This window comes from Capra hircus, unplaced genomic scaffold, assembly GCF_001704415.2.
Source record: "Capra hircus breed San Clemente unplaced genomic scaffold, ASM170441v1, whole genome shotgun sequence".
In the NCBI taxonomy this organism is placed as follows: Eukaryota; Metazoa; Chordata; class Mammalia; order Artiodactyla; family Bovidae; genus Capra; species Capra hircus.
Genome location: NW_017189652.1, coordinates 196,679 through 428,278, shown reverse-complemented (window position 1 = coordinate 428,278; position 231,600 = coordinate 196,679). Strand labels below are relative to the sequence as shown.

Sequence of the window (231,600 nt, the reverse complement as noted above, 5' to 3'; positions counted from 1 at the left end):
ATACCAAGGGAACATTTCATGCAAAGATGGGCTCGATAAAGGACAGAAATGGTATGGACCTAACAGAAGCAGAAGATATTAAGAAGAGGTGGCAAGAATACACAGAAGAACTGTAGAAAAAAGATATTCATGACCCAGATAATCACGATGGTGTGATCAATCACCTAGAGCCAGACATCCTGGAATATGAAGTCAAGTGGACCTTAGAAAGCATCACTATGAACAAAGCTAGTGGAGGTGATGGAATTCCAGTTGAGCTATTTCAAATCCTGAAAGATGATGCTGTGGAAGTGCTGCACTCAATATGCCAGCAAATTCGGAAAACTCAGCAGTGGCCACAGGACTGGAAAAGGTCAGTTTTCATTCCAAGCCCAAAGAAACGCAATGCCAGAGAATGCTCAAACTACTACACAATTGCACTCATCTCACATGCTAGTAAAGTAATGCTCAAAATTCTCCAAGCCAGGCTTCAGCAATACGTGAACCGGTGAACTCCCTGATGTTCAAGCTGGTTTTTAGAAAAGGCAGAGGAACCAGAGACCAAATTGCCAACATCTGCTGGATCATGGACAAAGCAAGAGAGTTCCAGAAAAACATCTACTTCTGCTTTATTGACTATGCCAAAGCCTTTGACTGTGTGGATCACAATTAAACTGTGGAAAATTCTGAAAGAGATGGGAATACCAGACCACCTGACCTGCCTCTTGAGAAATCTGTATGCAGGTCAGGAAGCAACAGTTAGAACTGGACATGGAACAACAGACTGGTTCCAAATAGGAGAAGGAGTACGTCAAGGCTGGATATTGACACCCTGCTTATTTAACTTCTATGCAGAGTACATCATGATAAATGCTGGGCTGGAAGAAGCACAAGCTGGAATCAAGATTGCTGGGAGAAATACCTATAACCTCAGATATGTAGATGACACCACCCTTATGGCAGAAAGTGAAGAGGAACTAAAAAGCCTCTTGATGAAAGTGAAAAAGGAGAGTGAAAAGGTGGTTTAAAGCTCAACATTCAGAAAACGAAGATCACGGTATCTGGTCCCATCACTTCATGGGAAATAGATGGGGAAACAGTGGAAACAGTGTCAGACTTTATTTTTTGGGGCTCCAAAATCACTGCAGATGGTGATTACAGCCATGAAATTAAGAGATGCTTACTCCTTGAAAGGAAAGTTATGACCAACCTAGATAGCATATTGAAAAGCAGAAACATTACTTTGCCAACAAAGGTCTGTGTAGTCAAGGATATGGTTTTTCCTGTAGTCATGTATGTATGCGACAGTTGGACTGTGAAGAAAGCTGAGCACCAAAGAATTGATGCTTTTGAACTGTGGTGTTGGAGAAGACTCCTGAGAGTCCCTTGGACTGCAATGAGATCCAACCAGTCCATTCTAAAGGAGTTCAGTCCTGGGTGTTCATTGGAAGGACTGATGCTGAATCTGAAACTCCAATACTTTGGCCACCTGATGTGAAGAGCTGACTCATTGGAAAAGACCCTAATGCTCGGAGGGATTGGTGGCAGGAGGAGAAGGGGACGACAGAGGATGAGATGGCTGGATTGCATCACCGACTCCATGGCCATGAGTTTGAGTAAACTCCGGGAGTTGGTGATGGACAGGGAAGCCTGGGGTGCAGGGAATCATTGGGTCGAAAGATTCGGACACGACTGAGTGACTGAATTGAACTGAATATTCCATTGTGTATATGTACCACAGCTTTCTTATCCATTCGTCTGTCGATGGACATCTAGGTTGCTTCTATGTCCTGGCTATTATCCCTTGAAACGCCCAATGTGCATTTCTCAGAGAACTCTGGCAACGTGGTAGAGAATGGATCAGAAAAACGGAGGAGACATGCCAGGCGTCTGTACTAAGGCCATGTGATGGAGGGAAAAAAACATGACTGTGTTCGAGCCTAAAGGACTTGTATCAGAAATGGGACAGGATTCTGCCCCGAATGATGAAGCAGACAGCGGTGGCGTGTATTCATTTCTGCATTTGGCCTTCGCTGCAACATGTGAGTCATGGCATGTGAACTCAGTTGCTCCACGTGGGATTTACTTGCCTGACCAGGGATCACAGAGTCTCAGCCACTGGCCCACCAAGGGAGGCCCTTTTCATCTTTAAAATTAGTTCTAGAGAATAAAGTATAGGACACATGTGGAATTTGGTAAAGTGGTCTATCAATGTACCCCAGAGCCAGAATCAATTATATGAGGAATAAAAAAGATATCCAGCATCCAGTAAGGTAAAATGCACAATACTGCTATCCAATTAAGATTATCAGGCATGCAGAGCCGAAAAAAAGGCCCATAATGAGGAAAAAAATAAATCAGCTGAAAGCAACCTAGAAGTGGCACCAAAGATACAACATGGACAAAAACAGCAGTTACCCTGACTATATTTCACGTGTTCAAGAAGCTAGAGGAAAGGCTGTATATAATAGGTAGGGACAAGGAACATATTTTGCCAAGATGAAAATCAAACTTCTAGAGGTGAAAACTATAGTGTCTGAGATGAACACTATGCTTGATCAAATTGCTGTTTAGATCAAAGTAGAAAAAAATCAGTAAATGTGACATAGAAATAAACACTATCAAAATGAAACAGAAAAATACATGAACATGCCTGTAATACTGAATTACAGTTATACATTGGGGAAAGCTGGAGGATGGGCTCTCTCCAGGTTATTTTTACAAGCACCTGTGAAGCTATAGTTATCTCAAAATAAAAACTTTTTAAAAACTTAAGTGTCAGTGAACCTCAGGAAAATTTCAAGCAGTGTAGTACCTGTCTTATTGGGAATTGTTGAAGGATAGAAAAATATTTGAATAAATAATGAGGAAAATGTTCTAGTCTGTATCCAGTAAAGATATCTTGCAAAAAACAAAGATGAAGACCTTTCTCAGATACACAAAATCTGAAAAAGAAATCATCACTAGCAGACCAAAAGAACAAAGAATACTAAAAAGAAATCTTTCAGGCAGAGGAAAATGATACCAGCTAGAAATGCAGATACACACAAAAGCATGATGAGCAAAAGAAACTGTGAGAGTAAATTGAAAGGTTTCATTTTCATTATTTAAAAATATGTGGTGGTTTAGTCACAAGTCGTGTCCGACTCCTGCAACCCCAGAGACCCTGCCAGGCTCCTGTTTAAAAATATAAGAATTAAATATTCAATGAAAAATAATAAGAATGTATTATGGATTAATAACATATACATGTTAAATGTATGACAATGAAAATCAAGGGTAAAGGAGTTAAATGGAAGTATTCTGTTATAAGAGCACCACAGTCTATGTGAACTGTATTTCTCTTGATGACAGACTTTGATAAAAAGAAGATACATCCTATAAATCCTAAAGCAACCACAAAAATCACACAATGAAAAGACATAGCTAATAAACCAAGAAAGGACATAAACAGAATTACAGGCTTCCCTGGTGGCTCATCTGATAATGAATCCGCCTGCGATGTGGGACACCTGGGTTCAATCCCTGGGTTGGGAAGATCCCCTAGAGAAGAGAAAGGTTACCCACTCCAGTATTCTGGCCTGGAGAATTCCAAGGACTATAAGTCCCTGGGGTCGCAAAGAGTCGGACACAACTGAGCCACTTTCAGTTTAACTTTTCATGTGACTCAGCAGCAGCAGAACTAAGCACAAAGAAAACTGGACTTCATCAAAACTAAAAATTCTGTCCATTAAAGGACATTATCGCACTTCCTTGGAGGTCCCGTTGCGAATGTCCAATGCAGGCGACACGGGTTCAATCCCTGATCCAGGAAGATTCCAGATGCCATGAGGCAACCAAGCCTCTACGCCCAGAGCCTGGGAACTGCAACTAGAGAAAGCCCACAGACAGCAACAGAGATCCAGTACAGCCAATTCAATAAATCAAATTTTCTAGAAAGGACTTTATCCAGAAACTAGAAAGACAACTTAATAGAACAAAATGTTTTCATTCAGGTCTGCTGCTGCTGCTAAGTTGCTTCAGTTGTGTCTGACTCTGTGCCACCCCATAGATGGCAGACCACCAGGCTCCCCCGTCCCTGGGATTCTCCAGGCAAGAACACTGGAGTGGGTTGCCATTTCCTTCTCCAATGCATGAAAGTGAAGTCGCTCAGTCGTGTCCAACCCTTAGCAACCCCATGGACTGCAGCCCTGGCAAGTCTCAAATATCCCAAGCAAAGAATTCTTACAACTGAAGAATAGAAAGACAAAACAACTCCATTTCTCCAGATCAGAGGCAGAGATGGCCAACACACGCATGGAAAGATGCTCAACATCAGTAGTCACCATGTCAGGCCCAGATCACGCCCACTAAAATGGCTATAATAATTTTTTTTACTTGAGAAAATAGTGTTGGTGAGATGTAGCTATAACAAGGAAAGCAGTCCCAATGCACACCACGATGTGAATGAACATCAAAAACATGCTCTCAGGGAAAGCCAGACACAGAAGGTCACAGAGTGTATGATTTGATTTATTTTGAACCTAGAGAGAGGCCATGGTTACACAAAGCTGTGAATGGACTAAATGCCACTGAACTGTACACTCTAAAAGGTCAGTTTTCTTTTGGGTGAATTTCACCTTAATTAAAAAAATATATATGTATGTGTATACACAGTATACCTATGTTTATTACACACACACACCTGATCCAAAAGAAAAGAATACCATGATAATAAATTTAAACCTGATAATAAGGAAAATAAACATAAATGTAAACAGCCTGTGTGTTAGTCACTCCCCATGGACTGTAGCCCATGGGATTCCTCTGTCCATGGGATTCTTCAGGCAAGAATACTGGAGTGGGTTGCCATTTCCTTCTCCAGAAACTGTCTAAGCACTCTAATTAAAATGAACAGATTGTCAAAGTGGAATGAAAACAGGAAAACCCACCTACATGCTGTTTACAAGAAACCTGCTTTAAACATACAGACTCCACTTTCCTGAACCTTGCCCCATGTGGCTCTTCCCTTGGTTGATTTTAATCTGTATCCTTTTGTGGTAAAAAGTCATAACCACAGCTCTCAGTAAGTTCTGTAGATCCTCCAAGGCAATTGTCACACATGAGAGTAGTCTTGGGGACCCCCAGCTCTTCAAACTAGCGACTCTGTCAAAGCTGCAGTGTGCACGATCAATATGCAATTGCATTTCTATAATGTAAGCGATGAACAATGATTCACAGCAACATATACAAAAGTTAATCAAAACAGATCACGGAACTAAATGAAAAATCTAAACCTATATATCATATAGAAGAAAACACAGAAGAAACTTTTGGCGACCCTGGATTAGGTAAATATTCTCAGACATGACACCAAAAGCCACAGCTATAAAAGAAAGAGTTGATAAGTGGTATTTCAAGATTAAGATCTGTTTTTTGAAAGACACTGTCAAAATAATAAAAAGCTATAAAGTAGAAGAATATATTTGCAAATCATGTATTTGCAAATACATGTATCCAGAATATAAAGAAATCTCACCACTCAGTAGTGAGAAAAAACCAACTCCCCAATAAAAATATGTAGAAAATATCTAAACATACCTCACCAAAAATAGATGGATAGTAAGAACAAGCCCATGAAAAAAATATTCAATATATTATTCATCAGAAAAATGTAAATTAAAACTACAATGAGATATCACTTCACAGCTACTAGGATGGTTGTAGTCAAAAACACATTATGCCAGAAATAGACTGAAAGACATAGAGAACAAACCAGTGTTTACCAGTGGCAGAAGGAAGTGGGAAGGGGCAAGATAGGGCTAGGGGATCAGAACTACCATATATCAACTAGATAAGCAACCAGGATATATTGTATAGCACAGGGAAAATAGAGCTGTTATCTTGTCAGAATTCTTACATTATCTTGTAAGAATGGAGTTTAACCAGCAGAAATACTGAATCACTACACTTGTGTATCTGAAAGTAACACAATACTGTAAATCAACTACACTTAACAAAAAAGATATTATACCAAGTGTTAGGATGTAGAGAAACTGGAACTCTAATACACTGCTGGGGGAGACGTAAGATGGTACTCTAGAAAACTGCTTGAAAAGTCTTAAAAAGTTAAGACATTCACCTATGACTCAACCATACTTTTTCGAGGTATTTACCCACAAGAAATGGACAGCATATAGTCATACAAAGATGGGTACACAAATGTGAACAGCAGTTTTAGCTCCAAAGTGCAAACAAACCAGTATCATCAAGGGGAATGGACGAACTATTTTATCCATACAGTAGACTAATACTCAGCAATAAAAGGAAATGAACTAGTGATACACACAACAGCACAGCTGAACCTCGAAATTAGTATGCTCAGTGAAGGAAGCCAGATTAAAAAACAAATACACACTGCATAATTCCATTCACATATGATTCTAGAAGATGCCAAGTGATCTATAGTGATTCAAAGCACTAACTATGTTGTCCTGGACAAGTACACCTTTTCAGGTCTTGTGAAATGAAAGTCACTCAGTTGTGTCTGACTCTGTGTGACCCCATGGACTTATACAGTCCATGGAATTCTCCAGGCCAGAAAACTGGAGTGGGTAGCCTTTCCCTTCTCCAGGGGATCTTCCCAACCCAGGGATCAAACCCAGGTCTCCCACATTGCAGGCAGATTCTTTCCCAGCTGAGCCACCAGGGAAGCCCAAGCACACTGGAGTGGGTAGCTTATCCCTTCTCCAGGGGATCTTCCCGACCCAGGAATCGAACTGGGGTCTCCTGCGGGCAGCTTCTTTACCAACTGAGCTCTCACGGAAGCCCACTTTCTAAGCCTTAGTTTCTATGAAATGACAATAGATCATAGCAATACCCATTTCAGAGTTGTTGTGAGCAGGAAATGCAGGATCTATATCCTTAAAATTGCACCTGGCAAGTAGTGAATACCATGTGTAACCATTAAATAGCACTTGACCATTATGTGTAGATGTATACGACACGTGAGGTGATCAGTTGCACAAAAGTCAATGTGTTTTCATTGGTTACAGGAGATGGTTTCTATGACCAAAACACTGATCAATTTCACAAAAGTCAATGTGTTTGCATTGGTTACAGGAGATGGTTTCTATGAGCAAAACACTGACCAACTGCACAAAAGTTACTGTGTTTTCAATGGTTAAAGGAGATGGTTTCTATGACCAAAACACTGATCAACTGCACAAAAGTCAATGTGTTTTCAGTGGTTAAAGGAGATGGTTTCTATGACCAAAACACTGGTCAATTTTACAAAAGTTAACATGTTTTCATTGGTTACAGGAAATGGTTTCTATGACCAAAACACTGATCAACTGGACAAAAAGTCAGTGTTTTCACTGGTTAAAGGAGATGGTTTCTATGAGCAAAACACTGATCAATTTCACAAAATTTAACGTGTTTTCATTGGTTTCAGGAGATGGTTTCTATGACCAAAACACTGCATTGTGCCAAAAACAGACACTGGACATCGTTTCCATCACTTACCATCCAGTGACACCTCCGATTAACAGCTGGGTTGCCACACTATACTTTTCAGCTGAAGGCCCAGATTCCTGCCCAAACAGCGTGCGCCACCATGGCTGCTTTTTAGCAAGTTCTGCAAGGTCCAGTGACTCAAACTTTCCCTCAAAGTTTCCTACAAGAATTAAGATACTGCATAAGAAAACAGTTACTGTCACAATAAATCACTAACATTCCTAGCCTAGATTAAGAGACATTTAAGGAAACAGAGACAGCTATAATAAGAACCTCTAAATACTTATCTGTTTTAAATAGCAAATTCACTTGGAAATTCGGACCAGCAACTTTTGAAAATCAGACAAAAATCAACAAATATCTTGGAGGGGAAAAAAAAATCTCCACAATTTAGAATGAGTACTCCAGTTTCTCCTCTCAAGCTGAAAAACCCCCAAAAGGACCCAAGAAAAACTGGTAGGAGAACTTAATCATGCCTCCTAAATGAAATGGATTTTCTTCACTTGTCTCTCTTTTTCAGGAGTAACTCGATACTATTTAGTAGCTCAACAAATTCACAAACTCTAGGTACTAAGTGGCTGGCCACTGAAGAGAACTGTTACTATTGACCAGGTAATGTGCTCAGGAATAAACAGGTATAACTAAACCCACAGAACAAAGCAGGTACAGAACAAGGTACAATTTGTTAACCCCATTTTATAGTTAAGAAGTGAAGGCTCAGAAGTTAAGTGATCTATTTACCCTCAAAGGGGGAAAAAGTTAAAAGTTTAATCCCTCTCTCTGTAGGAAAATAAATTTCATGAAGGAGGTACAAGAACTCTATACTGTAAATGACAAAACACTGCAGAGTGGCAATCTCAGGCAGGGGTCTGGGATCATCTATTCCATCCACACATACAGGCTGCATTGCTCAGGGTTAGTTTGGGCTTCCTTAGCACCTGGTGGGTCAGGGGTGCCTGTCTCAAGAAAGTGAATAAGACAGTGAGGAAACTCAAGGGCTAGGCAGAAGCTTCATTATCATTTCAAACCCAGCCTCCAAAGCCATGCAGTGTTATTTCCACTGTATTCTGTTGGAGCAGTCACAAACTTCCACTCAAGATTCAAGGGGCATATTTTAGATAGACCCCAATACTGCTGAGTATCAAAGTCACACTGGGAAAAAGAAAAGTATGGGGGAATGTGGAAATATTGCTGAAATCACTTAGGAAAACACAATGTGCCACCAACGACCAAAACAACTGTGGGAGAAAAAAAAATAAAGTTCAAAGCATTTCAAGACTTCTTACAAAATTACAGTAACACAGAGGTAACTAATTTCAAGAGTTATACAACTACTCTATTTGCCAGTGCAGAACTGACATAAGTATAGAGAAATCTACCAATGGAATAGAACCCAGAGTCTAGAAGTAGATCTACACATATAGTCATCTGATTGTCAGTAACACTGCACAAAAGTTATTTACTAGGGAAAGAAAGTTTTCAACACATGGTGTGAGAACTACTAGGTATCTATACTAATGAAGACAAAAGGTCAATCCTTACTTGACACAATGCCCAAAATATAATTGAAGAATTAATTCAAGGCGGACCACAGATCCCAATTTAGCAAAACCAAACTACAGGTGTTTAAGGAACTGGATTTTCTAGGGCCTACTGTTGTTCAGTTGCTCAGTCCTGTCTGACTCTTTGTGACCCCCATGGACTGTAGCACGCCAAGCTCTTCTGTCCCATGGGATTTCCCAGGCCAGAATACTGGAATGGGTTGCCATTTCCTTCCACCCAGGGATCGAACCTGCATCTCCTGCATTGGCAAGCAGATTCTTTACCACTGAGCCCCTGGGAAGCCCTGTATGGCCTAAGCAGTAGTTAAATGACAATTTTTCTTCCAATGTAACCACAACACATTAATGCTGTGTTGAAGAAGTAAATCTCTCCCTGGGTTAAAGAACATCACTGAAAACAAGCAAGAGTTTTGAGTTTTGTTTTAATGTCAAGACCCTTAGCTTAAGAGAGGGCTCCAGCCCAAACGGGTCAAATCAGAGACACTGAGTTCACCCAAAGTGACTCAGTCATTCAACAAATGCTGCCAAGCGCTATGTGGAGAAGTTAGTAGCCTTGATTGCCAGTGGGGGCAGAAAGGATTACAGGATTAGTGATCATCAGTATGATAAAGACAAATCCCTACTGTCAACATCAAGGTTTCTCACCACAATTTCCTAAGTGCAAATATCTTATTCGCTACACATTTTTAGTAAATTGAGGGCAGTCTGCTCTGCAGAAACTCCCTTATGGATACCAACACCTTGCAAGTGTTCATCACTCAGTCGTGTCCGAGTCTTTGTGACCCCATGGTCTGTAGCCCACCAGGCTTCTCTGTCTACGGGATTTTCCAGCCAAGAACACTGGAGTGGGTTGCCATTTCCTTCCCCAGGGGATCTTCCTGACCCAGATATTGAATCCAAGTCTCCCACATTGCAGGCTGACTCTTTACCAACACCTTAGAGTCACTGCAATTCCGTGGTGTGCTGGGAAACGTGGAAGGATCGCGATGGGGTGGGGACAGGCTGGTGTGTCGTGCACACCCACAGCCAGGGCATGACATCACTGAATTGTGACGGTGCTGAACGCGGAGCTGGGGTGGAGGCAGACTGGTGTGTGTGTGTGCACGTGTGCAGATTGGGGTATGTGTGTGTGGGCAGACTGGTGTGTGTGTGTGGTGGTGGCAGGGGGCAGACTGGTGTGGGGGGGGCACACTGGTGTGTGTGGGTGTGTGTGTTGCACATGCATAGCCAGGGCCTGACATTGCTGAATTGTGATGGCACTGAACACGGAGCTGGGGTAGGGGCAGACTGGTGTGTGTGTGCACATGTGCAGATTGGTGTCTATGGGGGAGGGAGTAGACTGGTGCGTGTGGGGGGCAAACTGGTGTGTGTGTGTTGCACACGCACAGCCAGGGCATGACATCACTGAATTGTGATGGCGCTGAATGAGAAGCTGGGGCGAGGGCAGCCGTGTGTGTGTGTGTGTGTTGTGTGTGTGTGCAGACTGGTGGGGGAGGTAGACTGGTGTGTGCGGGGCAGACTGGTGTGTGTATCAGTGTGTGTGTGTACAGACTAGTGTGTGTGAGTGTGTTGCACAGGAACAGTAAGGGCGTGACATCACTGAATTGCGACGGCACTGAACACAGAGCTGGGACAGGGGCAGACTAGTGTGTGTGTGTCAGTGTGTCTGTGAACAGACTGGTGTGAGTATGTGTCTGTGTGTGTGTGTGCAGACTGGTGTAGAGTGGTAGACTGCTGTGTGTGGGGGGGGCAGACTGTGTGTTGCACACCCACAGCCAGGGCCTGACATCATGGAATTGTGACGGCACTGAATGCAGAGCTGGAAGAGGCGTGGGGCTATCTCCACCACATGGACATGACAGCTTGTCCAAAACCGAAGAGTACAGGTAACAGTGAAACATGGCAAATAAGAAAGAATGAATTCTGAGTCCTTCCACTCTTGTGTTTTAAACAGAATTTCTGTAACCTTGTTTATGTAAGTTTATAAAACTCATACAAGCATATATGAGTTTTCGGTGATGGCTCTGTAAGACAGTGAAAGTGAAGTCGCTCAGTCGTGTCCGACTCCTTAACCCGGGTCTCCAGCATTGCAGGCAGACGCTTTACCATCTAAGCCACCAGGGAAGCCCTATGAGACAGTACTGAACTGAATATAGTCTGCAGCATTCACAGTGGGACAAGAAGCAGGAAGACTTGGTCCACTGTGTATTTGATTACAGGGACTCTGTTTTTTGTCTTTTTCTGGGACTCCTGACTATGCAGACTAGAGACGATTTCAAAGAACCGTATCCTGTCTCCGCTTTCAAACCCATCAAAGCGCCAGGAGGGGCAGCTCGCACACAGAATGACCCGCCTGAAGTCTCTGGGTTCCCGACCGCTTCCGAGAACACAAACCATAAGTTGCCAAGCCCAGGTTGCCAGGGCGGGGCCGGAAGGCAGAGGAGCCTGCCCCGCGCCGACCCCCCGGAAAAGGTCGGCTCCAGCGCGGCCGCTGACCTTGGCTGGGCCCGGCCCGAGCTCCAGCGCCCTCCCCCACCCCTTCGCCGCGCGCGCTTCTCGGGGCGGAGGTCGCGGCCTGGCCTGGGAGGAGCGGAGCCTGTCCCTTTCCGGAGCCCGGGAAGGCGGCTCCTCTCGGCGCCACGGGGGCCCGCGCCCGCCCTTACCTTGACTGGCGGCGGCCATTTCGGCAAGCTCGTCTCGCGATGACACCCGCGGAGCTTCGCCGCGGGAGGACGCGGAGTGGCGCGCTGCCGTCTGCGCGAGCTGGCTTCCGGTACGTGGGGTAGATGTTTCCATTCCCACGGCAGCGGCGGAAGAGGCCGGGCGGGGTGCGGGCTGTCCCCTCCCCTTCTCGGCGCACCGGCGCGTCACAAAGCTCCGGGGGGCGCGGCTACAAGTGCAGTGGCCCCGCCCCCCGGCGGGCCCGGCCGCGCGTAAGCAGAAGGTCTTTGGCGGCCGCACTGACTCCCTACTTCCGGCCCCGCTCGCCGGTTGCTGGAAATAGGGTTCCTTTCGGTTCCCCGCGAAACGTTACGTGGCCTTTCCCTCGCGAACGCTGTTTCGCTCTTTCCTTTAAGAAAAAGTTCAAAGGCGGGCTCGTGGTGGTTGTTCATGTCAACACTGAGCACGTACTTATCACTGCCCCAGCCCCAAGCGACAGCTGTCGCTGTGACTCCGTCCTAGTTCAAGGCAACACCGCCCTGCCAAAAACCTTGCTGTTATTCCAATGCTTCCATCTCAGCCCAAATGGCCCTCAGCGAACAGGAACCTGCTTTCGTACCGTTAAACCCGATCCTCACGGCTGTGGCCAGAGATCACGATCCTCCCTTGCTCAGAACCCTACCATGGCTCCCTAGAGCCTTCAGTGTACAAGTCACAGGCCTCTTACTGAAATGTAAGCATCTTGCATTTGCGCGTAAGGTACGCATCCCATGACCATCGGCATTTAAAATTGCGACCTGGTTCATCCCTCCTTCCCCTTCTCATACTTTACTTTCTTTGGGGGCGCAGTTCTTAGTTCACCTGACATACATAAGGGACCCCTGTTGATGGTTTTCCCTGCTGTGCACCCGGTGCCTGGGACAGTGTTTGCGTAGGACCATGTCTGATTAGGACAAATGAACCATTGTGTGCTCTTTGGCGAACCACTTAACCACTCTGTCCCTTAGATGGTGCACCTGTACTTACTTTGCAGCCTCACTGTGAGGATTAATTCACATAATGTGTAAAGCATCTGACATAGTTCAGTTCAGTCGCTCAGTCGTATCTGACTCTTTGTGACCCCATGGACTGTAGGCCACCAGACTCCTCCATCCATGTAATTTTCTAAGCAAGAGTACCAGAGTGGGTGGCCATTGCCTTCTCCAGGGGATCTTCCCTACCTAGGGATCGAACCTAGGTCTCCGACATTGTGGGCAGATGCTTTACCGTCTGAGCCACCAGGAAATCCCTTAGGGAAGACTCTAGCACATGGTCCAAATGTAAGCTATTGCTCTGAATGAGGTCAGAAGCCAGTGGAGGGTTCTGGGCAAAGAAGTGACTGGATCTGCTTTATGGTTTTAAAGGTCATTCAGTGGTGTCTGCATGAGGGGCAAGGGGAGAAGCAGGGGCAACTCTTAGCATGAGGGTTGCTCTTGCTCATGCACGGATTCCAGAATCTTTGACATCCTGAGTGTCTCTTCTTCCTGCTGCTAAGAAAGAGGGTTGGAGGCCACCGGGAATATGAAGACAGTTTGGTGCTCCTCTTCACCTGAACCCAATTCTTCCTTTTCTCCAAGGTTCTGAGCAAAGCAACAGTCTTGGGCCCCTGCTGCTTTCAGAGGTGAACGGGTTAAGCTTGAGCTCAGCCTTCCTCTTCCTACTCACTTCTTCCTGTGGCAGCTTCCCATCGCCCAAAAGGAAGCAATCCTATCTGCCACTGCTGAGCTCTCATGCCGTTCTTAAGTCCCCTAAAGTCCTTCCCGAAAACTTTGGGACATTTCACAAAATCGTAGAAAATTTACCTTTTTTTTTTGCCTCCTGGAAGCCTAGGATGTTTTTAGAGAACTGATTTTTCGCTTCTCCAGTCAAATATTTTCCAGCCATCAGAGCCATGCACATCAAGCTCTCTACCTGCCTCTTTCTGTGCCTCTGGCCATGCAGCTTCAGTGCCATCAGAAGATACTACCTGGGTGCAGTGGAACTGTCCTGGGACTATACGCGAAGTGAACTGCTCAGTGAGCTGCATGTGAACACGAGGTAAACCTAGGTTCTAGAGGCGCTGGGCAGAATGGTGGGTGTGGGACTCTGGCTGGCGGAAGATACAGACATAGGTTACAGTGGCTGTGATACTACTGAAGCCCTAAAGAGCATTTCCAAGTCACTGCTAATCCTTTTCATAGATCTAACCTATTTGTTGACTTTTTTCCGTATCTTGTCCATTGCTTCTCTTTGTCACATGCTGCCACTCTGGAAGCTAGAGAGTGGGGTAGAGTGAGGGCAGAGAGGCAAGGAGCATAAGAGATGGAACAAAACTTCTATCAGGGAGAAGAGCAACAAGACCCATCAGTATTACCCTGTTTTGGTGTAAAGATAGTATTAACCATGAATTCAGAAGCTTTTCATCTTTTCTGGGTTCTGGCACATTTTGGGAGAGTATGGTTAAATAATCTTTCCAATATTATCTGTGGTCATTGATTTAGTCAGATTTTCTACCTATTCTTCGGTCAAGGTTTATTTATATATATTTTCCTAGAAAGCAATCGTCATGCCTAGAGTTTATAGTGTATTGGAATCAAGTCACATAGTAGTCATGTGATATTGTTAACCTCTTTTGTGTCTGTAGTTATATCTCTGTTCTTGGCTTGTATATGTTCTCGTTACCTCTCTTACAAGTAATATTTTCAGGATGTTTCTGGATTTTATTGCTTTTGTCAGGAACCTGCATCTTTTGGGTCTATCAATTTCCATTTTTACTTTCATTGGTTCATTTCTTCTTCCTTACTTCCTTTGGTTCGTTTTGTTGATCTAATTGTTTGCTTATTGAGTTGAATGCTGAAAGCATTTATTTACAATTTTGTTGTATTTTCTTTAAATGTGTATTATAAAGTTTTAAGCCCAGTACATACCTGATGGTAATGTAAATATTAAATATGGTCATGTCATACAAGTGTTACAATCTTTTTTGTTCTGTTTGCTTTGCTCCCTACATTTCTTCTACCTGAACCTGCTTCTTGATTATCCCCAATCTGGTAGCCCTAGTATGGTAATATAGATTCATGAACACACATGTTTGCAGATATATGCAAATAAAGGTTTTCTTTGTCATTGTTTGTTTTACAAAAAATAGGATACTATACATTTTTCTCACTCATTAACACCTAATGGAATCCTGTGCAAATCAATTTAATGACTATGTAAAATTTCTTTCCCTTTCTTCTCCTGCCTTCAATCTTTTCCAGCATCAGGATCTTTTCCAATGAGTCAGTTTTTCGCATCAATGGCTAAAGTATTGGAGTTTCAGCTTCAGCATCAGTCCTTCCAATGAATATTCAGGACTAATTTCCTGAATTGGAAGGACTAAAGTCCTGAATTGGATCTCCTTGCAGTCCAAGGGACTCTCAAGAGTCTTCTCCAACACCACACTTCAAAAGCATCAATTCTTTGGTGCTTAGCCTTCTTTATAGTCCAACTCTCACATCCATACATAACTACTGGAAAAACCATAGCTTTGACTATTCAGACCTTTGTCGGCAAAGAAATGTATCTGCTTTTTCATATGCTGTCTAGTTTTGTCATAGCTTTTCTTCCAGGGAGCAAGTGTCTTTTAATTTTGTGGCTGCAGTCACCATCTGCAGTGATTTTGGAAGCCAAGAAAAAGAAGTTTGTCACTGTTTCCATTGTTTCCCCATCTGTTTGCCATGAACGTTGGGACAGGATGCCGTGATCTCCGTTTTTTGAATGTTGAGTTTTAAGACAGCTCTTTTTTACTCCTCTTTCAGTTTCATCAAGAGCCTCTTTTGTTCCTGTTTGCTTTCTGCCATAAGGGTGGTGTCATCTGCATATCTGAGGTTATTGATATTTCTCCTGGCAATCTTGATTCCAGCTTGTGCTTCATCCAGCCCAGCGTTTCTTATGATGTACTCTGCATATAAGTTAAAGCAGGGTGACAGTATACAGCCTTGATGTACTCCTTTCCCAATTTGGAACCAGTCCGTTGTTCCATGTCTGGTTCTAACTGTTGCTTCTTGACCTGCATACAGGTTTTTCAGGAGGTAGGTAAGGTGGTTTGGTATTCCCATCTCTTTAAGAATCTCCACTGTTTGTTGTGATCCACACAGTCAAAGGCTTTAGCATCATCAATGAAGCAGAAGTAGATGTTTTTCTTGAATTCTCTTGCTTTTTCTATGACCCAACAGATGTTGGCTATTTGACTTCTGGTTCCTCTGCCTTTTCTAAATCCAGCTTGAACATCTGAACATTCTTGGTTCACATACTGTTAAAGCCTGGCTTGAGCATTTTGAGAATTTTGAGCATTACTATGCTAGCGTGAGAAGGCAATGGCAACCCACTCCAGTACTCTTGCCTGGAAAATCCCATGGACGGAGGAGCCTGGTAAGCTGCAGTCCATGGGGTCGCTAAGAGTCGGACATGACTGAGCTACTTCCCTTTCACTTTTCACTTTCATGCATTGGAGAGAGAAATGGCAACCCACTCCAGTGTTCTTGCCTGGAGAATCCCAGAGACTGGGGAGACTGGTGGGCTGCCATCTATGGGGTCACACAGAGTCGGACATGACTGAAGTGACTTAGCTTAGCAGCATGCTAGCATGTGAAATGAGTGCAATTGTGTGGTAGTTTGAACATTCTTTGGCACTGCCCTTCTTTGAGATTGGAATGAAAACTGACCTTTCCCAGTCCTGTGACCACTGCTGAATTTTTATATTTGCTTGCATATTGAGTGCAGCACTTTCACAGCATCATCTTTTAGGATTTGAAACAGCTCAACTGGAATTCCATCACCTCCACTAGCTTTGTTCATAGCAGTTTGCAATAACATCTACTTATTATCTCACAGTTTCAGTGGGTCAGAAATCCAGGTCGGCTCAACTAGGAGCTTGACTTGGGATCATACAAGGGCAAAATCAAGGTGTTTACAGGGCTATATTCCTTACTGGAGGTTCTGGCTTGGGGGAGTGGGGGGAAACCCATTTCCAGGCTCAATTGGAATTTAGTTCCTTCTTTCAGTTTCCATGCAGTGCCCTCTATCTTCATGCTAACAAGTGTATATCAAGTCTCTTTCATGCTTCAGATCTAACTTCGATTTCCATGACATCTGTTAAAACTTCTGCTCTGTCTCTCTCTTCCACTTTTAAGAATTCTCATGGTTACATTAGACCCACCCAGACATTTCAAGATCCTCTCCCCATCTCAAGAGCAACTGATTAACAACCTTAATTCCATGTGTCACGTTTCTTCTACCACATAACAGAACATAGTCCTGAGCATAATGCCAAGGGGCAGAGGTCATGAGGGACATTTTCCCTACCACTGGTATAATTTACATATGGTGAAACACACAGATTTTTAAATGTGCAGTTTGAGAAGTTTTGACAAATCATACCAGTTACATAAATACCACCCCAGTCAATCATCCTGCAACCTTTTAGTAAGTATCTCTACCTTGACCTGGCACCAGGCAACAAGCTCCTTTCCGGAATTACAAATTTGCTTTTGACTTTAAAAGACTTTTATATCAGTAAATTCATACAGTATGCACTCTTCAGTGTCTCGATTTTTATCTTAAGCATCGTGATTTGGAAATTTGCTCAGGCTGTCACATGAAGTTGTTCTGTCCTTTTTATTGCTGATTACTGCTCTTTTGAGGGAATATATCACAATGTATACCTTTCACTTCCACATTAACCTTTGACTTGTTTCCAGGGGTTAATGTAAATAAACCTGCTGTCAACATTCCTGTACAAGTGTTTGTGTGGCCATCTGCTTTCACTTATCTTAGCTGCATATTCGATGAGTGAAATTGCTGGATCATGTGAAAATGCACATTTAACTTTATAAGATAGTATGAACAGATTTCTGGAATGATTATACCATTTTGTACTCTCATCAACAATGCATGAAAGTGCCAGTTGCAACACATACTGGGTATGTGGTGTTGCTAGACAGAGAATGAGATGGTTGGATGGCATCACTGACTCAATGGACATGAGTTTGGGTAAACACCAGGAGGTGGTGATGGACAAGGAGGCCTGGCATGCTGCAGTTCATGGGGTCACAAAGAGTTGAACATGACTGAGCGACTGAACTGAACTGAAGTATTTTAGTTATTTAATGACTATGTGCTGATATCGTACTGTATGTTTAATTTTACATTTCTCTGATACTAAAGATACTGAGCATCTTTACATTTGTGACTGACCATTCCTGTATGTTATTTAATAACCTGATGATGCAAATATTTAGCCCATTTTTACATTGGGCTGTCTTATTATTGTTGAGTTTTGAGAATTGTTTATGTATTCTGGATACAAGCATACTTGTTTTCAAAATTTTCTCACAGCACAAAGATTTTCATTTTGATGAATTCCAATTTATCTATTTTTTTCTGCTAGTTGCTTGTGTTTTTGGTATCATATCTAAAAAGCTATTACCAAATCCAAAGTCACAGAGATTTATACCAGTGCTTTCTTCTAAGAGTTTTATAGTTTTAGCTCTTATATTGAGTTATTTGAGTTAATTTTTATGTATAGTTTAAGGAAGGGATCCAAGCCTGTGGTTGTGCAGTGTGACTGATCCTGAAGTAGAGGCCCAGATGATCAGTAGCCTGGTATCTAAATGAACCATTGGCCATTTATCTGTTAATACTGGACTATTTGAAAACTAGTGTTGAGATAATTGTACTTAATACATTGTGCTTGTATTATAGCATGCAGGATGAAGTATAGTGAATCACAGTCTGTGTATAAAATTGAATGGAGAAAATGATTTATTTAGTATCTAGATTTCTTTTGCTTTATAGGCAGTCACATGTATTTACCAGGAAAAAGTTGATAGAATTTTATTTTGATGATACCATTTTATAGTCCAGATTATTTTGGTACTGATTAACAGGATAAGCTGACTCTGAACATATCCTGACAACCTCTGCCAAGACTTGAAACAAACATCTGGGAAATTCAGTTTTATATTATCTATTCCTGCAGCTGCTCAACTTCTTCTACGCAAAGGTCAGGGAATATAATAGGTTTTCCGATGGATTTTCGATAAAATGTGAAAGAACAGTTCAGGTCAAGGACATTGTTGTGAAATATATTTGGCAAGATTTATATATCAAAGCCCAAGGGAAATACACAAACAAAACCCCACATAAGTTAGGAAAGAGTAAAACCTGTGAACCTGGGAACATTTTGTCACTTACTGTGCAGATTATGCTAAATCAGAGTCATAAATCACGTCCCAGCTGACTAGGGCCTAGGCCTTCTGTTTTCTCTGTTGCATAACCTTGTTCTTTTATCTAGCTTTTGATTTTTTCCTTTTCCCTCAGAGAGAGAAAAAATTGTTTTTGTGTACTGGTGATCCTGTTCCTTCTCTGGTCTTCCAAGCTCTTGATCTAGTAAACACTTTTTATGTCCTAGATTTTCATTTTAGTCAGAAATATTAAAATGAAAGCACTGTGCTAGTGTGTAGCAAAATACCTATCTCTGGACATAGATCTGAGTCTTATTAGAAACCACTGGCAACTTTGGAGAAACTGGGTAAGGCAGACTCAGCAGAACCAAGGAGATGGACTAGGCAGAGGAAAGGGAACAAACTCTAGGGAGGAGTGGATGACTGTGCCTCAAGGTTGCCAGGAAATGGGACAAATCAACTCAAGTTTCAATGACTAAAAGCCCTGTAGGTCTATGCCAAAGCTAGTGCCATGGAAATTTCCAGAGATGGATGAAATTAGAGCACGTTGAAATATGAATTAGTGTCACAGATTGGGTTCCCTAGAAGCAGACTGTGAGACAGAGATTGTCCTGTAGGAATGTTATTTAGAGTTGTCTTGGGATCAATACCTGAGGAAGTGGGAGTGGGCAGAGGGAGAAACTGGGCCGCCATGCAGGCCAGCCCTCCACGGAACTCTGGAGCTCAGATGACCCTTCTGAGTTGTCCCGGTTGGGCCAAGGCCACCAGGCCCCTGTGTCTATGTAATGATCAGCCATTCAGTTCAGTCGCTCAGTCATGTCCAACTCTTTGCAACCCCATGAAACACAGCACACCAGGCCTCCCTGCCCGTCACCAAATCCCGGAGTTTACCCAAACTCATGTCCATTGAGTCGGTGATGCCATCCAACCATCTCATACACTGTCGTCCCCTTCTCCTCCTGCCTTCAATCTTTCCCAGCATCAGGGTATTTTCAAATGAGTCAGCTCTTCGCTTCAGGTGGCCAAAGTATTGGAGTTTCAGCTTCAACATCAGACCTTCCAATGAACACCCAGGACTGATCTCCTTTAGGATGGACTGGTTGGATCTCCTTGCTGTCCAAGGGACTCTCAAGAGAGATTGATGCTTTTGAACTGTGCTTTTGAACTGTGGTGTTGGAGAAGACTCTTGAGAGTCCCTTGGACTGCAAGCAGATCAGCCCTGGGATTTCTTTGGAAGGAATGATGCTGAAGCTGAAACTCCAGTACTTTGGCCACCTCATGCGAAGAGTTGACTCATTGGAAAAGACTCTGATGCTGGGAGGGATTGGGGGCAGGAGGAGAAGGGGACGACAGAGGATGAGATGGCTGGATGGCATTACTGACTTGATGGATGTGAGTATGAGTGAACTCTGGGAGTAGGTGATGGACAGGGAGGCCTGTGACATTGTGCAGAAGACGGGGATCAAGACCATCCCCATGGAAAAGAAATGCAAAAAAGCAAAATGGCTGTCTGAGGAGGCCTTACAAATAGCTGTGAAAAAAAGAGAAGCAAAAAGCAAAGGAGAAAAGGAAAGATATAAGCATCTGCATGCAGAGTTCCAAAGAATAGCAAGAAGAGATAAGAAAGCCTTCCTCAGCAATCAATGCAAAGAGATAGAGGAAAACAACACAAAGGGAAAGACTAGAGATCTCTTCAAGAAAATTAGAAATACCAAGGGAACATTTCATGCAAAGATGGGCTCGATAAAGGACGGATATTATGGACCTAACAGAAGCAGAAGATACAAAGAAGAGGTGGCAAGAATACACAGAAGAACTGTACAAAAAATATCTTCATGACCAAGATAATCACAATGGTGTGGTCACTCACATAGAGCCAGACATCCTGGAATGTGAAGTTAAGTGGGCCTTAGAAAGCATCACTATGAACAAAGCTAGTGGAGGGGATGGAATTCCAGATGAGCTATTTCAAATCCTGAAAGATGATGCTGTGAAAGTGCTGCACTCAATATGTCAACAAATTTGGAAAACTCAGCAGTGGCCACAGGACTGGAAAAGGTCAGTTTTCATTCCCATCACAAAGAAAGGCAATGCCAAAGAATGCTCTAACTACCACACAACTGCACTCATCTCACACACTAGTAAAGTAATGCTCAAAATTCTCCAAGCCAGGCTTCAGTAATACGTGAACCATGAACTTCCACATGTTCAAACTGGTTTTAGAAAAGGCAGAAGCACCAGAGATCAAATTGCCAATATCCGCTGGATCATGGAAAAAGCAAGAGAGTTCCAGAAAAACATCTATTTCTGCTTTATTGACTATGCCAAAGCCTTTGACTGTGTGGATCACAAAAAACTGTAGGAAATTCTGAAAGAGATGGGAATACCAGACCACCTGATCTGCCTCTTGAGAAACCTATATGCAGATCAGAAAGCCACAGTTAGAACTGGACATGGACCAACAGACTGGTTCCAAATAGGAAAATGAGTACATCAAGGCTGTATATTGTCACCCTGCTTATTTAACTTATATGCAGGCTACATCATGAGAAACACTGGACTGTAAGAAGCACAAGCTAGAATCAAGATTGCCGGGAGAAATATCAATAATCTCAGATATGTAGATGACACCACCCTTATGGCAGAAAGTGAAGAGGAACTAAAAAGCCTCTTGATGAAAGTGAAAGAGGAGAGTGAAAAAGTTAGCTTAAAGCTCAACATTCAGAAAACTAAGATCATGGCATCCCATCACTTCATGGGAAATAGATGGGGAAACAGTGGAAACAGTGTCAGACTTTATTTTTTGGGGCTCCAGAATCACTGCAGATGGTGACTGAAGCCTGAACTTAAAAGACACTTACTCCTTGGAAGGAAAGTTATGACCAACCTAGATAGCATATTCGAAAGCAGAGACATTACTTTGCCAACAAAGGTCCATCTAATCAAGGCTATGGTTTTTCCAGTAGTCGTGTATGGATGTGAGAGTTGGACTGTGAAGAAAGCTGAACGCCGAAGAATTGATGCTTTTGAAGTGTGGTGTTGGAAAAGACTGTTGAGAGTCCCTTGGACTTCAAGGAGATCCAACCAGTCCATTCTAAAGGAAGTCAGTCCTGGTGTTTTTGGAAGGAATGATGCTAAAGCTGAAACTCCAGTACTTTGGCCACCTCATGCGAAGAGTTGACTCATTGGAAAAGACTCTGATGCTGGGAGGGATTGAGGGCCGAAGGAGAAGGGGACAACAGAGGATGAGATGGCTGGATGGCATCACCGACTCGATGGACAGAGTTTGAGTAAACTCTGGGAGTTGGTGATGCACAGGGAGGCCTGGCATGCTGCAATTCATGGGGTGGCAGAGAGTCGGACACAACCGAGCGACTGAACTGAACATAATTATGAAATGTCTGATTCATTAGCTGATCCATGGGTAAGTGGATGTGGGGTGTGTGTGTGTGTGTGTGTGCGCGCGCGCGCGCGTGCACGCACGCATGCTCAGTAGTGTCCAACTCTGTGAACCTGTGTACTGTAGCTCACCAGGCTCCTCTGTCCATGGAATTTTCCAGACAAGAATACTGGAGAGGGTTGCCGTTTCCTTCTCCAAGAGATCTTTCCAACCCAGAAGTCAAACTCGTTTCTTTTGTGTCTCCTGCATTGGTAGGTGATTTCTTTACCACTGCACCACCTTGGATAATTGGCAGTATCTGGTAATTTTAGGTACATACTGACAAAATTGGAGTTCAAGGTACTTAGATGAAAGTTATAGTCTTTTTTAGAGATAAAATTGAAGGATGTTATAGTTATTGTTTCGGCAAAGGTTTTTTTGGCTGGTAGTGTATGAGTATTGATTTTATGCTTTTCCTTATTATATGGTACTTAATGCATCAGATGACTTTTGAAAACAGTGTTTTGATTTGATGGTGGTGGTGATTTAGTTGCTAAGTCATGTCTGACTCTTGTGACCCCATGCACTGTAGCCCACCAGGCTCCTCTGTCCGTGGGATTTTCCAGGCAAGATTACTCAAGTGGATTGCCATTTCCTTCTCCAGGGGATCTTCCCAACCCAGGAATTAAACCCGGGTCTCCTGCATTGCAGGCAGATTCTTTACCAACTAAGCTATGAGGAAAGATTTGCTTTTTGATTTGATAGATGTTATGAATTGTCTGGGCTTCCCTGGTAGCACAGCTGGTAAAGAGTCTGCCAGCAGTGCAGGAGACCCAGTTCAATTCCTGAGTCAGGAAGATCCACTGGAGAAGGGATAGGCTACCTTCTCTAGTATTCTTGGGCTTCCCTGGTGGCTCAGCTGGTAAAGAATCTGCCTGTAATGTGGGAGACCTCGGTTTGATCCCTGGGTTGGGAAGATCCCCTGGAGAAGGGAACAGCTACCCACTCCAGTATTCTGGCCTGGAGAATTCCAGGGACAGCATGTCCTGGTCTGTCCAGGCTTCTATAACAAAATACCATAGACTGGTAATAGACATTTATTTCTCGCAGTTCTGGAAGCCAGACATCCAAGATCAGAGTGCCAACTGATTTGGTGTCTGGTGATGACCCTCTTGCTGGTTCAGAGATGCCATTTTTTGTTGTAACTTACATGGTTACAAGAGGTGAGATATCTCTCTCAGGGGTCCTTTTTGTGAGGGTTCTGCACAGAAACATTCAGTCTGTAGCAGGGATCCAGATACCATTTCCAGTCTGCCTTGTTCACGGTAGAGGAGAGTGAGATGGAAGCATGACCTCCAGCTATTTTTCCAAGCACGTTCAGAGAAGGGTCAACCAAAATGAATGACTTTTTCTCTTCTTCACACAGGTTTCCTCCCAGAGTGCCCAAACCTTTTCCATTCAACACATCAGTCATGTACAGAAAGACTGTGTTTGTAGAGTTCACGGATCAACTTTTTAACATCGCCAAGCCCAGGCCACCATGGATGGGTAATGTAAACAAGATTGACTCTTTCTTGTGAAACTGGGTGTCTTGTTTCCTTGAAAGGATTACCCAGCCTTGGACTGCAGTTTTTTAAGAGGGCAGCTGCCAAAGAAAATATTTTCTTGGTCAGCCTTCCCTTATTACCACCTCTTGGGGAAATACGCTGACCAAATGGTCTCAGTCTTCTTGCCTGGATCTCCTCCTGTGTTTATTCTCTAGATGTTCAAGTGCCCTTTATCTTGGACCTGGGTTCATTTTCTTTTTTCTCCCTGCTTTCAATTCCTAGTTGGTCTTATCCATGCTCATGGCTTTAAAAGATCATATATGCCAGTAACCCCCGAGTTTATATCTTCAGTTCAGACTGCTTGTTTGATACTTCCACTTAAATGTCAAATAAGCATGTGAAAGTGAAAGTTGCTCAGTCGTGTTCGACTCTTGATGACCCCATGGACTATACAGTCCATGGGATTCTCCAGGCCAGAATACTGGAGTGGGTAGCCTTTCCCTTCTCCAGGGGAATCTTCCCAACCCAGGGATCAAACCCAGGTCTCCCACATTGCAGGCAGATTCTTTACCAGCTGAGCCATCAGGGAAGCCCAAATAAGCATGTAACAAGGTGTTAAGATTTCCTGTCTTAGAATTATTTCTGAGAATTATAGCTGACAAGTAGTCCCAAATTCTAAAGAAAGATAACGGCCCACCTATTCAAGACTTGTTCAGATAGTGCTCCAAATTGATTCAGCAACCTTTAGCCCATCATGTACCTTCAAGTTTTATAAAAGAAGGCTAGGAACTTATGAAAAACTTTAGATTTGAGGATTTCCTGTGAAAACATTTTTGGTATTTTGTATATATCCCCATGGAGAGGAAGTATCTCCCCTCCCCACCATGTCAAGCTGCAGCGAGGGAGGCTTCAGGAGAACTGTTTAGAAAACTTGAGAGAATTTTTGGCGCTTGGAAGATACTGATTTGTGCCTGATTTTTATCTGGAAGAAAACTTTAAAGGCCAGAGTCTTACAGAGTTTCCCCTAATGGTGTCAGAAGGAGAGTGGGATATGGCAGAAGCTAACTGCACCGCCACTGTTAGGTGTGAGACCAGGAAGATTATTGGACAAAACTTGCCTCAAGAAAACCCTGCCTGAGAGGACTTTTTGCCAGGGCTAGGTGATCCCAGCAGAGAAGATCTGTGTGATTGCACTCTCAGAAGCACAAAATGAGAGGAGAGATAAAGTGAAAACTGGACAGGGCATATCACAGGCCAGGGGGAAATGGAATAGGGTGTCACCATACTGAGAGGGAGAGAGTTCTCAAAGAACTCATGTAAGTTCTCTAAGAAAGAAAGATGTAGAAATTTGGCCTGTGCCACATGCAGGGGGTACCAAAGCCACATTACCACTGAACGACCAAGAAAAATCTTATAATTATGCCTTTTTTCCACTCCTGTCCTAAGCTCCAACCTTAGAAGGTCCAGAGGCAGTAAGGTGATTGGGGAAGGAAGGTGAGAAAGCAGTGAACCTGCTAACCAAATATCTTTTTCTCCCTATTACTGATTTCTGAGTCTATTTCAGAGCTGAACTGGAGGAGGGGGGAATCCCTGAATTGCAGGGAACATCAAAAGTTTGCTATGAGGCCAGACTGGACTTCTTAGTACATATGATAATACTGTTAATATGTGAAGATTACTTGGGGAAAATTTGGGATTGCTCAAAATGCGAGAAAGGGAAATTCTACATACAATTCAAAACCATGAAAAAGAAACCTGTTTCATATTTTCATCCCACTAAATCCAGTGCATTCGGTAAAGCCATTTGTAAGCCTCGTGCTGCGGTTCATGGGGTCGCAAAGAGTCAGACACGACTGAGTGACTTCACTTTCACTTTCACTTATACCTAGTATGACTGTCTGTAAGTCACCAATTTCCTCCAAATTTTCTGTGCCATGGCCTGATGACCACTCGGTTGCACAAATCAAAATCACAGGAGTCATGGCTGGTTCCCATGTCTTTCATGCTTCTCTCCCACCCCATCTTCAACATGCAACTCATGAGCAAGTCTTGTTGACTTGCTGACCTAAAATAGACTACCAGATGTCTCTCCAGAAAAGATGAGTTTCTTGAGGATCAGCAGAGGATGGCAGTTTGGTGTCTGAAACCACAGCAAGTTGCAAACAAGTCCCCGAATAACAAGAAGAGAAGAGCACAGTTCGCAGAAGGGTAAAGGAATTTAGAAGGGCTCGGGAAAACAGAGTCCATGGCTGCTCATTGATTGAGTCCTTGCCAACAATGATGAGGATTTTTTTCCTCCTTGGGCTCTGCTATTGTTACAGGGCATGAGAGTTCCACTTCTGGTCTCAAACTGTATTTAACTGATGTTTCTGTTTATGAATATTTTTATTAATATTATAAATATTCATTCAAACTCTTATTATTTTGAATGTCTTCCTCCAAAACAAGTCTCCAATCCATTTCTTCTTCTAAATTCCTGTAACCTCCAAAGTCTTACATGTTATATTCCCTGCCTTCCTCTATAACCTTCTTTTCTGCTATCTTCTATCTCATTCACTTTGCTTCAGCCACAGGTTACTTTGCTATCTTCAAAGTATCCTCTGCTTCCTGCCTCATCATTTTCTAGTATGCCACCATCGTTTACAGCATTTATAACAACCTAAAGTTTTCTTGTTTATTTACATATTTAATAGCTTCCCTCATGGCTCAGTTGGTAAAGAATCCACCTGCAAAGCAGGAGACCCTGGTTCAATTCCTGGGTTGGGAAGATCCCATGGAGGAGGGAAAGGCTACCTACTCCAGTATTCTGGCCTGGAGAATTCCAAAGGCTACCCACTCCAGTGTTCTTGGGCTTCCTTGTTGGCTCAGCTGGGAAAGAATCCACTGGCAATGCAAGAGAACTGGGTTTGATCCCTGGATTGGGACTATCCCCTGGAGAAGGGAAAGGCTACCTACTCCAGTATTCTGGCCTGGAGAATTCCATGGATATAGTCCATGGGGTCACAAAGAGTCGGACATGACTGAGCTACTTTCACTTTTACTAATGTCTCTATAATTTGATCTCTATGGCCTATCTTCTTAATTACTTCATGTCTAGTGCCTAAGATGGTTTATAGAATATAGTAGGAACCCAATTATTAGTTGAATGAATCAATGCATTGAATGCATTGCCAGAAATCTGTCCTCAAAACAACCATAAGACTGGGCTGGTTATAGAAGTTAATGTATTCATTTGGCTACTACTTTTTATCAGTAATCTGAAGGACTTGCTTCTCTCCTGTAACTTTGACCATCATTTTTGTGATAAATTTTTTGGAGTGCTACCTTCCAAATGGGGCTTCCCTGATGGCTCAATGGTAAATAATCAGCCTGCCAATGTAGCAGATGTGGGTTCCATCCCTGGTTTGGGAAGATCCCCTGGAGAAGGAAATGGCAACCCACTCCAGTATTCTTGCCTGGGAAATCCTATGGACAGAGGAGCCTGGCGGGCTATAGTCCATGGGGTTTCAAAAGAGTCAGACGTGACTTACCAGCTAAACATCCTTCCAAATGACATTTGGGGGAACATGTCCTTCTTGCAGGTCTGCTGGGTCCAACTATCCAGGCTGAGGTTTATGACACCGTGGTCATTACATTTAAGAATATGGCTTCTCATCCTGTTAGTCTTCATGCTATTGGCGTATCCTACTGGAAATCTTCTGAAGGTGAGTCAAATGCCCTCCTATGGTTCGATCATACTACGGATAGAAGAGTAGTGAGTATAAGGTCATACAGCTAATGAATGGTGGAGTCAGGATTCAAACCTAGGCCCATTGCATGAAGTCAAGAACATTGTTATTTTGGTCTTATTCCAAAGCTTGTCTCTGTCCTCTGTTATCCCTTGGGGAACCAGGCCACAAATTCTAAAATCCCACTTTATCTGCCGCCTTATGCCAAGAAAACTTCCTAGGGAAGATCAAGGCCATTGGTGTAGCAATGAAACCGAATTCTCCTTCTCTTTCCTTAGATTCAGATTTTTCAGACTTTTCCTTTCCCTCCCTTTCTCCCAGTTGCTAAAATATGGATGTCACCATGTGGTTAGGGCCAACTAGCTGAAGAACAAGCTGACCTCATTACAACAAAGAATAAAAAATCTGTTTGGCCACAGTTCCCACGGTGCAAGAAGGAATGAAAGGGAATGTCACAGTGGACCCTGATATTGCCCAGATGGACTATTACATATACAGATCAAGAAGATTCAAGCAAATCATCAGTACATTATTGGAGCACATGTCCTGTACTGTATGGTCTGACTATGCTTTGATGTTGACTAAGTTCTCATGCAAAAATGGAAGAGTACTACCTTTTTTGGTTGCTCTCCTGAAGTCAGGGCAGACGTGGACTGAGGGAAGGTGAAAGATAGGAGCCGGCAGGGATATAGAGGAAAAGACATCCCAGGTTCTGCCTGGTGCCTAGCAGGCTATCCATGAGGCTTATCTACTTGAAAGCTTCCAGAATGAATCTAGGCGCATTTTTAGAGAGACCAGGGTTCCCCCAATTCTGCACCTAGGAGCTCAGCATAGAGATGACTGTTTTGTACCCTAAGCCTTGTGAATTCCAGGAAAATAGTCTATCTAATCTCTCATACATATAACAGTCCAGGAACAACACAGTGATTCAGGGGCCTAATGCCCATGTAATTTATAGTCCTATCACAAGCCTGTGTGTTTATATGTTATCATCCACAAATTCTTGGCCTCCTTAGATTAGCCTAGGGGCCCCAGCATGTAAGGTAAATCCATGATGATGATAAGTATAACTTCACATGCTTATTGACCTTTCTGATATCCTTTAATAAACTATCTGATCAACTGTTTAAGTACTTTTCCTGATACAAAGACAATGATTTGTTTATCTTTTTCTGATTGATTTGTAGAGTTAGTTTATATATTCTGAATACAAATCCTCTGACAGATAGAAATATTTACATATCTTCTTCCAGTCTGTAGCTTGAATTTTCACTCTTTTGATAATTTTTTTGGTAAAGTTCTTAAAGTTGGTGAAGCATAAAAATTCAAACATTAATGAAACACACAAAAAAGGTATCACATGTTTTCCTTGTATGTTAGACTTTGGGTCCTATTTAAGACATTTGCCTACCCCCAAGTCATGAAGGATTTCTTCCATGCTTTCCTTTAGAAGTTCTATTATTATGCCTTTCATGCTGAAGTCTATAACCCATCACAAATGAATTTTTGTGTATGGTTTCCCGATAGCATTTTAAAACAGTTTTATTGAGGTTTAAATTACATACCATGAAATTCAGTCATTTAAAGTAGTTTGATGACTGACTCAATTCAGACAGTCATGGGGCCACCAACACCATCCATGTCAAGAAGTTCTGGTCTTGCTGTTCAAACCCCATTCCTACCCCCAGCCCCAGGCAACCACTGAGCTGCTTTGTAAGCCTGTCATGTTAATCTCCCAAACCAAAACTCTGGGAAATTGTATTTCAGTTCAGCAAACAGCCATCCCCTCCTCCAGAGCAGGAGGAGTACATTTCCCTACCGTATTGGTATTGGATATGACCATGTGACTTCTTCTGGCTAATAGAATCTAAAAGCATAAGATGTATGTCAGGACAGCTAATTCCCATGGAATGTCTGTCAAAAGAGCCAGAAGGAGAGTTAAAAGCAGATCCAGGGAAATTTCAAGTTTGGTGAAAAGGGAAACCCGGTGCTAGAGAAATTCTTTTAAATTATTTTCTGGACAAGTGGGGTTCTAACACCATCCTAGGCTGTAAGTAAGGCCACACAATGAGGCTATGAAAGACAGCATGGGGGCAGACAAGTTAACAGCTGCTGACCCAAAGCTGCTGAGCAGAGATCAGGTGAAGGAAAAAGCAACCGAAGGCACCAGAGAGTGTAGTACAGTAGCCTCTGAAGCACAGCATTTGGCCTGTGGTTGAGTATTCATGCCCAGGGGTCACTGAGTTGGGGTGTCTGAGCAGGTCAGGCTCTGGGGCCCTTGACCATGCCTGGGGCAAAGCTGATACAGCTGCAGGGGGGTGAATAGAGGGCTTTCCAGAACATTCTCGAATGTTCCCAACAGTGTTGTTTGGAATATAACAGAAGATGGCAGTTGCACAAAATGCATTCTGCTCAGAGTATTTGCAGGTGGCTGGTATAGAAGCTCAAGTAAGACTCTGAAGACAGAGGTTTCCCAAAGAAAACATACCTGAGTAGACATGGCAACTTTCAAGGCTATGCACAATGCTTTTGCCCAGGCACCGCTTCACTTGGTCTGGAAAAATCACCTTTGTCTTCATCAAAGGACAGACCTTGTTGTGAGCAACCTGAATCAAATCCAAGATCTCAGGTTCCAGCTGTCAACATTCTCCTACTTTGCCAGCTGTCATTCTTTCCCTCCCCACTCCAAGAATTCTTCATTCTCCTTGGGATCCACAGGTTCCTGGCCTCCTTGTTTCTATTCTACTCTCTTGGCTAAACTGCTACCCTGGTGAAATCTGTTCTCCATCTCTTCTACTAGCAACCGAGCAAATGGTTATAGTTGAAATAAACCTTGCACCTCGCCTTAAGCAGTGCCTTACCACTGCCCGGCTATCCTCCCAATCCACTCACTGTCCTCATCAAGACAGATGCAGTTTTCACACATTCTTGACCTCTCATTAACCCCTCATCCCTCTCCCAACTTTACTATTACGTAAAAGGGGATTCTTTTCCTAATCAAATATTTCAAACAAACAAACAAAAAAAGGTACAAGAAATAATAGAGCCAACAAACATGTACCCATTAGCTCACTTTGAAAGTGACAGTCGCTCAGTCATGTCCAACTCTTTGCAACCCCTTGGACTGTAAAGTCCATGGGATTCTCCAGACCAGAATACTAGAGTGGGTAGCCTTTCCCTTCTCCAGGGGAATCTTCCCAACCCAGGGATCGAACCCAGGTCTCCCACATTGCAGGTGGATCCTTTACCAGCTGAGCTACCAGGAAAGCCTGAGAATATTGGAGTGGACAGCCTACCCCTTCTCCAGCGATCTTCCTGACTCAGGAATCAAACCGGAGTTTCCTGCTTTGCAGGCAGATTCTTTACCCACTGAGCTCTGAGGGAAGCCCTAGCTCACTTTGGCAAATCTTTTTTGAAAACTTTTTCTTTTGTTTGGCAGTATAACCGATTAACAAACAATGCTGCAATAGTTTCAGGTGGACAGAGAAGGAACTCAGCCATACAGATACATGTATCCATGCTCCTCCAAACTGCCCTCCCATCCAGACTGCACTTTGGCAAATCTTAACGTTTTGCTGTCTTTGCCTACTTTATTTTAAGAAATTAAACAGAAGACACAGTTGAAGCCCCTTTTTTAACCCCTCCGTGATCCCCTCTCTTCCTATCCAAATGTTTTCACTATTCAGAATTTGCTACCAACCCACGATCACACAGAGACATGATGACACTCTCCATCCCGAAGTGCAGCTCATGTTTTTCTAAATGTCCACCAGGGTGTGCTAAGCACCAATATTGGTCTGCTGTTGCTTTTGGATGAAGCCAATTGTCCCTAATGCCCAGTGGAGGGATACCCATTTATAAGAGAGGCTGCTTTTGTAGTGAGTCAATGCAGGGGTCTCCTGTGCTCTGTTAGAGAGGTCCCTCTATTAGATGTATAGCTATTGTGGGGTAAGATGGAGTATAAATGAAGAACACCCTGAATACCTTGAATGTTCTGGAGTCCTAGAGACCATTATGAATTATAGTTCAATAACAGTGTAAGTGTTATGGTCAGTGCCTTTGAATATTTTCTACTTCTGTCTGATGAAATGACCTAGAAGCAATAACACTTCTTTAAGAATGAATACATATAGTGCTTATTGTAGAATAAAGGTATCAGATAATTCAGAGGTCAATTTTAACATCACCAAGGATGGGAGAGCAAGAAAATATCTGTTAAAAAATCTCTGCATCTCACCCTTCCCTGACCCTCACCAGTGCTTACTAAAGTCTGAACCAAAGCACATACTCAATGCATGTCTACTGAATTGAACTGACTTGAATTAGGTAAAAAGATGGAATAATGGAAGCAATATTATTGTTACAATCTGAATTTCTTACAGAACCACTCAACCACTCATATTTGCCTTAGTGGTCAAGAACTCCTCTGAAATATATAAGGTGGCTTCTCTTCATTTATAGCTGCTGCTGTTTAGTATTCCATATTGTTTCAGAAAAGTTGCTTCTTGCATAGAGTCTACTGGTGACAATAAACTTGATGCCTCCTCGAGTGGGCAATGGGCATAAAAGGACAACTTTATCCCTCCTTGATTTAGGTGCTGCATATAAGGATGAAACCAGCCAAAGGGAGAAGGAAGATGACAAAGTCATTCCTGGTAAAAGTCATACCTACGTCTGGCATATCCTGAAAGAAAATGGTCCAACAGCCTCTGACCCACCATGTCTCACCTACTCATATCTTTCTCATGTGGACCTGGTGAAAGACGTGAACTCAGGTCTCATCGGAGCCCTGCTAATTTGTAGGGAAGGTAAGTATAAGAAAAAGTAGGAAGTACAAACATCTGTGTCGATTCATAAAAAATGGTGCTGCACTCTTTAATCTGAAAGAGGTTTCTTTTGCTTCGAATCATGGCCATGGAAAGGAGAATAGTCTCTGAGATAAATAGAACCACATGGTAGGATCTATGCATCCCATGTAGCCACAATGCACTCTAATGGCCAACAAAAGCCAAATTCTGGAATTAGGTATCTCTTCTCTTCCCTGGTGGCTCAGACAGTCAAGAGTCAGGCTGCAATGCTGGAGACCCGGATTCGATCCCTGAGTCGGGAAGATCCCCCAGAGAAGGAAATGGCAACCCACTCCAGTATTCTTGCCTGGAGAATTCCATGGACAGAGGAGCCTGGCAGGCTACAGTCCGTGGGATCGCAAAGAGTCAGACACAACTGAGTGACTTCAATTTCACTTTCTCTTCTTCTGCTTTATGCTTCACATATCCTATGGGCTGTCTCAGTAGTCCTTTATACAAATTTTGCATTAGGTTCCTTGAAACCTCCATGAAGGTAAAATAGTACATCTAAGTGTGTAACTAATGCTCAAAATTCTCCAGGCCAAGCTTCAGCAATACATGAACCATGAACTTCAAGATGTTCAAGCTGGTTTTAGAGAAGGCAGAGGAACTAGAGATCAAATTGCCAAAGTCTGCTGGATCATGGAAAAAGCAAGAGAGTTCCAGAAAAACATCTATTTCTGCTTTACTGACTATGCCAAAGCCTTTGACTGTGTGGATCACAATAAACTGTGGAAAATTCTGAAAGAGATGGGAACATCAGACCACCTGACCTGCCTCTTGAGAAACTTATATGCAGGTCAGGAAGCAACAGTTAGAACTGGACATGGAACAACAGACTGGTTCCAAATAGGAAAAGGAGTACATCAAGGCTGTATATTGTCACCCTGCTTATTTAACTTCTATGCAGAGTAAATCATGAGAAATGCTGGGCTGGAAGAAGCACAAGCTGGAATCAAGATTGCCAGGAGAAATATCAATAACCTCAGATATGCAAATGACACCACCCTTATGGCAGAAAGTGAAGAGGAACTAAAAAGCCTCTTCATGAAAGTGAATGAGGAGAGTGAAAAAGTTGGTTTAAAGCTCAACATTCAGGAAAAGAAGATCACGGTATCTGGTCCCATCACTTCATGGGAAATAGATGGGGAAACAGTGGAAACAGTGTCAGACTTTATTTTGGGGGGCTCCAAAATCACTGCAGTTGATGACTGCAGCCATGAAATTAAGACACTCCTTGGAAGGAAAGTTATGACCAACCTAGAGAGCATATTGAAAAGCAGAGACATTACTTTGCCAACAAAGTTCAATCTAGTCAAGGCTATGGTTTTTTTCAGTAGTCATGTATGGATGTGAGAGTTCGACTGTGAAAAAAGCTGAGCACCAAAGAATTGATGCTTTTGAAGTTTGGTGTTGGAGAAGACTCCTGAGAGTCCCTTGGTCTGCAAGGAGACCCAACCAGTCCATTCTAAAGGAGATCAGTCCTGGGTGTTCTTTGGAAGGACTGATGCTGAAGCTGAAACTCCAGTACATTGGCCACCTCATGCGAAGATTTGACTCATTGGAAAAGACTCTGATGCTGGAAGGGATTAGGGGCAGGAGGAGAAGGGGATGACAGAGGATGAGATGGCTGGATGGCATCACTGACTCGATGGACATGAGTTTGAGTGAACTCTGGGAGTTGGTGATGGACAGGGAGGCCTGGCATGCTGCAATTCATGGGGTCGCAAAGAGTTGGACATGACTGAGTGGCTGAAGTGAACTGAGTAGTGTATAGACCATTTGGGGAGTTTAGTTTGTCATCTATAACCCCAAAACATAGAAATCTGCAAAAAGCAAGAGTTTATACATGTTTATAAGTTCTTATGTTAAAATAATAGTCATTTAAATTAAACCTTTTGTTTTATTTATATTTTTACAGTCATTTGGAGTTTATTCTTTTCTTTTTCCTCCTAGGAGCATGGCCCCTGCTTTTATTTTTATTTTTTAAATATAGATTTATTTATTTTAATTGTAGGCTAATTACAATATTGTATTGGTTTTGCTATACATCAATATGAATCCACCACAGGTATACACATATTCCCCATCCTGAACCCCTCCTCCCACCTCCCTCCCCATAGCATCCCTCTGGGTCATCCCAGTGCACCAGCCCCAAGCATCCTGTATCAATTCTGGTCTCCTCGGTGTGTATGCCCAGCAGTAGGATTGCTGGGTCATAAGGCAGTTCTATTTCCAGTTTCTTAAGGAATCTCCACACTGTTCTCCATAGTGGCTGCACTAGTTTGCATTCCCACCAACAGTGTAAGAGAGTTCCCTTTTCTCCACACCCTCTCCAGCATTTATTGCTTGTAGACTTTTGGATAGCAGCCATTCTGACTGGCGTGAAATGGTACCTCATTGTGGTTTTTATTTGCATTTCTCTGATAATGAGTGATGTTGAGCATCTTTTCGTGTGTTTGTTAGCCATCTGTATGTCTTCTTTGGAGAAATGTCAGTTTAGTTCTTTGGCTCACTTTTTGATTGGGCCATTTATTTTTCTGGAATTAAGCTGCAGGAGTTGCTTGTATATTTTTGAGATTAGTTGTTTGTCAGTTGCTTCATTTGCTACTATTTTCTCCCATTCTGAAGGCTGTCTCTTCACCTTGCTTATGGTTTCCTTTGTTGTACAGAAGCTTTTAATTTTAATTAGGTCCCATTTGTTTATTTTTGCTTTTATTTCCAATATCCTGGGAGGTGGGTCGTAGAGGATCCTGCTGTGATTTATGTGGGAGAGTGTTTTGACTATGTTCTCATCTAGGAGTTTTCTATTTTCTGGTCTTAGGTTTAGATATTTAATCCATTTTGAGTTTGTTTTTGTATATGGTGTTAGAAAGTATTCTAGTTTTATTATTTTACAAGTGGTTGACCAGTTTTCCCAACACCACTTGTTAAAGAGATTGTCTTTTCTCCATTGTATATTCTTGCCTCCTCTGTCAAAGATAAGGTGCCATAGGTGCATGGATTTATTCCTGGGCTTTCTATTTTGTTCCATTAACCTATAGTTCTGTCTTTTTGCCAGTACCATACTGTCTTGATGACTGTGGCTTTGTAGTAGAAATGTAATACACCACATTAACAAATTGAAAAATAAAAGCCATATGATTATCTCAAAAGATGCAGAGAAAGCATTTGACAAAATTCAACATCCGTTTATGATAAAAACCCTCCAGAAAGCAGGAATAGAAGGAATATACCTTAACATAATAAAAACTATATATGACAAACCCACAGCAAACATTATCCTCAATGGTGAAAAATTGAAAGCATGTCCCCTAAAGTCAGGAACAAGAGAAGGGTGCCCACTTTCACCACTACTATTCAACATAGTTTTGGAAGTTTTGGCCACAACAATCAGAGCAGAAAAAGAAATAAAAAGAATCCAAATTGGAAAAGAAGTAAAACTCTCACTGTTTGCAGATTACATGATCCTCTACATAGAAAACACTAAATGCTCCACCAGAAAATTAATAGAGCTAATCAAAGATTATAGTAAAGTTGCCAGATATAAAATCAACACACAGAAATCCCTTGCATTCCTATACACTATCAATGAGAAAATAGAAAGAGAAATTAAGGAAACAATTCCATTCACCATTGCAATGAAAAGAATAAAATACTTAGGAATATATCTACCTAAAGAAACTAAAGACCTATATATAGAAAACTATAAAACACTGGTGAAAGAAATCAAAGAGGACACTAATAGATGGAGAAATATACCTGTTCATGGATCAGAAGAATCAATATAGTGAAAGTGAGTATACTACCCAAAGCAATCTATAGATTCAATGCAATCCCTATCAAGCTACCAACGGTATTTTTCACAGAGCTAGAACAAATAATTTCAGAATTTGTATGGAAATACAAAAAAACCTCTCATAGCCAAAGCAATCTTGAGAAAGAAGAATGGAACTGAAGGAATCAATTAAACCCTTTATAAAAAAATTTTTATTGGGAATTCTCTAGCCATCTAGTGGACTCTGTGCTCTTACTGCCAAGGGCCTGGGCTCAATCCCTGGATGGAGAAGTAAGATCCTACAAGCTGCACAGTGTGGACAAAAAAAAATAGTTAAAAAAACTTTATTGAAATGTTTGTGAAAAAACATTTTAAATTTTATTGAAATATAATTTTAAAAATTATTAAATTATAATTAAACAACAACACTATTATAGTTACAAGTGCACAGAGTGAGTGAAGTCACTCAGTCGTGTCTGACTCTTTGCGACCCCGTGGACTGTAGCCTACCAGGCTCCTCTGTCCATGGGATTTTACAGGCAAGAGTATTAGAGTGGGTTGCCATTTCCCTCTCCATTGTACAACCTAGTGCCAAATAAATGAACAAATGAAAAGATACTTAACATCTCTAATCATTAAGGAAATGCAAATCAAAACTTTGAGATATTACCTCACACCTATCAGAATGGCTATAATCAAAAAGGCCATAAATAACAAGTGTTGGTGAGGATGTGGAGAAATAGAGAAACTCCTGCTTGTTCTGTGTGTGCTAAGTCACTTCAGTCAGGTCCAACTCTTCGTGATCCCATGGACTGTAGCCCCCCAGGCTCCTCTGTCCATGGAATTCTCCAGGCAAGAATACTAGAGTGGGTTGCCATTTCCTTCTCCAGGGGATCATCCTGACCCAGGGATCGAACCCAGGTCTCCTGCATTGGCAGGCAGATTCTTTACTATCTGATCCACCAGGGAAGCCCTTGGGGAAGATTACTCAGCAATCAAAAAGAATGAAATCTTGCCATTTGTGACTACATGGATGGACCAAAGGGCATTAACTTAAGTAAGATAAATCAGACAGAGAAAGACAAATACTGTATCATTTCATTTATATATGGAACCTAAAAAACAAAACAAATATAATAACACAGAAACAAAGCTATAGAAAAAGAGAACAAACAGGTGGTTGCCAGAGGGGAGCGAGGTCGAGGGATGAGTTAAATAGTTGAGGGAGACTGAAAGGTACAGACCTCCAGTTACAAAATAAATGAGTCACAGGGATGAAATGTACAGCATGGGGAATAGAGTCAATAACAGTGTAATAATCTGTATTGTGATAGATGGCAATTAGACTTGCTGTGATCATTTTGGAATGTAAAGAAATACAGAATCACTATTTTGTGCACTTGGATTGTATATGTAATGACATGTGTCCATTATAGTCGTATCATATATCATATAGTATCATATAGCATGATATATATGTCATAGTATATCCTTCCCTCTTCTACCCTCTGGCAAGCACTGTCCTTTAAATTGTCTCCATAGTTTTGGCTTTTCCAGAATGTCAAATAGTATGTAGCCTTTTCATATTGACTTCTTTCACTTAGTACTGTGTATTTAAGCTTCCTCCATGTTTTTGATGGCTTGATAGCCTATTTTTTTTTTAGGACTGAACAATAGTTTGTTGTCTAGATGGACCGAAGTTTATTTATCCATTCACCTACTGAAAGACATCAATTTCACTGCTTGATAATTCTAAAAATATTGTAAAAAGATTTAAAGTCTTTTCAGAGGGTGGGATGATTTGGGAGAATGGCATTGAAACATGAATACTATCATGTAAGAAACGAATCGCCAGTCTATGTTTGATGCAGGATACAGGATGCTTGGGGCTGGTGCACGGGGATAATCCAGAGAGATGATATGGGGTGGGAGGTGGGAGGGGGGTTCATGTTTGGGAACTCATGTACACTTGTGGCGGATTCATGTCAATGTATGGCAAAACCAATACAGTATTGTAAAGTAAAATAAAGTAAAAATAAAATTTTTTTAAGTCTTTTCAGACAGCTTTATCTGTATTTTAAATTTGTATGGGTGAGTTACTTTCTTCATCCAGTTTAACTTTTACTTTCTAAGCATCAAGAGTAAAAGAGAGAGAAAAGAACATTATAAACAAAACTCTTCCTACTCAAAATAAACCTGCACTTCCCAATCAAATGAAAAAAGAAAGAAAGACAACTAAGACTAAGAAAGACAACTAACAAATTCAACAGTTAAACCATGAAGCAAAGTCATTTGTAACATTGATAACTTTAAATATTGATATACATGGTGTTCACTTTAAGTTTGAGGATAGGTGTTTGACATGGATAATTGTTACTTTGCTCATAACTTTTAATTTACAATTGCAGAAGTTAAAAAAAGAGTTAAAAGCATAGTAGAAATCTTCTATCAATTCAGTTCAGTCACTCAGCCATGTCGACTCTTTGCGACCCCATGGACTGCAGCATGCCAGGCCTCTCTGTCCATCACCAACTCCCGGAGCTTGCTCAAACTCATGTCCATTGAGTCGGTGATGCCATAAACCATCTCATCCTCTGTTGCCCCCTCCTCCTGCTTTCAGTCTTTCCTAGCATCAGGGTCTTTTTCAATGAGTCAGTTTTTTGCATCAGCTGGCCAAAGTATTGGAGTTTCAGCATCAGTCCTTCCAATGGATATTCAGGACTGATTTTGTTCAGGATTGTCTGGTTTCATATCCTTGCAGTCCAAGGGACTCTCAAGAGTTTTCTCCAACACCATAGTTCAAAAGCATCAATTCTTTGGCACTCAGTTTTCTTTCTAGTCCAACTCTCACATCCCTACACGAGTACTGGAAAAACCATAGCTTTGACTAGATGGACCTTTGTTGGCATTTTTTTGTATTTTAATAGAAAATATATTTTAATTTATTATTTACATATATGCATATTTCCATGAGCAATGTGTATGAATTTTGCAGTTTTTCTTTTTATTTTGTATGTTTGTTGTGAATATATACATGTACATGAAATATGATTATATGGACTTGTCATTTGATTATTTTTAATTTCTTTTTTTAGTAATTAATTTTTGTCATCTTTTATAAAAGTAATGGTGTGCAACAAATTTGAAACTTTTTATCAAGTCCTTTACTACAGATAATTTTAGGAGCACTGGTATAGATGTGACACCAAGGAAATTATGCTATGGTTAAGTTAATAAGGGAATGACAAAGGATGAGATGGCATCACTGACTCAATGAACATGAGTTTGAGTAAACTCCAGGAGTTGGTGATGGACAGGGAGGCCTGGCAGGCTGCAGTCCATGGGGTTGCAAAGAGTCCAACACAACTGAGTGACTGAACTGAACTGAACTGAAGTTAATAAGAGATCAAGAGACAAAGCAGTTGATGAAGTCATGTGTCCTCCTAGTGTCATTTTCCTGTAATAGGATTTTCTATAGAAGATAAATGCTTTCATTTCTTTTTCAGGGACTCTGATCAAAGAAAGGACACAGACCTTGCACAAATTCATACTACTGTTTGCTGTATTTGATGAAGGTTAGTGACCTGCAATCTGAATTTTGGTCTGCTGAAAGAAATGAAATAGACTAATGTAACATGGTACTTGAGCATGAGGGCTGTGAATGGAATGATGTAGATAGGGATGAAAATGAAAGCCAAGAACAAAATGCCCGTGGACTTCCATGGGCAGCTATGAAGTAAGAAGAGAGAGGAGCTGGGTAACAGATGGCCTTGTCTCTCATTAAATCTGTCAACAAAGACTTTTCACTTTCCTTTTTTGCTCGCTTAGAAGCAAAGGAAAGCTTAATGATTTGATCAAGGCGGGAGAGGTACAAGCTTGGGTTCTAGAGCACATGCTCTTCCCACAGTCCCAGGGCAAGGCTACTTTATGCGGAAGCCGGTGTGGAAGCAGGTGGGTGGAAATGGGTGGAGTTCTCCACACAGGAGCACTTGCTGATCCAGTGGGTGAGCCGCATCTCTGCTCTGGGCGCCCAGTGCCTTCTTGCTGTGAGTGACCTGCGCACCTTCTCCTCCCAGCTGAGCTGAGGTGCAGCAGTTTTGCACGAGGAACTCTGGTCTGAAGGACAGGAAAGGGGCAAGGCCTCTATCCCCCACAATATCTCTTGTATGTAATTTTTTTGTTTGTTTTCTTGTTAGCTTTAGTTAAACTTCATGTGTGCTAAGTCGCTTCAGTCATGTCTGACTCTTGGCAACCCCATGGATTGTAGCCCACCAGGCTCCTCTGTCCGTGGGATTCTCCAGGCAAGAATACTGGAGTAGGTTGCCTTTTCCTCCTCCAGGGGATCTTCCCAACCCAGGGATCAAATCCATCTCCTGCTTTGGCAGGCAGGTTCTTTCCTGCAGAGCCACCAGGGAAGCCCTTGGTGAAACTTGGGGTGCATTTATTTACTTTCCCACATATCACCAATCATAGACATGAGTGGCTGAGGCATCTGTCTCTACTCGGGAAAACAGCACAATTGAGTGGCTATCACATCTTATGGAGAATTTCAGTCTTTGGTCACAGTATTTAAGAGCTCCTGGTTTTGGTCCAACAAGCCCTTTTGGAAGTGACCTATTGCTTTATTTTCTCAATGCCTCCTCTTTAAAAGAAATTTTTTACTGCAAATCATATATATTTAAGGTGTATTAAATGATTTTAGATAAACATAGAGAAATTATTACTACAGTCAAATTAACCTGTCTGCCCGCATAGTTATCATTTTTGTGTGACATCTATTCCCTGAGCTTATTTCTGGTGTTCAATGTAGTTTGCTCATCGTGCTGTACATTAGATCCCCAGAACTTGTTTGTCTTAAAAGTGAAAGGTTGTCCCATTGGACCAACATCTCCCCATTTCCTGAGACCCTTGCAGTCACCCTTCTCTTCTGTGTTTCTGTGAGTATGCTTTTTCTTATCTTCATCTCTTACTATTTAAGTAACTTTAGCAAGTTACTTAACCCCTCTGTGTCTCAGTTTCCTCCATTTTAAAGTTGAAATAATATCTACTTTTTCATAGGATGGTTGTGAGGATTGACTGATTTCAATTCAGTAATGCAGAACCTTGCTTCCCTGATAGCTCATCAGTTGATAAAGAATCTGCCTGCAATGTGGGCAACCCAGGTTTGATTCCTGGGTTGGGAAGATCCCCTGGAGAAGGGAAAGGCTACCCACTCCAATATTCTGGCCTGGAGAATTCCATGGACGAGTCCATGGGGTCACAAAGAGTTGGAAACGACTGAGTGACACTTTTCTGAGGACACACTCTCACTTCACTTTCACTTTTCAGGACATAAGGTGGTGTTAGTACTTCTGCTTTCTTCTCCTCCTGATAGAATCGTTCTATCATCACCTTCTCTCTTCTCCGGATCTTCCTACACTGCCATCTTCCGAACTGAGACCCCTATCACCTCTCCCCCAACTAGTCTCCTTGACTTTTTGTGCCCCCAACACTTCGTAGCAGCCAAAGGGAGCTTACTGAAATGTTAATCTGATCATGTCACGCCAGTCTTTAAAATCCTTCAGTTTCACAAGGCAAAATGGAGACTTCTTTACACAATAATACGTGACCTCATCCCCGACAACCTGTCTAGCTTTGTTTTGCTCCTCTTGCTGTCTCACCATTCACATTGCAACCACACTGAACACATTTTGTGTTACACCCACACATGCTATGCTTTTTCTAGCATCCAGGCCTTTACTCAAGCCATTTCCTTGGCCTGGAAAACGTGTCTCCAGCTTCATGTCAAGTAAGTTTCCACTCCTTCTAGTCTCCGTTAGATGCTTCTTTATGTATTTCCACAGCACTTGAGCTTCCTCCTTATCACACTAAACCATACTGATCTTCTTTACCCTCCTGTTCCTTTCTCTTCAAGCAGAGTGAAGTGCCTTCTCCTCTCTGGTCCCATAATACTCTGTTCTTATCTCTTTTACTTCACTCTTCATTCTTTGTAATAATGGTCCACATCTCTATTTGAGCTACATTGTAAGCACCTTGAAGGCAGAGGCTGTGTCTACTTCTTTGTCATCAGTGCTAGTGCTCAGTGTACTGTGCTATGCTCAGTTGCTCAGTCATGTCTGACTCTGTGTGACCCCATGGACTGTTGCCCACTAGTCTCAGTCCATGGGATTCTCCAGGCAAGAGTACTGGAGTGGGTTGCATTTCCTCCTCCAGGGGATCTTCCCAACTCAGGGATTGAACCCACATCTCTTGCATCTCCTGCATTGTCAAGGGGATTCTTTACCACTGAGCCACCTGGGAAGCCCTAATGCTCAGTAGTGCTAAGTAAACATGTTTGACTGAATGAACACATGAGTGGATGACTGGATAAATGAACTTATGAGAGTTCACCAAAGGTTTGGTGCTTCAGAAAGTTTCAGTCTTTTGCACAGAAGGGCAACCTCAGTTCAGTTCAGTCACTCAATCTGTGCAACTCTGTGATCCCATGGACTGCAGCATGCCAGGGCTCCCTGTCTATCACCAACCTCCTGAATTTACTCAAATTCATGTCCATTGAGTCGGTGATGCCATCCAACCATCTCATCCTCTGTTGTCCCCTTCTCCTCCTGCCTTCAATCTTTCCCAGTATCAGGGTCTTTTCTAATGAATCCGTTCTTGAGGGCAACCTCAAGGGACTGCTAATAATAATATTTCTGCTTCTTTCACTTTTATCAATTTCAGTGACAAGGTTGGGAAGGTTTCCTGTCCATGGGCTTTCATTATTACAGACTGGATGAAGCAAGTAGGACAGGGACAGGTACTGGCAGCCTTTTCTTAGGAGGATTTTCATGTTCTCCCTCTAACATAAGTCAGCCAGTGAATAGAAGTCATCATGGTACAAACTAACCAATATTCTCTCTTCTCCTAGTGATCATTTGTCATTATTCCTTTCTACCTACTGTCATGGATAAATATAAAGAGACAGCATCAGTCTGAGCAATAAGGGTCTGCCTTTTGGTAACTGTCTTCTCCCTTTTGCCTACCGACTTTGAGGGCAAGTCATCTCTGCTGACAAAAAAAAGATGTGCGCCTTATTTGCCTGATGGGAGAGAGAGAAGGGGAAAGGGAGGGTCGGGGAAAGGGAGGGTCAGTCATGAGACAGACACTTAGCTGGCCCTCTGTTTGTGTCCTCTCTCAACAGGGAAAAGTTGGCACTCGGGAAAAAATGAGTCCTTGACACATGTTATGGATTCTGCCTCTGCACTGCACACCATCAATGGCTATGTAAACAGGTCTCTGCCAGGTATGTACAACCTGCTCAAGAATCCTCAGGATCTTCTGCATTCACCACCAGAGCTCTCTTCTCCAGTTGTCCTCAGATATCTGAATTCTGGCCTCTGGGGGATCTTATGGTACGGTGACCAGTCCTTCTTGCAGTCATCAAAAAATTAAGGACTGCCAGTGTATACAGTGTATACAAACATGAGTTTGGGTAAACTTGGGAGTTGGTGATGGACAGGGAGGCCTGGCGTGCTGTGGTTCATGGGGTCGCAAAGAGTTGGCCATGACTGAGTGACTGAACTGAACTGAAGTGTATACAGTGGCTCAGACGATAAAGTGCCTACCCCCAATTCAGGAGACCCAGGTTCGATCCCTGGGTTGGGAAGATCACCTGAAGAAAGCAATGGCCACCCACTCCAGTACTCTTGCCTAGAAAACCCCATGGATGGAGGAGCCTGGTGAGCTACAGTCCATGGGGTCACAAAGACTCAGACATGGCTGAGTGACTTCACTTTCTCTCTTTTCTTTTCTTAGTGTATACAGAGCTTACTGATTTCTCTTTTCCTTTCTAAGTGGGCATCCAATGATGAACAGATACTTGAAGGAAAGCCTGAAACACAAAGATAATATGCAAGATAAGCAAAGTAAATTAGATAACGCATGAACCCATGGAGATGCTGGGAGAGAGGTGCCTGGAGAGAGCGTGGAAGCTCTGAGCCCTTCCCCAAGCCTTGCCCTGTATGTCACTTCCCTCTGGATGTTCCTGAGTTACATCCTGGTATAATAAACAGATCCTCTAGTAAGTTTACAAAAGTAATAATAGGATTATATGAAAAAGAAACAATAAATAATAAGAAAGTGAAGTCACTCAGTCATGTCTGTCTCTTTGCGACCCCATGGACTATAGCCTACCAGGCTCCTCCGTCCATGGGACTTTCCAGGCAAGAATACTGGAGTGGGTTGCCATTTCCTTTTCCAACATGCTTACAAAATTAGGAATATAATTCTTAAAATACAAACTTAATTGAAAGAAGGTTTTTGTTGCTGTTCAGTCGCTAAGTCATGTCAGACTCCTTGTGACCCCATGAACTGCAGCATACCAGACTTCCCTGTCCTTCAGTGTCTCCTGGAGTTTACTCAAACTCATGTCCATCAAATCAGTGATGGTATCTAACCATCTCATCCTGTGACCCCCTTCTTCTCCTGCCCTCAGTCTTTCCCAGTATTAGGGTCTTTTCCAGTGAGTCAGCTCTTCCCATCAGTTGGCCAAAGTATTGGAACTTCAGCATCAATCCTTTCAAAGAATATTCAAGGTTGATTTCCTTTAGGATGGACTGGTTTGATCTTGCTGTCCAAGGGACTTTCAAGAGTCTTTTCCAGCACTGCAATTTGAAAGCGTGAATTCTTCAGGGCTCAGCCTTCTTTATGGTCCAACTCTCACATCCATATACGTCTTCTGGAAAAACCATAGCTTTGACTAAATAGACCTTTGTTGGCAAAGTGATGTCTCTGCATCCTAATATACTGTCCAGATTTTTCATAGCTTTTTTTCCAAGGAGCAAGCATCTGTTAATTTCATGGCTGCAGTCACCATCTGCAGTGATTTTGGAGCCCAAGAAAATAAAATCTTTCCCTGTTTCCATTTTCTTCCCATCTATTTGCCATGAAGTGATGGGACTGGATTCCATGATCTTAGCTTTTGTAAAATACTCTGGACGGTGCTTGATGTTATGCAGTGAACTCGCTCATTCGTGTCCAACTCTTTGTGACCCTGTGGACTTTAGCCCGCCAGGCTCCTCTGTCCATGGGATTCTCCAGGCAAGAATACTGGACTGGGTTGCCATTTCCTTCTCCAGATGTTATGCAAGTGCTCAGTAAATATTGCAGTTATTAATGATATTCAACAATTCTGTAATTAATATGCAAGACTTCAGGTTTAGAAAAGAAATTAACTTTCAAAACATATAAGTCCCTTCTCTCATATATCACAGTAATTGCCTCTCTGTGCATAAGTTTCCTCTCCTTTAAGGAAGGGATGACAATTATAGTTTCTTCATTCATAATATAGGGTTGAAAGTGAAGTCGCTCAATTGTGTCTGACTCTTTGCGACCCCGTGGGCTGTAGCCTACCACGCTCCTCCATCCATGGGATGTTCCAGGCAAAAGTACTAGAGTGGGTTGCCATTTCCTTCTCCAGAGGATCTTCCCGAACCAGGGATAGAACCCGGGTCTCCCACATTATAGGCAGATGCTTTACTGTCTGAGCTACCAGGGAAATATTGGGAGTTTAAACTTGTAAAATATCCTGAACAGTGCTTGATGTTATGCAAGTGCTCAGTAAATATTAGTTATTAATGATATTGCCATAATTGGTGTTAGATTGGATGTGAGAAGTGAGAGTAAGGACAAGAATAACTGTCACTTGCAGAATTGAATCCAGGCTTATATTAATACCATTTACTGAAATAAGGAACTCTGGAAGAAGATGAGGTGGTAAAGACAAAAAATCTGTTTTTGTACCTGTGTGTTTCCTGAAGTATCCAGGTGAAGATGTTGAGAAGGTGATTGTGCAAGTCTGGAGTTCTGGGAGAACAGGGGAGTTATCAGCATATGAATGTTCATTAATCCTGTGAGAATGAATGATATTATTCAGGGAGAAAATTTGTTTAACAAAAGAATAATTAGGCTAGGGATGAGCCCTGAGGTCATCTACCATTTAATGGATGGGTAAAGAGGAGCAGTCACAGAGTGAAACAGAAGAAGGAGCAGTCTAAGCCTTAGGGATGGTTTTGAACTGTGGTGTTGGAGAAGACTCTTGGGACTCCCTTGGACTGCAAGGAGATCCAATCAGTCCATCCTAAAGGAGATCAGTCCTGGGTGTTCATTGGAAGGACTGATGTTGAAGCTGAAACTCCAATACTTTGGCCACCTAATGCGAAGAGCTGACTCATTTGAAAAGACCCTGATGCTGGGAAAGATTGAAGGCGGGAGGAAAAGGGGACGACAGAAGAGGAGATGGTTGGATGGCATCACCAACTCAATGGACATGAGTTTGGGTAAACTCCAGGAGTTGGTGATGGACAGGGAGGTTTGGCTTGCTGTGGTTCATAGGGTTGCAGAGTAGGGCACAACTGAGCGACTGAACTGAACTGAAGCCTTAGGGAAACAAAAGTCTGTTGGCACAGAGGCCAAGGGAAAACAGAATTTCAAGAAGGAATGGATGGTTAACAGATACAGATGAAGACTGAAATCAATCCATTGGATTCAGAAGCACAACAGTCATTGATGACTTCAGCAAGAGCTGTTAGCTTGAGACTACCCCTGTGTCCTTGGAAAGTTGGGTTTCAAGTCAAGATAATAAAAATTTGTACACAGAGTTTGTTCACCCTTTCCTAGAAAGTGTTTTCCATTTCAGATTCTCTGCTTCTTGGCTCTAGTTATGTTTTTCCTACTTTCCAGGTCTGATTGGATGTCATAAGAAATCAGTCTATTGGCATGTGATTGGAATGGGCACCACCCCAGAAGTGCACTCAATTTTCCTCGAAGGCCACACATTCCTCGTGAGGAACCATCGCCAGGCTTCCTTGGAGATCTCACCAATAACTTTCCTTACTGCTCAGACAGTCCTGATGGACTGTGGCCAGTTTCTACTGTTTTGTCGTATCTCTTCCCACCAACATGGTAATGTCTGTGGATCTGAAAAACGAGTATTAGAAATATCCAGCTCTTCTTTTAAATATTTCACCTTGAATATAAGAGGGCTTGATTATTAGTAAATAGGACAAGGGAGTTTACCTGTGATCAAGGGAAGGGAAATGGTTTAGTGAAGAATGAGGTGGAGAATGTGAGGAGGAGAGTATATCATTGTTTTCCCAACATTAAGTAGGCTTTAGTACTATGGAGAGAGCGATTTGGGGTCATGGCATCTAGGATGTAATCCTAAGGGCTCCAGGATGTCAATAATGATGCCCCAATATATAGCAAATACAAAAGGATATTGTGGTGCTCCATATGAGATACCAGACAACTGGTATAGAAGGAGGCACACTGTAGATACTCGGTCAGAGATGAGAGACATCAGGAGAAATAACATGGGAGTAGAAGTTGGTAAACACATGTGAAGCACCATGTGAAGCTTTCAAGGATGACTTGACTTTGCAAAGGGTCAAAGATCCTATCTAAGGAAGTTGGGACGATGGTACCTACGGTTGCAAATTATTGTTAATGTGAGTGAGCTTATTTGTAGCTATAGCTTATGAAAACTCATGTTACATGATCAGCTCATCCCCATTTTTCTTCTTGTACATTTACTCTGCTAACTCTTAATCTTGAATCAGTCTAACAACTCTCTTTGTCTCCTCCTCTGTTGTGGTCATTGAGAGCTGTTGGAAAGAAATGTTGGGGAGGCCTGATCTTTCATGATGAATAGCATTTGTTATTCCTGTCCATCTAGTATTAACCCTCCCTTCAGGTTCCTTGGTTGCCCTGAAAAAGAGATTTGATCTTGTACTTTTTTCCACTTATTTTCTGTGAGTGACTTTGTTTCTAGTCCTCTGTAGTGATGAAACATAGGAACCTCTTTTCCTGATATGTTACATAATAATTATGGGATGTTTGACAAGACAAAATGTGTCATACCGGACAAGTAACAGGAAGTTGATCCCATAGGCACACAGGAAAAGGTCATTTACTTGTATACAGGCTGCTCATGACCTAGTTTGAAGCCTGATTCTATTTAAGAAGAGTTTGTTTTATGTTCTGTTTCTTTTTCTTATTCTTTTGACCCTTCTTTATGCTGATTTTAATCCTTGTTTTTCAGAAAAATGTTTTGTCTTTTTGGAACTCATACAAAATCCTTCATTTTTAGATCTAGACTGAATTGTGTTTAAGGCCACATGAACCCACACTAGGTGCTTGCTGCTCCTGAAATCTGCCTTGTTCCACATTACCTAGTAAATAGGTCTCCTTTCTTAGAATTTTTCTTCAAAGTTGCCCTGTGGCATTAGATAGGGGAGGGATTATTATTATTTATATTTTATAAAGCATGCAAATGAGATTAAGATTGCTGAATAGACTTGCTCTAAGGCTTTCAATTAGCCACAGTCAGACGTGCTCTTAAAATATATAATGTATTTCCTTAATTCTAAGCTGAACCTTTTCATGTTTTTATTAACTTTGGATATGTCTTAAAATTTATATCTATACTATGATTTTTCTTGACAAGCTACTAAATCTATAGTTTGCATCATAATTCAGTGGACTATGTATAAAAATTATTAGGTAACTGTAGGGGTGGGGAGTTAGTCTGACCTAAGTTTCCAAAAGCTGAAAATATGCAATTCCTCGGGCCTTCTCGTTTACAGTTTGAGAGTTGGGAAGTGATAGGCTCAGAGCCAGTTCCGGAAGGGAAAGAAAAATAAATGAGGAAATCTTGAAACATGAGTCAAAGATTGGAGGAGAGTCAGGCAGAAGGTAAATGGTGAGTACAAAGACCACAGGAAGAAACCTGAAAGTACCAGCTATAGGGAAGGTGATATATATAGGAAGTTAGAACCCTTAGGAGAAGGCATAAGAGAAAACAAAGTCAGAAGAGTTGAGGCCAGAAAACCTCATTGAACCTCACATTGGTTTTGTCTGACTTCAGATGGTATGGAAGCTTATGTCAAAGTAGATAGTTGCCCAGAGGAACCCCGACTATGGATGAAAAATAACCAAGAAGAAGATTATGATGATGGTTTGGATGACTCTGACATGGATGTGGTCAGGTTTGATGGTGACAGTGTGCCTCCCTTTATCCAAATGCGCTCAGTTGCAAAGAAGCATCCTAAAACTTGGGTCCACTACATTGCTGCTGAAGAGGATGACTGGGACTATGCCCCCTCGGTCCTCACCTCCAATGACAGGTAAGGACCTTTTGACTCTTGGTGTTATCTCTTCCCCATAATCCAAAAGTTCTTCTCAGTTTCTCAAAACCGCAAACCCTTAAGCCATGTGTAGGGTTAGGTACAGGCAAGTGTGAAGTCACTTAGTTGTGTCCGACTCTTTGAGAACCTATGGACTGTAGCCTACCAGGCTCCTCTGTTCATGGGATTTTTCAGGCAAGAGTACTGTAGTGGGTTGCCATTTCCTTCTCCAGGGGATCTTCCTGACCCAGGGATCGAACCCAGGTCTCCCGCATTGTAGGCAGATGTTTTACCTTCTGAGCCACAGGGAAAGTCCTCTCTCTGGCTCAGCGGACCAAGAGCATTAACATATTTCAGAAATTCCCACCAGGGATACCTAGATTTTTCTCACCCTTCCTTGATGAAATCATATCAGCTGTTTTAAAGTTGGATTTTAGCAACTTGTCCTTTACCTGGCATGCTTCATTCCAATGTCTTATCTTTTTGTGTCTCATACAGAAGTTATAAAAGTCTGTATCTGAACCACGGTCCTCAGCGGATTGGTAGGAAGTACAGAAAAGTACGATTTATAGCTTACACAGATGGAACATTTAAGACTCGTGAAGCTATTCAGCATGAATCAGGGATCCTGGGGCCTTTACTTTATGGAGAAGTTGGAGACACACTTTTGGTAAGTTGAAGAAAAGATATAAGCTTGGGTAAGAAGACAAAGGCTGGAAAGTTGTGAGTTTTTTGCAACTTCCTGTTTCAGCCTCATGTCCAAAGGGCATCATCTTTTAAAATATATAAATATTACACAAATAAATGTAAATTATAAATTTGTTTTAAAATATTCATACATAGGAAACAAAATTAACGCCACCCATTAAACCTGCCACTCTGTTGAAATACTCATTGCTTAAATTTTCATACATATCCTCCTACAACTTTTTCTACTAGTTATATAGTACAGAAATCAACAGATTAAGAGCTGTAAGCCAAATTTGTCTCATAGTCTACTTTTGGAGAACCTGTGAACGTAGAAGGATTTTACATTTTTGAGAGCTGTAAGGAAAAGAATGGGGCTTTCCAGGTGGTGCTAGTGGTAAAGAATCCGCCTGCCAATGCAGGAGACATAAGAGATGTGGGTTTGATCCCTGGTGGGAAGATCCCCTGGAGAAGGAAATGGAAACCCACTCTAGTATTCTTGCCTGGAGAATCCCCATGGACAGAGGAGCCTGGCGGGCTCCAGTCCATGGGGTTGCACAGAGTCAGACATGACTAAAGTAACTCAGCAAGGAAAAAAATACCAAGGATATGTAAGAGAGAGTAGATATAGCCCACAAAGCCTAGAGCACTTAATGTCTACCCATCCCTTTCCAGAAAACATTTCATGACCCTTGATGGAAGATATTAGTAACACTTATGCTGCAGAGAACAATGGTTTAAAAAAAGCAGGTATATTTTTTCACAATCGGTTTACAGATAGATGGTCATGTCAATGAGGGGGAAAAAACGCACAACCTAAAAAGTGGAGAGTTACATTTTATTAAGTCACCATTCTTAGAATTTGGGCTGGGGAGACAGCATCTCAAATAACTTTCAGAGAACTCTTCTGAGGAGGGGAGCCATGATATATAGGAATCTTTGCAACAAAGACTTCCCTGGTGGCTCAGATGGTAAAGCGTCTGTCTATGATGCAGGAGACCTGTAATTCCTGGGAGGGGAAGATCCCCTGGAAAAGGAAATGGCAACCCACCCCAGTACTCTCGCCTGGAAAATCCCATGGACGGAGGAGCCTGGTGGGCTACAGTCCATGGGGTTGTAAAGAGTCGGACATGACTGAGCAACTTCCCTTTCTTTCTTTCTTTCTCTCTTTCTTTCTTTCTTTCTTTCTTTCTTTCTTTCTTTCTTTGCAGCAAGAGGCAGGTAGTCAGACTGTCAAAAGATTTATTGCTAATTAAAGAAAACTAGATATGTCAAGTGGAGGAATTTAGGGCTTTTCTGTGCATGTGACGATCCCAGAGTGTGCTCAGTGAAATCATTCCTTTGATCTGCACCTCAGGTATCTGGGGCCAGGATCCTGTGTTTTCATATCCTGAGTTTCCTCAAGCTGCACCATTGGGGGTGGCTTCAGGTTGCTGACCACTAGATGGCAGGCATTCCTTGTTTCCGGCGTAAGTACCCCAAGGGCTCACTGTCGAGGGTGACTGCAACATCCGTTGATTATTGATATGGCGGGCAGCATTCCTTTTTTTTTTTTCTTTTTTTAAATTATGAAAGTATGATAACGCATTTACAGGAGACGTGGGAAATACACATACTTCTTCTATATATTGCAATTATTTTTTTAAGTAGGTGAATGAAGATTTTAGTTGGAGTTTCAATACCAAACTCTCAAAAATTAATAGAATGAATATACAGAGAAGGAGAAGCATATAGTAGACCTGAAAGGCACTGTGAACCAATTCAACATAATTGAAGTTTATACAATTTTTCACACAACAGTAGCCTAAAAATTCTATTCAAGTCCCTATAGACTATAAACTAGGAGATCCTGGCAGATATCTAGGGACATAAAGCAAGGTGTAAAAATTTCATGGTCTAAAGGTATTGAAATCGTACAGAGTCTGTTCTCTTATCACCGTGAAATTGTGTTAGAAATGGCCATCTTTTGCTTCAGTTCAGTTCAGTTCAGCCGCTCAGTCGTGTCTGACTCTTTGCGACCCCATGAATCACAGCACTCCAAGCCTCCCTGTCCATCACCAACTCCTGGAGTTCACTCAGACTCATGTCCATTGAGTCAGTGATGCCATCCAGCCATCGCATCCTCTGTTGTCCCCTTCTCCTCCTGCCCCCAACCCCTCCCAGCATCAGAGTATTTTCCAATGAGTCAACTCTTCACATAAGGTGGCCAAAGTACTAGAGTTTCAACTTTAGCATCATTCCTTCCAAAGAAATCCCAGGGCTGATCTCCTTTAGAATGGACTGGTTGGATCTCCTTGCAGTCCAAGGGACTCTCAAGAGTCTTCTCCAACACCACACTTCAAAAGCATCAATTCTTCGGCGCTCAGCTTTCTTCACAGTCCAACTCTCACATCCGTACATGACCACAGGAAAAACCATAGCCTTGACTAGACAGACCTTTGTTGGCAAAGTAATGTCTCTGCTTTTCAATATGCTATCTAGGTTGGTCATAACTTTTCTTCCAAGGAGTAAGTGTCTTTTAATTTCATGGCTGCAGTCATAATCTGCAGTGATTTTGGAGCCCCCAAAAATAAAGTCTGACACTGTTTCCACTGTTTCCACATCTATTTCCCATGAAGTGATGGGACCAGATGCCATGATCTTCATTTTCTGAATGTTGAGCTTTAAACTACCGTTTCACTCTCCTCTTTCACTTTCATCAAGAGGCTTTTTAGTTGCTCTTCACTTTCTGCCATAAGGGTGGTGTCATCTGCATATCTGAGGTTATTGATATTTCTCCCGGCAATCTTGATTCCAGCTTGTGCTTCTTCCAGCCCAGCATTTCTCATGATGTTAAATAAGCAGGGTGACAATATACAGCCTTGACATACTCCTTTTCCTATTTGGAACCAGTCTGTTGTTCCATGTCCAGTTCTAATTGTTGCTTCCTGACCTGCATACAAATTTCTCAAGAGACAGGTCAGGTGGTCTGGTATTCCCATCTCTTTCAGAATTTTCCAGTTTATTGTGATCCACACAGTCAAAGGCTTTGGCATAGTCAATAAAGCAGAAATAGATGTTTTTCTGGAACTCTCTTGCTTTCTCCATGATCCAGTGGATGTTGGCAATTTGATCTCTGGTTCCTCTGCCTTTTCTAAAGCCAGCTTGAATATCTGGAAGTTCACGATTCACGTATTGCTGAAGCCTGGCTTGGAGAATTTTGAGCATTACTTTACTAGCGTGTGAGATGAGTGCAGTTGTGTGGTAGTTTGAGCATTCTTTGGCATTGCCTTTCTTTGTGATTGGAATGAAAACTGACCTTTTCCAGTGCTGTGGCCACTGCTGAGTTTTCCGAATTTGCTTATATATTTGTAAAAGGCTTATGTATTACAGATATTAGCACATTATTATTTTTCTTTCATGTATTTTTCTCAGTCTGTCACTGATACTTTAACTCCTTTATGATGCCTTTTTCCCTATAAAGATTTTCAGTTTTAATATAGTCAAGATCTTTGTATCAGTCTTTACATTTATATGTTTCTGAATATTTTTCATTTATGTTTTCTTCCTAGGAGCATCTTTACCACCCCTAAGAGATGATAAAAATAGTCTACTATATTTTATTCTTTTTGTGTTTACAGTTTTATTTTTATAATAAGCATTCTAATTGCTCTGGAAGTTACTTTTGGGTATGGAGCATAGTGTCAAACAGGGATTTCCACAAGTGACAGCCATTTGGCCCAATCAACCTTTCTATAATGGAAAAATGCCTTTTTTTAATTATATGCATGCACGCTTAGTGGTGTCTGATTCTTTGCGAGCCCATGCACTGTAGCCCACCAGGCTCTTCAGTCCATAGGATTTCCCAGGCAAGAATACTGGAGTGGGTAGCCATTGCCTTCTCTAGGGGATCTTCCTCACCCAGGGATCAAACCCAGGTCTCCTGCATTGCAGGCAGATTCTTTACCACTGAGCCACCTGGTAAGATCTTTTTATTATTTACTAAAATGCTGAAATCTATTCTCTTTAACTGATCTGTTACTAAATGACTGTTTTAATGACTACAGTCTTGTAATATGTTTTGATATTTGTAGGGCACGTCTTTCTTCATTGCCCTTCTTTAAATTTTTAGTTAGCTATTATTGTACATTTTTGTTTTTGAGTTTTATTTACCTGTTTTTAATTAGTAGAAGTAACTCAAAAGGCAAAAAAGTGTATGCAAAACAAAAGGAAACTTTCTTTCCTCCCAGACTTCTAGTACCCTAGTCTGAGCTGCAATTATTGCGGTCAGTTTTTCATATTCCCTTTCAGGAATAATATAAGTTATACAAAGACATGCATAAACTATATATACTACATTCCATGGGGTTGCAAAGAATCTGAAACAACTGAGCAACTAACACTATACCAATACATGTGCATATATTTCACACAAAAACTAACATGATGTAGATTGTTCTGTGCGAGTGTGTTCAGTCCCTTATTTCTGTTTGACTCTTTTTGACTACATGGACTGTAGCCCACTAGGCTCCTCTGTCCGTGGAATTTTCCAGGCAAGAACGCTGGAGTGGATTGCCATTTCCTCCTCCAGGGGATGCTTCCAACCAAGGGATTGAACCCATGTCTCCTGTGGCTCCTGAATTGGCAGGTGGATTCTTTAATACTGAGCCACCTGGGAAGTCCCTGAAAATTGTTCTGTACCTTGATTTAAAATTTTTAACAATATATCTTGGGTATCATTTCATATCAAGATATATAGGTCTACCTCAGTTCAGTTCACTTGCTTAGTTGTGTTAGACTGCAACCCCATGGACTGCAGCATGTCAGGCTTCCCTGTCCATCACCAACTCCCAGAGCTTGCTTAAACTCATGTCCATTGAGTTGATGATGCCATCCAACCATCTCATTCTGTTGTCCCCTTCTCCTCCTGCCTTCAATCTTTCTCAACATCAGAGTCTTTTCCAATGAGTCAGTTATTTGCCTCAGGTGACCAGAGTATTGGAGCTTCAGCTTTAGCATCAGTCCTTCCAGTAGATATTCAGGATTGATTTCCTTTAGGATTGACTGGTTTGATCTCCTTAGAGGGACTCTCAAGAGTCTTCTCCAATACTATAGTTCAAAAGCATCAATTCTTTGGCACTCAGCTTTCTTTATGGTCCAACTCTCACATGCATACATGACTACTGGAAAAACCATAGCTTTGTCTAGACAGACCTTTGTTGGCAAAGTAACATCTCTGCTTTTTAATATGCTGTCTAGGTTTGTTGTAGCTTTTCTTCCAAGAAGCAAGCATCTTTTAATTTCATGGCTACAGTCACCATCTGCAGTGATTCTGGAACCCAAGAAAATAAAATCTGTCACTGTTTCCATTGTTTCCCTTCTATTTGTCATGAAGTGATGGGACCAGATGCATGATCTTAGTTTTTTGAATGTTGAGTTTTAAGCCAGCTTTTTTCACTCTCTTCTTTCACTCTCATCAAGAGTCTTTTTAGTTCCTCTTCACTTTCTGCTGTAAGGGTGGTTTCATCTGCATATCTGAGGTTATTGATATTTCTCCTGGCAATCTTGATTCCAGCTTGTGTTTCATCCAACCCAGCATTTCGTGTTGGTGAACCTTATTCTTTCATTTCTCTGTGTTGTGAACTTACATATGCTAAATCCTATGAGGCTTTTCTGTTAATGTGAAAATTGGAGGATTATTTTTTACATTGTATACAGAAATTATCAAATTTATTCAGAAGTAGCTAGAATAGTAAAATAAACTTCCTTGAATCCATCACTCAGCTTCACCATTTATCAACAAATGGCTAATCTCATTTTATCTAGAAACCAACTAGGTCTAACAGACATCTATGGATCAGGCCACCCAACTCCAATAGAATACATATTCTTCTCAAATGCACACAAAACATTTCCAGGATAGACTGTATATACATTAGACCATGAAACAAGTCCCAAAATTTTAAAGAAAACTAAAGTCCAAAATTCCTTGTGAATATAAGTGCAAAAATCCTCCACAACACATTATTAAACCAAATCTACCAATACTTTTAAAATATCATACACCATAATCAAGTGAGATTTATCTCAGTAATACAGGGATGATTAAAATATGAAAATTAGTACAGCTTAACATATTAATGAACAAAGGACAAAAATCATGTGATCATATAATAGGTGAAGAAAAAGGGCTTGGCAAAATCCATTACCCATTCATGATAGACAAAACTGTCAGTAAACTAGCAACACAATGCAAGATCCTTAACTTAATGAATAACATTTAAGAAAAATGTATAATGTGGTGAAAGACTAAATGTTTTCCCTTTGAAATTAGGAACAAGTTAAGATGTCCACTCTTGCTATATTTATTTAACACTGTTGTCATTGTTCAGTTGCTCAGTCATGTCCGACTCTTTGTGACCCCATGGACTATAGCCAGAGGCTCCTCTGTCCATGGAATTTCCCAGGCAAGAATACTGGAGTGGGTTGCCATTTCCTTTTCCAGGAGATCTTCCTGACCCAGGGATTAAACCCATGTCTCCTGTGTTTTCGCATTGGCATGCAGATTCTTTACTGCTGAGTCATGGGGGGAAGCCCATTTAACACTGTACTGGCAGCCAATGCAGTAAAGCAAAAAAAAAAAAAAAAAAGGAATTAGAGGCATTTAGATTGGAAAGAAAGAAGTAATAATGTCTTTATTTGCTAATGATACAATCTTTTATGTAGAAAATCCTAAGGAATCTACTAAAAAGGTTCAGTTTAGTTCAGTTACTCAGTTGTGTCTAACTCTTTGCAACCCCATGGACTGTAGCACGCTAGGCCTCCCTATCCATCGACAACTCCCGGAGTTTACTCAAACTCATGTCCATTGAGTCAGTGATGCCATCCAACTGTCTCATCGTCTGTCGTCCCCTTCTCCTGCCTTCAATCTTCCCAGCATCAGTGTCTTTTCCAATGAGTCAGCTCTTCAGTGTCTTTTCAAATGAGTCAGCTCTTCGCATCAGGTGGCCAAAGTATTGGAGTTTCAGCTTCAGCATCAGTCCTTACAATGAATATTCAGTACTGATCTCCTTTACGATGGACTGGTTGGGTCTCCTTGCAGTCTAAGGGACTCTCAAGAGTTTTCTCCAACACCATGGTTCAAAAGCATCAATTCTTCGATGCTCAGCTTTCATTATGGTCCAACTCTCACATCCGTACGTGAGTACTGAAAAAACCATAGCTTTGACTAGATGGACATTTGTTGGCAAAGTAATGTCTCCGCTTTTTAATATGCTGTCTAGGTTGGTCATAACTTTTCTGCCAAGGAGCAAGCGTCTTTTAATACTAAAAACTTATTGAAACTAATAAACAAACACAGCAAGGTTACGAGATACAAGATCAATATTAAAAAATAAGTTGTATTTCTTTATACTTCAATGAAAAATCTGCAAAGAAAATTAGGAAAGCTTTCATTCATGATAACATAAAAAGAATGAAATAACTTGGGGTAAATTTAACAAAAACGGCATAAGACTTGGACACTGAAAACTGAAAAATGTATTGTAAAAAAGCTGTAAAAATATGAAAAATATATTGTAAAAAATTATAAAGTGAAAAATGCAAAAATTGTTACTGAGATAATTTTTAAATATCTAAATAAATGGATAAACATATAATATTTATAGATTGAAAGAGTCACTTTTAAGGCTCTTCCAAATTTATCTATAGATCTAATTAAATCCCTATCAAAATCCCAACTGTCTGTTTTTGCAGAAATTGACAAGCTGATCCTAAAATACAGATGAAATTGTATAGCTCCCCTAATAGACAAATGAATCTTGGGGAAAAAGAAAAAACAAAGTTTGAGGACTCACACTTCAATTTCAAAACTTACCACAAAGCTATAGTAATCATGAAAGAGTGGTACCGGCATAAGGTTAGATATGTAGATCAATGGAAAACAATTGAGAGTCCAGAAATAAACCTACGTATCTATGGAGACTCTACGTTTTATTGAAGTATAGTTGATTTACAATGTTAAGATATGTTAATTTCAGTATAGCGATTCAGTGTTTTTGCATATTATACTCCATTATAGGTTATCACAAATATTGGGCATAATTTCCTGTTGTTGTGTTAAGTCACCAAGTTGTATCCAATGTTTCGTGACCCCAGGGACTGTAGCACACCAGGCTTCCCTGTCCTTCAAAATCTCCTGAGGTTTGCCTTAGCTTATGTCCATTGAGTCAGTGATGCCATCCAACCATCTCATCCTATGTCATCCTCTTCCTTTCCTGCCTTCAATCCTTCCCAGCATCAGGGTCTTTTCTAATCAATTGGCTCTTCTTATCAGGTGGCCAAACTATTGGAGCTTCAGCTTCAGCATCAGTCCTTCCAATGAATATTCAGGACTGATTTCCTTTAAGATTGACTGGTTTGATTTTCTTGCAGTCCAAGGGACTCTCAAGTGTCTTCTCTAACACCACAGTTCAAAAGCATCAATTCTCCGGCACTCAGCTTTCATTATGGTCCAACTCTCACATCCATACATAACTACTGGAAAAACCATAGCTTTGGCTATACAGGCCTTTGTCAGCAAAGTAATATCTCTGCTTTTTAATATGCTGTCTGGGTTGGTCATAACTTTTCTTCCAAGGGGCAAGCGTCTTTTAATTTTGGGGCTGCATTCACCATCTGCAGTGATTTTGGAGCCCAGGAAAATAAAGTCTGTCACTGTTTCCATTGTTTCCCCATCTATTTGCCATGAAGTGATGGTACTAGATGCCATGATCTTAGTTTTTGTAATATTTAGTTTTAAACTGGCTTTTTCACTCTCCTTCTTCACCCTCATCAAGAGTTTCTTTAGTTCCTCCTTATTTTCTGCCTTTAGAGTGATATACAGTAAATCTTTGTTGCTTATTTGGTGTTATGTATCATACTTTTTATCTGTTAATCCCGTTTAATCCCCCTCCCCTCTCCTTCCCTTTTGATAACTTTAAGCTAGTTTTCTATGAGTGAGTCTGTTTCTGTTTTGTAAATACATTCATTTGTGTCATATTTTATATTCCACATTTAAGTGATAAATGGTATTTGTCTTTGTCTGATTTACTTTATTTAGTACAATAATCTCTGGGTTCATCCCTGTTGCTGCAAATGGCATTATTTCATTCTTTTTTACAGCTGAGAAATATTACATGAGCCTGGTTCTGAGAAAAATTGAAGGCAAAAGGAGAAAGGGGCGACAGAGGATCAGATGGTTAGATGACATCACTGACTCAATGGACATGAGTTTGAACCAATTCTAGGAGGTAGTGGAGGACAAAGGAGCCTGGTGTGCTACAGTCCATGGGTCCCAAAGAGTCGGACATGATTTAGTGACTGAACAGCAACAATATTGCATGGTATATATGTACTACATCTTTTTTATCCATTCATCTGTCGATGGACATTTGGGTTGTTTCCATGCCTTGGGTTTTGTAAATAGTGCTGCAAAGAACATTACAGTGCATGTATCTTTTAAAATTAAAGTTTTCATCTTTTCTCGATATATGCCCAAGAATGGGGTTGCTATATCATATGGTAGCTCTACTTTTAGTTTTTTAAAGGAACTTCCAAACTGTTTTTTATAGTGGCTGCACCAATGTACATTCCCACCAACAGTGTAAGAAGTGACCGTTTGACTTTTTACAAATGTCCCAAGACCATTAATTTAATGGGGAAAGAATACTGGGACAACTGGATACCTACATGCAGAAGAAAGAGATTTGACCCCTTCTTCATACCATATGCAAATTTAAAGTAGATCAAAGATATAAATGTAAGAGCTAAAACGATGAAACCCTTAGAAGAAAATACAGGAGTAAATGTTTGTAACCTTGGATTACACAATGGTTTCTTAGGTATGACATCAAAAGCAACAAGCAAAAAAAAAAAGATAAAAGATTGGAGTTCATCACAATTTAAAACTTCTGTGCCTCAAAGACACCAACCCAAAAGTGAAAAGACAACTGATGGAATAGGAGAAAATAATTACAAATCATATATCTGATGAAAAGAATAGTATCCAGAACATATAAAGGACTTTTATAGCTCAATAATAAAAAGGCAAATAATCCAACTAAAAAATAATAATCCTGGGTCCTTTAGGATTTGTATAGACATTTCTCCAAAGATGATGTATAAAGAAGTGACCAAAAAGCACATGAAAAGATGCTGAACATTATTAGCTTTGGAAAGGAAAGGATTAGTTGCTCAGTCATGTCCAACTGTTTGAGGCCCCATGGACTGTAGCCCACCAGACTCCCCTGTCCATGGGATTCTCCAGGCAAGAATACTGGAGTGAGTTATCATTTCCTCCTCCAGGGGATCTTCCCCACCCAGGGATCAAACCTGGCTCTCCCACATTGCAGGCAGATTCCTTACCATCTGAGCCACCAGGGAAGCCCATTAGCTATTGGGGGAATGCAAATCAAAATCGCTGGTGACTTAGATGGTAAAGAATCTGCCTGCAATGCAGGAGACTTGGGTTCAATCCCTGGGTGGGGAAGATCCCTTGGAGAAGGGAATGGCTACCTACTCCAGTATTCTTGCCTGGGGAATTCCATGGACAGAGGAGCCTGGTGGGCTACAGTCCATGGAGTCACAAAGAGTCAGACACGACTGAGTGACTAACACTTGCACTTTTTCAGAATAGCTATAATCAGCAAGGCAGATAATAGCAAACATTGGTGAGGACATAGGGAAATTGGAAGTCTCATAAACTCTGATGGGAAAGAGTTACATCCAGTCTGAGATTTACAGCCACTTTGAAAAACAGTTTGGCCATTCCTCAGAACATTAAAAATGGAGTTACCCTGTGACTCAGCAATTCCTTCTAGGCGTATATTCAAGAAAGATGAAAATAAAAGTCCACACAAAGACTTGTATGTGAATGTTCACAGCAGCACTATTCCTAATAGCCCCAAATTGGAAGCCATTCAAATGTTCACCAATTGGTGAATGAATAAACAAAATGTAGTATACCCATATAATTGGAATGCTAGTCAGCAATTAAAAGAAGTACTCATACATGATACAACATGGATAAAACTCAAAGTATTATGATAAATTAAAGAAGCCAAGCAAAAAAAGACTTACATGATTTAATTTATGTGAAATATCTAGGAAAGGCCTATTTGTAGGGCAGAAAGCACATTAGCAACTCTGGACTCCAACTTTGGGTGTTCCGCTAAACAAGTCAGAAAGTGCCTCACCTTTGAAGACCCAGCATCAGAAGTCACACAGCATTTTATGGCATAATCAGAGTCAAAGCCAACCGGGAATCAAGGAGAGGGAAAATTTGGCCTATCTCTGATGGGAGGAATGTCAAAGAATTTCAGAACCATATTCTAAAACTGCAACATAAACTCATAGCCTATTTCTCAAAAGCAACAAAGGAAGCCAGAAGACACTGAAGTCACGTCTTGAATGTGTTGCAAGAAAATCTCTATTAACCTAGCAAGGATCACCATTTTATTGGTGATTTATCCCAATATTCAAGGGATATATAATTTATATTCAAATTTTTGTTTATTTATTTATGTCTTCACTGCGTTTTACTCTGGCTTTCTGGTGCTTTGCTCTGGCTTTCTCTAATTGCAGCAAGCAGGGACTACTCTTTGTTGTTGTACATGGGCTTTTCATTTTGGTGGCTTCTCTTCTTGCAGAGCGCAGGCTTTAGTAGTTGTGGTACACATGTTGTGGACATGTGTGGTACATGTGTTGCCCTGCAGCATGTGGAATCTTGCCAGACCAGGGAGAGAACCCATGTACCCTGCATTGTCAGGCAGATTCTTAACCATTGGACCACCAGGGAAGTCCTACGTTAAAATTTTAAATGTCGAGTATCAGAGAAAAGTAAAGACCCACCAGCACCTATAGGCTAGCACAACCTTAGTTGTCAACCTGACCAGGACAGTATAAGAAAGGAAAATTAAAGTTACAGACCAATTGTATTACAAACATGGATTCAAAAAATCCTAAACAAAAGTTAATAAACCCAGTGGTGCAATATATAAAAACAATTGCAAATATATTGTGATCTAATTGATTTATCTGAGGAGTACTAGATGAATTTAGTGCTTTTGAACTTGGTGTTGGAGAAGGCTCTTGAGAGCCCCTTGGACTGCAAGGAGATCCAACCAGTCCATCCTAAAAGAGATCAGTCCTGAATATTCACGGGAAGGACTGATGCTAAAGCTGAAACGCCAATACTTTGGCCACCTGATGCGAAGAGCTGACTCATTTGAAAAGACACTGAAGAGCTGACTCATTGGAAAAGACCCTTATGCTGGGAAAGATTGAGGGCAAGAGGAGAAGGGGACAACAGAGGATGAGGTGGTTGGATGGCATCATCAACTTGATGGACATGAGTTTGAGCAAGCTTTGGATATAGTGAAGGACAGGGAAGCCTGGTGTGCTGCAGTCCATGTGGTCGCAAAGAGTTGGACGCAACTGAGCGACTGAACAACAAGATGAATTTAACTTTAGAAAATCAAATATGGTAATCTACTACAGTAACACATAAAAAGGTAAAATATCATTTAATAATCTCATTAGTTTCATACAAATATTTGTGAAAATTCAAAATCTGTTCCTAATAAAAAGTCATAGGAAATTGTGATTGCAAGAGACGTCCTAATCCTGATAAAGCTCTACAGAAAATCTATAGTCACCATCATACTTGGTGATGAAACTCAGAAATCCTTGTTTAATATCAAGATAAGAAACAGTTAACAGGTATCACCACCTTTATTTAATATTCTACTAGAGATCCTGGCCAATATCCTTAGGAGAAAAAGATAAAGTTTTAAGGTTGGAAAGGAATAAACAAAACCATTATTATTTGTGTGTGTGCTAAGTCACTCAGTCATTTCTGACTCTTTTTGACCCCATAGACCATATCCCACCAGGCTCCTCTGTCCATGGGATTCTCCAGGCAAGGATACTGGAGTGGGTTGCCATTTCCTCCTCTAGGGGATCTTTGCGACCGAGGGATCAAACCCATGTCTCTTACGTCTGTCTCCTGCATTGGCAGGCGGATTCTTTACCACTAGAGCCATCTTGGAAGCCCCAGGTTATTATTTGAAGATTAAGTAAATGAATGACTTTACTAATGATAGTGGGAGCTGTATTTGTCACTGTTGGAGAGGGTATGACTATGACCATGTGAAGTCCCTCAGTCGTGTCCAACTCTGCAACACCATGGACTGTAACCGACCAGGCTCCTCTGTCCATGGGATTTTACAGGCAAGAGTACTGGAGTGGGTGGCCATTTCCTTCTCCAGGGGATCTTCCTGACTCAGGAATCAAACCCGAGTCTCCCGCATTGCAGGCAGACGCTTTACCACCTGCGCCACCAGGGAAGCCACCAGGGAGAGGGTAATTATAAATAAAAAGAAAAGGCTAGAATAAATCATGTGATACTGGATTAGAGTTGGAGACATTACTATAGGTTCATGTTTGCCTATAGAGACAGATGGATACATACAGAAATAATTACATATGTGCACATATATTTGAATTAGTATATTTCCTCCTAAGAGGTCCTGGGAACAGCGACACCCCAGTAGCAATGAGCACACCCAGATCTTGGTTTCTAATTACCATTCTCTAGTGAAAGGAACCAAAGCCCGTTGGAGAAGGGATGATTCTAGTGCCGGGCCAGGGAAGATACAAGATGAGCCTGGAGCATCTTGTGGTTTCAGAAAGGAAGAAAGTGCTCAAAAAAATGAAAGAATGCGAATAATGTCAAATGAATACAGGAGCTTCTAATGGCCAAACTGGAAGAATATAACCAATCAAATAAGTAAAGTAGTGGTGGAGTATACCTTAAATTATAAAATAAATATGCATGAGTCTATATTGATGATAATAAATGATTGAAAAATAAATAAATGGAAGAGTAGGGGCAAATCTCACATAAGAATTCCAGATCAATTATGTAGCTCTGTGATCTATTTTTCTGAATTTTTGTGCAAGGTTAGGTCTGCATCTAGATTCTTTTTCCTCCCCTCCTTTCTCCTCCTCTTCTTCTTCCTGCCTGTGGATGTCTACTTGTTCCAGCCCCATTTGTTGAAAAAACCTTCTTTGCCCCATTTGATTGTCTTTGGTTCTTTGTCAAAGATCAATGGACTGTACTTGTGTGGATCTAATTCTGGGTTCTCTTTTCTATTCCAAAAGGAAGGTTTTAAAATGGCACTTCAAAAATAAAATAAAATAAAATAAAATGGCACTTCATTATGTACTAGTACACAGGAGAAGATGTTGTCGTCATTAGATAAGACTTGATTTTAACAGGAGAAAATATGGTCATATATGCATCTAGGTTGGTAGACTTGAGGGTGAGAGGATGAGGAATTTCTTTTCTGAATGCGTCTCTCTTCTCAGTGAAAAAAGAAGTACCTGAGCATGAGGATCGGGAAGCAAAATGTAGCTTAGTAAGTGGGAAGATTAATTTCTAAGAAAACATAATAGAATAGCTAGGTAGTTTGAGCATCTGTTTGAGATTTTTGATCATTAATTTATCATTAATAATGATATTACATTAATTAATATATAATTATGTTTAGTGCTCTTGAACTATGGTGTTGGAGAAGACTCTTGAGAGTCCCTTGGACAGCAAGGAGATCCAACCAGCCCATCCTAAAGGAAATCAGTCCTGAATGTTCATTGGAAGGACTGACACTGAAGCTGAAACTCCAATACTTTGGCCACCTGATGGGAAGAGCTGACTCATTAGAAAAAAACCCTGATGCTGGGAAAGATTGAAGGCGGGAGGAGAAGGGAATGACAGAGGATGAGATGGTTGGATGGCATCACTGACACAATGGACATGAGTTTGAGTAAACTCTGGGAGTTGGTGATGGACAGGGAGGCCTGGCATGCTTCAGTCCATGGCGCCACAAAGAGTCAGACACAACTGAGTGACTGAACTGAACTGAATATATATAGTTGATTAATTTAATTATATAAGTTAATTAATTAATTAAATCACACAGAGCTGTGTGATTTTTCTCCTACATCATTCTGCTGCTTAGGGGCAGGCAAGGAACAGGTTGTCAGTGGGCTTTTCCCAAATGAGTGAGTGTAAGATAAGCCTGCAAATAGAAGTGTTTTTGTTTTTTTTTTTCCTAATCATCTCACGCAACCTCAGTATAGAGCCTGGTTGATAAGTTCAGGGTGCTTAATGATGCTCCCATGTTATCACTCTTCTATTCTTCGTCTCTTTTGGAAAGCTCAGGCAGTCATATGATGCCAGCTGCCATCTTTGCTTAATGCTCTAATCAACTGTGCCCCTGGTCCTGCCTGCTCATCCAGTGAAGATTTTAACACTTGAACCACTATTTTCCTCTCCACTATAGGAAACTCATTGCCCAAATTGTGCAAAAGACTGAAGGGAAGCAGTGCCCTCAGCAGACATCCAGATTTCAAGTACTAGTGTCAGAAGCTACAAGGAATTCTTCCTGAAGCAACTAAAATAATTTTAAATAAATGAATTTTAAATAATTTAAAATAAATGAGCCTTTAGTGAAAAACCTAAGTAGCTATCTGAGCAATTTTACCAAAAGAACACATATTTTGAGCTTTATCTAGGCTCAAATCCCTATACTGTAGATACAAGGCAGCTTTTATTTTCTGGAGACAGGCCACATTTTGCTTCTTGATCCTAATTGTCTTAGTGCTCAACCTTATATCTCATTTATACTTTCAGATTATATTTAAGAATCAAGCAAGCCGGCCATATAACATCTACCCTCATGGAATCACTGATGTCAGTCCTTTGCACTCAGGGAGATTTCCAAAAGGTAAGCTTTACCTCAACTTTCTAGGTCTTACTTACCTGTAGATACAGATGAGGACAGAGCCTCAACAACAACAACTACAATCATGCACATGTATCACCCCATCCTTAATTCTCTTAAGTTTTGTTTTATTTAAAAATATGCCTTCATTTTACTTTTACTCTTTTATTTGTAAAATAATTATTAATTTTTTATTACAAATTATGTATTTGTAAAATAATTATTTAATTATTTTATGAATTATTTATTTGCTTGGCTGTGCTGGGTCTTCATTGCTCCCTGCAGGCTTTCTCTAGTTGCAGAGAGCGAGCTACTCTAGTTGTGGTGTGTGGGCTTCTCACTGCAGTGGCTTCTCTTGTTGCAGAGCATGGGCTCTAGGGCACATGGGCTCAGTAGTTGGGATGCAGGGGCTTAGTTGCTCCATGGCATGTGGAATCTTCCAGGGACCAGGGATCGAATCTGTGTCCCCTGCATTGGCAGGTGGATTCTTAACCACTGGACCACCAGGGAAGTCCTTGCCTTCACTTTGGAAGGATACTTTTGCTGGACATAGAATTCTGGGTTGGAAAGCCTTCATTTTTAAGCATTTCTGCTTTAGATTTTTGGCAGTTACCTCTGTATCTCAAAAAAAATCATTTATTTGCTACTCCTTTGTTTAACAACTTTATATATTTATATAAAGTTATTTATATAAATATATATTTATAGTTACAACATTATATATTTAATTTTGTGTTAAATAAGGATTTAGCATTATACGTCTTCCTATTCCAGTTGTTTTAGACTTTTATCACTGTTTTAGTTCCTCAATTGGCAGAACGTTAATAATATGCTGAATACCTACTTTTTATATCTTTATGATATTACACTAAGAGTACTAACAACTGTTCCCTTTGTTATTTCCTCTCATCTATTCTTCCATTTCTCAACTGCTACCAGCCATACCTTTACTTTTATAAAACTAAAACTGATAACATTTACATTTTGTTCTTTAATTTTAAATAACTCCTTGCTTTTTCTATATATTTATTTTAAACTTTCAAAGTCAAAACCCAGCATTTATATTATTGTAGTATGTGTTTCTTATTATAATATGAGTTTACTGCAGAACTAGGTGGTGTGCTATGGTTATTCTTTTGTCTACAGTTCCAATGATTTTACTGTTACAGTCAAATGGATTATCCTTCTTTATTCTCTACCAGTAGTTCAAAATCATGGTGAATTTTAGCTTGCAGTATATTGAAGTGAAGTTGCTCAGTCGTGTCTGATGCTTTACAACCCTATGGACTGTAGCCTACCAGGCTCCTCCGTCTGTGGGATTTTCCAGGCAAGAGTATTGGGGTGGGTTGCCATTTCTTTCTCCAGAGGATCTTTCTGACCCAGGTATAACCGAGGTCTCCCACATTGTAGGCAAACGCTTTACTGACCGAGTCACCAGGGATGTCTCAATATATGCAGTATATTAAGACCATGTTAATCTTATATATTTTACGTTTGTATTCCTGAAGAAAGACTTTCCTTTATCAAGAGAAAAAATATATGACTTTTCACCATATCCCTTAGGTCTTCCAGCTTCTTAATCATGCTATTTATTAGTATCTGATCATTTTTTCTTCTAAAGATGTTCTTGTTGTTCACCAGCTTACTGTTCCAATATGGATGATATGCTTGCTAGGCCTGCTACAAAGCTGCCATCTCTGGATTTCTTTATTTGGACTTGTAGGCTAGTGCCTCTCTTAGCTTGTACATTTCTGGATTGTTATTGTTATTTCTTTTGTTTTTCTGGAAGTAGATCTTCAATATACTTCTGAGTGCATTTAGTATACAGGGGATAAACTCTATGAGTCCTTCAGTATGATATGATGGATAGCTAGTCTGGTTGTAAATAACTTTCAATCCTCTGTTTTCTAATCCTCATGGTTGCTGGTCAAAATTCAAATGCAAAATTGATTTGCATTCCTTTAAGGGAGAAGGGCACACAAACAGAATTCTGGGTAGATATTGAATGTGTACGCTGAAATTTGGGGGCATCCACAAATCTAGTGCCTAGTAACTTGCTTTTTATGTGGAGAACTCTGCAGAAGAGAGGATAAGAGTGAGGTAGCTTGCTCTTCCTGTTTGATCTCCCAAGGATGCATGTTTTTGTTTTGTTTTGTTTTGTTTTCTGTAAGAAGTAGATATGGCTGCAAGTAGCTGACTTTGTCTCTTTTTGAAGATACCCTGTCTGAGAAGGCAGTGTGGGTGAAGCCAGAAATAATAGGCTTTTGGATATATCACTGGGGTGTAACCAGAGCTGGTTGAGGAGAGGAGGGCTACCAAAGAATAGGTGAAATAAGCCTCTCTCATGGCATGGAAGTGCCCAGTGCTGGGGTTCCTGATGGTCACTCCAAGGAAAGGATATGCCTCCCATAAGAGAAGACCATCATTCAGGCACCTGGCACACAAAAAGCGTTGGTGACCAAACTGCAGAGAAAGTACTCACACAGCAGGATATATTAAGAAACAATCTTATTTTCCCTTTCCTCTAATACACACCTACCCTCACTCCCTATTATATATGTTTAGGTTATAGACTAGATACTCAGGTATTAAACATATTCAAAAGTGAGTTTTGATTATGAAAATCAGACAGTCCTTGTTCTGAGGACCCATTAGCCCAACAGTTCAGGTCAGTCACTCAGTCGTATCTGACTCTTTGCAACCCCATGAACCACAGCACACCAGGCCTCCCAGTTCATCACCAACTCCCAGAGTTTACCCAAACTCATGTCCATTGTGTCAGTGATGCCATCCAACCATCTCATCCTCTGTCGTCCCCTTCACCTCCTGCCCTCAATCTTTTCCAGCATCAGGGTCTTTTCCAATGAGTCAGCTCTTCGCATCAGGTGGCCAAAGTGTAGGAGTTTCAGCTTCAGTGTCAGTCCTTCCAATGAACATTCAGGACTGATGTCCTTTAGGATGGACTGGTTGGATCTCCTTGCAGTCCAAGGGACTCGCAAGAGTCTTCTCCAACACCACAGTTCAAAAGCATCAATTCTTTTGTGCTCAGCCTTCTTTATAGTCCAACTCTCACATACATACATGACCATTGGCAAAACCATAGCCTTGACTAGACAGACCTTTGTTGACAGTAGCCCAACAGCATATTTCAATTACTGCTTCCATTCCTCACAGACATCAGATGCCACAAGTCTTGATACCACATGTGAGTTAAAACTTCATTGCCCAGTCCTGTGGCATCAATTCAGGCCAATCTGGCTTTGATGTGTCTTTCTTTTTATGGCACTTGAGTTTTTTTTTCTTTCCTCCTTGATGCATTTTCAGTTATACATTTAAAATCTTTCAAAATATCATCTATTATTTCTTTGTATTTGTCAGAGTGTGGAGACCTGCCCATTTCAACTCAAACTAACATGCTAGCAGAAATTTCCTGTATCTATTTTTATTATAAAAAGTTGCATGAATCTTAAACTTATAAAAGGTGGCAAATTTAGTTTTCGCTTACTGGGAAACTTCATATGTACATATAAATTGGTAGAGCCATTGCAATAATGACATAATTACCAATATATGTCTTGTTATACTTCTAATCAAGCTATTTTGGGGTTGGGTGTGGGTAGGTGTGAAACATTTGAAAGACATGCCAATTCTGCCAGGAGAAGTGTTCAAGTATAAATGGACAGTGACTGTAGAAGATGGGCCAACTAAATCAGATCCTCGGTGTCTGACCCGATATTACTCGAGTTTCATTAACTTAGAGAAAGATCTAGCTTCAGGACTCATTGGCCCCCTCCTCATCTGTTACAAAGAATCTGTAGATCAAAGAGGAAACCAGGTGAGTTTATCTTTTTTCCAAGTGCTGAGTCTGAAGCTGAAATAGAATGAAGAGGCATATGCATTTCCAAGTAATATCTCCTATATTCTGCTGTCAGTGGATGTTAGCCTAAAGCCTGCAGAAAATATAGGAGTCTGCAATATTGAGCAGTAAAAGAAGTGAGCTGGATTTATGATAGCTTTTATTGACTTCGGTGTAATAAACTTGCCTGCTGGATGGACAGGACAGCCTGGGCCCTAGATTATTTCTATAACACTCATTCTTAGCCTAAAATTTCTCTCTCAAAGTGATCTTGCCCATTTTTATATGATCAGTTACCACCTACTTTTAGATTACTTTTAGATTACCTGCAAATCTGTATGACTGCCTAGACGTCTCCCCTGGATATCTCATTGTGATTGACTCAAAACACCTCTAAATGAACACATCTAGCATAGTGCATGGCATTTAGTAGTAAAACAAATATTTGTTGAGCAAAAATGAAGTGAAGTGGAAGTCACTCAGTCGTGTCCAACTCTTTGTGACAACATGGATTTCATGTAATTCTCCAGGCCAGAATACTGAAGTAAGTACCCTTTCCCTTCTCCAGGGGATCTTCCCAACCCAGGGATCGAACTCAGGTCTCCTGAATTGCAGGCAGATTCTTTACCAACTGGGCTATTAGGGAAGCCTGAGTAAAATTGAGGAAACATATAAAATACTTCAGAATATGCTTAGAATTTCGACCACTTCTGCTGTTTTAGAAAAATAAACTTAAATACTCTGAATTTAATAAGCTTCAGTTCAGTTCAGTCACTCAATCACGTCTGACTGTTTGTGACCTCATGGACTATGGCATGCCAGGCCTCCTGTCCATCACTAACTCCCGGAGCTTACTCAAACTCATGTCCATCGAGTTGGTGATGCCATCCAACCATCTCATCCTCTGTCGTCCCCTTCTCCTCCTGCCTTCAATCTTTCCCAGCATCAGGGTCTTTTCAAATGAGTCAGTTCTTCACATCAGGTGGCCAAAGTTTTGGAGTTTCAGCTTCAGCATCAGTCCCTCCAATGAATATTCAGAACTGATTTCCTTTAGGATGAACTGGTTGGCTCTCCTTGCAGTCCAAGGGACTCTCAAGAGTCTTCTCCAACACCACAGTTCAAAAGCATCAATTCTCTGGCACTCAGCTTTCTTTATAGTCCAACTCTCACATCCATACATGACCACTGGAAAAACCATAGCCTTGACTAGATGGACTTCTGTTGGCAAAGTAATGTCTCTGCTTTTTAACATGCTGTCTAGGTTGGTCATACCTTTTCTTCCAAGTAGCATGTATCTTTCAATAAGCTTAATTCTTCAAAATAATTCATTGCCATATTGCTGAGGCTTGACTGTGTGTCTGTTTGGTTATTTATGATATATAGGATTCCTTCTAGTCTGAAAAGGTCAGTCTTCATTCCAATCCAAAGAAAGGCAATGCCAAAGAATGTTCAAACTACTGCACAATTGCACTCATCTCACACACTAGCAAAGTAATGCTCAAAATTCTCCAAGCAAGGCTTCAAAAGTATGTGAACTGAGAACTTCCAGATGCTCAAGCTGGATTTAGAAAGGGCAGAGGAAACAGAGATCAAATTGCCAACAGCCGTTGGATCATAGAAAAAGCAAGAGAATCCTGGAAAAACATCTACTTCGTTTTTATTGACTATGCCAAAGCTTTTGACTGTGTGGATCACAACAAACTGTGGCAAACTCTTTGAGAGATGGGAATACCAGATGATCTTACCTGCATCCTGAGAAATCTGTATGCAGGTCAAGAAGCAACAGTTAGAACTGGACATGGAACACCAGACTGGCTCCAAATTTGTCAAGGCTGTATGTTGTCACCCTGCTCATTTAACTTATATGCAGAGTACATCATGAGAAACGCTGGGGTGGATGAAGCACAAGATGGAATCAAGATTGCCAGGAGAAATATCAATAATGTCAGATATGCAAATGATACCACCCTAATGGCAGAAAGGGAAGAAGAACTAAAGAGCCTCTTGGGAGGGAGGTGGGAGGGGGGTTCATGTTTGGGAACGCATGTAAAAATTAAAGATTTTAAAATTTAAAAAAATAAAAAAATAATAATAATAATAATAAAAAAAGAGCCTCTTGATGAAGTTGAAAGAGGAGAGTGAAAAAGCTGGCTGAAAACTCAAAATTCAAAAAACTAAGATCTTGGCATCGAGTCCTATCACTTCATGGCAAATAGATGGGAAAAAAGTAGAAACAGTGGCAGACTCTATTTTCTTATGCTCCAAAATCACAGCAGATGGTGACTGCAGCCATGAAATTAGAAGACGCTTGCTCCTTGGAAGAAAGGCTATGACCAACCTAGACAGCATATTAAAAAGCAGAGACATTACTTTGCCAACAAAGGCCTGTCTAGTCAAAGCTATGGTTTTTCCAGTAGTAATGCATGGATGTGAGAGTTGAACCATAAAGAAAGCTGAGTGCCAGAGAATTGATGCTTTTGAACTGTGGTTCAAAGAAGAAGACTCTTGAGAGTCCCTTGGACTGCAAGGAGATCCAATCAGTCCATCTTAACAGAAATTAGTCCTGAATATTCATTGGAAAGACTGAGGCTGAAACTGAAACTCAAATACTCTGGCGACTTGATGCAAAGAACTGACTCATTTGAAAAGACCCAGATGCTGGGAAAGATTGAAGGCAGGAGGAGAAGGGGACGACAGAGGATGAGATGGTTGGATGGCATCACCAACTTGATGGACATGAGTTTGAGTAAACTCTGGTAGTTGGTGATGGACCGGGAAGCCTGATGTGCTGCAGTCCATGGGGTTACAAAGAGTCGGACACGACTGAGCAACTGAACTGACTGACTAGTCTGAAAACATTTCATGAACTTTAATACAGATAAAACATTTGGCACACAAACCCAGAGCGGCATACATTTGGACAAGTACCTTTCCTAACTAATTTTTGCTGATTATAGTTTTCCCATCAGTTTTTGGAAGAGGATGGAAACATACCTATATTTTCCTATCTTTTCCCCTCAGCATTTTCATTTCTGTAGTAAGGAGTATACAAAATGAAATTTATATGTGTTAGTGAAGTTTATACATTAAATCTTAACAGATTTAATTAGCAAGCGACAGCTTGTAACTTTGGTTCAGATACAAACAGCTCCTCTCGAAAAAAAACTTTAAAATTTGTAAACATAAAACTTAAAAGTATTTGTGTTAGTAAACATTTATGATTCATCTTAACTTTGTTATTTAAATTTATGTTTTCTATTTTTAATTTTTTATAGTTAGCTTTGTGGAAGGACAGTTGCTAGATAAAAGTTTAGGAAGACATTCATCTTACTTGATTTGACTAAATTGTTTAAGAAAGACCTTGAATAATCACTTGGGTCTTTAAAGAGTGAAAATCCTCTAATCTGAACATGGAGAGAATGAGGCTACAGACTCCATGAAAAGTATCAGCCAGCATATGACCTTGGGTCCAGAAGAAACTAAGTTTAATGGGTCCAGTCACCTCTTGCCCTGAGGACACATTTGCTTTAAACATACATTCACTGCTCATAGCATCCACTCCCACTCCTAGGCCCTGGGACATGCCATAATAGTGACCCTTGGGGAAAAATGGCATTGATCCAGAGGATTATGGATGTATCATACATGCCATCACTTCTATCACAGGCTGCTAATTTCTACCTGATAATACTAGTAACATTTCTTTCTTTCTTTCAATGCATGTAATTAACAGATGATGTCAGACAAGAGAAATGTCATCCTGTTTTCTGTATTTGATGAAAATAAAAGTTGGTACCTCACAGAGAATATTCAGCGCTTCCTCCCCAGTGGAGTACAGCCCCAGGATCCAGAGTTCCAAGTCTCCAATGTCATGCACAGTAAGTGATCCAGCATTTGAGTCCAAAGTGTAATGGATAAAGGGAAGTTGAAACTGCCAAATAGATGTGCAGTTAATGCATTACTTTACCTGCCCCACAAGAGTCATATTTCCTTAAAATTATTATATATGAGCATGTGCAATTTTATATAAATGCATAAATATGATCACATAATGCATATATATTTTCTTTTAGCAGGCATCAAATATCTAGAGAAGTTTATTTTAAAGGATAAATTAAATAAGACATACAATTTTCATTTGCCCAAACATACTTACACCTTAATATGAAATGTACTCAATCAGTAAATTATACATGAAATACAAAGGAAATATGCAATTTTATGTATACATATAGCTGGTAAAACAGTTGCCAGCTGTAACAGTCAAATTAATCAAGACATTGTACATGAAAAAAATGCAACATCTTTTTTCCAGCTTTATTGTATACATTTTAAGTGTAAAACATGATCTTTTATACATATTTTTGGCGTCCTCTTCCCTTTTATCTGCTCAACTTCTTCCATCATATACCTTTACACTAACCATTTTGTGTTCAGGTAGCCCAGTTCAGTTCAGTTCAGTTCAGTCGCTCAGTCGTGTCCAACTCTTTGCAACCCCATGAATTGCAGCACGCCAGGCCTCCCTGTCCATCACCAACTCCCAGAGTTCACTCAAACTCACGTCCATCAAGTCAGTGATGGCATCCAGCCATCTCACCCTCTGTCGTCCCCTTCCCCTCCTGCCCCCAATCCCTCCCAGCATCAGAGTCTTTTCCAATAAGTCAACTCTTCACATGAGGTGGCCAAAGTACTGGAGTTTCAGCCTCAGCATCATTCCCTCCAAAGAATACCCAGGGCTGAACTCCTTTAGAATGGACTGGTTGGATCTCCTTGCAGGCCAAGGGACTCTCAGGAGTCTTCTCCAACACCACAGTTCAAAAGCATCAGTTCTTCGGTGCTCAGCTTTCTTCACAGTCCAACTCTCACATCCATACATGGCCACTGGAAAAACCATAGCCCCATGTTTAAACATATTTTTCCATGATTGTATAATCATATATAAACACATATATATTGTATTAGTCTGCTAGGCTTGCCATAACAAAATCTCACAAACTGGGTGTCTTCAACAGGAGATATTTATTTCCTCAGAATTCTAGAGACTCAAAGTCTAAGATCAAGGAGTCAACAAGATTGGTTTCTTCTTATAAGGAAAGTTGTAGACAGACATGTGCACATACAGAGGAAAGACCATCTACCAGCCAAGGAGGGGGACTCAGAAGAAACTTAATGATCTCATTTTAAAGAGTTACCTGTCTAAAGATGCTATCTCTCAATGCAGACCCATTCAGATGTACTAGGAATTAGAACTTCACAATAAGAATTTGGGTGGGAGCACATATGTGTATGTGTTTATACATTCACATAAGTCAGAATGGTCAAAAATATGAAAATATTCCAATCTCACTATAGAGAAATGCAAAATAGAATACCATCATGATAACACTTTATACCTATCGGACTGGCAAAATTATAATACAATTATTACTAGTGGTTGTTGTTAGTCACTCAGTCATGTCTGACTCTTTGTGACCCTATGGACAGTAGCCTGCCAGGCTCCTCTGTCCATGGGGTTCTCCAGGCAAGAAAACTGGAGTGGGTTGCCATTCCCTTCTCCAGGGGATCTTCCTGACCCAGGGATTGAACCTGGGTCTCCTACATTGCTGGCAGATTCTTTACCATTTGAGCCACCAGGGAAGCCCTATTACTAGTGGGCTTGTGAGTAAAAGAATACTATCATACAATGCTAGTGCATAACTACCACAGTCTTTTTGAAACCGATCTGATTGAAGCCATTTAAACCGAAAATATGTGCCTTCTGAAGTTCTGGTTCTGATTAAAATGGAATCACCCTGTCTATCCTACTCGATTTTTCCTTAATAGCATGCATTGAGCAGCTGTCTGAAAACCCTGAAAAGTAGTCGGCAGCAGGTAAATTAGGGAAGGAAATTAGAAAGATTTAAAAGCATGCAGATTGGAAGTAAAGGAATAAAACTGAATATGACATGATTATCTACATTGAAAATCTCCAGATATCCACATAAAAAGCCCTTAGAACTGAGTTTAGTCTAATTGCAGAATACAAAGCTGGCACATAAATTTCTATATAACAATAGCCTAGTAGTGAAAACTTAAATTACAAAAATACAATCAGCAACGATATGCCAATAAAATGGACAACTTGGAAGAAATGGAAAAATTCTTAGATAAGTACAACTTTCCAAAACTGAACCAGGAAGAAATAGAAAGTCTGAACAGACCCATCACAAGCACAGAAATTGAAACTGTAATCAGAAATCTTCCAGCAAACAAAAGCCCAGGATCAGATGGCTTCACAGGTGAATTCTACCAGAAACTGAGAGAAGAGCTAACACCTATCCTACTCAAACTCTTCCAGAAAATTGCAGAGGAAGGTAAACTTCCAAACTCATTCTATCAGGCCACCATCACCCTAATGCCAAAACTGAACAAAGATGCCACAAAACAAGAAAACTATAGGCCAATATCACTGATGAACATAGATACAAAACTCCTTAACAAAATTCTAGCAAACAGAATGCAACAACATATTAAAAAGACCAAGTGGGCTTTATCCCAGGGATGCAAGGATTCTTCAATATCCACAAATCAATCAATGTAATACACCACATTAACAAATTGAAAGATTAAAACCATATGATTATCTCAATAGATGCAGAGAAAGCCTTTGACAAAATTCAACATCCATTTATAATAAAAACCCTCCAGAAAGCAGGAATAGAAGGAACATTCCTCAACATAATAAAAGCTATATATGACAAACCCACAGCAAACATTATCCTCAATGGTGAAAAATTGAAAGCATGTCCCCTAAAGTCAGGAACAAGACAAGGGTGCCCACTCTCACCACTACTGTTCAACATAGTTTTGGAAGTTTTGGCCACAGCAATCAGAGCAGAAGAAAGAAATAAAAGGAATCCAAATTGGAAAAGAAGAAGTAATACTCTCACTGTTTGCAGATGACATGATCCTCTACATAAAAAACACTAGAGACTCCACCAGAAAATTACTATAGCTAATCAATGAATATAGTAAAGTTGCAGGATATAAAATCAACACACAAAAATCCCTTGCATTCCTATACACTAATAATGAGAAAATAGAGAAATTAAGGAAACAATTCCATTCATCATTGCAACAAAAAGAATAAAATACTTAGGAATATATTTACCTAAAGAAACTAAAGACCTATATATAGAAAACTATAAAACACTGGTGAAAGGAATAAAAGAGGACACTAATAGATGGAGAAATATACCTTGTTCATGGATCAGAAGAATCAATATAGTGCAATCTATAGATTCAATGCAATCCCTATCAAGCTACCAACGATATTTTTCACAGAGCTAGAACAAATAATTACACAATTTGTATGGAAATACAAAAAACTTCGAATAGCCAAAGCAATCTTGAGAAAGAAGAATGGAACTGGAGGAATCAACCTGCCTGACTTCAGGCTCTACTACAAAGCCACAGTCATCAAGATATTATGGTGCTGGCACAAAGACAGAAATATAGATCAGTGGAACAAAATAGAAAGCCCAGAGATAAATCCATGCACCTATGGACACCTTATCTTTGACAAAGGAGGCAAGAATATACAATGTATTAAAGACAATCTCTTTAACAAGTGGTGCTGGGAAAACTGGTCAACCACTTGTAAAAGAATGAAACTGGAACACTTTCTAACACCATACACAGAAATAAACTCAAAAAGGATCAAAGATCTAAACACAAGACCAGAAACCATAAAACTCCTAGAGGAGAACATAGGCAAAACACTCTTCGACATAAATCACAGCAGGATCCTCTATGACCCGCCTCCCAGAATATTAGAAATAAAAGCAAAAATAAACAAATGGGACCTAATTAAAATTAAAAGCTTCTGCACAACAAAGGAAACTATAAGCAAGGTGAAAAGACAGCCTTCAGAATGGGAGAAAATAATAGCAAATGAAGCAACTGACAAACAACTAATCTCAAAAATATACAAGCAACTCCTGCAGCTCAATTCCAGAAAAATAAACGGCCCAATCAAAAAATGGGCCAAAGTATTAACCAGACATTTCTCCAAAGAAGACATACAGATGGCTAACAAACACATGAAAAGATGCTCAACATCACTCATTATCAGAGAAATGCAAATAAAAAGCACAATGAGGTACCATTTCATGCCAGTCAGAATGGCTGCTATCCAAAAGTCTACAAGCAATAAATGCTGGAGAGAGTGTGGACAAAAGGGAACTCTCTTACACTGTTGGTGGGAATGCAAACTAGTGCAGCCACTATGGAGAACAGTGTGGAGATTCCTTAAAAAACTGGACATAGAAGTGCCATATGACCCAGTAATCCCACTGCTGAGCATACATACCGAGGAAACCAGAATTGAAAGAGACACATGTACCCCAATGTTCATCACAGCACTGTTTATAATAGCCAGGCTGAGGAAGCAACCTAGATGTCCATCAGCAGATGAATGGATAAGAAAGCTGTGGCACATATACACAATGGAGTATTACTCAGCCATTAAAAAGAATATATTTGAATCAGTTCTAATGAGGTGGGTGAAACCAGAGCCCATTATACAGAGTGAAGTAAGCCAGAAAGAAAAACACCAATACAGTATGCTAACCCATATATATGGAATTTAGAAAGATGGTAACGATAACCCTGTATGCAAGACAGCAAAAGAGACACAGATGTATAGAACAGTCTTTTGGACTCTGTGGGAGAGGGCGAGGGTGGGATGATTTGGGAGAATGGCATTGAAACATGTATATTATCATATATGAAACGAATTGCCAGTCCAAGTTTGATGCATGATACAGGGTGCTCGGGGCTGGTGCACTGGGATGACCCAGAGGGATGGTATGGGAGGGAGGTGGGAAGGGGGTTCAGAATGGGGAACACATGTACACCCATGGCAGATTCATGTCAATGTATGTCAAAACCAATACAATATTGTAAAGTAATTATCCTCCAATTAAAGTAAATAAATTTATATTAAAAATAATAATACCATTTATAATGCCTCAAAAAATGAAATACTTGGGCCAAAATCTAACAAAATGTGCAGGATCTGTACACTGAAAATTACAAAACACTGATGAAAGAAATTTTAAAAAACCTAAATAAGTGGAGTGACATACAACATTCACAGATTGGAAGACTCAATGAAGTGAAGATGTCATCTGTTCCCAAACTGATTTATAGATTTAATGCAATTCCAATAAAATCCCATGATGATATTTTTTGTTGGTAGGGAAAAGTATGTTATAAAATTCATATGGAAATGCAAAGGCACAGGAATAGCCAAAACAATTTTGGAAAAGAAAAATCAAGTTGGAGGACTCATATTATATTATCTGGTTTTAAGACTTACACTTCCCTGGTAGCTCAGCTGGTAAAGAATCCACCTGCAGTGCAGGAGACCCAGGTTCAATTCCTGGGTCGGGAATTTCCCCTGGAGAATAGATAAGCTACCCACCTCAGTATTCTTGGGCTTCCCTTGTGGCTCAGATCGCAAAGAATCTGCCTGCAATGCAGGAGACCTAGGTTCAATCCCTGGGTTGGGAATATCCCCTGGAGTAGGGCATGGCAACCCACTCCAGTATTCTTGCCTGGAGAATCCCAGTGGACAGAGGAGCTTGGGGGGCTACAGTCCATGGGGTTGCAAAGAGTCAGACACAACTGAGCGACTAAGTGCAGCATAGCACATTAAGCTACAGTAACCAAGATAGCATTGTATTCATACAGTTGGATGATATAGAATGTATAGTGCAGAAATAGACCCACACACATGCAGCTAACTGATTTTTGATGAAGATGGAAATGCAATTCAATGGAAAAAGGTTAGTCTTTTCAACAAATAGTGTTGGAACAGTTAGTCACCCATATAAAAAAAGATGAAGCTCAACCTAAATCTCACACTTAAAGATTAACTCAAAATGGATCATAGATCTAAGTGCATAATGTAAAACCACAAATTGTAAAGCAAAATAAAGTAAAAATAAAAATTAAAAAATAGAAGGAAATTTTCATGACCTGGAGTTAGGCAAAGGGTTCTGATAAATAACACCAAAGTAAAAATTCATAGAAGGAAAAACCTGATAAATTGAATTTCATCCAAAAGGATAAATTGTTCTACATAAGATACTGTTAAAGACAATGAAATGACAAGCCACAGATTGGTAGAAAATATTTTCTAATCCCATATACATATCTAAACTCTCAGACTCAGCAGTAAGAAAACAAACCCCTAAAAATGGATAAAAGATTTGAATAAATACATTACCAGAAAAGATATATGGAAGGCACATGAAAAAGTTACTCAACATCATTGACCATTAAGGAAATGCATATTAAAACTACAGTGAGATACCACTCCAGGGCTATTTTAACAGCTAAAATAAACCAAAATGGATAACATTAAATATACTGGCAAGAGTGTAGAGCAAAAGGAATCCTCATGCATGTACAATCAGGTAGTCACTCTGGAAGACAGTTTGGAAATGCAAATCAAAATCACAATGAAATATCACCTCACATTCATTAGAATGCCTGTTTGAAAAGATAACAAGTGTTGGCAAGGATGTGCAGAAATGGAGACCCTTGTACACTGTTGGTGGGAATAGAAGTTGGTACCACCATTATGAAAAGCAGTCTGGAGATTGTTCTCAAATGTAAAGATAGAACTATCATTGCTGTTGTTGTTTAGTCATTCAGTCATGTCCAACTCTTTGCAACCCCACGAACTACAGCATATGCTGCCAGGCTTCCCTGTCCTTCACAATCTTCCAGGGTTTGCTCAAACTCATATCCATTGAATCAGTGATGCCATCCAACCATCTCATCCTCTGTTGTCCCCTTCTCCTCCCCGTCTTCAATCTTTCCCAGCATCAGGGTCTTTTCTAATGAGTCAGCTCTTCATATCAAGTGGCCAAAGTATTGGAGCTTCAGCTTCAGCCTCAGTCCTTCCAGTGAATATTCAGGGTTGATTTCCTTTAGGATGGACTGGTTGGATCTAACACCACAGTTCAAAAGCATCAGTTCTTGGGCACTCAGCTTTCTTTATAATCAAACTCTCACATCTATACATGACTACTGGAAAAACCATAGCCTTGACTAGATGGACTTTGTTGGCAAAGTAATGTCTCTGCTTTTTAATATGCTGTCTACTTTGGTCATAACTTTCCTTCCAAGGAGTAAGCATCTTTTAATTACATGGCTGCAGTCACCATCTGCAGTGATTTTGGAGCCCCCAAAATATAAAGTCTGTCACTGTTTCCACTTTTTCCCTATTTGCCATGAAGTGATGAGACCAGATGCCATGATCTTATTTTTTTGAATATTGAGCTTTAAGCCAACTTTTTCACTCTCCTCTTTCACCTTCATCAAGAGGCTCTTTACTTCCTCTTTGCTTTCTGCCACTAGGGTGGTATCATCTGCATATCTGAGGTTATTGATATTTCTCCCGGCAAGCTTGATTCCAGCTTGTGCTTCATCCAGCCCAGCATTTCTCATGATGTACTCTGCATATATGGGGAGTTTATTCTATCTGCATGGGATTTATATGTGTTGTCTAATTTTGTATTTCCTTTTTTCTAAATTTTAAGTTTCTTCTTCTTAATTTTTTGATCCATTAAGTGCTTTTAAATTCTAATTTTTCTTTACTATTTTGGAAGTTCTACACACTTCTGTTTTCATTGTTGGAGGGGACTTGCCTTTGAAATTTTACCCATTATACACAGAATGTTGTTTTTTGTTTTGTTTTGTTTCCAGCATTATTAATATAAATTGGTCATACAACATTGTATTAAATGTTAAGGTGTACACTGTGTCTTCTTCATACACTTATATACAGCAAAATGATTTGATTTCCACAATGATTTTAGCTAACACCTCCAGCAGATCACATAATTGCCATTTGTTTTTTTGTGATGAGAACAGTTCAGATCTAATCTCTTAGCAACTTTCAAGTATATAAAATACCAAATCACCGGAAATTTTTCCTCTTATATAGCTGGAAGTTTGTACCCTTTGACCAACACCAACCCATTTCCCCAACACATACCCCAGCCCCTCATAACCACAATTCTCTTCTCTATTTCTGAGCTCATCTTTTTTTACGTTCTACATGTAAGTGGAATCATAAAGTAATTCTCTTTCTCTGACGTTTCATGGAGGTTCACATTTGATTTGTAATGTTGAGCATCTTTTCCTGTACCTGTTGATCATCGGTATGTCTTCTTTGGGAAAATAAAGTCTATTCAGTTCCCCTGCCCATTTTTAAAATCTAATTGATTGTGTGTGTTTGTTTTCCTACTGAATTATATGAGTTCTTTATATATTTTGCGTATTAACCCCTTATCAGATATATGATTTACAAATATTTTCTCCCATTCCATAGGTTGCCTTTTTATTGTGTTGGCTGTTCTTTTTTTGTGAAGATTTTTAGTTGGAAATAGTCCCACTTATTAATTTTTGCTTTTGTTGCTTGTGCTTTTGGTGTCATATCCAAAAAATCATTGCAAAAATGAGTTTCCCTATGTTTTCTAGTTTTACAGTTTCAGGTCTCATGCTTCAGTCTTTAATCCATCTCAAGTTAATTTTTTTGTATCATATAATGTAAGGGTCCAAACTCATTCTGCGTGTGGCTATTCAGTTTTCCCAACACCATTTATTGAAGAGACTATCTTTCCCCCATTGAATATTCTTGGCTCACTTGTCATTCATTAGTTGGCCATATATGTGAGCATTTATTTCTGGTCTCTTGATTATTTTTCACTGATTTATGTGTCTCTCTTTATTCCAGTGCCATACTGTTTATTTCTTTTTTGCAATACCGTTTTAATCATTATATCTTGGAGTATAGTTTAAAATCAGGAAATGCGATACCTCTAGTTTTGTTCTTCTTTCTTAGGATTGCTTTGGCTATTCAGGGTCTTTTGTGGTTCCATATGAATGGCCATCTTTTCCATTAGCATTTACCAAATAGTTCATTGTCGGGGTCCAGCCCCGGTGGATCCAGGGAATTCGAAGGGTGGATGGCGTTGGCGTGAGAAAAACTTATTTGTTTCTTAATATAAGATTAGATTAGGAAGAAATAGTGTAGTAGGAAGATTAAGTGAAGGAAGAGAGCTGAATAGCTTGGTTTACGCGGAAGACCAATAAAATTCCAGACAAGGAATTTGCACCATCTACGTTGGGCCACCGGCGCCCGCTTGAATATCTAAGGGTGCCTCGCCTTAGGCTCCCTTTTGCGCGGGTCTTAACAGCCAGGGCAAGTAAGTAGGCTTGGCGGGCCTCCGCGCCCCAGGTGGAAATTCAGCCTGAAATTAAAGTAAAGAGCAGAGAGAAGGAAAGGGAGAGAAGAGAGAGAGACACGGGGGGAGCCAGATTCCCAAGAAACCAGGCCGAGAGACTAGTCCAAGAAACTGGTCCAATCCTTTATTGTTCAGAAGGCCTTTTATACTTTTGATAAAACATGGAGATCAATGGGTAATACAAAATTATGTAGCGTTCACAACCCAGACTCTTTCTGTATATCATTTTGTATACAAAAGGTCTCAGGTGATTTACATTATCTTCTGGCCAAGAGGCTTGTTAACTTTTTGGCTCTCTTCCTTAATGAATGTTAATTTTGTTTCCCCTGAAGTGTTTTTCTTTAATCTACATCTCCTTAAAGCGCTAAAGTTACATCTCTATAGAACAAAGGTGCAGTGGGTTATAACAAAGAAGGTACTTGACTCAAAGATCTAATGTTGCTAATACTAGGTCTACTACTTGTTTTTCTATATACCAACTGTATCTAAAAATAAAGGATATGAAAATTTAGCAGCAAGCATTGACTCAACAAATGAAACTTTTAATCAGTCCTATTCTAAAGATTTTGACTCTTCGGAAGCCCCTACATTCCTAGGATGTTTTAAGCTTCCTGTGCCTCCTGCGGTCAGGAGGCCTCAAACAATCACATGCGCAGCTGTACGAGTCCTGCAGGCAGGCTAGAAAGCCATCAGAGGGGTTTTTAGATTGAAACACTCTTTCAAATGCAGAGGACTAAAGCCCTGAATTGACTTTTTCCAGAGAATGTCAGAAGAGTGGAAAAGCAGAGCACAAAAACCGGCAGATTTTTGTTGGGGTACATGCTTAGGAATTTCCAGAGGGGCCCCTGAAGTCTGAGCACGCCTTGCGTATGTCAGCTTCCTTCCTCATGACCTTGTCACGGGCGGGATTCCTCACACTGGCTCCCGGCAGTTCATTCTTTCTGCTACTGTTTTGGGATGCTCCCTTTATCATATATTAAATTTCCATTTATATCTGTATCTGTTTCTGGACTCTGTTCTGATTGATATAATCGTCTATACCTGCAACTCTGTGTGACTCCATGGACTGTAGCCTGCCAGGCTCCTCTGTCCATGGGATTCTCCAGGCAAGAATACTGGAATGGGTTGCCATTTCCTTCTCCAGGGGATCTTCCCAACCCAGGGATGGAACCCAGATCTCCTGCATCGCAGGCAGATTCTTCACCATTGCAGCCACCAGGGACCATACCTGCATTAAGACCATGCTTATAATTACAATAGCTTTAAAATACCTTTTATCATTTTGAAGAGAAGAAACTTTGATTCTCAGTTGCACTAAGCTAGTGTCTGAGCATAGCTTACTGGATTTGTGGGCAACCACTTTGCAGAGTAGACAAACATCTATTGATTGGATAGACGGATAGATACATGGAAGAGGCTTTCAGAAACAATTCTCTTAATAAGTTGAAATATATTTTACTTTTATTTATTTTTCATTCAGAAATAATTTCAAACTTACAGAAATACTGCAAGAATGATAGAGAACTCCCATATACACTTTATCTAGATTCACTCATTTTTAAGATTTTGCTATGTTTTCTTTATCATTCTTTCTTTCTTCTATATACATATTTTATAACTTACTTTCAACATGAGAATAGACTGTAGACATCATATCCCTTTATCTTTTAATACTCCATTGTGTATTTCCTATGAATGAATATATTCTCTTAAATAATCAAAGTGGAGTTATAAAATTCAGAAAATGTAGCATTGATATATTATCTAATACATAATATAATACATTTATCTAATTGACAGCCAATATTCCAGTTGTATCAATTAATGCTGTTCTTTGTAGCATTTCCTCTTTCCAGTTCAGGCTGTAGTCCTGGATCTAGTTGTCCTGATTCTTTGAAATGTGCTTGCTTGAATTTGGAACATTAGCAGATAATAATTTTAATCACCAGATCAAAGATTTTCTTGTTTTTTTTTCCCCCTCTGTATAGTTATTATTTTTCTCTTTGCAACTAATATGCAGTGTGTAGGGAGATACACTGAGACCATTCAAATGCCCTCCTCCTCATTAACCTGCCACCCACCATATAGCACCTAAATGCATCATTGCCATGGTCTACAACTCTCCTCACTTTGAGATTGAAACCTAGCTGATCAAGCATTACAGTTTGCTTTTTTGGAAGGTATAATGTTATCTCTTCTTGAGAATAAGATATGGAGCATAACTTATAATCATTTATAATTATATCATGACAAAAAATAATAAATCCAGATACTGCTAAAATCTTCTATTCTCCATTTCTTTTGCAGGCATCAATGGCTATGTTTTTGATAGCTTGCAGCTGTCGGTTTGTTTGCATGAGGTGGCGTACTGGTACATTCTAAGTGTTGGAGCCCAAATTGACTTCCTCTCTGTCTTCTTCTCTGGATATACCTTCAAACACAAAATGGTCTATGAAGACACACTCACCCTATTCCCCTTCTCGGGAGAAACTGTCTTCATGTCAATGGAAAATCCAGGTTAGTTATTTATATTATTCTTTTACTAACAGCAGTGTTTGCTTCACTGGCCATTCACATGGTTTTTTGCCCACTAGCTCACATCTGCCCACTAGCTCATCACATGCTAAATGGTTCAGGTGATTTTGGTAATTGCAAGGCATTTTAATGACAGAACCATATCAAATGAGCTTCACAGGTGGCTCAGTGGGGACAGAATCTGCCCACAGTGCAGGAGATGCAAGAGATGCAGGTTTGATCCCAGGGTTGGGAAGATTCCCCTGGAGGAAGGCATGGCAACCCACTCCAGTATCCTTGCCTGGAGAATCCCATGGAGAGAGGAGCCTGGCAGACTACAGTCTATAGGGTTGCAAAGAGTTGGCCATGACTGAACATGAACATATGCACCACAGCAAATGTTTAAGTTAAAAGTCTTTGCTTTAAAAAGTGCCTTTACTTGCTGTGGGCCAACCTTTTAAGTGTGTTTATTAGACTGTAGTGGTGAATATACATTTATACCTGCAGTTAACACACAGGGTCTGGCTAAATGTTTCTGTGTGCCTTGTGAACGTTGGTTTTGTTGGGACGTGCATAATAATCTCCTCTTGCATGCACACATACCATCAAACCACTGTGAAGCCTTCAGGACAAATGTGGCTGTCAACTTCTCATCATCTGCCTCCCTCCAGAATGACTCAAAGGCAAAGCTTTTGAGCACACCCAGTCTGGTGATCTGGAGAAGGCAATGGCACCCTACTCCAGTACTCTTGCCTGGAAAACCCCATGGATGGAGGAGCCTGGTGGCTGCAGTCCATGGGGTCGCGAAGAGTCAGACACAACTGAGTGACTTCACTTTCACTTTTCACTTTCATGCATTGGAGAAGGAAATGGCAAGCCACTCCAGTGTTCTTGCCTGGAGAATCCCAGGGACGGGGGAGCCTGGTGGGCTGCCATCTATGGGGTCACATAGAGTTGGACACGACTGAAGTGACTTAGCAGCAGCTGCAGCAGCAGCAGTCTGGTGATCAGGAGGAACACTGACCCTGTCTAAACCTAACAGATTGTAGTTATTCTCTTACACTTATGACTTTTCTGGAGATAAATTCTCATGGGGAAATTTCTAGGGAATCAAAACCAATCTTACCATATAAAACCATAGATTCACCTTCATACCCAGAAACTCATCTTATACTTCAGTAATGTATTTTTGTGGGAAGTGAGTGAAGAAGACCCTGACAGAACTCCAATAACACCTCTGAAAGTATCTTGTTTCTTCATGTTTATATCTTCATTATCTGCTTTAGAGCTAAGTTGTAAGGTCTCAGAGTCCTTGTCATCTTCTTTGAATCCCCAATGTTTATAGTGCCTGGCCTATAGTAGATGCTTAATAAACATTTTTTCAATGAATGAATAAATTTAAAATGTGCAAAAATGTTATAAAACAGTATACATAATATTATTGTAATTGTCTAAACCAAAGAAAGAGTGTGTGTGTGTGTGTGTGTGTGTGTGTGTGTGTGTGTATAGGCAGAGAATGCTATTTAAAATATCAATATTTTCAGAAGCTTGTAAACTACTTTGGTGATCAGTTAAATTCTAAAGACAAATTAAAACTCTGCTTTATGTGTCTTGAGGGGAAATTTTCTATCTCGATTATAAAGCTCAAGCTAAATAAAGCCCCTGTTCTATGTTACTGATTTCTTATTTTAACTTCACTGTGGTCATGTAACAGACTCTGTATGATTACAGTTCTTTTAAACGTGGTGAGACTTGCCATGCACCCAGCATATGGTTTACTTTTGGCTAACGGCCCATTTGCACCTTTGACACTGGCACCACCACAGCAGGTGTGTTCAGGCTCCAAACACAGGCACAGTGAATTCCATTGTCACACTAGGCACCCACACTCCAAACAGTGGAATTATCACAAATGCATGCATGCCTCTGCCCCAGAAACCAGCACTATTACCCAGGCCTGTGTGCTCACATGCCAGACCCAGCACCAAGAATCCCCTCAGCTAGGGCCTCAGTCTGTGGGTGTAAAGGAAAAAAAAGAACCCCAGAAACCTTCACCACCTAGGAGATCAACAACCCTCATCACCATCATGGACACTCACAGCTTTGACAACCAAGGACCCTCCATAAGCTTTGCTGACACTGACCTCAGCTGACCAAGCTGCATGTGGTCTATGCTGTTGTACCCTCGTTGGAACTGGAGCTGCTGAATCACACATTGAAAAAGAAAGAAAGAACCCAGAAATCCTGGAGCTAAAGAATACAGTGAATGAAAAAAATGCAACAGAGAGCTTTAAAAACATACTTGATTAAGCTGAAGAAAGAATCTGCAAACTCCAAGATAAATCTTTTGACATTATTGAGTCAAGAGGAGAAAAAAAGGAATGAAGAAAGCCTGCAGGACTTATGGAATACCATTACGTTTTTCCAAAAGAGACAAAGAAGTGATGAACAGGTATATGAATATGTTCTCAACATCACTAATCATCAGGCAATGCAAATCAAAACCACAGTAAAATATCAGTTCATACTTGTCAAAATGGCTGTTATCAAAAAGTCAGAGGATGATAAGGATGTTGGCAAGGATGTAGAGAAAGCATCCTCGTGCACTGTTGGTGGGAATGTACATTGGTGTAGCCGTTATGAAGAACTGTGTGGAGATTCCTCCAAAAGTTAAAAAGAGAACTACCATCTGATCCAGCGATCTCACTTCTGGGTATATGTACAAAGGAAATGAAATCAGGATCCTGAAGAGATACCTGCACTCCCATGTTTATCACTGCACTCTTCATAATAACCAAGACATGGAAAGAACCTAAGTGTCCATTTATGAATAAATGGCAGAGTAGAAAGACCCTGAGCTCACCTCTTCTCACAGGCACACCACAATCACAACTATTTTCAGAACGGCCATCAATGGAAAAGACTTACACTTACCAGAGCAGATCTCCTACAACTAAAGCTATAAAGAAGGAACCGCAATAAGATGGTAGGACAGACATCATGATATTGTCCAGTCTTATATCCCTGGGTGGGCATTTCACAAATAGGAGAATTACAGGTGCAGAGGCTCTCTCCAAAGAAGTAGGACGTCTAGCCCCACATCAGAGTCCCCAGTCCAGGGATCCTGGACCAGAAAGACAAGCCCCCAGAGCATTTGGCTTTGAAGGCCAGCAATGCATACAATTGAGAGTCCCATAGAGCTGGGGGAAATAGCAACTTCACTCTCACATGGTCCAGGGCAAAAGCAGGAATAGGAAGCTGGGTCAGACTCACCTACTGATTTTGGAGAGTCTCCTGGAGAAGCAGGGGGCAACTGCAGCTCCTCCTGGGGACATAGAAACTGGTGGTAGCCATTCTGGGCAGCTCTTTCTACCACATGGACACTGGTGCTTGCAAATGCCATTGAGGAATCCTCTGTCTGGCTTATCAGCAAGAAAATGCAGTCCCACCCTGGCTCAACATCTATAGGTGCCAGTTCTAGGACACATGATGGCAAGCAAATAACTGGGCATGAACACAGCCCACCCACCAATAGACAGGTTGCCTTTAGAACCCCCTGAGACCACAGCAGCCCCTGGACATGGCCCTGCCCACCAGAGGGCACAGGGTCTGTCCCTGCACACCATTGTGGAGGTACCAGATCCAAGAATTCCAGCCAGAGAACCTGGGACCAAGCTCTACCCACCAGTGGGCAGGCACCAGCCCTAGAATCCCCTGGACCCTGGTCCTGCCCTTCAGTGATCCTGCTCTAGCCTCGGAACCAGCTTCACCCACCAATGGATGTCATTCTTTGTCACTATTTGCCATCATTATCTGCATATGACATGATGCTGTACATAGAAAATCCTAAAGAGAGCACCAAAAAACTACTAGAGCTCATCAGGGAATTTGGTACAGTTACAGGATATAACACCACTAGGGCTTCCCTTGTGGCTCATCTGGTAAAGAATCTGCCTGCAATGCAAGAGACCTGGGTTCGATCCCTGGGTTGGGAAGATCCCCCGGAGAACGGAAAAGCAACCCACTCCAATATTCTGGCCTGGAGAATTCCATGGACTATATAGTCCATGGGGTCACAAAGAGTCAGACACAACTGAGCGACTTCACTTTCACTTTTCACAGGATATAAAATTAATGTACAGAAAATCTGTAGCATTGCTATACACTAGCAATGAACTATCAGAAAGAGAAATTAAGGAAACAGTCCCATTTACAATTGCATCATAAAAAAAATAAGATATCTAGGAATAAACCTACCTAAGGAGACAAAGGGATCCCAGGTGGCTCAGTGATAAAGAACCCCCCTGCCAATGCAGGAGATACAGAGACATAGGTTCAATCCCTGGGATGGGAAGATCCCCTAGAGAAGGGAATGGTAACCCACTCCAGTATTCTTGCCTGGAAAATCCCATGGACAAAGGAGGCTGGCAGGCTACAGTCATGCGGCCACAAAGAGTTAGATGAAAGACCTGTACTCACAAAACTATAAGACACTGATGATAGAAATCAAAAATAGGAAGATAGATCATGTACTTGGATGGGAAGAATCAGTACTGTAAAAACTACTATGTTACCCAAGGAAATCTACAGATTCAATGCAATCTCTTTCATATTACCAATGCCATTTTTCACAGAACAAATGACAATGATTAGCCAAAATAATCTTGAGAAAGAAAAACAGAATTAGATGAATCATCCTCCCTGACTTCAGACTACAAAGCAACAGTTATCAAAACAGTATGGTACTAGTACAAAAAAGAGACATAGATCAATGGAATAGGGTAGACAGCCCAAAAGTAAACTCACACACTGTGATCAATCTATCACAAAGGAAGCAAGAATATACAATGGATAAAAGACAGTCTCCAGATACTGAAGAAAAACTTGACAGATGCATGTAAGAGAATGATATTAGAAATTCTCTAACATATTATGTTAGAGAATTTGTATATTACACAAAGTAAACTCAAAATAAAGACCTAAACTGAATACTATAAAACTCCTAGAAAAAGACATAGGTGAAACACTCTGACATAAACTGTGGCAATATTTTTTGGTCCTATCTCTTGAAGCAAAGGAGATAAAAGCAAAAATAAATAAAAGGGACCTCATTAAACTTAAAGATTTGCACAGCAAAAGAAACCATTGACAAAACAAAAACAGAAAGACAACCTATTGAATGGGAGAATATATATGACCAATGGGTTAATATCCAAACTATATAAACAGCTCACACAGCTCAACATCAAAAAAATTCAATCAAAAATAGACAGAAGGCCCAAATAGATGTTTTTACAGAAAAGACATAGTAATGGCCAACAAGCACATGAAAAGATGTTCAGTTCAGTTCAGTTCAGTTCAGTTCAGTCTCTCAGTCATGTCCGACTCTTTGCGACCCCATGCCAGGCCTCCCTGTCCATCACCAACTCCCGGAGTTCACTCAGATTCACGTCCATTGAGTCAGTGATGCCATCCAGCCATCTCATCCTCTGTCGTTCCCTTCTCCTCCTGCCCCCAATCCCTCCCAGCATCAAAGTCTTTTCCAATGAAAAGATGTTCAGCATAGTTAATTATTAGAGAAATGCAAATCAAAACTACGATGAAGTATGACCTCACACCAGTCAGAAGGTATCATCAAAAAATCCACTAACAGGGCTACCCTGGTGGTCCAATGATTAAGAATCTGCCTACCAATGCAGGGGACACAGGTTTGATCCCTATTTGAGGAAGATCACACATGCTGTAGGACAGCTAAGCCTATGTACCAGAATGACTGAGCTCATGCTCTAAAGCCCGTGCTCCCTAAGAATAGAAACTGCTGCAATAAGAAGCCCACACAGCACAACTAGAAAATAGCCCCTGTTCCCCACAACTAGAGAAAACCCACATACAGCAATGAAGATCCAGCGCAGCTATAAATAAATAAATCCTTTTTTTAATCCACAAACAATAAATGCTGGTGAGGGTGTGGAGAGAAGGACACCCTCCTACACTGTTGCTGGGAATGTAAATTGATGCAGCTGCTATGAAAAACAGTATGGAGGTTTCTCAAAAACATACAAATATGACCCAGAAACTCCACTCCTGGGTATTTATCCAAAAAAATGAAAACTCTAAGCTATGCATCCCAAAGTTCATAGCAGCACTATTTACAATTGCCAAGCTAGGTATCCATCAATAGATGAATGAATAAAGATGTATACACACACACAGGCTTCCCTGGTATACCACTCAGCTGGTAAAAAATCTGCCTGCAATGCAGGAGACCCTGGTTCGATTCCTGGGTTGGGAAGATCCCCTGGAGAAGGGGTAGGCTACCCACTCCAGTATTCTTGGGCTTCCCTGGTAGCTCAGACGGTAAAGAATCTGCCTGCAATGTGGGAGACCTGGGTTCAATCCTTGGGTTCAGAAGATCCCCTGGAGGAAGTGATGGCAACCCACTCCAGTATTTTTGCCTGGAGAATCCTCATGGACAGAGGAGCCTGGCAGGCTATAGTCCAGGCTGTTGGAAAGACTTGGGCATGACTGAACAACTAAGCACAGCACAGCACAGCACAGCACAGTATACACACACAGTGGACTGCTACTCAGCCATAAAAAAGAATAAAATACTGCCATTTGCGGCAACATAGATGGGCTTAGAAGACATTAGGCTCAGTGAAATAAGTTAGAGAAAGACAAATACTGTATGAGATCACTTAAAGGTAGAATCTAAAAACTACAACAAACTAGTGAATATAACAGAAAAGAAATAGACTCCCAGATGTAAGGAAGAAACTAGTGCTTACCAGTGGAAAGAAGTGAGCAGGGGCAATATAGGGGCAGAAGAATACGAAATACAAACTAGTAGAATAAATAAGCTACAAGGATATATAGAACCACACAGGGAATATAGCCGATATTTTGTAATAACAATAAATGGAGTATAATCTTTAAAATTTGTGAGTCGCTATGTTGTACACCTGAAATTTGTATGGTACATCCACCATAACTCAATAAAAAACAAGAAAAATTTGTAATTAAAAATTTTAATTAAACAAACTGAAAATGAAAAAAGCGATATATGTATCATCATATATATATATGATGAACTATTATTCATCCATTAAAAAAGAAGGAAAAACTAGCATTTGTGACAATATGGGGGAACCTGAGGGCATTATGCTAAGTGAATAAGCCAGATGAAGACAAATGTTATATGGAATCACTAATATGCAAAATCTCTTTTTTTAAAGAAAAGAAAAATTTGAACTCTGAAACACATAGTAGAATGACAGTTATATCATGTTTTGTAATCTGCTTTGGGCTTCCCTCATAGCTCAGGTGGTAAAGAATCCACCTGCAATGCAGGAGACCCCCGTTCAATTCCTGGGTTGAGAAGATCCCCTGGAGAAGAGATAGGCTACCCACTCCAGTATTCTTGGGCTTCCCTGGTGGCTCAGATAGTAAAGAATCTGCCTGCAATGCAGGAGACCCCAGTTCGATTCGTGGGTTGGGAAGATCCCCTGGAGAAGGGAAAGGTTACCCACTCCAGTATTCTGGCCTGGAGAATTCCCTGGGGGTCACAAAGAGTCAGACACGACTAAGCAACTTTCACTTCACTTTTGCTCACTTAATGATGTATTTGATATTTTTCTATGTTAATAAACATAGATGAACATCATCATTTTAAAAGACTGGTTAGTATTCCATGCTAGGGATACTGCAGTACCCTTGGATTGTTAAAGATATTTTGTCTATTGAAGCCTGAGGTGTGCTCCTCACCCACTTGTGATCAGCTGGGCTGTGTCTCTCTGGGTTACTCTGATGGGGACTAGCTCTGGGATTGAAGATCAGCCTAAAAATTTAATAAGTTCTCTGAAATCCCTGGGTATATCACTGAGGTTATAGACAAGTCTGTATATTTGTGTACTGACCATTCTCAAACTTGACCAGGCATGTTATGCTTGTGTCACAAGCCAGACTAGGTGATTGGCAGCTGTGTCTCCAAGGGAATTATAATTTAATTTTCTTTGCATCTCTGGTTATATCTCCTTTCTTATTTCAAATTATATATATATATATATATATATTAGATAGAATTTATTTTTATTTGGTTATTTAATTGAGGTTTTTTTGAACTCTCATTTAAGCTCTTGGATTGAAATTTATTAATTACCATAATGATCTAATTTATTTTTATTCACACATGTAATACAAAAAGATGTTATCATTACAAAATTTCAACCAGTACAGATATAATTAAAGTTCTTGACACTATTCTCAATCCCAGGTCTTTCTCAGAGTATGGTGGATGTCATTCCAAACCTGTTTATGGAGTTTCATTTCCCCTTTTCTCACCTATTACTATCTTTGTCGGTGAGAGGAAGTATTAGATTTGTGAAGTGAAGTCGCTCAGTCATGTCCGATTCTTTGCGACCCCATGAACGGTAGCCTACCAGGCTCCTCCCTCCATGGGATTCTCCAGGCAAGAGTACTGGAGTGGGTTGCCATTTCCTTCTCCAGGGGGTCTTCCAAACCCAGGGATCGAACCTGGGTCTCCCTCATTCCAGGCAGATGCTTTAACCTCTGAGCCACCAGGGAAGCCCAGGGAGAGGAAGTATTAGATTTAGCTAAGTTATAACAAAATGGATGTCTGAGGAGGCCTTACAAATAGCTGAGAAAAGAAAAGAAGCAAAAGGCAAAGGGGGAAAGGAAAGATATACCCATCTGAATACAGAGTTCCAAAGAATAGCAAAGAGAGATAAGAAAGCCTTCCTCAGTGATCAGTGCAAAGAAATAGAGGAAAACAATAAAATGGGAAAGACTAGAGATCTCGTCAAGAAAATTAGAGATACAAGGGGAACATTTCATGCAAAGATGGGCACAATAAGGGACAGAAATGGTATGGATCTAACAGAAGCAGAAAATAGTAAGAAGAGGTAGCAAGAATACACAGAACTGTACAAAAAAAGATTTTCATGACCCAGATAACCATGATGGTGTGGTCACTCACCTAGAGCCAGACATCCTGGAGAGCGAAGTCAAGTAGGCCTTAGGAAGTATCACTAAGAACAAAGCTAGTGGAGGTGATGGAATTCCAGCTGAGCTATTTCAAATCCTAAATGATGATGCTGTGAAAGTGCTGCACTCAATATACCAGCAATTTGGAACCCTCAGCAGTGGCTTCAGGACTGGGAAAGGTCAATTTTCATTCCAATCCCAAAGAAAGGCAATGCCAAAGAATGTTCAAACTACCTCACAATTGTATTTATCTCACACAATAGCAAAGTAATGCTCAAAACTCTCCAAGCTAGGATTCAACAGTACGTGAACCAAGAACGTGAGAACTTCCAGATGTTCAAGCTGGATTTAGAAAAGGCAGAGGAACCAGAGATCAAATTGCCAACAGCCGTTGGATCATAGAAAAAGCAGGAGAATCCCAGAAAAACATTTACTTCTGCTTCATTGACTATGCTAAAGCCTTTTAACTGTGTGGATCACAACAAACTGGAAAATTCTTAAAGAGATGGGAATACCAGATCATCTTACCTGCCTTCTGAGAAATCTGTATGCAGGTCAAGGAGCAACAGTTAGAACTGAACATGGAACAACAGACTGGTTCCAAATTGGGAAAGGAGTACGTCAAGGCTGTATATTATCACCTTGCTTATTTAACTTATATATAGAGTACATCATGAGAAATGCTGGGCTGGATGAAGCACAGGCTGGAATCAAGATTGCCGGGAGAAATATCAATAACCTCAGATATGCAGATGACACAACCCTAATGGCAGAAAACAGAAAGGAACTAAAGAGCCTCTTGATGAAAATGAAAGAGGAGAGTGAAAAAACTGACTTAAAACTCAACATTCAGAAAACTAAGATCACGGCATCTGGTCCCATCGCTTCATGGCAAATAGATAGGAAACAATGGAAACAGCAACACTTTATTTTCTTGGGCTCCAAGATCACTTCAGATGGTGACTACAGCCACAAAATTAAAAGACACTTGCTCCTGGGAAGAAGTTCAGTTCAGTCACTCAGTCGTGTCCAACTCTTTGCCATCCCATGGACTGAAACACGCCAGGTCTCCCTGTCCATCACCAACTCCCAGAGTCCACCCAAACCCATGTCCATTGAGTTGGTGATACCATCCAACCATCTCATCCTCTGTCGTCCCCTTCTCCTCCTGCCCTCAATCTTTCACAGCATCAGGGTCTTTTCAAATGAGTCAGCTCTTCGCATCAGGCGGCCAAAGCATTGGAGTTTCAGCTTCAACATCAGTATTTCCAATGAACACCCAGGACCGATCTCCTTTAGGATAGACTGGTTGGATCTCCTTGCAGTCCAAGTGAGTCTCAAGAGTCTTCTCCAACACCGCAGTTCAAAAGCATCAATTCTTCAGTGCTCAGCTTTCTTTATACTCCAACTCTAACATATATACATGACCACTGGAAAAACCATAGCCTTGACTAGACAGACCTTTGTTGACAAAGTAATGTCTCTGCTTTTTAATATGCTGTCTAGGTTGGAAGAAATGCTATAACAAACCTTGACAGTATATTAAAAAGCAGAGATAATACTTTACTGATAAAGGTCCATATAATCAGAGAAAGCTATGGTTTTTCCAGTAGTCATGTATGGGTGTGAGAGTTGGACCATAAAGAAAGCTGAGTGCTTTAGAATTGATGCTTTTGAACTGTGGTTTTGGAGAAAACTCTTGAGAGTCTCTTGGACAGCAAGGATATCAAACCAGTCAGCCCTTAAGGAAATCAATCCTGAATGTTCATTGGAAGGACTGATGCTGAAGCTGAATCTCCAGTACTTTGGCCATCTGATGTGAAGAACTGATTCATTTGAAAAGACCCTGATGCTGGGAAAGATTGAAGGCGGGAGGAGAAGGGGATGACAGAGGATGAGATGGTTGAATGGCATCACTGACTCAATGGACATGAGTTTGAGCAAGCTTTGGGAGTGGTGATGGACAGGGAGGCCTGGTGTGCTGCAGTCCATGGTTGCAAAGAGTCTGACACAACTGAGTGACTAAACTGACTGAAGTTATAAAAGTGGAATTTTTAGTCAATAACCTGATTTAAATTATTCATTCCAACTCCAGTTCTGGTCTACTCTAGCCCAACATGGTTTAAATAAAAAATACTCTTTACATATCATGGAATTGGGTTCTTATATCCTATGTCTTCATATTTTTTAATATACTCCTTTATTTCAGTTATAAACATTCTCTAATCAATTCTCGAGAATGGCTGAATTAGAGGTAAATACTTTGAATCCTTGTATATTAGAAAATCTCTTTATTCTCATTTCCTGTTTGAGTGATTATCAGGCTGCACATAGAATGCAATGTGAATTAATTCCAAAATGTCTGAAAACCGGAAGATTTTTCGTGGGCATCCTATTGTCTAATAGGGCTCTGTGAAATATACTTTGAGAAAATTTTTCGGTTAAGATTTTGCTTCTGTAACTTGATAAGACCATTCATTTACCTGATGGGTAGCTTAGTAAAGGTGTATTTGTTTCCATTTATGCTTATGCATATACTTCACCACCATAAAATTCTTTCACTCAGATAATCCTGTTCATAGTAGAAATTAATATTGTTAGCACTGTGATGAGTTATTATGTTATTTGTATCCTAAATCTAAGTCCTGCTCCCTCATGGTTACTTATCCTACACATTGGTCATAGTGGATGCTTGGCATTGTGTTGTGTGATTTGAGTGATTGGGGGCAGGAGGAGAAGGGTTGACAGAGGATGAGATGGCTGGATGGCATCACTGACTCGATGGACGTGAATCTGAGTGAACTCTGGGAGTTGGTGATGGACAGGGAGGCCTGGTGTGCTGTGATTCATGGCGTCGCAAAGAGTTGAACACAACTGAGCGACTGAACTGAACGAGTCATTTATAAATTTGAAAACTGGAGCTCAGAGACCTCAATTGACTTGCTTAAAGTCACACAGCTGATAACTTGTAGTGCTGGGACTTGACCCCAGGCAGTGAGGAGGAAATGGCAACCCACTCCAGTAATCTTGCTGGGAAAATCCCATGGAGAGAGGAGCCTGGCAGGCTACTGTCCATGGGGTTGCACAGAGTTGGACACAATTGAGCGACTGAGCACTGAGCACATAATGTTACTGTAGAACCTATAGCACTGTGCTGTATAGTGAAAACAGCTGCCCTAGGTAAAATTTCCAGAATTAAGTCACTGTCATCACCCGAGTTCTATGTGACTAGTAAGACTCGCTACTCTTGTATATGTTAATTACATTTCTCCATTTTTATGCCAATATATATTCATTTAAAATCACAGCCCTTTCTTGTGGTCACAAAGAGATATGCCACAATAGCAGCAATGCAAAAACCACTTTTACTGTCATTGTTGGACTACTGTTACGTGTATCTGGCATTTAACATAACAACTGGCAATATAATGGTACTAAGTAGTTGTTTTTTTTTTTTTCATTTTTCTGGGAATGGAAGAGAACCTCTAGCACAGATCTTGCATGTGACTTGAGTTATGAGTAATCAGAGTCTTATTCTTCCTCATCTCTAGGTCTGTGGGTTCTGGGGTGCCACAACTCAGACTTTCGAAACAGAGGCATGACAGCCTTACTGAAGGTTGATAGTTGTGACAGGAACGTTGGCGATTATTATGACACATATGAAGCTATTCCAACCTTCCTGCTGAGTGAAAACAATGTCATTGAACCCAGAAGCTTCTCCCAGAATTCAAGGTACCCTAACACTAGGCAAAAGCAATTCAAACCCACCATGACTCCAGAAAATGACATGGAGAAGATTGACCCTCAGTCTGGAGAGAAAGTGCAGCTGCTTAAAGAACAAAGTGTCTCCTCTAGTGATTTGTTGATGCTCTTGGGACAGAATCCTACTCCACACAGATTATCCTTATCTGATCTCCAAGAAGACAGAAATGAGCCTACTGATCATTTGCCTGGACCAACTGAAAGAAACAAGGGCCCATTCCCATCTGAAGTGGCACATCTTGGACCAGAGCTGCATCACAGTGGGGAAAGAGTATTTACTCAAGAGCCAGAACTGCCACTAAGATTAAATGAGAATTTGGGAACAACTATAATGGCAGAGTTGAGCAAACTTAATTTAAAAATTTCAAGTTCATCAAACAATCTAATGCCTTTACCAACAATTCCATCAGACAAGTTGTCAGCAGGTACTGAAAAGACAGGTTCCTTTGGACCCCCAAATATGCCAGTTAATTTTAATAGTCAATTAGGTGCCACTGTATTTGGCAAAAATTTATCTCATGTTATTGAGTCACATGTACCTTTGCTCTTGAGTAAAGAAGATAATAATTCCAAGTTGTTAGAAGCAGCTTTAATGAATAGTCAAAAAAGTTCACTGGGAGAAAACGTATTATCAATGGAGAGTGATAGGTTATTTAAAGAGGAAAGAGTTCATGGACCTGTGTCATTGAACAAAGATGATACTTTATTTAAAGTGAATATCCCTTTAGTAAAGACAGGCAAGGCACCAGCTAACTCAACAACTAATAGAAAGACTCACATTGATGACCCAACAGTATTAATTGAGAATAGTACATCAGTCTGGCAAGATATTGTAATAGACAGTAATACCAATTTTCAAGAAGTGACTTCTTTGATCCATGATGAATTGTTTATGCACAAAAATACTACATCTTTTGGACTAAGCCATATGTCAAATAAAACTACTTCATCCAAAAAAAGGGAAATGATCCATCAAGAAAAAGAAGGCCCTGAGCCACTAGATACAAAATATCCAGATACACCATTCTTCAAGACTCTGTTTTTGCCAGATTCAACAAATGTGATAAAAAGGACCCATGGCAAGAACTCCCTAAGCTCTGGGCAAAGGCCCAGTCCAAAGCAATTCGCATCATCAGTATCAGAAAACTCTGTGAAAGATCAGAATGTCTTATCAGAAAAGAATAAGGTAGTAGCAGGAGAGGATAAATTTAGCAAGGACACCAGCCTCGAAGAGATGATTTTTCCAAATAGCAAAAGCATAGTTCTTACTAACTTGGCTAATGTCCAAGAAAATGATACAGACAATCAAGAAAAAATATCCCAGGAAGAGACAGAAAGGAAAGAGACATTAATCCCCGAGAATGCAGTTTTGCCTCAGGTGTATACAGTGATTGGAACTAAGAATTTCCTGAAGAACCTCTTTTCACTAAGCACTAAGCAAAATGCCGGAGGTTTAGATGAAGAGACATATACTCAAGACAACAGGTCATTAAGTGATTCAGCAAAAAGAGCTGGGATTCATGCGGCCCATTTCTCAAAAGGAAGGGTGGAAGCAAATGTGAAAGGCTTAGGGAATCAAACAAAGCAAATGGTAGAGAAATCTCCAAGCACTACAAGACTGTCTCCTATCCCAAGTCAGCAGGATGCAGTTCCTCTGAGGAGTCTTAGGTCAATTAGACCTACAGATGTGACCAAGATTCCTTTCGAAGATAACTCTTCTCATCCTCCAGCATCAACCTATGGTTATAACTTGGGGACAAGTCATTCTGGGGTCCAAGAAACCAGTCATTTCTTACTCGGAGCCAAGAAAAATAACCTTTCCTTAGCCTTGCTAACATTGGAAGTAATTGGAAGTCAAAGAAAGAGCAGCACCCTGGGGAAACAGGCTGCAAATCCACTCATGTACAAGAAACTTGAGAACACGTTTCTGTTGAAACCAGGCTTGTCTGAAGCATCTGGGAAAGTTGTTCATCAGGAAGACTTGCCTACAAAAACTAGCAAGGTTTCTCCTGCCCGCCTGGATCTCAGGGAAGAGATCTTCCTTCAGAAAACACAGGGACTTGTTAAATTGAATAAAGTCTACAGGCCTGGAAAAGTGCCATCTCTGAAATGGACAACAGAAAGCTCTGAAAAGATTCCCTCCAAGCTGCTGGGTCCCCTTGCTTGGGATAACCAATCAGCTACCTTGATACCAAGAGAATCCTGGAAATCCCTAGAGAGGTCACACAAACTCACATCTTTGAAGACAAAAGATATCACTTTGCCCCTAGACCCTAGTGAAAACTATTATTCAATAGCAGTAACAAATGAAGGAGAAGATAAGGCCCAAAGAGAAGCTCCCTGGCCAAAGCAAGGAGGGACTGGAAGGGTGTGCTGTCAAAATCCACCAAGCTTGAAACGCCATCAAAGGGAGATAACCCTTACTACTTTTCAGCCAGAGCCAGACAAAACTGACTATGATGATACTTTGTCGATTGAAACAAAGAGAGAAGATTTTGACATTTATGGTGAAGATGAAAATCAGGACCCCCGCAGCTTTCAAAAGAGAACACGCCACTATTTTATTGCTGCAGTGGAGCGGCTCTGGGATTATGGGATGAGTAGATCCCCCCACGCACTAAGAAACAGGTATGGATCCATTGATTATTCCTTTGTGCTACTGTTGTGACCTTTGACTTGACCAGGTGCTGAAACAATAGGGAAGGCACAATCAATCTGCAGCAATGAGACTCCAAAGACTGTTTTATAGAGGAAGCTGAGAAGCAAGTGGCAAAAGTCTAGATGAAGCTGAGGAGCAAATGGGAGGTTAGGTGGTGACACTAACAATGAGGGTTACAGGATGGTAAATTCAGGTAGCATGAAAATCTTACTCTGGTGGGATGGAGAAGAAGAGGGATCTACAAAAGGGTAGAGACGTCAGAGTCATGAAGCAGCCACGTGGAACAGGAAGGAAGTCAGCCTCACCTAACAGCTTATGAGCTGCCAGGTAAGGCTTAATCTCCTGAGTGTGCCCTGATAGACACAGCAGGAAGTAGTGAAGTGTGTGGTAATGAGATTGAGGTGGCAGGGGAGGTCGTTTTCCAAAGTACTGGGGATCCAGAGGGCAAAATGGGAGAATTTCAGTGTTAAGGGAGCAGAAGGAGGTTGGTCAGGGGAGAGAACACACAGAGAAATTTGGAAGATAAACATAAGGAGAGTGAATCAGGCAACAGATATTTATTGAGCACCTGCTACATGCCAGGCACTTGCGCTGACACTGGAGAATGGCAAAGCAGGAGCTTATATTCTGCTGGGAAAATCAAAAGGCAATAAAGTAGTAAAAAACTAAATAAGGGAATCTTGGTGCTGTTCAAAAGGTAGAATTGAATGATATGGTAGAGAGTGACAGGTGTTGTTACTTTCACTGTGGTGGTCAGAAACATTCTCTTTGTGGAGTTGATGCCTAAATGATGACAAGAGGTCAGCTAGGGACTTCCCTGGTAGTCCAGTGACTAAGACTCCACAGTCCCAATGCAGGGTGCCAAGGTTCAATCCCTGGTCAGGGAACTAGACCCCACATGCCGCAAATAAAGATCCCACATGCTGCAACTAGGACCCAGTGCAGCCACATAAATTAAAAAACAAACAAACAAACAAAAACGAGGTCTGCTAACCAAAGTTTGAGAGAAGACATTTTCAGCAGAGGGAACAGGAAATGCAAAGACCCTGCAAATGAAACAAGTTTAGCATGCTTGAGGAACAAAAAAGGACCAGCATGAGTGGAGTACAGTAAAGAAGTGTATGCAGGGGTAGGGCAGAGGTGAGTGACCACACCATCGTGGTTATCCAGGACATTACTGCCTTTTTTGTACAGTTCTTCTGTGTATTCTTGCCACCTCTTCTTAATCTCATCTGCTTCTGTTAGGTCCATACCATTTCTGTCCTTTATTGTGCCCATCTTTGCATGAAATTTTCTCTTGGTATCTCCAGTTTTCTTGATGAAATCACTAGTCTTTCCCATTCTATTGAACAGGGTGATGAGGATGAAAGTAAAAAGAAATGTGGATGTTGAGTATAATTTAAAGATAAGCAGAGAAGGCTTGCTGTTAGATTGAGGATGGGGAGGAATGGTGAGAGAAAACTGAAAAATGTTTCATTTTTCTCCTGAGCAACTAGGTGGAAGCTGGTGACATTTAATGAGATGTGGAAGCCATGATGCAGAACAGATTTATTTGAGGAGACACTCAAGGGTCTGTTTTGTACATATTTAATTTGACATGCCTACTAGATATCCAAGTTCAGATGTTGAATAGGCAGTTTGATATATGTGTCTTAAAACCAAAGAAGTGGTTTGTGCTAAAAGATACCAATTTGACCATTATAATCATATTACTAACATTCAAATAAGATTTAATGGGATGGTAATGGAGTAAAAGTAGCTGTAAACCATGCCTGCTTTAAGGGCTATATCATCAAAGTAATGGTAAACCAGTTAAACTTGTACTTCACTGACTTATAGCCTGGTTTTTGGTCATGTGTATTGTCCATGAAATCCCTATCCTGCAGACATCTGGTAGAATACATAAAACCTCTCATGGAAGAAACCAAAATTCTAGGCCTCAGGTTATTTTCACAAATATTCGAGATACAATTTCCAGAACACAAAAATGCTAGGTACAAAACAAGAAAAGTAAGCAAGAGGCCACAGAAACAATAGAGAGCCAAATACAAACTCACAGACTGAAGATCTCAGAATCACCAGATACAATTAAAACACTAATGCATCATGTAGAAAGAATTGGTGAAGCAGTAGGTAAATAAAAAGAAATAATATGAAATACAGAATGCAGAGATTTTAAAATGTAATATAGAAAAGAGATAATAAAGACTATGTGTTCTAAGTCACTTTAGTCATGTCCGGCTCTTTGCGACCCCATGGACTATAGCCGGCCAAGCTCCTCTGTCCTTGGCATTCTCCAGGCAAGAATACTGGAATGGGTTGCCATGACCTCTTCCAGGGGATCGTCCCAATCCAGGGATCAAACCTGCATTATCCAGCAGTGGCCGCACAACTGGAAAAGGTCAGTTTTCATCCCAATCCCAAAGAAATGCAATGCCAAAGAATGCTCAAACTATCACACAGTTGCACTCATCTCACACACTAGCAAAGTAATGCTCAAAATTCTCCAAGACAGGCTTCAACAGTATGTGAACTGTGAACTTCCAGATGTGCAAGCTGTATTTAGAAAAGGCAAGGGAACCAGAGATCAAATAGGCAACATCCGTTGGATCATCAAAAAAGCAAGAGAGTTCCAGAAAAAATATCTACTTCTGCTTTATTGACTATGCCAAAGCCTTTGACTGTGAGGATCACCACAAACTGTGGAAAAATCTTAAAGATGTGGGAATACCAGACCACCTGACCTTCCTCTTGAGAAATCTGTATGCAGGTCAGGAGGCAAAATAGAACTGGACATGGAACAACAGACTGGTTCCAAATAGGGAAAGGAGTACAGCAAGGCCGTATATTGTCACCCTGCTTATTTAACTTATATGCAGAGTACATCATGAGAAACACTGGGCTGGATGAAGCACAAGCTGGAATCAAGATTGCCAGGAGAAATATCAATAACCTCAGATATGCAGATGACACCACCCTTATGGCAGAAGCGAAGAAGAACTAAAGAGCCTCTTGATGAAAGTGAAAGAGGAGAGTGAAAAAGTTGGCTTAAAGCTCAACATTCAGAAAACGAAGATCATGGCATCTGGTCCCATCACTTCATGGGAAATAGATGGGGAAACAGTGGAAACAGTGTCAGAATTTTTTATGGGCTCCAAAATCACCGCAGATGGTGACTGCAGCCATGCAATTAAAACATGTTTGCTCGTTGGAAGAAAATTTATGACCAACCTAGACAGCATATTAAAAAGCAGAGACATTACTTTGCCAACAACAGTCCATCTAGTCAAGGCTATGGTTTTTCCAGTAGTCATGTAGGTATGTGACATTTGGACTATTAAGAAAGCTGAGCACTGAAGAATTGATTCTTTAGAACTGTGGTGTTGGAGAAGACACCTGAGAGTCTCTTGGACTGCAAGGAGATCCAACCAGTCCATCCTAAAGGAAATAGTCCTGAATATTCATTAGAAAGACTGATGTTGAAGCTGAAACTCCAATCCTTTGGCCACCTGAGGCGAAGAACTGACTCACTGGAGAAGACCCTGATGCTGGGAAAGATTGAGGGCTTGAGGAGGAGGGGACGACAGCGTATGAGATGGCTGGATGGCATCACCGACTCAACGGACATGAGTTTAAATAAACTCCGGGAGCTGGTGATGGACAGGGAGGCCTGGCATGCTGCCGTTCATGGGGTTGCAAAGAGTCAGACATGGCTGAGTGACTGAACTGAACTGAATTGGCAGGCAGGTTCTTTATCACTAGTGCCGCCTGGGAAGCCCAAAGATTATAGCCAACTCTATTTTCCAAAGATATATGTGCCAAGATATCCTGTCCTACATGCTTCTTGTACAATGACCTTGCCATTCTCCCTTTCAAAAGGTAGTCTAATTCCCCTCCTTTTGATCTGTGCTGGCAACGAATAGAATGTAACAGAAACATGTGATCCATAGATATAGTGGAAGTGATGCTATGTGATTTCCAAGGCTTTCTCAGAAAGTACAGATGTACCGATGTGAGAGCTGGACCATAAAGAAGGCTGAGCACCAAAGAATTGCTTTCAAATTGCAGTGGTGGAAAAGACTTTTAAGAGTCCTTTGGACTGCAAGGAGATCAAACCAGTCCATGCTAAAGGATATCAACCCTAAATATTCACTGTAAGAACTTATGCTAAAGGTGAAGCTCCAATACTTTGACCACCTGATGTGAAGAGCCGACTCATTGGAAAAGACCCTGATGGGAAAGATTGAGGGCAGGAGAAGGGGGTGACAGAGGATAAGATGGGTGGATGGCATCACTGAGTCAGTGGACCTGAGTTTGAGCACACTCTGGGAGAGAGTGAAGGACGGGAAAGCCTGGTGTGCTGTAGTCCATGGGTCACAAGAATTGGACACAACTTAGTGACTGAACAACAACAACAATCTCAGAAAGTATCATGCAGCTCATGTCTATCCCTTCAGATGCTCTCTCTGACCGAGAGTCCTGACTGAGTCCAACTTTCCAGCATTCTCCACCAAGGCAATAGACATGTGAATGAAGCCATTTTGGACCCTCCAGACTAACCCAGATGCCAGTTGAATACCACTGAGTGACATTAGACACCACGAAGAGAGAAACTATTACTTTGCCACACCCTGCTGGAACTCCAGACTTAACAGAATTGACAAGTACAATAAAAAACAGTTGTTGTTTTAAGCCACTAAATTTTTGAGGTAGTCTGTGATACAACAACATATAATCAGAAGAAAGAGGATAGAATGTGAAGGACTAACATATTTTTAATTGAAATCCCAAAAGGAAAGAGTGATTAGAAAAGAAACAACTACCAAATTATTCAGAAATTCCACTCCTGAGTATATATCCAAAGGAAATGAAAACACAAACTCAAAAAGATACATGCACCCCAACGCTGATAGAAGCATTATTTAGAATTGCCAAGATATGGAAGCAACCTAAGTATCCATCAACAGATGATTGATTAAGAAGGTGTGGTATACATACACACTGGAATATTACTCAGTCATGAAAAATAACAAAACTTTGCCATTTCCAACAACATGGATGAATCTAGAGGGTATTATGCTTATGTTATCATATGTTATCACATACATGTGGAAGCTGACAAATAAACAAATGAATATACAAAACAAAAACAGATTCATAGATATAGAGAATAGACTTGTGGTTACCAGTGAGAAGAGGGTGAGAGGAGAAGAGGGATGTGGCTAGGGGACTGAAAGTTACAATCTACTATATATAAAAAGGATAGGTTGCAAGGGTGTGTTGTACAGCACAGAGAAATACAGCCATTATCTTGTGGTAACTTTAAATGGAGTATAATCTATTAAAAAAAAAAAAAAACTGTTGAGTTACCATGTTATATACCTGAAACCAATATGATGTTCTAAATAAACTATACTTCAATGTTTTAAAAAATCAGATAGACTTAACTCCAACTATTTTTTTAAGTAAATGTAGATAAGTTAAATGTATCAGTTAAAACATAAAAATGTGGCTTCCCTGGTGGTCCAGTGGTTAAGAATCTGCCTGCCAATGCAAGGGACCTGGGTTTGATCCGTGGTCTGGGATGATCCCACAAGCATGAGACAACTAAGCCCGGGCTCTCGAGCCCACCAGCTGCGACTTCTGAGCCTGCATGCTGCAACTACTGAAGCCCACACACCTAGAGTCCATGCTCCACAACAAGAGAAGGCACTGAAACAAGAAGCCCACACACCTCAACGAAGACCCAGCCCAGCCTAAATTTAATTGGTTAAAAACAATTTTCAAAACAAAACAGAAAAGTGTCAGACTTCCTTAAAAATTTGTGCAAACTATATATTGTTTATAAGAGACACACTTAAAATCTAAGGATCTAAGTTAAGTAGAATTGTTGCCAAAATAGTATGTGGGTAGGGTCCAGCTGCTTGCCACTCAAAAGCCAGTAAACAGGCCAGGCTGGTGGAAAGGAAAGTTTGCTTTATTTCAGATGCTGGCAACTGGTGATGGGGAGGGTGGCAAACATCTGTTCAAAGGCCAATCCCACAACCCGCCCCCCCCATGACAAGCAGGGGGTGAGACTATTTATAGACAGAGTTGGGAGGGGGGAGGTTACATGCAGAAACAGCACAGTCATCTCTAACAGTCATCTTCAATTTTTCATCAGTGGTCTGACTAGCATCATCTTCAGTGTTTTAGGTACAGTTAATCTGCAGTTCTGGGCTGCACTTGTTCCCATTTATTTGCAGTCAATTCTTGGAATTGTGGCAACTCTAGTCCTGGGTACAGTCTGGTGATCATGTAGTTAACTTCTCCACCTGGTGTTTTGGTATCTATAAGAGAACTCACAGGATATGGCTCAGAATATCATCTCTAGCCCTTGAGAAAGAACTAAATGTCCTTGACTATGCTTAATGGCTATATTATATTATTTAGTCTCCTTAGATTGTTTTCCTTTGTTTCAGCATTTCTCACTTCTCTGATTAAATTTATTCTTTGACTAAAGTTTTCCACAGGCAAAAGGCAGGCAGAAGACATGGGGGGAGGCAAGGATCATAGAGTCCTGCTTTGTTTCAATCCCCCTTTTTCTTTGACACTCCTCAATCTTGAGGAGGAACAGATACTCAACAAGAAAGGCAATAAACTTTCATTATACCTGGACACACATTTGAAAATTACTTGTCATCAAGACAGTATGGTACTGGCACAAAGACAGAAATATAGATCAATGGAACAAAATAGAAAGCCCAGAGATAAATCCATGCACCTATGGACACCTTATCTTTGACAGAGGAGGCAAGAATATACGATGGAGAAAAGACAATCTCTTTAACAAATGGTGCTGGGAAAACTGGTCAACCACTTGTAAAAGGATGAAACTAGAACACTTTCTTACACCATATACAGAAATAAACTCAAAATGGATCAAAGATCTAAACGCAAGACCAGAAACTATAAAACTCCTAGAGGAGAACATAGGCAAAACACTCTTCAACATAAATCACAGCAGGATCCTCTATGACCCACCTCCCAAAATATTGGAAATAAAAGCAAAAATAAACAAATGGGACCTAATTAAAATTAAAAGCTTCTGCACAACAAAGGAAACTATAAGCAAGGTGAAAAGACAGCCTTCAGAATGGGAGAAAATAATAGCAAATGAAGCAACTGACAAACAACTAATCTCAAAAATATACAAGCAACTCCTGCAGCTCAATTCCAGAAAAATAAATGGCCCAATCAAAAAATGAGCCAAAGAACTAAACAGACATTTCTCCAAAGAAGACATACAGATGGCTAACAAACACATGAAAAGATGCTCAACATCACTCATTATCAGAGAAATGCAAATAAAAACCACAATGAGGTACCATTTCACACCAGTCAGAATGGCTGCTATCCAAAAGTCTACAAGCAATAAATGCTGGAGAGGGTGTAGAGAAAAGGGAACTCTCTTACACTGTTGGTGGGAATGCAAACTAGTACAGACACTATGGAGAACAGTGTGGAGATTCCTTAAAAAAACTGGACATAGAAGTGCCATATGACCCAGCAATCCCACTGCTGGGCATACACAGTGAGGAAACCAGAATTGTAACAGATACGTGTACCCCAATGTTCATCGCAGCACTGTTTATAATAGCCAGAACATGGAAGCAAGCTAGATGTCCATCAGCAGACGAATGGATAAGAAAGCTGTGGTACACATACACAATGGAGTATTACTCAGCCATTAAAAAAATAAATTTGAATCAGTTCTAATGAGGTGGATGAAACTGGAGCCTATTATACAGAGTGAAGTAAGCCAGAAAGAAAAATACCGATAGAGTATACCAACGCATATATATGGAATTTAGAAAGATGGTAATGATAACCCTGTGTGCAAGACAGCAAAAGAGACACAGGTATATAGAAGAGTCTTTTGGACTCTGTGGGAGAGGGCGAGGGTTGGATGATTTGGGAGAATGGCATTGAAACATGTATAATATCATATGTGAAACAAATCGCCAGACCAGGCTTGATGCATGATACAGGATGCCCGGGGCTGGTGCACTGGGATGACCCAGAGTGATGGTATAGGGAGGCAGGTGGGAGGGGGGTTCAGGATGGGGAACATGAGTACACCCGTGGTGGATTCATGTTGATGTATGGCAAAGCCAATGCAATATTGTAAAGTAATTAGCCTCCAATTAAAATAAAGAAATTTATGTTAAAAAGACAGGAGAAAAAAAACAAAAGAAATGAAGCAAAACAGAAATAAATAAATCTCTTAACAAGTATAATAATAAATATGCAAAATAAATCATTTTATAAACGTCAAAAAAAAATCTAAACCTGAGCACCAAAGAATTGATGCTTTTGAACTGTGGTGTTGGAGAAGACACCTGAGAGTCCCTTGGACTACAAGGAGATCCAACCAGTCCATCCTAAAGGAAATCAGTCCTGAATATTCATTGGAAGGACTGATGTTGAAGCTGAAACTCCAATACTTTGGCCACCTGATGTGAAGAACTGGCTCATTTGAAAAGACCCTGATGCTGGGAAGAATCAAGGGCAGGAGGAGAGGGGGTTGACAGAGGATGAGATGGTTGGATGGCATCACTGACTCAATGGACATGAGTTTGAGTAAACTCCAGGAGTTGGTGATGAACAGGTAGGCCTGGCGTGCTGCAGCCCATGGGGTCACAAAGAGCCGAACACGACTGAGTGACTGAACTTAACTGATGTCTAAAACATCAATAAAGAAGTTGACTCTTATACAACACCAGTGTGAATGAAGAGGGTCAACTTAAACGAATCTATTTTTCGGTAGTAAATACTACAGTACTACACAGTCTGAAGTTGCTTGCATCCTTAGATACCAAGGAACCAAAGATAGAGAGGGCTAACTATAAATTATACTCAGATTAATCCCCTTGTTGGTCAAGGGTCAACTGTAGAAGATTTGAACACAATTAACAAAGCACACCCAGGGACTTCCCTGGTGGTCCAGTGGTTGACAGTCCACCTGTCAATGCCGGGGATATGGGTTCTACCCCAGTCTGGGACAATTCCACATGCCTTGGGGCAACTAAGCCCATGCACAACAACTACTGAGCCCATGCTCTAAAACCCATGCTCTGCAACAAGAGAAGCCACTGCAATGAGAAGCCCATACACTGCAACTAGAGAGTAGCCTACATTCTCCAAAAGTAGAGAAAGCACATAAGCGGCAGTGAAGACCCAGAGCAGCCAAAAATAAATAAAGTAAAAAAAAAATCACACCCAGCAAGTGCAGCTTTAACATTTTTTCAAGTTCACATGGAGTATTTAATAAAGTAGATCATATCAAACCCATCCATTCTGAAGGAGATCAACCCTGGGATTTCTTTGGAAGGAATGATGCTAAAGCTGAAACTCCAGTACTTTGGCCACCTCATGCAAAGAGTTGACTCATTGGAAAAGGCTCTGATGCTGGGAGGGATTGGGGGCAGGAGGAGAAGGGGACGACAGAGGATGAGATGGCTGGATGGCATCACTGACTCGATGGACGTGAGTCTGAGTGAACTCCAGGAGATGGTGATGGACAGGGAGGCCTGGCGTGCTGCGATTCATGGGTTCTCAAAGAGTCAGACATGACTGAGTGACTGAACTGAACTGAACTGAACTGATGCTGTGGCACAAAACAAGAAATTTTAATTCATTACAAATATATGTAAGGTGTCATATATGTAAAATAGAAATAAATTACTTTATCTTGAGAAAGAGTATCTACAAAAATGTACACCAAGCATCATATTTAATGCTGATCCATTGAAAGCTTTCCTTTAGATATCAGGAACAAATCACCACTTTTCATTATCATCACTTCTTTCAATACTGTACTGAACACTCAAGCAGTTAAAACATTGGAGTACTGGGGAAGTCCCTAGCCAAGACCCTCTTGAAGAAAAGGAACAAGATAGGAAGAATTGCTATATAACACATTGAGACTTATTTTAAAGCTATGGTAATGTAATAGCTGGACTATAAAGAAAACTGAGAACCGAAGAATTGATGCTTTTGAACTATGGTGTTGGAGAAAACTCTTGAGAATCCCTTGGAATGCATGGAGATCAAATCAGTCAATCCTAAAGGAAATCACTCCTGAATATTCATTGGAAGGACTGATGCTGAAGCTGAAGCTCCAGTACTCTGGCCACCTGATGTGAAGAACTGACTCATTGGAAAAGACCCTGATGCTGGGAAAGACTGAAGGCAGGAGGAGAAGGGGATGACAGAGGATGAGATGGTTGAATGGCATCACTGACTGGATAGACATGAGTTTGAGCAAGCTCCAGGAGTTGCCAACAGACAGGGAAGCCTGGTGTGCTGCAGCCCATGGGGTCATGAAGAGTCAGACACAACTGAGCAACTGAACTGAACTGAGAGTAATAATTGGCATAGGAGTAAACAAATAAGTCAGTGAAACAGAACAGGAAATGCAAAACTAGATTCAAACATATATAGGCATTTGACTTATGAAAAAGGTGTCACAGAAGAACAGTTTTCAATAAATATGCTGGAAATAATTGATATACATACGGAAAAACATTAAATTGGATCCCTAATTCATACCAGGCTCAAAAATCCACTCACTGTGGGTTCCAAGTCTAAATATAAATGTAAAACCATAAACCTCTTAGAAAGAAAAAATAAGAGAATATCTCAACAATGTCAGGGTAAGAAAAGAAAGAATTGATATTAAGATACAAAAATAATTAACTATGAAAATTTTAAATAAATTTCACTACATTAAAATTACCAACTTACGCTCATCATGAGATAACAAAAAGGGAATGGAAAATTAACCACAGAAGGAAAGATGTTTGCAGCACAAAAGACCATCAAAGACTTACATCAAGAATATATGGAGTACTCCTTTGAATCAATAAGAAAAAAATCAGATTTCTCAATAGAAAAATTGGCAAAATATAGGGGAAAAAAAAAAAAGCTTGTGTAGGCATACCACAAAAGAGGAAATCCAAATAACTACTACCCATAATAAAAGATGCTTAGTTAACCTCATTATTAACCAGGAAATGCAAAACAAAACCTCATACACACTGCTATCTAACCATTAGAATGGCCCAAAATGCAAAAATACAGTCAATATCAAGTGTCTATGAAGATTTGGAGCAAATGGAAGTCTCATACATTGCTGATGAAAATGGAAAATGATACAACCACTTGGGAAAACAGTGTGGTATTATCTGCCTGGGCTCCCCAGGTGGTGCTAATGGTAAAGAACTCACCTGCCAATGCAGGAAACATAAGAGACACAGGTTCGATCCCTGGTTTGGAAAGATCCCCTGGAGGAGGAAATGGCAACCCACTCCAGTATTCTTGCCTGGGAAATCCCATGGACAGAGGAGTGTGGCAGGCTACAGTCCAGGGGATTGCAAAAAGAGTCAGATACAATTTGGACACTAAACAACAACAGTATATACCAAAGCTGAACATATGCATACTCAGCAATTCCACTCCTAGATATGTGCCCAACAGAAGTGCATATATATGTTTATCAAAAGACGTGTATTTGAAGATTCATAGCAGGACTATGTATAAGCACCAAAAATTACAAACGACTCCAGTGCCCATGATTGTGTTATATTTGCAGAATGGAATACTATACAACAATACACATGAACAAACTGTAGCTACATACAATGAAGATGAATCACAACTATAATGCTCAGTAAAAGAAGCTAGAGACTAAAGAATCTATGCAATATGATTCCATTTGCATACTTCAAAAACAGGCAAAAATAAACTATATGCTTTAGATATGTAGACATAATTGGTACAATTATGAACAAAATGAAATAAATATTTATAAACATCAGAATGGGGTTTACCTTTGGTAGAAACAGAAAAGATGTGATTGGAAAGGCAGATAACAGTGAGACTTCTGGGCTTCTGGCAAAGTTCTTGATCTTGGTAGTGGTTGCATTTTTGAACCAAAAGCATTTATGTTTCATGCATTTTAAGTTCACAATTTTAACAGAATTTTAAAAAAGCAAAAAAAAAAAGTGCCCCAAGGACTGAACACTGAGGCTCTCATATTTAGAATATGTTTATAAACCCTACATCCATTCAACATTCAACATATATTTTCTGAGCACCTACTATGTGCCAGGCACGTGTTCCAGCAGCTGAGAGTACAGCAGTGGACAAAACAGACAAACCCCCCTGCTTTCATGGATCTCACATACTAGAGAAGCCTGAAGAGTATGTCAAGGGGGACAGAGTGATCAACTACAGAACATGTTACATAGATGTCGAGTAAGACGAGGACATAACAAAACTGACCACTTTGATAAGCCACTTGCACGTGTAATGGCTTCCATGGTGGCTCAGACAGTAAAGAACCCACTTGCAATGCAGGTGACCCAGCTTCGATCCCTGGGTCAGGAAGATACCCTGGAGAAGAAAATGGCAACCCACTCCAGTATTCTTGCCTGGAGAATTCCATGGACAGAGGAGACTGGGCATGCTACAGTCCATGAATTGCAAAGTGTCAGACCAGAGACGACTGAGTGACTAACACATATTGCATGATTTGGATATTACCTAAATATGGATGATCTTCATCCAGACCCCTCTTTTGGACTCCTGATCTCTGTGAATTTGCCAGTATAAATCATATGTATCCAAACTGTATACCCCAACCTACTCCTCTAGGGTTCTCCAGCTAAATGAATTGCATCACCATCCATTCATTTGCCCAAATTAGAAACCTAGAAGTTATCTTTAATCCCTCTTTATCCCTTCCCATCCCCATGACACTTCCAATTCATCATCAGTTCAGTTCAGTTCAGTCGCTCAGTCAGGTCTGAATCTTTGCGACCCCATGAATCACAGCACACCAGGCCTCCATGTCCATCACCAATACCTGGAGTTCACTCAAACTCATTTCCATCAAGTCGGTGATGCCATCCAGCCATCTCATCCACTGTTGTCCCCTTCTCCTCCTGCCCTCAATCCCTCCCAGCATCAGGGTCTTTTCCAATGAGTCAACTCTTCACATGAGTTGGCCAAACTTGGAGTTTCAGCTTCAGCATCAGTCCTTCCAAAGAACATCCAGGACTGATCTCCTTTAGGATGGACTGGTTGGATCTCCTTGCAGTCCAAGGGACTCTCAAGAGTCTTCTCCAACACCACAGTTCAAAAGCATCAATTCTTCGGTGCTCAGCCTTCTTCATAGTCCAACTCTCACATCCATACATGGCCACTGGAAAAACCATAGCCTTCACTAGACGGACTTTTGTTGGCAAAGTAATATCTCTGCTTTTCAATATGCTATTTAGGTTGGTCATAACTTTCCTTCCAAGGCATAAGCATCTTTTAATTTCATGGCTGCGGTCACCATCTGCAGTGATTTTGGAGCCCAGAAAAAATTCTGACGCTGTTTCTACTGTTTCCCCATCTATTTGTCATGAAGTGATGGGACCAGATGCCATGATCTTCGTTTTCTGAATGTTGAGCTTTAAGCCAACATTTTCACTCTCCTCTTTGTCTTTCATCAAGAGGCTTTTTAGTTCCTCTTCACTTTCTGCCATAAGAGTGGTGTCATCTGCATATCTCAGGTTATTGATACTTCTCCCGGCAATCTTGATTCCAGCTTGTGCTTCTTCCAGTCCAGCGTTTCTCATGATGTACCCTGCATATAAGTTAAATAAGCAGGGTGACAGTATATAGTCTTGATGTACTCCTTTTCCTATTTGGAACCCGTCTGTTGGTCCATGTCCAGTTCTAACTGTTGCTTCCTGACCTGCATATAGGTTTCTCAAGAGGCAGGTCAGGTGGTCTGGTATTCCCATCTCTTTCAGAATTTTCCACAGTTTATTGTGATCCACACAGTCAAAGGCTTTGGCATAGTCAATAAAGCAGAAATAGATGTTTTTCTAGAACTCTTTGCTTTCTCCATGATCCAGTGGATGTTGGCAATTTGATCTCTGGTTCCTCTGCCTTTTCTAAAACCAGCTTGAACATCTGGAAGTTCATGGTTCACGTATTGCTGAAGCCTGGCTTGGAGAATTTTAAGCATTGCTTTACTAGCGTGTGAGATGAGTGCAATTGTGTGGTAGTTTGAGCATTCTTTGGCATTGCCTTTCTTTGGGATTGGAATGAAAACTGACCTTTTCCAGTCCTGTGGCCACTGCTGAGTTTTCCAAATTTGCTGGCATATTGAGTGCAGCACTTTCACAGCATCATCTTTCAGGATTTGAAATAGCTCAACTGGAATTCCATCACCTCCACTAGCTTTGTTCATAGTGATGCTTCCTAAGGCCCACTTGACTTCACATTCCAGGATGTCTGGCTCTAGGTGAGTGATCACACCATCGTGATTATCTTGGTCTTGAAGATATTTTCTGTACAGTTCTTCTGTGTATTCTTGCCACCTCTTCTTAATATCTTCTGCTTCTGTTAGGTCCATACCATTTCTGTCCTTTATCGAGCCCATCTTTGCATGAAATGTTCCTGTGGTATCTCTAATTTTCCTGAAGAGATCTCTAGTCTTTCCCATTCTGTTGTTTTCCTCTATCTCTTTGCATTGATCGCTGAAGAAGGCTTTCTTATCTCTCCTTGCTATTCTTTGGAACTCTGCATTCAGATGCTATATCTTTCCTTTTCTCCTCTGCTTCTTGCTTCTCTTCTTTTCACAGCTACTTGTAAGGCCTCCTCAGACAGCCATTTTGCTTTTTTACATTTCTTTTCCATGGGGATGCTCTTGATTCCTGTCTCCTGTACAGTGTCACGAATCTCCATCCATAGTTCATCAGGCAGTCTGTCTATCAGATCTAGTCCCTTAAATCTATTTCTCACTTCCACTGTATAATCATAAGGGATTTGATTTAGGTCACACCTGAATGGTCTAGTGATTTTCCCCACTTTCTTCAATTTAAGTCTGAATTTGGCAATAAGGAGTTCATGATCTGAGCCACAGTTGGCTCCTGGTCTTGTTTTTGCTGACTGTATAGAGCTTCTCCATCTTTGGCTGCAAATATAATCAATCTGATTTTGGTGTTGACCATTTGGTGATGTCCATGTGTAGAGTCTTCTCTTGTGCTGTTGGAAGAGGGTGTTTGCTATGACCAGTGCGTTCTCTTGGCAAAACTCATTCCATACTCCAAGGCCAAATTTTCCCGTTACTCCAGAATATGGTCCACTGGAGAAGGGAATGGCAAGCCACTTCAGTATTCTTGCCTTGAGAACCTCATGAACAGTATGAAAAGGCAAAATGATAGGATACTGAAAGGGGAACTCCCAGGGTCGATAGGTGCCCAATATGTACTGGAGATCAGTGGAGAAATAACTCCAGAAAGAATGAAGGGATGGAGCCAAAGCAAAAACAATACCCAGTTGTGGATGCGACTGGTAATAGAAGCAAGGTCTGATGCCGTAAAGAGCAATATTGCATAGGAACCTGGAATGTCAGGTCCATGAATCAAGGCAAATTGGAAGTGGTCAAACAGGAGACGGCAAGAGTGAACATCGACGTTCTAGGAACCAGCGAACTAAAATGGACTGGAATGGGTGAATTTAACTCAGATGACCATTATATCTACTACTGTGGACAGGAATCCCTTAGAAGAAATGGAGTAGCCATCATGGTCAATAGAAGAGTCTGAAATGCAGTACTTGGATGCAATCTCAAAAACGACAGAATGATCTCTGTTCATTTCCAAGGCAAACCATTCAATATCATGGTAATCCAAGCCTATGCCCCTACCAGTAACGCTGAAGAAGCTGAAGTTGAACGGTTCTATGAAGACCTACAAGACCTTTTAGAGCTAACACCCCAAAATGATGTCCTTTTCATTATACGGGACTGGAATGCAAAAGTAGGAATTCATTATCAGTTCTATCAAATGCATCTCTTTTCTACTCACCTAGGCCATGAAGATATTGCTTTTCCTCTGCTTTTTTTTCACCAGGTCTCAGAATGGAGGAGTCCCTCAGTTCAAAAAGGTGGTATTCGAGGAATTTACTGATGGCTCCTTTACTCAGGCCGTATACCGTGGACAATTAAATGAACACCTGGGACTCTTGGGACCATATATAAGAGCAGAAGTGGAAGACAATATCATGGTAAGTTGAGGACAATGGGATTACAAGAAAATTGATCCATATATTTTTTTTAATTTCTGATTATAAAAATACTGTTTTCACACTTTCAAAAAGTTTAATGTATAGAAAATAAGAAAATTGAAAAATAATCCCATAATTATCATTTTTCTGTATGTTCTTATGTTTTCCTATGTATTTTCTTTATGTATTCAAAATTATACAATTCATCATTCTACTTCTTTTTAAAATAAATGTTATAAACATTCTTTATGTTATTAAACACACTACATATGTTTTTCAACTGAAAGAATATTAGTTCATTATATGATTTTATGGTTTATTTAACTGTTTTTCTTTGAACAACCTTTTAGATAGTTTCTCTTTTTTCCACTGTTTAAGTAATGATGTCATCACAACTCTTTTCCCAGGATAAAATTCCAGAAGTGCGATGTACAGGAACATTTTAAGTCTTTCTCTAACAAATTATCTGTTAATGTTCTTTGCATAGTTGAATTTTTGGAGCGAATGCTTTTCTTGTTAATTTGTATTACCATATATATTATAGATCATTGATATTTTAATGATCATTGGTCATTTTAGTGAATACTATTTTTCTAAGTTTATTTTCTTTTAATTTTATATATGTTGTGTCTGACTCTTTATGACCCCGTGGACTGCAGCCTGCCAGGCTCCTCTGTCCATGGGATTCTCCAGACAAGAAAACTGGAGTGGGTTACCATGCCTTCCTCTAGGGGATCTTCCTAACCCAAGGATCAAACCCACGTCTCCCACATTGCAGGCAGATTCTTTACTGTCTGAGCTACCAGGAAAGCCCAATTTTATATATAGTGATTTTTAAAATAAAATATGTTTGAAGTTTTAGGTAGTAACCCATAAATCTTTCCTTTATGACACTTTGATAGCTTTTATGTTTATAAAAATCCTTCCCTATACAGAGATTTATTTTCTTAAAATCACCTATATTTTCTTCAACTTTCTTTTACAGTTTAATTTCTTAACATCTAACTTTTTAATCCAATAATAATTCCTGTAGACTAGAATTTGCTTTGGCGCTGTATGAGCCAAAGATCAAGATAGTTTCTTTTTTTTTCTAGAAACAGTCATCCATTGTCCCAACTGATTGTTTACAGGAAGGATATAGAAGGTTCTAAAATTATAGGATTTTGAGTGAATTTATTCTGACTTGAGTTTTACTTTCTATATGTCCCATGAAAATGTATAACTTTTTAATTAAAAAAAAGTCTTGTATAAGGAGCATATGTAATCATCCTGGCATTTGTCATGAAGAACTTTAAGAGGATCAGTTCCTGGGGTTATGGTCCCTTAAAACCCCTGTGGTCTTATTTTCTCTTACTTTAGAATTTCTTTTAAGGATTTAGCAATTTTCTCCTTTGTAACTGTGAGTTCATGTCTTAAAGACTGTGGAAATGAAAAATGTCTCAGTTTCTTTCACAGATCTTTAGGTTTGGGTTCTAATAACATACCGATTCCTCCAGGTATTGAAAACCTGGATAACACTCCCTAAATAGGCATTGCTATTAGGGATGTAAGAACTTTACAAGATCCTAAAACATAATACTTGCCTTTTTCTCTCTTCCTCTGCAGGTAACTTTCAAAAACCAGGCCTCTCGTCCCTACTCCTTCTATTCTAGCCTTATTTCTTATAACGGAGATCAGAGACAAGGAGCAGAACCTCGAAAAAAGTTTGTCAAGCCTAATGAAACCCAAAGCTACTTTTGGAAAGTGCAACACCATATGGCACCCACCAAAGATGAGTTTGACTGCAAAGCCTGGGCTTACTTTTCTGATGTTGATCTGGTAAGCAGGGCTCCTTTGTGCTGGCCCTTTCCTGCTTTGAAAGAAAGGGTCTCAGAACTTCCCTGGCAGTCTCATGGTTAAGACTCTGTGCCTTCACTGCAGGGGACACAGGTTCAATCCCTGGTCAGGAGCTGAGATCCCACATGCCCTGAGGTGCAGCCAAAAAGTAAAGTGTTAAAAAAAAATAAAAGGTCTTCTTTGTGTCAGCTGCTAAGAAGTGTGGGATTTATCCCCACCATAATGGGAAGTTTTCAATAGGGGAGGTGTCAGCATATTTATATTTTAGACATATCACTCAGGAATCTACTAAAGAGGAAGAATTGTCCCATGGGAAGCTGCAGAATGGGGTGGAGGGTCATAAAAGCTGATGAGAAATCCCCTCTGGTTCCTGAGTAAGAGAACATTCGCTCCTAGAACTAATGTCTTTCCTTTCAGGAAAAAGATGTGCACTCAGGCTTGATTGGCCCCATTCTGATCTGCCGCGTGGACACGCTGAGTGCTGCTCATGGGAGACAAGTGACAGTACAGGAATTCGCTCTGTTTTTCACCATTTTTGATGAGACCAAGAGCTGGTACTTTGCCGAAAACATGGCAAGGAACTGCGTGGCGCCCTGCCATGTCCAGCCAGAGGACCCTACTTTTCAAGAAAAGTATCGCTTCCATGGTAATGCAGTCCACACCCAAATCTCATTTGCCGTGAAGTGAGCCTGGAGCCTGAGGCTGGGATGTTGCACGATTTGAGAGTATATGGATGAGAGTGCAATCTTCCTAGGAATCCATCCTTTTGGCTGGAATGGAGGGAAAGACCCAGGCACAATAGACATTAACAGCTTTCTCTGTGTTCTTTGTCTAGCAATCAATGGCTACGTGATGGATACACTCCCTGGCTTAGTCATGGCTCAGAATCAAAGGATTAGGTGGTATCTGCTCAGCATGGGCAGCAATGAAAATATCCATTCCATTCATTTCAGTGGCCATGTGTTCACTGTGCGAAAAACGGAGGAGTATAAAATGGCGGTCTACAATCTCTACCCAGGTACAAACCAGTTTGCGCTCTGTCTTCAACTTCCTGTGCTTGCTGAGGAGCTCCTTTCAAGGTCTAGGCCCTGGGGATATGTCCCTTGAACAAAGAAGAGAGATCATAAAGAACTTAGCAAACGAACATGATCATTTAAGATACAGATAATGTGCTGTAAAGGAAACAGAGCAGAATCAATGGACAATGGATGTCCCAGCACTTTCCTAGAAAAAGAGGATTTTTCTCCCAACTCGAATCCCACAGGGCACCAATAGTGATTGGTTCCAATCACCAATTAGTGATTCCCAAAGAGTGATTGGTTTATGTATGAAGAACAAATTTTGATTAAACACTGCTCCCACTGTTGATCAAAACAGAATATCATCTTAATTCTCAATGTTCCTTTAAAACAGGTTCTGAACTTCCCTGGTGATCCAGTGCTAGGTCTCAGTGCTTCTACCACAGGGCACACAGTTTTGATCACTGATCAGGGAACTAAGATTCCATATACCTCACAGTGCAGGCAAAACAGAAGGAAGAAAAAAAATAGGTTTAATAGTCTAACTAAACTTCTGTTTCTGTGTAAAAATTCTTATAAGCCCAGTGACTTTTCTTGCTGACTTTTGAGTAATGGACAGGCCTGCAGTCACTTCATGTCACAAAGAAAATTCAAGTCAGACATCATAATGTCCACTTCAACACATTAATCAAAGAAAAATTTCCCCCTTTTTTCTTGGCTGTGCCACACGGCATGCGGGATCTTAGTTCCCTGACCAGGGATAGAACCTCCGCCCCATGAAATGGAAACATGGAGTTATAACCAGTGGACTGCCGGGGAAATTCCATTCTTCATTAAAATTCTGAATTTCCTTTTATAAGGTTTTATTCTAGATTTTCAGCAAGAGGCACCTCCTTCTGGGTTTCATGACAAGTGCTCTGCTGTGGCATTCAGTGGGTCCTTTCGCTCTGAAATCATGCATTTCATTCTTAAGCTTTAGAGGATTTTTCTCCTTATCATTTCTCTGATTCCCGCCCCCTCCTTTTGTTTTCTTTCCCTGCAGGACTTTCATTAGAAAAGTCTTGGACTTCTTCATCTTCTATGACTCAGTTTCCCTCATTTCCTTCTGTTTGCTTGCCTTTTTGCATTATGTCCTTAGGTTTCTCTTCCAGATCACTAATTTGGCCTTTAGCTTCGGAACTTGATTTTAACCTCAATATCTCCTTCCTATGCTTCCCCCTGCACTCCTGGCTGGTTGCTGCTTTGAACCGTAGCTTGGAGGGGGGAGAGATAAGGGATATCACCACTGTCTGCACCTGGCAGATATTTAAAGTGAAAGTGAAAAGTCAAAGTGCAAGTCTCTCAGTTGTGTCTGACTCTTTGCGACCCCATGGACTATAGTCCATGGGATTCTCCAGGCCTGAATACTGGAGTGGGTAGCCTTTCCATTCTCCAGGGGATCTTCCCAACCCAGGGATCAAACCCAGGCCTCCTGCATTGCAGGCGGATTCTTTGCCAGCTAAGCCACCAGGGAAGCTTGGGAGAAGACTGGAGTGGGTAGCCTAACCCTTCTCCAGCTGATCTTCCTGACCCAGGGATTGAACTGGGGCCTCCTGCATTGCCGGCAGATTCTTTACTGAGCTCTCAGGGAAGCACAGCAGATATTTAAAGAGGACTCTTTCTCTGGTGGGATACTTTCAGGGGCTCTGCAGAAACTCCTTTGGGGGACCCTCTTATATGAAATCCTCTTGACTTGGTTGATTTTACCTTTATTCTGGATGGTCACTTATCACTCAGCCCCTCAGCATTCACCTCTAGCTTCTTGCTCCTAGGGTTACTTTACTCATTGAGGCAGGGAGCCCACATCTTGTCATTGAGAAATCCACCTCTGGCTCTGCCAAGCCTTGAGAGTGGAGGCCAGTCCTAATGCAGTAGCTTTCTCCCGTCTCCACCCCTGAAGCGTCCGGGTACTCTTTCTCACCCTTTCCCCAGGGTCAGAACTTCACCTCCAGTCTCCAGCTGCAGGGGCTACATCACAGGCACTTTGGGTCAAAGAGTGGTGCAACTGACTTAGCTAGATCTCCTCTGATGTTCTGCATAATCTGATGTATCTTATGCCCGTTTTGGTGAGAGGAAGTCACTTTTCTGCCTTCTGGTTTTGCTAAGGTGTCTTTGAGACCGTGGAAATGCTACCATCCAAGGTTGGGACTTGGCGAATAGAATGTCTTATTGGCGAGCACCTACAAGCTGGGATGAGCACTCTCTTCCTGGTGTACAACAAGGGTGAGTGGCACTGGGCACTTGACCGCTTTCCACCTCCTCGAAGGGTGGCCTTTGCCAAGAATTTCATACAAGCTCACAGTCATTACCAAATCTAAAATGAATATTGCGGGCAGAAATCAGAATCCTCAGAGGAGGGCGGATCTGCCTGAAGCTTTGAACACTTTAACACTGAAGTCCCAAGAGCTCCAGGAGCAAATTTTGAAGCTTAATTTTGGTCCTGTTACGAAGTGTAACTCTCATATGTCATCTGGAAGAAGTTGAGTTTTAATCCTCAACAAGAAGAGAACCACTGGTATACTTATGGATGGACCCTAGTTTTCAGTTCAGTTTAGTTGCTCAGTCACGTCTGACTCTTTGCAACCCCATGGACCAAAGCGTGCCAGGCCTCCCTGTCCATCACCAACTCCCGGAATTTACTCAAACTCATGTCCATTGAGTCGGTGATACCATCCAACCATCTCATCCTCTGTCATCCCCTTCTCCTGCCTTCAATTTTTCCCAGCATCAGGGTCTTTTCCAATGAGTCAGTTCTTCCCATCAGGTGGCCAAAGTATTGGAGTTTCAGCTTCAACATCAGTCCTTCCAATGAACACCCAGGACTGATCTCCTTTAGGATGGACTGGGTGGATCTCCTTGCAGTCCAAGGGACTCTCAAATGTCTTCTCTAACACCACAGTTCAAAAGCATCAGTTCTTTGGTGCTCAGCTTTCCTTATAGTCCAATTCACATCCATACACGACTACTGGAAAAACCATAGCCTTGACTAGATAGATCTTTGTTGGCAAAGTAATGTTTTTGCTTTACTCAGTTGCAAAATCTGAGTAGTTCTAGTGCCTTCCTGTTGGAACTAGTTAAATGAGATAGTACAATAAAAATCTTGCATCCAATTCTTGCCATGTAGTATACACTAAAAAATATGAGCATTTCTTGGTGTTCTCATTGACCTGCATTTGTGAAGCTCTGTTTCTGCACTTCTAACGATTGTGCTCCCCTGGTTTGATTTCAGAGTGTCAAATTCCACTGGGAATGGCTTCTGGACGCATTAGAGATTTTCAGATTACAGCTTCAGGACAATATGGTAAACAGTATTCCTTTCTCTCAAAGCACTGAGCTGATTATATGGTTTTCTATTTCTGTTGGAAAGATTCAGATAAACAATCCATCTTCATGCTTCTATAAATTCTACTCCATAGGTGCCTCTCAATCTATTTTCTTTTCTCACCCAAGTAATGCATCTGCCTCTTTAAATGTCCTGCCTGCCTTCCACGTGGCTTCCCTTCAATCCATTCTCTTTGCTGTAGCATGAAGCTGCATTTTTCTCAAACTGTAGCCCACAGGTCACATCCAGTCCATCACTTGATTTTGTATGGCCTTCAAGCTAAGAATTATTTTTCTATTCTTAAATGATTGGGGGAAAACAAAAGAAGAAGAATATTTCATAACATGTGAAAACTATATGAAATTCTAATTCCAGTGTTCATAAAGAAGCCACACTTGTTCATTTACAGTTATCTGTGGGCACTTTCACTGTGTGTGTGTGTCTGTATGTGTTAGTTGCTCAGTTATGTCCGACTTTCTGCAACCCCATGGACTGTAGCCTGCCAGGCTCCTCTGTCTATGGGATTCTTCAGGCAAGAGTACTGGAGTGGATTACCATTCCCTTCTCCAGAGAATCTTCCCCACCCAGGGACTGAACCCTGGTCTCCTACATTGCAGGTAGATTTTTTACCATTTGAGCTACAGGGAAGTCTCTGTAGCTTTCGCTCTACAACAGCATTTAAATGTCACAACACCAGATGATAAAGGCTAAATTATTTACAGGAAAAAATTTGCCAAACTCCATTTTAGAGGGGAAAAAAACATTTGAAAAAGATGTTTGAGAAATATATACCAAAATAGTACTATTTTTCTTTGGGTGGATGATGTTTTATACTTCTTTTATTTTTTTAACTTATGTTTTCTTTTTATTTCTTATTTCTCTCCAGTGAACATAGATTATGTAATAGGGAAATAATATTAATTGATGGTGCTGGTGACACATTAGTATTAGCTATAGAGGTACAATCAACAAACTTACTAAATTTTAGAAAATAAAATAGACAAGAAGGACAAGCCAAACACTTCAGTAGTCATTGATATTACTCTGCTTTATACCTTTGTCTTCACAGCTAGGATTAACCTTTCTCAAGAGAGTAATTTTATTCCTACGTGTCCAGGACCAACCCAGCTGAATCTAATCTCTCTTCCCTTTCTCGAGCAAAGGACAGTGGGCCCCAAAGCTGGCCAGACTTCATTATTCTGGATCAATCAATGCCTGGAGCACCAAGGATCCCTCTCCTTGGATCAAGGTTAGAAAATGCATTGCATTCCATCACATCACACATTCCTTTGGCAAGCTCAATGCCTTGTATACCTCCTTCCTGCCTAAGTCATTTTCATCAAACCCCAAGTAATAGATGAGGAAAAGAACTGAAGAACAGAGTGGCTTATGATTTGTACCAAAAGAGTCAGGACTGAAAGACTCAGGAATAGAATTGAGTGCTCTGTATTTTGTTTTTTAATTATTTTTGCTGCCCTGGGTCTTCATTATGCAGTTTTTTCTCTAATTGTGGCAAGTGGGAGCTGCTCTCTAGTTATGTGCAGGTTTCTCACTGTGGTGGCTGCTCTTGTGGCAGAGCACCAGCTTCAGTAGTTTTGGTTACCAGGCTCTAAAACACAAGCTCAGTAGTTGTGGCTCATGGGCTTAACTGTCCTGAGGCACGTGGGATCTTCCAGGACCAAGGATCGAACACATGTCCCCTGCACCGGCAGGCAGACTCTACCACTGTGCTAGCAGGGAGTCCTACACTGTGTTTTTGATCTTTCTACTGGGATTAGAATCTCTGAATATCTTTCTATAACATCAAATTTACCACCTCCAAAGACTGCATATTCTTTTTTTAGATGTCTTCAATTGCCTAGGTATCCTTGAGTCCTCCAATTCCTTCACGTTAACACAAAAACAAATGGCTTGATCCCTGGTCCCACAAGGCAAGAAAATGTGGCTTCTTCTTTTTCTAAAACCAAAGCCTTCTTCTTCACAAATTCTACACCACAGAGTAGTAAGAAACGCCTGCTAAAGTTAGGCCAAATCTGGTCAACCAACTTGGAGTCATTACTGAAAGTGTCCCTAGGTTAACTGAATTTTTTTTTCAATGACTCAGTCTTTCATCTTTTTTCCCTTCCCCATGTCCTCTGGAGCAGCACTGGCCAACAGAAATATCATGTGAACCACAAATGCAAAGCACATGTGTAAGGGCCTGAGTTTAATCCCTGCTCAGTGAATTAAAATCCTGCAGGCCGTGTGGCTCTGCCAAAAAAAATCATAATACATTATCTTTAATCCAACATATCCAAAAATATTATCATGTCAACATGTGAGCAGTCAGGACTAATGTTCAAACACGCCTCCTTCCTTGCACACCCTTCTCCTTCTTCTCCATGTAAGTTCCATGAAGGCAGGGCTTTTTTTTATTGTTCACAACTCTGTTGCTAGTACCCAGAAAAGTGCATGTGCCCAGTCACTCATTTGTATCCGACCCTTTGTGACCCTGTGGACTGTAGCCTGACAGACTCCTCTGTCCATGGAATTATCCAGGCAAGAATACTGAAGTGGGTTGCCATTTCCTTCTCCAAGAAGAGTGCTTGGCACATAACAAATGCTAAAAATATATTCTTTGATGAATGAATGAATGAATGAATGATGTATAGATAGAGCTTAGAGTCAACTGAGAAAAATCGCCATTAAGTACAAGAGTCCAGACCAGTCCTAGCTGAGTGTGCCAGGCATCTGGGAGAAATTAGGGTACCAACTGATGTCAAAATTCCTGTAATGCTTGTGTGACCCATGCCCTCTTCTTTCAGATCCAACCATTCCTTACTACTAAGGATCAATATTCCATCAGATCCCATGTTAGGTGCCAGGGCTAGAGAGAATGTAAAACCTAACATATTACATGTTTAGTATGTGCCAGCAGTGAACTCAGCACATTGCATGTATTAACTCTGTAATCCTTCTGGTAACATTTTGAGATAAATACCATTATTAACTCCACTGTACAGAGCAAGAAATTGAGACACAAAAAGGTTAGGTGACTGAGACAGGCTTATTGCCTTCAGGATCTCAGTCTAACAAGGAAGGCAAAAAGCAAAGAAAAGTTTACAATGGGGTGCAATAATTTACTATAATGAAATTATATACAAAGTGGACTGGAAGCAGAAAAGAAGCCACCTGAAAGTTCTCTGGATGAGTTGGGAAAGGCTAAGCAGGAGAAAGAGTTTCTGCACTAACACTTGCAGGAGGGACAGTAATTTGGCACTGATAGTGATGGTGGGAGGGGGGTAGTCTGGGGACAGAGAAGGCAAATGGCTTTGTCCAGTCAGAGGCTGGTGTGTCAGGGAGGCACCTGCTATGGGGTCCAGGTGTGCAGCACTAAGGATGTGTGTAGAAAAAGTGGGGCTCAATGATTCCAAAGTGATTTCCTTTGTCAGGACGTGGCCTGGGAACTCAGTGAACACACTTCCCGTCATTGATTCCACAGCTTCCCACACATCTACATTTCCACACTGATCTCTGTTGCACTTGCACCTCCAAGGGAATATTGGGCTTCTCTCTATCGAGGTAGATTCTTCTTAAGCAGAGAAATCTTTTCAGAATATGGCACATACCACCATGTAAAATCAAGTATTGCTTTCATTGGTAGGTGGATCTGTTGGCGCCGATGATTATTCACAGCATCCTGACTCAAGGTGCCCGGCAGAAGTTCTCCAGCCTGTACATCTCTCAGTTTATCATCATGTACAGCCTCGATGGACAGCGGTGGCAGGGTTATCGGGGGAACTCCACTGGGACCTTAATGGTATGTAATTAGTCCTTTTCAAGAGAATGCTTGAATCTTTTGAGGAGCTTTTGACAGATTTCAGATATGGAACAAACACTCACAGTTTCTAGAAACTTCAGTTCAGTTCAGTCACTCAGTTGTGTCTGATTCTTTGTGACCCAATGAACTGCAGCATGCCAGACCTCCCTGTCCATCACCAACTCCCAGAGTTTACCCAAACTCGTGTCCATTGAGTCAGTGATGTCATCCAACCATCTCATCCTCTGTTGTCCCTTTCTCCTCCCACCTTCAATCTTTCCCAGCATCAGGGTCTTTTCAAATGAGCCAGCTCTTCACATCAGGTGGCCAAAGTATTGGAGTTTCAGCTTCAACATCTTAGCCCCCCAAAAAAGCATTTTTCACTCATGGGCAATAGAGTGATGATGGACCTATGGACAAAAAAGGTAGCCTGAAGGATCTCTTATGCAGCCGCAGGAAACAGACACTCCAAATAGAATTCTAGGACTATGTTGCTAATATATTCAAGGAAGACAGGTATAATTCCTTACTTGGGGAGAAGACTGGATGTTGAATAACCCATGACATGTGGTGGCATCACAATTTCTCAGATTATCATCAGTGATACAATAGGATGAGTTTCAGATAAGGAAGGAAGACATTGGGAAGTTAGTAGCATTTGGTTGCTATGGCAACCAATTTAGCATCATCTGACAGTAGAGTGACCTGTTTTCATGTCCGGGCTATCCAGGTGGCTCAGTGGTAAAGAACTCGCCTACAAAGCAGGAGACATGGGAAACTCAGGTTCAATCCCTGGGTGGGAAGATCCCCTGGAGAAGAAAATGGCAACCCACTCCAGTATTCTTGCCTGGGAAATCCCATGGACAGAGGAGCCTGGCGGGCTCCAGTTCACAGGGTTGCAGAGTTGGACACAACTGAGTATGCATCTTCTTTTTCAGCATACATAGGGGGAAAAAGAAATTAAATGTTATGAATATATACAAAGAACATCCATGAACGTATATATATAGATTCTTGACAGAATCATGGAGTTCTAGAGGAATCTTCCATGTCCTGGGGTTATAGGCAGATACTTGGACTTTATACCAAACCTAGGAGCAGAGCATGTGAATTGCAGAGTTGCAGTCACAATTAAATGGTCAGCCCTGATATGGTTGTTATGCTAAGGTAATGGCACTGATGGGAACGGGTGGAATTCTGAGACCTGGGGTGGGTACATTTAGGCAGACATGCATGAGGCTGTGAACCACAAACCTCTAAATTGCCCTGAACCTTCTCTGCTGAAGGAGGTGACCTTTCCCCAGTCTCTGAAGCAGTCATCCCTGCTGTGCACACAAGTCTTTCAGTTGCTCCACCTGGAATAGTTGCCTTCCAACCCAGTGGCTAGTCTCCTTAGACCACTAAGTGTTTGGCTACTAACAAAAGCCAGATGAGTTATGGAAAAGCGACAGATCATCACAAATTTAGTCAGGTGGTGATAAAAAAGAAAATCACAACTCTTAAGTGTGGTATCTCCTCTGGAGCAAATTAACACAGCACCAAGCACCTGATATGGAGCCACAGACCTGGAGGATGCTTTCTTCATTCACACTGACAACCAAAGTCAGAATAGATTTGCATTTACAAAGTGGGAACAAGAGTATGAACTTCATGGTTGATGCTTCAAAGTGATGCCAGTTCCTTTGTTCCTTATCGTAATATAGACCCTGAAAGTGAAGTGAAAGTCGCTCAGTCCTGTCCGACTCTTTGCAACCCCATGGTCGCATGAAATTCTCTAGGCCAGAATACTGGAGTGGGTAGCCTTTCCCTTCTCCAGGGGATCTTCTCAACCCAGGGACTGAACCCAGGTCTCCTGCATTGCAGGCAGATTCTTTACCAACTGAGCCACAAGGGAAGCCCAATATAGACCCTGCTGTTGCTGCTGCTAAGTCGCTTTGGTCGTGTCCAACTCTGTGCGACCCCATAGACGGCAGCCCACCAGGCTCCCCCATCCCTGGGATTCTCCAGGCAAAAACACTGGAGTGGGCTGCCATTTCCTTCTCCAATGCATGAAGGTGAAAAGTGAAAGTGAAGTCACTCAGTCGTGTCTGACTCTTAGCGACCCCATGGACTGCAGCCCACCAGCCTCCTCCATCCATGGGATTTTCCAGGCAAGAATACTGGAGTGGGGTGCCATTGCCTTCTCCTAATATAGACCGTAGGGACCCCAAATATATTGACATCCCACAGAACACCATACTGCTCCATTACATGGAAGACATTATGCTGACTTCCATGTCAGACTCTTGTGACCCCATGGACTGTAGCCCACCAGGTTCCCCTGTCCATGGAATTCTCTAGGTAAGAATATTGGAGTGGGTTGCCATTTCCTTCTCCAGGGGATTGTGCTAACAGGCCCTGGTAAATGGAAAATAATAATCACTCTAAATGTTTTTGTGATTAATATATGTATAATCAGGGATATATACACAGACACATAAATATGTATATATTGTGTTGTCAACTAAAAGAAAAATGCACAATGTTAAAGTTGTGAGTTAAATTTTATTCGGGGTCTTACTGAGGACTAGTCTGGGAGACAAGTCTCTCACATAGCTCTGGGAGCTGCTCCAAAGAGGTGAGGGGAAGCTAGTTTACATGTTTTGCTGTTAAGGCATACATGTAGTCAGACATACATCTTGGTGAAATATTACAGGTACTCACAAAGAACAGAGGTTTCAAGTCCATGGTTATACTGTTTTTCTATGTATGGAAAGATGCAAAAAGCAGGGTTCATTACAATTCTTCTTGAAATGCATATTAACTACTTCAGGACCTGTCTGTCCAAAGCGCAGAGTATCCTGTTATCATCTTGAATTTCCTGAAACACACAGTGCCTCATCCTGTTATCCTGTTAATCTCTTCCTCTGAACACCCAGTACCCTGTCTATCACCAGCTGCAGCAGATCAGTCTTTGTAGACTTGGGTGGTAAACAAAATGCTCTTTGTTCTTTTGTCTGAAGTTTGATAGTATGTATAGATACTATAGTATGTAAAGATATTATCTTTATTATAAATGAGTATTTCTTGCTTCTGACTTTAATGGGAATGGATCCCATATTTCACTGTTTAATATAATGTTCAGTTAGTTTCAAATATTTTTTATAACATTTAAAAAGTTTCTTGCTCCTACTTTATTTGGAAAGGCTATAGAATCTCATCAAGTGCTTTTTCAGCATCTTGGATATGATCACGTTTATTCTCTTTGCTGTAAATTATACTCTCATTCAATGGCAGGCTGGCGAATGTTTAACAACCAGCTCTGGGGCAAAGTGGAGGACAGTCAGGGGAAGGGCCTTTATTTGTAACATTTGCGGATTTCCATGATGTAAATATTTCCCATCACACCTGATTTCAAGCTGCTGATGCAAGGTCACTGAATGCAGACTTGGGAGCAGCCAGCCACAATTGCTTCTCACAAGCTAGTCCTAGCTGGCTCCAGCACAACTCAGTGCTGCGTTCCAGGAAAAACCTCCCTTAGTCATAGTATATTAGTCACTGAATGTTTAGTTGGATCGAAAAAACTGAAATATCTACATCTCCTCTACTGAAAAAGTTTCTGAACTGGTGGTCTAGTCTAATGGCAGTAGAGATGTCTCTACAGTTCACACTAACCAGAACTCTGTCATCCCAGAGCATGCTTGATTAATTTACACATTTCAGTCTTAGTCATCTTCCTCCAGTATAATGGTTCTCAAATGTTTAAAAATCTTTGTACCATCCACATGCTCAGTCCCTCAGTCATTTGCAGCCCTATGGACTGTAGCCTGCCAGGCTCCTCTGTCCATTTTATTTTCCAGGCAAGAATACTGGAGTGGGTAGCCATTTCCTTCTCCAGGGGATCTTCCCCACCCAGGGATCAAATCCGAGTCTCCTGCATCAGCAGGCAGATTCTTTACCACTGTGCCACCTGGAAACCCCAGGAAACCAGGTGTAATCCACCTGGACAACCATTCACATGCAAAATATTTTTTCATAAGCAACGTCTCATCACAGAAGTCCCTCATAAAGGGAGTAAAAGAACCCAACACCTTTTAAAGATCATTGCTTCACTGGCTACTATTTTCAATATTTCATAATATTTTGAATGTGAATTTTGAACTGTCAGTGATGCAGATCTTTCCCTTTGGTTTTCAAGTTTAAAAGAACACTAATCCTGTCCTTTTAAAATATTTATCTTTGGTTGTGTTAGAAGTCAGTGTTAATGTTGACACCAGGTGATGATATACAGCAAGAGAATTCTGTCAAAATCACTGATGTGGCCTTAGCCCAGCTCTCTGTGCTACAAAGTGTCTGAAGAAGATACATAAATGAGCCAATGGCAAACAGAAAACAGCCTTTAGTGTTTTCTAAAGTTAGGCTTGAATATGCAATACCAGGCTCTGTGGTAATTCCTCACCTCACTCCCTCAAAGCAAGCTTTTAAGGGCTTTGCTGGTGGCTCAGTAATAAAAATCTATCTGCCAGTGCAGGAGATGCAGGTTTCATCCCTGGCTTGAGAAAATTCCCTGGAGAAGGCAATGGCTACCCACTCCAGTATTCTTGCCTGGGAAATCCTATGGACAGAGGAGCCTGGTGGGCTTACAGTCCATGGGGTCACAAAGAGTCAGACATGACTTAGTGACTAAACAACAACAAAGGAGGCTTTACTTTGCACCTAAACCCAAATGCTCTCACCAGGCACACTCCATAATTCATTCCTGAGCATTCTTGTCCTAAGGATGGTAAGGGAGGCAGCCAGGGCTGAGTGTCCCAGAAAAAGCAAACACACAAGGGAGCGTGCACCCTCACTGCCTTGGCAATAAGTTGGACTGGGCTTTTAGGGCTTGGAAGGACCCTGCCTGGCAGCCACATGAGGGCACAGGAGGGGTGCCTGCATCTGTCTCCAGTGGGCTCCCCTATACTTGCTTAGCCACTACTGAAATAGAGGTCCAAAAGCATACCCTAAAAGTCCCACCCATTTGGGGGCACTTATCTCATACAACACTCCACATATTCCCCCTCCCCACCAAATATGCAAAAGCAAGATAGATTCCTAAACTGAGTGCTTAAAACTCACCCCCAAAAGATTAGTGCTGTCTACAACTTCAGCCTAAAGGATGCATTTTCCCAAACTGAATGGAAGAGAATGAGAATATATTCTAAAGAGTTCTTGTCATCACACTCAGCGCTAAAGAAAACCTGAGAAAGTCAGTTTGCATGTATCATTTGGACCAGAAATCTAGTGTCTAAAAATGGAACGCCACCCTGCTTCTGGGGACCAAGGGCATAGTCTGGCATATACGTGATCACACTAGACCAAAGAAGCATGCTAATTTTATATATTTGAGTTGAAGATTTGTAGAAGGGTCCATACTACAAGTAAAACCTGCCCATGTGGATTAGCTGGACCTCTCGGAACAACCGCAACTAACAACTCCATTGCACATCTGACACCATTGTGCTGGAGCTCACCCCGTCCTCACCCCTACTCCCAGGCCCACCCCGTTTGTACTGAAAACATATGCATTGCAGCTAAAGACCACATCGCAAATGATCTCTGTAGATTCAAAGGCACAGTGTCCATTTCGAGTGAATGAATCCACCTCGGATCTAAATGGGAACTATCTGTTTGTGCTTCTGCCTTCTGACAGGTAGATAAGCTATTCCCATTTTACAGAGGAGATCAATCTAAACCACAAGTCAGGAGTGTCAGAAAGGCTTTATCATGGATTGAGGGCTGTAGTGACAACCGCGGAGTACTGAATACAACGATTCTAACGTATAAGGCGCATGGAACAAAGGAGGAACTGGGCGATCACGCAGGCAGACATCACAATACGCTAAAGAATCAAAGTCACCATGAAAAAAATCATGCAGCTAGAGTTCCAGGCCAGAGCTATGCAAATAAATCCTGTGTGAAACAAGGATGTGGGGAAAGTGGAGCCCTCTGGGCGGTGGAGGGGCGGGGGCCGCAGAGCGGGGTCGGGAGACGATTGGGTGAAAGGAACCCAAGGCATTCTCCAGTTTATGTTGAAATTTCTGGTGAGGTGAGCTGTGTCCTCCGATTCTATTATATGGGTGTTTTTTTTTTTTCTGCCACTGTTATGGAAACAAGGTGACTTTAGTCAACTGCATTCTTCCGGTGGCAAGACAAGTAAGATACACTGCAGAAGCAGAAGCGCCAGGATCAAGATCTTTCGTGTTCCCGCAAATGCGCAGGCCCGTGCCTGAGTTTCAGGAACAGGCACAGCGTGGCTGGGTTCCTCTCAGGGATTCGTCAGATCCCCTGGCCCGACGGGGAGACGGTTTCCTGCAGAACGAGGTGCAGGAGGTGGTTCTGCTCGGCGCTCAGCAGGGGCCACATCTCCACCTGCAGCGACTTGACGGCCTCTGTGTCCCTCTCGTGCGCGGCCATGACCAAGGACTGTAGCAGCAGGAATAGCTCCTCGGGCAGCGGGCCGCTGCTGTCCTGCCCGTGGCCGTCGAAGGCCTCCCAGGCGTACTTCTCCAGGGTGTGCGCGTGCTCCGGCAGGAGCTTGGCGGGCGGCGGCTGCAGGAGCAGCAGCAGCAGCACACGGGACACCTCGCAACGGACCAGCACGTCGGCGAAGGCGCCCAGCGTGGCCGGGGTGGCGGCAGCCGGCGGCCCCGCGCCGGGCAGGAGCAGCGGGAGTGGAGGGCCGGAGGCGGCGGGCTGAGGGAGCGGGGGCTGCGGCGGGAGACCGCAGAGCTCCTGTGCCAGGCGTTGCATGTGCGTGAAGAGTGCCAGCGCGCCGCTGTAGTCCCGCGCCAGCAGCTGGCAGGACGCGGCGTGGCCGAGCGCCTGCAAGGCGGCCAGGGGCCCCTGGGGCAGCTGCAGCTGCGCGGCGCGCTGGAAGTGGCCGGCGGCGGCGGCCGGCTGGCCTAGGTCGCGCAGGGCGGCCGCCAGCTCGAGGCAGAGCGCGGCGGCCGCGGCCGGCTGCCCGAGCTCCAGGTGTAGGCGCACGGCGGCGCCCAGCGCGGCGGCAGCGGCCTGCAGGGCCTCCCCGGCGGCGGCGTGGCAGTCCAGGCGCTGGCGCGCGTCGCGCTCCTGCCGCAGAAAGAGGCGCGCAGCTTCGGTCAACGCCAGCGCCTCGCCGGGCCGGTGGAAGAGCGCCTGCTGGCAGCGCGCCACCGCCAGCTGGCACCAGGCCGCGTACTGCAGGCACTCCTGGGCGCGCAGCTCGTGGCCGAGCTGGGCGAACTGCTCGCCGGCTTCCGCCACGTTCGGCTTCCGCAGGAACCGCTTCTTGAGCTTGTTGGACACCTGGCGGTAGCGGGTCAAGAAGTCCCCTGGCTCGGGCCCCGCGCCCGCGCCGCCGCCGCCCAGGCTGGCCGCGGAAGCCGCCATCTTCTCTACCCCGGCGCTTCCAGGCGCGCTGAAGCAACCGGGAGGCGACCGTGCGTCCAGCTCGGGCCCGTAGCGCGATGGCGCCGGCCCGGCCGCCCAGACGCTCCCGTCGCCGGGGTGATATGCAAAAGAGCGGGCACGGAAGTGGGGCCGTGATTGGCTGCCGGCGCCGTATGCAAATAGCGGGTCCTGGTGGGGAGCCGGCCGTTGCTAGGTGACAGCTTGCTCCCGCAGGTTGCCAAGCAGGGCATCTCCAGGCATCTCTAAAGGCACAGGACCAAAAAGTCAACTGGTGACCCCGCGTGACCCTGATGCCGACTTTGCATACGTACGGGTTGTGTCCCGCCCACCCCAGTCCTCATTCTGCCGCAGTCTTGTGGTCTAGGCCCCTGCCTCCATGGGCATCTAGGCCCTACGCCCATGGGAACCCCTCCCTATCAAGCACGCTGTCCACCATCCCTGCATTGCACGCTGTCCACCATCCCTGCATCGCACGCCATAAGGCGGTTGGTCACTTTGGCACCTTCACTCTGCCACGATGCTGTCCTCTCGGTCTTGAACGTCACCACCAGGACCCCGGTCCCTCTGGGGACTTGGCCTGGCTCCTACTTGCTCAGAGCCAGCGGGGGAGCCTTCTTTTCCCCGGCCTCCCCCACAGACCCCTCTCCATCGCACCCTCGCCGCAGCCAGCTTCTCTCACCAGGGCCACCACATGCGCTGTCACCGTGGGCGACCGCTCCTCTCTGCCTGCCATCCCCGACTCCACCCGTACCCACAACACTCCCCCTCCGCTCCAGTCAGACCCCCGACCCCCACCTCTCGAAGGAGGGGTGTCCCACCTCCACCTCCCAGGCCAAGTGACTTGAAGCACACACAGGGATGTCTTGAAACACTTATTAATTCAACATGACTGGGCCCGAGGCACCGGGCTGTGCAGTCAGTCAGTGAGCAGGCCTGGTGCCCAACAGCAGGGGGGAGGCCCGTCTGGGGGCCCGGGACCCGGGACCCAGGTGTGGTTGAGCAGCTAGTGCCGGGCTGGGGCCACCAGGGAAATGGTTGTCATCCCAAAAGAGCCGCTGAGCAGAACGTTGTGGTGGACTGCTATGTCCACCAGCTCTGGGGTGATGCACCTCTGACCGCTGTTCTGGGCCTCGTTGCCTGCCAGCTCCAGGACCTTGGTAGTTAGGTGCTACATGATGGCTGCTAGGAAGATGGGTGTGGACGAGCTGAGGCGCTGGGCATAGTGGCCTTCCCACAGGAGGCACTCCACGTGGCTCACAGAGAAAGACAGCTCGGCACAGGCGGTGCGGGAGCGGCGACAAGACGACCTTCAATGGCCCCTTTCCCTGGGCATGCTGACCACTGATCCCGATTCCTCCGAGGCCTCGCTTTGCGGTGCGGTGGGATGAGGTGCCACGGGATGAGTCAGCTGGTCCCATCCTCTCAAGACAACCGGTACTCTCAGACCTCTACTCCATTTCCTAGAAACCATGGACTGGCCCCTCATTGGTCGGGGCACACAGTCTGTGACAGGCAGACTCCCTAAGATCACTGATTTCCCATGCCCCCCACCCCACCCCCACCCCCGCAGGCCTGAGCCTGCAAAGACATGACTCTGGCAGAATCCTGCTCACCCTGCCCACTGGACCCTCTCTTTGTCGGAACTCTCCCTTTCCACGGGAGGAGACCTTTGTACAGAGAAAGCAGCAGACTACCCAGTAGCACCAAGTATACACTGGCGGTGCTGGACCACCATCACCACTGTATCTAGTTCCAAAACGTTGGCACCACCGCAAAGAGAAACCCTTGTCTCGACCAGGCAGTCACTCCCCACTGCCCACTCCTGCAGTTTCCCCCACCCTACCCCCGTAGTCCTTAGGCAAGCACTCATCAAGTTCCTATCCACAGCCCTTTGCCTGTTCTGGAGACTTCCCAGAGATGGAGGCATACAATAAATAGGTGGCCTTCTGTGTCTGGCTGCTGTCACTGAGCATAGGGCCCATGCACGTGGTAGCACAAATCAGCACTTCTTTCCTTTTCCTGGATGAATAGTATTCCACTGGATGGCTAGACCACACATGTTTTGTATCCGCTCAGCAGTGGATGGACATTTGGGTTACTTCTCTCTTGTGCCCACTGTGGTAGACATTCCTGTATGGGTTCTTTCTGAATGCCTGTTTTCAACTCTTTGGGATTTATATACATGAATAAACTGATGAGTTTATTTCCAGATTCTTTATTCCACTGAGCTGTGTGTCTATCCTTACGCTAATACCACACAGTTTTAATAACTGTAGCTTTGGAATAAGTTTTGAAATCCGGAATTGAGTCCTCCAACTTTTTTCTTCTTTCCAGGATTATTTTGGCTATTCAGGGTCCCTTGAAATTCCATATCTATTTAGGGTTGGCTTTTACATTCCTGTAAAATGGAGCATTTTGAGTTCCATAGGGATTACATTAAATATCCAGATACTTTGTCTTCCTATGTCTTCTTTATTTTTTTTATTTTTTTTCCTATGTCTTCTTAATCAAGACATAAGAATTGAAGTTAAAATGAAGCCAATCTACTTATCAAAAATAATGCTGTGCCCAGAGATTGACATAATGAGTAAAGTAAGTCAGACAGAGAAAGACAAATATCAAATGATATTGCTTATATGTGGAATCTAAAGAAAAGATGCACATGAACTTATTTAAAAACAGAAATAGTCACAAGTGTAGAAAACAAATTTTTGGTTATGAAGTTGGAAAGGAGGGGGTGGATAAATTAGGAGTTTGATGAACATTTTACAGAACCCCAGTGTAGACTGCTTCACCTGCACAGACCTAATTTCCCTTGATCCACTCTTCTTCCTATAATTTTTCTCCTTCATCTTTTGTATTCTAACACCTGTCTAGCCAGGATGGTTTTGAGTGTTGGGTGCTGTTGAAAAGTGAATGTGTTAGTCACTCAGCCATGTCTGACTCTTTGTGACCCCATGGCCTGGGACCAACCAGGCTCCTCTGTCCATGGAATTCTCCAGGCAAGAATACTGGAGAGGGTTGCCATTCTTCTCCAGTGGATCTTCCTGACCCTGGGATCAAACCAAATCTCCTGGATCACAGGCAGATTCTATACCATTTGAACCACCAGGGGGCTGTTGAGAAATGCACAAACAAATCTAGAAAAAAAAACTTGATTGGGAGGAATTGCTTCTTATTCTGTCTTCATTTTACAGGTGTTCTTTGGCAATGTGGATTCATCTGGAGTAAAACACAATATTTTTAACCCTCCAATTATTGCTAGATATATCCGTTTGCACCCAACGCATTACAGCATCCGCAGCACTCTTCGCATGGAGTTGATGGGCTGTGACTTAAATAGTAAGTTTCAAGTCATCCCATGTACTTCCCACTCCCAACCATGGGTAGTATGACTAGCCATACTAGTTTTTCTGAGATGGGGAGGGAGATGTTTCCCAGGACACAGAGGTCTCAATGCTAAAACCAGTTAAGTCCTGGGCAAACCCATCATTTGCTCATCCTAACCATGGAATTCCCCAGGGTCAGCCATATCCTACACTACTATTAACAAGGCAAATCAAAGCCCAACAAAGCTTAGCAGAGCTGACCAGAAAATCCAGAGCATGTTAACAATAACATCCAAAAGTTAATGCCTGGAAAATGATGTCATGATGACAACTAGAATGTCAGTGGAGGCAGAACTTTGGCTGCAACCTGTTCTTGTGATGACACTGTTGTTCCATTTCTTCAAGGTTGCAACATGCCACTGGGAATGGAGAATAAAGCTATATCAGATACACAGATTACTGCCTCATCCCACTTAAGCAACATGTTTGCCACCTGGTCTCCTTCACAAGCCCGACTTAACCTTCAAGGGAGGACAAATGCCTGGAGACCCCAGGTAAGAGAGAACAAATTTACTATTTAACTGATTCAGAATAAGGAGCAGTGGTTGGGAAAGAATAGGGAAAGCTCTGAACTGTTTCTTCAGCTACTTCCGTCACCTGGTTGTTCCCACCAAGAGTGTCAAGGAAAGGTGACTATGCATGGAAAACCCCACAGATATTTAGTGGATGTGCCATATGCATTCACACATTCATCCCTATTAGGGATCATTTCTTCCTGGAAACAAAATATCTGTATGCAGTACTGGGCTAATATTCAGTGAACATTTACTGGGCAGCTATAAGTGGGTAACCCCAGTTGCTTGCTTTGAGTCTAATACGGGGGACTGGCAAAAAGATAATTAATATGCAGAGTGATAAGTGCTGAGTTATGATTAAGAAGGCATTTGGTGATTTCTGGGAGCAAATCATGATCAACAAGACACTACTCTAACTTCCCCAGGTGAATAATCCAAAAGAGTGGCTACAAGTGGACTTCCAGAAGACAATGAGAGTTACAGGAATAACCACCCAAGGGGTGAAATCTCTGCTTACCAGCATGTATGTGAAGGAGTTCCTTATATCCAGTAGTCAAGAGGGCCATAACTGGACTCCATTTCTTCAGAATGGCAAAGTGAAGGTATGTTGATCTCATAGGCACAAAACCTCTCTTAGCACTTGACATTTAGGACACTATGAAAGGCAGAGTAGAGCCAAAAGTTGATTATCCTCAGGGATATTGATGTCATTCAAGATGGTGGCAAGCATCAGAGGGTGAAGAAAAATGAGTTTATTCACAGAATGCTTAATGATCTGTATCAGCAGCAACAACTCAACTTAGATCCAGCAAGAATTAACCATGGCATGAACCTTACCAATCTCCTAGTGCAGTCTCTTGCCACTTGCTCCTTTACTCTCTAAGTCCCACTCATACTAAGAAACCCTCAGGTCTCTAAAAACACCATGTTCTTTCTCACACTACATTGGTATACATACTATTTCTTCTACCTAGGACATTTTTTTAGGTGCTTCCTATTGACCCTTTCACCTGGCTCATTTTTTCAAGCCTGAGATAGACATGATCTCCTCCAAGAAGAATTTCTTGTTCCCTCAAGGCTGAATTAAACACTTATGCTTCTGGCAATTTAGTGGACTAGAGTATTGATAATATATGTTTTAGAGGGCATTCCTATGTTAAAAAGGGTGTATCTTTGATACATGTTAAAACATGGATGAACCTTGAAAACATGCTAAATGAAATACAGCATATATAAAACTACAAATGTTGTATAGTTCCACTTATATGAGTATATTAGTAAGGATTCTCCAGAGAAACAGAACCAGTTGACTCACATGATTATGGAGGCTGACAAGATCTGCAGGTTGTGTCAGCAAGCTGGAGACCCAGAAGAGCTGACTGATCAAATGTCTTTGCAACCTATGGACTGTAGCCCACCAGGCTCCTCTGTCCATGGGATTCTCCAGGCAAGAATACTGGAGTGGGTTGCCATTTCCTTCTCCAGGGGATCCTGCCGACCCAGGAATCAAACCCACGTGTCTTGCATCTCCTGCATTGGCAGGTGGGTTCCTTACCACTAAGTCACCTAGGAAGCCCCAGTAAAACTGGATAGTCACATGCAAAAGAATGAAGATACCACACACAGATTATATACAAAATTTAATTCAAAACAAATCATCACAATGTGGTAAGATTAGATGTCAACTAGAGGGGGAAGAAACTATTAAAATACAAACATAGGGAGATTAAACAACACATTTCTGAATAACCAACAGATCATAGAAGAAATAAAAAAGGAAATCAAAATATGCATAGAAACAAATGAAAATGAAAGCAAGACAGCCCAAAACCTATGGGATTCAATACAAGCAGTGCAAAGATGGAAGTTCATATTAATACAAGCCTACCTCAAGAAACAAGAGAAACATCAAATAAACAACCTAACTTTACACCTAAATCAACTGGAAAAAGAAGAATAGAAGAACTGCAAAGTTAGTAGAAGGAAAGAAATCATAAAAATCAAAGCAGAAATGAAGGTGACTATAGCAAAAACCAACAAAATGAAAATCTGATTCTTTGAGAAGATAATTAGACAAACCATTAGCCAACCTCATCAAGAAACAACGGGAGAAGAATCAAATCAATAAAATTGGAAATGAAAATGAAGAAATCACAACAGACAACACAGAAATATGAAAAATCACAAGAGACTACTATGAGCAATTGTATGCCAATTAAATGGACAACTTGGAAGAAGTGGAAAAATTATTAGAAAAGTATAACCTTTGAAAACTGAACCAGGAAGAAATAGAAAATCTGAACACACCAAGTACAAGCACAGAAATCGAAACTGCACTCAAAAATCTTCTAAGAAACAAAAGCCCAGGACCAGATGGCTTCACAGGTGAATTCTACCACATATTTGGAGAAGAGCTAACACCTACTCAAACTCTTCCAGAAATTTGCAGAGGAAGGTAAACTCCTAAACTCCTTCTATGAGGCCACCATCACCCTAATACCAAAACCAGACAAAGATGCCACAAAAAAAGAAAACTACAGGCCAATATAACTGATAAACATAGATGGAAAAATTCTCAGCAAATCTAGCAAACAGAATCCAACAACATATTAAAAAGATCATACAACATGACCAAGTGGGCTTTAACCCAGGCATGCAAGGATTCTTCAATATTTGCAAATCAATCAATGTAATACACCATATTAACAAATTGAAAGGTAAAAATATGATTATCTCAATAGATGCAGAGAAAGCCTTTGACAAAATTCAACACCCATTTAGGATAAAAACTCTCCAGAAAGCAGGCATAAAAAGAACATACCTCAACATAATAAAAGCCATATATGACAAACCCACAGCAAACATTATCCTCAATGGCAAAAAATGGAAAGCATTTTCTCTAAAATCAGGAACAAGACAAGGATGACCACTCTCACCACTACTATTCAACATAGTTTGGGAAATCCTAGCCACAGCAATCAGAGAAGAAAGAGAAATAAAAGGAATCCAGATCGGAAAAGAAGAAGTAAAACTCTCACTGTCTGCAGATGACATGATCCTCTACATAGAAAACCCTAAAGACACCACCAGAAAATTCTAGAGCTAATCAATGAATATAGTAAAGTTGCAGGATATAAAATTAATACACAGAAATCTCTTGCATTCCTATACACTAACAATGAGAAAACAGAAAGAGAAATTAAGGACCAATCCATTCACCATTGCAACGAAAAAATGAAATATTTAGGAATAAATTTACCAAAGAAACTAAAGACCTATATATAGAAAACTATAAAACACTGATGAAAGAAATCAAAGATGACACAAATAGATGGAGAAATATACCATGTTCGTGGAATGGAAGACTCAATATGGTGAAAATGAGTATACTACCCAAAGCAATCTATAGATACAACAAAATCCTTATCAAGCTACCAATGGTATTTTTCACAGAACTAGAACAAACAATTTTACAATTTGTATGGAAACACAAAAACCTCAAATAGCCAAAACAATCTTGAGAAAGAAGAATGGAACTGGAGGAATCAACCTGCCTGACTTCAGACTATACTACAAAGCTACAGTCATCAAGACAGCATGGTACTGGCACAAAGACAGAAATATAGATCAATGGAACAAAATAGAAAGCCCAGAGATAAATCCACACACCTTATCTTTGACAAAGGAGGCAAGAATATACAATGGAGAAAAGACAGTCCATTTACTGGTCAACCACCTGTAAAGGAATGAAACTAGAACACTTTCTAATATCATACACAAAATAAACTAAAAATGGATTAAAGATCTAAATGTAAGACCAGAAACTATAAAACTCTTAGAGGAAAACATAGGCAGAACACTCTCTGACATAAATCACAGCAAGATCCTCTATGACCCACCTCCCAGAGTGATGGAAATAAAAGCAAAAATAAACAAATGGGACCTAATTAAACTTAAAAGCTTTTGCACAATGAAGGAAGCTATAAGGTGAAAAGACAGCCTTCAGAATGGGAGAAAATAATAGCAAAGGAAACAACTGACAAAGAATTAATCTCAAAAATATATAAGCAGCTCATGCAGCTCAATACCAGAAAAATAAACAACCGAAACAAAAAGTGGGCCAAATGCCTGGGGCTGGTGCACTGGGATGACCTGGAGGGATGGTACGGGGAGGGAGGTGTGAGGGGGGTTCAGGATGGGGAACACGCATACACCCATGGTAGATTCATGTTGATGTGTGGCAGAACCAATGCAATATTGTAAAGTAAAAAAAAAAAATAATAATAATAACAAAATAAAGCAGTGAAGTGATTAAAAAAAAAAAAGCAAGCCAAAGAACTAAACAGATGTTTCTCCGAAGAAGACATACAGATGGCTAACAAACACATGAAAAGATGCTCAACATCACTCATTATCAGAGAAATGCAAATCAACACCACAATGATGTACCATCTCACACTGGACAGAATGGCTGCCATTCAGTCGTGTCTGACTCTTTGCAACCCCATGAACCGCAGCACGCCAGGCCTCCCTGTCCATCACCAACTCCTGGAGTTTACTCAAACTCATGTCCATTGAGTCAGTGATGCCATCCAACCATCTCATCCTCTGTCATCCCCTTCTCCTCCTGCCTTCAATCTTTCCCAGCATCAGGGTCTTTTCCAGTAAGTCAGTTCTTCCCATCAGGTGGCCAAAGTTTTGTAGTTTCAACTTCAGCATAAGTCCTTCCAGTGAATATTCAGGACTGATTTCCTTTAGGATGGACTGGTTGGATCTCCTTGCAGTCCAAGGGACTCTCAAGAGTCTTCTGTAACACCACAGTTCAAAAGCATCAATTCTTTGGCACTCAGTTTTCTTTATAGTCCAACTCACATAGCCATACATGACTACTGGAAAAACCATAGCTTTGGCTAGACTGATATTTGTTGGCAAAGTAATGTCTCTGCTTTTTTATGCTGTCTAGGTTGGTCATAGTTTTTCTTCCAAGGAGCAAGCGTCTTTTAATTTCTTGGCTGCAATCACCATCTGCAGTGATCGTGAAGCCCAAGAAAATAAAGTCTGTCACTGTTTCCACTCTTTCCCCATCTATTTGCCATAAAGTGATGGGACTGGATGCCATGATCTTTGTTTCTGAATGTTGAGTTTTAAGCCAACTTTTTCACTCTCCTCTTTCATTTTGTCAAGAAGCTCTTTAGTTCTTCACTTTCTGCCATAATGGTGGTGTCATCTGCATATCTCAGGTTATTGATATTTCTCCTGACAATCTTGATTCCAGCTTGTGCTTCATCCAGCCCAGCATTTCTCACAATGTGCTCTGCATAGAAGTTAAATAAGCAGGGTGACAATATACAGCCTTGATGTACTCCTTTCCCCATTTGGAACCAGTCTGTTGTTTCATGTCCAGCTCTGTTGCTTCTTGACCTGCATACAGATTTCTCAGGAGGCAAGTAAGGTGGTCTGGTATTCCCATCTCTTGAAGAATTGTTCACAGTTTGTTGTGATCCACAGAATCAAAGGATTTGGCATAGTCAATAAAGCAGAAATAGATGTTTTTCTGGAACTCTCTTGCTTTTTCAATGATCCAACATATGTTGGCAATTTGATCTCTAGTTCTTCTGCCTTTTGTAAATCCATCTTGAACATTTGGAAGTTCACAGTTCATGTATTATTGAAGCCTGGCTTGGAGAATTTTGAGCATTACTTTACTAGCGTGTGAGATGAGTGCAATTGTGATAGCTTAAGCATTCTTTGGCATTGCCTTTCTTTGGGATTGGAATTAAAACTGACCTTTTCCAGTCCTGTGTCCACTGCTGAGTTTTCCAAATTTGCTGGCATATTGAGTGCAGCACTTTCACAGCATCATCTTCCAGGATTTGAAATAGCTCAACTGGAATTCCATCACCTCCACTAGTTTTGTTCTTAGTGATGCTTTCTAAGGCCCACTTGACTTCACATTCCAGGATGTCTGGCTCTAGGTGTGTGATCACACCATTGTAATTATCTGGGTCATGAAGATCTTTTTGTGTACTTCTTCTGTGTATTCTTGCCACCTCTTCTTAATATCCTCTGCTTCTGTTAGGTTCATACAATTCCTGTCCTTTATCGAGCCTATCTTTGCATGAAATGTTCCCTTGGTATCTCTAATTTTCTTGAAGAGATCTTTAGTCTTTCCTATTCTATTTTTTTCCTCTATTTGTTTGCATTGATCACTGAGGAAGGCTTTCTTATCTCTCCTTGCTATTCTTTGGAACTCTGCATTCAGATGCTTATATCTTTCCTTTTCTCCTTTGCTTTTCGCTTCTCTTCTTTTCACAGCTATTTGTAAGGCCTCCCTAGACAGCTATTTTGCTTTTTTGCATTTCTTTTCCATGGGGATGGTCTTGACCTCTGCCTCCTGTACAATGTCATGAACCTCCATCCATAGTTCTTCAGGTACTCTGTCTATCAGATCTAATCCCTTGAATCTATTAGTCACTTCCACTGTATGATTGTAAGGTATTTGATTTAGGTCAGACCTGAAAGCTCTAGTGGTTTTCCCTCCTTTCTTCAATTTAAGTCTGAATTTGGCAACAAGGAGTTCATGATCTGAGCCACAGTCAGCTCCCAGTCTTGTTTTTGCTGACTGTATAGAGCTTCTCCATCTCTGGCTGGAAAGAATATAATCAATCTGATTTTGGTGTTGACCATCTGGTGATGTCCATGTGTAGAGTCTTCTCTTGTGTTGTTGGAAGAGGGTGTTTGCTATGACCAGTCCATTCTCTTGGCAAAACTCTGTTAGCCTTTGCCCTGCTTCATCTTATAGTCCAAGGCCAAGTTTGCTTGTTACTCTTTACTTCCTACTTTTGCATTTCAGTCCCCTATAAGGGGACATCTTTTTTGGGTGTTAGTTCTAAAAGATCTTGTAGGTCTTCATAGAACCGTTCAACTTCAGCTTCTTCAGCATTGCTGATTGGGGAATAGACTTTAATTACTGTGATAGTGAATGATTTGACTTGGAAAGGAACAGAAATCATTCTGTCGTTTTTGAGATTGCATCCAAGTACTGCATTTTGGACTCTTTTGTTGACCATGATGGCTACTCCATTTCTTCTAATGGATTCCTGCCCACAGTAGTAGATATAATGGTCATCTGAGTTAAATTCACCCATTCCAGTCCATTTAGTTCGCTGATTCCCAAAATGTTGATGTTCACTCTTGCCATCTCCTGTTTGACCACTTCCAATTTGCCTTGATTCGTGGACCTAACATTACAGGTTCCTTTGCAATATTGTTCTTTACAGCTTTGGACTTTACTTCCATCACCAGTCACATCCACAACTGGGCACGGTTTTTGTTTTGGGCCCATCTCTTTATTGTTTCTAGAGTTATTTCTCCACTGGTCTCCAGTAGCATGTTGGGCACCTACCGACCTGTGGAGTTCATCTTGCGGTGTCCTATCTTTTTGCCTTTTCATACTGTTCATGGGGTTCTCAAGGCAAGAATACTGAAGTGGTTTGCCATTCCCTTCTCCAGTGGACAATGTTTTGTCAGAGCTCTCCACCATGACCCATCTGTCTTGGGTGGCCCTTCATGGCATGGCTCATAGTTGCTTTGAGTTAGACAAGGTTGTGGTCCATGTGATCAGTTTGACTAGTTTTCTGTGATTGTATTTGTCATTCTGTCTGCCCTCTGATGGATAAGGCTAAGAGGCTTATGGAAGCTTCCTGAAGGGATTGACTGGGTGAGACTGGGTCCTGTTCTGATGGGCAGGGCCATGTTCTGCTACTGCTAAGTCACTTCAGTCGTATCCAACTCTGTGTGAACCCACAGACGGCAGCCCACCAGGCACCTCTGTCCACAGGATTCTCTAGGCAAGAATACTGGAGTGGCTTGCCATTTCCTTCCCCAATGTATGCATGCATGCTAAGTCACTTCAGCCATGTCCAACTCTGTGCAACCCTATGGACAGCAGCCCACCAGGCTCCTCTATTCACAGGTTTCTCTAGGCAAGAATACTGGAGTGGGTTTCCATTTCCTTCTCCATTGACAAATTCTATAATGGTAGTCAAATTGAGGAAAAGTGTCAGATGAGCTTCTTACTTAACCACTCAGCCAAGACCATTCAGTCCCCTACAATAGAGTGACCTCAGTATGTTTCAGCTGAGCCCCAGGTATTCCTCAATTTTTTCCCAGTTGAACCCCCCTACCCAGTACCTTTCCGCTGGGTGGGCAATTCTCCTGGCATTTTTCAGCCAGCCCCCCACCCAACATCTTTTGACTGGCTGGGAATTCTTCGGTATCTTTCAACCAAGCCCCACTCAGTGTCTAGACCATGAGTGGGTATGCCCTGGATATTTCACCTCCCCCCCTCCAGTATCTTTCCTACTAGGAGGGGGCAGGTAACCTGCTCCACCACCAAGTAAAACTCAGAATCTCAACCAATATGGGAAATTTAAGAACCAGGAGAGACTTACCCAATTTCGTCTGCACTCCCCTAGGAGGCAGATGGGTGTAAGGGGCCGCTGCTGGTACCAAAGCTCCATTTCCTCATGAAGTACAGTTGAAGGAAGGAAGTCCACTCTGGGTCACTTCATCGGTCACCATAACTGTCAACTAAAAAAAAAAAAGATGTACAACTTGAGAGTTGTTCAGCGACCATATTCAGGAAATCTTTAATCCAATTTTCTGTTGATGGGTGGGGCAGTGTTCCCTCCCTGTGGTTTGACCTGAGATCAAACTAGATGTTGTGGAACATTTTGGCATGCCACAAAGACTAATGAGCCCATAGGAAAGGAACACAAGAGCTGGCTTGAAGGGGTTCATACTGGGCAAATTTGAAACAATTTAAGCATCCATATACACAATGAAAAAAGAATCCAGGAGTCCATAATCATGGTCAGAAACAAAGGGAGAGGAGAGGCTTTTCTCCATAGACAAATTCCAGCTATTAATAATAAATGCAGAAGACATGACAAAATTAAGAAACCAATTGGTAACCATCAATATAGTATATAATACTTGTAAGGAACTTCAGTGGATACTGAAACCATTGGATGAAACCTTAATGTGGAATAGAATATTTTGTTGTTACTGTTCAGTAACTAAGTCATGTCCAACTCTTTGCGACCCTGTGGACTGTAGCATGTCAGGCTCCTCTATCCTCCACTATCTCCTGGAGTTAGCTCAAATGCATGTCCATTGAGTCGGTGATGCCATTCAAACATTTCATCCTCTGTCGCCCCCTTCTCCTTTTGCCCTCAATCTGTCCCAGCATCAGGGTCTTTTCCTATGAGCTGGCTGTTTGTATCAGGTGGCCGAAGTATTGGAGGTTCAGGCTCAGCATCAATCTTTCCAGTGAATATTCAGTGTTGATTTCCTTTAGGATTGACTGGGTTGACCTCCTTGCAGTCCAAAGGACTCTCAAGAGTCTTCTCCAACACCACAGTTCAAAAGCATCAATTCTTTGGCACTCAGTTTTCTTTATGATCCAACACGTACTTGTGAGAATATTTATACAGCATTAAAGCCTCACCCCACAGATTGTAAGGAAAGGAAAGTAATTACCTTTATTTAAGTGAGATGTGGTGGACACCACCTTAAGTAAGGCTCAAACTCTGAAGGAATCAGTATCATGTGTCCTTTGATATGATACAGTGGGAAAGACACATCGCCTAGTTAATATTTTCACTAAAGATGTTGCACTAAGATTTAATAATTAAGAAAATAGTCACAGAAATTTAAAATGTGGGACATTATCGACACAATGGTCCTAGGCCTTTTTAAATGTCAGCATCATGAAGGACAAAAACAGACCAGAGACTTGGAGTGTGTTGTACATTAAAGATGTGAGTGTTCCTTCTGTTATTCTTTCAGTTTCTTGAGGGGAAACAACAAGGAATAAGCCTAACAGAAGATGTACAGGTTTCAAAAGTTTACCAAAAATATTTATCCAAGAATCTCTTTGTTTCCCAAAAGTTTTATCAAACACACAAACTCTAGCAAATGTTTATAGTATATTTGCTATGTATATACTGCATTTCTTGCATGTATGGAAGATCAGTGACCAAGGCCTCTGCTGTCATGGAAGTGACATTTGGTGATGAAAACAGAGGTAATGGTCAATAAGCAGGTAAACAGATAAATGAGAAGATAACAAATGCTGTAAAGAAAAGTGATCTACATGAGATTGAGTCAACAAGAGTCCTGTTTCAGAGGATGAAGAGCTCTCTAAAGAGATAACGTTTAAACCCAAAGTCTTGGCAGGTTGAAGTAGTTGAGAGTAAAATGCCATGATGTTTACAACTTCCTTGAATTAGTTGAGAAAGTGGGTGAGAACGTTCTCAGAGGTAAGCCATAGCTGGAAGCAAGGGCTCCACAGCAGGTTAGCAAGTGAGCAGGTGAGTGAGTGAAGTTGCTCAGTCTTGTCTGACTCTTTGCTACCCCATGGACTGTAGCCTATCACGCTCCTCTGTGCATGGGATTTTCCAGGCAAGAGTACTGGAATGGGTTGCCATTTCCTTCTCCAGAGGTTCTTCCCGACCCAGGGATCGAACCTGGGTCCTCCTGCATTGTAGGCAGATGCTTTACCATCTGAGCCAGCCAGGGAAGTCCTGCAGGTTAGCAAGGAGGCTCTTAATTCTGAATGTCATACGCCCTTTCCCAGGCACAGACTAAGTCATTCAGGGGACTAAGTCATTCAGTCACCTCCCAGGGTTCAGTTCTGAACTACCGAACTAGGGAAGTTTGGATCCCTCAACCCAAAATGAAAAAAGCTTCCATCCTGAGCTTTGGGGTGGGTGCCCGTGAAGAGCTATTGGTGAGTTCCAGACCATGCAGGAGGCCAGTGAAGGTGTATAAGCATTGTAATTCTTTTCCTGTCAACTAACACATGCTGTCTCTCCTCTTTTAGGTTTTTCAGGGAAATCAAGACTCCTTTACCCCCGTGGTGAATGCTCTAGACCCCCCGCTGTTTACCCGCTTCCTTCGGATTCACCCGCGGAGCTGGGTGCACCATATCGCCCTGAGGCTGGAGTTTTGGGGTTGTGAGGCGCAGCAGCAGTACTGAGGCCTGGTGCCTCCCTTCTGTCCCTGAGCCTTTCCTAACTGAAATGCAGCATCCTTGTGAGCCCTTCCGCTGGGTGACTTCCTGCCCCACAGTGCAATCCGTTTTTGCTGTATTTCGATGCCTCTGTGCCAGCAGCTGTGCCCTGAAACCACCCAAATCAATTGCCATGGGGACTGCGTTCTCTGGAGTCATGTGGAAAGCATTCTTCTACGGAAGTGGCAGTCACTTCCTCCTCTGTGGTGATGAAGAAGGGTCACGACCATACTAGGCTACTAAAGGACATGTTTTTAACATTTTCTTAGAAAAATGAGGAAACTCCGTGGCTCTCTCGGATAGGAGACCCAACACGATGTACCAGGAAATTCTGTACGGTGACAGAAAACTAGAGGCCCTCTTTACACAGTTAAATATTGGGGAGTCAGAAGGAAACTGAGCTGGAGGAAGCAGAGAGAAAATTCTTCCAGTCAGCCACATGCCCTTTCCAAGAGGAACCCCCGCCTTGCCCCGCCCCTACTATATAAGGTTCAAAATGGTTTACTGTCCTGGAAAAGTGAAAATTAGAGATTAATGTATAGAAATCAGTAAGCTGCTTTGCTGTATAGCCTGGTAGAGATGTTAATCCCCCAAATGATGTGGTTTGACTGCCTGCAAAAGTTAACCACTTTAATGTTGACCTTAATCATCTTCTTGTAGCATTCTTTTCCCATTGACTACATACATCTCTATTTTTCAACTGTTCTTGGAACCAGCTCTTTTGTCTTCCTGCTGGAATAGTCAATAATCAGTTGAATAAAACATTGACATGTAAAACCAAATGCCTTTGAGAGTTCTGTTTTTCTATTGGCAATTTAAATGTGAATGATGGAAGCCTGCTGGCTGCACCGGACCTCCCTGAGAGGAGCTACCCCACGCCCGAGGTCAGGAGGGCAGTGTTGGGACCTGACCTGAGCCATGACAGGCTCAACAGGGCACACTAGGCCTAAGCCTCAGGTTCTTGTAAGCATGAGTCATAATTCTGGGAAGCCCCACCAAGGTCCTCGATGACACCAAGGTCCTCCCTGATGACCCAAGGTTGAGTCAATCACCACACGCCAACTACACTATTGCTGAGACAAAAGACCGCCTGTATATAAGCAATTGTGATTCAGAGCTCGGGGCTCTCGTCAAGATTCCACTGTGCTGGATGAGACTTTGGCCCTAGCTCGAGCTAGCAATAAACCCCTTTATGCTTTTGCATTGCTGTGGACGTCTTATTCTCTCAGTTTTGGGGACTCGGACACTGGGCATAACAGGGCGGCTGTGAGGAGATAACCCTCGTCCAAGGTAAGGAGCAGCAGCTGCGCTTTGCTGGAGCAGCCGTGAAGAGATACCCCAAGTCCAAGGTAAGAGAAACCCAAGTAAGATGGTAGGTGTTGTGAGAGGCATCAGAGGGCAGACACACAAACCATAATCACAGAAAACTAATCAGTCTAATCACACGGCCTTGTCTAACTCAATGAAACTAAGCCATGTCATGTGGGGCCACCCAAGATGGACGGGTCATGGTGAAGAGGTCTGACAGAATGTGGTCCACTGGAGAAGGAAATGGCAAACCACTTCAGTATTCTTGCCTTGAGAACCCCATGAACAGTATGAAAAGGCAAAATGATAGGATACTGAAAGAGGAACTCCCCAGGTTGGTAGGTGCCCAATATGCTACTGGGGATCAGTGGAGAAAGAACTCCAGAAAGAATGAAGGGATGGAGTCAAAGCAAAAACAATACCCAGTTGTGGATGTGACTTGGTGACAGAAGCAAGGTCCAACGCTGTAAAGAGCAATATTGCATAGGAACCTGGAATGTTAGGTCCATGAATCAAGGCAAATTGGAAGTGGTCAAACAGGAGATGGCACGAGTGAACGTCAACATTCTAGGAATCAGCAAACTAAAATGGACTGGAATGGGTGAATTTAACTCAGATGACCATTATATCTACTACTGTGGGCAGGAATCCCTTAGAGGAAATGGAGTAGCCATCATGGTCAACAAAAGAGTCTGAAATGCAGTACTTGGATGCAATCTCAAAAACGACAGAATGATCTCTGTTCATTTCCAAGGCAAACCATTCAGTATCACAGTAATTCAAGCCTATGCCCTAACCAGTAATGCTGAAGAAGCTGAAGTTGAACAGTTCTATGAAGACCTCTAAGACCTTCTAGAACTAACACCCAAAAAAGATGTCCTTTTCATTATAGGGGACTGGAATGCAAAAGTAGGAAGTCAAGAAACACATGGGATAACAGGCCAATTTGGCCTTGGAATATGGAATGAAGCAGGGCAAAGGCTAATAGAGTTTTTCCAAGAGAACGCACTTGTCATAGCAAATACCTTCTTCCAGCAACACAAGAGAAGACTCTACACATGGGCATCACAAGATAGTCAACAGCAAAATCAGATTGATTGTATTCTTTGCAGCCAAAGATGGAGAAGCTCTATACAGTCAGCAAAAACAAGACTGGGAACTGACTGTGGCTCAGATTATAAACTCCTTATTGCCAAATTCAGACTTAAATTGAAGGAATTAGGGAAAACCACTAGACCATTCAGGTATGACCTCAATCAAATCCCTTATGATTATACAATGGAAGTGAGAAATAGATTTAAGGGACTAGATCTGATAGATAGAGTGCCTGATGAACTGTGGAATGAGGTTCGTGACATTGTACAGGAGACAGGAATCAAGAGCATCCCCATGGAAAAGAAATGCAAAAAAAGCAAAATGGCTGTCTGAGGAGGCCTTACAAACAGCTGTGAAAAGAAGAAAAGCGAAAAGCAAAGGAGAAAAGGAAATATATAAGCATCTGAATGCAGAGTTCCAAAGAATAGCAAGGAGAGATAAGAAAGCCTTCTTCAGTGATCAATGCAAAGAAATAGAGGAAAACAACAGAATGGGAAAGACTAGAGATCTCTTCAAGAAAATTACAGATACCAAGGGAACATTTCATGCAAAGATGGGCTCGATAAAGGACAGAAATGGTCTGGACCTAACAGAAGCAGAAGATATTAAGAAGAAGTGGCAAGAATACTCAGAAGAATGGTACAAAAAAGATCTTCACGACCAAGATAATCACGATGGTGTGATCACACACCTAGAGCCAGACATCCTGGAATGTGAAGTCAAGTGGGCCTTAGAAAGCATCACTGCGAACAAAGCTAATGGAGGTGATGGCATTCCAGTTGAGCTATTTCAAATCCTGAAAGATGATGCTGTGAAAGTGCTGCACTCAATATGCCAGCAAATTTGGAAAACTCAGCAGAGCCACAGGACTGGAAAAGGTCAATTTTCATTCCAATCCCAAAGAAAGGTAATTCCAAAGAATGTTCAAACTACTGCACAATTGTACTCATCTCACACGCTAGTAAAGTAATGCTCCAAATTCTCTAAGCCAGGCTTCAGCATTATGTGAACCATGAACTTCCAGATGTTCAAGCTGGTTTTAGAAAAGGCAGAGGAACCAGAGATCAAATTGCCAACATCTGCTGGATCATCGAAAAAGCAAGAGAGTCCTAGAAAAACATCTATTTCTGCTTTATTGACTATGCCAAAGCCTTTGACTGTGTGGATCACAATAAACTGTGGAAAATTCTGAAAGAGATGGGAATACCAGACCACCTGACCTGCCTCTTGAGAAACCTATATGCACGTCAGGAAGCAACAGTTAGAATGGGAAATGGACCAACAGACTGGTTCCAAATAGGAAAAGGAGTGTCAAGGCTGTGTACTGTCACCCTGCTTATTTAACTTCTATGCAGAGTACAATATGAGAAACGCTGGACTGGAAGAAGCGCAAGCTGGAATCAAGATTGCCAGGAGAAATATCAATAACCTCAGATATGCAGATGACACCACCCTTATGGCAGAAAGTGAAGAGGAACTAAAAAGCTTCTTGATGAAAGTGAAAGAGGAGAGTGAAAAAGCTGGCTTAAAGCTCAACATTCAGAAAACTAAGATCATGACATCTGGTCTCATCACTTCATGGGAAATAGATGGGGAAACAGTGGAAACAGTGTCAGACTTTATTTTTGGGGGCTCCAAAATCTCTGCAGATGGTGATTGCAGCCATGAAATTAAATGATGCTTACTCCTTGGAAGGAAGGTTATGACCAACCTAGACAGCATATTCAAAAGCAGAGACATTACTTTGCCAACAAAGGTCTGTCTAGTCAAGGCTGTTTTTCCAGTGGTCCTGTATGGATGTGAAAGTTGGACTGTGAAGAAAGCTGAGCGCCGAAGAATTGATGCTTTTGAACTCTGATGTTGGAGAAGACTCTTGAGAGTCCCTTGTACTGCAAGGAGATCCAACCAGTCCATTCTAAAGGAGATCAGTCCTGGGTGTTCTTTGGAAGGAATAATGCTAAAGCTGAAACTCCAGTACTTTGGCCACCTCATGTGAAGAGTTGACTCATTTTAAAAGACTCTGATGCTGGGAGGGATTGGGAGCAGGAGGAGAAGGGGACAACAGAGGATGAGATGGTTGGATGGCATCACCGACTCGGTGGACATGAGTTTGTTGAACTCTGGGAGCTGGTGATGGACAGGGAGGCCTGGTGTGCTGCGATTCATGGGGTTGCAAAGAGTTGGACATGACTGAGTGACGGAACTGAACTGATGGAATCTTACAAAAACAAATTGAGCCACTGAATGGCAAGATAGACAGCTCAGAAAAACAACTAAGTTAGAATAGCAGATTTCATGTAAATTGCAGTAAAAACTGATATATTTTATGAGGTGAAGTTAACATTTAAAAAAATTAGAAGTGGAACCTTGATCCAAGCGCAGAGAGAGAGTGACATGTTTAATCTTGACATCCATTAGCACTGGTCTCTTTCTTATCTCACAATGGGAGTTTCCACTTTAGAAGGAGTAATAAACCCTGATGTTTCTGAGTATTCAGGGTGGCTGCTACACAGGAAGAGCAAAGACAAATATGCTTGGCACTCAAGTGATTCATTCAGGCATCTCTTAGGATTAGGGCATCAGTCTGGGCTCTGGCACATCCCACTAATCCCCGTTTTATAAGTTTTCTAGAAGTTGTGACCAACCAGAATCCTGGAGAAGGTGTGGCAGAATGTGGTGAGCCTAATGTGAGAAATGAGTGGATTTGAGACGTAGATGCTGCACTTGTATCACCAAGATGTCCTGGGACCCCTTTCAGGAGTCCAGTGGTTTCATTCATCCCCCAAATGCTTTGGCTAATGGAGGACCTGTACTCAGAAACCTAAAAGACCCTGATGAAAGAAATGGAAGATGACACAGACAGATGGACAAAAGACACTGTGTTCATGGATTAGAAACATTAATATTGTTAAAATGACCATGCTACCCAAGGCAATCTACAAATTTAAGGCGATCTTTATCAAAATTAGTTCACCCATGGCATTTTTCCAGAACTAGAACAGACAACTCAAAAATTTATGTGGAAACACAAAAGACCATGAACAGCCAAAACAATCTTGAGAAAAAAAGAGCAAAACTGGAGGAATCAGGTTCCCTGACTTCAGACTGTATTACAAAGTTACAGTCATCAAAACAGTATGGTACTGGTACAAAAACAGAAATATAGACTAATGCAACAGGATAGATAGCCTAGAAATAAAGTCATATGCCTATGGGCACCTTATCTTTTACAAAAGAGGCAAGAATATACAATGGGCAAAACACAGTCTCTTCAATAAGTGGTGTGGCAAAACTGGACAGCTACATGTAAAAGAATGAAATTAGAACATTTCCTCATATCAATACAAAAATAAACTCAAACTGGTATCATTATTTTGGAAAACAATCTGACATTATCTACAAAAGTTGAGCATACAGATACCCTATGACAGTTCTGTTGGGTAATGACCTAGACCCAGAACTGCCACGTGAAACAAGAGATGGGGCAGCACTATTCAAAACAGCTCCAAACAGGAAACAACCCTTGTATATATTTCCTAGTGGCTTATTATAATTGCTGTATAGTAATCCATTATGGCTTCTCTTGTGGCTCAGCTGGCAATCTGAGTGCAAACTGCCTACAGTGTGGGGGACCTGGTTTTGATCACTGGGTTGTAAAGATCCCCTGGAGAAGGAAAAGGCTACCCACTCCAGTATTCTGGCCTAGAGAATTCCATGGAGTTGCAAAGAGTCGGACACGACTGAGTGACTTTCACATTCACTTTCAATCCATTATGTAATATACATCACAATTTATTTCAGTTCAGTTCAGTTGCTCAGTCATGCCCGACTTATTGCGACCCCATGGACTACAGCACGCCAGGCCTCCCTGTCCATCACCAACTCCTGGAGTTTGTGTCCATTGAATCAGTGATGCCATCCAACCATCTCATCCTCTGTTTTCCCATTCTCCTCCCACCTTCAATCTTCCCAGCATCAGGGTCTTTTCAAATGAGTCAGTTCTTTGCATCAGGTGGCCAAAGTATTGGAGTTTCAGCTTCAGTATCAGTTTTCCAATGAATATTCAGGACAATTTATGTATCCATTGCTTTTCTGACTGATACATCATTTATGCCAGTTCTATGGATCTGACCATCCTTTTTAAAAATTTGATTTGTAACAACAGTTCTTTGTACTTTAACATTAACCTATTATCTGTCTTGTATGTTATGGCATTTTTCACTTAATTTGTCATTAATGTTTGATCTTTCTTTACAATGTTTTCCTGTATGAAAGCTTTACATTTTTATGCAATAAATTTATCAGTAGTTACACCTATGGCTTTGGGGTTTTATGACATGTTCAGAGTAAATTTTTTCATACCAAGATTACAAAAAACTCATGTTTTATTCCAACATGTGTATGGTTCTATTTTTGTTCAGTCTTTGATCCATCTAGAATTTTTTTGTGTGTGTAGGACTCTAACTTCAGTCAGTGCATTCAAATGAATAACCAATCCTCATATTAAACCATCCATTTTTCCCCACTGAAATGAAATGCCATCTATTAAACTGCCATATATATACTATTTTAAGGTGTAGTTGATACCATGTGGCAAACAAAATATCTTAGAATTCTTCAAGCCCAAGAGGATATGGCTACTGTAAGGATGGGTTTTAATATCAGCACAGATGTTTCCACATAGACCAAAGAAAACATCTGTATGCTTAGCTGTCAGATAGAGACTGGGGGAAGGTCAAGTACAGTCAATGATATCATAAAAGGGAAGAGAATTCTATTTGGAATTTCAGAAGCCTGAAAGGAAGGCTCTGGCCAGCCTCTTCTGAAGACTGAGGCCAGATTCACTGGCTTCTTCACCTCCCTACCTGACACAGGTCTCAGCAGTGGATGAGTGTATCAATTGTAAATGTCTTAAGTAATAGAAAGCTCGGATACAAGTTTATTTTTCACAGAGCTAGCAATTGAGAAGTGGGCAGATAAAGGTGTTGGCTTCATGGCCTAAAATTGTCAGAGCTGAATCCAGGTCATTTTCTCATGCTTTTCCTGCTGATCACAAGATGACTCCTCCAGTTCAGGTAACACTTAGAGAATGTTCAAGGCAGCATAAATGGTAAACAGTAACACCATATCTTTTCCCAAGACAGCAGAAAGTTTCCCCGGAAGCCACCCATCAAATCTCCGTTATGCTTCAGTGTCCAAAAGTGGGGCCTGTAGCCATTGCTAACAGCAAGGATGGCTGAGAAAATGGTATCTTTTCATAACTAAACTTTTCTAGACTGTCGGGTTGTATGTAATAAGTGAAAAGGGGGTGGAGATGACCAGCAATGAAAAAAAGTCTGCCCATCCATTTATTCATTCAAAAAAAATATTATTGAGCACCTGAGCAGCCTATGTGAACCAAAGAGAGAGGACCGTGCTTGGCTTGTTCTTGAGGAAATGAGACTGAGGTGGAGTGATCAAAAGGAGATGATAAGACATGAGTTCAGGGCAGTTTGTAGAGCAATCTGACTTACAACAAAGTGACATCTCCTTGGCTGTTCAGTGGAGAAGAAGCTGAAAGGAGGCAAGGATGGTAGCAGAGAGACAGATGATGGGTAAAGTGGAGGTGGTGAGAAGTGGCAAGATATGGATACACTTTAGAGACCAAGCCAACCCGATTCTTCTGATAGATCAGCTGTTAGACCCTAAACCACACAGTTTCTGCAAAATATACTTCTATTTTCTCCCAAGTTGCGTCAGCAAAGTTGACTCAAACAGGCATGTGTGATGGGAAATTACCACTGCACAGCAAGGAATTTGCTTATGTGGTAGTCAGTGGACTTGGTCCCTAACTTCATCATTAAAATGGCAGCAAGCAGGAAGCTATAAACTCTTGTGACCTGTGACTCCCTTCACATCAGGTGCACTGACTGCAGAATTCCTGGGCCACCCCCATGATGGACTGTGCCCCCTGATCCCGTGAAATCTATACCAGGTTAACCGTTTACACTGTTTATTTGCTGATTTAGAAATAAACCCTGGGCACTAATACCACAAGTAGAATTTCAGGGGCTAGGTACCTATCGGGAGAAGGAAATGGCAACCCACTCCAGTATTCTTGCCTGGAGAATCCCATGGACAGAGGAGCCTGATGGGCTGCTGTCCACAGGGTCGCAGAGAGTCGGACACGACTGAAGCGATTTAGCATGCATGCAGTAATAAACCCAACAACAAAACAAAATACACACAAAAAAAATGTGGGACTAAAAAAATGAAGTCAAAAACAACACCACCAATTTTGGCCTGAACGACTTACAGCATTTCCCACTCATTGAGCTGGAGAAGGCTGAAGGGGGACCTGGTTAGGAGGGAACGGCAGGTGTCTCATCTGCTGAAGCTCAGTAAATTTCTGTCCTGTGTTCTTTCTTGGATGCGGAATGTCTTTTGTTTGGGAAACTGACTGTGTTCAGGATTCAGTGGTGTCAGTCAGTGAATTTTTATGTTAGTTAACAGCTGTAGTTTTGGGATAAAAAACTAAACCATAGTTTTTAACTTTTCAGACAAAGCAGCCTTGCAAAGAGCCAAGGGAAAAACCATCTGGCCTTGGCACAGGAGAATCTGTAGAAGCCCTGAAGCTGCTGAGCATCACATTTCTGCTGTGCTCTCTGACTTGCCTCTTGCTGGAGACTGTTGCTTCCTCTGTGTCACCTTTATCTGCCTTCAGAGTACAAGACCAGGATGCCCTGCCAGAACACTCAGTGGGTGTGTTTGCTGTTATGATGAAAGTTCCGGCCTCCATAGGACCTAAGATTCTCGTCGAAGGTCAGGAAAAACTGATTTTGTATTTAAAAATAATCTTCATTATTTTTCTTTTATTTTTTTCTTTTATTTTTATCTTCATGTCCATTATTTCTGGTTGGGTTCAATTTAGTTCAACCAGCACGAGCCCACCTACTGTGCACCAATCTGTTTGCTAAATGACATGGATTAGGCATTCACAGGTGGGCAGTCCCACCCATAGGTGTCAACCTTCCATGAAATATGACAAATGCGCCCTGAGGACAAAGGGAGAATTACAGTTGTTTGCGGGGAGGGGTCAGGAAGGACTTGAGGAAGGAAGCAAAATGTAAGCCCAAGCTAATAGGTCACTGACCCGCAACTTAGGTGCTCCCAGAGCCCAATGTGTTGCTTGAGTCCTTCCCAGCACTGGAAAGTGAATTGTGGTGAGCGGTGACTCCTTGTGACTTCAGGTCACAGACACTTGTGTTTACCCTACCTCTCCTCTTGATCACCAGACTCTGTGAAGTTCCTTCTGCCAGCTTCCAAGGCCTGTTCGTCCCCTCTGGGTGTTCCTGGGGCTGGTGTCTGTCTCTTCTCTTCACCAGACACACAGGGGCCTTTGCCTCCAAAACACCCTCTAGGCAGGTAGTTATGAAATCAAGCTGCTCTCTCACAAAGTTCCACACTGATTCATGGAGATAATTGCTCCTGTTTGACATACCAGAGGCAAAGATGAAACCATCTGAGGATACACTTTTTTTTTTTCTCCAAATGTGTATTCCTTTAACCACTTAGCTTAGCAGAGTCATTAAAAATATGGGTCCTGGGCCACTATAAGAACGTCAGATCTGGGACAACTCTTTGAACTTGAACGAGAGTTTGTATCCCATCTTCATCATTGACTCGGTGAACATCTGTGCTCTTCCTGCAGAAAATTCCAGGTCCTGGCTGAGCAACTTCAAGGATTATCTCTGTGATCTCATCAGGAGCCACATCCCTCCAGCAGCCATTTTTATTTTTCTTATCATGTCAGCAGTACTGGGGACCCTCTGCTGCCTCACGTAAGCTTCTGGAAGAGGAGGGAGAGGAAGGAACAGGTACCTAGGGAGAGACAGGAATGGCCATGTGACCCCCTCTTTGAAAAAGTCTCCTCCACGTTCTCTTTTTTTCTCCATCCTGCTCCATCCCTTTCCAACCATTGACAGGTGACATTTAAAGACCAGTATTTGCAACTGATTTTTTTTTAAGTAACTTCATTAATTTCTAATTATCCTTCCCTTGGGTATAGGAATCATACATGGCAAACAAATGATTAACTCTTCTCTATTGCCTGGACTTCCTTGGTGGCTCAGACGGTAAAGCGTCTGCCTATAATGCAGGAGACCTGGGTTCAATCCCTGGGTCGGGAAGATCTCCTGGAGAAAGAAATGGCAACCCACTCCAGTATTCTTGCCAGGAAAATCCCATGGACGGAGGAGCCTGGTAGGCTACAGTCCATAGGGTTGCAAAGAGTTGGACATGACTGAGCAACTTCACTTCATTACCTCAAAAACGGACCAAAATATTTACTATTAAATCATGTGAGTGAGTGAGTGAAGTCGCTCAGTCGTGTGAAGCCAAAGAGATTCTTGAAATTTCTAACTAAACAAGCTTAACTAGTTAGTGAAAGTCAGTCGTGTCCGACTTTTTGTAACCCCATGGACTATGCAGTCCATGAAATTCTCCAGGCCAGAATACTGGAGTGGGTAGCTTTTCCCTTCTCCCATGGGAAGGGACTCTTCCAGGGGAATCTTCCCAAGCCAGGAATCGAACCCAGGTCTCCCGCAATGCAGGCAGATTCTTTACCAGCTGAGCCACCAGGGAAGCCCAGACAAGCCTCAATTTCATTAATTTAACCAGTGTTTAGCTAAGAGATGACTACTTGCCTGTCTCTGAGGTGAGACAGAGCCCACGTGGAGAAACCTGGATTGAAAAGGCTTTGTGTAGGGGAGGGCTGTTTTCAAACTGAAGAATCTAATCAAGTGGCTTGGTCAAAGATCAGGTGAAGGGTGTGGTTCCTGACAACCTCAAAATGCCCATGGATGAAGAACCATGTCTGGGAAGCAAAGTTGGATATGGTTCCCAGCACACTAGACTGATTGGAGCCACACAGAACTCAGTGAGCCTATTTGTTGTTTGAGCTGTAAAGCAGTATTTGGACCTGAGAAGGACAGAGGCTCTGAAGGTCCCTAGGAGGCTTGCTCCCTGACACTTCAGATACAGCCGCAGGGAACAGTAGACCAGAGGAGCCTCCCAGAGGATGGGCCGTGGTGGGCCTGGGAGCTCAATTTGATGGAAGAGTTTGCCTGCTAAGTGTCTGATCAGCAGGATTCCAGAATGACTACAGAGCAGGGACTGTTACATGCCTCCCGGTCTTCCTCTTTTCCAAAGGGAGGGTTGATGGCGATTGTCTGCTTCCTGTTCCTTTACTGTATGGAAGATGGCGGAGGTGGCGATCAGGGGCACACGGGTTGATTTTGGTTCAAAGTTCTTTGCCTGAGAGGAGCCACACCAGGACTTGAGGTCAGCAGACACTCTGGAAGCAGGCTGGGCAGTGGGAGTGTGCAGCATCTTATCAGGATCCCTTATCAGGGATCCACGCCTGTGCAGGGCAGGGAGGAAGGGAGAAGCTGAACTGCCTTGCAAGCACAGCAAGGCCTTGAGTGACCCCTTCGGAGTGGTCTTCCCTTTATCAGTACACCTTGAGTGGCAGCTGCAGGATTTAGGCCACTCCAGGAAGTACAGGCCCTGTATTCATCAATCCTGTCCCTCCTTACCAAGCCCAGAGGAAGACTGCGTGTCGCAACTGCAAGAGCCGGGAGTCAAACCAAGATGCATGCAATTCTGTATCTTTTAAGTCCTTGTGGCTCCAACTCCAGCTGGCAGGCCAGCTGCCTCAGAAACATCTGAAGGATTTCTGCGAAGATAGTTAGGCAACATGCCAAGAGAAAGACTTCCTTCTTTGAAGTAAATGGCTCAGCCTGGGGAGAAAAACCGAAAAACCTTTGCTGGGAACAAGCGAGGATGTTAAGAGGAGGAAAAAAAAGACGTGGATGACAAAATATAAAAGGAGATAAGGAAAGCAGGACCCCAAAAGCTGGCTCTATCAAATAAAGACTTCAGTGAAAGTAAGATTAGAGAAAAAAATGATAGATGCAGGAGACATATCATGAATTTTTTGGTAGAAAAAGGACCAAAATAATACCACAGAAAACAAATACTTCAAGGCATAATTTTGTCACATGTGGTGGAAACAAAGGAAAGCTTGAGTCTCAAGTCATACAGACAGATGGGCACTTGGGACTGAGCCCACAGTGGACTGGCACTAATACTTGATTTTCTATGATTGCATTTTGCAATAAGAACTGCAAACCGTTTCTCTCTGCCTCTTTATTCACCCTCTATAAGCATTAGTGGTGTCTACAATGAAGGCTTAGGATAGCCGCTGGGTAGCTAAGCAAATCTCCACTGAAGCCTGGAGAATTCTCAGCTCTCTGTCAGTAATCATGAGATGTAGAAATACTTGTATAAAGAATTTTTATTATGGTTTTCACTAGCAAAGAAATAGAACCAACTGAAATGATTATTAGCTGGTTAAAGAAAGCTGTGAACATTCATACATTGTTGTAGAAGACTAATCACATGGAATCGGAGTCATGAAATACTGCTGAGTGAAAAAAATGCCAATTGTAATGGAGGATATACAATCCCACCCAATTTATTGTGAAAAAGCTACTTCCAGGGAAAGAAAAATCCTTGAAGGATCTAACCAAAGATTTGGACATTGGTTATCTCCTTCAGATAGTGAATAGGTGATTTTAATATTCATGATTGTTGTTGTTACTTAGTTTCAGGTTTATTTTTGTCTGCCCTTTTCAATGTTTCCACAACAAAACATATTGTTTAATTAGGAAGTTTTTAAAAAGAAACTTAAAAACAAGAAAAACTATCTGAACTTACTTCTACTCTATCTCTACATCCAATCCCACACTCTCACTTTCTCAAGTCATGAAAGCCTTTTCACAATATGAAATCACTTGGTTCATACTAACACAAAAAGCCGTCCAAAATCCTATCTTGGAAAAGGTGATATAATAACAAAGTAACTCTGCAGACCAAGACAGTGTGTTGGAATTTAAATTAACTTCAGCAGTCATCATTGTCTCTTCCTTTCCCAGTGTTCTAATAGGTGAACCTGTCCAATGAAGTATGAGAAGATTCAATGGACAAATGTAATGCTTAGCTTGCTGGATTCAAAGAGAGTGGAGAGTGTGCTATTTGTATACAATAAGGAAGTATCTACCGGGTAAAATTAAATCATCTTATATCTTAAACGATCTTTGCCTTCATTTTCTCCTTTAAAACATGCAATTGAAACAAAATGATAATAGACTCATTACTATTTTGATTATAAAATCATACATCATGCTCCTGCTCAGTTGTGTCTGACTGTCTGTGACCTCATGGACCATAGCCCTCCAGGCTCCTCTGTCTGTAGGATTTTCCAGACAAGAATGCTAGACTGGGTTGCCATTTCCTCCTCCAGGGGATCTTCCCAATCCAGGGACGGAACCTTTGTCTCCTGCTTTGGAAGGCAAATTCTTTCCCAATGAGCCATCTGAGAAGCCCCAAATAATACATATTTATCACAAAAAAAAAAAACCCATAAAATATAGAAAGAGGAGAAAATACCCATAATTCTAGCACCCAGAAACAAACATTCTTTACATCTTTGTGTATCTTCTTTCAAACTTTTTTCTATTCTTATACTATCAGTTTCCCAAAATCTGTTCTTCAAAGCAATAGCTCCATTTTAATAAATGTTATGAGATAATAGGACTCTATGTGGCCAATTAGGCTGGAGAGATGTTGAATTAAATAAGTGTAAACGTATTTCTTTGCTCCAGCACTTCTAACAGCCTTTCACAGGCTAACATGGATCTCCACAAAAGAGTAGAACAGGCATTTCCGAAACAAATGTAAACATGGGCTTTTTTTATGGAGTGAATGCTGATGTATACACAATCGCAGAAAGTCGCTCACTGAGATCCTTTCTTTCACCAACCTATCATATTTTGTAGCCTACTTTTTCCTTCACTCTATGACACATGGTGGCTATCTTTCTGTGTCAGTAAGTGCCGTGTAGTATTTCTTGCAGTGGATTCAATTGAAGTCATTTAATCACCACTCCATAATAACTTACCCCATGCACTATACAGTCCATGGAATTCTCCAGGCCAGAATACTGGAGTGGGTAGCCTTTCCCTTCTCCAGGGGATCTTCCCAACCCAGGGATCGAACCCAGGTCTCTCAAACTGCAGGCAGATTCTTTACCAGCTGAGCCACCAGGGAAGCCCTAGAGTGTTCCTACTTGTTCACTATTATACATGTAATGCAGGTGATAGTTTTACACATTATTCATTTGCTTTTCACTTTGCTGGGGCCACCTGATGAAAAGAACTGACTCATCGGAAAAGACCCTGATGCTGGGAAAGGTTGAAGGCAGAAGGAGAAGGGGACGACAGAGGATGAGATGATTGGATGGCATCACCAACTCAAAGGACATGGGTTTGGGTAAACTCTAGGAGTTGGTGATGGACAGGGAGGCCTGGTGGGCTGCAGTATATGGGGTCGCAAAGAGTCAGACACGACTGGGCGACTGAACTGAACTGCACTGAACTTGCTGTTCCGAGTTGGAAATCACTCACTCCGCAAACACTATGGCACACCTCCTGTTCTGAGCAAGTAACAAGGCAAACAGCAAACTTGGCTAGAGTGAAAGACACAGCAGCGCCAGGGGACTAGGGTGAGAGTCTGCCTGGGGCAGAGTTAAGACCTGGTGGGCCTCGGAAAAGATCTGGGTTCTCCTGGGAGCCCATGGAAAGTGGGGAAAGTCATTTGATGGGTGTTTTTAAAGGGTCATCTCAGTCGCCATGTTGAGAGGGTCCAAAGCAGGGAGACCAGCCAGGAGGTTTCCCAAAATCCAGGCAAGACACAGCCTTGTTGGCACCAGGGTGGGGATTGGCAGAGTTGTACTCAGTGTCAGAATCTGGACGGAGGGAGAAGTGAGAGCCATCAGGATTTGAACAGTGACTGGACGAGGAGTGGGAAAGAACTGAAGCTTCGAGAATGCCTCCTGGACTTTGGGCCTGAGCAAGCCAGGGGCTGGGGTCCGGGCAAACCACAGGAGGTTAGGAATTTATTGCCTCAAAAAATGCAAAGAGAAATACCAAACAGGTGTTTTTTTTTTTAATATACTTATCATTTATTCTTGAGGTAAATAAACACTTAAGAATAATTTAAATTACATGCAACTTAAACAGCATAGGTATATAGAAACTGGAAAGCTGACACAAATCTGTTAATTTATTAAAAACTAGTGAGTTGTACACTTTTTTTTCTTTTTTTTATTTTAATTGGAGGCTAATTACTTTACAATATTGTGGTGGTTTTTGCCCTACATTGTCATGAATCAGCCATAGGTGTACATGTGTTCCCCATCCTGACCCTCCCTCCCACCTCCCTCCCCATCCCATCCCTGAGGGTCATCCCAGTGTACCGGCCCTGAACACCCTGCCTCATGTATCAAAAGGATGTTCTGGCTGATACAGGGGTAAGATCCTGGCACACACCCTCCGTCTCAGACTCCACTTGGTGAGAGGAGACCATCCTCTGATCAGACTTGAAGAGGAAGTTGAACTGACCAGGTTGTGTTGAGCTTTCAATCAGCCAGGATGTGAACTTACATTTTCCCCCACTAAGCAGCACATGGGGGCTGGGGAGGGGAATCTAAGCTGCCTCCTTACACACACCTTCACAGTCCTTTTTATCTTGCCCACACTGTTCCTTAAGGCAAACTGCTGAACGGGGAATGGCTGGGTCAGAGGCTGCAGGCGTGCTACCATGCAGCACTTGTGCAAGGCTCACAGACCTCCCCCTCCTGTTCTCTTGAATATTCTGTTGTGTCCTTGATTTGCTTTATATTTTTGCCAATTTGGAGAAGGCAATGGCAACCCACTCCAGTACTCTTGCCTGGCAAATCCCATGGACAGAGAAGCCTGGTAGGTTGCAGTCCATGCCAGTTATGTTAGGCAATCCACTATTTAATTTTGCTGGGATTTTACAAATTCCTGAAGTCTCCCTAAACTTGCTGCCCCAGACGTTTCAAGCTTCTCTTTTGCAATATAACCTACCTACAGCAAAGAGCACAAGTCAAAGGTGTATAGTTTGGAGACTTCCCACAAAGTGGACACATTCACTGTCCTTCTCCCCTTTAGGATCAGCAGCTCCTCCTCACTGGCCCCCCTCTCCCCACTCCCTGTAATCCTCATCTGGTCTCCTCATGCCAGAGCCTTGCCTGTTTTTAAGTTTTCTGAAAATGAAACCACAGGCGTGCACTCTCCTCTGTGCTTTTCTTCTTTTTGGTTTTGAGTTTCTGTCACGTGGATGCCTGGAGCTGCAGTGACCCCTTTGTAACCCAACTGTATGAAAAGACCTCTACTCATTTAGCCCATTGACGGTGGACAGGCATGTGTGTTGTTTCCGTCTTTTCTACTCTGAATAAAGCCTCCAGAAGTATTACTGCACATGTCTAGTAGGGTATACGTGCAAAAGTATGTCTAGTAGGGTACACGTGCAAAAGTCTCTCTGAAAAGTGTCATCTGTGACTGCCTTTCTGAGTCAAAGGCCAAGTGCCCCCATCACCCCACACCCTTGAGAAGATATAACATCATAGTCTTCATTTTTTTTTTTTAACCAATCTGGTGGATAGAACATAGTATCTTATTGTTTTCTTACTTGGCATTTCCCTGACACCTGATGACATTGAAGATCTTTTCTTGTGTTGATAGGACATTTATCTCTCTCCTATGAAATGTCTGTTAATGAATTGTGCCCATTTTTCTAATTTTAGCTTCATTTTTTCCTTATTGATCAGTAGGACTTCTTTGTATACTCACTATACTAATATGTTGTAGGCTAGAAATGTGGAACATACCGTCCCTTATTCTGAGGGTTGTATTTTGATTTTAATGTTGTCTGATTTGGCGATAATTTTTTAATTTTAATTGGAGGCTAGTGACTTTTCAATATTGTGGTGGTATTTGTGATTTGGTGATAATTTTCCTTGCGTCTGTTTAAGGACCCCTTTCCACCCAAAAGTCATAAAGGATGTCTCCCATGTTGTCTTCTAAAAGTTTTACAGTTTTGCCTTTCACCTTTATATCCTTTAGCTCCTCAGGATAAAGTTTTCTTTGAGATGAGATCAAGCCTAATTTTAGTTTTTAAAGAAAATTGTGAGAAACGATGTTTTTCCAGTCGTGAACTCTGAACTAAATTTCTGTGCCTCAAAGCAGTTCTAGGAACTTAGAAAAGCAGATAGCTGCAATAAATTCCAAGAAGCAATAAATTCTCAGGAGCAAGGCCTCATTCTGAGCACTGAGCACACTGAACTGGAACCAGCCGACCAGAAACAGGCGAGTGCATGTTGAAAAGAAGACCAGCTGTATGACCAGCCCTCCTTGGAGTCAGCCCACTTGCCTTCCCAGTACTTTTCCACTCTGAGCTTGGCCTCAGGAAAAGCTTCAGCTACATTTTGCTCGAGGACTCCCTGCCTCTGAAGTTCTCTGGCTGCCATAGTTTCGATAGCCTGTGTGCCTTCACCTGTGACCAGTCTTGGTTTCTGTTTTGATTCCCCATATGCCCAGTTGCCCTAAGTGCAAGTGTGTCCTTTCCCTACTGGTCTGTGACACATCTTGTCATGTCACCATTTCTTGTCTCTTTTCTGTTCCATTGGTCTATTTGTCTCTTTCTGCACCTGTCCTACACTCTCCTAGTTACACAACTTTGTTATAGGTTGCGCGATCTGGAAGCCAAGTCCCTCCACATTGTTCTTTACAAGTCCATACACATTTTAAAATGAGATTTTCCAGTTTCACAAAACCTATCTGTTGAGACCTTTATTGGAATTGCATCAATATATACATCTAGGAGTAGGGTTGCTGGCTCAGAGGGGAGATGCATGTTCAATTTGAAGAAACACAAAGCTTTTCTCCTAATAGTACTGCCAAATGTAGACTCTCAGTAGCAACGTTCAAGAATTCACATGGGTTCTCATCTCCTCTAACACTTGATATTGTTAGACTTTTAAATTTGTGACAGTTTAATGGAGGCACAGTGGTATTTCCTTGTGGTTTAATCACTAATGAGGTTGAACATCTGTTCATATGTTTATTGTTCATGCGTGTTTCTCCATCTGTGAAATGCTTATTCGTGGTTTTTTTTTTAACCCATTGATCTGCTGAGTTGTGTGTGTTTTTCTTATTAATTTGTAGACCTTTATATATTCATAATAGGAATTCTTCATCAGTTGTATTGAAAATATTTTCCACAAGTCACATCTGGTCTTTTTTGCTTTTTTAGTTTGCCTTTTGATGAGTGAAATCTCTTAATGTTAAAGTCAAGCTGATCAATATTTTTTACAGTCGATGATTTGTCTGCATTGTTTAAGAAATCTTTCTCTATCCCAAAGTCTAAAAGTTCTTTGCTGATGTTTTTAGTCAAAAGCTTTGAAGTGTGTTTTTGACAGAGAAGTCCTCAATCCATCTGGAATACATTTATTTCTGCATATGGCATGCAGATTGGTTCCAGGTTCCTCTCTTTCAATATAAATAAACATTTCCTGCTGCTGCTGCTGCTGCTGCTGCTAAGTTACTTCAGTCGTGTCTGACTCTGTGCGACCCCATTGACGGCAGCCCACCAGGCTCCCCCACCCCTGGGATTCTCCAGGCAAGAACACTGGAGTGGGTTGCCATTGCCTTCTCCAAACATTTCCTAACTGTGGTTTAATAAAAAGTGTCTCTTTACTCACCTAACATGGCACTTGTATCAGACACCACAATTACACACCGGCCAGTGTGCATCTCTGCATTTTCTAATCTATTTCATTGCTCATTCACTCTGTCTGTGCACGGTATCCCACTGTCTTAATTTCAATAGTTCCCTTTCCTCTGTGTGTGTGTGTGTGTCTCTGTGTCTCTCTCCCTGTGTGTGTGTGTGTCTGTCTGTCTGTCTGTCTCTCCCTCTGTGTGTGTCTCAGACTTCTATAGTTTCTTGAGGGTAATCTTGGAGAAGGGAGCCATCCATCAATCACATGAGCTCAGTCTCTCAGCAGAGAAAACTGGGTGATTTGGCTGCAAACTCTTGGCCCTTGGGTTTTTCTCTTCTTGGCCAAGAGGTCCTGGAAGGACGGAACAAGATTACGCAGAGTAATGTACTGCTTGTAATACTGCGAGGTTATTCCCTTTGGGTCAAGGAGCCAGGTGTTTATCAGGCAAATGTGTGTACAGATGGCGCACAGCCCTGAACTCTGTAAGCACAGGAAATGTTTGTTTTGTTCAGCAAGTTTTTCGTGCCTTCGCTGCTGGGGTGAACGCCAGGAAGGTGTGAGGGTGCTAAGGAATCCCGCTCTGGCCTTCGTAAGGAATGTTGGTCTCCTCGCTGCCACTGAGCCTTCCATTTTTTGTTTGTTTGTTTTCGTGGCTTTAATTCTCAGAGATGTACTTGTGCGCCCTTTCCCGGCGCCCAGGTGCGCAGAGCCGGGCCCCTGGGGGTCTCGGGGGCGGAGACCAGGCGGGGGGCGTGTTCAGAGGCGGAGAGTGGGCGGGGCTACGCCCCCGCGCGCCCGGCGCGCTTCCTGCGGGGTGGTGACGGCCCAGGCGCGCCGAGTCCCAGCAGCCTTCGCCGCCTCCGCGCGCCGCAGGCTCCCGGGCCCTCGCGCTCCAGCTTCTGCCCGGTCCCGCGGCCCCGCGGCCCCCGCGTCCCAGGCGGCCCGGCTCTCCCACAAGATGACGCTGAAGGCGAGCGAGGGCGAGGGCGGGGGCGGCATGCGCACCGCGCTCTCCGATCTCTACTTGGAGCACTTGCTGCAGAAGCACAACCGGCCCGAGGTGAGCGGCTCCCGGGGTCCCCCCAACGGCATGCGGTGAGGGCCGGTCCCCGACTCTAGGCCTCGCCGTCCGCCCTCCTGCCCTCGGGGAGGGGTCCTGACCCCCGGGGCTCGTGCGGGACTTCTGGGCGCCTTGGCTCGGGACTCCGCGGCGCCTCTAGGCGGGAATCGGCAGAGGCCGCGGCCCCTGGCCCCAAGAGTTGATGAAAGGTCGGGGGAAACTTCTGCGTGGACGGAGTCGGGGTCACGGAGAAGACTTTCAGGAACAGAGCCCAGAGGAGGTCTGCTTAAGTGCTTGTGTCAGCAGAAAGGGTTGGTGGTAAGAGCCAACGCTGGCCTCAAAGTGCTCAGTCACCATGCCGTGGCATTTCTGCGGGGGCCTCTGGCGCTGGGGGGCACCCGGGTGGCCTGTGTCTGTGGGCAGGCATCATCTCAGGAGTAATTCTGTGCCCCCCCACCAAGATTCCTGCGATGGCCCATAAATAGCAACTCACCTCTATCCTCAAAGATGGCCCATAAGGGAGAGTTGATTCTCTTGTTATCTTGGGGCTTCCCTGGTGGCTCAGAGGGTAAAGCGTCTGGTTCGGTTCCTGGGTCGGGAAGATCTCCTGGAGAAGGAAATGGCCACCCACTCCAGTACCCTTGCCTGGAAAATACCCTGGACTGGTAGACTACAGTCCATGGATCTCAAAGAGTCTGATATGACTGAGCGACTTCAAGGTAAGGCTGCATGCCAGGCCCACTCACTCACCTGAAGACTGAAGCTGGGTCTCAGTGGTCAGCCATCAGCCAGCACCCACTGGCAGCCCTTCCATGTTCCCTGGCCTCCTCACAGCCTGTTGGCCAGGTTCCAAGAGAGGATGTCCACAGAGACACCCAGAGACAGAGGGCTCATCAGACACTAGCTGGCCTGGGAACTCACGAGTGTGAATCTTTTTCTAGACCTCCAAGATCTTCCAGGGCAGGGCTGTTTGCACACTCACTTTTTCCAGGTGAAATGCCTGATCCGTGGGGCCTTGGAAATGGTTCCCAAATTACTAAGTGCCTGAAGAGGTGGACGTGTTATGCAGCGCACCCATCCACTTGGGCATATGATGAAACTGCAGATCCCCCAGGTCCCAGCAGACTGGTGTGCAGGCTGCGGACTGTGGACTGGGAGGCATCAGAGGGAGGCTGCATTCTGTATCTGCATTGAGCTTGCTGTTTCCCTCAGGGTGCCATATTCACACTTTGCCGTCTTTGCAAATCAGGATTGCGGTAGTCTAGGCTTCCAGGAGCAGCGGGATGATCATGTGGGGAAGGCAAAGTTGCAAGTTAGGCAGCGGCAAGTGCGCTAGGAGGGGATCAAGCTCTGAAACTCCTTGATTCCCCATAAGCTTGGAAATGTGATTTTTTTGCTTTTCTTCCCATCAGTCAACTCACTTGGCTGAGCCTTAACTCCGTCCCTACCCCCTGCCAAACTCGCTTTATTGAATTTTCTTTTGGCAACTTTATTGAGATTTACTTTGCATTAATAGAATTCACTGATTTGTGCAGTTCATTGACATTGGACACATACATCCCACCCTGTAGCTGTGACCACAGTACTTGGGGGTTGCCCCCCAACCCCCTGCCATCCCTAGAAGCATGGAACACCCCCAACCCCCCACCGCCAGCAGCATTTGGAAAACACTATCACTTTGCCTTTTTGAGGCTGTCCCACAAATGGACTCCAGCTTACATAGGCCTTTCTGTGTGCCTGCTTTCACTTTGCACAACCTGAGCGCCACCTGTGACTCAGTGTCCCGACCCCTTGGAGATCTTTCTGACCCTGGTGGAAAGGCTGGGGAGATTCGTTGTGTGCAGTTTTGAACAGAAGCTCTGTCACTACTCTCTGAGTAAGCAGCAGTTTTTGTGGAGCCATGAGTTTATCCTGCAATACCAGATACAGACTCCTGCCTATGTAGTTTGTTTGCATGAAAGGATTTGAGGATGGGATAAGAAAAATTGGTAAAGCACAGAATGAAAAGCTTCCAGAACTGCCCAACTGTGGACCTCGGAGGGAGAATCTCCACACCATGAGGGGTGGCCTGACCCCAGAAACTGGCTGATTTCTGATTTCCTGAGGTTCACCTTCCCTCCGAGGAAGCTGTTGGCTTTAAAGCAATTCAGAAATTCCTGTTGCCAAACGTTTCATTGAGAAGGATTGCTTTCGGTAAAAGTTCTAAAGACTCAAAAACCAAAGTTTCCCTTCTGATTGTAGTCTGTATTTGATAACTGAAAAAGTCTTATCAGAACACAATGTTGCAATACATTTGAAGTGGAGGCTGCCTCCTCTATTTAACTATAGGTGTCCTTCCTTGAAGAAACATTTTATGAGCTCTCTGTGACCTTGTTCTTTATGGCAGTCCCTTAGTGCACATAAAATGTGTTGTAAAGTTCCTACTTGTCTCTGCTGGCCTGTTTGAAGTTGCCCCTTTCCCATGAGCTGAAGAAATAGGTTGCAAGTCCCTGAAAGTTCACTTGGGCCTAATGGCCCAGGGATGAAGTCTGGCTCCAGCTGAGTATCCACTCAGCAGAGCTCCTGGCCAGCAGATTCGGCCTCATCTGCTGTTGCACAGGTTTGAGGGTGGAGATATCCAGGGTGCCATCAGCCAACAGTGCTCCAGGGAGGGGACATTCAGGGCTCACAGAGGTCTGGAGATTTCGCCAGAGGTCCCCTGGGATGGGGGAGATGAAATCAGGTGCATTTCATGGATGGCAGGGATTTTTTTTCCCTTAAGCACCAGTTGCTCAAGTTTTTAACTGTTGCTCAAAGGAGAACTGACTCCACAGCTGGGAAATGGGAAGACATGCTCCAAATTAGGGAGCCAGAGTACAGCTTGGTGTAACAGAATTTTCTGAGGCTTCACTTTGCCTTTTTCTTTCACGTGGAGGCATAGAGTTGGGCCGTATCCATACGCATTCATTCCTCTGTCCCTATGGTTCATCCACGACTACAAGCCTCCAGCCACCAGCAGAGGCCACCGACCCTGGACTGAATTGTGTGGTGCTGCGGGGTTGACTATGCAAGAAATGCTCATGCCAGCGGACCTTTGGCAGCTCACAACCATCGTGTCCCAAGGCTGATTGTACATGTTTGTGCTCTGAAGTCACCAGCCTGCCAGTCCTGCTGCAGGTGCTTTGTTTGCCTGCATCCCAGGTACCTGGTTCATCAGGACTGAAGCCAGGACTTGCATAAAATCCTGCCTCTGAGGCTCTCCTCCCAGCCCTTTTGTGCAGCTCTCATATTTGTGGGGAAACAGTGTCCCCTTTTTTCTGGTACCTTGAGCCCTCTTGGGTTTTCTCATTTTTTTTTCTCCTTGTGTTCTTTTCCAAAGTGGAGCCTGCCCTGGCCCAGGAGGACTGAGCAGCTGGTGTCTGGTGTGGGCCATCACTTGCCTACTTGGCCTGGGCCTTCTTCCGAGTCTGTTCAAGTCGCTCAGTCATGTCCAACTCTGGGCGACCCCACTGACAGTACAGTCTGTGGAATTCTCCAGGACAGGATCTTGGAGTGGGTAGCAGCCTTTCCCTTCTCCAGGGGATCTTCTCAACCCAGGGACTGAGCCCAGGTCTCCCGCACTACAAGTAGATTCTTTCCCAGCTGAGCCCCCAGGGAAGCCCAAGAATGCTGGAGTGGGTAGCCTAGCCCTTCTCCAAGGGAACTTCCTGGCCCAGGAATCGAACCTGGGTCTCCTGCATTGCAGGCAGCTTCTTTCCCAACCGAGCTCTCAGGGAAGCCCCACGGTACCTGGAAACAGTGGGCAGAGGGCTTATCCATCAGCCTAACAGATGTTGATTCTTTCCCTCCCGTCACTGGCACCAGCTCTTAATGTGACTTGGTGGCCCCTGCTCAAGTCATCCACCTCCGCCACCTGCCGCTAAGTTTTTTTTTTTCATCTTTCTCTCTTTTTTAATCCCAGCTTCCTCTGAACTGCTGCCTCTGCCCTTTGAACCCACTGCAGATGTTTCCTCTGAAGAGGGTTTCAGAGGCCAGGTCTTGCCACCCCAGCAGTTTGTGTGATTATGAGCCCCTGAGAGGCTGCAGAGCAAAGGGCAGCCCTGCACCCTCCTCATGTGGGACAGCCATCCCCCATCTTGCCTGGGTGTGGCTGGGGGCCTCCCTGGCCAAGGGGGGTACTGGTGTCACAGAAAGCAATCGAACACCTTTGCCCGATGTTGTTTGCTCAGCATTGCTTGTATCACTTTGTAATCACCTGGCACGGGTGCTCATGGCACTGGGAAGGACTCAACATTGTGGTCCAGTGTGGGGCCAGTAAGTCCCAGAACAAACCATGGAAAGTCTCTGCCACCCGTTGGAAGGCACGTGTCTTACCAGCTGTGGAAACACGCCAAGTTCCAGCAGTTGAGGGGCAGGGCAGGAGAGACAGGGAACCAATTGCAGCCTGCGGCCCCTGCTCTGCACACATCTGTCTGTCTGTCTTGCCCTTCCTCACAATTGTCTGCGGGCTGGGGGTGCCAGGGGCTGGCATGCCAGGTGCCATCAAAGAGCGGTCAGAGCAGGGGCATCAGGTGGTGCTTGGGGTGCGCCCCATGGGTGCGAGTTGGTTCTTCGGGTGCCAGGTCAGAGCATTCCGGGTATCTCTCTCATCACTGGCAGCTTCTGAGGGAGTGTAATAGTGGCTCTGAGTCATTAGGAAGGGGGACTGTCTTGACGGATAAGCACATTGAAAAGCCCAGCGTTTGGCATAGCAAGTGTTGATCTTTTCTGGGTTTGATGTGTTCTACCTCTGGCAGGCTTTGTGGAGTCCTTAATTTAAAGGCTAACGTGTCCTGGAGCTGAATGAAGAGATGAGGCCCCCAATCACGCAGGCATCCACCCCCTTGCCAAGTTCACTCGGTCTTCTGTGGACTGACTTTTGACTCTGTCCTTGTTGAGAATGTTATGTAGGGCTCCACCATGTCTGCAAACCCAGATGAATCATAAGAAATGCTTTCTTGATGGTACTTTACAGCACATGATAAGAGAATCTGATCTGTGTTTCCAGACTTTATGGCCACCTTTACCCGCTAGGGTTACTGATGAATCCCTGGTTATATGGATCGAACCCAAATCTCCTGCATTGCAGGCAGATTCTTTACCAGCATTGCTGGGTTGTAAGACATGTAAGTGGTACATGTTTGGAGAAGGCAATGGCAACCCACTCCAGTATTCTTGCCTGGCAAATCCCATGGATGGAGGAGCCTGGTAGGCTGCAGTCCATGGGGTTGCTAGGAGTCAGACACAACTGAGCGACTTCACTTTCACTTTTCACTTTCATGCATTGGAGAAGGAAATGGCAACCCATTCCAGTGTTCTTGCCTGGAGAATCCCAAGGATGGGGGAGCCTGGTGGGCTGCCGTCTCTGGGGTTGCAGAGTTGGACATGACTGAAGTGACTTAGCAGCAGCAGCAGCAGCAGCAGCAGCAAGTGGTAGTTGCTGGCAGATCCATGGAATGAATCTGCGGGTTTGATTTTGAGCTTTCTCACCCCACGATTACTAGTGAACAAAGATTTGTAAGTCAGAATCAGGGCAAGTCAGGCATGCAGTCAGTGATCCTTGAACTCCTCAGTCTATCCGTTCAAATCTCTTAATACCTGCAACATGGTGAAAACAAATAAGGTGCTTAATTTAACAGAAAGAATTCTTCCAACTTGATGTCACATGCTTCCACGTTGCTGTGGGTAATGCTTTGAGAAGTTCTGGGGTCACCATGTGCTGTAGCCTGTTCATTCCAACCCCAGATTCCTGCAACTTTCTCCACGGTTTGTTGTTGCCTCTCCCCATTGGTTACTGTGCTCTCTTAGTTACAGCTCTTTGGGTGCAAACAAGTGCTACCTGCCAGCTGTTTTGCAACTTTTTTGCAATAACTTCAACTCTGTCTCCTACGAGATCAATAATAGTACATTGTCAAAACCATGGACTTGACATTGCTGTGACATGTAAGTGTAGCTCTGGGCCATTTTGTCACGTGTGTGAAGATACGTAACCACCACCACTAGTCTGTTTTACAGCTCTGTAATTTTGTCATCCCAATAATGTTATATACCTGGAATCAAATCATTGGCAATATTTCTATTGCTGGGAATCATCCCAAAGTCTGGATGGATCATAGTCTGTTGAGCTGCTCACTTGTGATAGATACTCCTGGTTGTTTCCAGGTTTGAGTTACTGTGAGTAAATCTGTATGAACCTTCAGTTCAGTTCAGTCACTCAGTCGTATCCAACTCTTTGCAACCCCATGAACTGCAGCACACCAGGCCTCCCTGTCCAATACCAACTCCTGGAGTCTACCCAAACTCATCTCCATTGAGCCAGTGGTGCCATCCAACCATCTCATCCTCTGTTGTCCCCTTCTCTTCCTGCCTTCAATCTTTCCCAGCATCAGGGTCTTTTCAAATGAGTCAGCTCTTTGCATCAGGTGGCCAAAGTATTGGAGTTTCAGCTTCAACATCAGACCTTCCAATGAACACCCAGGACTGATCTCCTTTAGGATGCACTATGTGGATCTCCTTGCAATTCAAGGGACTCTCAAGTGTCTTCTCCAACACCACAGTTCAAAAGCATCAATTCTTCGGTGCTCAGCTTTCTTTATAGCCCAACTCTCACATCCATACATGACCACTGGAAAAACCATAGCCTTGACTAGACGGACCTTTGTCGACAAAGTAATGTCTCTGCTTTTTAATATGCTGTCTAGGTTGGTGATAACTTTCCTTCCAAGGAATAAAGTGAAAGTGAAGTCACTCAGTAATGTCTGACTCTTTGTGACCCCATGGCCTGTAGCCTACCAGGCTTCTCTGTCCATGGGATTTTCCAGGCAAGAATACTGGAGTGGGTTACCATTTCCTTCTCCAGGACATCTTCCCAACCCAGGGATTGAACCCAGGTCTCCTGCATTGTAGGCAGACACTTTGCCGTCTGAGCCACCAGGGAAGCAGTAAGTGTTTTTTAATTTCATGGCTGAAGTCACCATCTGCAGTGATTTTGGAGCACCCCCCCAAATAAAATCTCTCACTGTTTCCACTGTTTCCACTGTTTCCCCGTCTATTTGCCTTGAAGTGATGGGACCAGATGCCATGATCTTAGTTTTCTGAATGTTGTGCTTTAAGCCAACTTTTTCACTCTCCTCTTTCACTTTCATCAAGAGGCTTTTTAATTCCTCTTCACTTTTTGCCATAAGGGTAGTATCATCTGCATATCTAAGGTTATTGATATTTCTCCCGGCAATCTTGATTACAGCTTGTGCTTCATCCAGCCCAGGTACGAACCTTCATGTAGCAGGTTTTACATTTACATTTGTATTGTTCCATTACAGTGAATACAGTGAAAGTCTCTCAGTCGCGTCCTATTCTTCACGACCCTATGGACTATGCAGTCCGTGGAATTCTCCAGGCCAGAATACTGGAGTGGGTAGCCTTTCCCTTCTCCAGGGGATCTTCCCAACCAAGGGATCGAATCCAGGTCTCCCTGTGATTCTTTACCAGCATTGCTCACTTGTAAAGTACTCATTTTGTTTTCTAAGTAATCACCCAATTCTTTTCCTGAATGGCTGTCCCATTTTACACTGCCACCAGCCATGGATGAGAGATTCAGTTTCTTTCCATCCTTACGACTAGTCTTGTCACTGGTTTTGATCATAGCTGCTCTGATGGCTGCGTGGTGATATTTCCTTGTGGTTTCCTTTCTTTTTTTTCAATAGTACTGGTTTGTTTTTCTGTTTTTGTCTCTGCTGGGTCTTCATGGCTGAGCTCAGGCATTCTCTAGTTGCAGCAAGAAGGGACTCCTCTTGGTTCCACAAGGACAAGCCTTCTGACTGTCACTAAATGCAACCCAAGCGTGTGGCCAAAATCCAGCAGAACTAAAAATTCTCCATTCATTCCTTTGACAGCTTTCCTTCTCGCTGGTCTCCCAGGATTGGAAGACCCTTCCCTTCAATCTTTTCTGTCGTGTGTGTGAGGACCTTGATGTTGTAAGGGTTCTGACATTTACAGTCTGTTCTTTACCAACAATTGTTTTGCAACTTGCTGTAGGTCGATGCTAAAAAGAGAACATCGGTAGAGGCTTTTGTATTATTCTGTTTGGTGGCCAACCCAACAGCTTTATTCTGTTTCTCACTGATCCAGCTTCTCCCTGATCTTGTTAGGGATGACCAGACGCCGAGCTCAGTTCTTTTTTCAGCCCCTTGTGCAGCCTGGGACAGCCTGATCTCCAGTTCTGGTTGATGAGACTCCGGCTTCCTCCTTCCTGCAATCCTCCCCAGCTAGTTTCTTTTGGGTGCACATTCTTGGCTCTGCCGTCTCCTGGAACATTTTTGAAATGTCTCATCCTCATGACTTCCTTTTGTGTGTGTGTAGGTTTCTATTTACCTTCCTTCCTTGGGATCTCCTTTCAGTAGGGCCCAGGGACTTTTCCAAGGCTCAGACTTTACCATGGGTTCAATCCCCGCTCTGAGAACTAGATCCTGCAGACTGCAACTAAGACCCAGCACAGTCAAATAAATGAATATCTAAAAAAAAAAAATAGGGTCCACACTACACACAAGTCCTTAAGCTCCCAACTTGAATCTAAGTGACACTCACTTAGGAAAATTCTATCTTGCCACAAGAGAAGGCTTTCATGTGCCTGTTTAGAGATTAATCTGAAATGAATCCAGTTTTCTTCTGAGCCCCTTCTCTTGTCTCCCAGTTCCTCCATGTTGTTCACATGTCCTTCCAGAGAGAGATGGCATATTTACAAGCAGATATGAAGATTTTCTTCTGTTTCACAGCATACCTTTCCTTCCCCCACCTTTTTTTTTTCACTTAACAACATTTCTTTGAGGTCAACCCCTGAACCTCCTTTTCATGGCTCCATGGTATCTGTGTGTGCTAGGACACTTTGCACAGAGGTAGGGGTAACTCATCTACTGTAGATGGTCTTGAAGAGCCCTGTAGCTCTGGTGTCATGAGTTACATCAGTTACATGAGTTACATCAGTTACATCTCATCAGTTACTTTGCTAAATACAATCCTTTGTTAGACACTTCTGCTTTCATAGTGCTGTGGAAAGCCGTGTCACGTGAGTTTGGAGAAGTGCTAGCTGCTGCCCAGGGCGGTTTCTCTTTCTTGGGACTTTCCTGATTGCAATAGATCTGGAGAGACAGATCATAGATGGAGCTAGCTGTTCCTCCCTGGGGAATCTTCCCATTTCTCCTTTGCCCCCAGCTGGCTGATGAGGTGTCCTTCTCCTGGTCCCACCCATTGGGAATATCTTCCCTCCCCATGGCCTCTGAGGGGCACCGCCACCCCTGCTGTGGCTGGATCACAGCCGCCGTCCATGTGCAGCAGAATCCTTCCCTATTGTCCTGATTGAATATTTGACCCGGAGTGGGTGGGAGCATTTTCAGAGTGCTCCTTGCCCTTCTCCAAGCCCTGGGCTACTTCAAGAGCAGTTAAGTTAGAAAGAGGAGGAAGAACCAGCAAAGGAGACTGAGGAGTGTTTTAAGGAGATCCATCCATTTATTCTCATTGGCGTGTGTTGTGAGAGCCACACTGTTCTTAAAATTCCAAAGTCCATCCACAGTAGGGCGGCACCCAAGGGTCCCAGTTCCATGCTCTGTGGCCTTTTTTCACTCTCCTGATGCCATTCCTTCCAGTGTTTTATCTGCAAATTTTCAAACCCACTGCAAAGAACAAACAATTTGATAGTAGCTTCCATTTGACATACCTCCTAGATTATACCATTAACACGTGGCCATGTGTGCTTTGTCATGTGTCTATCCACAAACCATTCATTCACCTTTTTTTTTTTTTTTTTTTGCACTTCAAAGTAAGTTCCACGACTGAACCCTGTGTCTACAGCCTGTGCCCTGCAACAGGACAAACCACTGGGATGAGAAGGCCACTCACCACATCTAGAGAAAAGCCCAACAGCAGCAACTAATACCTGGCACAGCCATAAAAGAAATAAATGAATCTTGTTTTTTGTTTTTTTTTAAAGTTGCAAGCATCAGAACAGTTCACCCCTAAAGGCTTCAGCGTGCATATCATGGACTAGTATTCAGTATTTCTATATGATTTTTTTTTTTTAACTTTGTGGTCCAAGGTCCATCCAGTGAAATGTACTGGATGAGTTTGAACAAATACATACACCTGTGCTAACCCAACCCTGATCACAGTTTGGAGCATCAACACTCCAGAAGTATCTCTCATATTCTACCCAGCCTACCCCTTCCCATCCCATCAGAGGCAACCACCATCTTCAATGTTGTTATTGTCATTTAGGCATGTTCTAAAACCTCACAAATGGGCTCATCTAATGTGTACTCTTTTGCCTAAAGCTTCTTTCATTCAACATTACACTTTTCAGACTGATGCATGTTGACCCCTTTGTTAACATTTTGGTCCTTTTCTTGTTTCTGCAACCTCCTGTGGGTGAATAAAGCTGCTGTGAACATCCATGTGCAACCCTGTGTCTTTTCTTTTGGGTGAACACTTCGAAGTGTGGTTGACAGGGCCTAGGGTCAGTGTGTGCTAAACTTGTCTTTTTCGCCATCAGCTCCCTAGTACATCTTATGAAACAGTGCAAAAGAACTTTTTGGCCCACCTAATATTTCCCTGATTACAGTGCTTGTAGGGTCTTGAAGTGCATGTGGCCTTCTGAAATGAAGCGTCCGTTCAAACATTCTGTCTTTTCCTCGCTTGTCATCCTGTTATTGAGTCATAAGAATTCTTCACATGTTCTGGGTATAAATAAGGCTCTGTCAGACGTATGTATTGCAGCTTTTACAGTCAGGCTATGCCATGCCTTCATACCTCTTGATCGTCTTTTGGTGAGAAGGTGTTAGTTTTGATGGGACAACTGTCTGCATCTATGATTATCACTCTCTGTGCCTACTAAACCTTTGCCTGTCTCAGGGGAGTTACTTCACTTCAAGCTATTTATATTTTTTAGTTGTCGTTTGGCTCTTTTGTGTCAGATAGAAGGCACTTCTGCTTCCTCCCCGGTTTTGACAATGTGCTGTGCTGCTTTTCTCAAAGCTTGGCTGTCTCACCTTTTCTGTTTGGCGTTGCCAACTGTCTGGTTTTGTCTAAAGTCAGGTGGGGATGAACATTCCTGCTGCCCATGTGGGGTTGACCTGGCACCATGGATTACCAAGACCAGCCTTCTGTCTGTCCTCCTGCCCAGGCCAGAGGCCTTAAATTAACTTCAGATGTATCATGCAGAGTCTTTCCAGAGTGTAATTCATCCGGCTGTGCTGTCTGCATGGTTGGGGTCAATGAATCACAGTTCACGTGGCACCTCAGGCCAATGGGAGGGGTGGCCCATTGGATAAATAACAGTTCAATTCAGTTCAGTTCAGTCACTCAGTCGTGTCTGACTTTTTGCAACCCCATGAATCGCAGCACGCCAGGCCTCCCTGTCCATCACCAACTCCTGGAGTTCACTCAAACTCACATCCGTCCAGTCGGTGATGCCATCCAGCCATCTCATCCTCTGTCGTCCCCTTCTCCTCCTGCCCCCAATCCCTCTCAGCATCAGAGTCTTTTCCAATGAGTCAACTCTTCACATGAGCTGGCCAAAGTACTGGAGTTTCAGCTTTAGCATTATTCCTTCCAAAGGAACCCAGGGCAGATGTCCTTTAGAATGGACTGGTTGGATCTCCTTGCACTCCAAGGGACTCTTAAGAGTCTTCTCCAACACCACACTTCAAAAGCATCAATTCTTTGCCACTCAGCATTATTCACGGTCCAACTCTCACATCCATACATGACCACTGGAAAAACCAAAGCCTTGACTAGACAGACCTTTGTTGGCAAAGTAATGTCTCTGCTTTTCAATATGCTATCTAGGTTGGTCATAGCTTTCTTTCCAAGGAGTAAGCGTCTTTTAATTTCATGGCTGCAGTCACCATCTGCAGTGATTTTGGAGCCCCCAAAAATAAAGTCTGACACTGTTTCCACTGTTTCCCCATCTATTTGCCATAAAGTGATGGGACCAGATGCCATGATCTTCGTTTTTTGAATGTTGAGGTTTAAGCCAACTTTTTCACTCTCCTCTTTCACTTTCATCAAGAGGCTTTTGAGTTCATCTTCACTTTCTGCCATAAGGGTGGTGTCATCTGCATATCGGAGGTTATTGATATTTCTCCCGGCAGTCTTGATTCCAGCTTGTGTTTCTTCCAGTCCAGCGTTTCTCATGAGGTACTCTGCATATAAGTTAAATAAGCAGGGTGACAATATACAGCCTTGACGTACTCCTTTTCCTATTTGGAACCAGTCTGTTGGTCCATGTCCAGTTCTAACTGTTGCTTCCTGACCTGCATATAGGTTTCTCAAGAGGCAGGTCAGGTGGTCTGGTATTCCCATCTCTTTCAGAATTTTCCACAGTTTATTGTGATCCACACAGTCAAAGGCTTTGGCATAGTCAATAAAGCAGAAATAGATGTTTTTCTGGAACTCTCTTGCTTTTTCAATGATCCAGCGGATGCTGGCAGTTTGGTCTCTGGTTCCTCTGCCTTTTCTAAAACCAACTTGAACATCAGGAAGTTCACGGTTCACGTATTGCTGAAGCCTGGCTTGGAGAATTTTGAGCATTACTTTACTAGCATGTGAGATGAGTGCAATTGTGCGGTAGTTTGAGCATGCTTTGGTATTGCCTTTCTTTGGAATTGGAATGAAAACTGACCTTTTCCAGTCCTGTGGCCACTGCTGAGTTTTCCAAATTTGCTGGCATATTGAGTACAGCACTTTCACAGCATCATCTTTCAGGATTTGAAATAGCTCATCTGGAATTCCATCATCTCCACTAGCTTTGTTCGTAGTGATGCTTTCTAAGGCCCACTTGACTTCACATTCCAGGATGTCTGGCTCTAGGTGAGTGATCATACCATCATGATTATCTGAGTCGTGGAGATCTTTTTTGTACCATTCTTCTGTGTATTCTTGCCACCTCTTCTTAATATCTTCTGCTTCTGTTAGGTCCATACTATTTCTGTCCTTTATCGAGCCCATTTTTGCATGAAATGTTCCCTTGGTATCTCTAATTTCCTTGAAGAGATCTCTAGTCTTTCTCATTATGTTGTTTTCCTCTATTTCTTTGCATTGATCACTGAAGAAGGCTTTCTTATCTCTTCTTGCTATTCTTTGGAATTCTGCATTCAGATGCTTATATATTTCCTTTTCTCCTTTGCTTTTCACTTCTCTTCTTTTCACAGCTACTTGTAAGGGCTCCCCAGACAGCCATTTTGCTTTTTTGTATTTCTTTTCCACAGGGATGCTCTTGACTCCTGTCTCCTGTACAGTGTCACGAACCTCTGTCCATAGTTCATCAGGCACTCTGTCTATCAGATCTAGTCCCTTAAATCTATTTCTCACTTCCACTGTATGATCATAAGGGATTTGATTTAGGTCATACCACTTTCTTCAATTTAAGTCTGAATTTGGCAATAAGGAGCTCATGATCTGAACGACAGTCAGCTCCCGGTCTAGTTTTTGTTGACTATAGAGCTTCTCCATCTTTGGTGGCAAAGAATATAATCAATCTGATTTTGGTGTTGACCATCTGGTGATGTCCATGTATAGAGTCTTCTCTTGTGTTGTTGGAAGAGGGTGTTTGCTATGACCAGTGCATTCTCTTGGCAAAACTCTATTAGCCTTTGCCCTGCTTCATTCCATATTCCAAGGCCAAATTTGTCTGTTACTCCAGGTGTTCCTTGACTTCCTACTTTTGCATTCCAGTCCCCTATAATGAAAAGGACATCTTTTTGGGGTGTTAGTTCTAAAAGGTCTTGTAGGTCTTCATAGAACCGTTCAACTTCAGCTTCTTCAGCATTACCGGTTGAGGCATAGACTTGGATTACTGTGATATTGAATGGTTTGCCTTGGAAATGAACAGAAATCATTCTGTCTTTTTTGAGATTGCATCCAAGTACTGCATTTCGGACTCTTTTGTTGACCATGATGGCTACTCCATTTCTTCTAAGGGATCCCTGCCCACAGTAGTAGATATAATGGTCATCCGAGTTAAATTCACCCATTCCAGCCCACTTTAGTTCATTGATTCTTAGAATGTTGACTTTCACTCTTGCCATCTCCTGTTTGACCACTTCCAATTTGCCTTGATTCATGGACCTAATATTCCAGGTTCCTACGCCATATTGCTCTTTATAAGCATCAGACCTTGCTTCTGTCACCAGTCACATCCACAACTGGGTATTGTTTTTGCTTTGGCTCTATCCCTTCATTCTTTCTGGAGTTATTTCTCCACTGATCTCCAGTAGCATATTGGGCACCTACTGACCTGGGGCATTCCTCTTTCAGTATCCAGTATGAAAAGGCAAAATGATAGGATAAATAACATAGCCCATCCAATTGGATGCAGTCAGCTACCAGCCTAAGGAGATAAGCATTGGTTTATGTAGCTTGGGATTCCCTGGTGGCTCAGATGGTAAAGCGCCTGCCTGCAATGCAGGAGACCTGGGTTCGATCCCTATGTCAGGAAGATCCCCTGGAGAAGGAAATGGCCACCCACTCCAGTACTCTTGCTTAGAAAATTCCCTGGATGCAGGAGCCTCGTGGGCTACAGTCCATGGTGTCGCAAAGAGTCAGACACGACTGAGCGACTTCACTTTCACTTTCTGTAGCTTTAGGGGTTGTAGACCTGCAGTGATATCCTAGGGGTCACCTCAGCCACTTGCTTCATCCAATGCTCTGCTCTTTTGCCCCGCCAGCCTGTGTCACCCCAGCTGAGTGCTGTGATGGAGGACATGTACACCAATGGGCCCGCTGCCCTGGGGAGCCCGGCCCAGACTCAGGGCCAGGAGGCCCGGAAGGTGCGGCTCATCCAGTTCGAGAAGGTCACCGAGGAGCCCATGGTAACCCTTGTTTTTTGCCACCATCACCCCCCAACCCCCACCCCATGCCTCCACCTCAGAGCGGGCTTCCTGGTCCCTTCCAGTGGTTGACGCCCCAGCTGGTGGAGACAGAAAGCCTTTCTCCCAAGAAATCACTTTCAGATGTCTTAAAGATCAGCTCAGCCTGGAGACAGAAACAGCAACCAACTCCAGTATTCCTGCCTGGAAATGTCCATGGACAAAGAGGAGCCTGGCGGGCTACAGTCCATTGGGTTACAGGACTGAGCATGCACACATGAGGGTGGAGGGTTGGTAGCAATAAACTGATAGAACTAAAACAAACAAAACAAGATCAGCTCAGAAATAGCTCACAGTCAAGCATGCTATGGCTTTGTCTGTCTTCCAGGGAATCACGCTGAAGCTGAACGAGAAGCAGTCATGTACGGTGGCCAGAATTCTCCATGGGGGCATGGTCCACAGACAAGGTATAGGTCCAGCCTTCTTCTATACTTTGTGACATGACTATATTTCCTGTTAGGTAACATTTGAGCAATTACTATATGCAACCCCTTTCATTCGCCTCTGAATACATAGCAGTGAAGCAAAGAGACCATCTCTGCCTTCTGGGGCTACCAGTTAAACTGAGAAAATAGGGAATTCCCTGGCACATCAGTATTTAGGACTCAGTATTCTCACGGCCGTGGGCCCTAGTTCAATCCCTGGTCAGAGAACTAAGATTCCGTTAGCTAAACAGCATGGCCAGAAAAAAAAAAAAAAAAAACAACTAAGCAAATAGACATTAATATGTATTTCAGTAACTACTGTATCTCCTTCATGGGAAGCAGCCATCAATTTGCAGATGCATCCTTTAGTAAAAACACTTTTCTTTGTATCTAGGGGAGTGCAGGTAAGATAACCACTCTTCACAGAGAATCACATAGATTCTAAACAGTGACTAACTTGACCACTTGGTAGTGTTTGGAGGTTTTAGCTTAACAGCAGAAAAACATCAAGCTTGCTGGTGACTTCAGAGTGCCAAGTTCTTCACTTTCTGGTTTCTTTGAGTGTGTATAGCTGTTATCAGAAGCCCCAGAGATCAGGGGCACTCTAGTTCCAGGACATTTTGAAGATCAGGTACTTTTATTCTTCACTCGGAGTCCTGAAGTCAAGGCTGGTCCTCATAGGACCCAGAGGGCCATCAATAGAATATTCCAGTCTCTTGTGGTCGAATACTTCCAACCCTGTGTTGTTTTTTTTTTTAACACAATCTATTGTATCATGTGCTACAAATCACAGTTTCTTTCCTGCAGTGTTTTGACTCCTATTGACAGCTCTTGTCTGAACCTGTGTTCTTTTGATGGTAGGCTCACTTCACGTTGGGGACGAGATCCTAGAAATCAACGGCACAAACGTGACTAATCACTCGGTAGATCAGCTGCAGAAGGCGATGGTGGGTATCCACTCTGCCCTTGTCTTGGTGAACTGTGGATCAGAATTGCTGTCCACGTACCGCATTTTTCTGTGGAAGTGTTTATACCTCATTGAAGGGCCTCTTATCACTCAAGAAATGACAACTCTCTGTTTTCATTTAGTAAACTTCTAAAACAAGGCAGATGACCCAGAGTGTCTAGAAAGAGCTCTGTACTGAGTGCCAGAAGTCCTCAGTCTTTAATGGCATCCCTGAATCCCATTCTTCTTTACTCCAGCCCTGTGATTTGGAGCAAAATTCACTTCTCTAAGTCATCTGTAACACGAAGATGCTAGTAATCACTATTCTTCTGTTATAGATTTCTTACAGAGAGCAATTGGACTAATAGATGAAATGTCAAAAAGACAGAATGATCTCTGTTCATTTCCAAGACAAACCAGTCAATATCACAGTAATCCAAGTCTATGACCCAACCACTAAAGCTTAAGAAGCTGAAGTTGAATGGTTCTCTGAAAACCTAAAAGACATTCTAGAACTAAAACCCCCAAAGATGTCCTTTTCACTATAGGGGACTGGAATGCAAAAGTAGGAAGTCAGGAGACACCTAGAGTAACAGGCAAATTTGGCCTTGGAGTACAGAATGAAGCAGAGCAAAGGCTAACAGAACTTTGCCGAGAGAATGCACTGGTCATAGCAAACACCCTCCAACACAGGAGAAGACTCTACATATGGACATCACCAGATGGTCAATACCAAAATCAGATTGATTATATTCTTTGTAGCCAGAGATGGAGAAGCTCTATACAGTCAGCAAAAGCTAGACTGGGAGCTGACTGTGGCTCAAATCATGAACTCCTTATTGCCAAATTCAAACTTAAATTGGAGAAAGTAGGGGAAAACACTAGACCATTCAGGTATGACCTAAATGAAATCCCTTACAATTATATAGTGGAAGTGACAAATAGATTCAAGGGATTAGATCTGATAGACAGTGCCTGATGAACTATGGACAGAGGTTCATGACATTGTACAGGAGGCAGTGATCAAGACCATCCCCAAGAAAAAGAAATGCAAAAAAGCAAGATGTTGTCTGAGGATGCCTTACAAATAGCTGAGAAAAGAAGAGAGGCAAAAGGCAAAGGTGAAAAGGAAAGATATACCATCTAAATGCAGAGTTCCAAAGAATAGAAAGAAGAGATAAGAAAGCCATCCTCAGTGATCAATGCAAAGAAATAGAGGAAAATAATAGAATGGGAAAGACTAGAGATCTGTTCAAGAAACTTAGAGATACCAAGGGAACATTTCATGCAAAGATGGGCACAATAAAGGACAGGAATGGTGTGGACCTAACAGAAGCAGAAGATGTTAAGAAGAGCTGGCAAGAATACACAGAAGAGCTATACCAAAAAGATCTTCTGACACAGATAATCACGATGATGTGATCACTCACCTAAAGCCAGCCATCCTGGAATGCAAAGCCAAGAGGGCCTTAGGAAGCATCACTACGAACAAAGCTACTGGAGGTGATGGAATTCCAGTTGAGCTATTTAAAATCCTGAAAGATGATGCTGTGAAAGTGCTGCACCCAATATGCCAGCAAATTTGGCAAACTCAACAGTGGCCACAGGACTGGAAAAGGTCAGTTTTCATTCCAATCCCAAAGAAAGGCAATGCCAAAGAATGCTCAAACTACTGCACAATTGCACTCATCTCACACACTAGCAAAGTAATGCTCAAAATTCTCCAAGCCAGGCTTCAGCAGTACCTGATCCGTGAACTTCCAGATGTTCAAGCTGGTTTTAGAAGAGGCAGAGGAGCCAGAGATCACATTGCCAACATCTGTTGGATCATAGAAAAAGCAAGAGAGTTCTAGAAAAACATCTACTGCTGTCAAAGCCTTTGACTGTGTAGATCACCACAAACTGGAAAATTCTTCAAGAGATGGGAATATCAGACCACCTGACCACGCCTCCTGAGAAATCTGAATGCAGGTCAAGAAGCAACAGTTAGAACTGGGCATGGAACAACAGAGTGGTTCCAAATTGGGGAAGAATTTCGTCAAGGCTGTATATTGTCACCCTGCTTATTTAATTTACATGCATAGTACATCATGAGAAATGCCAGGCTGGATAAACACAAGCTGGAATCAAGATTGCCAGGAGAAATATCAATAACTTCAGACATGCAGATGCCACCACCCTTACGGCAGAAAGTGAAGAGGAAGTAAAGAGCCTCTTGATGAAAGTGAAACAGGAGAATGAAAAACCTGGCTTAAAACTCAACGTTCAAAAAACTAAGATCAAGGCATCCGGTCCCATAACTTCATGCCAAATACATGGGGAAACAATGGAAACAGTGACAGACTTTGTTTTGGGGGGCTTCAGAATCACTGCAGATGGTGACTGCAGCCATGAAATTCATTTGCTCCTTGGAAGAAAAGCTATCACCAACCTAGACAGCATATTAAAAACAGAGACATCACTTTGCCATCAAAGGTCCATCTAGTCAAGGCTATGATTTTTCCAGTAGTCATGTATGGATGTGAGAGTTGGACCATAAAGAAAGCTGAGCACCAAAGAATTGATGCTTTTGAACTGTGGTGTTGGAGAAGACTCTTGAGAGTCCCTTGGACTGCAGGGAGATCCATCCAGTCCATCCTATACGAAATCAGTTCTGAATATTCATTGAAAGGACTGATGCTGAAACTCCAATACTTGGGCCATCTGATGTGAAGAACTGACTCATTTGAAAAACCCTGATTCTGGGAAAGATTGAAGGCAGGAGGAGAACGGGACTACAGAGGAAGGGATGGTTGGATAGCATCATCGACTTGATGGTCATGAGTTTGAGCATGCTCTGGGAGTTGGCGATGGACAGAGAAGCCTGTCCTGCTGAACTCCATGGGGTCGCAAAGATTCGGACATGACTGAGTGACTGAACTGAACTGAGATGAGACATTGAACGTGCCCTCTAGATTCAGTTGTGCTGGGTGTTTGCTCCTCCAGATTCTTCACCATGGTTCTTCAGCCTTGCACACAATGGAGACTATTCCTGTAAGCAAAGCAGGAAAATCACATGGAGTAGTTGGGTGTCATTGGCCATGGCTAGTAGGAAGCACCCCTCAGGCACTTAGCATGGGAATGAAGCAGAGAATAGAAACTCGAAAACAAGTGTGGTTTGAACCAGAAATGAAAAAAACTGAACATTGCCAGAATTACATGTTAACATTCCTTTTAAATTTCTGCCAATCTGACAGGTGCAAAGTACTTCATGGTTGCTTTATTTTTCTAATTTTATTCCCAGAGCCAAAGTTGAGCACTTTTTAAGAGCTCATTGGCTATATGCTTTTCCTTCTTATATCTTTTTGCCCTGTTGTCTATTGGGTTGGTTATCTATTTATAACAGAGTTTCAGTGAGCCTGATTGTTAGTTGCTCAGTCGTGTCCAACTCTTTGTAATCCCATGCAATGTAACCCACCAGGCTCCTCCGTCCATGGACTTCTCCAGGCAAGAACACTGGAGTGGGTTGCCATTTCCTTCTCCAGGGGATCTTCCTAACCCAAGGACCGAACCCGGGTCTCCAGCATTGCAGGCAGACTCTTTACCATCTGAGCCACCAGGGAAGCCCATATAAAAAAGTTTAGAAGCACTTGAAATATTGGTTATTAACTGTCTGCCTATTATATGCACAATAATATGTTTCCAGTAAGTAAGTCAGTGTTAGTCACTCAGTCGTGCCTGATTCTTTGCGACCCCATGGACTGCAGCCCACCAGGCTCCTCTGTCTGTAACATTTTCCAGGCAAGGATACTGGAATGGGTTGCCATGTCCTTCTCCAGGGGATCTTCCCAACCCAGGGATGGAGCCCAGGTCTCCTGCACTGCAGGCAGATTCTTTATCGACTGAGCTGCGAGGGAAGCCCATTATGTTTCCAAGTGTATTGTATATGGTATCTTTTGCCACATGACACAAATTAACTTTTACATAGTTGATTATATTTATACAAATCAAAAAGAAGTGTAAATTTTGAATATTCATATATTTGAAACAGTTGTTCCAAGACTAAGGGATACAGCCTTGCTGTGGGCTCAGAAAAAAACCTGTGCATCACATTCTGTTGAGAAGAAATGATTAAGGCCAAGTGCAGAGGACGTGTTCTGTGCAGGGTACACTGAGGATATAAGTCAGCTACTCGTGCTGGTGAGCATGAAACACTCCAGCCAAGGTCCTGGCAGGAGATAGGTGACCCACTCCAAAAGGTGGATAAGATGCTGAATGAAGGGGTTGTTTACAGAGGGGAAGGCCTAAAGATAGAGGGGAACAAAAATCCCTGATGGCTGGGAAAGATTGAAGGCATGGGGAGAAGGGGACAACAGAGGATGAGATGATTGGATGGCATCCCCGACTCAATGGACCTGAGTTTGAGTAAACTCAGGACAGGGTTATGGACAGGGAAGCCTGGCGTGGTGCAGTCCGTGGGGTCACAAAGAGTCATACACGACTGGGCAACTCAATAACAACAACAATTACTACTGCACGGGTCTGGGGCACATGCTTTGGGTATTTGCATCAGGATCCAGGTCACGTCCACACACTGCAGTTGACAGATACATCTTTTAAGACTCTTTGAATCCTTCTGTTTTCTGATCTGATCTTTGTGGAAGAAACTTGGTTGTTGGTCCTATAGAGTTTCTCCTAGTGAGAGTGGAATGTCTATAGAAAAGTAAGTTGAGGATAGCTCTGAAAGTGTTCTTACCATTTGATTCCACATTTCTCTCATGGGGTTCTAGTCTGTAGAAATCAAATGCAAATATATAAGGACATATGTTGAAGGGGGTCTCTGGCAGCAGGTTGTAAGAAAGAAAGAAAGTGAAGTTGCTCAGTTGTGTCCGACTCTTTGCGAGCCCCTGGACTGTAGCCCACCTGGCTCCTCCATCCATGGAATTTTCTAGGCAAGAGTACTGGAATGGGTGGCCATTGCCTTCTCCAGGGGATCTTCCTGACCCAGGGATTGAACCTGGGTCTCCCACATTGCGGGCAGGCGCTTTACTGTCTGACCCACCAGGGAAGCGCAGGTTGTAGAAGAAAAAACAAAAACTGGTGACAATGGACACGCCTACTAATGGGGATGGTGGCTGAGGCCACCATCACACAAGGGATGTAACTGAGCCATCAGAGAGAGTGAATAAAGTCTTCATATATTGACCTGGAAGCAAGTTGTTGAGTCATGCTTATAGTATAATCCCATTTTGTTAAAAACAACAAAAATGCATAAATATGAATACATGTATAAATATCTGTACATGTTCGTATTGTATAGAAAAGTGTGGACATATGTGTTCATTGTAGGGGTTCATTTTAAGTACTTCTGGGGATCTTTTGGGGTCACCAGTGAAGAGGAGGGACAATCATTAGCCTTTGGTTCATGTTGTTATGCTGGTTTATGGGACGAAGAAAGTGTTCTGCTACGTTTCAAAGTGCAATGATGGCTATTGGGGGGAAAAAAAGAAACCTCATGGGCCTTTGGGAGGGGCCCATGACTTCATGAGACCCCCAGTCAGCCAAGTTCATTTTACTTAACAGTTATTTCATGTTTCTTTTTTTAATAGAAAGAAACCAAAGGAATGATCTCATTGAAAGTAATTCCCAACCAGCAAAATCGGCTTCCAGCACTGCAAGTAGGTGGCAGCATTTTCTCTGTTGCGATGACTGCAGGATTCAGACCCACGGTGTTCTCAGAATTTGATTGAATGATGTGATTCTAATCAGTGGAGTTGCCTAGTACTCTCTGAGCCAAATTGACACAAATTGACTGGCAGGGCTTTGCTGCGTATCCTGCATGTGAGAGCAAAGGCCCATCTCCTGATTCTGCAACCCCCCTTCACACACAGCGCATCATGGCTTAGTAGGGAAATCGCTTGGGCAGGGCCCTGGCAGATGAACTTTGACAAAAATCACTGAAGTTTCTGTTCCAGGTTACTTAATGTGTGATGGTATAATATTCTTGTCAAGTAAACTTTTTAAGATTGAAGTTTTGGTATACATGAGCACATAGACAACAAAGTACACAAATCCTAAGTATAAAACCAGATGAATTTTCACAAACTTAACACACCCATGTGACCAGCACCCTGAGAGTCCCCATCCCCATTTCCAGTCCGCCAACCCTGACTTCTGACTCCATAGATGAGTTTTGCCCCTTTTGGGAATTTGTGTAAATTGACTCACACAGTACGAATTCTTTAGTGTCTCGTTTTGTTCACTGGGTGTGAAGTCTGTGCTGTAGCAACTGATGATTCCTTCTTTTTTTGGTCTGAATTATTTTTATTTTTTAAAAATTTTAATTGAAGGCTAATTACTTTACAATATTGTGGTGATTTTTGCCATACATTCACATGCATCAGCCATGGGTGTACATGTGATTCCTTCTTATTCAATTCTCATGAACATGCTCTTGAGGGCCTTCTGCAATTCCAGCTTTTTGGTTCTTCCAAAAAAAAAAACAAAAAACAGTGCTGCCATGAACCTCATTGTATCTGAGTTTCAGTGCATTTCTGACGAGTTGTGGAGCATGTTCAACTGTAGTGATGTTGCCCAACTGTTTTCCAAGGTAGCTGTACCATTTTCCATTCCCAGCTTCCAGTTCTAGCTCCACCGCATCCTCGCTGAGAATTCTCTGGCATTTTCCCCCTTCCTTTTGGCCATTGTGTTGGTGGTGTTAAAATTTGCTCTCTGCTTGGAAGTGGCGTCTTCTCTCGTTTTTTAGTCGGCCTGAATTTCATAAATCTTCAGAGAACAGTGTCGCCTCTCTTGATCCTTTCAACTCTATTTTTCTGTTTCATTGCTTTCTGCTCCTTCCTGCTTTCTTTATTTCTTTGGGTTGGATTTACACCCGGATCTTCCTATCCGAGATAGCTGGTATTAAGTTCTGACCTAATAGCTTCTTCCAGTCTTTTTTTGCTTCCATGTATAAAGAAATACTAAATTTCAAGCATAGTAGGTGTTGTTTTTATTTGATAATTTGATAATCAAACACATTTTATTTGCTTGATTTGTTTTGATTTGCTTTGATTTGAAATGATCGTCTCATTTTATGTGATATCAGCAGCAAGGCTTGGGGCATGTTCATAAAGTAGTTGCTTTGTACTCCAGGACGGACAGCTGAGTCCCAGTAACCACACACCATCTTTGCCTCCCTGCTGCCTACACAGTGCAGACCCTGCTTATTTACAGCCAAACTTTCCACTAATGCAGCATCCCTCGCCTGCTTTTTCAGATGTTCATGCGCGCGCAGTTCGACTATGATCCCAGAAAGGACAACCTAATCCCTTGCAAGGAGGCAGGACTGAAGTTCATCACGGGGGACATCATCCAGATCATCAACAAGGATGACAGCAACTGGTGGCAGGGCCGGGTGGAAGGCTCATCCCAGGAGTCAGCAGGCCTGATCCCCTCCCCTGAGCTGCAGGAATGGTGAGCCACTGATGGACGAGGACCCACGCCCACCACACAGAACTGCCCAGCTTCCACAATCTGTCATGCCGTGTATCCTTTCTGTTGCTCAATGGGGCCAACCTCACAGTTTTCCTAGTACAATGGGCGGGGGGCAGGGGCAATGATTCCCTTATGAGCTTGACTGGCTGTTTTATGGCTAAAGGAGCCTGATTAGTTCTCCCTGCATCCACGGATCTCTGTGGCCACAAATGCTTTCCCTCAGCTTGCAAAGCAGGCCGTGGCACTGGGACTCAATCCCGCCTCCCCCAGCGCTGTTCTGAGCCATGATCTTCTGAGTCCTGCAGAAAAAATGAAAGTGAAGTCATTCAGTCATGTCTGACTCTTTGTGACCCCATGGACTGTAGCCCACCAGGTTCCTCTGTGCAGGGGATTCTCCAGGCAAGAGGACTGGAGTGGGTGGCCATTGTCTTCTCCAGAGGATCTTTCTGACCCAGGGATCGAACCTGGGTCTCCCACATTGCAGGCAGACTCTGAGCGCTGCTGAGAACAGTCAAATTTTAAGGATGTGTCCATTATGCACATTTGTGGTACATAGGAAAGGTTATCCCTGTGCCCAAGTTGGATTGCCATCCCTATCAAAACACCCGTAACATTTTTCACCAATGTAGAACAATCCTGAAACTTATTTGGAACCACACACACACACACACACACACACATAAAAACAAACCCTGAGTTTCCAATGCAATCTTAAGAAAAAAGAACAAAGCTGGAGTTAGCACATTTCTTGACTTTAGAATATACTACAAAGCTACAGTTGTCAAAAGAGCATAGTCCTACACCGCTATATTTAAAATGGATAACCAACAAGGGCCTACTGTATAGCACATTGAACTCTGCTCAATGTCATGTGGCAGCCTGGATGGGAGGGGAGTTTGGGGGAGAATGGATACACGTATATGGATGGCTGAGTCCCTTTGCTGTTCACCTGAAACTATCACAATATTGTTAATTGGCTATACTCTGATACAAAATAAAAAGTTTAAAAAATAGCATAGTAGTGGCACAAGAACAGACACACAGACCAATGGAATGGAACAGAGAGCCCAGAAATAAACACATGTACTTAACATCAATTAACTTATGACAGAGGAGGTAAGAATATGCAAAGGAGGAAAGACAGTATCTTCAATACGTGGTGCTAGGAAAACTGGACAGCTACATTTACTTTACAAAATAAAATTAGAATATTTTTCCACACCATTTACAAAAAGAAAAGGGATTAAAGACTGAAGTGTTAGACTAGAAAGTATAAAACCCCAAGAAAAACTGGCTGCACCGTGTGGCTTGCAGGATCTTAGTTGCTCAACCATGCATTGAACCCACACTCTTGACAGTGAAAATGCAGACCTCTAAGCACTGCACTGCCAGGGGATTCGCTATATTCCATTTAAAGTTATAAAATAATGGCCGTATGTCCCTATACTATATAATACATCCTTGTAGCTTATTTATTTTATGCATAGCAGTTTTTGTATTGATACCTCTTAATCCTCTACGCCTATATTGCCCCTCCCTCTTCTTTTTCCTCAGTGGTAACCATGAGTTTTTCCTCCATATCTGTGAGTCTGTTTGTTTTGTCTTATTCATTCATTCGTTTTATATTTTAGATTTCACATACAAGTGATAACTTAAAGTTTTGTTTTTCTCTGAGTTTTCACTAAGCCTAATACTCTCTAGGCCCATCCATGTTATTGTAATTGGCAGAGTTTCATTCTTTTTATTAATGGCTGAGTAATATTCCTCTGTGTGTGTATGCTCACATGTGCATATGTGCATGTTACATCTTTATCCGTTCATCTGTTGGCGGACATATAGGTTGTTTCCACGTCTTGGCTATTGTAAATAATGCCTTGAGAGAAAGGGCCGGAGGCAGATGGTTCTAGGGGTTTCATGTAGAGGGACCGCACAGGCAAGTGACCCAGGGCTTTTGCACCAAGAAGCCACCGATGTCCTTTGTTGTATCTTCCCTCCAGGCGAGTGGCGAGTGGGGCCCACTCTGCTCCAAGTGAGGCCCCTAGCTGCAGCCCCTTTGGGAAAAAGAAGAAGTACAAAGACAAGTACCTGGCGAAGCACAGCGCAAGTACGCTCCCCGACTCGCCGCTGCTCCTGGTCTCCTATGACCACATCCCTCTGCCTGGCTCCACACAGTCAGGGCATGTGGGAGGAAGGCTGCTCATCACACTTTCCCCCTAGGGATCCACCCTGACCGCCTTCCAGACCTTTCTCAATACATCAGCCGACATCAGTATGACCCAGTGCAGGGTTCGAGCCACCTCAGACAGCGGCCTGTTTTCCTGAACTAACTCTGACTGTGTTCTTTACCTGCTGTGGGCACAAACAGATTGTAGATAAGAAAGGAAGAATCATCCATGACTGAGCTACTGTCTGTTAAATGCCTCCTTCCTGCGGGGAGCATGTTCGAGAAATACAGGAGCAAATCGCAGGACCTGAAAGCACCTACCAAGTCAGGAGTCTCCATGGAGCCACAGAGGGCAGTTGTGTGACATGGGAGGCAGCAGGATCAGAGTCAGGATGACACTCACGTCCCCTGAGACAAAGGCCAGCACAGGCGGTACTGGGGAGATGACGGTGGTAGGGCAGATAGCTGGGGCCAAAAGCTTACAGAAAATCTGAGTGCAAAGAACTGACCAACAGCTGTGTTGAGTTTCAGTGGCAGGGGGTTGGGAAAACCAAGACATAGACCCCAAGGAGGGGCACCCACCATCAAGGGTCAGTCCCACCTGCAGTTGTCCCCACCAGTGTTCGAGCCTGTCGCTGATCTCAGTCTGCCCTGTTTGTCCAGCTCTGGGATGACCTTGGTTTGCTTTTCTTTGTCCCTAGTTTTTGACCAGTTGGATGTTGTTTCCTACGAGGAAGTGGTTCGGCTGCCCGCGTTCAAGAGGAAGACCCTGGTTCTCATTGGTATCTTCTTGTTGCTTTGCTACTGGACACGACATTTCTGTTTGTGTTCCCCTGCCTGCAGGATGTACCCTACCTCCATTGCCTCCCTGCCTGGAGCATGTAACCTGCCTCCATGCCTTCTCCCTACTCTCTTCCTCCAAAAAAAGTAGGGGACAGTGAGGAAGAAAAGGAAGCAAGAAGTTGGGTGTCTTGGGCCTCCATATGGAGCAGATTTAAGAGTTTGCTGTGTCCTTACCAGGACTCACCTTGGTTCATGTTGCTAGAGAGGGTAAACCTGATACAGTTTTCAGCAACTAATTCTTTTAGGTGATTTATCTGTCTGGCCAGCAGTAGGGATGCTCTAGGCCTATGCTTGCATTCTCCAGAAAAGGATTCAGGGCTCTTTGAAGTGGAGCAAGTCCTCCCTGTCTCTAGAAGGAAAAGGTTAGTTGGCTAGAGGATCTGTTTAAACTTGCAGGAAAAGTCTGTTCCATTCATTTGGGGGGAGTCTAGGAAGGCAAATAGCCTTCAGAAAGAAACCGAAAATGCCCTGTGGTAGCCAGCTCCTATATACAAACGACAGCTGTGTTCCGAATTGTCATCAGGACACCAGGCCCCGAAACCCTTGATCCTCCTGACCCCAGCCCTTCAGAAGCCCATGCACTTTGCGTTGACCTGTCACTGATCGTGGGCTCTGAGAGTTGAAAACCCACGTGTTAGTCCTCTTTCTAGCCCTGTCTTTGTCTCTGGGGAAAGAAATGGAAGCATTGATCTGCATGCCTGTCTCTGTCCATGCAGGAGCCAGCGGGGTGGGCCGCAGCCACATCAAGAGTGCCCTGCTCAGCCAGAACCCGGACAAGTTTGCATACCCTGCCCCGTGTGAGTAGCTCAGGGGCCTGAGGGCCATGGTTCCAGAGTGGTCTGTCATTTTGTGTTTTTTTTTTTCCTTCTTGGCCATGCCACGTAGCTGGGGATATCCCAATCTCCCTGGCCAGGGACTGAACCCATGCTTTGGCAGCAAAGACATAGAGCCCTAACCACTAGACGGCCAGGAAAGTCCCTTCTTTGTGATTTTTTCCCCCAAACATTTGATGATCAAAAGAAAAGATCATTTGGAAAGGTACAAATTTGCCCCTAGAGTTGCTGCAACTAACAAAGTAGTCATGCTGTTGGTCTGCATAAGGGACATAGTGGCACTTAGGGTCATTCAATAACTTAAAATGCAAACTGAGTTCACAAGAGTGGGTGAAAGTAAGAAGAAGTTGGGTCAAAGAAGGGAGACTTTCAGTGTGCTTCCCAGAAATCCAGACTATATATAGCCTGCAGATCGGTTTTATTTTTTAAAGTTTTTCACAACACTGCATGGAACGTGGGATCTTAGTTCCCTGACTAGGGTTCAAGCTTGTGCCCCAGCCTGCATTGGAGGGTGGAGTCTTAACCACTGGACTGCCTGTGAAGTCTCTGCAGATCTGCTCTGCAAAGATTTCCAGCTTCTGTGTCCCTGGGGTTGGTATTGGAGAGAGAGGCAACTTTATGACTGCAGGAGGATGGGCGCTCACTCTGGAGCATTTAAACGTGTTCCTGGCCCACTTCATTTTCTTGAGTCAGGCCCTGAGGATCCTAATAAGAAAGTGAAGTCGCTCAGTCATATCTGACTTGGCGACCCCCATGGACTGTAGCCCACCCGGCTTCTCCAGCCATGGAATTTTCTAAGCAAGAGTACTGGAGTGGGTGGCCCTTGCCTTCTCCAGGGGATCTTCCAGACCCAGGGATCAAACCCAGGTCTCCCATTTTGTGGGCAGATGCTATACCGTCTGAGACACCAGGGAAGCCCTTAGAAGATTCCCTGAATCAGAAGCCCCTGCACTAAAGGCAGCTGGGGTGGCAGTGGCGACACCAGGGTCTGTGCCCCCGGGAGCCACGGAGGGGGGCCCCCGAGTGGCTCAGGGATTGATCGGGGTTCTCGGGGTGCAGATACGACACGGCCAGCCAGGAAGAGCGAAGAAGATGGCAAGGAATATCACTTCATCTCCACGGAGGAGATGACGCGGAGCATCTCCGCCAATGAGTTCTTGGAGTTTGGCAGCTACCAGGGCAACATGTTTGGCACCAAGTTCGAGACCGTGCACCAGATTCACAAGCAGGGCAAGGTTGCCATCCTGGACATCGAGCCTCAGGTGGGTCGGTGGGGGAGGCCGGAGCAGATAAGAGCATGGTGCTGAAGAGCACAGCTCAGGGGGACCTGCAGGATGTGCACCCCGGCTTCACGAGCTGTCACTGGGGTCACCAGGAAGAAGAGCTGGACCAGCCATGCCGGAGACAGTCCTGGCCTTGGCGAGGCCCTAAGATGCTGATTGCCAGGGGTCTGCTGTGACCACTGACTCTTTTTCCTCTCTCTTCTCCCTCCCTCCACTCCGTTTTTTTTCCCCAGACCCTGAAGATCGTTCGGACAGCAGAACTTTCACCTTTCATTGTGTTCATTGCACCCACTGACCAAGGCATTCAGGTGGGAATGTAGGGTCTGTGCAGGGGGGCGGGAGACCCGACATATGGTTGGCAGGGTGCTGGCAGAGCTCAACGTCTTAGCTGCTGTTGTCTTCCTGCCCTTGAGGCCAAGAAGACAGAGCACATGTGTCCAGTCTGTTCAGTTCAGTTGCTCAGTCGTGTCTGACCCTTTGCGACCCCATGGACCACAGCACGCCAAGCCTCCCTGTCCATCACCAACTCCCAGAGTCTACCCAAACTCCTGTCCATCGAGTTGGTGATGCCATCTAACCATCTCATCCTCTGTTGTCCCCTTCTCCTCCCACCTTCAGTCTTTCCCAGCATCAGAGTCTTTTCTAGTGAGTCAGCTCTTCTCATCAGGTGGCCAAAGTATTGGAGTTTCTGTTCAATGGGGAGTTGTTAACCCACTAGCCAGGCCGTTGTTCCAGAAGCACAGAGATGGATGGTGGGCTTAAGAGGGGCAAATGTGGGGGACAGGGACCCTGGACATATGTGGCCCTAGGCCCACAGGGGTCGTGCTGTGGGGAGGGGGGACCATGTAGGGAAGCCTCCTGGGTCCCTAGAGCCAACGAGCTCCAAACCTCGCTGCAGACACTTTGCTTTTCACTGAACGCATCTGTGGAGACCTTCCTGGGCCTTTCTCAGGAGCTGTGGTCTCCCATCATGTGGATTTAGCTGAATTATTTAGTTCCCTAGGTATTCCCTAGCGGTTCAGATGGTAAAGCATCTGCCCACAATGAGGGAGACCCGGGTTCGATTGCTGGGTCAGGAAGATCCCCTGGTGAAGGCAATGGCCACCCACTCCAGTACTCTTGCCTAGAAACTTCCATGGATGGAGGAGCCTGGTGGGCTACAGTCCACGGGGTCACAAAGAGTTGGATACGAGTGAGTGACTTCACTGTAGTTCCCTCACTGCCTTCTTGATGGCTGTTTAGGTTTAAAACTTTTAATAGCATCAATATAACAATCCATGATTCTGTGCGTGTGCCTCCCATGTACAAATCTGTCCGTGGGAGATTGCAGGTGGCGTCGTGTTGGGAATTTTGGATGTGGCGGGGGAGTTGCCCCCGTTTCAGGAGCATGTCCTGCACTTTCATCTTTGGAGTCTGCTGAATGGGGAAGTGGAATCTCATTGAACTTGGGTGTTTGACTGGAAGTGGTAAAGCATCTTGTCTAGACTCCCAAGGGCCAGGTCTGTCTGTTTTTCTCTGAACTACCTGGTCAGCTCCTGAGCTTATTTTTGTTCAGTCATTGGCCTTATTAATTTCTGGGAACTCTGTGTGAGGGTCATTAGCCCTTAATAGTATCAGTTGCACCCCCCCCCTCAATTTGGCCTTTTAGTGTTTATTGGGCTTCCCTGGTGGCTCAGCTGGGAAAGAATCTGCCCACAATGCAGGAAACCTGGGTTCAATCCCTGGGTTGGGAAGATCCCCTGGAGAAGGGAAAGGCTACCCACTCCAGTATTCTGGCCTGGAGAATTCCATGGACTGTATAGTCCATGGGGTCGCCAAGAGTCGGACATGACTGAGAGACTCGCACTTTGCCTTTCACTTTCATGTTTATTGCTACTGAGACGTCTTCAGGGAGCACTTCTGCACACCCCAGCCCATTAACATTCTCAGGCAAGGGCTTCAGGGTTTTAGGTTGTTTTTTTTTTTTTTTTCAGTGAATGAAAGTCACTCAGTCGTGTCCAGCTCTTTGCAATCCCGTGGACTGTAGCTCACCAGGCTCCTCCGTCCATGGGATTTCCCAGGCAAGAATACTGGAGTGGGTTGTCATTTCCTTCTCCAGGGGATCTTCCTGATCCAAGGATTGAACCAGGGTCTCCTGCATTGCAGGCAGATTCTGTACCATCTAAGCCACCAGGGAAGCCCTTAGGCTTTTCAGCACGTGATTCAAAGTTGGGTGGCGGGCACAGCAATCAAGGCCTCCACTTGAACCGCCCTGAACCTCCCAGGCAGGGCACACGCAGCCTGCTCCATCCATGGGCCTCTCCCTTCTCTCCTCCACAGACAGACGCCCTGCAGCAGCTGCAGAAGGACTCGGAGGCCATCCGCATCCATTATGCACACTACTTTGACCTCTCGCTGGTCAATAACAGCGTTGAGGAAACCCTGAAGACATTGCAAGAAGCATTTGACCAGGCGTGCCGTTCCCCACAGTGGGTGCCTGTCTCCTGGGTTTACTAAGCTTTGCACCATAGTGGGGAGTGACTGGGGGCCCCTGTTCAGCCTTTGAAGTCCACCCCGCCTTGCTGTTTTAAGACCACAGGCTCGCTAGCTTTGTGTCAGCTTCTAGCTCTCTACAACTCTCCTCCTCATGAGGCCGGTGGGTGTCTTGTCTTCTTCACATTTCTGAAGGGCTGGGCTGATTTCCTGACGGAGCAGGATTTTCAAAGTATCCCTGCACGCTAAGGGCCAGAAGCACTCGGCCAAGGCAGTTGCTGATCACAGCTAGTGCCCACAGGGAAGAGAAGCAATGGACCCCCTGGCCCCCTGAAGCCTGCACCCCGTTTACCTTTGGTCACACCAGGCATTTCATGTGTCTTTAAAGACAGCATTTGTCACTGTGACTTTCTACCCTGCCAAATCAAACAGCTGTGCAATAGGATGGGTCTGCTCTAGGGAAACCCTCAAAAGCAATAAAAGTATTGCTGTGTTAAAATGCCAGTGAGCTTGTGCCTTTTAACTTTCTGGTTCCCAGCTGTGCCCCAAGCCCCTGGGGTGTGGAGATGCTGATCCCGTGTTCTGAAGTCTCTCTCAAGCTTGCGACGACCTTAAGCCTAGAGGTCAGGCTCAACTGGATTTCTGGGCACAGGTGGCGGTGTCTACGTGCACATGAACACGTGTGTGGTGTAGAAAGACACACTGGGAGCCAAAGTGTAAAGGGACTGACTCTACATTCTGCTCTGGGGAGGGGGGGTGGCAGGGGGAGCGTGCTCTGAACTACTTTGCTTCCACTTGCTTTGGACTTGATTTTGATACACCTACCAGATGTTGTTTTTCCTCCTGAAAGCTACTCCCTTTTAGCTTTCTCTTGCATTCTGGACACCCAGGCCAACTGCCCGGGTGAAGGTAACATCCCCAGAATAAACTCCTCCATTGGCTCTCAGGAACCCAGGTGCAGCTGTACCCGTAAGACTTACATGAGGCTGGTGTCCATGTACAGGAACCTGAGAGTGTCTTACCCTGGATGGAAACCCACCATGAGCGCTTCCTGGAGGCATTATGTCCTGGCATGCCTAGAGCAGGGGAAAGCCAGCCTTGGGCTGGCGTGTCCAGGTGGCTCTCAAGGGTCCCGGGCAGTGGAGGCCACCAGAAACCGTCACTGGGAACGTGGCCCTGACCCTTGCTGCATTGGCATGCCCCTCCCCACCACTCCACATACTGTTTTTGGTTCCAAATCACCTCCCTGGCCATCAGCACAAGCTTTGGCGGCTCCTGGCGTGGGTGTCTGAGCCCAGATGTGTCTGCAGGTGCCTAAACAACCCCTTGTCCCCCACCTCCCGCCTGCCACAGACACGGAGAACCTTCCTCCTCTCTGTGATTGTGGAGATCACCAAATTGGCGGTTATCCTGTCTTGAAGATGCCGCCAGGCCCTAAGGGAAATGTTACCAGACACAGAAAAAGGGAAAAGCACCACATTTACACTAGGACATAAAGATCTCTACATTTTTAATTGCCATGTCTTTTGTTGTTGTTGTTCTAACTTGTAGATCAACAATTAGAAAAATCCAACAGGAATACTTAAAAAACTTCAGAAGGAAATTTAATCAGTAAAAATTACAACCTTCTCCCAGCAGGGAAAGGAACGGAGGAGTAAAACAAAGCCTAGAGGAATGGTTTTTTTTTTGGGGGGGGGACTGAGCTCACAAACATAACTAGCCAGGTGGAGTCAGGCGCCTGAGGTGGTGTGTATATGTACAAGCTGTGAAGTGTACACAGGGGAGGGCATGGAAAGAGTGTACAAGACAAGCGTGCCAGAGCCCTCAGCCAGGCCTCTACCTGGAAAGGAAACCCAGGTGACCAAGGGAACTCTTGACACGAGACCGCTGTCCTCAGCACGCTGGCAAAAAAAAAAAGATTATCCCCTCAATAACATGGTTCAGTTCTGTTTTTTTTTTTTTTTTTTTCACTTGCTCTAGACCATTTTGTGGAACCGCCTTTTTTTTGTTTAGAAACTTTTTAGACGAGGGAAGTGGAGAAGCCAACTGGGGGAGGCCCAGGATGGTCAGCCAGCCCCGGGAAACAGCCGTGGGTGGGCACTGGGCAGCGCTGGGTCTGCAGGGGAGGTGCTGTGAGTCTCCTGGGCGGAGCAGTAGACGACGCCCAGTCCACCCCCTTCACCAGGGTCCTTACAACAGGACAAGATGGGGCGGCCATCCCAGGGGGCGTCAGCAAGGGCTCTGTGAGCTGCTCCCACATGCCAGCCTCTCCACCCTTCTGGGGACCTCGGGTCCCCTCCCTCGAGGACCAATGGAGCTCCAGGTTCACAATAAGGCTTTGATGGCTCCTCCCACCTGGACGCTGTGCCACACGTGGCCGCCCCTACTCAGAGACCATTTCCACTTTGATTTTCTTCTTCTTCTTCTTCTTGGTGCTGTCACTGTCCTAGGAGGAAAAGCAAGCAAGCATTTCATAAGCACCGCCACTTTCCCAGTCCCACCCCGTTGGGGTAACCAGAAGGTGATGCTCATGACTTGGATGTCCTGGGTGACATCAATCTTGCGGATCATTGTCCTGAGTTTTTCACTGATGCCTTCACCTTCACACTCCCCAGCTCTGCAGCCTCCCAACCCACCACACACAGAATCCTAATTGAGCTGATGCTAGGAAAGCTGGGCCCATCCCATCCTCCCTCCTGGGCAGTGGGCAATGCCTTCCCCTCTCAGGGACCCAGGGGCGCCTGGGTCCTGGGCCTGCCTGCACACACCCCAGCTCCTGGCTTCTCCACAGCAGCTTTGGCCTTCTCCTTCTTTTTCTTCTTCTTTTCCTTCTTGACTGCCTGCGGAGCCGCCGGGGACGCGTCCTCACTCTCGCTCTCTCGCTTCCGCTAAGGTAGAGACCACGGATGCACATTAGATCCAAGACCAATGTGGACGAGAACGTTTTCAGTGAGTCACAAAAGGTGGGGAGCCAGTCCAAGAGGATCCTGATGGGATCCAACAGGAAGTTTGCAAAAACCCCTTAAGGGGCCTGGTTTAACAGGCATTCAGAGACTGTCATGCCTGAAGGCCAGGAAGCCGAGGGCACAGCCGGAGTGCCAGGGCAACACAGAAAGGCCGCCTCCTCCCTGGGGTGCTCCCGGGAGCCCTCAGAGGGGGCAGGTGGGTTAGGAACCCCACCTGCCAGGTTCCACGGCAAGCCCTTTCCAGGACATTCGGTGCCACCCGCAGTAACAGACAAGCCACCGTGCCATCTGATGCCAGTGGCCCCCAGCCCTGAAGCCACCACGTGCACAGGTGTTCACTGGCCTTCTGCCAAGTTCCGCCTGGCCCCGAGTGTCCCCATCTCGATTCCAACATGCTCCTGCCACCTGTCAACCCCACTCTGTTCCACAGCTGTGGCCTGAGCTCAGCCAGCAGCCCAGGCCGGTCTAACCCCCAGGCTAACAGAACCCCCCAACAGACACAACAGACCAGCAGCTGGTGGGGCTGGGTGGAGTGCTCGAAAACCAGCACGGCACACCACTCACCTTTGGGGTTTTCACCACCTCAGCAACTACTGGCGTGGCTTTGACTGCTTTGGGTGGCACGTCTTTCTTGGCAGAATTGCTACGAGAGGAGCAGAAACAAAGGTAAGTGTCGCAGACCTGCTGTCCTCAGAGGCCCGGCTGCACAAAGGCATATCCGGCCAGTCGAAAGCCACCATCAGCATACTGACGCTGGACAGAAGAGCTCACCACTGCCACTCGCAGCCTGACTCCATCTAGAGTCCCACAAGCCAGGCTGGCAAGGGATAACCATTGGCTGCGCGGGGTCCAATGCCCTGACCTGCCCAGGGCAGCTGGGGTTCAGCACCAGCCCCCAAGGCGAGTCCCAACAGCCCTTCCCTGAGCACATTTCCTCCATATCTGGTTCCGTACTCATTGGAAGAACTGATGTTGAAGCTGAAACTCCCAACACTCTGGCCACCTGATGTGAAGAGCTGACTCATTTGAAAAGACCCTGATGCTGGGAAAGATTAAAGGCGGGAGGAGAAGGGGACAACAGAGGATGAGATGGTTGGATGGCATCACTGACTCAATGGACATGAGTTTCAGCAAGCTCCGGGAGTTGTGATGGACAGGGAGGCCTGGCGTGCTGCAGTCCATGGGGCTGCAAAGAGTCAGACACAACTGAGCAACTGAACTGAATTAAGTTGAGGTCTTCACCAGAGTGGCCGGGAGGCGGCACCCAGCACTCGGAGCTCCACGCCCTTCCCTCCTCCCCTGCCATCAAGGGACCCTGGCATCCAGGCAGGTCCCCTGTCCACTGCGGGGCTGGCCAACAGCCACCCTCACCTGTAGTCGACGTACTCTTGCGTCCAGGTGGTAGGTGTGCTGTCGGTGGGCTTGCCGTGCTTGTCCAGAAGGCCCTGCTTGATCATCAGCTTCTTCTGACTTGCCTGGAGGACCGGCAGGGTGTCCAGGTTACAATAGTGTTGACGCAAAGCAGGTTTCATAACCACATACACACATAGCAGAGCACTCAGAATTCACCTTCTCTTCCACGGGTGCAGACATGGGACTTTCAAAGGGCTTGCTGTATTCCTGGGAGCCTCTGTGGTCTCATTTGTACCACCTGCCATTCCAGCGGCCCCAGATGCTTCCCTCCCCGCTTCACCTCAATATCTCACATCGTGTATTTCTACTGGAGTGGCTCTAGCAGAGATCCCTTGCCCCGATTCCCTGACCAGGCCAAAGCCCTCATGGTGGACTCAAGGTGCCAGGGACCTTGCCACACCCCTTCACAGGGCCCTCAACTATGCCGAAAGTCACCACCCTGTGGTGCAAGTAGACTGAGGTCCATTTACGATCCCCTTAGCCTAAAGATCCTCAGGTCCAAGTGAGGCACATTTCTAACCAGCACCAACTTCCCAGAGCCTGGCACGATGCCAGGACATGGCAGTGGAGACACACCAAGAGCTGCTCAAGTATTCAACAAAGCAAAATACAATGCTGTGCAGGGCACAGGCCCAGTCCCACTTACTTACTTTTGGCCCTAAACCCCACTTCCGAGGATAAGTGTCTCTCTCCATGATAACTCTCTTGATCTTGGCTACAATGCCGTGGTCGCAGGTGGAGATCACCGCTGTGGTCATCAATGCAATTGCTGCAGGCGTTGGAAAGAGATAAAAGGAAAGACTTGATAACCAATGAGGCCAAATGCTGCCATTTTATACAAGTTTTACAAACTTCATGAAAACTTGTAAGCTTGGACTTTCCTGGTGGTCCAGTGGTGAAGAATTCACCTTCCAATACACGGGACACGGGTTCAATTTCAAGTTGGGGAACTCAGATCCCACATGCCACAGGGCACCTACGCCAGGGTGCCACAAGCAGTGAGACCACGCACAACCAGAGAGAAGCCCACATAGCCCAACGAAAGATCCTGTGTGCCGCCACTAACACCCAACGCAGCCAAACAGATAGATGATTTTTTAGAAAATAATCTCATTGTTGAAATAAAACTCTTAAGCTCTACTGCCTTGAGGTTTCCATTGCGGAGAGTTGCAAATGGAGAAAATCCACCATCAGGGGAAGACAGCCTGTGAAATCATGTTCCACTTATCAAGTGCAAAAAAATACTAATACTAATCACACTCATCAAAACCTATGCATTGGACATCCTCAGAGGAGACTTCTTAAGAGATATTCAACTGGCCAAAACGTTTGCGTTTTTCAGTTACACGTCTCAGAAAAATCCAAATCCATTTTTTGGTCAGGCCGATACATCCACAGCTCTTTAATGTGCATTATTTACACCAGGAATAAAGTGTGTCATCAGGATCCCTTTCCAGCTATGCACAATCAAGGTGGCCACAGAGTAGCCAGCAGCCAGAGGGGAAGGGCCACCTCGATAACGAACCCCAAAGACATACATGTCATGCTTGGAGCTCAGACGGGAATAATCCAGCAGTAGCTAAAGTTGCGCAAGTTAGCACTGCACAGAGAGGGACTGGACTGAAGGTTCCGCAGTTACCACCTTTATTCCCCACCTGTTGATGATTTCTTCTCTTACTGGAGAGCTAAACCACTGAGACAAGGCTCCTAACAGCAGCTGGCGAGACAAGAGGAAACCCCGCTGACCCCTTCTCACACATGCCTGTCTGAACTGGACCTTTGGGCTGTGACCACCCCACAGACCCCAAGGAACACAGGGATTCATTCGGTCACCCCACGAGGCCACTCCTCGGGCATGCCCTCCAAGGGAGCCTGGCTGTGATGGTGCAGAGCGGACAAGGGCCGCTTGCCTCTTACCCATGCAGATGGCCTCCCCTTTGGTGGTGATGACCACGATCTCTTGATTGACCTCAATGCCATCCTCGTAGCGCAGGACACCTGGGAGCATGATCTTTGCCCCGTAGCAGATGGCGTTCACCTGGCGGGATGATGGCCCCATGAGTGCCCCCATCACAGGGTGGCCCCTGCCCTCCACCCCACCCCGCACTGGGCCAGAGCAGCACCCCCTACCCATGCCAGAGGCACGACGGCATCCACAGGCTGCCATGCAGCTTGGATCACAGCCGCCACCCACCACAGGTTGATTCAGAAATGTAACCAGGGCTGGAACTCGCTACTCCTGTTCAGTTTACCTATTCTCTATTTCTCAGCATGAAGAGAAAACACCCTAACAGAGCTAGGTTATAACTGCCTTCCCAGGTCATAATCCTAGGTAATAATTACATCCCCAAAGGAATGAACAAGCAACACTGCCAAGGCCTGCTGAACCAATCCTACACGTTTTGACATGTCCTTTACGGACCCAGAGATACATATCAAGGCCAACTCTTCCTGAGTCTGCCCACACTCGAGGTGTCCAATCCACCTGAGGGTCTTGTCTTCACTCGCCATATTTCTCCCCTCCCTTGAAATTCCCCCAGAAGCCACTAATTTGACCATAGCAAAAGGGAATCGCATTCACATTGTTTGTCTTGTGTATTGTTTTCTCTATCATTATAGGGGCAACTGTGGTATGCATCTTCAGTTTTTTGTCTTTTATTATAAACTCTAACATCTATACAGTCAAACGTATACAGTTTAAGATCTGAGTATGAATGAACAAGCGCAAATTATTAAATATATAAACGATTTCTTTCTATGAGATTATTTAGTATGCATACTAAGAAAAAAGGCTTGATAATCTCCATGATGTTTAGGTTTTATGGCCTCAAATTGGGATTTATTTCAACAAAGCTTTTAAAGGAGATTCCGAAAGGAGAACTAGCCAACTCTCTAATCTCAATCTTTTATCCCCATCAAAACAACTTTTTCTAGCAATAGTTAAAAAAAAAACCAAGGTGTCTTAGGCACATGCAAAACTACCAGCTTATGGAAGAGCAAATTTTATGTACCACTAATAGTCTATTTCTTGAACCAAGTTACTTACTCTAAATGTTTCATGGAATCAGGCCCAATATTAAAATTTACTTTATATTTGGTTTTCACTTAATAAAGTTAATCATAAATACTTCCATTAACAAAAATAAATTAATCCAGTGCCCCATATACAAAATCAGAAAAAAAGAAAAGAAACCCCAAGAAAAATAGTGGTTGTAAGATCACAAAATCCTATTTTATCTCTTTAAATAGAATGAAATTTTCAGGCCACGGACCACATCTCCTCTCCTGAGCTCCCATTTTGTACAAACAGAACTTACTGCACTATCTTTCATGACTAGCCGTTTATGAGACGTCAACAGCTTTTCCAAAGGGTAAACGACTCGCCGCAGGTAACTCTCATCCTTATGGTTGTCATACAGCCATTGGGCATCAAGCACGTCATGCATCGTCACCATGTGGTCCTGGGAAGTAGCCGTGCATGAAAATTAATCAAGTGCCATTGTACCCCCAATAGGCAAATGGACCTCACACTTCCAGACACTGAATCAGTTTTGTCTCGCCTGCTAGTCCAAGCTCATTAGTCTTTGGTCTGTTTTCAGTCACCTCTGTAACTGGTGGTCTAGTAAACCTAAGCAGGCATATCTGTAGGCTAGGGAGTAAACGAATAGAGAGTAACAGTCTCCATCCACACACACCCCAGCCTGTGCTTTAATGTCCCAAAGTTTAATTAACAGAACAGGGAAGCTGCCCCGCACTGAACTCAACACTTTGGAAACTGCCTTTTCTGGGATGGAAAGTAGGTAGAGTTCTATCAAGGGCTGGAAGATCTAAGTATCAGCCAGCTTTAAGAAAAAAAAAAAATACAACTCCTTAAGAATAAAAAAAAACAACTCCCACCAATGACATACCTTTTCACTCATGACTCCAGAACGAACCCTCCGGAGTTCCTGCATCTGACCACCAACTCCCAACAACAAACCAAGGTGAACACACAGCGTCCGAATATAAGTGCCAGCCTCACAACTCACCCAGAAGATTCCTAAACACACGCACACACAAAAGTAGAACATATTTTCCTAAGTAAACACATGAAAGAAAGAAAGTGAAGTCACTCAGTTGTGTCCGACTCTTTGCAACCCCATGGACTGTAGCCCACCAGGCTCCTCCATCCATAGAATTTTCTAGGCAAGAGTATTGGAGTGGGTTGCCATTTCCTTCTCCAGAGGATCTTCCCAACCCAGGGATTGAACCTGGGTCTCCCGTGATGCAGGCAGAACACTTTACCGTCTGAGCCACCAGGGAATCCCTTAGGGAGAAAGGTATTGAGTATGATGTTTACTTAAGTCTTTCTTTATGGATACCCGTATCAGGTTGAGGAATTATTCTTCTATGCTTAACTCACTGAATAGTTTTTATTATAAAAGCATGGGCTTCCCTGGGGGCTCAGACGGTAAAGTGTCTGCCTGCAATGTGGGAGAGACCTGGATTTGATCCCTGGCTCAGCAAGATCCCCTGGAGTAGGCAATGGCCACCCACTCCAGTATTCTTGCCTAGAAAATTCCATGGATGGAGGAGCCTGGTGGGCTACAGTCCATGGGGTTGCAAAGAGTCACACACAACTGAGTGACTTCACTTTCTTTAAGTAAACACATGACCAGGTGAGAAACTCAGTTATTCTCTACCTGCAGCAGTGAAACTGGAGATGACACAAGCCACAACTACCCCATACGCTCAAGGCAGCTACTTTTACCAGATTCTGATTCTGGAAAATTCATTCAACACCAGAGTGCTCTGTGTCAGCTCAGTGCCCCACAGGCCTGAGGACCCACCTAATCGTCTTTCAGGGTCATACTCAATCATTTTGCTCTCGTAGATGGTTCTGACTCGGAGTTGCCTTTTTACTGCAGCAATGAGTGGGGGTCGCTGGAATAAGGCACCTGTCAGGGTTTCTAGGGCCTGGCAAGAAACACAAACGAAACTGCTCTTACTGCATGGACTCTCAAAGATGATCAAAGGGCAGATATGAAGAGTTTAAGGGCACAAGTGACACACAGAAGTTCTCTTGCAATCACTAAAAAGGGCCTTTCAATTTCTGATTCCTTCTGCAACTCCACATGGGTGGCTCAGGACTGATCAGAAGCCTCTCCTCAGAAGGCACATGAGCAGAAGTGTCTCTGCCGTCTGCAGTCACCTGCCCAGGTTGGCCCAGTGGCTCAGGTGGCTTCCCTTCAATGACAGACTTACCCTGGAAAGCTGAGTCCCCCCTTCGATAGCATTGTGCAGCCGGACAATCCCCACATACTCTTTGCCTGTAAAATGACAAGAGTAGTCAGGTGTGGCCACTGAGTTTGCTGTTATTTCCTATATGCTTGTATCACTCATAATCTTGCGCAGCCACGGAAAGCAGGAAAATTTCTATCAAATTTGCAGGAAGACAGATTTCAGGGTGTAGATGTAGGAAAGGAACGAAGACCCTAATGTCGTAGGTTCAACTCTCAACATGCTGAGAAGGACAAGAACACCTGTTGACAGCCTGTCTGGAGGGCACCTTGCAAGGCCAAGAAGAATTTTCCCTGATGACAACGAGGAAGCATTATTTTAGGCAGAAGCTGCAGGGTATTTCAAGGAGCCTGAAGTGACAGGCCTGCAGCCAGACTTGGACTCAGCTCTGCCTCAGGGCTAGAAGCAGATCCACTTGGCTCCACATGTTTGTCAAAAGCACCCAGAACTCCCAACAAGGCAGCCTCATCAGGATCTGGCAGAAAACAGAAGGCACATACCAAGCCAGAGTATCCCTTGCTTCTGTTTTTTTTTTTTTTAAATTGGGTTTGTAAGATTTTACCAATGTAAGAAATCACTTCTGAAAGCCACATGCAGAAGGGCAAGGAAACACAGAAAGACTTCCCATCTTCAAGCTGCCCCGTCCTTTCTCCCACTCTGATTTACCTGCGCTCTGCTGTGATTTCACCAAGCGAGTGGCTCGTTCGATGCACACTATTAAACAACCAGTCACCTTGGGATCCAGGGTTCCACTGTGACCCGTCTTCTCGACCCGAAGTATTCGCCGGATCCAGGCTACCACCTCATGGGAAGAGGGGTTGGAGGGCTTATCAAGGTTAATGAAACCTGTCCTAGATTGGGAAAGAAATTACTGTGTCATCAACTCTGGGCCTCGGATGAAAACTAAATTTGCAGAGTAAAAACCAAGTGTTGACCATGGGCACAGGTTATCATATATGTTGAGGGCATGTCACCACCTCCTTGAATAACTGACGTGAAAGGGTCATTGTGCAAAGAAGTGTGTGCTTGCTCCCAACACGCTTACCTGATGTAGTCCCCAATCTCCCTCTTCAGAGGATTTGAACCACAAGGAAGAGGTGTGTAATGTGTTGTCCTTACATTTAGCTTATCAAAATTCTAGAAAGCAACGATACAACACAAAATAAGCAATAAATCATTAACATGTGGAAAATTAAGTCAGGACCACTACGAACCATGATAAGGCGACCCTTTGGGTTCCTGTTTTGGATCTTGCTCCTGTATTTCCATTATCTGCTGTGGCAGACTGCTAAGCTCCACCACATGCTGGAGAAATTACCCAAGTATGAAGAAGACAAATTTTCTCCCTCCTCCAGAAAGACCTCCTGGGGTCCTACAAACAAATGTGGCTTCACTGCACAGGCTTATGCGTAAAATATGGACTAGCTTTTATTTTCTCAGGCACCAAAGGTAGCCAGCTGGAGGATGAACATTGCATGATGGTAGGACTATTGCCAACATGTAAAAATAAGAGAACCAGATGCTATCTAAATAGCAGACACATCTGGCCAAGCAGAAATTCAACTGCATTGAATTATATAAACAAATCTCATATTTAACCTCTTATTTAGTGGTTGATTCAAATTTTCTAGGCAAGAATACTGGAGCGTGGCCATTTCCTTCTTCAGGGGATCTTCTCGACACCGGGATCAAACCCGGGTCTCCCACATAGTGGGCAGACACTTTACCATCTATGCCACCAGGGAATCCTGTCTTTCAGTAAACTTGCCTCCTAATCTCATAGCTGGCACCCATTATGTCAATAACGAAATTTTAACTCTATTCATTACTGAACTACTTTATGAAAAACCCAACAAAATAGTCAATAACTTCTAGAGTATGTGATACATGCTGGGCACTTAGGCACATTTCATCGATCACCTCCTGCAACCCTCAATAGGCCTTCTGAAAGAGGAGGTATTATTTGCCAATAGCCTCAGAGAGGTCAAGATTAGCCTAAGGTCACACAGTACCTGACCCAAAGGGGTCTAGCATCAAAATCTATGCTGTAAAGCATGTACTACTCCACAAACCAGTAAATGTCTGTAAAGCGAAGCTTCAGTATTCTTGCCTTGAGAACCCCATGAACAGAATGAAAAGGCAAAATGACAGGATACTGAAAGAGGAACTCCCCAGGTCAGTAGGTGCCCAATATGCTACTGGAGATCAGTGGAGAAATAACTGAAGAAAGAATGAAGGGATAGAGCCAAAGCAAAAAAAAATACCCAGCTGTGGATGTGACTGGTGATAGAAGCAAGGTCCAATGCTGTAAAGAGCAATATTGCACAGGAACCTGGAATGTCAGGTCCATGAATCAAGGCAAATTGGAAGTGGTCAAACAAGAAATGGCAAGAGTGAACATCGACATTCTAGGAACCAGCGAACTAAAATGGACTGGAATGGGTGAATTTAACTCAGATGACCATTATATCTACTACTGCGGGCAGGAATCCCTCAGCAGAAACGGAGTAGCCATCACGGTCAACAAAAGAGTCCGAAATGCAGTACTTGGATGCAATCTCAAAAAAGACAGAATGATCTCTGTTCGTCTCCAAGGCAAACCATTCAATAACATGGTAATCCAAGCCTATGCCCCAACCAGTAACCCTGAAGAAGCTGAAGGTGAACGGTTCTATGAAGACCTACAAGACCTCTTAGAACTAACACCCAAAAAAGATGTCCTTTTCATTATAGGGGACTGGAATGCAAAAGTAGGAAGTCAAGGAACACCTGGAGTAACAGGCAAATTTGGCCTTGGAATGCGGAATGAAGCAGGGCAATAGAGTTTTGCCAAGAAAATGCACTGGTCATGGCAAACACCCTCTTCCAACAACACAAAAGAAGACTCTACACATGGACATCACCAGATGGTCAACACCGAAATCAGATTGATTATATTCTTTGCAGCCAAAGATAAAGAAGCTCTATACAGTCAACAAAAACTAGACTGGGAGCTGCCTGTGGCTCAGTTCATGAGCTCCTTATTACCAAATGCAGACTTAAATTGAAGAAAGTAGGGAAAACCACTAGACCATTCAGGTATGACCTAAATCAGATCCCTTATGATTATACAGCGGAAGTGAGAAATAGATTTAAGGGACTAGATCTGATAGACAGAATGCCTGATGAACTATGGAATGAGATTCGTGACATTGTACAGGAGACAGGGATCAAGACCATCCACATGGAAAAGAAATGCAAAAAAGCAAAATGGCTGTCTGGGGAGGCCTTACAAATAGCTGTGAAAAGAAAGGTGAAAAGCAAAGGAGAAAAGGAAAGATATAAGCATCTGAATGCAGAGTTCCAAAGAATAGCAAGGAGAGATAAGAAAGCCTTCTTCAGCGATCAATGCAAAGAGATAGAGGAAAACAACAGAATGGGAAAGACTAGAGATCTCTTCAAGAAAATTAGAGATACCAAGGGAACATTTCATGCAAAGATGGGCTCAATAAAGGAAAGAAATGGTATGGACCTAACAGAAGCAGAAGATATTAAGAAAAGGTAGCAAGAATACACAGAAGAAGTACAAAAAAGATCTTCACGATCAAGATAATCATGATGGTGTGATCACTCATCTAAAGCCAGACATCCTGGAATATGAAGTCAAGTTGGCCTTAGAAAGCATCACTATGAACAAAGCTAGTGGAGGTGATGGAATTCCAGATGAGCTATTTCAAATCCTGAAAGATGATGCTGTGAAAGTGCTGCACTCAATATGCCAGCAAATTTGGAAAACTCAGCAGTGGCCACAGGACTGGAAAAGGTCAGTTTTCACTCCAAGCCCAAAGAAAGGCAATGCTAAAGAATGCTTAAACTACTGCAAAATTGCACTTATCTCACATGCTAGTAAAGTAATACTCAAAATTCTCTAAGCCAGGCTTCAGCAATACGTGAACCGTGAACTTCCTGATGTTCAAGCTGGTTTTAGAAAAGGCAGAGGAACCAGAGATCAAGCTGCCAACATTTGATGGATCATGGAAAACGCAAGAGAGTTCCAGAAAAACATCTATTTCTGCTTTATTGACTATGCCAAAGCCTTTGACTGTGTGGATCACAATAAACTGTGGAAAATTCTGAAAGAGATGGGAATACCAGACCACCCGACCTGCCTCTTGAGAAACCTATATGCAGGTCAGGAAGCAACCGTTAGAACTGGACATGGACCAACAGACTGGTTCCAAATAGGAAAAGGAGTACGTCAGGGCTGTATATTGTCACCCTGCTTATTTAACTTATATGCAGGGTACATCATGAGAAACGCTGGACTGGAAGAAACACAAGCTGGAATCAAGACTGCCGGGAGAAATATCAATAACCTCAGATATGCAGATGACACCACCCTTATGGCAGAAAGTGAGGAGGAACTAAAAAGCCTCTTGATGAAAGTGAAAGAGGAGAGTGAAATGGTAGTTTAAAGCTCAACATTCAGAAAATGAAGATCATGGCATCCGGTCCCATCACTTCATGGGATATAGATGGGGAAACAGTGGAAACAGTGTCAGACTTTATTTTTTCTGGGTTCCAAAATCACTGCAGATGGTGACTGCAGCCATGAAATTAAAAGACGCTTACTCCTTGGAAGAAAAGTTATGACCAACCTAGATAGCATATTCAAAAGCAGAGACATTACTTTGCCAACATAGGTCTGTCTAGTCAAGGCTATGGTTTTTTAAGTAGTCATGTATGGATGTGACAGTTGGACTGTGAAGAAAGCTGAGCACCGAAGAATTGATGCTTTTGAACTGTGGTGTTGGAGAAGACTCCTGAGAGTCCCTTGGACTGCAAGGAGAACCAACCAGTCCATTCTGAAGGAGATCAGCCCTGGGATTTCTTTGGAAGAATTATGCTAAAGCTGAAACTCCAGTACTTTGGCCACCTGATGCGAAGAGTTGACTCACTGGAAAAGACTGATGCTAGGAGGGATTGGGGGCAGGAGGAGAAAGGGATGACAGAGGATGAGATGGTTGGATGGCATCACTGACTCGATGGATGTGAGTTTGAGTGAATTCCGGGAGTTGGTGATGGACAGGGATGCCTGGCGTGCTGCGATTCATGGGGTCACAGAGTCGGACACCATTAAGCGACTGAACTGAAGTAGAGAAATTGAGAATTGTTTATAAAATTTGATAGCAGTCTCACATTGTTGCAAAATTTACCTGTATTCCACAAGTGTTGGGTACACTGGAAATTTTTAAAAAACACAAAAAACAAAAAACCTCGGGTCTTCATCTCAACTACCCTGAGGAACACTGATTTAGGCAGCCTCATCTAGCCTTGCCTAAGTCCAGGATCCATTCTTAATCAACTGTTTAATACTCAGAAACAGTATAAAAGCCAGACATTGAGCTGATGCAAAACACATACCTTTAGCAACAGGGGCCACTGAGATGTGTCCAACTGAGCCACTTTGGATTCAGGTTTGATGAGAAATTCTTCAGCATGTTGTATTTCCTTCCAGAGGACAGAAACACAACTTGTTAAGACTCCCCACTTGAATCTGAACCCTTCCATTACAACCACCAAAGTCTATGCCTGTGCAATAAAAAACAAGGTGTCTATGCCTGTTCACTGAGATCTCCATAGGAAAGAGAAGAAATGAATGAAGAATTGAGAAAAATAAGTGAAGCGGCATCAAGACGGGAATAGCCAATTTAAGAGAAAAGAGGGATAGTGGGTCTGATAAGAAAGACAATTTCAGGGAAAGCAGTCACTGTGGGCAACACCATTTAGCAAAGTGTGCCTGACAGCAGAGACCTAGGCTGGATGGAGCTTTGTAGTTTCTATCTCACGATGACACCCCGTTCCTTCAAAATCTTTAGAAACACTTCTTTTCTGCAATCTGGCCTCTAAGAAACCTTTCTTTTGAGTCGGAGCAGAGTAAAAATATTCCTACTCACCGCCACAGCCTCCTCTGGTAATGATTTTCGCTCCTTTTTCTTCTTGTGTTTCTTCGGCAAAATAAGGACTTAAAAAACACACACAAGAATTGGGAGTTTTCCCCGAAAATCAAGGCGATCGAGTTGAAAATAGAGGACGCATCAGGGCAGCTGAAAAACGGCCGTCTGGTATAGGCTCGTAGGGAAAGCGAGGGGGGTCAGGCCAGTGCCCGGAGCGGCCGGGCGGGCTCGCGACAGCAGCCGCACGTGTCCCCCTACAGCCCGGTTCACCACGTGGCCGCGCGGGGCTGAAAGGCCCTCAGCCCGCAAGTTCCGTCAGGGACCGTCCGACGGTCCTCAAGGGCTTGGGGCCCCTAGAACTTCTTTTTCGCCTGGGAGCTCCGCGCCCGCCCGAGCCCCTTGGCCCCTTCTCTTCCCTTCCTTGCGCGGCGCTGACCACGGCGGCAGAACGGGGGAGCGCGACCCAGGCCCTGTCGGCGGGAGGCCTGGGCCTCATGGCGTCACGTCACCGCGGGGGCCTCTCAATCTCTCGCCCTCACCCCGTGGAGCCAAGGCCAAGCGACAAGGTCGGCAGGAGGCGCGGCGGCTGGAGCCAGCGGACAGTTCTAGCCTCGATGTCTGCCACCCCCCACCCCCGGCTCCCCCCGTCGGAGGTCGCGACCCGGGCCCGGCCTGCTAGCCACCGGAGAACCGCCCTCACCTTCCGCGTCCGCCATGTTGCCCCGCTGAGCTCGCGAGCCGCGTGGGCCACCGCCGCCAAGAAGCGCCTGCAGGCTCCCGCCGCCGTCAGGCTGCGCCGCTAGGCCCCGCCCACCTGTGCGCCGCCCCGTGCGTGTCGTGCAGAGGGGCGGGGCGAGGCGGCGCGGAGTCCCCGGCGCGCGCCGGCCTGCCGCACCATCTCATTGGCGGCCGCGGCATCCCGCGCTCGCATCGCCGCGCGGGCGCCTTGGGCTTCGCCCCGCCTTCAGCGGGCCGGCCGGGGAACGCCAGCGCAGCCCACCTGGGCGGGGCTTAGCTGTGGGCGTGGCCGGGCGAATGTCTAGTCTTTCTCACCGGTTTTTTTTTTACGTGAAACTTGGGCCCACCAGTTCATTCTAAAGGAGATCAGCCCTGGGTGTTCTTTGGAAGGAATGATGCTAAAACTGAAACTCCAGTACTTTGGCCACCTCATGCGAAGAGTTGACTGATTGGAAAAGACTCTGATGCTGGGAGGGATTTGGGGCAGGAGGAGAAGGGGGCGACAGAGGATGAGACGGCTGGATGGCATCACTGACTCGATGGACGGTAGTCTGACTGAACTCCGGGAGTTGGTGATGGACAGGGAGGCCTGGCGATCTGTGACTCATGGGGTCGCAAAGAGTCGGACATGACTGAGTGACTGAACTGAACTGAACTGGGCACCTGGGCACGTGTCTCAGCTTTCCTTGCTTCCCCACCCCTGACCCTTCAAGGTGGCTGTCGGATCAGTCCCGATGCCGAAATGAAGACAGACGTGGAGGCACATAGAGCTTTGCAGCTTCTAATTTCCATCCTGCTAGAGCGGCACTGCCCAATAGAAACAGAGTGCGAGTCCCTTGTGGACTTTTAAATTTTCCAACATCCACTTGAAAAAAAAAAAAAAGCAAAGTAGAAGGTTACATCGGTTTCAGTAACAGACTGTTGTTAACACAACGATCGGCAATATTATCGTTTCAGCATATAAGCAATGCACAACATTATGAATGACATATTTTACCATTTTTTTGTTTGTTTGTTTGTTTGTTTTTCTGTACCAGGTCTTCTGGTGATGCTTTCTGGTCACAGCACAGCTGGATTGCAGCTCCAGTACGGGTCTCCTTGGGGTTCCCTGTGGCTCAGCTGGTAAAGAATCCGCCTGCAATGCACGATACATTAGTTCGATCACTGGGTGGGGAAGATCCCCTGGAGAAGGGAAAAGCTACCCACTCCAGTATTCTGGCCTGGAGAATTCCATGGGGTCACAAAGAGTCAGACACGACTGAGCGACTGAACTGAATGGGGCTCCAGGTGAAGTGATCAACACTCACAGGTCGCTCACCGCAGCGGTACTGGACCGCCAAGCAACTAGCGGCTCCAGGTTCCAGCTCTTTTCCTTCTTCCTTTCCTTCACTTCTCTTCTCGCTCTCAAGTGGAGATTCTTACACCAAGCCCCCATAGACTTGATTGATCTTGGGTTATTTCTTTATTGCTGTTGTCAATGGAATTTTTAGCATCATCTTTTCTAACAAGCTGCTACTGACAGAAGAGGACAACTATGGCTCTTCTTCCATTTCCTCCTGTGCCATCCAAAGATTAGGAATTTTTCCATTTTATTTGTGGCCTAAAATATATGCAGTGACAGGTTTCCTCTTTTTGGGATCTAAAATCACTGTGGATGGTGACTGCAGCCATGAAATCAGAAGATGTTTGCTCCTTGGCAGGAAAACCATGACAAACCTAGACAGTGTTGAAAAGCAGAGACATTATTCTGTTGGCAAAGGTCCATATAGTCAAGGCTATGGTCTTCCCAGTGGTCACATATGGTTGTGAGAGCTGGACGGTAAAATGGAGTGCCGAAGAATTGATGCCTTCAAACTGTGGTGCTGGAGAAGACTTCTGAGGGTCCCTTGGACAGCAAGGAGATAAAACCAGTCAGTCTAAAGGGAAATCAACCCTGAATACTCTTTGGAAGGACTGATACTGAAGCTGAAACTCCAGTATTTTGGTCATCTGATTTTCGTCAGCTGACTCATTGGAAAAGTTCCTGATGCTAGGAAAGATTGAGGGCAGAAGGAGAAGAGGGTGTCAGAGAATGAGATGGCTGGATGGCATAACCAATGCAATGGACATAAACTTGGGCAAACTTTGGAAGATGGTGAGGGACAAAGAGGCCTGGTATGCTGCAGTCCGTGGGGTTGCTGAGTCGGACACAACTGGGCTACTGAACAACTTCCCTATTGGTCAGATGGTAAGGAATCTGCCTGCACTGTGGGAGACCTGGGTTCAATCCGTTGTTCAGGAAGATCCCCTGGAGGAGGAAATGGCAACCCACTCCAGTATCTGGCCTGGAGAATTCCAAGGACAGAGGAGGGCTACAGTCCATAGGGTTGCAAAGAGTTGGAAATGACTGAGCGACTAACACTTTCATTTTTCATCAGTTCAGTTCAGTTGCTCAGTCATGTCCGACTCTTTGCTACCCCATGCCAGGCCTCCCTGTCTATCACCAACTCTCGGAGTTTACCCAAACTCATGTCAATTGAGTTGGTGATGCCATCCAACGATCTCATCCTCTGTTGATTCCTTCTCCTCCTGCCTTCAATCTTTCCCAGCATCAGAGTCTTTTAGAATTAATCAGCTCTTCACATCAGGTGGCCAAAGTATTGGAGTTTCAGCTTCAACATTAGTCCTTCCAATGAACACTTAGGATTGATCTCCTCCAGAATGGATTGGTTGGATTTTTCGTGTATATATATATGTATGTGTGTGTGTGTGTGTGTGTGTGTGTGTGTGTATGTGTGTGTGTGTGTGAGTGCATATATACACACATATATAATTGGTTTTTCCTAATTTAACTTTTATTCTATCTACAGTTTATTTTGTTGTATACCAAGGTAATCATAATAATACTCTAACTTAATGTTTTATACATAAGCCTTAATGAAATACATAAGAATGTTTTATTCTCTGTAAGAGAATAAAATATTCTTTACATTTTCTTAATGTTTCATACATACTTGGTTTAAATACAAAGTCCACAGTGTCAACCAATCCACCAGCATTCCATTACACCCCCCCATTATTTTATAATGCTTTATTGATACATATTTAGCTAAATTTCAGGAACTCACTAATGGTTCTCCAACACTCCTCATCTGATCTGTTAGCAAAGCTTGGCACCTTTGCTTTCAACAGATCCAGAACCTGATGGTTTTTCCCCACACTCGATGCTGTCATTGGAGTGCATGCCATCCTTATCTCTCTCCTAGATTTCTTCCTCTGCAGTTCCTCCCTCCTTCTGCTTGTTCCAACTCTATTGTCTTCTCAACACAGCCTCTGGAGACACCATGAAACTATAAGTCAGGCCTTGTCCCTCCTCTGCTCCAATCCCGTCAATGGCGTCCCATCTCTAATGGGATGAAGATTGCCCCCATAAGATACATCCTAACCCCTGAACCCTATGAATATGAACTTATTTGAAAAAAGGGTGTTTGCAGAGGTCCTGCAGTGAAGCATCTGCAGATGAGGTCATCCTGGATGACTCAGGTGTGCCCCAAATCCAATGACAAGTGTCCTTCAAAGAGAAGAAAGGATGCAGACAGAAGAGAAGACCGTGTAAACATAGAGGCGGAGATTGGAGTGATTTGAGAATTCAGCCTCTAAATCAGTAAGAAAATAAATGTTCTTTAAAGCCACCTAGTACAAATGAACCCATTTTCAAAACAGAAATAGTCACAGATTTCAAACATAAACCAGGGAATAAGGAGGGGGAGGAATGTATTGGGAGTTTGGGACTGACATATACACACTACTATATATAAAATATAAAATAGATAACTAATAATAGTTAACTAAATAGATAAATAAAAATAGATATATAATATATAAAATAGATAACTAACAAGTACCTGTTCTATAGTACAGGGAATTCAATAGTCTGTAATGGCCTACATAGGAAAAGAATCTAAAAAAGAGTGGAGATATGTATATGTATAACTGAATTACTTCACTGTACAGCAGAAACCAACACACCATTGTAAAGCAACTCTACTCCAATAAAGTCTTAGTCACTCAGTCATGTCTGACTCTTTGCGACCCCATAGACTGTTGCCCGCCAGGCTCCTCTGTCCATTGGGATTCTTCAGGCAAGACTACTGGAGTGGGTGGCTGTTTCCTTTTCCAATCCAATCACAGTGAATTTTTTTTAAATTAAAGATTAATTTATTAAAGAATAAAGGCACCCAGTTGGGAGTAATTTGTTACAGCAGCCCAAACCAAAGGATAACCCATCTCTCTAAGAGTAGGAGTCAAAATGCTGATGACAGCTGTCAGTGTCTGCCATCAGTTCCTCTTCTGAGCCCACTTGCTTCTACTCATGACCAGACTCTCACCCCTCTGGCCGCGGTGCCTCTAACTGTTAAGACTACTCCCCAGGCACACACGCTCTTCTTGGGGCTCTGCCATCTGCTGTTCCCTCTGCCTTCAATGGACCTTTTTTTATTGTCTGTCTCTTCACCAGAATGTTCGCCTTATGAAGCCAAGAAAGTCTGGTCTATTTTGCCCACGGCTCTCTGCACAGCTCCTAGAAGATGCTCTGGAAGTATGTGTTGAATGAATCTGTGACTTCTGAACCCTTCAGTTCAGTTCAGTTGTTCAGTCGTGTCCAACTCTTTGCAACCCTATAGACCGCAGCACACCAGGCCTCCCTGTCCATCACCAACTCCCAGAGCTTGCTGAAACTCATGTCCATTGAGTCGGTGATGCCATCCAACCATCTCATCCTTTGTCGTCCCCTTTTCCTCCCACCTTCAATCTTTTCCAGCATCTTTTCAAATGAGTCAGCTCTTTGCATCAGGTGGCCAAACCCTAAACCTTTCCAGATCCCCCCTTACCAGCAGAAGTGGTTCTTCCTCCCCTGTCTAATGAGGCTGCTTCGACCTTCTTTGGAGACCTTATAATGATGTCACCTAGTCAGTTACCAAGCAAGGGGATGCCCATTCTTATAACCTACTCCTCCCATCCCTTGTTGTCTCCAATCCCAAGATTTGAGGAGGACGATGTTGGAATGAGTTGTCATGTGCAACCCACTGCCTCACCCCTTAACTAATGTCATCCCTTTGGGTGATATTCCTTTCAGCAAAACACTGAGACATACTTTGGTGAACATTCTGGAGAACTAGTCTCAGGAAGGAGGTGGGAGGTTTTGCCATCGAAACAGGCTTGCGCTCTCAGTGGGAAGGATGGAATCCCAGAGAAGCAGAGTGTAAGTGGTGGCACTAAATTCCATAGAAACAGGATAGGTAACACAACACACAGCAGGGCTGGAATCTGGAACTAAGATGGTTCACCCCCAAGGATCTTTGGGGTGATTGTTCATGCTGTCACGAGTAAGCCCTGGGAGTTGGTGATAGACAGGGAGGCCTGGCGTACTGCAGTTCATGGGCTCAAAAAGAGTCAGACATGACTGGGTGACTGAACTGAACTGATGAAAAATGAAAGTGTTAGTCACTCAGTCATGTCCAACTCTTTGCAACCCTATGGACTGTAGCCCGTCAGGCCCCTCTGTCCTTGGACTTCTCCAGGCAAGAATACTGGAATGGGTTGCCATTTCCTTCTCCAGGGGATCTTCCTGACCAATGGATTGAACCCAGGTCTCCCACAGTGCAGGCAGATTCCTTACCATCTGAGCCACCAGGGAAGCCCATATATATATAGTTGTTCTTCAGCAGCTCAGTCATGTCCAACTCTTTTCAACCCCATGGACTGCAGCACATATCTGTAGTAGATCACCACCGACCAAAACGCTCAGTCTGGTGAACAGCAGCCTGCCTTTAATCACCACCATGGAAAATCATGGCCTCTCATCGAATTTCCAGACCCAGTCAATTCACAGGCTCAGCTGTCAAGCAAGGGTGAGGCCAGGTACACGGAATACTCCAAGTATGTACTCTTAACCTGCCTCTGACTTACCCTTGGGACCATAGAGGCCACTGTGGTCCACTAGTCAGAGATGGAATCTTAGTCTGGATCTCTCTACCTGTGGACACCCAGTTCCTGACTGCATAATTGGAAACCAACACAATTGGCAGCTGGAAGAATTCCAATGATGGAAAAATCATCCAAAGGAAGCCCCAGGCACTGTCTTGTCAATTATCTGGCACGTTATCATAAAGAAGTCCCTGACTGAGTGGATCATCTCATTCTGCCCCAAACCATCATGCTGGCCTGCTCCATTAAAGAAATCATGCCAAATGGACCAGATGCCCAGGAACTAGCAAGTATTTCACCACCAAGTGAAAGATAAGCCCCATGAAAATCCAGGGGCCCAAAACTCTGAGACAGGTTGACAGAGACAGTCCCTGCAAAGAGAAACAGAAGTTGCTGAACCTGGAACTCACTGTCATAAAGAAAGAATCCTGACTATTGCTGGGCCCTGGCTGGGAGTGGCACACCCCACTAGGATGGTTTTACGTCTTGGCCAAAAACCGGCTGGGGAAATTGATGTGGGCCTCTTTCTGGGTTCTCTATTCCATTCCATTTATCTATATGCTTCTCCCTCTACTGATACTAGGAAGTGGCACCCACTCCAGTACTCTTGCTTGGAAAATCCCATGGACAGAGGAGCCTGGTAGGTTACAGTCCACAGGGTCACAAAGAGTCAGACACGACTGAGTGACTTCACTTTCACTTTTTTCTACTGATACCACACAATCTTTTTTTTTTTACTTTTTAAAAAATGTTAATTGGAGGCTAATTACTTTACAATATGGTGGATCTCACACAATCTTGATCACTGCAGTTAAATAATGAGCTTTGAAATGTGTTGATCTTGTATCCTGCAACTCTGTAAAACTCACTTATTGGTTATGGGAGTTTTTCCAGTAGATTCCTTTGGATTTTCTATGAAGACAATGATATCATCTGCAAACTGAGACGCTGTTATTTCTTCTTCTCAATCTGTGCACTTTTTGTTTTTTTCCCCTTATTGCACTGCCTAGAACTTCCAACATTGTGTTGAATAAGAGTAGTGAGGGCAGATAGACTTGCCTTCTTCCCAACCATAAGAGAAAATGCCCCATTTTTCACAATTTAACCATGATGTTAGTCATGTCCTCCATAGATGCTATTTAACAAGTTGAAGAATTTCCCCCTCTAGCCTTAGTACTGAGTGACTTACACATCATGAGCATTGTGGTCTTGAATCGACATTGGGTTTGTCAAATGTATGTTCTGCATCAATACAACCATGTGACTTCTTTTGCTTGTCAATATAGTAGATATCATTGATTAATTTTTCATATATTGAGTGAGCCTTTTATCTCTAGAGAAAACCCCATCTGCTCATGGTGTATAATTCTTTTTATGTGTTTGTGGATGTGATTTGTGAATTTTACATTATTGGCCTTTCACACACATGTATAGCCACCTCCCCATGTCTGTCCCTCATCTAGAAATTGGAGAAGAATTTTCTTTTTAAATTTCCTCTCTTTTCACAGAGAATAAGTTAGATGCATAGCCACTTTGCCCCATATAACATCATTAAAATAGAACTCTTCCTTAATGGTGGATGCTTGTTTTCATAAATCCCTCTATTTACAAGATGTACAGTACTTAAAGAACTGCCAAACTAAACTTAATTTTTTAGTGGGGAAACTTCCTCTTCTCTTGTTTTGTTTTAAAATGTTGTTTACTTATTTTATTGAAGTGTAGTGGATTTACAATATCATGTTAGTTTCAGGTGTTCAGCACAGTGAATCAGTTATATATATATATATATATTCTTTTTCAGATGCTTTTCCACTATTATAAGATATTGAATATGAAGTGAAAGTGAAAGTGAAGTCATTCAGTCATGTCCGACTCTTTGCAATCCCATGGACTGCAGTCTACCAGGCTTCTCTGTCCGTGGGATTTTCCAGGCAAGGGTACTGGAGTGGGTTGCCATTTCCTTCTCCAGGGGATCTTCCCAACCCAGGGATCAAACCCAGGTCTCTTGCATTGCAGGCAGACGCTTTAACCTCTGAGCCACCAGGGAAGCCCTATATGAAGTGAAAGTTGCTCAATCGTGTCTGACTCTTTGTGACCCTATGAACTGTACAGTCCACGGAATTCTCCAGGCCAGAAAACTGGAACGAGTAGCCTTTCCCTTCTCCAGGGGATCTTCCCAACCCAGGGATGGAACCCAAGTCTCCTGCATTGCAGGCAGATTCTTTACCAGTTGAGCCACCAGGGAAGCCCAATATTGAATATAGTTATTCATATAACTAAATAGATATTGAATATAGTTCCCTGCTATCCAGTAGGTCCATGTTGGTTATCTATTTCAAACTAAGCCTAAGAAGTCACAAAGGGAATCCAGCTTGTAGAAAAACACTTGCTCTTCAAATTATCTACTCTCCCCAGGCTGGAGTACAAACCAGCTGCCCTCTGACTATCTGTCATCATCTCAGATGAACGGAACTTGATTGTTTCGACAATCATGGTGAACATTATGCTGGGCCATTACACTGAAGACATCATGCTTACTGCAGTTGGTGGCCAAGAGGTACCAGAGATGCTTCATCAAGTCACATGTCTGGGGAAGGAAATGGCAACCCACTCTGGTATTCTTGCCTGGGAAATCCCATAGACAGAGGAGCCTCATGGGCTATTGCAACAGGGTAACAAGGACAACCCCTGATTCCCAAAAATATTCAGAAGAAAAAAGAAAAAAAGACACATGTATGCCAGAGTGTGGAGTGTGGGAGATCAAGCCAATGAAAACCCAAGAGAATGACCCTTAGTGATGTTTTGATATGGTCTAGACCATGCTAGGTATTCAGTAAGTTGCTGCACCTCATACCACCTCCCACTCGGGCACCACATTTGGTGGGGTTCTTCAGATTTCATAGGCAGCATATACTACATGAAATTGTGCCCACCAGTGCTTCAGCAAGTTACCTATGAGGTGACACGGTTTTGGTGGGACCCAGGACAAGGAAAGTGTCTATGGCAGGTACCAGTCACTTGACACACTGCAGGGCTGCATGGAGCTTATGACAAGTCCTGAAAAGAGAAACATCCTGTGGATTCCCGAAGGACATCATGCCCTCTACTACAAACATATTTTCCTTTTGATCAATAGCTTCTGGCTTATTCCTGGTCTGTGGGAAAGTCTGAATGTCTGGCCATCTAATCCTCCACGGGAAGGGGAAGATTTTAGACCAGACTTATGCAGATCTGGAAGGTATAGGACAGTCGCTCAAGCAGGTGGTTCCCAGCTCTGCGGCCCCTACTGTGGACAACCCTTTCCCTTGACTGCCACGTGTCCCCTCCTAGGTGTCTTGTTCAAGGTCTCCAAAGGAAGCAAGTGGCAGGCTCCATGGGTTGGACTGAGAGTCTAATGGGGAGAATTGTTTTTACAGAGGAAAGTGAAGTCGCTCAGTCATGGCCAACTTTTTGCAACCCCATGGACTGTAGCCTACCAGGCGCCTCCATCCATGGGATTTTCCAGGCAAGAATACTGGAGTGGGTGGCCATTTTCTTCTCCAGGGGATCTTCCCAACCCAGGGATCAAACCCAGGACTCCCGCATTGTAGACAGACGCTTTAACATCTGAGCCACCAGGGAAGTTTACAGGGTAAAGGAATCAGCAGAGAGGAGTGAGTCTCCCCTCCCAGGAACTACCCTCAGGTCGCAGCCACTGGCACTGCTATGTACTCAGCCTGTCCACAGCAGAGACCTACATTCATTCCCCCAGTAAAGGAGCCTTTGGACTTCCCAGGTAGCTCAACTGGTAAAGAATCTGCCTATAATGCCGGAGACCCCTTTTCGAGTCCTGGGTCAGGAAGATCCCCTGGATAAGGGATAGGCTACCCATCCCAGTGTTCTTGGGCTTCCCTAGAGGCTCAGATGGTAAAGAATCCACCTACAATGCGGGAGACCTGGGTTTGATCCCTGGATTGGGAAGATCCCCTGGAGGATGGCATGGCAACCCACTCCAGTATTCTTGCATGGAGAGTTCCCATGGACAGAGGAGCCTGGTGGGGGTCCATGGGGGTCACAAAGAGTCGGACACGACTTGAGCAACTAAGCACAGCACAACATGGTGGCCTTCCGGGGGGAGGAGTCCGCCACCTGGTGGCCATTGATGAAATCAGCCCCTATCCCGCAGTGGGAGGGGCCACAATTTGTCCTTGGCCCCCCTCATAGACTTACTGTCTTGCATTCACTTTAGCAGTCTTTCATATAACAGTGCTTCTGACCAAGGTAATCCCTGTAAGACACGAGACTTGTGCCCTATGCAAGAGGGACTGCCCTGAAGACCCAGGCTGTAGACGGTGGGGATGGTCAGTCTAGTAGAGGTCAGTTCCTACCCTAGTTGGTGAAAAGACACTGAAGGGGAACTGCTGTCTTACAGGAGTCAAGACTGAGGTGGTGGCCATTGTATGGTGCTGTTTCTCCTTTGCTGGAATCCACAGCCTGCGAATCAAGAAGGGGGAAGGATTCTTCACAATCAGGAGTCATCATTCCTAATCGTCTACTCTCAGGGCATTTCATCCCCTGCCTGCAGCTTGGAGCTCTGTTGGTTCCCAAGAAAGGGATGCTTCTACCAGAACCCAAGTGTTGGTTCCATCATATTGCAAGTTGAGATTGCCATCTGGTGACATAGGGTTTTTTATGCCGCTGAAACAACAGGCAAACTACCAGTCTACTGAGTAGGCTTGGATGGTTGATGTTGTATTTTAGTTGCTCAGTCGTGTCCGACTCTTTGCAACCCCAGGAACTGCAGCATGCCAAGCTTCCCTATCCTTCACTATCTCCTGGAGTTTGCTCAGATTCATGTCTATTGAGTTGGTGATGCCATCCAACCATCTCCTCCTCTGTCGCCCCCTTCTTCTGCCTTCAATCTTTCCCAGCATCAGGGTCTTTTCCAATGAGTTGACTCTGCATTGGTTGGGTGGCCAAAGTATGAGAGCTTCAGCTTCAGCATCAGTTGTTCCAATGAATATTCAGGGTTAATTTCCTTTAGGATTAACTGGTTTGATCTCCTTGAAGTCCAAAGGACTCCCAAGAGTCTTCTCTAGCACAATAATCCAAAAGCATCAATTTATTGGTGCTTAGCCTTCTTTATGGTCCAACTCTCACATCCGCTCATGACTACTGGAAAAACTATAGCTTTGATGATACGGACCTTTGTTGGCAAAGTGATATCTCTGCTTTTTAATACACTGTCTAGGTTTGTCATAGCTTTTCTTCCTAGGAGCAAGTGTCTTGTAAATTCATGGCTGCAATCACCATCCCCAGTGATTTTGGAGCTCAGGAAAATAAAATCTGTCACTGTTTCCATTTTTCCCCCCATCTATTTGCCATGAAGTGATGGGACCAGATGTCATGACCTTCACTTTTTGAATGTTGAGTTTTAAGCCAGCTTTTTCACTCTCCTCTTTCACTTTCATCAAGAGGCTCTTCAGTTCCTCTTCACTTTCTGCCATAAGGGTGGCATCCTCTGCATATCTGAGGTTACTGATATTTCTCCAGGCAATCTTGATTCCAGCTTGTGCTTCATCCAGTCTAGCATTTTGCATGATGTACTTTGTATACAAGTTAAATAAGCAGGGTGACAATATACAGCCTTAAAGTACTCCATTTCCAATTTGGAACCAGTCTGTTGTTCCATGTAAGGTTCTAACTGTTGCTTCTTGTCATGCATACAGGTTTCTTAGGATGTTATCACCTGGAAATAGTGTCACTGTTCACCCATGGGATTGAGAAGGATTGTAACTTGAATCCAAGGGATCCTCTGGGGTACCTCTGACTCCTGCCACATCCAGGCAGACCAGGAAGGCTTCAGGCTCAGCAGGAAGAAAGGTTTGAGTCACTTACCAGGTAATGGATTCTGACCAGCTGAAGTTGGAGAGCAAAAGGAAGACAGGGAGGGTAGTGAAGAAGGAACTTAAAAAGACCAACGGTGGTCTCAAGATCAGTTACAGAAAGGAGAATGGTAGTAGCTGTTGAAGGGTGAAAGGTTGTTGCTGAACAAAAAGACGCTGGGATTCTTGGCCTCTGGAGGAGAAGAATTCAATCCGGGGCCAGAGATGAGGCTTGATCACTCAGAGCTTTGTGTAATAAAGTTTTATTAAAGCATAAAGGAGATACAGAACGCTTCTGACATAGGCATCAGAAGGGGGCAGAAAGAGTACCCCCCTGCTAGTCTTCAGCTGGATGTTATATAGTCTCTAGCAGTCTGTTGGAGAAGGCAATGGCACCCCACTCCAGTACTCTTGCCTGGAAAATCCCATGGATGGAGGAGCCTGGTAGGCTGCAGTCCATGCGGTCGCTAAGAGTCGGGCACGACTGAGCGACTTCACTTACACTTTTCACTTTCATGCATTGGAGAAGGAAACGGCAACCCACTCCAGTATTCTTGCCTGGAGAATCCCAGGGACAGAAGAGCCTGGTGGGCTGCCGCCTATGGGGTCACACAGAGTCGGACACGACTGAAGCTACTTAGCAGCAGCAGCAGCAGTGTGTTAATGAAAGAAAGAAATGTCTTAAAACTCAGAATGGCACCAGGCCCCTCATCCATAAGATGCATTTTGGGATAATCTTGGCACCAGATGATTCATTCCAGGCCATAAAATGATTGACTTGAATCTTGTAGAATGGCAGATTACCATACAAATAGTTTCGTTTACATAGATTAGGGGAATAATGCCTGAGTATAATATACTGGTTTGTCAAGTAGTTTCTGAGGCATTAGGCAGAACCGACTTGAAGACAGAGCCTGGGGTAAATGCATAGTACATTAACATAGCTTAAGACAAACATTTCCATAAGAAAAATGCATTGGTTAACTCAAGGTTTGAGAATAAATTCAGGTGGAACCAGGTGTCATTATGGCAATACAGTATTTTAAGAGAAACCTTTTAAATTTGTATAGAGAAGGAAAAAAATATCACTAGTTTGCTTCCTCCCGCCACTTAAGAGAGATAAAAATGTCTGACACTTGCAGCCTATTTCCTCCGTTTGGAGACCCCTGGCCTTCCTGCCTGTTACCCTCTCAAGGGGAGGGACATGTCAACTTTCCAATTTTCTTTCTCTACTGATTTCATGGATGTCAAAGAAAGGTTGATCGAGGTTAGCTTTAAGTTTTCCTTTAGATTTGAGACTGTTGAGGTGAGATGATATATGAACCAGAAGACAAATCAATATCCCCTAGAGATGGATATAGTGACTTATGGGCATTGTGGTCTCCTGTTTTAGGGAGTGCTGTTTCGTTTGTAGCAGGAATAGTAGAGCAGCTTTAAATTTGCCAAGAACCAGTGGATGTTGCTAGGGGGTGTATACTGATGTTGGCTAGCAAGGGGGTTTATTAAAGTGGATAGTTGGTTTTCTCTTAGCTGCCACTGACTCCTGACGCTACAGCACTTCCAATGGTTTTGTAAGCACTTTCTCCCTAAGGGCTTCCCTGGTGGCTCAGATGGTAAATTCGGGAGACCTGGGTTAGATCCCTGGGTTGGGAAGATCCCCTGGAGAAGACAATGGCCACCCACTCCAGTACTCTTACTTAGAAAATTCCACGGATGGAGGAGCCTGGTGGGCTACAGTCCACGGGGACGACTGAGGGACTTCACTTTCTTTTGCTCCTTGGATTAAATCCCTTTCTGCTTGAAACCCCTAGAGCAAACACTGTTCCCCACAGTGAATCCTGACTGATTATAGAAAAACACATGAACATCAATGTACAAGTATCATTGCTCTCTGGAAGGACATGGTAGGAGGCTGAGAAGTCTTTTTGTCCATCAACGAAATGATGTGACCTTTGTTGCTTCCGACTGACCCTTCCGAGGGAGAGGCATCACACAGGTTAGAACTCTGGGTGCTGATCCGAACTTTGCTATTCGTGCTTTTATGTTTACCAAGTGTGTTCACCAAGGGCAGAGCGTCCGTTGAAGAGCATACAACCAGGCCTGGCTGCTTCTCAGTTCTTCCGTTGGATGACTTTGGCAGGGGATGTCTCGCTGTGGCTGAGCTTACTCACCTGCACGATTGAGACCGTGATAATAGGGGGTGTGGATCTAGGGAGCTAGCCGCCTGTCCAGTGTTTGGCATAGTTACGGGGCCCTGCAGGACTCAGCAAGTGTCGTGTGGGTGGCTGTTGTTTACCAGCCTCAGTCCCCGGCTGCATTGTCTTTCTGGGATCCATCTTTTCAAGTCTGCAAACAGCCCCTGCCTGTGTGAACTTTTTGATCAGGGAGGACTTGGGTTCTGTCCTGCCGCTGGAGTCTGCAGTCTTTGGGG

The 231,600-nt window shown here is 43.2% G+C and overlaps 7 protein-coding genes and 1 non-coding gene across 9 annotated transcripts; 3 read left to right on the top strand and 5 right to left on the bottom strand.

The window, feature by feature from the left end:
• Positions 1-7,485: 7,485 nt before the first annotated feature.
• On the bottom strand, positions 7,486-11,874 carry FUNDC2 (FUN14 domain containing 2; the record flags this gene model as incomplete). The annotated part of the gene is given in 2 exon segments (XM_018044620.1): positions 7,486-7,636; positions 11,702-11,874. Coding segments are annotated over 2 exon segments (284 nt in total), but the record flags the coding sequence as incomplete, so codon positions are not given.
• A 1,574-nt stretch (positions 11,875-13,448) lies between these two features.
• F8 (coagulation factor VIII) lies at positions 13,449-150,273 on the top strand. Its single transcript, XM_005700528.3, has 26 exons — positions 13,449-13,775; positions 23,749-23,870; positions 27,451-27,573; positions 32,193-32,405; positions 39,729-39,797; positions 43,403-43,504; positions 46,942-47,163; positions 49,127-49,385; positions 49,884-50,055; positions 65,785-65,878; positions 69,496-69,710; positions 73,465-73,609; positions 85,343-85,552; positions 98,104-100,942; positions 116,930-117,083; positions 118,689-118,901; positions 119,337-119,565; positions 119,755-119,937; positions 122,084-122,200; positions 123,207-123,278; positions 124,463-124,548; positions 126,943-127,098; positions 137,706-137,850; positions 138,243-138,391; positions 138,838-139,014; positions 149,301-150,273. The coding sequence occupies exons 1-26, from the start codon at positions 13,630-13,632 to the stop codon at positions 149,454-149,456; spliced, it is 6,768 nt and encodes a 2,255-aa protein (XP_005700585.2). The 5' UTR covers positions 13,449-13,629; the 3' UTR covers positions 149,457-150,273.
• LOC108634598 (factor VIII intron 22 protein-like) lies at positions 129,626-134,591 on the bottom strand. The gene has a single exon (XM_018044624.1). The coding sequence runs from the start codon at positions 134,485-134,487 to the stop codon at positions 133,396-133,398; it is 1,092 nt and encodes a 363-aa protein (XP_017900113.1). The 5' UTR covers positions 134,488-134,591; the 3' UTR covers positions 129,626-133,395.
• On the bottom strand, positions 135,305-136,728 carry LOC106503803 (histone H2A-Bbd type 2/3). Its single transcript, XM_018044625.1, is given in 1 exon segment — positions 135,305-136,728. A coding segment is annotated over 1 exon segment (483 nt). The 5' UTR covers positions 135,995-136,728; the 3' UTR covers positions 135,305-135,511.
• TRNAC-ACA lies at positions 148,924-148,996 on the bottom strand. Its single transcript has one exon. It is a non-coding gene; the product is annotated as a tRNA-Cys (tRNA).
• Positions 150,274-156,949: 6,676 nt separating the features above from the next.
• SMIM9 (small integral membrane protein 9) lies at positions 156,950-159,914 on the top strand. Its single transcript, XM_018044618.1, has 3 exons — positions 156,950-156,967; positions 158,432-158,693; positions 159,583-159,914. The coding sequence occupies exons 1-3, from the start codon at positions 156,950-156,952 to the stop codon at positions 159,714-159,716; spliced, it is 414 nt and encodes a 137-aa protein (XP_017900107.1). The 3' UTR covers positions 159,717-159,914.
• A 9,222-nt stretch (positions 159,915-169,136) lies between these two features.
• Positions 169,137-201,512, top strand: MPP1 (membrane palmitoylated protein 1). The gene is made up of 12 exons (XM_018044623.1): positions 169,137-169,636; positions 184,369-184,512; positions 184,898-184,976; positions 185,856-185,941; positions 191,529-191,597; positions 193,196-193,392; positions 195,411-195,517; positions 196,279-196,359; positions 197,137-197,217; positions 198,313-198,515; positions 198,770-198,844; positions 200,856-201,512. Exons 1-12 carry the CDS (start codon positions 169,535-169,537, stop codon positions 201,030-201,032), a joined length of 1,401 nt encoding a protein of 466 aa, XP_017900112.1. The 5' UTR covers positions 169,137-169,534; the 3' UTR covers positions 201,033-201,512.
• Positions 201,513-202,501: 989 nt separating this feature from the next.
• Positions 202,502-217,420, bottom strand: DKC1 (dyskerin pseudouridine synthase 1). 2 transcript variants are annotated; one of them, XM_018044622.1, is made up of 16 exons: positions 217,304-217,420; positions 216,604-216,671; positions 216,071-216,157; positions 211,713-211,804; positions 211,334-211,518; positions 210,632-210,696; positions 210,217-210,343; positions 209,296-209,426; positions 208,705-208,848; positions 207,305-207,425; positions 206,038-206,156; positions 205,346-205,449; positions 204,539-204,617; positions 203,777-203,896; positions 203,364-203,454; positions 202,502-202,909 (listed from the first exon to the last, which is right to left on the bottom strand). In XM_018044622.1, the coding sequence occupies exons 1-15, from the start codon at positions 217,317-217,319 to the stop codon at positions 203,392-203,394; spliced, it is 1,521 nt and encodes a 506-aa protein (XP_017900111.1). In that variant the 5' UTR covers positions 217,320-217,420; the 3' UTR covers positions 202,502-202,909; positions 203,364-203,391. The 2 variants fall into 2 exon arrangements, with proteins under 2 accessions (XP_017900111.1, XP_017900110.1); XM_018044621.1 differs by having other exon boundaries at positions 202,502-203,454.
• Between the last annotated feature and the right edge of the window lie 14,180 nt (positions 217,421-231,600).

What these genes read in the sequence shown, in the direction of transcription:
- F8 (XM_005700528.3), top strand. Translation starts at nt 13,630, where the DNA reads ATGCACATCAAGCTCTCTACCTGCCTCTTTCTGTGCCTCTGGCCATGC. An exon ending in TGTAAACAGGTCTCTGCCAG is followed by an intron (nt 43,505 to 46,941) that starts GTATGTACAACC and finishes CCTACTTTCCAG; the next exon opens with GTCTGATTGGATGTCATAAG. An exon ending in GGTCTACAATCTCTACCCAG is followed by an intron (nt 119,938 to 122,083) that starts GTACAAACCAGT and finishes GGTTTTGCTAAG; the next exon opens with GTGTCTTTGAGACCGTGGAA.
- LOC108634598 (XM_018044624.1), bottom strand. Translation starts at nt 134,487, where the DNA reads ATGGCGGCTTCCGCGGCCAGCCTGGGCGGCGGCGGCGCGGGCGCGGGG.
- SMIM9 (XM_018044618.1), top strand. An exon ending in ACCTAAGATTCTCGTCGAAG is followed by an intron (nt 158,694 to 159,582) that starts GTCAGGAAAAAC and finishes CTCTTCCTGCAG; the next exon opens with AAAATTCCAGGTCCTGGCTG.
- MPP1 (XM_018044623.1), top strand. Translation starts at nt 169,535, where the DNA reads ATGACGCTGAAGGCGAGCGAGGGCGAGGGCGGGGGCGGCATGCGCACC. An exon ending in ATCAGCTGCAGAAGGCGATG is followed by an intron (nt 185,942 to 191,528) that starts GTGGGTATCCAC and finishes TTTTTTTAATAG; the next exon opens with AAAGAAACCAAAGGAATGAT. An exon ending in GAAGACCCTGGTTCTCATTG is followed by an intron (nt 196,360 to 197,136) that starts GTATCTTCTTGT and finishes CTGTCCATGCAG; the next exon opens with GAGCCAGCGGGGTGGGCCGC.
- DKC1 (XM_018044621.1), bottom strand. An exon ending in AGGGGAGGCCATCTGCATGG is followed by an intron (nt 206,157 to 207,304) that starts GTAAGAGGCAAG and finishes CAACGCCTGCAG; the next exon opens with CAATTGCATTGATGACCACA. An exon ending in CAAGAGTACGTCGACTACAG is followed by an intron (nt 204,618 to 205,345) that starts GTGAGGGTGGCT and finishes CTCCTCTCGTAG; the next exon opens with CAATTCTGCCAAGAAAGACG.